Below are 288,358 nucleotides of genomic sequence, written 5' to 3'. Positions count from 1 at the left end.
GCTCTAGAGGGTAATGATTTCATTTAGTCAATAGATTTGAGCTCCATTTCAATGCAGATCAAAGATTAGAGATTAAAAAACAGAACAGTGACAACACTGTTCTTAATCCCACAATCTAATGGAGGAATCAAGATTTATTACAACTACTGAATGTTCTTTAAATAGTAGGAAATTAAATCTGCCTATCAGGGTTAAGTGTCCTTAAAATTCAAATTGTAACCAGTACACAGTGGATAAGATTACAGTAGTCAACCATAAAAATAACTGATTCTAGAGTGACTGTGTGTGAGAGGATTTGAGCCTATGTATATCCAATCAAATTGAAGCAAGACTAGAATGTGATTAAAGTGTAGCCAACAGTGTCTCTTTACCTGCCAGCAGAGCAGGTAATGAGACCATTGCTTCAGATACCAGCACTGCTACTTATTGTGTGGCCTGTTGAATATTTCCTAACTTTCCCTAGCAGTTTGAAGGCATACATCCTAATTTAGAGTTATATTCTTAGCATTTAATGCAGTATCTATTATATAATAGACACTCGAATATTTTTTGAATGAGTGGCTTTTAATTTGTGTTACTTCTGACTTGAAGTATCTTTAGGGTGGTTAGGACATGGGGTACACATGGGATAAGGTAAAAACTAGATAGAGGCTTGTGAGAGGGGAGGCTGGAAGTGGAGAGGATGGAGGAAAAGGCTGATCGGGTGATTAGGGATGTTGAAAAGCCACGGCCAAGTGGAATTTGCTACTCTGCCCCCACCCCCGGCTTTCCTTGTACTGCCCCCGGACCTGAGCTGAAGGGAAACTTGGGCCCTGTGTGCTAGGGAGCCCAGTCTGGTTCCATTCTGGGACTGTGCTCCCCACGGGGAAGAGTCTATAGAGCCAAAGAGAGGTGCTCGCTTATTCTCCTTCTCTAAACCACAGTTCTTTCGTGTACATTTTATAGTAAATATATATATATATACATAAAACATGTACTCATATGTTTTCTTTTAAACAAATCAGTTTTTAAAAAGATTTACTAGCATTTTTTTTCTTTTTTAATTCAATAATAGCTCAGATATTTTTGTGTTAGATCCCTGTGGATAGATTCATATCGACTTATCTCATATTTTAAAACTCTACCTAATGTTCCATAGTATATGTAAGTCATTTCCTTATGATAATTTTGCATTTTTTCTGTATTGTAAGCAGTGCTGCAGTGAATATACTCTTCACACACAAATGCAAATGTCTCTACTTTCTACTCTGGGTGTGTACAGTGGCCACAGACTTGTGAAAACCAGATTAACAACAGTTGAGAGGTGTGGAACAGCTCTCAGATACAACTGTAATGACTTAAAACCATCATTGTTGGCCAGAAAAACAAGAAAGGGAAAAAGAAATAATGTGTGTAGAGTATAGAGGAAACATACAGATAACCTGTAGTAAAATGAGTATGAACTTTGGAGCCACTCAGGGTCTGATAGGACAGGTTAATCGTTAAGAGCAAAAATCTTAATAAAGGTAACACTCCAGTGTTAATGTAGACAGTTTATATCAATATGAAAGTCAGTGCTTTTGACATGTTAGTTGCTCTTTTGGTCATGTGTTTATGTACTTAGTATTTGTATTTTACATTTTGTACAATCAAAGTATGTATTTATTTCCTCGTCTTAACATTTAGAAGGGAGACATTCACAGTATTTCCAGTGTATTAGTTGATTTAACCTTCTCATCACTCCTGTAAAATTCATTCATAACCTACAGATGAGGAACTGAAACACAAAGAAGTAACTGATAAAAGTATTTAGGGACCCCCAGCTAATAAATGGTGAACTGAGATTTTTAAACCAAATCACTCTGACTTAAAAACCTGGTTTGTTTTACTATTTGTTTTATTATATATTCACCCAAACTGGATTACTGGATCGAAATCAGATAATATGAACATCTGGCCCAGTTGCCTTCCAGAAGCACTGTAGCATCTTCATCGTGGTTGATATCTAACATAAGGCACAGTTTCCATCATACCCCATATTACTTTATTTTCATTTAATTGGGTTGGTACTCAGAAAGGTGGTGGTAGTGGTTCAGTCACTAAGTCGTGTCCAACTCTTGGGACCCCATGGACGGTAGCCTGCCAGGCTCCTCTGTCCATGGGATTTCCCAGGCAAGAATACTGACTGAAGTGGGTTGCCATTTCCTCCCCCAGGGGATCTTTGCAACCCACAGATCAAATCTGAGTCTCCTGCATTGCAGGCATATTCTTTACCGACTGAACCACCAAGGAAGCCCTACTCAAAGAGAAAAGCACTCACTGTTACAAAACGAGGCCATTTCAATATTTGTATACTTGGTGCCCTTTTATCTATTTGAACTTTCTTTTTGTTGTCTTTGTATAGTAGAATTTTGAGAGAGATGAAGAGACCTATTTCACAATTCAAAATGTAGTCTTTTTTTAACAGTACATTTTATATTTATTTAGATTGTAATCACCAGAAACGAGAAATTTTGGTTCATATGCATATCTTAGTTCAGATAGCCATATTTGAACTGTTCTTCTTAAAGTAAATTATTGACACTACTGAAAAATAAATTCAAAACTTTGCATTTATGCAGAATGATTATCAGAAATTCTTTTTATACAAATGTCTTATATAAAACTGTCAGTTGACAAGATTGGAAATCCCTGAGTACAAGCAGCCAGTTGTTCATATTATTTGATTTTGATCCAGTAATCCAGTTTTGGTGAATATATACAACAAAAATAGTAAAACAAACCAGGTTTTTAAGTCAGAGTGATTTGGTTTAAAATCTCAATTCACCATTTATTAGCTGGGGGTCCCTAAATACTTTTATCAGTTACTTCTTTGTGTTTCAGTTCCTCATCTGTAGGTTATGAATGAATTTTACAGGACTGATGAGAAGGTTAAATGAATTAATACACTGGAAGTACATCTTCAATAGTACTTTTCACGTGCAATTTCAGTAAATATTGAGTCACAAAGTGAGTGACTTTGTAACTACTGCTGTAGTTACTCTTGTTATTCCTGACTGAGTAATGTCAAAGCTATTGTCAATGCTAATAGTTGTGTTATCCTTTAATTTTCAGAATGATTGACTGGCTGTCTTGGCCATTGGCTCAGCACGTAGACACATGGGTGATTGCACTCTTGAAAGGACTGGCAGCTGTCCAGAAGTTTACTATTTTGATAGATGTTACTTTACTGAAAATAGAATTGGTAAGTAGGAGTATATTAATCTTTTGGAATGTATAGAGCCATTTAATACATATGTGTGCTAAGTCATTTCAGTCATGCCTGACTCTTTGCAACCCTATGGACTTTAGCCCCCCAGGCTCTTCTGTCCATGGGATTTCCCGGGCAAGAGTACTAGAGTGGGTTGCCGTTTCCTGCCCCAGGGGATCTTCCTGACTTGGGATCGAACCCACATCTCTCTCTTAAATGTCCTGCACTGGCGGGTTCTTTACCACCAGTGCTACCTGGGAAGCAGGACCCGTGTAAGTCCATATAATAAGTCTTTTTATCTTTGGCTTGGCCCCTTTAAAGCATCTAATTTTGAATATATTCTTGTTTTGGGTTTTCTTTTGAATAAAAATGTTGAATAGGCTTTAGAAATTTAAAATGCTACTTAAGATTAGGTCATAATAATAATTTTGCTGTTTTCAAATATTTATTATGAAAACAGTCTTCCCATTATCTCTTGAATCACGACTAATCAAGCTTTTATCACCATTTTTCTGCCAAAACGATCTTTGACACCTGTGCTCTTCAGTGTTGCTTAACTCAAGAGTTATTTCTCAAGCCTCCTCTCATTTGACCTGTTAGTCATTTGACATAGTTGATCACTCCCTCTTGAAACACTTTCCTCCCTTGGTTTCCAGGATGTTATACTCTCCTGGATTTTGTTCTCGTTCACTAGATTCTCAGTCCTGATGTGGATCTTTCTAACTTTAGAGTGCCTTAGAGTTTCATCTCTGGTTTCCTTTCTTCTCAGTTCACGCAGCCACCATGGCTTTAAACAACATCTCTAAGTTTATGACCAATGGGTTTTTATTTCTAGTCCATTATTCTCCTGTAAATTCCATATTCATGTATCCAGCTCTCTATATACTTGGATCTCAGGTTCAGCTTATCCACAATCTAATTCCTGATTTTTCCCTCCCAAACCTGGTCTTCCCCATCTTAAATGACTATTTTAGCCTTTCATGTCAGAGAAGGCAATGGCACCTCACTTCAGTACTCTTGCCTGGAAAATCCCGTGGACAGAGGAGCCTGGAAGGCTTCAGTCCATGGGGTTGCTGAGGGTCAGACACAACTGAGCGACTTCATTCTCACTTTTCACTTTTGTGCATTGGAGAAGGAAATGGCAACCCACTCCAGTGTTCTTGCCTGGAGAATCCCAGGGGCGGAGGAGGCTGGTGAGCTGCCGTCTATGGGGTCGCACAGTCGGACACGACTGAAGCAACTTAGCAGCAGCAGCAGCACCAGCCTTTCATGTGCTCAGGCTCAACCTTGAAGCTATTCTTGTCTCTTTTCATGCTCTCTCATCCCATATCTTACAAATCCGATTGACTCCACCTTTAAAATATATCCCGAATTCTACCACTCTCAACCAGCTACATCACTACCACCCTGGTCCAGATTCATCACCGGTTGTGCTAAGTCACTTCGGTTGTGTCCGACGCTATGCAACCCTCTCGACTGTAGCCCACCAGGCTCCTCCATCCAAAGGAAATCTATAGGCAGGAATACTGGAGTGGGTTGTCATGGCCTCCTCCAGGGGATCTTCCCAACCCACAGATCAAACCTGGGTTTCCTGCCTCGAAAGCATCACCCCTTGCTATGTTGATTGCAGTAGCCCTGCGGCTCCTATTCTTTATCCCCTTTGGGCATCACATGAGGTCTTACCCAATCTGAGCCACTGCTGCTTCTCTCGTCCTGTCTTCCACTGTAACTGCCTCAATCTCCGTGCTTTATTTACACACACTGCCCTCCTTGTTATATCTCTAGTCCACCAGGCTGGAGGCCTCGGGGCTTTTGCAGTGCTGAGTATATATAATAAGCAGAGCAAAGGCCCTTCTCCCAGTTATCTGTCAGACTTAATCTCATTCCCTTCAGTTTTTTGTAGTCAGGAGTCACGTTTATCATGAGGCCTTTTTTAAATTCCCTATAATAAAACAGCAGAGCCTTTTGCCACTCAGCATTCCCTATTCAACATGCCTTGCTTTCATAGCATTTTTCTCTCATGTTACTTTTAATTGCCTCTGTCCAACCTTCTAGACAGTAAGCCCTCTAAGATCAGAGGTTTCCTTTGAATCCACTATTGTTTTCTCAGAATATACAATAGTGCCAAGCAGTAGTAGATGATCAGTAAGTATTTTCTGAATGAATAATGGGCCAGGGAGTATCACCTTGTAAACATTGTTTAACAGATTTTTATTTGATGATGTAGTTTTAAGAGTTGGTGGGGTCATTATACTCCCTTGATCTCTGTCATATTATTTCCTAACTTTCTCCCTCTCCCAGAGTTTAATTACATATGTTATGATAAAATTTCCCAGGAGGGAGATATGCACGTAAATAATTTGGGGCCCTATGAAAGTAGCCACCGATTGGGGTAACGGTTTCCATGCCAGATCCTAAAGTGGATGCTTGTCTTTTGGGCAGGTTTTTAATCGCCTCTGGTTTCCTCTCGTGCGACCTGGTGCTCTCGCAGTTCTCTCTCACATGCTGCTTAGTTTTCAGCATTCTCCAGAGGCGTTCCATTTGGTAAGTTACGACTCAAGTTTCCTACTTCGAAAAACCTTGTTTTAAAATTTCAACTTAGTATTGAGTCACATTTGTATTTGTGAAAAGATTATAGATTGGTCCTAAATCTATTTTCCTGTAGCTTTATGAGTCCTTTTAAAATTGATATTGTGAGATTTCCTCTCAAAGAATATATTTTAGAATGTTTTGGATCTCACCAAAACTTCCACTTGGGATCACAATGAGCAACTGAAAGTTAGAAGTTACTCTTGCACTTGAGAAGTGTCACGTGTCAGTGTCACCGTTCACTGTCGGTTGCACACATGAGCAGTGTAGAAGGAGAAAAATGGTTTAAAACCACTGACTGCTCTAGAACTTCAGAAGCAGGAGAACATCAGTCTTGATTGCCCTAGAATTAGGGCTTTGCATTCTCTCTCAGCTCATACCCTATAAATTCTGTTGATTCCTCCTTTAAAATATATCCAGAATCCTACCACTTTTAACCAGCTGCATCACTGGTTTTGGTTTGACTTCATATTATTTATTTAATTATCAGTATTGCAAGTGAGAAATGACAAAATGTACCTTTGAGAACCTGTCCATTTTTCTGTCTAGGGCATCACAGGAAAGCAGTGTTTTGTGTGGTTACTCACTCCCTCCCAGGTCTGATCCTCAGTTTTACAGAACTAGAAACTCAATCAACACACCCACAGTTTAAAATTTTAGGAGGCCTGACCCACCACAAACATATTCAGAAGAGGCTGATGAAATGTAGAATATTCAGTTGCTGATTGTTGGTTGGAAATTTAACTAGCCTCAGAGAATTATGTATCACATCAGCTACTCAGTGCCCCATTTCCACTGAAGGAAAATCTGCAGGCTTATCAGAAATAAACCTTACTAACAAGTAATTACATTATAATACATTATCACTTAGGAAGAGTGATTTCTGTAGTTTATTGTTCTAATTGGTGAGCCTGATCATCAGTTAATAAACTTGTTATCCATTACATAAAACTCAAACTTGAGCTAATGTAGCAAGAATACTAGCAAAATCGTCCAAGGGAAAAAAAACAACTATTTGTCCCTCCCTTCAGGCACAGTCAGTATCAACTGTTTGAGAAAAGGTTTATATTTATTTACTTTCTGGGGAGGAAATCCATTCTAATGTTTATTACTCTTCACACATTCCTTTTTCTCTCAGATAAGTCACTTTTGCTATATTCTAAACCTATTTCTTTGCTCAATTTTTTAAAAAATGGAAGGGATCTCCTTACCTTTTGTTGCCTTCCCCCTCCCCGCAAAAAAGTAATTGAAATGGCAAATGGTTGACTTTGAAAATTTGACTACTGAAATAAGTAAATATGAAATCATTTATTTAAAGAACAGTTAGAGCAGAAATAGGAAACTGTGATCTGACTTAATAAAGTCTAAAAACAAAGACCTAATTATTCTGTCTACATACTGTATATAGCCTGACCTACTACTCAACTAAAATTAACTTGGGCATCTAGTAGTGGGTCATGCAGGAGTTAAATCACCTGTAACTCTAAATAACTCAGCAAAGGACTCAGATTTAGGAGTTGCTAAGTATGAACAGGAACCTGGAATCACTAGTGTATTACACATTTAGAATATTTTAAAGCAAACCAAGATTGATGTTACAGAGTATGTTTTTATGGACCATTTGCTTTTCATATGCTTTTTATAAGTGACGAAAAAATTTTAAATGGAAGAGAAAATGTCAAACCTTCTAATTAAATGTTATACATATTTTCTTAAATAGTAACTTAAGTTTAATGAATATCACAGTAATGTCTGCAAATATTCAGATTTGCTCATTCAGAAAAAAAAATCAGTTTTCAGATATTTAGAAGATAATAAACTGCTTGGACATCTGTCTTATACACTTGTGAAGAACTTAGTCTTATTTTTGAGTCAGTGATCATTTTTTACCATGTAAGATGTTATAGTAGATAACTAGGTATATTATCTGTCTGCAAAGATCCAGTCTACACTAGGAAGGCTTTTGGATGATTTAGTATTATACATTAAATAATCATTTTAAAAATTCTTTCTTCTCTTCCATCTTTGTCTCTCCTATCACCTCTGAGGAAATCATAATTTTGGATTTCTGACTATTTTAGCAAATATCTGATAGATATGGCTTTATGGAGAAAAAATTCAGATTTGCTTTGAAATGTAGCGATGATAGCAGTGGTGTGAACCATTAGGAACTGGTAGTTTTATGGTCAGATTAATGCCTTCAATGGAGGTAAGACTAAAGAAAGTGGTGTGAAAGCAAAAATATGATTTAAGACCTCAAAGCATAAGAGTAAAACCAGAGAGGAGAACGAAGAATAGCACTATTATTTTAAGAATATGAATTTCTTTCTACAAGAAGGAAGGGGGCTGACTGGAATATAACTGTAATTGTTTGCTGTTTGACTGTAAGACCATAGAGCTGGCTGTAACTTCACTTTTGTCATGAGTTAGCCATGAACCAAATAGATGTTCTACATTGCTTATACCAAATAATGTTCTACACTGCTTTTTATTTGGCTCATTTGGCTACTTTAAAAGTAGTCTAAAGGAGGGCAAAAGGTGAAAGCAAGGAGACCATTTGGGAGGCTTTGCATGAATTTGAGGCAAGAGATGATTGTCAGTTGAAACAAGAAAAGTTCTAGGCAGTATGTAGGTTTGATTCCATTTGTACAAAAAAATCATATATATGGTATGTGCCGTGACATGCCATATAAAGTTTGATATACAACCAATATCTTTCGCTGGACAGTGGGACGGAGACTTTTACTTCATACATGTTTGTATCATCAGATTTTCTTTATACTAAGTGTATAATTCATTTGCAACAAAGTTAAACTTGTATAGAAAGATAATATAACAATATAGGAAGTTAGGGCAGTATATCATGAAATTACCCACAATCTCACTACACTAATTTTTATGTTTTCCATTACAATGTTTTTTCCCCTAAATATTTTAACAAGGTTGTATTTATATTTATAATCAATATGTAATTTTTGTATCCTTCTTTTGAAATTTAACATCACATAATAAATATTTTCCCATGTTGCTACATATACACACACACAATACATACACAGAAGTTCTACAAAGAGAAAATAATAAGATGCTTTTTACATGTGGACTCTAAATACGTAGTATCAAATTATAATAATTAGTTGAAACAAGTGTAGTTCTGTACTAATGAGCCATTGTTGCAAAGTAGCATTTTTGATAATAATATCTTAAATATGTGATTGGCTCTGTATTGACTTTTTCTTTAATTTTATGATGAAAGGACATTGTTGTGCTTATTATCAGTGTTAATAGTTTTCTACATAATTATGAGCAATGAGCATTTTAGATTTCACTTTAATTTCTAACCCCAGTTCCTTAAAAATAATGGACTTTCCTAATTCTCTTTATTTTTAGAATCATCTCTTCTTTTTTGGAAGTGGGGCATGGGGACCATTAGTAAGGATAACCATGGTTGCATAAGACACCATCCCTAAAATAAAGGTAGTCCCTTGTCTAAAATAGAGGTGGTGCTGTAGCCTCAGCTGTAATTTTAGTTGTATGGATAAGTTATCACAAAAATTTTCTTGAAGCAGTCTTTAATGTGCTGCTGCTGCTGCTGCTAAGTTGCTTCAGTCATGTCCGACTCTGTGCGACCCCATAGCCGGCAGCCCACCAGGCTCCCCCGTCCCTGGGATAACATGTCTAGTTCTTTCAAGTGAAAAATCTAAAATTCACACTAGATGGCGCTCTTAAGCTAATGCTTGGTTTATCTTTTAAACATTTGTCCCTATTAAACAATCTGGTAAATATAATAGCCCCAACATTTTTCAGTTTAAGCCATTTTTAAATGGCAGCAGTGACTTAGGCTCCTAGTTATTACCTTAATTTTTTGTACCTTAGTTTTAAATGGAGTATAAGCATGAGGAGAGGGGTCTTATATGGATTACAATTACATATGCTTCAAAAACTAGATTTACCTTGGTATTCTAGAAATGTTTAACTTCATAACGTTTTTAGAAAAAGGCAGTGACCAAACATACAGAAGAGCATTTGCTAATCATGTAACACTTGCGTTCTATTTGTACTGGTGTGGGTTGCCACTTCCTTCTCCAGGGGATCTTTCCCAAACCTGGGTCTCCTGCATTGCAGGCTGGTTCTTTACAGACTGAGCCACCAGGGAAACCCGATTCCATTTGTAGGCTAGGGAATTTGTTGCCAGTTTGTGCAAATTGAAGAATGTTTGTCTTTTTCTCTGTTCAGATTGTTCCTCATGTGGTTAATCTGGTTCATTCCTTCAAAAGTGATGGCCTGCCTTCCAGTACAGCCTTCCTAGTGCAGTTAACAGAACTGATTCACTGTATGATGTATCACTACTCTGGATTTCCAGATCTCTACGAACCCATCCTGGAGGCAATAAAGGTATGATGGCAGTTGCACCAGTGTCTGTGGAGCTGCAGCCTATGATGTGATAGATGAACGCGATGAAACATTCCTATAACCAGCTATTCAATTTTCTTTTTTATGGAAATGTGCGTTTTGTTTGAAAAATGCAACTGGAACCGTGGTTCAATAATTCTTAGTGATGTCTTTCTTATGTGCTATTACTCTCCAAATTAATAATCATATTTCTTCAGTTCTACAGTGCCAACAATGATAAGGCATATCTTTAAATTCGTAACAGCTTTGGAGGAAATTTGTTTTAAAAAATGATATATTAAGCTGATATGTACATAAGTTGCTTCCCAATATCAGAAATGTCAAAATATGTAAGATACATCTTAGATTCAAAGGAAGGCATTGTAATTACAGTATTTGACCTCTGTTTCTTCTCTGATTTTTATTTCATTTTTGCTATGGATTGTTCATGAATGTTCATATATCTTAGAATCTTTACTTGAATTATTTGTGAACTCACTGTTTTTCAACTGTGTGTGGATACTGGATCTGAAAAGCATTGATTCTGTTTGTCTTGAAAAATGGGTCACAGATAGCACACTTTCCTCTTAGTAAATGTATTGCTTAATCAGGGAACAGCAAAATAATTGGAGAACTTCCTTCAGCTAGATGTGTTCAGAAGTCATTAGAAATCAGTTCTATTGATAATGTTCCTTTTTGAGATCTGAAATAAAGTATAAGGTCTCATTATCTTTACTTCTGTATCTGAAATGAATACAAAGCATATTCTTTCTACTGTAGAGTTTCTAGTTAGACTTAGAATGAGTTTGGATGAGGCCAAAACACAAAACTGTTCAGCAAAGAAGGTATACTACTGGTATGACCCTTGGACACTTCAGAAGTAACTGTCTTTATTTATAAAAGATTTTTGTCATGGATTTGATAGCAATATTAACCTCTTCCTGCAATGTTGCTGTGTCCATAGATGAAAGCTACTGCTGTTGTAAAATGTCATTCTTCACCACTAAAAGCTGAAAATTCTGATAACTGAAGTAGGCTCAGTTTGCACAGATCTCCCTGTTAAACTATGGGAAGCATTTTCTATTAGATGTCAACAATAACAATAAAATCAAAAGATTAAAATTCCTCCAGAAAGTATTTTCTGAGGTTTAAGTACTTTAGGTGGTAACAGCAGTCCAAAAAAGCCTTCAAGATTTTGCCCCAGCTTTCCTTAGTCTCCAGTACTCCACTCATGCTTGAAAACCACTGACACGGAACATTTTCTCTCATATGTCACAAAGCGGGGAAGAAACTGTACCTTGTAATAATTTTCTCTATGGTTAAACATGAGATGGAGTTTTGTGTTTTAAAGTCAGAGGTCATTGTGCTTAGATACTTCCATTTTTCATCCTCTGACTACTTTGAGATTTCATTTCTAAGGGTTGACACTGGGTAAATATTAGTAGTGAATGATAAAGAGATATTTCTTATTTTACTATGAACTCTGAAAGCAAATTGTGTGCTACGTCCTCATTCTACAGACTTTGAATAGCACTGCCGCATATTCTCTGATGGCAGAGGTTTATTTTGAAAATATTTTGCTGGCAAATAGGAAGTAGAAATAGTTCAAATGTGACTTGAGTTCCTATTTCTTGAGTATTCCTCAGCTTGATAAACTCTAGGAGATATTTATTCATTTTTGGAGATCATTATTTTTGCCATGTACTGTGATTTTTCTTGACTATCAGTGATGTCAAAACTAAATGGGAAAAGAGAAAGATTAAATGTCAGTGGAAGAATCTTCTTTATGGTGTTAATAACAAAAAATAGTTTATATTTTATACTACTTTTCCTCTTTATGATCTACAGGATTTCCCTAAGCCCAGTGAAGAGAAGATTAAATTGATTCTCAATCAAAGTGCCTGGACTTCTCAATCCAATTCTTTGGCATCTTGCTTGTCTAGACTTTCTGGAAAATCTGAAACTGGGAAAACTGGTCTTATTAATCTAGGGAATACATGTTATATGAACAGTGTTATACAAGCATTGTTTATGGCCACAGAGTAAGTTTAAATTTGAACTTTTAAAAAATTTTTCATTTTAACTGTAGAAATTGATGCATGCTGATGAAATATAAGATGGTGAGATTGTCTTCAAATTATTTCTTATATATGGCAGAACAAATATTAATATTTTCATATAATTGCCTTATTCAGAAATGAAATTGCTTTTAGTGCCTGGACCTATTAAAATGCTAATTTATATAAATTATACTTCATGTCTATATTATTTATTTCATTTAGAGTCTTTCAATTGCTCTGACTTGATATTTATTAATATATCAGAGGAAGTGATTGAACTTATTTCACAGAATTTAAGGGTCCTCAAGTATTAATTTGTTATTATCCTGTAAGACTGATTTTTTTTTTTTAACCTGTATATCTTCTGAAGTGGTCATATTTAGTTTTTTCTGCTTGTAGGTATTTTGCTGTTTGTTTCTCAGATCAATAACTTCTTCACTGCCCTTAAAGAAATTCAAGCTGTGCTTCCCATCCCAAGTTGATAGATACTGAACAGATGTATAACAGACATGTTCCTTTGTCGTCTTACAGATTTACTTTCAAATACATTTTCTTTCGCAGCCAAGCAAATAGGAAATCAGTGGCTGTTAGCTATGTGAATGCAATCTGTAAAGGAACAAAATAGTGAACTTTTCCTGAAGGCAAAAACCTGGTTGAATTTTTCTCTTCTATACCAATAGGATATTCATGGAACTTGACCAAAGATGTTTACAAATTGAATTTTAGGCCTTTGTAAGTTTTTATGCCTTCCTAGAGGTATCACAGGAAAAGGAGAAGGAAATGAACCTTTCCCACTCCAGTACTCTTGCCTGGAAAATCCCATAGATGAAGGAGCCTGGTGCTGCAGTCCCTGGGGTCACTGCGAGTCGGACACGACTGAGTGGCTTTGCTTTCACTTTTCACTTTCATCATTGGAGAAGGAAATGGCAAACCACTCCAGTGTTCTTGCCTGGAGAATCTCAGGGACAGAGGAGCCTGGTGGGCTTCTGTCTATGGGGTTGCACAGAGTCGGACACGACTGACGCGACTTAGCAGCAGCAGCAGCAGCAGCAGCAGAGGTATCACACCTGGAGCAGGGTTTGGCAGCCCACTTCAGTATTATTGCCTGGAGAATCCCATAGACAGAGGAGCCTGGAGGGCTGCGGTGTGGGATTGCAAAGAGTCGGACATGACTGAGCGATTGATCACAGAGGAATCATAAACTAAAAGCTGAAGAGTTTAGCTTTATTTTCTTTCCTGGCCTCAATATATACAATCAAAACTAAGGTGTTTTCATTTGGTCTAGTGGTTCGTTTGTTTTTAGGAATTTTTTCTTGTGTTCTAAGAAAATATTTATTCATAGACACAACTGATACTAGGCATAAAACCAAAATAATCCATGTCTTACCACCAGAGGTCATCTAATCCAGCCATCTCATTTTACAAATGATAGAGAAAGCAAAAACTCAAAGCAGTTATAACTGACAGCTACAATTAAAAGAGCACATCTTATTTTATAGCAGCCAATACTATCTCAGAATAGGCAGACAGCATATTTTATTTCTTTGGTAATATGTAAATTCTTAAATAAATCTAGGAGTACATAAAATAAAAATCAGACATTCCCATAGGTTTCTGTTAATAGTTTTGCTTGCATTGTTCCAGACCTATTTTTTGTATAGTGATAAGATTTATCTAGTATAAAACAAATGCGTTGGTTTTTAAAAATATGTTTACAAAGAATCTTGTTTATTCTTTTCCAGCCACTTATTTTTTTTCTTTTGATGATTTTATATTGGAAATAGTCCCATGTTAGTGTAATGACAGAGCTATGTCATTCTGAGTAAATAGATGTGCCATAGTTAATTTAATCATCTTCCTAATGATGAATATTAGGTTGTGTTGCTTATAATTAACATATGCCTATGATATAGAGGCTATTCTTTGAATAGGGTGTGCCATATTGGTCTCCAGAAAGGTTATAGCATTTGAACTTGCATACTAATACATGATTGTACCTATGACCCCATACCTTTAGCAGTACTTGATAAAATCAGTATTAAAAAATCTTTCCAATCTGGACGACAGTGTCTTTGTGCATCTTGGCTGACCTTTACAGTTTTTTGTCCTCTCTAGTATCTTTGTTCACTTGTGTCTCTTTTCTGAATGACCTTTTCTTTCCGTTGCACACCTTTCTGTTGGGTCCTTTTCTTTTTCCTACTGATTTATCCTGGATGTATATGTGCTTTCTTCCCATCAGAATGATACATTTATCAAGTGTTTTGTTTGCAATTTTTTATTTTATGTAGACAGATCTATTTATCATTTATAGGTTCTGAATTCTAGGACACCTTCCCCTCCAAAATCCCTTTACCCCCTTTTCTTCTGTTAAATACTTCAGTATTTTCATATTTTATATTTAGCTCATTACTTCTCTGTGGCATCTGTAATGATATGAAATCTTGTTTAATTCCATTTTTTTCCCAAAAGGATACCAAATTGTTCTATACTGTTTTTTGAAGTTTCTTCTTTTCCCATTCAGCACTAGTACTACATTCTTTAAAACTCTTAACTTTATCATAGTTTTGATGACAGGACATTTTTTTATATTTCATGAGTTGAAAGAATTTAAAAGTTGTTTACTCAAGTTATTAGTTAATAGCTTCATCTCTTTCTATTTGCACCATTTTCTTTCTTCTTCACTACATTGTAGGCAGTGACTTTGCTAGGTAAAGGGCCTTCAGGTAAGTGAAATTTTACTTTAAGGATAATAACTTGAACTAACTTCCCTTTAGCTTTTAAAAAGTGCATCATGTGTACACATGTAGACAAAAAATCATTATATGTTACTATCTTTCAGTTTCAGGAGACAAGTATTATCTTTAAATCTAAATGGGTGCAATTCATTAATGAAAAAATTACAGCATCTTTTTGCCTTTTTGGCTCATACACAGGTGAGTGTAAGTGTGTATAGTATGTATATGTTAACTGAATTGATAATCTTCTTTAAACTTCACATTATATCAAATTTGATGAACCTTTTTAACTGAAGAAATAATATATCTCTCTCCCAGCACAACAGATCTGCATAGAAATCTAAAGAGATACTGCCTAAAATCAGGATATGCCCTAAGTTCTTACTTCTCCCTTCTACTTTCCATTCTTGTAGATGAATATTTTACTGACCCATTATTCTAATTATTATAGGTAAAATTTGATTTCCTATCAAAAATTAGCTCGTTCATGAAGAAATATTTTAAAATGCATCTTTAATTTAAGTTTATAGATATTAATTTGGTAGATTTTCATAGTAATGAACAATTTAACATGAATAATTAAAATAATTTTGTGGCATCTTGGCTTTTTTTCCCTCCCGTTTCTAATGTATATATCCTTTCATTATGACTAAACTTTTGAACTTAATGGATAAACTGTTTATCTGTTAAAAGTTATGGAGCTTAAAATTTTGTGATCTTTTATGTCCACAAATTAATCCAAGGAAATAAGTTTATGCTAACAGCAAGAACGTCATGTAAATAGCCATTTATTGAGAGATAAAATATGAAGTCTGATAAGCATTCAGAAAGGAATCCTTATGCTCAAGGAACTTGTACTTTTAAGTTTTGAGTAATACCTATGAATAATACAAATCGTTTATAAATAATATTTTCTGGTTTTACTGTTTTCATTTCACAGAGGTCTAAAGGAATAGGTAGTTACAGCCAGAAGAGAAGATAGATTTAGAATTGATGGAATTGAGTTGTTAGGAATGCTTTGTTTCCTATCTACAAGCTGAGAAATATCTCAAGTATAACTTCTTAAATGGAAGGAATCAAGATTGACATGAGTGATGGCCTGAAATACTCAGAGGATCATTTTACTGTTCTCTACCTGGAGGAAATATGTTCACAAATTTAACACCTCAGGACCAAAGGAGATGAAATCTCCTCCCTGCAACTTCCAAACATTGTTTTCTTGTAAATGGATGTATGTACTTGCTGTATTTACTGTATGTTATATAGAGTTTGCCCTTGAACATCACAGTCGAACTGCAAAGGTTCACTTACACATGGATTTTTTTCAATAAATATGTACTACAGTACTACATAATCCATGTCTGAGTCCACAGATACAGAACCACAGATATGGTGGGCCTATTGTAAAGTTATACACAAGTTTTTGACTAAGCAGAGGGTCAGCACCCCTAACCCCATGTTGTTCAATGGTCAGCTATATAACATGTATGCATATGGTAGGTGTGTGTGTATCTATGTGTACATGTGTAGAAATAAATACATTATATATACTATATTAACTTAAGTCAGAGCTATTAGGAAAAAGCCTTAGGAGTCTTCCATATTCCCAACAAAAAAACAATTAACAAGAGAACCTAATTAAACTTCTGCCATAGTTGAGACCCTGTCTGACAAGTAGATTAGGTAGGTAGATTTACCCTATATGATTTAAAAGGCTTTTATTCTCATAATTAATAAAGCTATTATGTATTGAGCATTTAAATTAGTCACTTTCACTTTTCACTTTCATGCATTGGAGAAGGCAATGGCAACCCACTCCAGTGTTCTTGCCTGGAGAATCCCAGGGACGGGGGAGCCTGGTGGGCTGCCATCTATGGGGTCACACAGAATCGGACACAACTGAAGCGACTTAGCAGCAGCAGCAGCTCCTGTGCTAGGTGGTTTACATATATTATCTCTTAATCCTCAAAATCAATCTGTGAGGTAATAAGGTAGTGTCCCCATTTTACAGGTAAAGAAACAGGGCTTACATGACCTGCTTTCATGGCCATGCAAACAAGTGGCAAGACTGGAATATGAATCAAATGATTTCTGAAACCCATTGCAAACAATCCACCAAATTCCTTTTCTTCAAAATGCCATAAACACACCTATTTTGATAGAAATGTTTTCCTTAACTGAGAACCCTGTCATATATACCACAAATACTCAAATTCTAAATTTTCAAGTTATAATCACAACTTTGTAGATGTCTTTTTCAGTTCTTTTTTTGTTGTGGCAAAATCTAGGATTTCAGCCTACCTTGCTTTAAAGTCCACAAGCAATCACTTCACTAAACTGCTCCTATGCTAAAACAAATAAAGTTAGGAAAGTTCCTGACCAGTGTGTTTATATTCCATACATTTATGACATGTGTTCCCAGTCAAAGAAATTTTCACCTAAAATCAGTATGCATGGCTCTTTAGAGTATGTCCCTTATTAATCCAAAATATATATCCACTAACTTTTTTTTTTCAGATATTTTTTTAAATTGTGGATTCAAGCACATCAGAGAGATAAGGGCAGAAGCACTGTATTAAGTTAAAGAGACTTGGGGTCTGATAAAAATCCCCTCTGCTACTAGTTGAGCTATATGACCTTGGGCACATCACATACTTTCTCTAGATCTTATTTCTGATCTGCAGAATGAGAAGTTATGACTGAAAGTTACCTAAATGTATTTGTTTGGTCTTTTGTAGTAAAGGTTAAGCCCATGTAATTGTAGTAATCTTTATTAAACATTATATATTAAGATTTAGGTATTTAGCTCATGATGTGAGAATCACTTCTTTGTGTTTTCTCGATCAACAGAGAGAAGCATATGCACCTCGGATATTCTTTGAGGCTTCCAGACCTCCATGGTTTACCCCCAGATCACAACAAGACTGTTCTGAATACCTCAGGTTTCTACTAGACAGGTAAAAAGTATTTCTAGAGCTGTGATTTGAATTAGTTCTTTCTTAACAGATTATTTCTACCGAATATTGTTTTTACCTTTAAAGACATTATTTCTAATGTTAAACTCTAAAATGCCTTGCATTTATTGTATTTTTTTAGGTGTTTTTAATTTAGTTTCTTTTTTAAATTTTCTTACTTTAGCTGTTCTCAAAGTGTAGTACAAGAACCCCTAGGGGTTCCCAAAACACTTTCAGGGGTCTTTCCCTTTCTGACTGCATATCTGTGTATCTGTAGTTAAGGCCAGATTTTCTTCATATGCCTCATCCAAAACAACAGAGCACAATAGACTGAATGCAGAGCAGATACAAGGATCCAGCCTGCCTTCTGTTTAGCCAGATGCTTGAAATATTTGCAAAATGAGCCATTCTTCTCACTAAATTTTTTTGGGTTTAGAAAATATAACTGTTTTTCATTTAAAAATGTTATTTATATTAGCATGTAATGAGTTTATTATTTATTATTATGTAGCACTTTATTACTTTTATTCTCAGTTTTTGAATACAGTAAATATTGATAGATACAACCACATACATGATAGCTCTCAGGTTCCTCGGTTATTTTTAAGAGTATAAAGGCATTCTGAGATAACAAAATTTAATAACTTCACCTTTAGACCAACTGATAATTAGGTGGGTTTGATAAATTTTATTGTCTTCTTCCCCCTTAGGTAATAAAACCTATTGTTTCCTGGTCTTTGCCTCCTTTCTGGAATGTAAATGACTAGTAAAGTTAGTTGAACCCAACATGTGCAACATGTTCTTCCCATTCAACAAGGATACGTTGAGTAGTTTCTTTGTGCCAGGCTTTCTATGAGATGCCAGGCAGACAAAGATCTATAAGGCAGTTAGTGGGTATATACGGTATAAGTGCTATAAAATAGCAGTATGACCAAAGTGTAGTGAGAATATAGGTCAGGAACAATCCCTGAGTTATCTTCTGATCTACATTCTCGAACTGTTTGATAAAGGGTTATCTGGTTTAAAGGAGGAGAAACTTTATTTTTTAAATAAGCATTATATTTGATAAGAATAATTTGGCTATTTATATAAGCCAAGCCACTCATATTTTTGAGTAGAACTGACATTTAAATGTAAGCCAAGTAGCTATATAATGATATACTCTCCTGCAGGCTCCATGAAGAAGAAAAGATCTTGAAAGTTCAGTCCTCACACAAGTCTTCTGAAAGTCCAGGATGCAGTGAAACTTCTTTACAGGAGGTAGCCAATAAAGCAGCTGTCCTAACAGAGACCCATTGCACAAGTGACGGTGAGAAGACGCTAATTGAAAAAATGTTTGGAGGAAAACTGCGAACTCATATTTGTTGTCTGAACTGCAGGAGTACCTCACAGAAAGTGGAAGCCTTTACAGATCTTTCACTGGCCTTTTGTCCTTCCTCTTCCGTGGAAAACTTGTCTTTTCAAGATCCAGCATCATCACCCAGTACACAAGATGATGGCCTAACACAGGCCAGCGGGCCTGGTCCTTCAAAAGAACCAGGAGTCTGTAACGCGTCAGCAGTTGCCATTGCCTGCGACTCAGTTATGAATGAAAGAATGGTTGACAGTCCTGATGAGTTCTGCTGTACTGAGGACACTTCTGTCCCTAATGACTCTAGCAAGATGCTTGTTAATAAAGATGTACCTCAGAAACCAGGAGGTGAAACCACACCTTCAGTGACTGACTTATTAAATTATTTTTTGGCTCCAGAGATTCTTACTGGTGACAACCAGTATTATTGTGAAAACTGTGCCTCTCTGCAGAATGCCGAGAAAACTATGCAAATCACAGAGGAACCTGAATACCTTATCCTTACTCTCTTAAGATTTTCATATGATCAGAAGTATCATGTGAGAAGAAAAATACTAGACAATGTGTCACTGCCACTGGTTTTGGAGTTGCCAGTTAAAAGAACTCCTTTCTCTTCATTGTCAGAAAGTTGGTCTCTAGATGTTGACTTCACTGACATTAGTGAGAATCTAGCTAAAAAGTTAAAGCCTTCTGGGACTGAAGAAGCTTGCTCCCCAAAATTGGTGCCCTATCTCTTGAGTTCTGTGGTCGTTCACTCTGGTGTGTCCTCAGAAAGTGGGCATTACTATTCTTATGCCAGAAACGTCACAGGAACAGAGTCCTCCTGCCAGATGTGCCCCCAGCCTGAAACTCTGGCGTTTTCCTCCTCCCGGAATCACTTACTAGGGAGAGAGAGTCCCACTGTAGTGATTGAACAGGACTTGGAAAATAAGGACATGTCAAAAGAATGGTTTTTATTTAATGACAGCCGAGTGACGTTTACTTCATTTCAGTCAGTCCAGAAAATTACGAGTAGGTTTCCCAAGGATACAGCTTATGTACTTTTGTATAAGAGACAGAACAGTACTAATGGTTTAAATGGTAATAATTCAACCACTGGACTCTGGGTAAATGGAGACCCACCTCTACAGAAAGAACTAATGGATGCTATAACAAAAGACAATAAACTATATTTACAGGTAAGTTGGAAATATAGTCATCATTTGTGGAATATATTTAAACAGTTGATAAATGGTTGAATGCTTGCCTTAATTTTGAAATCCACCTTTACACTTCCTAGGAATTTACAAAGTGGTGATTTTGAAATTTGAATCTGGGTTCATATGAAATGGGTTCAACCTTTATAACTAAATTTTCTTACTTGCTAATATTATGAATTAGTTATGGAGAGTCACAATTAGATGCAGTATAGAAGCCCTTCTTTGTTTTCAATTAGAAAAGATCTGATCATTATAAAATCATGCCATTCAGAAATTTAATGTTTAATAAATTTAATAAGAATAAAGTCAGAAGTTTAATAAAATGGAAATGTTTTCCTCTTCCTTTTAGTTCCACCTGCCAGGGGAAACAACTGCTAAATTTGTATTTATTTCTTCTTGACCTTTGTACAAATATTTTAAGAACTATTTATTGACAAGTGGTTAAAAGGAGACTAAAAGGTAGAATATGTACACAACAGATGTTTGTATTCTTTAAGGACCTGATAGGTAGAATCAAGGCAATAATACAACAGTAAAGAAAACTATGGAATAAGGATTTCATATGAGCTGAATTTACTTATAAATATACTTTTCACAAAGATTTTTCTTACTTTAAACTTAATATAGACCTTGCTGAAAGTATTTTTCTTTGAAACCTGCCAGCTTGCTATCAACATAAAAGACCAACAGTAAATAGGAGTTAAAACTGTAGGTGTATTACAAACACACCAAATGATTTTATGAGTTTAAATATGTAAGTTTCTAAAAATTTTGTGTTACAGACTCTTAAAAGATTCAGAATAAGAGAAAAAACAGTACTGATTTTGGGGAAAGTTTACTGTATTATGAAATATTCAAATAATGATACATGATACATTTTTAAAGGAGTATGGCAGTGTTCCAGCATTACACAGAAACAATACATTTTGCAGGAAAAAAAAATAAGAAGCTCAGAATATTCCTTATTCACTACCAGAAAGGCTTATGATCAAGGTAATAGAATATATTCAACCATGTACTTCTTGCTAGATATCAAATAAGCCATTAGATAGGAATCATCAGGATTCTTGAACATTGGAAAGATGGAGTGAGGGTAAGAAGGTAAGGTTGAAACAGAATTTCTACAATATAAAATATGAAAATAAGGCCCAGTGCAATCTTGACTTTTGAAATATATAAAAACTACTCTCATTTCTATAATTGGAATGCCAAAAACTTACCCCATTACATCCTATTTTACAGTGTTTGTGATGAGCCATTCTTTTCATTATTACTTTATTATCCGTATGCCATTATAAAGAAAAACCATTATGTACTTTGTGAATTCAGTTTCTCGTGCTGTGCAGTTGTTCTAAATTCCATTTTTGTCTCAGATTGTCCAGTTGTCTAATGCAAAAAAGTTATCACTTCATTTTACATTAAAGTTATTACCTGTTTTAAGATATTATTTATTTACCTGTATTAAGACTCTTAGGCTGTTAAAGCTTCATATTAAAGTGCCTTTTTGAACCAAATTACAATAACAAATACCCAACTAGAAATTAATTAGAAACTTAAATATATTTAGACTTTATATTATTTAATTTCAAATACAGTACTATAATGGATAGGTTTTGAATGGTGATGTTTCTCATACTGTAACCAAGTCATTCTGGTGTTTTAAGTTTGCGTTAGGAGCTGTAGTGCTGCTTCTGTTGTGAACGTGTCTTCATAATTGCCTGGCAGTGACAATATGTGGTGAGATTTTATATATAGCAGTTTTCAGCTGTCATTCTTTAGTTTTGAACACGTGGAACATATATGTGTATATTTTTCCTCTCATTTCCAGTGCTGTTTTTACATTCACTCTTGAGTTATAGTTAAAAGTGTGTGCCCATTTCATAGTAAAAATGCTTTGTAATAGATTGCTATGTTTGGGATACAGCTTTGGCTTTAAGAAATGGCATTCTGCCTAATTATAAAATAGTTGTAAAAAACTTACCAAATCTTAGTAAAAGTAAGGCTATGGAGTTAAGTCACAGCTAGATTTACAAGTGTTAGAAAGACTCTTGCTCTTTATAGTATGGGAAGCACTAGTGGTTTTGAAAAACCTAGGCAAAAGAATTCTACCACACAAACTATTTTCTACTCTGTATCATAACCTGACACGTAGGAAAGCAGTGCAAACTGTAGATCTTGAAGTATATCTGAGAAAGGGCTTGTTCCTCATATCCTTCTACCCCCAACTTCCATTAGGAGTATCTCCATTCTTTTAGCAACTGGACTACAAACATCATGCTTTCTGTTAGGATCCAGTGTGAGAAAGGATGTGTGAATGGTATCACCTAACCCCATCTGTTCCACCCTAACTGCAGACAATCCTCCCCTTTCTTGTTCAGTTTCTTTTCTTTCTTTGGAGGAGGTGGGAGTTTGTCTGAATATCTTTCTTCATCATACATAAGAGTATATATTGTATCTCATGCATAAGAGTATATATTGTATCTGTGTAGTTTAAAACAAACAAAAAAGCTGGATCAATTTTATGCTTACAGATTTACTTAAATGAGAGATCTAAATACACTGAAAGGTTTTTGTCCCAAAGCAACAGTAGCTCCTTTTTGTTACTTGACCAATAGTCCACTATTGAAATAAGAATTAATTTTAATACTTTATATAAATTGGGTAAAATTACTTATAAATTTGTGAATTTACCTAATATTCTCATCTATATTCAAAGAAATAAAATTAAATGTTTCCCCTACTTTTATCCATAGTTGAAGCTTATCTTCTGAAAACAGAATATCATATGCTTTCCTCCATCAGCCATGTAATTATATAAATAACTACAAAAGTAAAAATGAAATCTTACTTCCTTGAGAAGCCCTATATCTTAAAGTATAATATAATATAGGTTTCAGATGTCTCAGAAGCAATGGGGTTACTCAGTTTTGTATTGTGTAGGTTCTTCAACATAGTTTCTGGTGGGAAATCACTGTTTAAGAGAGTCTAGGCAAGATCTTCTTGAATAGAACTTCTTGAACTCTGCCTTGCATATTTACTCAGTTTATTTATTTCATTAGGGACCATGATCTGTATCCTAAACCAAATATTGTTTCTTAGATACAGAGCCATATTTTCATTGCTTGTTTAGATAGCTTAATATATTATAGAGCCAGAATGGAGTATTTCTGTTTTTATTTTTGTGTCTATTTCTGATATCTGTATGGCAGCTTTTATTTTTTTATCTGTCAAACATATGTAATCTTACTCTAACTTTACAAATTGAAGAATAAATTAATATAATCCCTGAGAAATATCGTGTGGTTAGACATGATACAGAGGAGCCAACAGTTATAAATGTTGTAACTGATAGAGTTAATGGAAGAATTGTTTCTGAGAAATATCCTGTAAATTAAGTTTTAAAAGCCTTTCTAAGGGCCTATCAGAGACTGGTTAATTAAGCCATTCTGCTATAAGGATTTCTTATCTATGATCACATTCAGCCATAAAATATGTGGTTGTTGATCATTTTGTGTATTGGGAATCGCACAGCAGTCATGTATGCTTACTGAGAAACCAGGGTGTCCATAATATAGAGAGATGTCAAGGTATGCCTGAGGTTTTTCCTCCATGATAAAACTCAGGGCATCTCATGAAGAGGGTAGAATAGTCAACTAAGAAAATTTAGCTAGAAATTGAACATTACATTGCCAGGCGGAGCAAACTAATTGGACTTGTAGTTGAAAAGCTGGAAATAGTACAGTTTTTAATATTAATGTTGATGGCACTGTGAGAGTCCTTCAGGATGAGTATACCTAATCATTTAAGGGTTATGCTGTTACCAGTGGCTTTTACACCTTGTTGACACTAATGACCTCATTTGACAGTTGCGGACTCTTTCCCAGAAAATGGACCTATGCCAGAATATTTTGCCTATTCTTCCTTGGAGTTTGTGTCAGTTTTAGAATCCAGTTCAACACCTTGCCAAATGAATTTGCAATTTACAAATAAATGTTTATTCATATTTCTTCCTTTCATGGCTGAGTACCTAACAGTGTTCTAGTTTGAGATCATGAATATTTACTGAGCACTTAATATGTGTCTGGCACAGAGATGAATATGAGTCCTTATAAAAGTTCTAATAATCTGGTAGGGGATGGTTTTAAGTAATACTGTAAGAAGACAGGCTCCATTTTCTTTAGCAGTGTTTTTGAGATCTGTTATTTACTGAGAAATATTCTGAGGAAAGGGCAGGAAAACATTGAGCCCTCTTTCATTATTTATACCTTTTACTGTAATCACCCACTTCCAAAACAGCCCCACTTGACGGAAAGTAGATAATCCATTGTCATAACCTTTGAATTTTGTGTTCTGTGTATTAGGAAAGAAATCCATTCTTGTATTTGTTGATGAGCTTTGCAAGAACTGTGATGTTTCTGTAGAGAAATCTGAAGACTGTGGGGCTTCAGTTAAAGTGGGGTATTGACAGAGGATGGCCTTTAGGATCTATCATTCTCTAAAATTACACCAGGATTTTGCTCTCTCTCTTGTTTGCTCCATCTGTGATTATGTACTTTAGTACGATTTGATAAGGATTAGTGTAATCAGTATTTTTAAAGTTACTGAGATTTGAAGGATACTTAAGGATTAAAGCAACTGAAAAATATTTTTATAGATGATATACCCATCCACGGTAGTTAGAGTTTTAATGTCATAAAAACTATTTTAAATTTCAGGAACAAGAGTTGAATGCTCGAGCCCGGGCCCTACAAGCTGCATCTGCATCCTGTTCTTTTCGGCCCAATGGATTTGATGACAACGATCCACCTGGAAGCTGTGGACCAACTGGTGGTGGGGGTGGAGGCGGATTTAATACAGTTGGAAGACTCGTATTTTGATGCTGAGAGAGTCCAAAATGCACTGGTCACAAAACATCCAATACCATGACTGTTAAAATGTCAGACTGTAACAAATATCATATCTATCTTTTATTTTTCTTTTCATTAGACCCTTATACTTTAAGAAAACACACTCAGTGCTTGTTTTATTTTCTTGACAATACATTTATTAACAAAATGCATCATGGGAAAAAAAAATCTACCTCTTAAAACTCCATTTGCTTTTATGGTTAGACATGCTTGACCAAAAATTTTCAGAGGAAAATATGTACCTGGTCCCTAATGAAGCTGCATTAAATTTAGTTAGAGGCATTTAAATGGTCCTTGCTCAGTTTTACTGAACAGAACATAGATTTCACTTAGCATCCTTTATAAAAGAATTGTGTGTTGGAGGTGAAGGAAATATTGTTTAAAAAGAAAGCAAATATTTTATTCCCTTTGTAGTTACCCCATTATTAAATTCAAGTCTTTGAGAATACTAGCGATGATACAGTCTCTTATGAAGGCAATAACATAAACTTTATCAAGCTGTAGTACTTTTCAGGTTTGTTCAGTGCTGTCTTCAGCATCACTGTCTCTGCATTTCGAGTAAAAATGTTTTAAAAAAGGATTATTTATACATATGTGCTGAATTTGATCTTAAGAAAGGTGCATGATCCTGTAGGAGTCACATTTTTACCTTAAGAATTGCTAACTTTGTAGTATTTCTAATTGAGGATTTTAAAAATTCTATTTCAGGGAGTATATCTTCTGTGTGTTTTGAAGGAGGTGAGTTCTGTATGTGCCTTGCAGTACTGTAATTCAAAAATAAGAATCTTTGGCTGCAGAAAAGGTTTTCTAAAATGAAATGTTAGGAAGTAATTTTTTGTGCTAACATTAAAATTATAACTTTTGAAAGGTATTAGATTTTCCTGAAGTAAAATCTGATGGTTCTAAATCAAAAAGTGTGGTAGTTTGTTTTTAACTCTTAAGAATTCAGAGGAAATGAACTAGATCGAGTAAAAAAATTTTTTTTGATTTTTTTACTTAATCCTCAGAATATTAAACATTGATCATATATTTTCAGAGTTGTACATTTGGGCTTTTTTTTTTTTTTTTTTTTTTGAGTCATGTGTTTTGCACAGTTATTTCTGTTTCACAGTTTCAGATAAAATGTCAAAATGTCAGCCCCTACCTTCCCACATTTTCTTTGCCAGGAAACTGGAAACAAGTCACTTCTTCTAGGTCTTGATTATACAGTATTCAGGAATTATCCCAGTTGTCTCCATTCCTAAAAGTTTTAACTTACCCATCATGTACATAGCTCCGAAGATTGGTCATATATTTATTTTTAAAACATTTCACGGAAAGAATGTTCTTTGTTGATTTGGGATTTATCTTTTTCCCAAGCTTTTAATGTCAGTGGTTAAAAACAGATATCCTCATCTTCATTCTACTACTTCCCATTCCTAACCTGTTTCTGGTCATCAGGAAGATTAGAAAAACTGATTGGATTAGTTAAAAACTGGAAGTTCTTTACAGAATTGAGATTTCTCTTCCCTACAAATCACTGAAACCAGAAGGAATTTTATCAAGTTTCTTTCCTATGGACTTCCTGTTGTTCTAATAGTGAATGTCTAAGTTATGTGTTCAGTTATCCACTGGCTAGAAAATGATTTATAGTCAGACTGTATCAATCGGCATCTATTGAAACTGGTAAAGTCATTTAATACTTGGTGGGTTGATATTGGATTCAACTGCTTCTACTAGGAACTTGCATAAAGACAATTAAACCTACATAAAGTTTTATCTTTGAATAGCAAGCCATTCAAGGATTTTTATGTTTCAAGGTAATTGAATATTCAGAATGATAACAAAGATGAAATTCTAGTTATGTAATATACTGAGCATGGGGACTTCCTTGGTAGTCTAGTGACTCTGTGCTTCCAATTCAGGGGCATGGGTTTGATCCCTGGTTAGGGAATTAGAATCCTAGGTGCTGTGTGGTGTGGCACAAGAAAAAAAAAAACATACTACTGAGCATATTTAGATTAACTTCATACCACTACCAAAAACTGGAAGTTAAAGATTTCCTTTTAAAATTACAACTATAGTAATAGTTATTTGGAAGCAACCTAAATGTCCATCAACAGATGAATGAATAAAAGAAAATGTGGTTATTTATATACAGTGGAATATTACTCAGCCATAGGAAAGAAATACTGCCATTTGGAGCAACGTGGATAGACCTAGAGTTTATCATACTAAGTGAAATAAGCCAGAGAAAGACAAATATCATGTGATGTAACTTATATGTGGAATCTAAAAAAATATATGCAAATGAACTTATTTATAAAACAGAAAGAAACTCACAGGCATAGAAAACAAGCTTATGGTAAACAGTAGAACAGTGAGGGATAAATTAGGAGTTTGGGAGTAACATACACACACTACTGTGTGTGTAAAATAGATAATCAACAGGGACGTACTGTACAGCATAAAGAACTGTACTCAGTATTTTATAATAACATATTGGAAAAGAATCTGAAGAGATTATGTGTATATGTATACCTACACACACACACATATCTAACTAGTTAACTATAAGTGGATCACTTTGCTGTAATCTAAAGCACTGTAAATCAACTATACTTCAATTTAAAAAATAAATTTAAAAACAAAAAAGATAATAACCGCCCCCCCAAAAAAAACCCAATGAATCTTAAAAAAGAAGTCTAATAAAAGAAAAAAGAAGTCTAAAAGGCTCTTCTATGTGTGTGTGTGTATATATATATGCATTTACCAAACTGTCATATCATCATAATGTTAGCCTTATTTTTTGTTTTACTAATTTTCTTATAGAGTCCTTTTTGGAAGTGAATGAAACTCAAAATGAATGAAAGATTTTTAAAAAACAAGGATTCAAAGTAAACAGTTCTTTAAAAATAAAACTCATAAAAACCTCAGGTTTTCTGTGTAAAAGGAAATTCTGTTATATAAATAGTTTTAAAGAAATGAAATAAAGATTTTATTCAACAAATCAACTATCTGGGTTTTACAAAATCAAAAGGATTTGTTATGTAAAACCTTTAGCCCCAGTGTTACATAACCAGTGTGGATTTAACTTTAAAAATAGACTCTAAGAAGTCAGCCAAGTGTGTAGCCAACTCTCATCACCAGTGTCAGTTATGGCCTCCAGTTGTTTTTCTCTTAATAAATCTCATGTCTTCAAGTTTTGCTTTGTGTGCTAGACACACACACACCTTGATTTCAGAGAGATGAAAAGGTTAGCCTTCCCTGGGTAGATCAGTGGCTTTCAACCATGCAAAATGTTAGAATCACTTGGAAAGTTTTTAAAAAATATTACCAAGCCTGGCCCTGCCCCAGACCTATTAAATTACATGGCGACTGGGTATCAGTATTTTTTGAAGTTCCTCACGTGATTTAAATGTACAGCCTTTGCTGAGAACTTCTGGGCTAGAAAAGGAATTGTTTTCTCTGGGACTTTTATCCAAGGATAGTAACATGTAGAGTGATTAAGAAAGATTAAAACTATAGTAATATTAATTATTTGGAAGCAGCCTAAGCGTCAACCAGATAAAAAGATGATGTGGTGGATACTGATAGATGTTTATGTCTTTTGAACTTACACCAGCCCTGTAAGTGAGTTCTTACCTTTGCCCTCCCTTACTCTTACATGGATAAAGAAAGTAAAGACTCAGATTAAGGAACTTGCTCAAAGCTATGCAGCTAAAAAATCAGAAATTGAGATTTTTCAAAGTCATAACTGAGATTTTAATCCATGTCTTCAGAACTCCAAAGTCAGTGCTCCAAAAGAGGGACGGTAACAAGTAGAAGAAAAACATGAGCAAAAGAATGAAGCAAATTACATATGAATAAAGGTTTGCAGTGAACTATGAAATCGAATTTCTATAATCTGTATCGTTTATTCTTTTGCACTCCAAACACCATTAAAAAAAAAAAAAAAAGTGAGACCCACTCTTGAAACCTGTAGGTAGTAATCCCAACAGTTGAGAAATATGGTTCTGAGCGAACTCATGTGCTACCCCTGTTTAACTACACTTATTTTACTAGCCTTGTCTCTTCCAGTCTTCCCTTTCTGTCCTCCCATGTCATTTAGACTGTGCGTCAAACCCTGGTCTCCTGCATTTCAGGCAGATTCTTGACCATCTGAGCCATCAGGGAAGCCCAGTTCTTACTCAGACATCATATACTTGCCATCTCTAGGCTTTTCCACATGCAAGTAACAGTAAGCACATCATTCCCCTGACCCCACTTTCCCTCCCTGCTTTCATTTGACTAATTCCTGCTCATCTGTCAATATGCTCAAGTCTTCTCATACCAACCTCCCTAACTGACTAGTCTCCCGTTTTATCCTGGTTGTCTTGTGCTTCTCATTGAAAATACCATAGCTTAGTAATGGAGTAAATTAGAGTTAAAGACTGATCCTTCAAAGCAGACGTCCCCAACCTCCGGGATCTAATACCCGATGATCTGAGGTGGAGCTGATGTAATAATGATGGAAATCAGTGAACAATAAATGTACTTGAATCATCCCTAAACCATCCCCCCATCCCTGGTCTGTGGAAAACTTGTCTTCCACAAAACCAGTCCCTGGTGCCAAAAGTTTGGGGACTGCTGCTTTACAACAACAAAGATTCAAAGCAGGTCTTAACACAAGCAGGCTGTTTTAGTTAGCATAAAATTCACCTTAACTCGTGTATAAGCCAGAAAGACTTCTCTGTATCTCAATATGTGAAATTTTCTTGTATCATTTCCCTGTTACAATCATAAGATGTCCTTTCCAGTCTCCTATTCTTGCTGTGAAAGACCCTGCACCCCAGTAAGTCATGTTACAGGAGCATATAACTGTAGTCCAGGTACAAACAATTCCCCAAAGACCCTATTTTTCTGTAAGTCAATAGGTTGATGTTTATATTTAACTCTTAATAAACACTTAAATTTTGGGGGAAAAAAAAAAAGCAGACCTTGAAAGGATCAAACTCACGTGTAAGTAACTACACGCAGAACAAAGTCCAGCACTCTTTAAAGGAACACAACAAGCCGAGCATTTAAGAAAGTAAAATTCACAATGTTGAGGATCTGATAAAAAATTATCAGTCATTCAAAGAAAACTATGGCTTATACCCAAAAAAAAAAAACCAAAAAACCAATCAATAGAAACAGGCTCAAATTATGGAAAGGAAGGAACTGACAAACGTGAACCTTAAAAGAATGTGAAGAAAAATGAACAAAATGAATAAAGAAATGGAAAATCCAAGAAGCTCAACAAACCCTCAGCAGAATAAATATAAAAGAAGCTACACCCAATCACATAATAATCAAGTTTCTTAACAATGATAAAGAGAAACTCTTAAAAGCAGCTGGAGAAAGAGAACACGTTACATATAGAATCGAGTTTAGCACATATACAGCCCTCAAGCCGTATCTATTCTGCCTCATGGATTTTCATAAATAAAATCCTGTTGGAATACTGACACACCTATTTGTTTACCCATCATCATAGTGGTTTTTATGCGACAGTGGCAGAACTGAGTAGTTGTGACACAGACTATTTAGCAGTGAATGACAAAAAATATTTACTAAAGTACTTTACAGAAAAAGTTTGTGACCCCCAACATAGAAAAACAGAAGGAAGACCGCAGTCATCTCACTAGAAAATATGCAAGCCGAAAAGCAGTGGAATGACATCCAAAAAGTGCAGAAGAAAAAACTACCTAGTGAATATTTGCTGTGGCTTCCCTCGTGGCTCAGTCGGTAAAGAGTCTGCAGTGTGGGAGGCCTGGGTTAAATCCCTGGGTCAGTAAGATCCCCAGAGAAGGAAATGGCAACCCACTCCAGTATTCTTGCCTGGGAAATCCCATGGACAGAGGAGCCTGGTGGGCTGCAAAGAGCCCATGGGGTCACAGAGTCCGACACAACTGAGTCACTATCACTTCACTTCACCAGTGAAAATGTCATTCAAAACAAAGGTGAGATAGACGTTTTTAGACAGAAGTTGAGAATTCTTGAGTGTTTGCTCTATGTGATATGTTAAAGAAAATTCTTTAGGCTGAAAGAAAATGATACTAGATGGAAAATTGGGTCTACACAAATAAATAGAGGGCTGGAAATAGATTTGGCACAGTTGACTCAATATCCAAGAAAGGAGGGACAGCTTTGGAAAGCTCCAGTCTGACACTGTGCTCTTGAGCAGCAATTTGATTGACCACCTGCTGTATCCACCATGCATCCAGCACACCAGACAGGCAGACGAGACTCCCTTCCAGGAAAAGAAGTGTGAACATGGACTAAAGCAGAGTTTGGCAAACTACAGCCTATGAGCCAGCCACCTGTTTATGTAGAAAATCCAAAATAATGAATGCTTAACTTACCTATAAAATTTAAAAATTAATAAGTGAATTCAGTTAGTCACCTGAATATAAAGCCAATATATCAAATTCAAGTGCATATATAAAGAACAAGTATCAGAATATAGAAATGAATAATGATACATACAATAATATGTTTATATAGTGTATAATATTATATATATAAAATAATATAACAAAAATAATATGAGGCTTCCTTCATAGCTCAGTCAGTAAAGAATCTGCCTGCAATGCAGGAGACCTGGGTTTGATTGCTGGGTTGGGCTGATCCCCTAGAGAAGGAAATGGCAACCCACTCTAGTATTCTCTCCTGGAAAATCCCATGGACTGAGGAGCCTGGCAGGCTACAGACCATGGGATTGCAAGAGTCAGACACAACTTAGCAACTAAACCACCACCACCACATACAATAATATTTTAAAAATCAGTTTTTTTAATATTACACAGAATACTATAAAACATTACCTAAGAAATTAAAGAAGACCTAAACAATTTGGAGAAAGCAATGGCACCCCACTCCAGCACTCTTGCCTAGAAAATCCCATGGATGGAGGAGCCTGGTGGGCTGCAGTCCATGGGGTCGCTAAGAGTTGGACACGACTGAGCGACTTCCTTTTCAATTTTCACTTTCATGCATTGGAGAAGGAAATGGCAACCCACTCCAGTGTTCTTGCCTGAACAATCCCAGGGACAGAGGAGCCTGGTGGGCTGCTGTCTTTGGGGTCACACAGAGTCGGACACAACTGAAGCGACTTAGCAGCAGCAGCAAACAATTCATGGCTTGGAAAACTAAAAATTATGAACACCTATTTTCCCCTACACTGACGTATATAAACAGTGCATCCCCAATCTTGGAATTTTTATTTCTGTTAATTGAGAAGCTGATTCTAAAATGGAAATGAAAAAAATACAAAATTTGTCAAGACTCTCTTGGAAATGAATAAAATAAGATGACTTTCTTTATAGAATAACAAAGTTTATTATAAAGCTAATTAAGACATGGGCTTATTAGTCTGTTCAGAAGAGAGACTCAAGAAATAGACCCATATTTATGCACACACAATTTATGACAAAAGGAAGATGATCATGTATCCTAGTTTGCCTGAGGCTGTTCCCAGAATATAGAATTTTTAGGCTGAAACCAAGAAACTCTCAGGAAAACTGGGATAAGCTAGTCACCATAGACAAAGGTGGGCAGGTGCTTTAGAGCAGTGAGGAAAGAATGGGCTTTTCAATAAATTATAGTGGGGCAATTGGATAATCATATAAACTAAAAGAAACAGCCTTTACCTCACACTATGTACAAAAATATATTTCAGATGTATGGTAAATCTAAACAAAAGCAAAATAAAAGTTTTTTTTAATTACTTAGAAAAATATCTTCAAAACCTAAGAATAAGAAAAAGATTTCTTAAATAGGACCCAAAAAGCCCTTGTCATGAAGAAAAGCAATGATAAAATGCATAACATAAAATGAAAAACTTCTGATCCTCAAAGACACCATTCAGGATGAAAAAGCCATGGAGTGGAAAATATTTGCAACTCACAAGTGAATATATAAAATAACTACAAATTAAAAAAAAAAAAAAAGAAGATGATTCATAGAAAATGGGAAAGAGAGAAGCAGGCACTTCAAAAGAAAACAAGTTTCTAATAAACATACAGAAAGACACCTTATTAATCATCAGAAAATGTAAATGAAAGCACAATGGTACACCATTTATTATTCATAAAATGAATAAACTTTGACAGATTGAAAAATACTGATGAGAATGTAGAATGTAAAATTTCACGCTTAACAGGAGTGTGGATTGATAAAACCATTTCGGAAAACCGGCATTATCTTTGAAAACTGGACCTGTGCATACGGCTACAAAAATGTGTTCACAATACACATTTGCAAAGATCTTATGTGTTATTCAGGACTTCCCCGGTGGCCCAGACGGTAAAGCATCTGTCTACAATGCGGGAGACCCGGGTTCAATCCCTGGGTTGGGAAGATCCTCTGGAGAAGGAAATGGCAATCCACTCCATTACTATTGCCTAGAAAATTCATAACACCATAAAACTTGAAATAATCTAAGTGTTTATGAAGAGTAGAATAGATCAGCTGTGGTATATCATATATTAGATTCCTGTACAGCAGTGAAAATAAATGAACTCCAAGTAACATTACAACATGGATGATTTCCACAAGCATAATTTAAGGAGAGCAAATTATTTCTGTAAAACAGGCAGTCTGTGGATGTAAGAAGTATGGATGTTTCCTACACCACCACCAGCCCCCACCATGTGTGGTCAGTCTTCTGGACTGTAGCCCACCAGTTTCTCCTGTCCATTGCATTTTCCAGGCAAGAATACTGGAGTGGGTAGCAATTCCCTTCTCCAGGGGATCTTCCCAACACAAGAATCAAACCCATGTCTCTGGTTCTCCTGCACTGGCAGGCAGATTCTTTATCACTAGCACCCAATGAACAGAGGAGCCTGGCAGGCTACGGTCCTTGGGGTTTCAAAGAATCAGAGATGACTTAGCAACTAAACGACAAGAGATCTGAGTCAGTCCCATTGTCTCTGCATGGCCAAGCAAACACTTGTATGGCTGTTACGGTGGGAGAAAGGGAGAACTGATCACAGAGAATCATGAATGGGGACTTCCATGGTATAATTCTGTTTTACCTATTACTCATTTATCAGCTTTGTTCACTTTATGATAACATATCTACTGTATACTTATAATTTTGTGCTTTTCTGTATGTCTTTTATCAGTTCAGTCACTCAGTCATGTCCAACTCTTTGCAACCCCATGGACTGCAGCATGCCAGGCCTCCCTGTCTATCGCCAACTCCCAGAGTTTACTCAAACTCGTGTCCACTGAGTCCGTGATTCCATCCAACTATTTCATCCTCTGTCGTCCCCTTCGCCTCCTGCCTTCAATCTTTCCCAGCACCAGGGTCTTTTCAAATGAGTCAGTTCTTTGCATCAGGTGGCCAAACTATTGGAGTTTCAGCTTCAGCATCAGTCCTTCCAGTGAATATTCAGGACTGATTTCCTTTAGGATGGACTGGTTGGATCTCCTTTCAGTCCAAGGGACTCTTAAGAGTCTTCTCCAACACCACAGTTCAAAATCAATTCTTGGGCACTCAGCTTTCTTTATAGTCCAACTCTCACATCCATACAGGACCACTGGAAAAACCTAGCTTTGACTAGATGGACCTTTGTTGGCAAAGTAATGTCTCTGCTTTTTAACATGTTGTCTAAGTTGGTCAAAGCTTTTCTTCCAAGGAGCAAGCATTTTTTAATTTCATGGCTGCAGTCACCGTCTGCAGTGATCTTGGAGCCCAAAAAAATAAAGCTTGTCACTGTTTCCACTGTTTCCCCATCTATTTCCCATGAAGTGATGGGACCAGATGCCATGATCTTCGTTTTCTGAATGTTGAGTTTTAAGCCAACTTTTTCACTCTCCTCTTTCACTTTCATCGAGAGGCTTCTTAGTTCCTCTTCACTTTCTGCCATAAGGGTGATGTCATCTGCATATCTGAGGTTATTGATATTTCTCCTGGCAATCTTGATTCCAGCTTGTGCTTCTTCCAGCCCAGCATTTCTTATGATGTACTCTGCATGTAAGTTAAATAAGCAGGGTGACAATATACAGCCTTGACGTACTCCTTTTCCTATTTGGAACCAGTCTGTTGTTCCATGTCCAGTTCTAACTGTTGCTTCCTGACATGCATACAGGTTTCTCAAGAGGCAGGTCAGGTGGTCTGGTATTCCCATCTGTTTCAGAACTTTCCACAGTTTATTGTGATCCACACAGTCAAAGGCTTTGGCATTGTCAATAAAGCAGCTGCTGCTGCTGCTAAGTCGCTTCAGTCGTGTCCGACTCTGTGCAACCCCAGAGATGGCAGCCCACCAGGCTCCCCCGTCCCTGGGATTCTCCAGGCAAGAACACCGGAGCGTGTTGCCATTTCCTTCTCCGATGCATGAAAGTGAAAAGTGAAAGGGAAGTCGCTCAGTCATGTCCGACTCTTAGCAACCCCACGGACTACAGCCTACTGGGCTCCTCCCTCCATGGGATTTTCCAGGCAAGAGTACTGGAGTGGGGTGCCATTGCCTTCTCCCAATAAAGCAGAAGTAGATGTTTTTCTGGAACTCTCCTGCTTTTTCGATAATCTAGTGGATGTTGGCAATTTGATCTCTGGTTCCTCTGCCTTTTCTAAAACCAGCTTGAACATCAGGAAGTTCACAGTTCATGTACTACTGAAGCCTGGCTTGGAGAATTTTGAGCATTACTTTGCTAGCGTGTGAGATGAGTGCAATTGTGCGGTAGTTTGAACATTCTTTGGCGTTGCCTTTCTTTGGGATTGGAATGAAAACTGACCTTTTCCAGTCCTGTGGCCATTGCTGAGTTTTCCAAATTTGCTGGCATATTGAGTGCAGCACTTTCACAGCATCATCTTTCAGGATTTGAAAGAGCTCAACTGGAATTCCATCACGTCCACTAGGTTTGTTCGTAGTGATGCTTCCTAAGGCCCACTTGACTTCACATTCCAGGATGTCTGGCTCTAAGTGAGTGATCACACCATCATGATTATCTGGGTCGTGAAGATCTTTTTTGTATAGTTCTTCTCTGTATTCTTGCCACCTCTTCTTAGTATCTTCTGCTTATGTTAGGTCCATATCATTTCTGTCCTTTATTGAGCCCATCTTTGCATGAAAGGTTCCTTTGGTATCTCTGATTTTCTTGAAGAGATCTCTAGTCTTTCCCATTCTATTGTTTTCCTCTATTTCTTTGCATTGGCTTTGTCTTTTATACGTCAAAAAAAAAAAAAAGAAAGAAACAAATTCATGTTAACAGTTTTTTGAGACTGATCTAGCAGAGTATAAGATTAAAGGCCAGAAAGCAGTTAAGAAGCTACTGCAAGGGCCCCAATGATGGATGACGGACTTACACTAAGAGACTTGGAGAAAACTGGAGAGGATGAAAATGAAGTGTTTGCATCTAAATTTAGCATCTATTTTCAATTAAATTACAACGTCAGTCCCTCAGGTATACTAACCACATTTGCATGGTCAGTTGCCTCATTTAAGTGGTCAGTGGCCACCATAACGAACAGTACAACCTGAAAAATAGTGATCATTTTACAATTTTATGCTTCCTTCCCATCCTAACTACCTATCATCTAGAAATCCTTATAAAAAATTAAATACATGTCTATTCTCTTTGAAATAAATGAAAATATTTAAGAAACAATTTTTAGGTATCCATCTTCCTGGAAGTTTCAGGCTCAATTCTATGCCTAGAGAATGGACCATGTGTGACTTCTGAAAGGGGAACTTGTAACAATATTAAAGACTTCCTTATTATTAAGGCAACAGAGCCATAGACTTATTTTAATTGCTGCTCCTGTTGACCACTTATTAACCAGTCTGTCCACGGCTATGAGAAAGGAAATAGCTCATAATGTTTACTTGCCCTTTTAGAATATCTTTTTATTTTTTTCAAGTTTATTTTTACTTCTTGGGTTTGGGGTTATAGTCTGTCCTTTACTTCCCAGCACTGACCTTAGTTTCTTTAAACAGACAACAACAGGCGTGAGTATTTTTCAGGATGTCTGCCCTGTGGTATGTGACCTTGATACCAAAATCCCAATATTCCAGTAGAGAGCACTGGTGCCATTCAGTTTCTCCAGGATCATCTATACTTGGCTAGTTCTAAGCACACGGTTACAAATACTATCCTCGCTGTATTTTTGACAGTTTATATTTCCCAAGAACATCATCATTTTCAGGTGTGAAAGACAGGCTTGACCTTAATCTGGTTCTGTCTGGAGCAGTTTGTTCTCAAACATGGTCCAGAGTTAATGAGGAAAATATTTAAATCTAGGTTCAAAACACGGAAAAGTAATTTTCTGTTGTAACTGATGGTACACTTCTGTATGTTTCTGCTGAATAATTTCTTTCCTTGGATAATTTTCACCTTCTCAGTTTTCAGTAATAGCAGAAGCAATTGCATAATCAAATTAACCAGTGGTCATAGAGAAGTTTATTACTTTTCTCACCCATGGCTAAAATGAATACAAAATAAGAAGTAAAATAATAACAAAACAATAATACAAAACTTGCCCCTCAATCTCCCCTGCCCTCCCCTATATCTCAACAACATAGTGTTAGAGAAAACATTCCAAGCTAAACTAAGAATCTTGCTTTGGGACATGACTGCCCAGAATATTCTATTGTGTCTTCAGCCAGGGCACTGGCTGCCAGTATAAACAGGTCAGCAATCGTCTGGAACAGTTCTTGAATTTTCCACTATCCTTTGTTGGAACATCATGGGTAGACACAAGTATACAAAGAGCTAGGTTTGTGTTAAATACTAGAGACAAAATAATAGATTGGCTGCCATTTGGCAAATAACTTCACTTCCCAGATTGACTATTGACTCAGAATAAGTGCCTTAAACAATCCACATCTCTATTTTCTAGGCAATGCAGTGTCAGTTAACACCACCTAGTACACTGGGGACTTGGTTTTGAAGAACAATGAGAGCAATAGTGTGTTTTACAAAGAGGATCTTCATTAAGAAAAATGTATGATCAAAGTTTGCAGGACTTCAGGGATAACCCCAAGCCTCACACTAGTCAATTATTTTACTCTCTCCATAGAAATTTAAGAGAGCTGCTAACAAGGAGCTGTTTGACTATTCCCCTTTGAAGAGTAATTTTACTTTTCATACTTGAAATAAATTGATTAATGTAATTTTTGCCATTTCAGTTTCCAACAAAAAAGTTATATTTAACACAATCTTCATTAAAATGTTGAGTAGAGCCTATTGTTAATTTTGTATATTTGGGGATATAACTGTCTGCAACTAGACTGCTTTCCCTCTGAAAGAATGCCTTCACCTGTGCATCCCCAATATTACCAGATATTTAGTAGGCACTAAATAGACGCACATGGAACTGAACACAGGGTCCTGTTAGGCAGGGTCATTCTCCAAGAGCTAAGAAGTATAAGTCTTGAAGAACTTGATCAACATACTTGGTCAAGAAGTGTATGGATGGTATGTCAAAAAGAAATCATGCATTAGCATAAGTAGATGGAAGTATTTCATACTTTGGGGGATGTTCATCTAACCAAGAAGCTAATCATAACCGGGTTAAGAATGGATATCCTCCCCAAGGTGAACAAATTTAGACTTCCTTTCTAGACATTTGGAATCAGGACCTATAGATAACAGTAATTCTATACTAAAGTAATGTGTATCTATTGTAGCATATTAGAATTTATAAGGCTATAGCACTTTAAATAATACTATAAGATAATGTATAAAAGCTTCAATTTGAGTAGAATAGGCACTAAATTATATATTAAATAAGACAATAGTATTTGGCTCAGTTGTGCTTTAATGTATTTAATTACAAGACAGAGTCAAAATCCATAGGGAAAGAGTAAATTTTTTTTCACAATTTTAGTTATCTTTAACTTGTGTGGATTCTATTTGGCATTGATTTGATTCTTGGACCCTTTGATCTTTAGAATGATGCATTTCTGTAACCTCTGTTTTTAGTTAGCTGTTCTGCCATGAATTTTCTTAGTAGGTACCTCTACTTTCTTTGGTAAGTGTAACCTGGTCTTCCTCATAGAAAGAGATAACACGGAGTAGGCTGGGCCTGACGCCAGCTTTAAATCTGCCCTGTGCTTGAGGATGGAAGGACCATTTCTTAGGGACGAGCTGAACCGATGAGAAGAAAGAGAAAGGAAGCGGGGAGAGAGGAGGAAACAAAGGAACAAGAGATAGGGGTGGCAGCCTTGGGAATTGCTGCTGGATGTTTACGATTTTACTTCATACCTTAAAGTGCAGTGTTATGCAAAGTATTATTTAACGTTTTAATGTTAATTGATCTAATGATATACATAATTATTGGTTGATATAAATATCTTGTATTATGCATGTGGTGGGAACCTCAATTGACTAACTCTAAAACTTGAATGATTAATCTCTAAAATCTTAAAGCAATTGCACTGCTACAGCTATGACGTCAAAGAGTTGTTGTAAAGCAGGGTATCAGGGAGTACAGTGCTGTCTCCCAGCACAGATGTTAAGAAGAGAGCTAATGGAAGTTCCCTGGTGGTCCACTGGCTAAGATGCCATGCTCCCGATGCAGGGGGCCCAGATTTGATCCCTGGTTGGGGAACTAGATCCCACATGCGACAATGAAGACCCAGTTTATTTGCAGCAAATAAACAAATATATATTAAAAAAGAAAAAGAAGAGAAGCTAGAATCCAGGATCTGAGGATAGGCTTGCAAAAGGAGTGATGCCCTCCTTTGCAATTCTCTTTCCTACTTATTTCCCAATCTCTGGCCTTCCCCATCCTGTCGTGGTGGATCTAACACAATGGCACTTAAGTCAAGATACCTTTTATTAAAATCCCCATGGTTTTGGTCTTCATCAGAACTCACAGTTCTGAAACTAAGGAAACAAGAAGCAAAAGTAGGATTGTCTAGTTTTATCAATGTTAACTGTCAATTTTCGGACCCTGCTAGAACTCAAAGCAGAAATGTTCACAGAAATCTATCAGTGGATACAGGCACAGACTAGTTTAAATTCTTATTTATGCTGGCCTGTGATTATTCATCTGGAAAAAATGAAAGTGCTCAAGTTATCAAAATCAAGACAGAGCTTTTCAAAACCAAGGAAAAAAAAATAAAAGTGAAGAAAAGATCTTTTCAAAATTGCCTTTCTGTGCTGGCTGCATAAATGACAGTCCAAAAGTAAAAAGGAGCCCTAAAAAGCACAGATTAGGGAAAGTTAAGGATTACTCAATAATTATATTTAATTTACTACCATTTGTGATGTATAATTATGTCTTCTGCAAATATATTTAGAATATCTCTGGAGGAATACACAATAAACTGTGAACATTAATGTTTCCAGGAAGAGAACTGAGGGGCAGAGGTAGAAGGGAGGCTCATTTTTACAGTAGCTTTTGTTGTTGTTTTTGTTACTTTTTTGAATTTTATATCATGTATATGTAATTATATTTTTTCTGTTTCAAAATAATTTTTATTGGGGGTACAGTTGATTTACGATATTGTATTAGTTTCAAGCATATAGCAAAAATGAATCAGTTATACATATATCCACTCTTTTATACATTCTTTTCCCAGATAGGCCATTACAGAGTATTAAGTTGAGTTCCAATGTGGTACTTACAGGGTACACATTTACAACATATTTTTTCATTTTTTTTCTAAAGAAATAACCATTTATCTAACCAGACAGTAGTATAAATACATTCTGTTCACTGGTGTAGAGTATTGTTAATAGTGCCTCTCCATTGTATGGCTTTTTTGTTAAGCCTTTTTACAATACCAATGTTTAGGGAGCTCTTAAGTGTGTTTACTATAAATATAATTGTGTTCTATTAGCCTTTTGCAATTGGAAGAAATAGTAAGGTAGTTACTGTAATAGCCTCAGCATGAATTGGCAAAACGATGGAATGGGCTGAATTGGATCAGCAACAGAAAAAAGGAGATAAATGAGAAAAATGAGGTTTGAGGCCAGTTTTAAAATCAACTGGCCCTTGAACCTCTGAATTCTGATCTCCTCAAAGGCACTGTCATCGTCCTATGCGCTGGAAGGGTTTGAATCTCACAGTCACAGACACACAAGTCTAACTAAAAGACTAGTTGTGTGAAGAACACGCTACTAATATAACCTGCTAATGAGAATTTTCTTTCTCCTACTGCCCTATACAAAACTTATTTTTGAGACCTGGACAATTTCAGAGACACAAGAATAGAAGATGTATGATGAACCTCCATATATTGGTCACTCACTTCCCCTCCCCCATAGGATTATTTTGAGGCAATCACAGACATCATTTCATCTTTACTTATTTTTTTGTTGTTGTTGATAAGTGTAACCTCAGTGATACTTTATTTTTTTATGTTAAAGAATTTTTTTTTTTTACTTTACAATATTGTATTGGTTTTGCCATACATCAACATGAATCTGCCACAGGTGTAGACGTGTTCCCCATCCTGAACCCCGCTCCCACCTCCCTCCCTATACTATCCCTCTGGATCATCCCAGTGCACCAGCCCCAAGCTTCCTGTATCCTGCATCGAACCTGGACTGGCGATTCGTTTCTTATATGATATTATACATGTTTCTCCCAAATCATCCCCCCCTCCTCTCCCACAGAGTCCAAAAGACTGTTCTATACATCTGTGTCTCTTTAGCTATCTCGCATACAGGGTTGTCGTTACCATCTTTCTAAATTCCATATATATGCGTTAGTATACTGTATTGGTGTTTTTCCTTCTGGCTTACTTCACTGTGTATAATAGGCTCCAGTTTCATCCACCTCATTAGAATGGATTCAAATGTATTCTTTTTAATGGCTGAGTAATACTCCATTGTGTATATGTACCACAGCTTTCTTATCCATTTGTCTGCTGATGGACATCTAGGTTGCTTCCATGTCCTGGCTATTATACACAGTGCTGCGATGACCATTGGGGTACATGTGTCTCTTTCAATTCTGGTTTCCTCAGTGTGTATGCCCAGCAGTAGGATTGCTGGGTCATATGGCAGTTCTATTTCCAGTTTTTTAAGGAATCTCCACACTGTTCTCCATAGTGGCTGTACTAGTTTGCATTCCCACCAACAGTGTAAGAGGGTTCCCTTTTCTCCACATCCTCTCCAGCATTTATTGCTTGTAGACTTCTGGATCGCAGCCATTCTGACTGGCGTGAAATGGTACTTCATTGTGGTTTTGACTTGCATTTCTCTGATAATGAGTGATGTTGAGCATCTTTTTATGTGTTTGTTGGCCATCTGTATGTCTTCTTTGGAGAAATGTCTATTTAGTTCTTTGGCCCATTTTTTGATTGGGTCGTTTATTTTTTTGGAATTGAGCTGCAGGGGTTGTTTGTATATTTTTGAGATTAGTTGTTTGTCAGTTGCTTCATTTGCTATTATTTTCTCCCATTCTGAAGGCTGTCTTTTCACCTTGCTTATAGTTTCTTTTGTTGTGCAGAAGCTTTTAATTTTAATTAGATCCCATTTGTTTATTTTTGCTTTTATTTCCAATATTCTTGGAGGTGGGTCATAGAGGATCCTGCTGTGATGTATGTCAGAGAGTGTTTTGCCTATGTTCTCCTCCAAGAGTTTTATAGTTTCTGGTCTTACATGGAGATCTTTAATCCATTTTGAGTTTATTTTTGTGTATGGTGTTAGAAAGTGTTCTAGTTTCATTCTTTTACAAGTGGTTGACCAGTTTTCCCAACACCACTTGTTAAAGAGATTGTCTTTTCTCCATTGTATATTCTTGCCTCCTTTGTCAAAGATAAGGTGTCCATAGGTGCATGGGTTTATCTCTGGGCTTTCTATTTTGTTCCATTGATCTATATTTCTGTCTTTGTGCCAATACCATACTGTCTTGATGACTGTGGCTTTGTAGTAGAGCCTGAAGTCAGGCAGCTTGATTCCTCCAGTTCCATTCGTCTTTCTCAAGATTGCTTTGGCTATTCGAGGTTTTTTGTATTTCCATACAAATTGTGCAATTATTTGTTCTAGCTCTGTGAAAAATACCGTTGGTAGCTTGATAGGGATTGCATTGAATCTATAGATTACTTTGGTAGTATACTCATTTTCACTATATTGATTCTTCCAGTCCATGAACATGGTATATTTCTCCATCTATTAGTGTCCTCTTTGATTTCTTTCATCAGTGTTTTATAGTTTTCTATATATATATATGTCTTCAGTTTCTTTAGGTAAATATATTCCTAAGTATTTTATTCTTTTTGTTGCAATGGTGAATGGAATTGTTTCCTTAATTTCTCTTTCTATTTTCTCATTATTAGTGTATAGGAATTCAAGGGATTTCTGTGTGTTGATTTTATATCCAGCAACTTTACTATATTCATTGATTAGTTCTAGTAATTTTCCGGTGGAGTCTTTAGGTATTTCCATTTGTATCACTAAATCCTAAGAGTTGTTTGTAAAAGTAAAATTCAACCAGAATTAAATGGTCATGCCTAAAAAATTATTGATAGTTTCTTAACATCATGAAGTGTTCAGTCAGCACTCTGACTTCCCCAACTTTCTTAGAATGCTTAGGTTTTTTTAAATTACTTAGAATGTTTTGTGTTGGAATGCTTGAAGCAGAATTCAAATATGTCCCTACTCAACTGATTTAGACATGCCTTCTCAGACTTCTTCCGTCTATGGGCGTCCCTCTCATCTCTTTCTCTTATTTTCCTTGCAAATTTTGTTGTTGTAATTGTTGAACAAACCAACTTCCTTGTTCTATAATTTCCCACAGAGAATATCCCTGTAGGAGCTACAATCAAATTACTGTTTTAAAGGCACTGAGAATAGTTGTATTGCTATGCCTCTAACTTGGTACAGAGTTAAATTCATATGTTTTTTTTAATTTCTATTTTTGTACTGTGCTGTGTTTAGTCGCTCAGTTGTGTCTGATTCTTTGTGACCCTGTGGACTGTAGCCCACCAGGCTCCTCTGTCCATGGGATTCTCCAGGCAAGAATTCTGGAGTGGGTTGCCATGCCCTCCTCCAGGGGGTCTTCCCAACCCAGGGATTGAACCCAGGTCTCCCACATTGCTGGATTCTTTACCATCGAGCCACCAGGGAAGCCCAAGAATACTGGAGTGAGTAACCTATCCTTTCTCCAGGGGATCTTCCTGACCCAGGAATTGAACCAGGGTCTCCTGCATTGCAGGTGGATTCTTTACCAGCTGAGCTACCAGGGAAGCCCTTAATTTAATTTTCACTTTATAATTATATAAAATATATACATGATAGCCAAATCAAAACTACAAAGCAAAGTATATGCAAAGGACAACTTGTCTCCTTTTTCCCCTTCTACTACCTCCCCCATTACTCCCCATTTTGTTTAATTTTATAGTTTATCCTCCTGTTGTTTTTTTTTAATGTATGTATATTTATATATTTATCCCTTTAACTAAGGGATATAGATATATATTTTTTATATATATATACATATATATATATACATATACATATATATACACACTAAGGGATATCTAAGGGGTAAATATGGGCTTCTCTGGTGGCTCAGCAGTAAAGAATCTGCCTGCAATGCTGGAGCCCAAAGAAATGCAATCCCTTATCAGGAAGATCCTCTGGAGGAGAATGGCAACCTACTCCAGTAATCTTGCCTGGAGAATCCCATTGACAGAGGAGCCTGGTGGGCTACAGTTCAGAGATTTGCAGAGTCAGACACAACTGAAGTGATTGATCTATCTTTTAGATAAATACATTTTTCTATAAATATATAGAAGAAGGGAACGGCAACCCACTCCAGTATTCTTGCCTGGAGAATCCCATGGACAGAGGAGCCTGGTGGGCTGCTGTTCATGGGGTCCCACAGAGTCGGTCACAACTGAAGTGACTTAGCATGCATGCATGCATTGGAGAAGGAAATGGCAACCCACTCCAGTGTTCTTGCCTGGATAATCCCAGGGAAGGGGGAGCCTGGTGGGCTGCTGTCTATGAAGTGACTTAGTGGCAGTATATATATATATATATATATATATATATATATATGTGTGTGTGTGTGTGTGTGTATATGATATATTTATTTCTTGTTAAATATGTATAGGATATATATATGTGTGTGTGTGTGTGTGTGTATATATATATATATATCCCTTAGATAAATGGTAGCACACTGCACAAGATTTTATTCACCTAATTTTTTTTTAAGTACCTAAATCCTGGAGATCACTCTATAGTGGAAGAGAGAGCTAGTCCTTGCTCCCTTTTAGAGCTAGAATCATCCCATTTTGTGGATGGACAATGATTCATTCACTAGTCCTCACTGGGGGCCACTGAGTTATTTGCCCATTGCCCTGTTGTGAAATGTTACCTGTTTGCGGTCACTGCATAGGTTGCCAGGGCTCTACTAGCTTTCCCCAAAGACAAGAGGTACTGGCAGGGCTTTCAATGCCCATCCTTCCTTCTCAGCAGCCCTGTGTCTCTAGGCTTTCTCGTTCATCTGTTTTCTGAAGGTTTTGACTTCCTCTCTGTGCCTCTACCCTCCCTTGTTCTGCATTGCCGTCGCTTCACACTGGGATGGGGACACACTCTACCAAAAGAGAGAGAGGACCTCACGTCTCCTCCTCTCTCTTCTGGTAGAAACCCTAAGGAGCTCTTTGTTTTCCTTCAGAACTTTGTTATTTTGATAAGAAATAAGTGGGCTTTTAGGCAGTGTCACCATGGAGAAAACCTCCTCACAAAATAAAATCCCTGTTTTAAGTACTTCCTGGTTTCTGAAAACATCAATCACTAAATATTCTCATGTCAAACATTTCTAGACACAGCCCTCCAGGAAGTAACAAAGGCTCCACCACACCTCAAAGATGCACTGTAGAGACTTCCCTGATGGGCCAGTGGTTAAGACTCTGCGCTTCCAAAGCAGGGGGTGTGGGTTCAATACCTGGCTGGGGAATAAGATCCCACATGCCACAGTTCAGTTCAGTCACTCAGTCGTGTCCGACTCTTTGCGACCCCATGAATCGCAGAACGCCAGGCCTCCCTGTCCATCACCAACTCCTGGAGTTCACCCAGACTCACGTCCATCGAGTCAGTGATGCCATCCAGCCATCTCATCCTCTGTCGTCCCCTTCTCCTCCTGCCCCCAATCCCTCCCAGCATCAGAGTCTTTTCTGATGTGTCAACTCTTCACGTGAGCTGGCCAAAGGACTGGAGTTTCAGCTTTAGTATCATTCCTTCCAAAGAAATCCCAGGGCTGATCTCTTTCAGAATGGACTGGTTGGATCTCCTTGCAGTCCAAGGGACTCTCAAGAGTCTTCTCCAACACCACAGTTCAAAGGCATCAATTCTTCGGCGCTCAGCCTTCTTCACAGTCCAACTCTCACATCCATACATGACCACAGGAAAAACCATAGCCTTGACTAGACGGACATTTGTTGGCAAAGTAATGTCTCTGCTCTTGAATATGCTATCTAGGTTGGTCATGACTTTCCTTCCAAGGAGTAAGCGTCTTTTAATTTCATGGCTGTAGTCACCATCTGCAGTGATTTTGGAGCCCAGAAAAATAAAGTCTGACACTGTTTCCACTGTTTCCCCATCTATTTCCCATGAAGTGATGGGACCAGATGCCATGATCTTCGTTTTCTGAATGTTGAGCTTTAAGCCAACTTTTTCACTCTCCTCTTTCACTTTCATCAAGAGGCTTTTGAGTTCCTCTTCACTTTCTGCCATAAGGGTGGTGTCATCTGCATATCTGAGGTTATTGATATTTCTCCCAGCAATCTTGATTCCAGCTTGTGTTTCTTCCAGTCCAGCGTTTCTCATGATGTACTCTGCATATAAGTTAAATAAGCAGGGTGACAATATACAGCCTTGACGTACACCTTTTCCTATTTGGAACCGATCTGTTGTTCCATGTCCAGTTCTAACTGTTGTTTCCTGACCTGCATACAAATTTCTCAAGAGGCAGGTCAGGTGGTCTGGCATTCCCATCTGTTTCAGAATTTTCCACAGTTTATTGTGATCCACACAGTCAAAGGCTTTGGCATAGTCAATAAAGCAGAAATAGATGTTTTTCTGGAACTCTCTTGCTTTTTCCATGATCCAGCGGATATTGGCAATTTGATCTCTGGTTCCTCTGCCTTTTCTAAAACCAGCTTGAACATCAGGTAGTTCACGGTTCACATTGCTGAAGCCTGGCTTGGAGAATTTTGAGCATTACTTTCCTAGCGTGTGAGATGAGTGCAATTGTGTGGTAGTCTGAGCATTCTTTGGCATTGCCTTTCTTTGGGATTGGAATGAAAACTGACCTTTTCCAGTCCTGTGGCCACTGCTGAGTTTTCCAAATTTGCTGGCATATTGAGTGCAGCACTTTCACAGCATCATCTTTCAGGATTTGAAAGAGCTCAACTGGAATTCCATCACTTCCACTAGCTTTGTTCGTAGTGATGCTTTCTAAGGCCCACTTGACTTCACATTCCAGGATGTCTGGCTCTAGGTCAGTGATCACACCATCGTGCATAGCCAAAAGATCATTTTAAAAACTGAGCTTAAGTTGCCAGTGAGCTTCCCGGCTGGCTCAGTGGTAAAGAATCCACCTGCAAGCCAGGCGACCTGGGTTTGATCTCAGGGTCGAGAAGATCCCCAAGAGTAGGAAATGGTAACCCACTCCAGTATTCCTGTATGAAGAATCCCATGGACAGAGGAGCTTTGTGGGCTACAGTCCATGGGGTCACAAAGAGTTGGACACGACTCAGCGACTAACACTTTTAAAGGTGCCTTTCTATAGAAAGGATGGGAGGCATCCACGTCTCATGGGCCCTCCGCTAAAATTCACTTACAACCAGAAGGATTCTACCACAGTTCACTAACATTAACTCTGGTGGTGTTTGTGGATAGATGGGCTGTGCTGAGAGCTGGGGCAGGACCCTGTGCACTGGGGTTGAAGGGTAGGGTTAAGGAAAAGAATGAAGAACTAAGAACCAAAAAGGGTTGGCAGGAGAGCAGAGACAAAACACCACAAGTCATGACAACTTCATTGTCTCTCCCTGTTAACCTCGACCTCCCTAATTCCCCAAAACACAGTCTAGACAGATCTGGACTTGTCCCCTCATTCATTCACTCATTTCCTCCTTTACACAAATATTAGCACGTTCTGCACATTGTTCTACCATTGTTTTTTTTTTTAACTTAATAATAACTCAGATTTTTAAACTATTAAAAAAAGCTTTCATTTTTATGGCTGCCTAGTATTCTATGGTAAGCATGATTTATTTAACTAGACTTGTATTCATTAACATTTAGGTTATTTTCAAAAGTCCACTAGCATAAACAATAATGTTACCTTGAATAGGTGCCATTTTGCCTGCCATCTAAATTCCTAAAAATGGAACTATGGGCTCAAAGGGCACATGCCTTTGTCATTGTGAATAGGTACTGTTCAATGACCCTCTATAGGAGCTGGGAAATCTTCCTTCCCAAGCACTGCATGATGGGGCCTGTTTCTCCCAAGCTTTCCAACATCTAACTTTTTAATTGCATCCGGTCTGATAGCTTGAACAATGGTGTCTTGCTGTGGTTTCCATTTTCATTTCTCATTAACCTCTTGAGTGAGGTCAAGCATCTGTTCATGTGCTTGGTGTCTTATACATTATGGAATGTTTTGTTCACATCTATTGCCCACTTTTCTACTAGGTTCTTTATAAACTGATCAGAACTTTATATGAGGGACATCGTCCTTTGTCTGTGATTTGAGTTGTGATTGCTTTTTTCCATATTAATCCTTTCATCCAAATTTTTATCTTATGGTGTTTTGGTCACACACATGTTGATTTTTTTTTTAATGTAGCAAAATGTAGTGATACTTTTTTATGACTTATAGATTTTGTGTCTCGGTTAAAAAGATCTGGTGAAGAAGAAAACTGATTGTGCCTTGAAACCCTTCAGTAAGTCTTGAGCAAAAGAAATGTTTAAAAGATTGGGAAACATTGGCAGATTATGGAGAGTTCAGAAAGCCCCACCTTCAAAGTGTTGCCATAATAAACATCTAGCAGGGAGGGCCAGGGCCATTCTTTTGCCAGTTTTGGGCAGCGATAGAAACTGTCAAGAAATTTAAGGCTAGGGTTTTTTTTTTTTTCCAATTGAAGTAAAACACATGTATACACATTGAATAAAGTGTACTAGCCTTAAGTATACAGTTCAGTACATTCTCACATACATCATTTCCTGTGTAACCACCACCCAGATCAAGACAGTGCAGCTGCCAAGTTCTCGGGGACCTAGCAATGGAGGATGAAGACATGCTTAGTTTTGAGGGTTAGAGAAATGTGTTCTCAGTGCAATAGAATGAGAGGAATAACAGAATGAAGATTGGTGGGCAAGGATCAAACAAGTACAGTTGGGAGTAGCCCACCTCAGTCTAATCTCAGGGCCAGAAGGTCCTCCCTGAACTCTCATCTTGTTAGAATTGATTCACATGGAAGAAAAGAAAACAAGGCTATTGTGTATCCCACAAGCAGAAGAAGTGGCTGAGATGTCTATCTAATGCCTACGTCTTAATGAAGGAAATAAAGGTAACTCAACAGAAGTAGCTAGAGATATAGCATCCATGTTCAAGAGGATGAAGGTTGAAAACATATGTCCAGGAGAACCGACTTAATGGTATTGAGCTGGTGTTTGCTCCTTTCTCCTTTAATTTTGTCATCAACTCTTCTCAGGTGTTTCAACCAAAATCACCAGGGGGATGAAGGAGAGGCAAAGTAGCAATCAAAATCGGCCACTTCCTACCGCTATTTCTCCCATATAATGAAATGTGAAATTCTTCAACAGTCCACACTACACTCAGAACATGTTCAATTTCCCTACAGGCAACTGTTCAGGAAAAAATGTTCCTCATCTTGAAGTTCCTTCCATATGTGTCAATCTTGGCCTCTTTTCATTCTACCATGAAATTCATTTAAAGAATGGCTTAATCTGGGACTTCCCTGGTGGTCTAGTGGTTAAGAATCTGCCTTCCAATGTAGGGCATGCGGGTTCAATCTCTTGTCAGGGAACTAAGATTCAATGTGTCCTGGGGCCACATGCTGCAATGAACAATGACCCCACTGAGACCCAACACAGCCATAGATAAATTAAAAAAAAAATTTTTTTTTTAATGGCTTGATCTGAGTGGGAAATTGGAGAAAAATAAATGGTGAGTGTCTGGCTCAGCTTCCTTCTTTCTTTCTCCTGGGGCTGGAACTTTTCCAGGGTGGGGGGCTCTTCCCACAATGTGGGAAGGGCTGCCCTGGTCCAGCAGTTTTATGATTCCTGGAAAAAGTTCCCCTTCCTGGAGTGCATCAAACAAGCCTTCCAGAGAGAGCCATTTACTCCAAGTTAGTCTTTACTAATCATCAAGTAAGCCTGAATTTCCCATCAACCTTATTCCTTGCCTTACTTATTCCCTGATTCATTCAGAAACTGGATGGGAAAGAGGGGCTCCACTGGTAGGTATTCCAATATCATCTACTTATGATTGCGATTTTAGTTCCAAACAATGTAGCTATACTTCTGTTTCCTAATATGTCAGTTTTCCAAGTAGTTATTGATCTGGTTTCATAAATAACACAGAATCTAGCTCACAACTAGCTCCTTTCCCTCCAGGAACTTGTTGACCATTTATATATTAGTTCTACTACTAGTGAGTTTTGTAACTTTAAAAGAAATGTATCTTCTGTTTCTTAATCCACCTACCTCAGATGGAATTGCTCAACCCTCTAATTTAAAAAAAAATTAACTTTTTATTCTTCATTGGAGAATAGCTGGTTAACAATGTTGTGATAGTTTCAGGTGGACAGCAAAGGGGCTCAGCCATGGATACATGTATCCATCCTCCCCCAAATTCCCCTCCCATCCAGGCTGCCACATAACATTGAACAGAGTTCTCAGTGCTATATAGTAGGTCCTTGTTGATTATCCATTTTAAATATAGCAATGTGCACCCCCAAGCTCCTTAACTATCCCTTATCCCCATCCTTCTTCCCTGGTAACCATAAGTTCATTTTCTAAGTCTGTGAGTCTGTTTCTGTTTTGTAAGTAAGTTCATTTGTATCATTTCTTTTTACATATAAGGGATGTAAAGGGATGTATTTTTACATATAAGGGATAAGAGTTAACATATAAAGGATGTCATAGGATAGTTCTTCTCTGACTCACTTCACTCACTATGACAACCTCTACACCTTACACCTTACATATGCTGCTGCAAATGGCATTATTTCATTCTTTTTCAACTCTCTAATTCATAAAATGAGGAATTATCTCCCTCCATTTTGCTCTAACCCTCCTTTTATACCACTTTCCAGCTTACTAGCTCTATTTTACACTATTGAAATTTATATTTTTATTTTATGTAGTTTACAAATGTGTGTACATGCCATCATACTAAGCTCTACCTAAAGGTTAACTCATGAAAACTGGAAAACATTTATGAACAAATAAAATATTATGGCAAAGAAAATGCTGTTCTCAGCAGAGCAAAGGGTGTTACTGAACACACACAGAGTGAAACATACTCCTATGTCAATAGGCTGTGATGTTTGAAGGAATCTTTTCCAATGTCAAGGTCAAGTGGATAGTTTTCTTATATCCCATCAATTGCTCAATATCATGCCATATTTTTTGTTTCATTGGCTTCATTTTCAGACAATGAGTTTTATATAGATGATTGTTTCCCTCGTTGTATTAGTCTGCTTGGGCTTAAATAACAAAATATCACAGACAGGGTGGCTTAAACAATAGACACTGATTTTCTCACCATTCTGGAGTCTGGAAATCCAAGATCTAGGTGTCAGCAGGGTTGATTTCTGGTAAGATCTTTCTTCCTGGCTTGTAGACAGCCACTGTGTCCTCACAGGGCCTCATCTCTGTGCACAGGTAGAGAGAGAAAAACTGCCAGTGAGATCTTATTTCTTATGAGGACACCATCCTATAGGATTAGGGCCCCACTTTGATGACTTCATTTAACCTTAATTACCTCTTTAAAGACCTCATTCCCAAATACAATCACATTGGGGGTTAAGGTTTCAACATAGGAATTTCGGAAAGACATAAATTCAGCCTACAACACCCATGTTTATTTAAAATCTATAGGGTTGGCCAAAAATCTTCTTCATGTTTACTGTACAATGTTATTGAATTTTTTGGTCAACACAATATTTAGTAAATACTACAATACATACTCCCCTATGTCTATAAACAAAGAAGTATAATTTACCAAATGTCTAGGCACTCATCTAAAGATGACCTAAAACTAAACCATGGGCTTATCTGCTCTAGAAAATATGCAAAAATTATAAAATTCCAAATTACATTTGTACTCAGAGAAAATATCAATTTTTAAAAGATTTTTTTTGGTGTGAATCATTTTTAAAGTCTTTACTGAATTTGTTACAATACTGCTTCTGTTATTTTTTTTGTATTTGGCCATGAAACATGTGGGATCTCAGCTCCCCAACCAGGGATTGAACTTACAACCCCTGCATTGGAAAGTGAAGTCTCAAACCCTGGACTGCTACAGAAGTCTCCCCAAATTCTTACCTAAAGCCGAAAGTTCCCCGATAGCAATCTAGGACAGGGTGAGTGAGTGAGCGAAAGTCACTCAGTCGTGTCTGACTCTTTGCGACCCCATGGACTATACAGTCCATGGAATTCTTCAGGCCAGAATACTGGAGTGAGTAGACTTTCCCTTCTCCAGAGGATCTTCCCAACCCAGGGATTGAACCCAGGTCTCCCGCATTGCAGGCAGATTCTTTACCAGCTGAGCCACAAGGGAAGCCAGGGTACTTGTTCCTAAAGGCTTGCCTTAACTTCCTCCCACTGTCACTCCCACATCCCACAGAGGTGAATGATGGACACTCTGACCTACATCAAGGAATGAAGAGGTGATGGCTCTGGTGAGCATCACAGTGAAAGGCATCTTCAAAATCCCCATCAGAGTTCCTCACTTCATAGTTTCGAAACTAAAACCCAGAACATTTGGATGATGTTGTGTGCCCAGATTACAGAGCAAGGGACATTTTAGAACCCAGGACTTCTGGCATCTCATTCTGTGCCCTGTCCATGAAAGCATGATGCTTTTCAGTTCCCCTCACGATGGACTCTGAAATCCAGGGAAGATGATCATCCTGAATAAATATCCATTCAACCCGAAGAACCATAAATTTTCTCTCTGTTCCTTGGTTTGATATCTAGTTACTGTCAGGAGCTGAACTGGAGAAAGCCGAGCTGCCAGGTATTAAGGTGGTCAATTAAGACAACGGGCCAAACAGAGATGAACAGTTAAGGCTTTGTGCACTCACGGCAATAGTGTAATCAAGACGCAAACAGGAGAAAGCACTAGCTGTCTCAAGTGTTTCATTTTCCCTCCTGGAGCAGCTACAGGCAGGGTGAGATGTATTAGCACTGACTGGCCAATTGTGTCCCAGCCAGGGAAGTCCTGGGGTGGGTTGGGCAGAGGACAAGGAGTGGAAAAGTACTGAGTCAGGGGCTAGAAAAGGAAGGTCCCTTGATAAGGAGGCCTCTGAACTGAGGCATCTGGACGAGGACTGTAGTTGTAAGTGAGCCTGGCCGGCCTGTGGGGACGTGAGTCTGACTGTAACTCCCTCCAGACTGTACACAGAGGGCAGATGTTCCCCCAAGAGCCTGCCAGCTAAAGCCTTCACAGTTGCCTATGGTGGGGCCTCAGACACCACACCTGGGACTTTGGCCTCAGTTACGTATGGTGGCAGCACCTTTGCACATCCCTAGATATGTTTTACAAAAAGTCTATAACTCCCTAGACGTGACATATTAATAAAATTTGGGCCACACCCTGCAGCATGTGTGACCTTAGTTCCCTGATCAGGGATCAATTCCGTGCCCCCTTCAGTAGAAGTATGGAGTCCTAACCACAGGACCTGACTTTTGCTTAATGCATGTTTTGATAATCACAGTTAACTATCGTCAGAATAAAGCTGCTGCTGCTGCTAAGTCACTTCAGTTGTGTCCGACTCTGTGAGACCCCATAGACGGCAGCCCACCAGGCTCCCCCGTCCCTGGGATTCTCCAGGCAAGAATACTGGAGTGGGTTGCCATTTCCTTCTCCAATGCGTGAAAGTGAAGTCGCTCAATCGTGGCCGACCCTCAGCGACCCCATGGACTGCAGCCTTCCAGGCTCCTCCGTCCATGGGATTCTCCAGGCAAGAGTACTGGAGTGGGGTGCAATTGCCTTCTCCGCAGAATAAAGCTAATCATCACTAAATTTTCTCCACAGTGAAGACACCAAAGGTACTATTGTTTTGACATTATTATGCATTACTTGAGTGCTTTTCTGTGTCTAAACCCAGAGCTGGGTAAACTGCAAGACCTCACTCAACAATTACATGCTTATATTTCTTCTTTTGCTTTGGTTACTGTAAAGATTTGAATATAAATTAATGGTCCATTACAGGTTTCTTCCCTCTGCCTGCATATATGACTTTTAAATTTCCTTTCTGATTTTATTATCCTGTTCATTGTATATGATTATAGTTATAATCCCCTCAAATTTTTCTTGGTGGAAATAATTTTGGTAGAAATAATCTCAGTATAAATGAAGATAATTTGATAAATATACTAAAGATAGGTCAACTCGTATGTAAAATTTGTGGCTCCTCCCTGATGAGATTTTATCCAAAAAAAAAGATATTTCTGATTTCTGACAGTATATATGAACCCCCTTCCCTCTTCCTGCTTCCAAACCCCACCTATTTTCCTGACCTCACACATTGCTTAAACTAGGACAGAAGGATCTGGAGAAAAAGAAATGGAAAAGAGAAGAAATTCACAGCCTGTTTCCACTCATTTGGTAGAACTTTTCAAAGCTTGCTAATGCCAATTTAGCTCTGGAAATGTGTCTTTTAAAAGGTTGAATATTGAACGTGGAAGGGAAATTGAACTACAGAGCAAAATTGAAGTGCTGTGTGAAATTTCAATAATTGTGCCCATTAACTGCAAAAATATTTGCTTAGGATGTCTTTGCAGGACGGCCCCTGGGTCAGCCAACAAAGCTGGAATGTTCTGGCCAGGGCACTCCATGGCCATTTCCCCACCACATTTGCAAAACTGGAACATCCCCAGCTTTGCCTCCCTATATTTAGTGTATTTACATACCATCTTCCATTTAAATAAATAGCAGAATGTTAACAGGCTGGATTAAAGTAGAGATATGCTACAAAGGAGAGAACAACCATTAAGCATCATCTTCCTCTTTCTTTCTAACTGTGCCTCAGGCTTGGAACTTTATCCCCCTAGGTTTAAAAGAAAAGAAAATAGTATTATTATTTTTATTTGACATTCAGTAAAATTAACTTTTCTCTCCGGGTTCTGCCCTCTGAGGTTTGCTTATTGGTTTGGGTTTTTCAGAACATTTTAAATGGGTCTCCGTGGTGGCTAGGCAGTAAAGAATCTGCCTGCAATCCAGGTGACCTGGGGTTCAACCCCTGGGTTGGGGAGATCCCCTGGAGAGAGGAACGGTCACCCACTCCAGTATTCTTGCCTGGAGAATTCCAAGGACACAGGAGACTGATTTGCTACCTTATGAGGTTTGTTTGCTGGTTTGGGTTTTTCAGACATTTTAAATAGGCTTGGGTGGAAAAGATATTAAAATTAACTCTTAATTTCCTAGTTTGCTGTTGTTGATGTAAGACAACTCATAGGCATTATTTAAAAGTAAGGATCCAGTTATTTCCACTCCTCATATTTTTTTTGATAACTGATCTGAAAGTCTTCCCCACTCATTTCCTTTTTCTCACTTTTTCCTCTCCCCACTCCCTGCACAATTTTTTGTCTTTCTTCAATCCAGCTCAGACTGCTTCTGTATGCAGGCAACCAAAAAGGTACACCCTGTAAAATCCATTTGGCTTGACTCACTACTATCTATCTTCGTATATGGACATAGAGAATAGGAATCTGGAAGCATAGGTTTTCCATCCTCTTGGTGGGGTTGGGGGTGGGGGTGTGTGGGGTGGGGAATCTGTGCTGTACTGATTGGCCTAAATCTTAAAAATGTGAGTTCAGCTAGCCCATGCTATGATTTAATCACAGGTTCTTTTGTACAGAGTCAAAGCCCAGCTGCCCAAATGTCTTTTAGGCTGGAAATAGGCAGTGCCATTGCCTGGACCCCCACTACTCTCCTGGCGCCGTCAGGAGATCTGACCACTACTCTCTGGGCGCCATCAGGAGATCTGACCACTACTCTCCCGGCGCCGTCAGGAGATCTGACCACACCCACTTCCAGCCCTGCCCTGCAATGGTCAGAGTAACACCCTTTCCATGTAAGGCAGGGAACAGAGCCTAAATCAAGTTAAAAGTCCTATCTCAGTGGCCTGAGACTCTCCATCGACCAGAACCACTAATGGTTCCTGGTCTCCTTCCAGCCATTCTTTGGGATCACCATGAATACAGTGAAAGCTTCAGCCTCCTTTAGTAAAGGTACCCTAAGTGATATGTAGGTGAATTCTCCCTTTGTACTAAATTTACTAAGAAGGACAAACGTATCTATATTGGGTTGGCCAAAAAGTTGGTTTGGATTTTTCCATACCCATTGTTGGAGAAAACTCAAACGAACTTTTTGACCAACCTAATACATGAAGTCAATACATTTCCATCTTTTACCCACAGGTATATTACTGTATATTACTAAATATTTCAGAATGTTCACATAATGTGTTACAATAAACTGTAGAATTATCCTTTTTAGAGGAAATTGCTACCAAACTTAGTCATAAGCCATGAGTCAGTCTCATTCCAGAAATCACTCAGAGGTAGCATGTGAGCAAAGATAATGAGGCCTTCTTTGAGGAAATATGCCAAAAACAACATATAGAATAGGAAACCTCTCCAGACTATTTGATGTCTAAATCTAAATAACAAGAGAAATACTATAAACCATTGGCAAGAAGAGACTTGAATGAGAGTGCTACTAAGTGTCATCAATCCCAGCAGAACAACGAACTTGCCAAGGCTTGAGGAGACACTGTGCTTAACTGCTATTAATAAAGAGGGGAAGTCTGAATTTTCACACAGGAAGGAACTGGGGCCATATATGTGTGTGATGCCACTTAGCAAGACAGGGAGTGTCATCCCTGGATTAAAGTGTCCCAGGAAGATAAGGTTCACAGACAGGGCCTTGGACTCTGTGCTCCCTCCTAATGTGGAGAATCAGTTTTCCATTTGGACCTGCCATCAGGGACACTGATCATCCCACCAGAATAATTGTCACAGTCACAATGAGACGCTTAACACAAAGAAACAAGGGAAGCAGCATCCGGTCTCAGGTTTCAAGATCAAATCAAAGCAGGGAGATGAATAGGGCAGAGATTTCTGCATGTTTTGTTCCCTCATGTGTCCCAGTATCTTGACACATAATAGGTGATCAATAAATATTTACCAAGTAAATGACTACTTGCAAGAACAAATAGGCAGTGATTCAACATTATTCACACTGAGGGATGAACTGTTCCTTGGTGTATGTAATCATTAGACATTTTGCACAATATCCTGGAAGTAGAGTAGCCCCCCTTTTGCCATGCAGCTACCAGATATTGTATCTAAAATGAATGTACAACCAGGGCATAAGCATAGATTATTTTAATTCAACAAATACATACTGTGGACCTACTGTGTTCAAACCATTGTAACATATAAGAGGAAAAGAGCTCTTTTATGCAAAGCAAATCACAATACAAGTAGAAGACAAAACAGGAATGAAACATAAAAAAGAGCATGAACAGTGGGTGGCATGAGAAAAAAAAATAATAACTCGTTTTAATCATCTGAACCTTGATGAACAAGAACCAAAATCTCATATCAAAGATTCACCCTATAGCCCTTATCTTTTATAATCGATTATATAGATTGTATCAGTCAGAGTATGGTAGCAGAAACAGACACCACTGTAGGTATTTCAAGCAGGAGGGGATTTAATTCAGAGAATTAGAGCCCTTATATTAATGCAAAACTACCATAAGAGCGGAGCAGAACAAAGACCAGGGCAGCTCCTCATAGGAAGTCCAAGGATCAGAACAAATCTGAGCTGATGATCTCAGCTTCCTACTGTACCACAGTGGGTGATTTTCAAAAGAATACCTAGAAACTTCTGGCAAAGCCTCATGTCTGTGCGTTGCTAGACCTGACATGTTTGTCCACAACTGCTGAATCAATGATAGCTTCTCCTTTGGTTCTGTTCTAAATCTCAGAGGGGGCTCTCATTTCTGGAACCTAAACTAGACACCTGATGACAAAGAAATTTGGAAAATGTAGTTTCCAGGCTTCTAGACCCTATAATGAGAAGGCACTGGCACCCCACTCCAGTACTCTTGCCTGGAAAATCCCATGGATGGAGGAGCCTGGTGGGCTGCAGTCCGTGTGGTCACTAAGAGTCGGACACGACTGAGTGACTTCACTTTCACTTTTCACTCTCCTGCATTGGAGAAGGAAACGGCAACCCACTCCAGTGTTCTTTCCTTAGAATCCCAGGGGCAGGGGAGTCCAGTGGGCTGATGTCTATGGGGTCGCCCAGAGTCGGACACGACTGAAGTGACTTAGCAGCAGCAGACCCTATAATAGTTGCGGGGAAAGGGGGCACAGATGGGAGTTGAACCACTGCTACTATCCCAACAGGAACTCCAACAAAAAGATTTAAATTAAGTCTATGTGCTGTGTGCTCAGTTGGTCAGTCATGTCTGGCTCTTTGCAATTCCATGGACTGTATGTAGCCCACCAGGATCCTCTACCCATGGAATTCTCCAAGCAAAAATACTGGAGTGGGTGGCCATTTCCCTCCTCCAGGGGATCTTCCAGAGCCAGGGATCAAACTCATCCCTCTTGAGTCTTTTTGTCCATCACCAACTCCCAGAGTTTACTCAAACTCACGTCATCAAGTCGTTGATGCCATCCAGCCATCTAATCCTTTGTCGTCCCCTTCTCCTCCTGCCCCCAATCCCTCCCAGCATCAGAGTCTTTTCCAATGAGTCAACTCTTCACATGAGGTGGCCAAAGTACTGGAGTTTCAGCTTTAGCATCATTCCTTCCAAAGAACACCCAGGACTGATCTCCTTTAGAATGGACTGGTCGGATCTCCTTGCAGTCCAAGGGACTCTCAAGAGTCTTCTCCAACACCACAGTTCAAAAGCATCAACTCTTCGGCGTTCAGCTTTCTTCACAGTCCAACTCTCACATCCATACATGACCACAGGAAAAACCATAGCCTTGACTAGACAGACCTTTGTTGGCAAAGTAATGTCTCTGCTTTTGAATATGCTATCTAGGTTGGTCATAACTTTCCTTCCAAGGAGTAAACGTCTTTTAATTTCATGGCTGCAGTCACCATCTGCAGTGATTTTGGAGCCCCAAAAAATAAAGTCTGACACTGTTTCCACTGTTTCCTATAGTCAAATGTAAATGGTTTTCATTCGTCACGTGAACTAAGTAGAGTTGTTGTTGTCATTGTCATCTTCCTAGAAACCTCAAGTTCAAGATTCTCTCTAGATACCATCACAGAAAGACACGTGGATTAGATAGACCTGACTGCCAATCTATTCTGCCACCGAAGGAACAAAGCCTGGTGAGTAGCTTGCCTGTGACCTGCTTAGAGAGTGATGTTTTAATAAAAGTTCATTTCCACCAGGGTGTGTTACATGATGCACTGAGAGGGCATAAAAGCTGGGGAAGAAAAGGCAGATGCTTTCAGGGAAGGTTTTACCCAGGAGGGTTGAAAATTTAGCAGCAGTTCTCTGAACAGACGAGAAAGCAGCGGGCATTTAAGGCAAGAGAAACAGCTTGTGATAAGCCTCCACTAGAATTTCACAGAAGGAGGAAAATGTTGTCTCTCCTGACTTCCTTGCAATGTTTTCTTAAGAGACCTTCATTATAAACCCTTTTTAAGTGAGTGATATCTGTTGGGAAAAGAATAGCATACTTGAGAAGTAAGGCCAAAGTGAGGATCAAGAGTAAAATACTATAATCATATTCCTCTCATTTAAAACAACACAAAAGAGAAAATTGTTTCCATCAGCCCTCCCAACTGAAGCTCCCAGATGAGGACCCTGGGTGGCGTCAGGAAGAAGAATGAACACAGAATGCTCACCTGCCCTCCTGCCCTGACCACTCCCTTGCTCTTAGAGCCTCTCTCCCGGAGGAAGCTCCGCTGGCCACCCAGGCTGTGAGCAGCCTTCTGCTCTGGGGGGAATGCCTCTGGATACAAGAAGGATTCCTTGGGTTAGGGAGTGCTGAAAAACAAGACCAAAGATCAGGTTCCCATTTTGATCTGGAAACTAAGAAAAACACTCTTTTATCTTTTTTCCCTCCAGTCCCTAGAGAGTTTTCCTCCTCTCAGTGCAGTGGAAGTTCAGGCTCCTAAAAGCCACCTAGGAAGATGACCCAGGGCCAACCTAAGATCCCCACCTCATCTCTCCGGTAACTTAGCAGTAACTGTCCTGGTAACTTTGCCAAGAGCAACATGGCAGATGTTGTGCAAGGAGAGAAGAGAAGGGGTGAGAAAGTGTACAAAGATGTTAAAGTTACTTCTTCACTGGGTTCTGTTACTCAAGATGAGTCAAGAAAAAGCACTCAGAGAACAAAATACATTAAGAACTAGCCAAAGCACTAGAGTCCTTTTTACGAGAGGGAGAGAGAGAGAGAGAGAAGCAGGGAGCATATTCTTTTTTTTTTTTTAAGGGAAACTAAAATCTCTGATGTGGGAAAAACCAGATTTAGGGTTGTACTTTCAAATATACTAGAAGCCTGTAGAAAAGACTGAAAATAAGTTTATAATATTTCCCTTTGCAGTGTATCCACTTGTCCTTAGTTTCATGGGTGATGTGCTTCAACCGGGGAATTAAAAAACGCTTGCTCCTTGGAAGAAAAGTTATGACAAACCTAGACAGCATGTTAAAAAGCCGAGATATTACTTTGCTGACAAAGGTCTGTCTAGTCAAAGCTATGATTTTTCCAGTAGTCACGTGTGGAATGGATGTGAGAGTTGGACCATAAAGAAAGCTGCGCACCAAAGAATTGATACTTTTGAACTGTGGTGTTGGAAAAGACTCTTAAGAGTCCCTTGGACAGCAAGGAGATTAAATCAGTCAATCCTAAAGGAAATCAGTCCTAAATATTCATTGGAAGGACTGATGCTGAAGCTGAAACTCCAATGCTTTGACCACCTGATGTGAAGAATGGACTCATTGGAAAAGACCCTGTTGCTGGGAAAGATTGAAGGCAGAAGAAGGGGACAACAGAGGATGAAATGGTTTAATGGCATCACCAACTCGATGGACATGAGTTTGAGCAAACTTCAGGAGTTGGTGATGGACAGGGAAGCCTGGTGTGCTGCAGTCCACGGTGTCGCAAAGAGTTGGACAGACTGAGCGACTGAACTGAGCTGTGCTTCAATTTATTTTTTTTCCCCGTCTACAGAATGCAATTAAGGAAGGATCACTACTCGACTGAGCCTTCCCTTATATTAATCCTCTATAATAATGAATAAGCAGTCATAGGGAAAAGGAGATTAAAGTTAAAAGGCTTAGTTAAACCCTAAAACTACAGGTTGAGTAAACATAACTACAGTTCTGTGACTGAAGAAAGACATTTGCATGAAGCTAATAGATGAAGACGTGTTACAGAAACTTCCTAATGCTCAGTCAGCTCATCATGCAGTAGATTTAATTAAAAGTCTATCATGATGCATGACTAAACATATTAGCACAAACGGAACTATCCCCAAATTGGAAAAAATATATATCAGGCCAAAAAAATTTGGATAGTTTTCACAAAGAATTAGGCTCAATGTGGAAAATCTAAGTAGAAAGTATTCTTTCTTTATCTCATTTTTGAATATTCTCTGTCATCAGAGTTTCCATCCCAGAAGTCAAGGTGAAATTAGAAAGCTGAGAACAATTATAAAGGTTGGTAAAATTTCCAGCAGGTATATATTTTCAAAACCTGATTTTTGTAAGCTCCTCTCTCAAAACAATCTCTCAATGTCACCATCTTTATAATACATCTAACTGGAGAATTCCAAAACAGCTGGTTTTCCCTGAGACAATGATGTATAAGGATCTCCGGTAAAGCATTCATAATATACTAGATACATTCCTGAATTGTTGACTCATTACCATCAAAAAAAAAAACAAAACAAAACTCAGCACTCAAGAGACATAGGCTTTTCTTCTGTAGTCTCCCCTACTCTTTGAATTTTTGATGACTATCTTCATGATTATTCCCAGCTTTGATCTTCCAGGGTTTTCCTATAGGAGTATTATTGGAATTTTATGAAAGATGATTCTTCACTGTTCAGGACAGTCTACAACACTGTAGGAGATTAGTAGTCCGAGCCCTTGCTCACTAACTTGAGTAATATCTCCCAGTTATTCTAACCTTACAAATTCTCCCCGACATTTCCAAGTGCCAAGAACCACTACACCTCAGGCACATGTGTCTATATGGACGCTGCTCTGTCTTACAGCCCTAAAAGGCAACTTACTTTCTTGCGGCTGGGACACCAGACTTCTTACTCATAAGACCAAGGTTTCTCTCCAGGGCTGTATTCATCTCTGCTAAAGGCATGTTTCCTTCCAACAGGGGTCCATTCTTACCACTGAAAGGGACTGTTATTATGTAGTATTTTCTTATTTGGATTCACAAATAAATATGGAAGAAGGGGATTCCCTGGTGGTTCCTAGTGGTAATGAATCCACCTTCCAAGGCAGGAGACACAGGTTGGATCTCTGATGGGGAGGATCCCACATGCCACAGAAGAACTAAGTCTGTGTACCACAACTATTGAGCCTGTGCTCTAGAGCCCAGGAACTGCAACCACTGAGCCCTTGAGCCACAACTACTGAAGTCTGTGTGCCCTAGAACCTGTGCTCTGCAACAAGAGGAGCCACTGCATCGAGGAGCTCATGCACCACAGCCAGAGAGCAGCCCCGCTCCCTGCAACTAGAGAAAAGCCTGCATAGCAACGGAGATCCGGCAAAATCAAATAAATAAATACACCTAATATTTTTAAAAATAGAAGTAGAATTTAATGTGTTTGCTTCAGCTCATTCCCAGGTCATCTTAGCCCAGTCCTGCCCATACTCATCATATGCTGCTGCTGCTGCTAAGTCGCTTCAGTCGTGTCCGACTCTGTGTGACCCCATAGATGGCAGCCCACCAGGCTCCCCCGTCCCTGGGATTCTCCAGGCAAGAACACTGGAGTGGGTTGCCATTTCCTTCTCCAATGCATGAAAGTGAAAAGTGAAGGTGAAGTTGCTCAGTCGTGTCCGTCTCTTCGTGACCCCATGGACTGCAGCTCACCAGACTCCTCCATCTATGGGATTTTCCAGGCAAGAGTATTGGAGTGGGGTGCCATTGCCTTCTCTATGCCAGCATCTCCTAACAGAAGGACCAAACGAAAGTATTTTCTGGATGTTGCTATTATACTAACTCCATTCTTTGCAAGAAGAGGACTGTTACATTCTAGTAGGAGGAACAATTTTAGTGAGATCTTTCCCAGGCAATATATGTGGTATGTCCTTGAACACGACCTCAGCCAAATGCATCGACTTCAGAAGGCCTAGAGAACTTCTGAGGCTCAGAAAACTTTCCAAGGAAAGAGACGAATAGCCACCCAGTAGACCATAGGGAGAAATTAAGGATCAGGAAGAATGTAGGCCACTCTGATACCCCTTAGACCATATGTCATCAATCCTTCTAAGGCCTTGGAGAACTTGTTTTGTACATTCAAGTCGTTTATGATGGTGGGCCTGTCAGTTCTCAGCTACAGACTACTCAAGAGTTTTCCATTGCTCAGTTATTCAGCTTGAGAACACAGAATAAGAATATTCTTAAGTCCCCATGAGGTTTGGAGAGAGGGAAAATTTTTTTTTCCATGCACAGGTGATTATCTTGGCATGACACAGGCTTGGCATTAAGAATAAAACACAAATTAGAGTAACACTGAAAAAATGAAAGAAATCATCCTCAGTTCCACTTAATTCCAAAAACTATTTTTGAATTTTTTCATGTACCTTCCAGATTTTATCTATATTCACCATTGTAGTTTACATATCACTATGCTTTTGAACTGTGGTGTTGGAGAAGACTCTTGAGAGTCCCCTGGACTGTAAGGAGATCCAACCAGTCCATGCTGAAGGAGATCAGCCCTGGGATTTCTTTGGAAGGAATGATGCTAAAGCTGAAACTCCAGTACTTTGGCCACCTCATGTGAATAGTTGACTCATTGGAAAAGACTCTGATGCTGGAAGGGATTGGGGGCAAGAGGAGAAAGGGACGACAGAGGATGAGATGGCTGGATGGCATCACCGATTTGATGGACATGAGTCTGAGTGAACTCCGGGAGTTGGTGATGGACAGGGAGGCCTGGTGTGCTGTGATTCATGGGGTTGCAAAGAGTCAGACACGACTAAGTGACTGAACTGATGTACTGTGTTTTTTAAAAAGTCACATTTTCTATAGTCTTACCTTGTTTACATAATTATTATATATCTAATGGTTGAACTGCAGTCCCTCTAGTTGATATACTGTAATTAACTACATTATCTTCTTATTGTTGAATAGTTAATGTTTTTCTTTTTCAGTGTTTTTTTTCCCTATTACAGATAGAAACATCTGTCCTACATCTGTCAAAATATTTCCTTAGGAAAAATTCTCTAGCATGGAATTGCTTGGTCAAAGGACATGAATGTCTTTGGAGCTTTTACCAAATATTATTTTATCTGTTTGAAAAAGAGATATGCCAATTTGAAATGCTCTCTGCTACATATTTTTATCTAAACTTTACTCTCACCTCAGGTAACATAAAATGGTTACGTTCAAACCACATTCTAGGTTACTAGCAAGAGCATCTATCTTTCATTAAGCTAAGCTTGAATTCTCTCATCTCTCTTTTGCAATTCTCTCTCAAAGTCAAGAGCATAACAGCAACAGTAGTTTTTGAGTTGATTATTGCTTTCATCCAGAGTTATGTCAAAATGCAGAGGAACACACTCAAGGAAGCAGAAGAAATAAATGCTCTCTGCATTTGGATGATCATTTTTCCTGACTTCCTCCTATGATATAAGAAAAAAAACCCTTAAGTATTTTGCAAAAAGCCTATGTAATAGTTTAATAAGCCGACATAAGAAGTTAATGCTTCTTTGGCTTCACAAAATAGAAATTTACTCTGGTTACCCAAAGGTGAAAAAGCATCTACAGGAAGTGTATTAGTGAATCAAATGAAATTCTAGGACGATCTGGGTCATAGAGTCTATCCTTAAGATACATTTTATTGCAAACAACCAAAAATCTGACTAAGGGTGGCTTCAGAAAAAAGGACATTTAATTCTCTAACAAAGTAACATTCCAGATAGTCCAGGGCTGGTTCAGCCACTTAACAATGTCATCAAGGAGGCGGATTCTTCTCATCCTTTCATTTTACCAGACTCTATGTGCCCATCACTCCTGTGTTTGATTGCCTCATAATCACAAAATAGCTGCCTTAAGACCAGGCTCTCCAGTTAAAGGCAGGAAGCAGGGGGTAAGGATGGCAGCGGATGGTGGCAAAGGCAGAGAGAAACATTATTTGTTCTCATTTTCTCAAAGAGCAATAAATACTTTACAGAAGACCCTCAGCTGACTTCCTACTGTCTCGTTAGAACTGAGTTTATGACTGTAACTGAATAGAACTGGGTTGTAGGTTTATGATCATCTCTAGACTGGAATCTCATGTTTCATGCACTCAAGGAATCGTCAGCTGATGCTGGCGGGGAACTGTGGTGCGTGAAGTGGATACGAATGGAAACTATGCCTCTTGATGGACAAGCAGAGTGGCTGCCTCACACAGGAACCAGGGAGTTTGTGAACCTCACTCTCTTCTAACAATAGGTTCCCATTGGCAGGAAACTCTAATGTCTTTTTCCTCCTTGTCTCAAATGCCAGAGGTCTAAGAGAAAGACTCATCGGCTCTACTTGGCCTATCAGGTAGAATCTCAAACTGAAGGCACAGCTCTGGTGTCTATGCTGGTAACATCAGTCCTCAAAAAGTGGGAACTGGAGACTTCCCTGGTGGCCCAGTGATTAAGATGCCTCACTTCCAATGCACAGGGCCAGGGTTCAATCCCTGGTCAGGGAACTAGATCTCACATGCTGCAACTAAGAGCCCACATGCCATAAACTGAGACCCAACACAGCCAAATAAATAAATAAAAATTTTTTAAATGGGAATGGCCTCAGCCTGGAGATAAACACAATGGACATCCTTTATGTCTGTTAAATGAAATACTATCAAAATGTACCTACTGACTTCTTAACTTGTAGAAGGAATTGTGCAGAACCCTATGGGGATACAATCTGTAAGCTTTGGTCCTTGCCCCAAAAGAGACTGTGCTCTATTTCAGGAGAAGTCAGGGTAAGTAGCACAACACGGAGAAGATGAGAGCTGATGCTAAGGTAAAGACATTAAATGTTTCAACCCCAACAAGTTCTGCTGAAGATAATCAGATAGAAATTACTTCAGGAAAAGGAAGAAAAGGCCTGGAGATGTTTAACTAAACCAAGTTGGACCATAAAGAAGGCTGAGTGACAAAAAATTGATGCTTTCGAACTGTGGTGCTGGAGAAGACTCTTAAGAGTCCCTTGGACAGCAAGGAGATCAAACCAGTCAATCCTAAAGGAAATCAAACCTGAATATTCATTGGTAGGACTGATGCTGAAGCTGAAGCTCCAATACTTTGGCCACCTGATGCGAAGAGCTGACTCACTGGGAAAGACCCTGATGCTGGGAAAGATTGAGGGCAGGAGGAGAAGGGGATGACAGAGGATGAAACGGTTGGATGGCATCACTGACTCAAGGGACATGAGTTTGAGCAAACTCTGGGAGATAGTGAAGGACAGCGAAGCCTGGCATGCTGCAGTCCATGGGGTTACAAAGAGTCGGACACAACTTAGTGACTGAAAAACAACAAAAACCTTCATGTAGTTAGCTCTGCCACAGCTCTTTATTGGTCACCCTTGACCCCAGGGTCACAGCCTCTTCTGATGTTTGATAGCCCATCATTTTGGTGGCAAGGCCCAATGGTGTGGCCTTACCAATTGCATCCAGAAATGGTGCTTTCCTCAGACAACGTTCAACTTCTCCATCTTGTGCCTTTCTCAAGATGTTCATTTCTAGCTCCTTCATCCCCACTCCCACACCCTCACTTTCTGAGTGTTAGTGAGTACCCTAACTACTACTAAGGGCAAAGGCTTTTAAATCTTTTTTTCTAGCCACAAAAAAAGTATATCATGTAGGATGCAGTTAATGATTCTGGCTCCTGGTCTGCTGTGTGAGAAACAGCAAGCCACCTAACCTTTCTGTGCTAAAGAAATCATTTAAAGAAAAGCAATATGATATGTCTTCCCCACCTTTTCAACCAAGTTCCTGAGGAAAAATCAGTGAGGTGGCCGCAAAACACTCACTAACATTTTAGCAAAATATTTTATGAAAATGTGTCACCCTTTTATAAGAAAATAACCATTCAATTGGATTTGTTATATATTCTCTCTTCTTGAGAGAGTTAATAGCCCTTCAGTTGGAAAATCAAATTACTGAAGTTTATACGGTTTCTCTTCATCACTGGAGAATTCAGTAACACTGTGAATCCAATTAAGAAAAAAGAATGTTCACACCCTTAAATGAATTACAATCAGCAAGACTAAGATCTAATTAGAAATGCTGCTACCATCTGAGAGATTACTTAGGAGCCCAAAACACATTGCTTAAACCAAAACAAAGAGACTCCCAAAGGCCCTGGAATAGTATTTGGGTTGAAAACTTGGTTCGTATTTTCCCTCCAGACTTAGCACCCAGAGCCGGATCTACTATCATTCCAGAGAGGTTCTTGCTTTTAAATCACTGGATGGTATTCAGGACTTTCTGCAGAAAGCAGACCCTTAGTAACAGGAAGATTTTGTAAGAATTTCTCCTTTAAGGAAAAAGAATATAAGTCAGGAAAAAGGCGGGTGCCCTCCAGAGAAGGAATCTACCATCCACTAGATTGCATTATTTCCAGATGAGCTAAAAACCACTTCCTGTGTAAAGTCTTCCTTGATCCCATAAATTAGTAATTAACTTCTCTTTGATGGGGACCACCAGAGCTGATCATTTTAATCCTTTTCTATTAATAGCATTTATCTGAATGACTTACACCACCATTAGTCAGTTCCCCATGAATCCTCCTCATCAAAGGTGTAAGTTCTTGGGAAGACAAGCAGTTCTTCCACATTCAGGACTCATTCTCACCCCTACCAGTATCTGCAGTAGTTAATTATTTTTTTTACATATTTACTTTTCTTTTAATTGAAGTATAATTGATTTATAATACTGTATGTGATAGGTGTACAATATAGAGATACACAATTTTTTTAAGTTATATCCCATTTATAGTTCTTATAAAATGTATATTCCCTGTGTTGTACAATACATTCTTGTAGCTTATTTTATACCTAGTAGTTTGTTTATGGTCTATTTTCCCACTAGAGAGTGAGTAAGAGTGTTAGTCACTCAGTCCTGTCCGACTCTGCAACCTCACGGACTGCAGCCTGCCAGGCTCCTCTTTCCATGGGATTTTCCAGGCAAGAATACTGGAGTGGGTTGCCATTTCCTTCTCTGGGGGATCTTCCCAACCCAGGGATTGAACCTGGGTCTCCTGCACTGCAGGAGAATTCTTTACATTCTGAGCCACCAGGGAAGCCCTCTCCCACTAGAAGGTAAGCTTAGTAAGAGAAGGAACATGTTCTACTATTAGAAGAGTACAGTACAGTGGAATAGTTAATTATTAAATAAGAATATCCACTGTGTATCAGGCACTGTGATAGCTACAGAAGAGAAAATGGATAGCAAAATTATTCGTTCTCTTCATCCATTGCTTAAAGTCTAGATGAGTAAGCAATAGGATTCAATGAGCAACAACAGCAAAATGCCACGCATCCTGTGGTTGGACTTGAGGTTTCCAGGGAGGCTTCATTTCGATGGCTTGCCTGCATCACGAATGCCTCAAAGTAAAATGAAGGGTGGTTTATTTGGTGGAGGGTGGTCTCCAGGCCTGGGTGTTGAGTGAGTCTTGGTGAAGAGGGGTGTGGTGGGATGCCCCTGTCAGTGCCCCTGGTGGCCTTAGTATCTCTGGGCAAAGGAGAGATTGGGGCCCATGGGACTAAAGAGGCTTCCCAGGCAGCTTGCCCCACACACTTAGCCAGCAGAAAGCATGGGGAATGCCAGGGCACTGATAGACCAGGCCCACTAAAATAACGCCATAAAGGCTATAGGAATTAAACTGTCACTGGACCCACAGACCACAAAAACAGGCCAAAAGCTGCATGCTAAACCCAAACAGGGTGGTGGTGGTGGTTTAGTTGCAAGTCATGTCAAACTCTTCTGGCTCCATGGACTGTAGCCCACCAGGCTCCTCTGTCCATGGGATTTTCCAGGCAAGAATACTGGATTGGGTTGCCATTTCCTTCTCCAGGGGATCTTCCCAACCCACGAATTGAACCTGGGTCTCCTGCATTGCAGGCAGATTCTTTACCAACTGAGCTCTGAGGGAAGCCCCACACAGGGTAAATGCCTGCTAAAACAAAAGATTTAAAAGGGATCCAGAGGATTACCAACATAATCGGCAAAATGTCCAGGATACAACTGAGAATCACCGTCATACCGAGAACCAGGAAAATTACAACGTAAATAAGAAAGGGCAATCAGCTGATGCTCACACCAAGAGAAATCAAAGGTAGGAGTTATCTGACAACGATTTTAAAACAATCATAAAAATGCTTAATCAATAACAAATTCTCTTGAAATAAATGAAAAAAATAGGAATCTAAGCAATGAAAGAAGTTATTTAAAAAGGACTAAATATAAATTGTAGAACTGAAAAATACAATAACAGAAATTTAAAAACCCATTGGATGTACTCAATAGTAAAGATGACAGAGGTCAGAAATAGTGAACTTCAAGCAACTATTCGTGGGAACAATAATAAAAAAAATTCAACATTCTTACTGTCGTAGTTGCACAGGGACCAGAGAAACACTGTAGAGCTGAAAGAGCATTTGAAGAAACAATGAATGAAAATGTACCAAACTTGGTGAAAAATGCAAGTCTTCACAGAGGATGTAGGGCTAAGCCAAGGGTTCTTAGACTTGACACCATTATATAAAGCACAATCCATTATAGGAAAAAGTTGGTAAACTGGACCTCATGAAATTTAAAAACCTGTTCTGTGAAAACCTATATGAAGATGAACAGACAAGCTACAGAATCGGATAAAATATTTGCAATGTACATATTCAACAAAGGACTAATATCTAGGGTACATAAGGAATTCTCAAAACTCAATAGAAAAAAAAAACATGCATCAAGGAAATGGGTGAAAAACATGAACAGACATTTCACAGAGGAGGAGAAACAGATGCAAATAAACACATGAAAAGATGCTCCACACCATTAGCTTTTAGGAGAGCATAAGACCACAATGAGCTATCGTGGCTGCCCGAACAACTGAGATACAAAACAAAATAGTGACAACATCAGATCTGGCAAGGATGTGGAGAACTGGATCAGGCATGTTGTGCTGTGCTAAGTCGCCTCAGTCGAGTCCAGCTTTTTTCGACCCCATGGACCATAGCCCACTAGGCTCCTCTGTCCATGAGATTCTCCTGGCAAGAATACTGGAGTGAGTTGCCCTGCCCTCCTCCAGGAGATCTTTCCAACCCAGGGATCAACCCTGTGTCTCTAAAGTCTCCTGCACTGGCAGCCAAGCTCTTTACCACTAGTGCCACCAGGGAAGCCTGGATCAGGATCAGTCACTCAGTCGTGTCAGACTCTTTGCAACCCCATGGACTGCAGCACGCCAGGCCTCCCCGTCCATCACCAATTCCCGGAGTATACTCAAACTCATGTCCACTGAGTCAGTGATGCCATCCTACCATCTCATCCTCTGTCATCCCCTTCTCCTCCTGCCTTCAATCTTTCACAGCATCAGGGTCTTTTCAAATGAGTCAGTTCTTCCCATCAGCTGGCCAAAGTACTGGAGTTTCAGCTTCAGCATCAGTCCTATTTCCTTTAGGACGGACTGATTGGATTTCTTGGCAGTCCAGGGGGCTCTCAAGAGTCTGCTCCAACACCACAGTTCAAAAGCATCAATTCTTTGGTGTTCAGCTGTCTTTATAGTCCAACACTCACATCTATGCATGGCTACTGGAAAAACCATAGCTTTGACTAGACAAACCTTTGTTGGCAAAGTAATGTCTCTGCTTTTTAATATGCTGTCTAGGTTGGTCATAACTTTTCTTCCAAGGAGCAAGCATCTTTTAATTTCATGGCTGCAATCACCATCTGCAGTGATTTTGGAGCCCAAGAAAATAAAGTCTGTCGCTGTTTCCATTGTTTCCCCATCTATTTGCCATGAAGTGATAGGACCAGATGCCATGATCTTAGTTTCCTGAATGTTGAGCTTTAAGCCAAAGCTCTCCTCTTTCACTTTCATCAAGAGGCTCTTTAGCTCTTCTTCGCTTTCTGCTTATGGCAGAACAACACCCTTATGTGGTGTTGCATCTACATATCTGAGGTTATTGATATTTCTCCCACAAATCTTGATTCCAGCTTGTGCTTCCTCCAGCCCAGCGTTTCTCATGATGTACTTACTCTGCATATAAGTTAAATAAGCAAGGTGACAATATACAGCCTTGACATACTCCTTTCCCCATTTGGAACCAGTCTGTTGTTCCATGTCCAGTTTTAACTGTTGCCTCCTGACCTGCATACAGATTTCTCAGGAGGCAGGTCAGGTGGTCTGGTATTCCCATCTCTTTCAGAATTTTCCACAGTTTGTTGTGATCCACACAGTCAAAGGCTTTGGCATAGTCAATAAAGCAGAAGTATATGTTTTTCTTGAATTCTCTTGCTTCTTCCATGACCCAATGGATGTGGGCAATTTGATCTCTGGTTCCTCTGCCTTTTCTAAATCCAGCTTGAACATTTGGAAGTTCACAGTTCACGTACTGTTGAAGCCTGGCTTGGAGAATTTTGAGCATTACATTGCTAGCATGTGAGATGAGTGCAATTGTGTGGTAGTTTGAACATTCTTTGGGATTGCCTTTCTTTGGGATTGGAATGAAAACTGACCTTTTTCAGTCCTGTGGCTACTGCTGAGTTTTTCAAATTTTTGGCTATGATCAAGTGTAGGATCAGGCATACCTTAATGTAAATTTAGGGAGTATTGTCAATATGCTGATTAGTAGCCTCAGCTGCAGGAAAAAAGTGCTGGTTAGCAAGAGGAAGCCGCAATTAACTTTCTACCACGGCTGTTAGCCAGAGTAGGATAGAATAAAGTTAAAGAATGTCACCGTCCCTTAACCAAGCTGCACTGCAAGTACAAAAAGCTGCTCAAGTATGCAGGAAAGACCTTAAAACAAAAACAGACAGGAAAAAGGGTACAGAAACGCTACGCTACGCTAAGTCACTTCAGTCGTGTCCGACTCTGTGCGACCCCATAGACGGCAGCCCACCAGGCTCCCCCGTCCCTGGGATTCTCCAGGCAAGAACATTGGAGTGGGTTGCCATTTCCTTCTCCAATGCATGAAAGTGAAAAGTGAAAGTGAAGTCGCTCAGTCTTGTCCGACTCTTAGTGACCACATGGACTGCAGTCCACCAGGCTCCTCCACCCATGGGATTTTCCAGGCAAGAGTACTGGAGTGGGGTGCCATCGCCTTCTCCGACAGAAAACAGCATGTGAATTTTGAACCTGAACATAACTCAAGAGTTAGCATCATACTCTCAGGAGAGGGACAAGTGGTTCAGTCTTGGGACAGAATGTGAAGACTGAGTGGCCTAGACAGAATGCTGCTGCTGCTGCTAAGTCGCTTCAGTCGTGTCCAACTCTGTGTGACCCCATAGACGGCAGCCCAACAGGCTCCTCTGGCCCTGGGATTCTCCAGGCAAGAACACTGGAGTGGGTTGCCATTTCCTTCTCCAATGCATGAAAGTGAAAAGTGAAAGTGAAGCCGCTCAGTCCTGTCCGACTCTTAGCGACTCCATGGACTGTAGCCTACCAGGCTCCTCTATCCATGGGATTCTCCAGGCAAGAGTACTGGAGTGGGGTGCCACTGCCTTCTCCGAGACAGCATGAGGGATCTCTATTTTTAAAACTAGACAATCTGCTCATTAGCAGCCAGCCTTTGGGAAACTACAACAAACTAGCAGAAGGCAGACCTAAGGAAGGCTGGCCCAGAGTTTAGAAGCACAGTAGTAAAACTGAGTCTAGGGACTTCCCTGGTGATCCAGTGGCTAAGACTCTGTGCTCCCAATGCCGGGGAACCGGGGTTTGGTCCCTGGTCAAGGAACTAAGAGTTCGCATGCCACAACTAAAAGATCCTGTGTGTGGCAATTAAGATTTGTTGTAGTCAAATAAATATATAAAATAAATAAAAATAAATATATATTTTAAAAAATCTGAGTCTATATAAGAGATACAATCTCTATAAATGATTCCCTGGTGGCTCAGATGGTAAAGTATCTGCCTGCAATGCAGAAGACCGGGTTTGATTCCTGGGTCAGGAACATCCCCTGGAGAAGTGAATGGCAACCCACTCCAGTATTCTTGCCTGGAGAATCCCATGCATAGCGGAGCATGGCAGGCTACAGTCCATGGGGTCACAAAGAGTCAGACACAGTTGAGTAACTAGCACTTTCACCTTCTTAAATGATTTGTAATTTCCTGAGAATTCTAGTAAAAGTAACTGTACACACAGAGAGAACACATAGAGAAGACATGCAGTGGCAGCCCAGCGAGCTGAAGGCTGACCCAGACATACCAGGCTCTGCACTTGGCAATCTTTGTCTGCTCCTCAGCTTTCCTACAAAAAGCAACCAGACAGGGCCCAGCTCTGCTGCATGTTGATTCAGAGCCTCACTTAACCATTTCATCTCCTGCTCCCTCACTGCAGGGAGAGTCCTGATTATATGTGTACATGGGACCCAGGAGAACTGGAAGAAATAGGAGGGGGAGATTAATCAACACATCTTCTGATTGCCGTGCCCAAAATATAAATATGATTAGAACAGTTTGGGTGGGGCTTCCCTGGTGGCTTAGTGGTAAAGAATCCACCTGCCAATGCAGGAGACACGGGTTCAGCTCCTCTGGGAAGATCCCACATGCCGCGGAGCAACTAAGTCCGTGCACAGCTATGGAACCTATGCTCTAGAGGCTGGGAGCCATGACTACTGAAGCCCACACACCCGAGATCCCGAGCTCCACAGTAAGAGAAGCCGCCACAATGAGAGGCCTGCACAGCACAACTAGAGAGTCGCCTCTGCTTGCCACAACTAGAGAAAGCCTGCATGCAGCTGTGAAAATCCAGTATAGCAAATTAAAAAAAAAACACCAAAAGAACAGTTGGGGTGTTGACTGCTTCATTCAAGCAGCCTAGCACAGTTTAAGAGGAAATTAGAATTAGAAATCAGAGGGAACGTCCTTTGCTTCGCCCTAAGCCAGACCATCTGTAATAGGACTTACAGTTAGATTGTGCCCTCGTGGTTTTCAAGATGAGGACATTCACAGGTGTGGCTTACTGGTATGAAGATCTTAGCACATTCTTCCACCCAATCATGCTTCTAAAAACCATCACCATAACAAAATAGAGCTCTTCATTTAGGGAAAAAAAAATCTAGGGTAATGATTAACTGTTATTTCCAAATGCCAAATTTATATTGAAAGCAACATCAGTATAACAGTTAAAGAACGTGGGCAACCAAGATCTTTTCTCAGTTTTCCTTCCTTGTTATTACTGGTTGGCTGAAATATACTTACGGTCATCAGGCTTGGTTTCTCCCTAACTGGCCCTGAGTCTTCTTTCCACTTTAGGCCCTCCTAGGCCTTCTCAGTGTCAGGGTGGTGACAAAAGCCACAGCACTTTCTACCTGACCACAGCCTCTTTGTCTTATCCTGAAATGCAGGCCAGCAGGCCTGAGAAAGTGACTGGTCTACCAGACGTTCCTTTTAAATGGCTGTTCCATTTTTGTCTCCCTTGAGGTGCTTGCATGTGGCTGGACAGAAAAAAGGGAGAAACTACTTGACTGCACAATACCCTGCATTCCAGATATTTCCTTCTGCCTTTCCCCCTAGCCCCAGTCTTCCTGACATTGCCACTCTTCTATACCTTTCATTTTTCTCTTTTGGGCACACCACTGGGCATATGGGATCTTAGTTCCCTGACCAGGGATCCAACCTGTTTCCCCCGCAGAATCTTAATCATTGGACCATCTGGGAAGTCCCCCTGCTTTATGATGTTCTAATCAGAGAACACTGCCAAGAACCTCCTTGCCTTCTTCTTGACTTTTTAAAACATTAGCAAAGATGTTCTTATGATGCAACAAGCCATCAGCACTTTCTCATCTTGTTTTTAAAGTTCTTAAAAAAAACTATTGCTTAATTTGCTTTAGCAAAAGTTCTTAACCAAATACTGAAAACTATATTTAAATAAACACAGAGATTTTCATTAGGGGGGCTAGTGGTCTACACATGGAAGTCTAAAATTTGTAAAAACATCTCTGCCTTTTCCTTTACTTTCAACTGATATTTATTTCTATTTTCCTTAAAAGATTAGATTTTTACATTTATCTCTAAATTCTCTGAAGATAATTTTGGCATATGATACAATTTACTTTGATATGCTGCTGCTGCTGCTGCTGCTAAGTCGCTTCAGTCATGTCCGACTCTGTGCGACCCCATAGACAGCAGCCCACCAGCCTCCCCCGGCCCTGGGATTCTCCAGGCAAGAACACTGGAGTGGATTGCCATTTCCTTTTCCAATGCATGAAAGTGAAAAGTGAAGGTGAAGTCACTCAGTCGTGTCCGACTCTGAGCGACCCCATGGACTGCAGCCTACCAGGCTCTTCCATCCAAGGGATTTTCCAGGCAAGAGTGCTGGAGTGGGGTGCCAGTGCCTTCTCTTTGATATGATGAAGGTTTAAAATCTTTGTTACATTTTTCATTATAAAAGCTATATGCACTCATCACAAAATATAACACAAAGAAATTTACAAAGTAAAAAGGGAAGGATGCTCCTTTTCCCATCTCCCAAAACTCCCCAAAAAAAAAATTTAAAAAAAATTTAAGTTTCTTAAAGAAAACTTAACCTAAAGTATACATAATTACTTTTACTATTATTTTTACCTTTAAGACATTTTCCTATGCATATACAAATCTAACATGTATAAATGCATGTCTATGTATCTATTAAAGAAATAAAATGTATATGCGTATATAAAACATTTTAAACAAAATACAATTAGGTAACATTCCACTTAATATTTCATGAATATTTTATCTCATGGGTACTTTGAGGTCTACTTCATGCTACTCAGCTTCAGAGTTTTACATATTACGGATGTGCTAAAACTCAACAAGCAACTTCTGAATGTACCTTTATACTGTTGATAATATGGAGCTATTACAAATACCATTACAATCACTGTCCTTATACGTGTATCCTTATTCATCTGTACAAACATTCCTTTTGGATAAATTCCTAAGTACAGAATGTGAGTCAAGGGCATGCATATTTTAAATATTGATAGATGCTTTAAAAATTGCCCAACAAAAAAGATGACTTCAATATACACTACCAGCAACTAACCATGAGAATACCTGAAGAATAAGGTTGTAAATGAGTCTTTACAGAGGGAAAGAATAGATAAGCATAAAACTAGAGGCTCTTATAAAACTACTTTTGAAAATACAAAATGATATAAAAATAAAAAATATGATTTTTAAATAAAAATATGATTTTTTATAAAAAAATCATAAAAATATGATTTTAAAGGTATAGTATTTGAGTAAATATGAATTTCTTAAAAAAAATAATGTAGGTACTACACATCTATTTGCCAACAAGATACAGTTTTGTACCATTATAAAAATAAATGTTATAAGTAAAAAGGACTGACAGAGGATACTGATCTAGATTTTAAAAGACTAGAGACTAACCACCAATTTCAAATCATAAAATTTATTTTGGATCCTGGTTGGAAAAAACAGCTAAAAAAGATGTTTTGGGTGGCAACTGAGGAAATTTGAAAATAAACTATGTATAAGACTATATTAGGAGAAGGCAATGGCAACCCACTCCAGTACTCTTGCCTGGAAAATCCCATGGGTGGAGGAGCCTGGTGGGCTGCAGTCCATGGGGTCACTAAGAGTCGGACATGACTGAGCGACTTCACTTTCACTTTTCACTTTCATGCATTGGAGAAGGAAATGGCAACCCACTCCAGTGTTCTTGCCTGGAGAATCCCAGGGACGGGGGAGCCTGGTGGGCTGCCCTCTATGGGGTCACACAGAGTCTGACACGACTGAAGTGACTTAGCAGCAAGACTATATTATAAAGCTACCGTTAATTGTCTTAAGCACAATAATGATATGATGGAAGAATGTCTGTGATTCTCAGGAGGTCCATGGTAAACAGTTACGGTCATGATGTCTGAAATTACTTTTAAATGGTTCAATGTGGCAAAATGTATCCTTGTTTGAATCTAGAGAGAAGTGTTCACTGCCCTACTGTTTCAACTCTTCTGTGGGATCTAAAATTCTTTAAATAGAAAGTCAAAGAAAAAGGGAATAAAAGGGTGAAGTTGTGGATCCAGTTTTACAATTTAATTTCATTATGTTAGATTCTCTGAGGAGAAAGAGAGGTGTCTGGGGGGAACCCATATTGATTTAGATCTCTAAGGTTATTTTTTTTAATTACCATTTCTGTGTCCTCAATATTAGGCCAACTTAGGTTTGCAAGGAACAAAACATCTCCCTGACCACTAGCTGTGCCTCCCAAATAAACAGCATAGAGGGAACTCCCTCATGTCCAGTGGTTAGGATTCTGTGCTTTCACTGCCAAGGGCCAAGGTTCAATACTTGGTAGGGGAACTAAGATCCTGCAAGTCTCACTGTGCAGCCAAAAAATAAATAAATAAATTTGGGGTTGACCAAAAAGCTCGCTCCAGTTTTCCATAAGATAGTATGGAAAAATCCAAGCAAGCTTTTTGGCCAATACAATACACAGCATTTATCCCAAGGGGGTCAACCTGCAGGAGAGCAGACCACCACGGCTGTCATCATATACAGAGGCAAAATATTGTGACTTCTAATGACTCCTCTAAATGCCAAGCCTAACTCCAAAAGTGGTCCAAGCAGAAGATGATCTAGCTCATCAGCACTCAGGCCAAAATTCTTAACTTGTCCAGACTATTTTCAATGTCCATTTGTTAGTGAATTTGATGGGTTGATGATGGTTGCATCCAGTCCTGGCTGAGTCAACTTTTTGGCTTTTCAGACACTTAATGGCAATACAGTAGGCAATCAGCTCTTAAAATAACTCTGACAAGCAACCTGCCACAAGATTAATAGCATTTTGTTATGAACACAAAACTTGGAGAGTTTTGTATATATGTGTATATATTATTTGTATATATATGTATATATTATTAATTAAGGGCTTCCCAGGGGACGCTATGATAAAGAAGCCACCTGCCGATATAGGAGACGTAAGAGATGCGGGCTCAATCCCTGGGTCCGGAAGATCCCCTGGAGAAAGAAATGGCAACTCACTCCAGTACTCTTGCCTGGAGAATTCCATGGACAGCAGAACCTGGTGGGTTACTCCATGGGGTTGCAAAGAGTTGGACACGGCTGAAGCGACTTAGCACAGCATTCAGCACATTATTAATTATGCATTTATATATGTATTACACATGTATATAATGTACATATGTATACATATATATGCATATATACACATACATCTATATTACATTTTGCCTTTGCTATCTTTACTTAAAAATTACTTTTAATATTTTTAAAATTTATTTTCAGGTAACTAGTTCTTTCTTAATTATCTTGGTAGTAAGAAGTATCAGAAATATTCATACTGTAGAGTGATGACATTTGGTACAGCAGTCATTTTTTTAATTCAGAAAATTTACTTATTTTTCTTAATTATCACTGTACTTTGAAGAGGTAATAACATTTTTCAGCAATATTTCTAGACTTATTTATAGCTAAGAACCCGGATGGGTAAGGAAAAAAAAAATGATTTGCCAAACAAAATTCTAGGGGCAGCTAAACATTCAAAAGAAACTTAAAACTCAAATAACATCTGTCCACATGACAGGAAATGACCAAATACGGAGACAAAGGCAAAGGGTATCTGACTCCTATTTCATTAGCTTTCATATATATCTACCATCATGGATACTGGACTTCATTATACATTTTTTTCCATCAAAAAAAAGATGCAGTGGTCTTAATTCTATTTAGTATTGATTTGAATTAAACTCTGCAGGAAAAGGTAAATAAGCAAGGTGACAATATACATCCTTGACATACTGCTTTCCCAATTTGGAACCAATCCGTTGTTCCATGTCGGGTTCTGACTGTTGCATCCTCACCTGCCTACACATTTCTCAGGTGCAGGCCAGGTGGTCTGGTATTCCCACCTCTTGAAGAATTTTCCACAGTTCATTGTGATCCGCACAGTCAAAGGCTTTGGCATAGTCAATAAAGCAGAAGTAGATGTTTTTCTGGGATTCTCTTGCCTTTTCTATGATCCAACAGATGTTGGCAATTTGATCTCTGGTTCCTCTGCCTATTCTAAATCCAGCTTGAATATCTGGAAGCTCACAGTTCACGTATTGTTGAAGACGGCTTGGAGAATTTTGAGCATTACTTTGCAAGCGTGTGAGTTGAGTGCAACTGTGCAGTGGTTTGAGCACATTTTGGCATTGCCTTTCTTTGGGACTGGAATGAAAACTGACCTTTCCCAGTCCTGTAGGCACTGATGAGTTTTCCAAATTTGCTGGCAAATTGACTGCAGCACTTTAAGAGCATCATCTTTTAGGATTTGATTCAACTTATATGCAGAGTCAATACAAAAATCAGGTTGATTATATTCTTTGCAGCCTAAGATGGAGAAGCTCTTTACAGTCAGCAAAAACAAGACTGGGAGCTGACTGTGGCTCAGATCATGAATTCCTTATTGCCAAATTCAGACTCAAATTGAAGAAAGTAGGGAAAACCACTAGACCATTCAGGTATGACCTAAGTCAAATCCCTTATGATTATACAGTAGAAGTGACAAATATATTCAAGGTATTAGATCTGATAGACTGCCTGAAGAACTATGCATGGAGGTTCATGACATTATACAGGAGACAGTGATCAAGACCACCCCCAAGAAAAAGAAATGCAAAAAGGCAAAATGGTTGTCTGAGGAGGCCTTACAAATAGCTGAGAAAAGAAGAAAGGCTAAAGACAAAGGAGAAAAGGAAAGATATACCCATTGAATGCAGAGTTCCAAAGAACAGCAAGGTGAGATAAGAAAGCCTTCCTCAGTGATCAATGCAAAGAAATAGAGGAAAACAATAGAATGGAAAAGACTAGAGATCTCTTCAAGAAAATTAGAGCTACTAAGGCAATATTTCATGCAAAGATGGGCACAATAAAGGACAGAAATGGTATGGACCTAACAGAAGCAGAAGATATTAAGAAGAGGTGGCAAGAATACACAGAAGAACTATACAAAAAAGATCTTCATGACCTAGATAACCACTACGGTTTCATCACTCACCTAGAGTCAGACATCCTGGAATGCAAAGTTAAGTGGGTCTTAGGAAGCATCACTACGAACAAAACTAGTAAAGGTGATGGAATTCCAGTTGAGCTATCTCAGATCCTAAAAGATGTTGCTGTGAAAGTGCTACACTCAATATGCCAGCAAATTTGGAAAACTCAGCAGTGGCCACAAGAATGGAAAAGATCAGTTTTCATTCCAACCCTAAAGAAGGGCAATGCCAAAGAATATTCAAACTACCACACAATCGCACTCATCTCACATGCTAGCAAAGTAATGCTCAAAATTCTCCAAGTCAGGCTTCAACAGTACATGAACTGTGAATTTCCAGATATTCAAGCTGGATTTAGAATAGGCAGAGGAACCAGAGATCAAATTGCCAACATCTGTTGGATCATAGAAAAGGCAAGAGAATTCCAGAGAAACATCTACTTCTGCTTCATTGATTACGCCAAAGTCTTTGATTGTGTGGATCACAACAAACTATGGAAAATTCTTCAAGCGATAGGAATATCAGACCATCTTACCTGCCTCCTGAGATATCTATATGCAGGTCAAGAAGCAACAGTTAGAACTGGACATGTAACAACAGATGGGTTCCAAATTGGGAAAGGAGTATGTCAAGGCTGTATATTGTCACCCTGCTTATCTAACATATTCAGAGTACATCATGTGAAATGCCAGGCTGGATAAAGCACAAGCTGGAATAAAGATTTCTGGGAGAAATATCAATAACCTCAGATAGGCAGATGACACCACCCTTATGGGAGAAAGTGAAGAGGAAATAAATAGCCTCTTGATGAAAATGAAAGAGGAGAGTGAAAAAGCTGGCTTAAAACTCAACATTCAAAAAATGAAGATCATGGCATCCGGTCCCATTACTTCATGGCAAATAGATGAGGAAACAATGGAAACAGTGAGAGACTTCATTTTCTTGGGCACCAAAATCTCTGCAGATGGTGACTCCAGCCATGAAATTAAGACACTTGCTCCTTGGAAGAAAAGTTATGACCAACCTAGAAAGCATATTAAAAAGCAGAGACATTAATTTCCCATCTAGTTAAAGCTCTGGTTTTTCTAGTAGTCATGTATGGATGTGAGAGTTGGACCATAAAGGAGGCTGAGTGCTGAAGAATTGATGCTTTTGAACTGTGGTGTTGGAGAAGACTCTTGAGAGTCCCTTGGACTGCAAGGAGATCAAACCTGTCAATCCTAAAGGAAATCAGTCCTGAATATTCCTTGGAAGGACTGATGCTGAAGCTGAAACTCCAATACTCTGGCCACCTGATTCGAAGAACTGACTCATTTGAAAAGATCCTGATGCTGGGAAAGATTGAAAGCAGGAGGAGAAGGGGACAATAGAGGATGAGATGGTTGGATGGCATCACTGACTCAATGGATATGAGTCTGAGCAAGCTCCAGGAGTTGGTGATGGACAGGGAAACCTGGCGTGCTGCAGTCCATGGGGTCGCAGAGTCGGACAAGTGTGAGCAACTGAACTGACTGATGCAGGAATAGGGGCTTCCCTGATAGCTCAATGGTAAAGAATCTGCCTGCAATGCAAGAGACCCGGGTTTAATCCCTGGGTTGGGAAGATACTTTGGAGTTGGGCATGGCAACCCACTCCAGTACTCTTGCCTAGAGAATCCAGGGACAGAGGAGCCTGGTGACCTATAGCCCATAGGATCACAAAGAGTCGGAGACAACTGAGAGACTAAGCACAGCAGAGCACATTCAGGAATAACTCATAGATGATTTCTTTCTTGGGACCTACAGTGTATTATTTTGGTGGAACTCTCCCTGCTGTGAGCCTGCTTCACAGAAAATGGAAGATGTAAGTAATAACTAAAACAGGGTCTTTTTGTATATCTAACATTTCAGAAGTGTGAGTAGTATCATTAAGTCACACAGTCTTCTCCTCAAAGCTAGTCTCCCAAGCAGAAAGAGTAGCCTTTGAGTCATGAGAAGTGTAAGGCAAGGCCCGCTTCTATGACTGCGTCTCCCCCCGCCCCATTTCTCTTTCAAAGCACATGGCTGACATGAGAGTAAGTTCTTACCAGATGCTTTCAGGGGGAGTTCTTATCTTGTGTAGGGTCTTCAGAATCCATGGACATACTTAATTTCACGTATAAAATAGTAAAACTTTCACTATTGAAAGATAGCCTCCTAGAACCCTAAGGTTTTCAAAATGGACTTGAACCTGGAAGTAACTCGGACCCCTCCATTTCTGCACACACACAAAATAATGACAATAAGACAATAGTAGTGATCATACCTAGACAGGGAGCAAAATGAAACAGAACCAAGAACTCACTCAACCTACACGTATCACACCTGATACTCTGATGTGCTGTATATGAGTTAGTCATTCATTCACTTGTGAGTCATTTAACAAATACTTATTTACCATCTATAATGAGTTCCTTTCGTGGGGTGGTGGTCAGGGGATGGCTATAAATAATACGACAGACAGGGCCTTATTTGGATGGTTGAACAGAGAAGGCCTTCAGGCTAAGTTGTGGAAGGAAAAGGATGCAAGGATCCAAGGACAAGAATCCCAGAGACAGACAATCCGAAAGCCAGGGCTCCCAAGTTAAAAGTAAACTTAATGTGTTAATGGACAAAGACTAAAGCATGGGGGCAAGTGAGTGGTAGGAGGGAAGACTGGAGAAGTAGCCATAGGAAGAAGTTTTATTTTTGTTTTGTGTGCAGTCAAATGTCACTGGAGGAGTTTAAGCAGAAAAGTCACTGATAACTTCCTTTTTTTTTAGTTATTCTGGCTGCTGTTAAAGAAATGGTTTGTAGGAGACAAGATGGAAACAGAGGACAAGATAGAAGGCTATTTTAGAATAAAGCTTTGACCAAGCTTTTATGGCATAAATGATGTATTTTGATCGCCTGAAATACATATTAAGGGCCACTCTGTCAGCACAATGGATGCAGTAAATGGGAGAATCAAGAGGAACTAGAAACACCAAGAAGAGAAGATGAGGGAAGAACTTAGGAAAGATCTGAACCTAGGAAATGGCGGTGTGTAACAAGCAGAGACAGAGGACGTGATACAGGACCTCCACGAGCCTGGAGCATCTTGTAGAAAAAAAGGAAGGAAGGAAATGCGAGAAGGATGGTGTTCCAACTAATGAGGGCAACTAACAAGGGCACGCCAAAAGACTGCAGGAGTCTGCATGAGGGGACAACCACGGTCAATATTCTAGACCGTGCATTCATCAGAATGAATACTGATTGAAGTGGATAGTACAAGTTGAAAAAAAAAGAGGGGGGGTGGATCCAAGAAGGTCATGCTGATAAAAATTGCTGAGAAAATTCAAGTGGAGGAGGAGTTATTCTTTACAGAAAAAAAGCCAATAAATAAATGCAAAAGCATGATGGAATGAGAAAATCCCCATTTTTACAATCATGACAGTAATAACTGATTCAGCAGGAACCAAAAATGGGTGCCAACCTTATTGGGTAAAAGATTATTTGGGAAAAAATATGTACACAGTCACAAGGCTGAAGCCTGATACTAATTATTAATTTGAGAAGGAAAAGGTGCTTTTGCACCTCTGGCAGAATTCTGGTAGAAATGAAAAACTGATCAAATCCAATGTTACTAATAATGGGAAAAATCCACATTGCGTTCCTGTGATGTGACTTGCTGAGAAGGACCCACATCATCTATTCAGTACTCCTTCCAAGAATGTGTTACCTGCATCACATTAAAAGGAAGCAATTACATGCAAATTGAAGGACAATCTAGAAAAATATGGCCTGGACTTAAAAGGAAAAAAGTCAATGTCATTAAATAAAACAAAAAGGAAAGGAAGGCACTCTACTTAAGAACCAAAGAAGCACAATAACCAAAGGCAGTAAATCATCCTTTATTGGACCCTGGATTTTAAAAAACTAAACCTATTAAGGGTAGTATTCAAATAATTACAGAATTTGATAATGGACCATACATGAGCTAAAAGAATATCCTTGCTCACAGGAGCTACAAGCTGTATGTCCTAAGGGTTAAATGATTATGACCTCTGCCAAGGGCTCAAAGAGAAATAAAGAACAAAAACATTAAAAAATTAGTCTAGATGAAGAACATATACAGTGTCTTATTAGCTTCATCTTGTAATCTTTCTGCAGCTTTGAAATCGTCCCCAATAAGTGAAGTGAGGAGTTAGTAGCTCAGTCTTGTCTGACTCTTTGCGACCCCATGGACTATAGCCCACCAGGCTCCTCTGTTCATGGGATTCTCCAGGCAAAATACTGGAATGGGTTGCCGTGCCCTCCTTCAGGTTCCCAATAAAAAGTGGTGAAAAGAAAACGGTACACGTGTTCTGCCTGCAGAAGCAGAGAACAGCTCTCTCCATCTCCACACTGTGTGGAAGAGCCCTGTGTAAAGCAGCTAAGGGTGGTGTGACAGGCACGCACTCTGAAGCCCATTTCCTGGGCTCATACTTCAACTTTTTTATATATTAACTGTGTGGCCTTGAACCAGTTACTTGACTTCCTTGTACCTCAGTTTCCTAACTATAAAATGTAAATTAAAAATAGTTCCAACCATATATATTGGAGAAGAGCATGGCAACCCACTCCAGTATTCTCGCCTGGAGAATCTCATGGACAGAGGAGCCTGGTGGGCTACAGTCCATGGGGTCACAAAGAGTCGGACATGACTAAGCACACACAAACACCAATCATATAAAGTTTTTATGAGGCTTACGGGCTTCCCTGATGGCTATGGACTTTGCCGATGGCTCAGTGGGTAAAGAATCTGTCTGAAAAGACACTGGAGATGTGGACTCCAGTATTTTTGCCTGGAAAATTCCACAGACAGAGGAGCCAGGCTGGCTATAGCCCAATAGTCTCAAAAAGTTGGACACGATTGAGTGACTAAGCACACACACTACACTGATAAACATAAGCACTCAATAAATGTAAGCTGTTAGTATTTCACTTCAATGGTTACTAAAGTCAACACTGAGTATCCTAAAAACAAACCGAAAACAAAAACACGATGAGAGAATGCAACTGGAATATTGACAATTATAGATCTCACCCAAAATCAAAATTATCAATTGAAATGTTTGTATCACTTCTTATTCCCTGGCATGCTCCAAACTTCAACTTAATGTTTTGTAGATTTTTTAATGAATAACTTTTAGTAATATCTGCTTGGTAGGATTATTATGATCAGAAGTTTAAGAATGCTCAAAATGGGCTTCCCTGGCAGTCCACTGGTTGAGAATCTGTTTTGTAATCCAGGGGATACCAGTTCAATCCCTGGTCCAGGAAGATCCCGCATGTCATGGGGCAACAAAGTCCAAGAGCCGCAACTACACAGCTCTTGTGCCTAGAGCCCCTGTTCTGCAACAAGAGAAGACACTGCAGTGAGAAGGGGCTCACCACACATGACAGCTAAAGGGTAGCCCCACTTGCCACAATTAGGGAAAGCCAGCCCCCGGCAACAAAGACCCAAAGCAGCCATAAATAAATAAACACTTTTTTTTAAAGTATACTCAAAATGATTATTCCAAGTACGCACAAAAAAAGTTAAATTATACCTGACATTCTCTATTAAAGATGATAGGGAAATAGGAAATATTTGATCAAAACTGACTATCTAGAGCAAAAATGACAATGTATTATGTGTTGTAAAACATGTAAAAGTAAAATGCATGACCAAAATTGTACAAAACGTGGGAGGAAAGAATTTGAAGCGTAGCCTTGAAAGATTATTACAATATGTAGGAGTAATATAATGTTAGCTGAATGTAGACTGTGATGAGTTAAAGACGGACATTGTAAATTCTAGAACAATCACCAAAAAAAATTAAAAAGAGATACAACTAATAATGCAAATAGTAGTAATAAAATGAAATCAGGAATGTGTGACTAAATCCAAAAGAAGGTGGTAAAAGAGGAAAAAGAAAACAAGGAACTGATAGGAAAATAATAGCAAGATATTAGATTTAAATTCAATCATACTAATAGCCACATTAAAAATAAATAATCTAAAACACAAAAGTCAGAGACGGACAGATTGAATAAGCAACAAGATCCAACTAGGGGTTGTCCATTTCCTTCAAATAAAAACAAAAGTAAGACAAATAAGAAAACAATTGTATGGGAAAAGAAATTTCTCTAAGAGGCATAAGCATATTTAAAAATGAATCAAATTGACTTTCTAAAAATTAAAAATTTTTTAAAAACAAAATAGATAGATTTTAACATACTACCAAAAAGAGCATTAGTGAACAGGAATAGATTGGAAAAAATTATCCAGGAATCATCATAAAGAAACAGAGGATAATTGTGAAAGAGAATTTAACAGAAGTTATAAGAGTACAACGAGAAAGACTAACATAGATCTAATTTGATTTCCAGAAAGATATAAGGGAGAGAATTTGGCAAAGAATATATTTGATGATAGAAGAGTTAAAATTTTATTAAAAGATAGTACTCACACACAGATTCAAGAAGTCTCACAAATTCAAGCAACATAAATAAAAAGAAATCTATCACCAGGTACTTCAGAATAAAACTGCAAAAAACTAAAGTCAGAGAGGATTTAAAAAGTGGTCAGGAGTGAAAAATTAGACTGACATATAACTATTCATCTATGGAAAAAAAAAAAAAAGGAAGCTGGAAGACAATGAAATAATAGAGTACTAAAGAGCTAGTGTCTTCAAAAATACTTCAGTTAATATGTCAACAGTGAAATGTTATATTTCCTTTGAGATTGGGAACTAAGATAAGAGTGCTCATTATCACCACTAGTATTGAATATTATGCTGAAAATTTTAGGTCAGTGCCATAATTAAGGAGAAACAAAATTGTTATTATAGATGGCATGGCTATAAACACAGAAAATATGAAAGAATCTATGGGCAAATTATGACAATTAATGAGAGCTCAGCAATGTAGCTGAATATAAAATTAACATACAAAAATGAGCTGCATTTTTATAGTTAGAACTGGACGTGGAACAACAGACTGGTTCCAAATAGGAAAAGGAGTACGTCAAGGCTGTACATTGTCACCCTGCTTATTTAACTTCTATGCAGAGGTACATCATGAGAAACGCTGGACTGGAAGAAGCACAAGTTGGTCAAGGTTGCCGGGAGAAATATCAATAATCTCAGATATGCAGATGACGCCACCCTTATGGCAGAAAGTGAAGAGGAACTCAAAAGCCTCTTGATGAAAGTGAAAGTAGAGAGTAAAAAAGTTGGCTTAAAGCTCAACATTCAGAAAACGAAGATCATGGCATCCAGTCCCATCACTTCATGGGAAATAGATGGGGAAACAGTGGAAACAGAGTCAGACTTTATTTTTCTGGGCTCCAAAATCACTGCAGATGGCGACTGCAGCCATGAAATTAAAAGACGCTTACTTCTTGGAAGAAAAGTTATGACCAACCTAGATAGCATATTCAAGAGCAGAGACATTACTTTGCCAACAAAGGTCCGTCTAGTCAAGGCTATGGTTTTTCCAGTGGTCATGTATGGCTGTGAGAGTTGGACTGTGAAGAAAGCTGAGCGCCGAAGAATTGATGCTTTTGAACTGTGGTGTTGGAGAAGACTCTTGAGAGTCCCTTGGACTGCAAGGAGATCCAACCAGTCCATTCTGAAAGAGATCAGCCCTGGGATTTCTTTGGAAGGAATGATGCTGAAGCTGAAACTCCAGTACTTTGGCCACCTCATGCGAAGAGTTGACTCATTGGAAAAGACTCTGATGCTGGGAGGGATTGGGGGCAGGAGGAGAAGGGGACGACAGAGGATGAGATGGCTGGATGGCATCACTGACTCGATGGACATGAGTTTGAGTGAACTCCAGGAGTTGGTGATGGACAGGGAGGCCTGGTGTGCTGCGATTCATGGGGTCGCAAAGAGTCGGACACGACTGAGCGACTGAACTGAACAAACAGATGAACTTTTTAAAATGCCATTTCTAATAGTATTTTTTAAACATACCTAAGATTAAGCTTACAGAAGATGTAAAAAACGTTTGTGGAGAAAACCAAAAACATTTTGCTACATATTAAAGAAGGCCTAAATAAATCAACCTGTACTTCAAATTCCTGGATTAGAGGACTTACTATTGTGGAAGTGTCAATTCTTAAGAAAGAAGATAGAATTTGCCAACTATCAAGTTTACAGTAAAGTTATTATGATTAAGACAATGTGGTTTTGGCACAGGAGTAGACAAACTACAGAAGAGAATGGAGACCTCTGCATAGACAACCATCTGATAAACGATAGAGCTGGTATTACAGTTTAGCCCAATGTAATCATGCAGTTCAGTTTCAAGTGGAAAACTGATCTAAGCATGAAAGGCAAAAAAACAAAGCTTTAAGAATATCACAAAGGAGAATATATTTGTGACCTTAAGGGTAATAAAGGATTTTTTTTTTTTAAGATTTTCCTTACTGGACAATTTTAAAGGGAAAGAAAATAAACTCAGCTACATAAAAATTAAGAATTCCTCAAAGTGTATCATGAAAGTACAAAAGCTAACTGTGAAGAGTTATTTGCAACACATACTAGCACAAAAGACTAGCATTCAGAATATATGAATACTATTATATTAACAAATAAAGGGGGGAAAATAAGATAAAACTGGGCAAAAATAGATAGATGATAGATACTATCAAACAAGAAACTCAAATATAAAATACTCAACTTCATTAGTAAAGAAATGCAAATGAAAACCATAAGTTACCATCACAAACCTACCAATTTTGCAAAGTTTATATATATGGAATTTAGAAAGATGGTAATGACAACCCTGTATGGGAGACAACAAAAGAGACACAGATGTACAGAACAGTCTTTTGGACCCTGTGGGAGAGGGAGTGGGGGATGATTTGGGAGAATGGCATTAAAACATGTATAATATCATATAAGAAAAAAACACCAGAATGCAACTATAAAAAAAAAAAAAAAGGCATGGCAATACAAAATATAGAAGCAGTGAATCAATGAGAATTCCTATGTACTTTGCCGGGGGTATAAATAGGAACGACTGCTTTGAAAAATAATGTTTCATTACTAGTAAACTTGTGCATACACACAGTTTCAGTAATTTCACTCCAGCATACATGCCCTCAAACAACTCATGTACCTGAACACCTAAATACAAGTATAAGAATAAACAAAGCAAACTGTGCTCACTAACTCCAAACTTAAAACAACTTAAAAGTCTATTAACTGCAGAATGCTAAATAAAATGTGGATACAACCAATGAAAATGAAGGAACTACATCCACATGCATAAATATCAAAATTAGAATGTAGAATAAAAAAGGCAAGTTCAAAGAGTATATAGATGATCGTTTCATTTATAGAAAATACAAAAATAGGCAAGACTTAAAAATAATTAAGCATGCACATATGGATGGCAAAGATACTTTTTTAAGTGAATGATAGACAGACATAAAATTCAGAGGAATTGTTTTCTTCAGGAAGAAAGGAAGGGAATTGAGAACAGGCATAGATAAAAATTTAATACACTGTCAATATTCTTAACTTGGTTGATATGTGAAAGGGTGTTTGTTTTATTATTAAAAATTTATATATGCATTTAATGGAGAAGGAAATAGCAACCCACTCCAGTATTCTCCAGTATTTTTGCCGGACAATCCCACGGGCAGAGGAACCTGGGGAGCTATAGTCCATTGGGTCGCAAAGAGTGGGACACGACTGAGCGACTAACACACATATGCATTTTAAATGCTCTTACATTAATGTGATAGATCTCAAAAGGAAAAAAAAAAGTTAAAATAATAAAAAATCTTTACTTCCAGACAAGATAGAGTAACAGAGAAAAGACTATTGCCTGAAACAATGGACCGAAAAATGGACAAAACATATGACACAATGATTGCAAAACACCGAACACCAGGCACAGAAGGAAAGTGATCCCCGAGAGGTGAACCTGACAACTGGCCTAGCTTATTGCTTTGACAGAGTTTCTAGCTGGAGGAGCAGAGCGGGGTCTCAAGCAGAGTCCAGGAAGAGCCCCTGAGTTGAGCTGTAAGGAAGTCCCCAGAGACCAACATTACCAGAGTTCCCAGGGCCAAATACCAGGGAGAGCTGCATGGACACAGAACTCCAGAGATCTGCAGAGTCCCCTCTGAGAAGTCATTCCACATCTGATGAATGCATGCAAGTGAGGAAATCATCCAATTACGGGCAAAGAACCACCTGAAAGGATCAAGGGAGTCACACTGAGCATGGGAAAAGTTACACCCGGCAGGATGTTGATTGAGTGTCCTCTATGCTAAAGGAGTTAAAAAAATAAGTCTTGTCTTTACAAAGACCTGTCAGATAGATAACACTCTCATTTTACAGAAAAGGAAGCTGAAGCTCCAGAAGGGAATAGCTTTCACAGGATTACCAAGCTAATAAAAGTCAGCGTCTGCATCCAAGATTTAAGTCTTCTGACCAAAACACATGCCTTTCTGCATTTTGCTAGACTTTCTTTCTCTGCACCACAGCCGTGGCTGCAATATGCAAACAGAATGAGCCTGAGCTTTTTTTTTTTTTTCTTTACTTACTTGCTGGAAATCTCTCTTCTTTTCATAATGACTTGAAAAAAAAAATGACTTGAAACTGGCACTCAGCACTTACAATGCATGTACTCAAAATTTCTCATAAATGCTTCAGTTTTCCTTCATCCTTTCAAGGTCAACTTTCTTTAGAGAAGGGTTACAGTTTTATTCAAATTATTTCAAAATGAATTGAGTACCCACGGGGCACCAGAATAAACTTTGTAAAAACATGTACACAGAGTCTTAAATATTGGTTGCTTTTCTTTTTTTTTTGGCTTTTGCTTTTCATGTTTTGGCTGCACCACATGGCATGCAGGCTCTTAGGTCCCCAGTCGGGGATTGAACCTACGCCTTCTGCAGTGGAAGCACGGAGTCTCAACCACTGAACAACCAGGGAAGTTCCAGAGTTTTAAAAATGATTTGTTTTCTACAAAACCCTTTCTGTCTTCAAGAATGTTAGTTAAATCCAGAGGTTTTAATTAAGTCATCCCTAAAAGCAGGCTTCCCTGGTCGCTCAGACGGTAATGAATCTGCCTGCAATGCAGGAGATGTGGGTTTGATCCCTGGGTTGGGAAGATCCCCTGGAGAAGAGAATGGCCACCCATTCCAGTTATTCTTGCCTGGGAAATCCCATGGACAGAGGAGCCTGGTGGGCTACAGTCCATGGGGTTGCAAAGAGTCAGACATGACTGAGCAACTAACACTTCAAAATCAGCATCACTCAAATCTTACAAGGTTTGGTGGAATGAACATATGAAATCTCCAAATGAAGAATCATGGAGTTGGAGATAGCAGGAGCCATCTCAAACTGAGTGATACTGTGAGTTAAAAAACACTGCCTGCCATATCAGTAAACAACAGGTGTGCCAGCCATTAAGCCGTCACATTACAGCAGCCCAGATGATGATCCCTGAGGGAACTCAGGTTAGAAATAATACGGGCAGCTGCAGCCACCCTCAAAGGTGCACTCTGAGATGACTCAGGATGAGAGAACACAGGATACTGGCCCCGGATAGCTGAGGTGCGTATCAAAGGAATGATTGCAATGAGCCCAGATCTTGCATCTTCCCATAGAAAACACCATACATAGCATCACCGACTCATTGGACATGAATCTGAGCAAACTCCAGGAGATAGTGAAGGACAGGGAAGCCTGGTATGCTGCAGTCCATGGGGTCGCCAAGAGCCAGACATGACTTAGCAACTGAACAATAACAATATGTGGAAAAGCACTAAATTCCTTAACTTGAGATATCTGCTTTTCTTTTAACAGTAATCTTTTGGATTCTGACTACCCGGGCTTTTGTTGCAAAAATTCTTTACATATCCTGGCTCCCATCCTGCCTCTTCAGTGCAGTCTTCCTGAATTATCTGAGATACTTAAAGTTCTGAGTTTTCTCCACCAAATAAAATGTAACTCTCAACTTTCAGGTTGGGCATTGTTTTTTCAATGGACAATAAATACCTAGGAAGTATCCTTAATCTGGATAAATGAATCCTGAAACTAGACTCAAAATTTCACATTTTTGTTTGTACAGTTTTCCATGGGAACTCTAACAGCTTTCTTTGGATTTCCAGTGGGGTCTGTAATACAGTTAAGATAAACTTTGACTTGATACTAGTCTCTGGATCAGCAGCAGCATCACCTGGGATCTTGTTAAAATTCCAAGTGCTCGAGCCTCACCTGGACCTGCTAAATCAGAAACTTCAAGGGTGGGGCCCAGTGATGCTTTTTTTTTTTTTTTTAGTTCTACCAGTTTATTGCTACCAACCCATCTCCCTCCACCCTCATGCATATGTGCTCAGCCATGTAACCCCATGGACTGCAGCTCACCAGGCTCCTCTGTCCATGAACTTTTTCAGACAAGAATACTGGAGTGGGTTGCCATTTCCTTCTCCACAGCAATGAATATTTTAAGAATCACTCCAAGAGGCATCACTTTGCTGACAAAGGTGTGTATAATCAAAGCTATGGTTTTTCCAGTAGTCGTGCACGGATGTGACAGACCATAAGGAAGGCTAAGTGCCAAAGAATTGATGCTTCCCCAGTGTGGTATTGGAGAAGACTCTTGAGAGTCCCTTCGACAGCAAGGAGATCAAACCAGCCAATCCTAAAGGAAATCAACCCTGAATATTCATTGGAAGGACTGATGCTGAAGCTCCAATACTTTGGCCACCTGATATGAAGAGCCCACTCACTGGGAAAGACCCTGATGCTGGGAAAGATTGAAGGCAAAAGAAGGCAGTGGCAAAGGATGAGATGGTTAGATAGCACCACTAACTCAATGGACATGAATTTGAGCAAACTCTGGGAGATAGTGGAGGACAGAGGAGCCTGGCATGCTGCAGTCCATGGGGTTGTAAAGAGTCGGACATGATTTAGCGACTGAACAACAACCACCAGGTGACTCTAATGCATGCTCAAGTTCAAGTACACTGCTCGCAACTTCCCTTGGATTTGTGTCTGAACACCGCTAGTTCTCATCCTGCTGAAAAAGTTTCCCATATCTCCTCAGAGAACTCCTCTTTTTTTTGACCTTGTTCAAGCTCATCTTTAATTCTACTTAATGCTGGATGCTTTCCAAGCCTAGAAGAACTAAATTTGATTTCTTTCGTCATCTGAAAAATAGCCATCTCCCCCCACTCCCAGCCTAGCCCAGCACAGGATATTCACATTGTTTCTTCAAAGAAAAATAAATAAATACAGAAAACCAGAATCAAAACTTCAAACGAACCACAAAAAGTACTTGGTATGTGTTTAGATAACATGTGCATAAATATGTGACATGTTTATTTTATTGTTTTAGAACTTAAACTTCTGGACAAAAGGAACTCTCACTTGTATATATTCTTGGGCAACAGAGCAGCTAACGACATTTTTTAAATACTGGAGAATAGCAAAAGTATCCCCAAATCATGACTCTGTCCGGTTATCTGCTATAAACTCATAGGGCTGGGCTGAATCAGTGTTCATGTAATTGCCTGCATTTAAAATGTTCATCAGATGTTGTGTCCCCACGGTGCGCTAGCTATCGCATGGAATATATGACAGCTCTGACCCCCTCTTCCCATGGTCGCTTCCCTGTGGCATTCTGGCTTCTGACTTAGCTTTCCTGGGAAGAAAAACTAAAAACTTTCTTGGTCCTGAGCCATGCTCTCATCTGGGATAAAGATTAAGAAAGAGGAAGGGAGTTTTTTCAGATTATAAATGCCAGATGCTGCCACATTAATAGCCCAACACATCACCACATTTGCTTTCTTTATACATTAGGTTCTCAAACCCTCCTCTCTAAAGAATGGGCTGGTAACTACCACACGTCACAGGGGAGTGGCCCCCTGAACTTGTGAACACTTAACTCTAAGACTGTCACCAATAGAATACAGGGAACTCTTCTACCCTTCTTGTGGTTTATCAGCTTTCACGTAGCTCAGAGTTTCCCAGATTGGAGACTTTTATACCCCAGGGAGCCAGGAGAGTTGTGAAAGGGGCCACCATGGTGGCTTCAAGCCAAGAGAACATAAACCACCATCAATGAAAGGCATTTGGCCTCAGAGTGAGTATTGACTGGTAGGAAACCATCCAGTTATTATAAATGAAAGAGCTCTTTGATTGTTTTCCCTCCAAAAACTGAGGAAGAGTAAATGGGTCAAAGCTGATGTGCAGAAAGAAAGTAACAGAAATGTGAGTGAGTGGTAACAAAACAAAAAAGAGAAAAAAACAGCCCAAGGAGAGAATGTGGAGGAAGTAGGCAATGAAGAAAGGAAAACAGTGCAACAGAACCAACTCAGTTTCTAAACCAGTGTTTTTAACTACAGGAACAATTTTAGGCATGGCTCCAAGGGAGAAAGAGTTTATAAAGGAGTCTAAGTAAGATGTATTGGGTCAGTATTACTTATCTTTCCTTTGGCCTTAAGTTCAAATACGGTTTGGCCAGCGCTGTTTCTGATTCTGTCTCTAGGTAAAACTTTGAACTTTTGTTCAGTTGGATTTTGTTCAAATGGATTTTAATTTTTAAAAAAATGTTGCAAAGTATCATTTATCTTGATTACTAAGTTTTTGGTGCCCTTTAAATTTTGCACCCAAAGCCAGTGTCCTGTGTATCTTTCCCTAATGCTGACCCCCTACGTCACACTGTTCTTCAAAATTTGATTTGATACCGTAAAAGAAGAGACAAAGAAACAGAGATACTTCTTTCAAGTGGAAAGTCTAATTAAAAAATGTTCTGGGTTCAGGAAAATATAGATCTTGGGAAAGTATTTTCACAAATTATACGGTTGGAGAAATGCTTGTCCCTTGAAGAATTAGATGTGATGGCTTATTCTGAATAAAGTTTCTTCTGAAGGTTCACTTACAGCATCGAGCGAAAGCCAGGCAAACACTCGTCTCTCAGCTCTCTCGCTCTGTTACAAATATAAGGCTCTAAAGTGAAACCAAAGACGCTTGTCCTGCCAAGTCTGATGAGAAAGGCAAACCAGGATGTAGCAGCTCCTAGGTTTAAACTGCAATGTGAAGCTGACAAGCTTCTCTCAGAAGCCATATAAGAAGGTTCAAGAAAAACATGCTTTGAGTGTTTGTTTATCTGTTCGTGTGAGACAAGAGCTACAGATTGGGGCGGGGGGCGGGGGGGTGTTCATACATACTGAGTCTGGATCTATAGACTCCAGGAGGAAACCAAAGAAATCCATTTGGATGAAGAAAATCCTTGTAGAGTTAGAGTGATCAGCTTGAAAAACTTTGATATCATGTTCCCTTTAAAGAAATGTACAATATTATGTTCATATTGCAAAGATGGGTGACTGAATTTGAGTACATGCAATTAACAATAATAGTGTTTATTATCTTGTTATCATTTGTTAAGGGAACACCAACAGAGTATCAAGCATTTTACTTACGTTATTTTTTTATACTCATAATAACCATGAATGAGAGACTAGACTATCTTCATTTTCCACGTGAGGAAACTTAAGCTCAGAAAAGTGATCTGCCCGCAGTCAAATCAAGCAGTGTGTGAACTGTAGGTGGAGCCAGATTTTTAACCAGAGTCAATCTCATTCCAAAGTCACTGTTGTTGTTCGGTCACCCAGTCATATCTGAGTGTTTTTGACCCCATAGACTGCAGCACGCCAGGCCTCCCTGTCCCTCACCATCTCTAGAAGTTTGCCCAAGTTCAAGTCCATTTCGTTTCCCTCTAAACCAGGGGTCTGCAAAGTATAGACCACATGTCAAGTCTGCTATGCCACCTCAGTCTGCAAACTAAGAATGGTTTTTACATCTTTAAATCGTTGACAAAAATCGGAAGAAGTTTATTTTGTAAAATGTGAAAAATTACATGAAATTCAAATTTCAGTGTCCATAAATAAACTTTTATTGGAACACAGCCATATTCATTCATTTTCCTGTTCTCTGTGCTGCATGTATACTACAATGGCCGAGTTAACTAGTTGCTACAGAGACCATACAGGCTACAGCCTAAAATATGTACTACCAGGTCCTTTAAGATAGCATTATCCCAATTTAGCAGTAACATTTTTTTAAAGGTCTTAAAAAAAAAACAAACCCAGCCTTCCCCCTCCCCCACCCACACACACAAAAACAATCAAAAAATGGGCAGAAGAACTAAACAGACATTTCTCCAATGAAGACATAGATGGCTAACAAGCTCATGAAAAGAGGTTCATCATTATTAGAGAAATGCTCGTCAAAACTACCACTGGTTAGAATGGTCATCAATAAAAAGTCTACAAATAACAAATGCTGGAGAAGGTGTGGAGAAAAGGAAACTTCCTACACTGTTGGTGGGAATGTAAATTGGTGCAGCCACTGTGGAAAACAGTATGGAGTTTCCTTAAAAAAACAACAACAAAAAAAACAGAGCTACCATATGATTTAGCAATTCCACTCCTGGGTATATATTTAGATGAACCTATAATTCAGGGAGGCCTGGCATGCTGCAGCTCATGGGGTGGCAAAAAGTCGGACACAACTGAGCGACTGAACTGAACTGAACTGATAATTCAAAAAGATACATACACCCCTAGCTTCCCAGCAGCACTATTCAGGATAGCCAAGACATGGAAGCAACCTAAATGTCTATCAACAGATGAACTAGCAGAGAAGATATGGCACATATATACAAAGGAATACTACTCAGCCATAAAAGAGAATGAAATAGTGCCATTTGCAGCAACACGGATGAACTAGCGATTATCATCCTAAGTGAAATAAGTCAGAAGGAGAAAGATAAATACCATATGATACCACTTACATGTGGAATCTAAAATATGACACAAATGACCTTATCTACTGCAGCCATGAAATTAAAAGACGCTTACTCCTTGGAAGGAAAGTTATGACCAACCTAGATAGCATATTCAAAAGCAGAGACATTACTTTGCCAACAAAGGTCCGTCTAGTCAAGGCTATGGTTTTTCCTGTGGTCATGTATGGATGTGAGAGTTGGACTGTGAAGAAGGCTGAGCGCCGAAGAATTGATGCTTTTGAACTGTGGTGTTGGAGAAGACTCTTGCAAGTCCCTTGGACTGCAAGGAGATCCAACCAGTCCATTCTGAAGGAGATCAGCCCTGGGATTTCTTTGGAAGGAATGATGCTAACGCTGAAACTCCAGTACTTTGGCCACCTCATGCGAAGAGTTGACTCACTGGAAAAGACTCTGATGCTGGGAGGGACTGGGGGCAGAAGGAGAAGGGGATGACAGAGGATGAGATGGCTGGATGGCATCACTGACTCGATGGATGTGAGTCTGGGTAAACTCTGGGAGTTGGTGATGGACAGGGAGGCCTGGTGTGCTGTGTTGCAAAGAGTCAGACACGACTGAGTGACTGAACTAAACTGATGAAACAGAGAGAGCAGACTTGTGGTTGTCAAAGCAGAGGGAGGGCAGGGAAGGAGTGGATTGGGAGTTTGGGGCTAGCAGACCCTTTCTTTCCTCATCACAGAGATAACCACATCCCTGTTGTGCTCCTACAAGAGTTAAACCTTCCTGCTCGCACCTCTAGCCTGCAAGAGAAATTCCATTCCTGCTTAATTATTCTACCTATCAAGCTTCATACTTTCTTCTTTAATTCCAGTCTACATAGAAGAGAAAAATCTAAACAAGCACATAGATGTGACTGCTGGTTTCTTGATAAGTCATGGATTTTTGCCAATCCTGTGACTGATTATAGGAATTATAATGAAGCCAAGAGTGATCACACTTAATAGCAGTGAGAGAATATTTTTTTCAAGCTATATAGTTCTATGAATAAAAAATAACAAAATTATGGCAAGGTAAACACTACCACACCACAACGCAAACGAGACGAAGATGCTATTGCAAAATTCTGTTTAAATACCTAGTTTTGAATGTCTTCTTCCAATGAATTTCTGCTGCCTCCATTTCTTCTGACAGTCACTCTGCTGACACAGCATCCCAGACATTGTGCAAAATGTTCTGAGAAACCAACAGTCAGTTCTCAGCATCCTAGGTCTAGCCCCCAAGCATTATTCATAATGCCAGTGTCATCATCAGGAGCCAATTGTATTCCTATAATCCCCTTCAAAGAGTGGAATGAAGAAAAGCAGAGAAACGTCGATCCCAGGGACATCAAAGGTCCCTGCAAGCAAAGCTGTTAGTTCACAATGGCCACAGCTAGGGAATCTGTTTCTCTGGCTCTTGCCCTGACTCTCAGAGCATCCTCTTTGGATCTTCCTTCACTGCTTTCCATTGGCGCCCTCCAGCTCACAACATTTTTTTTTTTTTTTTATGACTCTTGCCATACACTAAAGGAACTGACTGAACAATAATGAAGTATTATTAACAGAGCTGGTAGAATGCTTTTCCTTGGATAACAAAATAGAAGTTTATAGGCCAAAATAAATTTTCTTAGGTAGAAATTCTATTCGTTTGCCTAATCTTCAGTGGTTTAATTTTTTCCCCTAATCTTCAGCCTTCATTCAAATCATCCTTTCACAGGGAAAATATTCTCAGTAACGTAAGTACAAAACCAACTTTCCATGAAAATAAACTCCAATTCTCCATTCCCCTGGCCTCCCAGATTTCTGACACATTTGATATTTTCTAGAGCCTGCCAAAGTCCAGGGAGTACCAAAAATACCTCATGTGCCAGTCTGGTTTTCAGACTGACCTGATAGGATGCAGCTGAATTTTGACAGGCTAGCAGAAAGGAAATGACTTAAATCAGAAGCAGGCTTGGTTTAAAATTGTCTTGTCTGGCTGTTTTCTTTTTTTCCTAGATGGTTCCAGAAAAAATAAAGATGATTCTTGTGACCGTCTACTCTGGAAATTGTTTTTTCCCTTCTTTGTCATTCTCTCTGTGAATCCCACAAGGCTGCTGAAGAGAATTTTCCAGGAGCAAAGGGAAGAGAAGAGCCAATGAAAAGACTCAGTCTGCTCTTACTAACCTAGCTCTTTGGCTGTTGGGTTAGACAGTAATAGGATCATTGTTGAAGCCTCACTAGGTTCCTTGGCCTCAGGAAAATAAGTTTCCTTTCGTCTAGAACCAAGACCAGTTTGCAAAGTTCTCTTTCAGGCTCTTCAGGGCCAAACCTTTAAAAGTTAAAGGACTTTGGAAGAAAAACAAGCTTTTTAAAAAAAGACAAATCCCAAATGAGAGCGAAGATAACCTTTAAAATGTGAGAAGGAGCTGAGTCAGGCCCTGTCAGCAAGCGTCACTGAGGCCTGGGGACTTGTAACAACATGATTTTTTTTTTTTTAACTTACACAGCAACTTAGATCCAAGGATCTCAAAGTCTTCTACAAATCGCCTAATGTTGCACTGGGTAGGGGTTGTGGTTCAAGGGGCTTGTTTCTCTACAGTGGGGTTTCTCCTCCTTGGCACTGCTAACATTTTGAACTGGATGATTCTTCATTGTGGGGGCCACCCTATGCTATAAGGGATGTTTGGCAACCTCTCTGACCTCTACCCAAGAGATGTCAGGAGCACGACCGTCCTTCCCCTGCTGGTGACAACCAAATAACTGTCTTCAGTCATTGCCGTGCGGTCCTCAGCTGGGGCAAAACGGCCCCAGCTGAGAACCACTGGTCCAAATGAACAAACCAAGGCACAAAGCAGTCAATGAATTTAAGTAACAGTGTCCAGCCACAGTGAGAGTGTTAATTGCTCAGTTGTGTCTGACCCTTTTGGGACGCCATAGATTACAGCTCACCAGGCTCCTCTGTCCGTGGAATTCTCTAGGCAAAAATACTGGAGTGGGTTGCCGTTTCCTTCTCCAAAGGATCTTTCCGACCCACGGATCAAACTTGGGTCTCCTGCATTGCAGGCGGATTCTTTACCTTCTGAGCCACCAGGGAACACCAAAAAAAAAAGCAGTCGCTAAACTGCAAAAAGAAAATGATGACTCCTGAGTGCCAAGCATGTGACCCTGACTGCCACTGTGCCCACCTTGGTGGAAACTTCGCGAATCCCTAACTTATTGCCCTGAGACCCTAATTTAGTCCTCAAATTGGTTAGTTCTGAAAGTACATCCACTAAGACTGAATTGTCATTATCAATTTTCCCTTGTGCTGCACTGAATCCCTGAGTGGGCTGCATATGTCTGATTGGTGTTCTCCCCCCTGGTGTCACTAAGTCATTTCTGAAACTAACTCGCACTCAAAGAGAGCAAGTCTGTATAGCACGAAATGAACCAGAAGCAAACCTATAACCTAACATGCAAAATCATTGATAGCTTAAATCCTTCATTAAGAGCAGAGCTGCTTGTGGACAGGACTGGGTGGGATGAGGAGCCTGCAGGACGACTGAGCCGAGCAGACAAATACTTTTCAATGTTATTATCTGATAAGCCCCTCAACTACATTAATTTTTGCCAAAGCACTGCTTGGAAATGATTGCAACATGGGCTTCTGTTAATTGACTTATTTAAACAGAGCATATCATTTGCATAGATGTCTTTTGCTATGTCAGTGCCTGTGTCTTGATAATTTACAAAGAGCCTGTCCCCTCCCTCTTCCTCACGCACATTGGTGTGTGAACTTGTTGCTCTCCCCAGGTGAGTCAGCAAAGTCAGGTTCAGATTAATTTGAGCAATAAACCACCTCAAGCAGTTTGATACCAGAGACAGGTGTAAGAAATTATTTTTAAACCAAACTCTGCAAGACATGCAAGAGAAACAGGCTGGCATGTTGGTGTAACTATTACACAAAGCTGGGTGTAAGTCTCCATCACTCAGCTCAATATTATTCAGTGAATATATGTTGAGGACGCACTGGCTCCAAGGTCCTGTGCTGATTCAATGGAGAATACGAGACCACCCACAGTTAGGCTCTGCTTTGACTTTTCTTTTTGCATAGGCTAACAGATAAGCTATTGCATATGCATAAGTAATTATCCTGTGAGGCAGAAGGTAATCAGTGCTTTAAAGAGGCACATGCATATGTCTTTGGCATTCACAATTTTGGGTTTCATTATACCACAAGAGAATGAAGTTTTTATCATCAGAGGGCAGCTGGGATGGTGTAAAAGGAGCTGTAAATTTAGGGTCCAAAAAAATCTGGGCTGAATCCTGGTTTTTTCTTTCTCTAGAGTCACACCTCTGACCATATTACTTCTCCTCTCTGGGCCTCCATTCCTTGTCTATAAAAAGAGAAGAGTGCCTCAAAGGGTAATGGTGAAGTTGTTCAGTCACTCAGTCATGTCCGACTCTTTGCGACCCCATGGACTGCAGCATGCCAGACACTTCCCTGTAATCCACCATCTCCCGGAGTTTGCTCAAACTCATATCCATTGAGTCGATGATGCCATCCAACCGTTTCGTCCTCTGTCATCTCCTCCTCCTGCCTTCTCTCTTTCCCAGCATCAGGGTCGTTCCAATGAATCAGCTCTTTCCCAGCCTCAGGGTCGTTCCAATGAATCAGCTCTTTCACGTCAAAGTATTGGAGCTTCAACATCAGTCCTTCCCATGAATATTCAGGGTTGATTTCCCTTAGGATTGCCTGGTGAAGAGCTCAACTTTTCTTCAACTTTTAGAGGGGACTTCCCTGGAGGCCCAGTGGATAAGAATCCGTCTATCAATGCAGGGGACATGGGTTCAATCCCTGGTCTGGGAAGATTCCATATTCCACGGAGCAACTAAGCCCATGCACCACAGCTACTGAGCCTGTGCTCTAGAGTCCACTGGCCACAACTACTGAGCCCATGTGCCCCAACCGTAGAAGCCTGCGTGCCTAGAGCCTGTGCTCTGCAACAAGAGAAGCCACGACAATGAGAAGCCCACGCACCACAACGAAGAGTAGCCCCTGCTCACAAGTAGAGAAAGCCCGTGGGAAGCAACCCAGAACTAGCAACCAAAAATAAATAAAAATTGTAAAAACTTTCAGAGGAATGTTATCTCCAGGGCTAGGATTTCATCACAGCTATACTGTTTATTGCTCACCTTGTGCAAAGTCCTTTACCCATCTTAACAGAGACAACAGTCCTATGAAATAGGCGTCCTTTATTTTCTTCCTTTCATAGATAAGGGAATTGAAGGTCAGAGAGGTTAAGAGACTTGTCTGAAATCACACAACTGGCATTCAGACTTTTGAGTCAATTGAACCCAGGCCTGCTGAACTCGAGAGCATGTGGGATTTCCTCATCACCATTCATGCATTGGAGAAGGAAATGGCAACCACTCCAGTGTTCTTGCCTGGAGAATCCCAGGGATGGGGGAGCCTGGTGGGCTGCCGTCTATGGGGTCGCACTGAGTCGGACACGACTGAAGCGACTTAGCAGCAGCAGCAGCAGCAGCAGCATGCTGCCATTTCACCATAGTCTCTAGTTTGTGTGAAAGAAGAGAAAATATAAAGAAGCAAGTTAACACGGCACTGGTTGAAAAAACAACCATCAAGGAAAATCTTGATTTAATATGTCTTAAGAAAAAAAAAAAAAAAGATACCCTCAACAAAATTAAGAAAATGACTGAGGATAAAAAAAAAAACCAAACAGGTGTGAGGATGTTTGCAGAGGTCCTGATCCTACCCTTTCTCTGTTTCAACACTGGAGCAGAACGAGGGCCTAAAAACCTTGGGAGCTTTCCTGCGTTCATGACTGTATTCAGAACCTAGAATGCCTCGAAAGACAGAGAGAGAGAGAAACAGAGAAAGAAAGGGAGGGAGAAAGAGAAAGGAAGACCAGGCTATTGCTGTGCTCTGGAGTATGAAGATGAGAAAATATTAGCTAGTTCCCCTAGCCAATAAAGATATTTTCTTTTTGGGAGATCATAGTGTGACATATCAGATAGAAATCATCTGTTTTTACGCTTTACAGATTGAAAACGGTGCTTTTCTGGGAGAAAATAGGGAGACACCAAATCATGAAAAATACTGAAGGCCAGTAGTACATTGAGAGAGACTCTGGTAGAAAGTAGTCTATCATGGGCTGGCTATATAAATTCATCTCATTTAATTCTCAGGGCAATGTGATGTAAGGCCCAGGCTGTATCACTATTTTGCAGATGAAAAAATTGAGGCGCAACAACCCTTGTGTTTTGCCCAAGGTGTCTCTGGAGTAGTCACTGGTGTTGCTTTATCAGAACTAGCCTCCATCAAGGCAAGGGAGTCCTCTCTGCCCCCACCTCCCAAGCTTGGCCTGCCTTGTTGCCTGAGCACAGACTTACCTCCCAGTTACTCTGTGTTGCTCTGCTTGCCCTCCATCAAGTACACAGAGGGCACACAAGAACTGGTACATAAACAGCTACACACAGTATTTCCAGCTTCCCAGGTGGCTCCGTGATAAAGAATCCTTCCTGCCAATGCAGGAGATGAGGCTTCAGACTCTGGGTCAGGAAGATTCCCTGGAGGAGGAAATGGCAACCCACTCCAGTATCCTTGCCCGGGAAATTCCATGGACAGAGGTGACTGGTGGACTATAGTCCATGGGGGCGCGAAGAATCAGACATGACTGAGCACACATGCACAGTATTTCCAATGACTTATGACTTTGGAATGGACCAACATTTAGCAGCCAGCTCCCTGCTGCTGCTGCTAAGTCGCTTCAGTCGTGTCCAACTCTGTGCGACCCCATAGACGGCAGCCCACCAGGCTCCCCCATCCCTGGGATTCTCCAGGCAAGAACACTGGAGTGGGTTGCCATTTCCTTCTCCAATGCATGAAAGTGAAAAGTGAAAGTGAAGTCGGTCAGTTGTGTCCGACTCTTCACAACCCCATGGATTGCAGCCTACCAGGCTCCTCCGCCCATGGGATTTTCCAGGCAAGAGTACTGGAGTGGGTTGCCACTTCCTTCTCCAATGCATGAAAGTGAAAAGTGAAAATGAAGTCGCTCAGCTGTGTCCAACTCTTCACGACCCCATGGACTGCAGCCCACCAGGCAAGAGTACTGGAGTGGGGTGCCATTTCCTTCTCCAAGCCAACTCCCAGTCATCTGCAAAAGGCTGGCACATCTCCTTGGCAAACTCCAGCCACAAAGGTGCATTTCCACAATACAAGGGAATCCTTCCCACCATAGAAGGCAATTTTCATGTCAGCTTAAGCAAAGAATTAGGAAGATGAATCTTTAAGAAGAAAGGAAACACAGGATGCCTCCAAAGCCAAAAAGAAATCCACTCTTCCTGGGTGATCTATTGAGCCTCCTTCATTCAGGCATATCAGTGGGGTTACCTGGAATCTCTAACCTTACACCAGTGCTGCGAACTCTGTGTTAACCTATTTCATACACAATGAAAATAAGTCTCAGAGGTTAAGCAACTTGCTTCAGGCCATATAGGTGGTAGGTGCCAGCACTGAGGCCCTTCAACCTCGCTTACCTTTGTAGGCCTCCCCGCCCCATAAAACAAACACCAGCACGCAATGAACGAGAAATACTCCTTCTCTTTGAAAACACGATTAAAAATAATTAAAACTTTTGCCTCCATTATCCAGCCTTATCCCTTGTTGGCTACCTCCTGTTTATCCAGTAACTTTCAGGCCCTGTCAATGTACCAGCTCATTAACTAATATTAGCTCCAATATTCAAGAAGCAGGTTGATTAAAAACCTGATTCCTCAAAGGTACTTACTGTTGCTGCAGGTCCAACAGGACAGAGTCATTCGGGCCCACATGCTCTGTGAGCTGCAGGGCTTCTGACTTCAGATCCGTCCTTCTCCATGAACCCGGCAGGCAAAGCCCCGTCCAGCTGTGCCTAGTTAGATAATTAAGACTTAGCCTGAAAATAGGCTTTCCGAGGCCAGCAGTCTCCAATTTTAATATGAACTAGGAAAACCTTGAGGGCTTGTTACGACCTGGGTTACTGGGCTCTTGCTGTTGTTGTTTAGTAGCTCAGCTGTGTCTGACTCTCTTGCAACCCCATTGACTGCAGCCCTCCAGGCTCCTCTGTCCATGGGCTTTCCCAGGCAAGAGTACTGGAGTGGGTTGCCATTTCCTTCTCCAGGGGAATCTTCCCAACCCAGGGATCGAACCCATATCTCCTGCGTTGGCTGCTGCTGCTGCTAAGTCACTTCAGTCATGTCCAACTCTGTGTGACCCCATAGACGTCAGCCCACCAGGCTCTCCTGTCCCTGGGATTCTCCAGGCAAGAACACTGGAGTGGGTTGCCATTTCCTTCTCCAATGCATGAAAGTGAAAAAGTGAAAGTGAAGTCACTCAGTCGTGTCCGACTCTTAGCGACCCCATGGACTGCAGCCTACCAGGTTCCTCCATCCATGGGGTTTTCCAGGAAAGAGTGCTGGAGTGGGGTGCCATTGCCTTGGCGGGTTCTTTACCACAGAGCCACACGGGAAACCCTCCTGGGCTCTATGCACAGAGATTCTGATTCAGCAGATCTGGCGTGAGGCCTGAGAACTGGCCTTTCTTTCAAGCTCTTAAGGGATGCTGAGGTACCTGGTCTGGACACCACATTTTGAGGATCACTCTGATAGACCCCACTCAAACCTTGTTCCCAGGGTTCTCCATCTCCAGAAGCAGGAGAAGACAAGACAAATTTGAGGCAAGAGTGTGTTTTTGCACCAGAATGAGAACCAGGCCTGTGCCTCCCTTTCCCAGAGCCTACTCAGTTTCTCCCAGAACTTCCAAAGGCCCAAGGGGCCCTTCCAGTGACAGACTAACTCAGTCCCATCTCTTTAAACACACCACATAGGGGGAAAAAAGGAAAATAAAATTGAAAAGACCATCTGAAGAGCAGAGTAAGTCTTCCTTGCCTCTCAAAGGGGACTCTGAGAGTATTAATCGCTCAGGCATGTTCTACAGTTCAAGAGCCCATGGACTGTAGCCTCTGTCCATGGGATTCTCCAGGCAAGAGAGGGTTGCCATTCCCTTCTTGAGTGGATCTTCCCGACCTGGGGATCAAACCTATGTCTCCTGCATTGTAGGCAGATTCTTTACCATCTGAGCCACCAGGGAAATCCTAAGGGGACTTTAAGCAGTAAGAAGAAAATGCTAACCTCCCTGCCCCTCCCTCAGAAACTCCATTCCTTAGCATGAAGGCCCCAGTGACTGTTCTTCCTTTTTGTGGGGGAGCCAGATTAAGCTTAGATGTGTCACTCTCAAGGTTCAGAGTCTCCTATGTCAGACAAACTACATTTTGCAAATTACCCTAACCTATTCTTTCAGAAGTTTTATTTCACCCTCCCAGAGAATCAGGCACAAAAACAAATCAACACCCCCACACATGGTACCTCCCAAGGTTTTTTTTCTCTTTAAACCTATAGTTTCCAAAAGTACTTTCCACCATGCAGATTAAGAGAGGCTGGGGTTAATTCTACAACATAGTGGATGGTTGCTGGGCTAATGATTGATTTTTTTCACCTCAAATGACATTCAATTAAGAAACATGTATAAATTATCAACTGTTTCCAGCTTGAACGGTAATTCATAAAGTTGTAGGGATGAGAACTTATAAAATATTTTGAGCCTGGAAGATGTGTTCCAGGCTGGAATGTCTATGGGAAACAGCCTCTCCATGAAGATTTCCTGCTCCAAAATGCCTTGATTAATTACCGTAAACAGCTTTGAGGGAAAAGGGCGCAGCATCTCATGTCTGGCAGGACATTGGTAGGGTTCGTTGGAAACTCGAATGCAAGCCAAACGCAGCAAAGCCAGGCCCCTTCCATTCAGGGCTGGTCCGGCTCCAGGGAAACGCCTTGGGCTTGGGACAGCTCTGGAAAGGCTCTGCTCTAGTTGGCACTGAACCCAAGTCCATTTCTTCTTCTGCTCCCAGGTCCCCTGAGAGAATGAGTCAGCTTCAGGGCCTGGGAGGTGTGGGCTGTAGCTGAGAGCTGGAGGACCCTATCAAGAATAACCCAGTGCAAGGATTTCCCTGGTGATCCAGGGGTTAAGATGTCAATGCAGGGGGCACAGGTGTGATCCTTGGTCGGGGAACTAAGATCCCACATGCCCCTCGGCACAGCCAGGAAAAAAAAAAAAAAGACATTAAAAAAAGAATAATCCAGTGCCCTGCCAGCTCTTCACTGAGAGACTGTCCTTCCAGAATTCCAAAATGAAATGAAGCATTATGGAAAAGAAATACAGTATGTACTGACGGTATCCTGGAGAGATTTTTTAACATATATTATCTTATTTAGTTCTCACATTAAACCTGCAAGACAGCGACTATTGCCTCTTCTGTTAGACATGGGGGGAAAGGGTGCTCAGAGAGGTCAAGTAATATGCCCAGCATCTGACTGAGAGAACCAGGAGAAGGACCAGAGACTGTTTGACTCCAAAGTAATGAGCTTGTCTACGAGATCCCTCTAATTATCTACAGGGAGAGGAAAAATTCAAAACAGGTCTAATATTTATTTAAAGCAATTCAGACATTGAGTAGAAAACAGGCAGTTAGCAGGTTTTTATCAATGTCAAGGAGCGATTCCTACTAGTAGTAGGAATATTTTGAAGCAGGTAATGTTGGGTTTACAACCTTCCTATCTCCCAGCCTCCCTCTCCTTCCACCCAGGGCCTGCCTCATCCCCTCTATCAGAGCTCCCTTCCAGCTCCTGGAGTTTTCCAGAACTCTGATGAGGTCTCACATTCAGTCATAAAGACCAGGAAATAGTACTAGTGTCTCCTCTAAAAGAAAAACAGAACAAAATCATCTAGGGACTTTGCTGGTGGTCCAGTGGCTAAGACTGTGCTTCCAATGCAAGGGGCCCAGGTTGAACCCCTGGTCAGGGAACTAGACCCCACATGCCACAACCAAGACTTCATGGGCCCCAACTAAAAACTCTGCTGCAACTGGAAAAGGTCTCGCATCCTGCAACTAAAACCAGGCTCAGCCAAATACGTACATAAGAGAGGCAAACATCTCATCTTAAAAATGAGTCCTTCCCTTCCGAACATCAACCTCTTACCAATATTTCCAGTGCCTCCATATACCCTGGCTCAACCTGTGAAATGAGAGTACAATGCATCTGAGTAATTTGTACCGCTTGAATGAAAAATGCGGTCAACTCTTCCAAGAGAGATCTGTATTTTAGAGCTTTCGGTGAATTTCTAATGTTACATGGGGAATTTTATGAGCTGGGAGATGTTCTCCTTCCCTACTCACCCACTTTTCACATTCCCCAAGCAGTTAGGGGACCGCGTACCCAGACATCTACCATATGAAAGTTTGTCAAATCTGGTCAACGTGACCAGGTTTTTACTCGGTGAACCTTCCCGCTGCTGTCGTTTTCTCCTGAATAAACAGATTGAATCTTTTCATGAATACTCTTCTACCGAGGAATGGCATCATGCCAAGAAAACCCTCTGGAGTCAGGGTAGCCATGAGACGTCCTCAAATTCTAGAAGAGTTGAATGGTGTTGTTTCTGCCCCCAAATATTTCACTAAATATCAATATTTATGTAACCAAAATATTAGGTCACCAAACTTTTAATTTTTTATGCAAAGTAGTCAAAATATGTTCTGTTCAGACATGTTACTTGCTTGGGTTTGTTGAATAGCTGGTAAGACCTGTCTTGCTTATTAGCATCAGAGCACACACAGCTAGACAGCCAGAGGAATTCTGAGAAACTGAAATGTTAAACTGAGTGTTTACTTGTGAAGCCAAAGTTACACCAGGTTTTCTTTCACTTATTATTAAGGGAAAATTGCCTGGGTATTTAAAAATTCAAAGCTATATCTTCTGAAGCAGAATGGATAAGATGCCTTTACTGATGTGGAAGGCCAAATTTGCTTCCTATAATAGCTGGAAATAAAAGGAGGGAGAAATATAAATAGTGGGAAAAGGATACATAGATATACATTGGTCGAACATAGGAAACATAGAAAACTCTGCCGTTTGCCCCTTAACACCTAATATATATTCTGTTCAATCACTGGCTCTGGGGGACATCTGCTCTAGGGATGTGATATGTTGTTGTTGTTCAGTCGCTAAGTCGTGTCTGACTCTTTGTGAGCACACTAGGCTTCCCTGCCCTTCATTATCTCCTAGAGCTTGCTCAAACTCAAGTTCATTGAGTTGGTGATGCCATCCAACCATCTCATCCTCTATCACCCCCTTCTCCTCTGCCCTCAATCTTTCACAGCCGCAGGGTCTTTTCTAATGAGTTGACTTTTAGTATCAGATGGCCAAAGTATTGGAGCGTCAGTACTATGTTAGTGATATCAGAAGAGCACAGTATTGTTCCCAGGCCTCTTCTGTACATGTCATACATTTTTTAGCACATGCGTGTGCATGCACACACACACACACGCACACGCACACACACACACACACACACCATGCTCCTTACCTACCTACCTCTCAGTCCTTACCAGGCCCTCTGTCCTTGGGCCTTTGCTCGACAGTTTCCTCCTCCAGATACACTCATCCAACCCTTAATTTTCCTCCCACTAATTAAATGTTACTCATTTCTCAGGGCCCATTGCAAATGTTACTTTCTTCAAGATGTCTTTCCTGACCCTTCTCAAGGGGGACACATTTCTCCCTGTTTGAGCCACTCAAGCACTATCTTTGGATTTACCAAATGGGCCTTCTCTCACAGTTATTTGTGTCCCATAACTGACACTGGCCCCCTCCTAGAACTCCCACCAGACAGGGATCCAGGCTCACCCATCCTTGCATCTTTAGTGATGCTTGGCACAATGTCTTGAGCACAGAAGCTATTCAGCTGGTATGATACTGAATGAAAGTGAGAAGAAAACTGAGGAAGGGTAAAGATGAGACATAAACCTGGAATATTCTCTAATTTCTCCCTTAGAAAAGAGGATCCTTTAATTTTTAGGCTTTTTTTTTCTTCTGTTTTCATTGGAGGATAATTGCTTTACAACGTCGTGTTGGTTTCTGCCATACGTCAACATGAATCAGCCGCACGTACACACACGTCCCCTTCCCCGGGAACCTCTCTCCCACCTCCCAGTGCATCCCACCCTTCTAGTTGTCTCAGACCACAGGGTTCAGGCTCCCTGCATCATACAGAAAATCCCCCCTGGCTATCCATTTCACATACGATAATGCATATGTCTCCATGCTGCTCTCTCAGTTCATCCCACTCTCTTCCTCCCCCACTGTGTCCACAAGTCTGTTTTCTATGTCTGCATCTCCACTGCTGCCCTGCAGATAGGTTCACCAGCACCATCCTAAAGAAGGATCCTTTTTAAATACTTCCCATCTTCCAGGGCTCTTCCCAGCCTTGCTTTGAGTATGAAATTTAGCTGATCATTCTTACACTTTCCCTGTAGTTATCTGTGATCCTGAATAGAGGTGAGAATGCTCATCTAGAGAAGTAAGAGTGGGCAAGAGGCTGGTGCTCTCCATGCAGAACAAGAAGTGCCAGGAGGCTAGAATTTCAATAACTGGGACTGTTTGCTCATCTCCCACACGTACTTGCATTGTGGCCTTGCAGGTCAAGCGCTACATCATGGCTTTATGCCTAGTCCAAAACAATTACAGTTCATTTGTGACTTTTTCACAGAGGGGAGCTCCAGCAACAGACTCTAGTATCCTGTGGCTTTCTAGTCGCCTCTAAGCAATGGTATATAGACCGACCTAATTTTTTAACCCCAGTCTGGGCTCAGCCCCACAGAACAGCATCTCAGACATGTTGAGAAAGATGTTTTGATCCCTAAAATAATAAGGGGAAAGGCCTGAGAGATGTTCTGAACAAGTTTAATATTTCACTAAATGTTGCAAGGTCTTTGGAATCCTTATGGCAGTAAAATGCCAGAAAGAAAATTCTGCATTGCAAGAATGTCTAACCGCTTACTATAATGATCCAGCCACTTATGAGGAATGCAAAATGGAATACCTCAAGGAAAGGGAAGAATTTAGAAAACTGGACTTACTACCAAGAAAAGGCTTCCCACAAGCTTCCCACAAGCATGCAGGCAAATATTCAAATGATACTCAGGATTTCCAATGTTCATGGAAATCATAATCACGTAAAATAATGGACCCAAGGAAATGTGTTTGCTTTACCCCTAATTATGGAAATAATCCAAAATAAAGATTAAAAAAAAAAAAAGGTTGGCTTAGGCAGTAATCAGGAAAGAGTCTCTTTGTTCAACTTTTTAACAGTGCCTGATTACCCTTGGGACATTTTAATTCTACTGAGTAACTTGTCATTTATGATATGACTTATTGCTAAGTCTTGTCTGATCAAGATCCCATAGACTGGGCTCCATCAGGCTCCTCTGTCCATGGGATTCTCCAGGCAAGAATACTGGAGGGGGTGGCCATTCCCTCCTCCAGGGTATCTTCCCAACCCAGGGATGGAACCCAGGTCTCCTGCATTGGCAGGCAAATTCTTTACCACTGAGCCAATTTAGGAGATCGGGTTACAACGCAGACAGATTCCCCCGCCAGGCAGCCTCATCCAAGTCCTGCTGCTGTGGCTGCTCTTCCCACAAATACCACTGCCCATCAGGGGTCAGGGGCCAAGCCTTCTGTACACAGAGGGCTAGTGCTCCCAAATGGCCTGACCTGCTGACCAGGAGGAGGTCAGTGTGAGGCTTCCAGCAGACTTTGGCCCCTGTCCAGGAGTGATGTGAGGTTAAGGAAAGGCTCACCCGTGGCTTCCCTGCTTCTATCCTGGACATTTCTGTGTAGTGTGTTCCAACCCTACCACCCTTCTCTTCCTTCACCCCTACCCCACCATCCTGTGAGCTTTGCCAACCTTGGCTCCAGCCAAGTAACTCTCTTCCAGTCCCCCTCTTTGTTAAGGTATAGATGCTAGGGTCATTGGGCTTCCCTTATAGCTCAGTGGGTAAAGAATCTGCCTGCAATGCAGGAGACCCCAGTTTAAGTCCTGGGTCGGGAAGATCTGCTGCAGAAGAGATAGGCTACCCATGCCAGTGTTCTTGGGCTTCTCTTGTGGCTCAGCTGGTAAAGAATCTGCCTGCAATGCAGGAGACCTGGGTTCCATCCCTGGACTCAAACCCAGAGAAATGCTCTTAAATGATACAAAGGGAAAGGGTACCCACTCCAGTATTCTGGCCTAGAGAATTCCATGGACTATATAGTCCATGAAGTCACAAAAAGTGGGACACGACTGAGTGACTTTCACTTTTTCACTTTGATTTCCATGTTCTAAGATTTAGCTTGGAAGTAGAGAATTGGATGGTATCTGTTTCTTCTTCTTCAGCTTCTCTAATTAGTCCAGATTTTGGTAGAACTGCAACTTGCTAGTTTTCCCAGGGAGAAGGTCAACTAGAGGCTCAGGAGGCAGAGCTGGGAGACCCACATGACAGGGTCGATGCTCTCAGACTAGAGGAAGAATCTTTCTCCAACCAGTCATCCTCAGGGGCGGCTTCCAGATAAATCGAGGAGAAATCATTTTCTTTTTAGCTAGTCCACAGGTGTGCCTCTCTGGCAACCCCGCATCCTCACCCCACAACACACATCTGGATCAGGACTGAATTTCCCAACCTCAACATGAACCCCTCTTCCCATGTGCCCCCTGCCTTTGTTACCTGGCAACAAAAGCCTGTACAGTATCATGGACCTACTGTACAGCACAGGGAACTCTGCTCGAGATTCTATAAGAATCTAAATGGAAAAGAATTTAAAGAAGAACAGATACATGTATATGGATAACTGAATCACTCTGCTGTATACCTGAAATGAATTGATGCTTTTGAACTGTGGTGTTGGAGAAGACTCTTGAGAGTCCCTTGGACTGCAAAGAGATCCAACCAGTCCATCCTAAAGCAGATCAGTCCTGGGTGTTCACTGGAAGGACTGACGTTGAAGCTGAAACTCTAATACTTTGGCCACCTGATGTGAAGAACTGACTCATTTGAAAAGACACTGATTCTGGGAAAGACTGGGGGCAGGAGGAGAAGGGGATGACAGAGGATGAGATGGTTGGATGGCATCATCGACTCAATGGACATGGGTTTGGGTGGACTCCGGGAGTTGGTGATGGACGGGGAGGGCTGGTGTGCTGTGGTTCATGGGGTCACAAAGAATCGGACACGACTGAGCAACTGAACTGAACTGATACCTGAGACACAACACTGTTAATCAACTAAGTTCCAATATAAAACAAGACTTTTTAAAAAGCCTCTACAACAAACTCTGCCACTTTCTTACTGAGTGACAAAATGCCCAAACCCCCCACCGCAGTGTGCTTTAACCTATGAAAAAAGGGGTGTTCCCCAAGTGATAGCGGCTGGAAGAGAAGCCAAGGGGCCCCAAGACCATGTCAAGTTGCTTCAGTTTCCCCAGGGCCACCCTATACGATCCTCAGTTCTTTCAAAGTACCTTCAGTTCTTCTCCAATAATAAGAGATGTTCACAAAGGTACCATCCCCACACATCACACCCCATGGCAGGCGGCACGCTGGCTGGTACGCCTGGAAGCATCAATGCCCAGAAGCTCCTCAGACACATCTGGGAATCCTTCCCTTTGTTGGGAGGAAGGATTAAAAATAGACCTTGTCCCCGTCTGTTCCTCTACCCTGATGTTCTTTGGCAAGTGAGCAAGTTGTTTAGTCACTAAGTCATATCCAAGTCTTTTGAGAGCCCTTAGACTGTAGCCCGCCAGGCTCCTCTGTCCATGGGATTTCCTAGACAAGAATACTGGAGCGGGTTGCCATTTCTTTCTCCAGGGGATCTTCTCCAACAGGGATCGAACCCACATTTCCTGTGTTGGCAGGCAGATTCCTTCCCAATGAACCACCTGGGAAGCCCAAATTAGCAAGTACAAAGGAAAAAAGACAAGGGCAGTAGTTAAGGGCAGGGTCTTGAAGTCAGGAAAGTCTGAGTTCAAACCACACTGAGAGCTCAGCAACGGCGGTCATTACCAGCAGTGAGTGAGGACTCGGCTCAGCACTTAATATGTGTGAGTGGCACCCCCTGGAACTGCTCAGGTCAGTGCCTGCAAGGACAATTTACCCCATAGCTCTGGAGAATCTTAAATAAAAAGGAGGATCCTTAATTTAAAAGTCCACACGAAGCAGAAGGTAGACAGCTAGTGGGCAATTCTCAGCAGCAGCAATTCCATTTCCAGTTTTGCCCACATATAAATTTGTTTCAGAGCAATTTTAGAGTTATAGAGGAAGTAATTCTCCGTTACGATTTTTTTCTGTATCAAGGGAATATAATGACACATTCCAGAACTTACTTTAAAAGGAGACTTGCATTTTTATTTTTATTTATTATTCATTTTTTAGCCACACTGCTGGGGCATGTGGAATATTAGTTCTGCAACCATGGATTGAACCCACACCTCTTGCAGTGGAAGCATGAAGTCTTAACCACTGGACCACCAGGGAAGTCCCAAGATTTGTATTTCTAATCCAATAACTACTTCGTATGTTTTCAATGAATACTGTAAAAAACAGAAAGGAACTTTATTACAGTAAGTTCATGTCAGGAGACACTAACTAGAATTTCTGAGTATGAAACGGGGTGTTAGGCATGAATAGAAGAGATGTTATGCAGATTAGATATAATTAGACATGCCAATTAGACGTAATCGTTATCATCAAGGAACTTCTAGTGTCAAGAGCAGAGATTCTTAACTGAGGGTTATGGATGAACCTCGGAGGACCCATAAACCTTCTGAAATTGTATATATAATTGTGTGTGTGTTTGTGGACAATTTCTGGTCAGAAGGCCCAAAGCTTTCTTTAGATTTTCAAAGGGATCCACAAAAAAATGTATGTGTAAAAAAATTAAAAGGTTAAGAACCACAGATCAAGACAAAAGGATCATTTAACTGCAGGAATGTTTCTATGGAATGCCACAAAAATAGACTATTCACAGTCATCTAATTCTGGGTTTGCCTACTGGTATAGATAAAAGACAAGCTTAATTCTTGGCTTGCTGAATTTAAAGATAGCCTGAGTCTTTCATTCCTACGTAAACATGTGATTTTTTAATACATTTGGATTTCTCAGAATTTGTTCATAAAACCTGTGCCAAGATCTATGGCCCCCTTGGTATTCCATTTGGGCTGCCCTCAGCCTCACAATAATTTATGACACAGCCCACTGTGTTGAGCCCTCCTCCCTGGATGACTAACAGGAAGAGAACTTTGGCAGCAACACAGCCTTAATGAATGAAAAATGCAAACCTTGCAAATCCCTCTGCATTGAAATCCCCTGGAGTCTGGATGCAGACACAGTTCCAAAAAGCCTGCCTTTCCAAAGATGCAATTTACCGCCCTTAGAGGTTTGCTGTGGGCCACCCAAAGCACATAGGCCTGATTCAAACAGATTTTATCAGCCAAGCAGATATGCGGCTCTTTATGGTCACATGGGGAAATCTGTTGACATGAGAAATTTCATGATAAGTCACATATTATCACTACATACTTCAGTTTGATTTGCACAGGGTCAGCGACAGAACTGATCTCTGCCTCCACATAGCTCCACTGCATTCCTCCACCATATGTTGAAGAAGGAAGGAGACTTTTAGCTAGTTATACCCTTGTATGGAGTTTTCTTCATAAAAACAAATGTATATTGAGGAAGAAGCCACCACTGAATTCTCACGGGGAGTAGCCAGGAATTTCCTTCCTTTCATAGACTTGAGCTCGGTGAGGTGAAGACTCTGGGGAGATGCTGCAAAGAGAAAGGCTGCCCCTTTGTTAGCAAATGAAAAATAAGCTTTCCTGGGGCGTGGGGGTACTATTCACCTTAGAAATGGGATTTTTATTTCCCCATGCAGGATACAAATTATAGTGCAGGTATGGAATCCATTACCCAAAACCCTTGAGGCCAGATGCCTTTCAGGATTTGGAATCTTTTAGATTTTCTAAAAGTTAATAGGGAGGAATATACATAGACCTCATAAACAATAAGGTCCTACTGTATAGCACAGGGAACTATATTCAATATTCTGATAAACTATAATGGAAAAGAATATATATATGTGTGTGTGTATATATATATGGATAACTGAATCACTTTCTTGTATAGCAGAAATTAACACAACACTATGAATCAATTATACTTCAATAAAATAAAATTTAAAAAATTAATATGGTGCATATACTGTACACCACAGGGTGGGACAGCACCCTATAATCAAACAAACTCCAGTTTTTCCTTCTGCCACCATCAAAGTATTGGTCATGTCTCCCCTCGTGCTACCAGGATGGGTACAAGAACTATAAGAATATTATTCTTGTACAAGGACAAACAAGAGAAGGAAGAGAAGGAAACTGATTTCTCCTCATGTCTCTCTTTCTTACCATGGAGAAAAAGTCTTTCCTAAATGCCCCAAGAAGACTTTGTCCAAACACTACTGCCCAGAACTGGGTCTGAGATGTCATCTAGTACAAATTCTTGGTAAAAATTCATTCCCTACACTTTGAAGGGATTATATCCTCCCTAAGTATGCTGTAGCCATAGCTGAACAAAAGTCAGGGTTCCTACTCAGGGAATATATCAGGAATAGTATTGGAGACCCTCATGCTGGGAAAGATTGAAGGCAGGAGGAGAAGGGGACGACAGAGGATGAGATGGTTAGGTGGTATCACTGACTCAATGGACATGAGTTTGCGTAGGCTCCAGGAGTTGGTGATGGACAGGGAAGCCTGGAGTGCTTCAGTCGGTGGAGTTCCAGAGAGTCAGACACAACTGAGCGACTTAACTGAACTGAACTGAATATTATTAGTAGATATTGGATAATATTATTAATGACTAATATTAGTCAGAAGAGTGATTAAGATCACTAATGGTGACTACCACCCAGATTCTATAAGATAAGCAAAGGCAGGGTCCTAGTTCCTGGAAAAGGAACAACAGAAACTGCCTAAACAGCATCTGATTAAAGTATGAACCATCTCTGACCCTAATCTATGTGCCTCCTCTAAGAAGCATCTGTGGACACTGAAATTTAGACTTGCTACTCAGGTATGTAAACTAATTTTTATTTATATAACCAATGGCAAATAGAATCCTATCTTAGAACTTGATATTAAGGCATGGTGCTCTACTTGCAACAATATAAGGGAAGAGGATGATGATGCAGGAAAAAGGGGAAAGAAAGTGGAAAATGAGGCAATAAAGAGACAAGCTATAGACCAGACTAGGTGATCAGCAAGCTATGGCCCTTGGGCCAAATCCAACCCATTACCTATTCTTATAAATAAAGACTTATTGGTACACAGTCACGCCCATTGGTTCACAACAGTAGAGTTGAGTGATTCCAATAGAAACCATACAGCTTACAAAGCCTAAACATTTGCTATATAGTCCTTCACAGAAAAAGTTTGATACTCCATGAGCTGGACCAACTCACCAAAGCCAGGTATAAGAGAACAAATAGAAGAAGATGCTCTCCATTCTCAGATCAAGAACAAGTCCTGGAGGAACTAACAGGGATTCCAATAGATGAAGTCACACGGCAACTGGGAATCCAGGTTAAGTGTCCTAAACTAGTCACAGCATAGTCACAGATGTCATAGCATCTTGGAACTCACATGGCCATGGTGATTAAGGAAAAGGAACTAGCCAGGGAAAAGCTGGGTCCCAGAGTTGACTGCAGGACCAAAGGATTAAATAAATGACTTGGGTAGGAACTCACAATGAAAGCCAAGATAGATGCATGGTTCTTCCAAATGGGTTTATAAAGGAGGGAGGGGTGGGAAGCATATGTGTATGTTGTGGGGGGTGGGGGGAGGGACATAAATTCAACTCTGAAGGCAATAACCCCATACTTAGGGTGAGAGCCCCATGGATGAGCAACTACAAACCAGGAAAATGAGTGGTCAGCACAGATGTGCAGCACAGACCAGAGCTTGGATATTATATTTGCAATCAACCTGCAAGAGAGCTGAACAGTAATCCTTTGCTGGTTACAGGGAAACCTGGGGCTGTTGAAATGATTCCTGCCTCAAGTTAGAACCATTCTGGGAAGTATCTGGGACTGAGTGAGCCACATGGGGAGAGCTCAGCCGCTCAGCTGAGAGTCACTGGGCGCAGCAGAGGCAGGGACACTGGGAAGATGGATAAACCTAACTACTTCCATTGGGGGAAATGACTTGATACTATTGACCTAGAAATACTACCCTCTACTTAGACAGTGTTAAAGAAAAACCAATTATTTTTCAACTCTGTATTTTCAAGATTCCCTTCTATTTGTGTTAGTACAAATCCATCAGCTACATCTTTCTCCCCAACTCTGTACTTTAATGATGTTGTTGTAACACAATGCAAGATGATATTTTAGGTTAATGTTTCCTGGTCGCAGCTGGAAAGGCACCTTAACATCAATATTAAAAAAAAAAAAACACTTGGAAATTGCATTGTGAGATGGGCTTCCGGCAGACAGAGAATCCACCCTATGGGGTGAGGATTCTTACAGCTCCATCAAAGAGGGTGTTCCTTTCCGGGAGGCAGTGTCCTTGACTCTTCCTGTTCTGCAGTCCAGATCTCATAGGAAAGCTGCCCTAATCCTTGGAGATTTAGGTAAACTTGGTTTGAACTCCCAGAGTTATAGTTTGGGTGAGTTCAGGGCCTCTGAAAGTTTTCCCAAGAATTCCTGGCCTTTTAACCTTTTGGTTCCTTCTATCTTTGCTCCTACATCTTTTTCTCCAATTTGAATTCCATCCTGTTATGGGTTGAATTATGTCTCCCCAAAAAAACGTGTTAAAGTTCTAACTTCCAGTAACTCAGAATGTGACCTTGTTTGGATAGAGAGTCTTTGCAGAAGTAGTCAAGTTAAGATGAAGCCATAAAGGTGGACATTAATCTAATATGACTGGTGTCCTTCTAACAAAGGGGAAATTTGGACACAGGAGCGGACCATCAGAGAGGGTTAATGAAGTGAAGAGATTCAAGGAAAAGATGGCTATTCTCAAGACAAGGTACCAGAAGCCAGGAGAGAGCCTTCTCCAGAGACTTCAGAGGGTGAAAAGCCCTGATGACACTTTAATCTCCAACTCCTGGCCTCCATACCTGTGAGACAATGTGATTCTGCTATTTTAAGCAGTCTAATTTGTGGTCCTGTTTTACAGGAGCCCTAGGAAACCAACGGGAATCTTCCCAACCCAGGGATGGAACCCAGGCTTCTTGCATTGCAGGGAGATTCTCTACTGTCTGAGCCACCAGGGAAGTCCAGGAAACTAACACACATGTACTATAGGCCTGGACTCAGAGCTCTGCCCCTTGCCTTGAGGCACCAGCAAATCTGCTCAGGCAGGCCTCTCCTGGATTTCCCACTGAGGTTCCCCAGAACACTGCAGCCTGTCCCTCGCACTCCTTCAGAGACACCTCACACTACAGGAAACCTCCTGGGCACTAGGAGGTTTGGGCCCCTGACCAGGCCCATCTGCCATCTCAAAAACCCTAGAGGGACCTGGTGGTCCGGTGGTTAAGAAACTACCTTGCAATGCAGGGGATGTGGATTTGATCCCTTCTTAGGGAACTAAGATCCCACATGTCTCTGGGCAATTAAACCCAAGAGCCGTAACTAGGGAGCCTGTGCACCTCAACGACTGAGCCCACATGCTCTAGAGTCCACACACACAACCAGTGAAGACCACACACAACCCCCCTACCCCCCCCAAAAAAAAGCTCCTGGAATTCTAGAAAAGAAAACCTTTCCCTTTCATTTCAGTATCATAAGGTTTAACCCTAGGGTTTAGGTTTCTGCTTAGATTTGTACCTACAGGCCCTTGTCACTCTCAAAACAATAGAGCAGCAAGAAGATCTCAGTGTTCCAGTGAGGAGGTGGAGAGGGAAGAAAGTCCAGGTCCTTTCCTTTAACTCAGCCTTGGATGGACCAGATGGAGGGGCTGGTCCTCAGCTCTCTTTACAATAAACTCTCAGCATGATCAGGAGGGCATAAACCAAGTGGCTAATTGAAAGGGCCTATTTAATCTGTATGAAATACAATCACCAAACATGCCAGGCCACCTCTTAAGAAAAGTTGTCTTTTTTTCTCCTCTAAATAAAATGCACAGAGACAGGGAAAAACCATGCTATGATCTAGATTAATGATAAATATCAAAGCAAGATCTTTGATGGTAGCACACCCCTGGTTATAGAGATCAAAGCATGAGCTCTAGGGATTTCCCTGGTGGTCCAGTGTCTTAGAATCCACCTTCCAATGGCGGGGACATGAGTTTAATCCTGGTGGGGGAACTAAGATCCCACATGCCATAGGGCACCTAAGCCCGAGCACCACAACTAGAGGAGCCTATGTGAGGACCTAGTGCAGCCGAAATTTTTAAAAAGTAATATAATTTGAAATTGAAAAAAAAAAAAAAAAGCATGAGCTCTAGGAGCAGACAGAACTGGTTTTGAATCACAGCTCTACCACGTTTTGACTCTACAACATTAGATAAGTTCCACAGCCTCTGTTTCTTTATCTGTAAAATGAAAATAATAATAAAAATCACAAGATTATTATACACGAGCTAATCATGCCACATAATATGCAACAAAGGTACATATAGTCAAAGCTATAGTTTTTCCAGTAATCATGTATGGATGTGAAAGTTGGACCATAAAGAAGGCTGAGTGCCAAAGAATGGATGCTTTCAAACTGTGGTGTAGAAGAAGACTCTTAACAGTTGCTTGGACTGCAAGGAGATCACACCAGTCAATCCTAAAAGAAATCAATCCTGAATATGCATTGGAAGGACTGATGCTGAAGCTGAAGCTCCAATATTTTGGCCACCTGATTTGAAGACCCGACTCATTGGAAAAAAACCCTGATGCTGGGGAAGACTGAGGGCGAGAGGAGAAGGGGGAGACAGAGGATGAGATGGTTGGACGGCATCACTGAGGCATCAGTGGACATGAGTCTGACCAAACTCATGGAGACAGTGGAGGACAGGGAAGCCTGGTGTGCTGCTATTCATGGGGTCCCAAAGAGCTGGACACGACTTAGTGACCGAACAACAACATGCCAAGAGTTTAGCAGAGTACCTGCCTAATCCTTCCAGAAGTTGTCTCTTGCACATTTAAAAGGGCCATCTTGGGACTTCCCTGGTGGTCCAGTGGTTAAGACTTCATGCTTCCACATAGGGGGCACAAGTTCTATACCTGGTCAAGGAACTAAGATCCCACAGGCTTCAAGGCCAAAAAAAAAAAAAAAAAAAAGGCTATCTCTCTAGGCTAAGTGGTTGGGGGCTTGGGGGAGGCCTCCTAGCAGTTGTTAGGAATTTTGTTTGGTTATTGATAATGGGGATTTGAAATAATGGTTTAAACAAAATAGAAGATACATTCTCTTTCTTTTTCTTGCTCCATCTCTCCCTTCCTCTCCCTTTCAGAGAAATAGAGGGCAGCCCAGGGCAAGTATGGAGGCTCACAATCACCAGGGGCTTGGGATATTTACCCCTCTCCTGTTTGCTTGGGACTCCTTATCACGGTGTTTCCTTCCTCGTGGTCACTTCATGAGAAAAGATGGAGCTCAGCCATTATCTGCACATCACAGACAGCTGTCTGTCTCCTGGAAGGAATCTTCTCAGAGTCTCCACTAAGAATTTCTGTTCACACTTCATTAGCCGAACCATCGGTCACATGATCACACCCAGGTGCCAAATGGGCTAGGAAAGGTAGGCTTTTAGCCAGGCACTTTGCCTTTCCAAATAAAATCGGAATTCTCTTACTGAGGGGGAAGAGGGGAATGGATTTCTACAAGCTGCTCTGGTCTCTGGAACAGGAGCCCTTGTTCTCTGATTTAATCTTCACACAGGCTTGAAGCTGGAAAGGACCTGGGGCTCAGAGAAAAACAACAATCACCCAGAGGGGCCAAGAGATGTCAGATCTTAGTTCCCCAACCAGGGAGCGAACCTGTGCCCCATGCAGTGGTAGGCGGAGTCCCAACCATTGGGCCGCCAGGGAAGGCCCCTCCTGTTCCTCATATTAACACTGTTCTCCTCACCTGGGATTCAAAGCTCTTCAGAATCTTTCCAGACTTCCTTATCAATGGTCCCTATCCTCATCTTCCTGCATCTGGGCCTTGAGGATAATTATTCTCTCCACCTAGAATGTAGGATTCTGATCTCTTATCTGCCCACAATGTAACCATCCATCAAAGTCCAGCTTAGATTCTACCTCCTCCATGGAGCCTACGCCCACTCTATGTAAAATGTTAGTTGCTCAGTTGTATCTGACTCTTTGTAACCCCATGGACTATAGCGTGCCAGGCTTCTCTGTCCATGGAATTCTCCAGGCAAGAAAATACTGGAGTGAGTAGCCAGTCCCTTCTCCAGGGGATCTTCCCAACCCAGGGATCAAACCCGGGTCTCTCACACTGCAGGCAGATCCTTTACCATCTGAGCCACCAAGGGAGCCCACACCCACTCTACAGTTAGCACTAATTTCTCCCTGTCTCTGAACACTTTTTAGAACATGAAAAGCTTGTCCTGTCTTTCTGCATTTGGTCTTTATGGCCTTCCTATCTTACAGATGTAGTTTTCAAACCTCAACTACTATTTTATCTCTGGGTTTTCCTACTTCTTTTCTCGCCCTCACCTCGTTTAAGCACATAGTCAGACCTGGCCACAGGAAAGGAAGCAGGAACAAAAGAAATCTCTGGTTTTGTGTCCCACTGATGAAATTTCCAGAGTGATTTTTAAAATGAGATCAAAGTAAGGAAAGACTAACAGAGGATCCCCTGGGGCTGGGTGGGGAGAGGAGGAGGAAGAAGCAATACTCAGCCAAAACTCATCAGGCATCCAGAGTGTTTCTCCACCTGTTTTCAGGCAGAGGCCTGGGGAGGGAACGAGACCTCCAAGAGGTGTGGGGTCTGGAAGCCACAGGCATCTGTGGTATGCTCACTGCACAGGGCTCCAGGGAGACCTAAGCCCCCAGAGGAGCTCTCTGAAGATGAGTCTGATTGGATAAGGACCAGAACATCACAAACACTTTTAATCCTAGGTTGGCAAGAAGGAAGCTGAATAATTCCTGGGCTTTCCAGGCACAGCATGGGAGTATCCAAGAGATTTACAGGACCTAAAGGAACCAGGCAGACCTTTAGGAATGAAGGACATCTTAGTGGCCATCTCTATGCAAAAGCAATGAGCATGGTAGATACCACATGGACACATCACTCAAGGAGCAGATGGACCTCTCCCAACACTTGGCCACTATTTATACCCTTTAAATCTTAGATGACTTGGAGATTAACTCTACTGGACTCTAAGCTTCTGGATGGCAGAGATATCAAAGGCTTCATAATAACTAAACTGTATTTCCTAGAAATTTGAGTTGAAATCTCCAATTCTTCTAAACCAACCCACTGAAACCCTGAAGCCTGGGTACACTTACTACACAAAAGCTACTACAAAGTGTAGCCTTACTTGGAGGAAAAACAAAAACTACCTTATCCCACTGCAGGCAGTGGCCTGTGGCAGGGATGGGGGCACTGAGTGTAGCCATGCCTGCATGGGACCTTTTGAAGGAGGTCGCCATTATCTTCACTACCTCCACCATAGTTTGGCCCCAGGTAAACAACAGGGAGGGAACATAGCCCCACCCATCAACAGAAAATTGAATTAAAGATTTACTGAGCATGAAAGTGAAGTCGCTTAATCGTGTCTGACTCTTTGCGACCCCATGGACTGTAGCCTACCAGGCTCCTCTGTCCATGGGATTTTCCAGGCAATAGTACTGGAGTGGATTGCCATTTCCTTCTCCAGGGGATCTTCCCGACCCAGGGATCGAACCCGGGTCTCCTTTATTGTAGACAGGCACTTTACAGTCTGAGCCAGCAGGGAAGTCCTACTGAGCAGGGCCCCGCCCATCAGAACAAGACCCAGTTTCCCCTTCAGTCAGTCTCTCCCATCAGGAAGCTTCCATAAGCCTCTTACCCTTCTCTATCATAGGCAAGACAGATTGAAAACCACAATCACAGAAAACTAACCAATCTGATCACATGGACCACAGCCTTGTCTAACGCAAGGAAACCATGAGCCATGCCCTGTAGGGCCACCCAAGACGGACAGGTGATGGTGTAGACTTCTGACAAAACAGGTGCACAGGAGAAGGGAATGGCCAACCACTTCAGTATTCTTGCCTTGAGAACCCCACGAAAAGGCAAAATGATAGGACACTGAAAGGTGAACTCCCCAGGTCGGTAGGTGCCCGGTATGCTACTGGAGATCAGAGGAGAAACAACTCCAGAAAGAATGAAGAGATGGAACCAAAGCAAAAACAACACCCAGCTGTGGATGTGACTGGTGATGGAAGTAAAGTCCGATGCTATAAAGAGCAATATTGCATAGGAATCTGGAATGTTAGGTCGATGAATCAAGGCAAACTGGAAGTGGTCAAACCGGAGATGGCAAGGGTGAATATCAACATTTTAGGAACCAGTGAACTAAAATGGACTGGAATGGGTGGATTTAATGCAGATGACCATTATTTCTAATACTGTGGACAAGAATCCCTTAGAAGAAATTAAGTAGCCATCGTAGTTAACAAAAATGAGTCTGAAATGCAGTACTTGGATGCAGTCTCAAAAAGGACAGAATGATCTCTGTTTGTTTCCAAGGCAAACCACTCAATATCACAGTAATCCAAGTCTATGCCCCAACCAGTAATGCTGAAGGAGCTGAACTTGAACGGTTCTATGAAGACCTACAAGACCTTCTAGAACTAACACCCTAAAAAGATGTCCTTTTCATTGCAGGGGATTGGGATGCAAAAGTAGGAAGTCAAGAAACACCTGGAGTAACAGGCAAATTTGGCCTTGGAGTACAAAATGAAGCAGAGCAAAAGCTAACAGAGTTTTGCCAAGAGAACACACTGGTCATAGCAAACACCCTCTTCCAACAACACAAAAGAAGACTCTACACATAGACATCACTAGATGGTCAATACCGAAATCAGATTGACTATATGCTTTCCAGAGAAAGATGGAGAAGCTCTATACAGTCAGCAAAAAAAAAAAAAAAAAAAAAAAAAAACACCAGGAGCTGACTATGGCTCAGATCATGAACTCCTTATTGCCAAATTCAGACTTAAATTGAAGAAAGTACAGAAAACCACTAGATCATTCAGGTGTGACTTAAATCAAATCACTTACAATTATACAGTGGAAATGAGAAAGATTCAAGGGATTAGATCTGATAGAGTGCCTGAAGAACTATGGACAGAGGTTAGTGACATTGTACAGGAGGCAGGGATGAAGACCATCTCCAAGAAAAAGAAGTGCAAAAAGGCAAAATGGTTGTCTGAGGAGGCCTTACAAATAGTTGTGAAAAGAAGAGAAATGAAAGGCAAAGGAGAAAAGGAAAGCTATACCCATTTGAATGCAGAGTTCCAAAGAATAGCAAGAAGAGATGAGAAAGCCTTCCTCACTGATCAATGCAATGAAATAGAGGAAAACAATAGAATAGGAAAGACTAGAGATTTCTTCAAGGAAATTAGAGATACCAAGGCAATATTGCATGAAAAGATGGGCATGATAAAGGACAGAAATGGTATGGACCTAACAGAAGCAGAAGATATTAAGAAGAGGTGGCAAGAATACACAGAAGAACTGTACAAAAAAGATCCTCATGACCCAGATAATCAGGATGGTGTGATCACTCACAAAGAGCCAGACATGCTAGCGTGAGAAGCCAAATGGGCCTTAGGAAGCATCACTACGAACAAAGCTAGTGGAGGTGATGGAATTCCAGTAGAGCTACTTCAAATCATAAAAGATGATGCTGTGAAAGTGCTGTACTCAGTATGCCACCAAATTTGGAAAACTCAGCAGTGGCCACAGAACTAGAAAAGGGCAGTTTTCATTCCAATCCCAAAGAAAGGCAATGCCAAAGAATGCTCAAACTACCTCACAATTGCACTCATCTCACACGCTAGTAAAGTAATGCTCAAAATTCTCCAAGCCAGTGCTGTCAAAAAGTCTACAAACAATAAATGTTGGAGAGGGTGTGGAGAAAAAGGAACCCTCTTACACTGTTGGTGGTAATGCAAACTAGTACAGCCACTATAGAGAACAGTGTGGAGATTCCTTTAAAAACTGGAAATAGAACTGCCATACGACTCAATAATCCCACTGCTGGGCATACATACCGAGAAAACCAGAATTGAAAGAGACATGTGTACCCCAATATTCATCACAGCACTGTTTTCAATAGCCAGGACATGGAAGCAACCTAGATGTCCATTGGCAGACAAATGGATAAGAAAGCTGTGTTACATATACACAATGGAATACTACTCAGCTATAAAAAGAATGCATTTGAATCAGTTCTAATGAGGTGGACGAAATTGGAGCCTATTATACAGAGCAAAGTAAGTCAGAAAGAAAAACACCTATTAATACATATATATGGAATTTAGAAAGATAGTAACGATGACCGTATATGCAAGAGGGCAAAAGAGACACAGATGTAAAGAACAAACTTTTGGACTCTGTGGGAGAAGGCAAGGGTGGGATGATTTGAGAGAATAGCATTGAAACATGTATATTATCACATGTGAAATAGATCACCAGTCCAGGTTCCATGCATGAGATGGGGTGCTCAGGGCTGGTGCACTGGGGTGACCCTGAGGGATGGAATGGGGAGGAAGGTGGGAGGCGGGTTCAGGATGGGGAACACAAGTAGACCCATGGCTGATTCATGTCAATGTATGGCAAAAACCACCACAATATTGTAAAGTAATTAGCCTCCAATTAAAATAAATTCAAAAAAAGAAAAAAAATTCTCTAAGCCAGGCTTCAACAGTATATGAACTGTGAAATTCCAGATGTTCAAACTGGATTTAGAAAAGGCAGAGGAATCAGAGATCAAATTGCCAATATCCGCTGGATCACTGAAAAAGCAAAAGAGTTCCAGAAAAACATATACTTCTGCTTTATTGGCTATGCCAAAGCCTTTCACTGTGTGGATCACAATAAACTGTGGAAAATTCTTCAAGAGATGGGAATACCAGACCACTTGACCTGCCTCCTGAGAAATCTGTATGCAGGTCAGGAAGCAACAGTTAGAACTGGACATGGAACAACAGACTGGTTCCAAATCGGGAAAGGAGTATGTCAAGGCTGTATATTGTCACCCTGCTTATTTAACTTCTATGCAGAGTACATTATGAGAAATGCTGGGCTGGAGGAAGCACAAGCTGGAATCAAGATTGTCCAGAGAAGTATCAATAACCTCATATATGCAGATGACACCACCCTTATGGCAGAAAGCAAAGAAGGACTAAAGAGCCTCTTGACGAAAGTGAAAGAGGAGAGTGAAAAGGTTGGCTTAAAACTCAACATTCAGAAAATTAAGATCATGGTGTCTGGTCCCATCACTTCATGGCAGATAGATGGGGAAACAGGCTTTATTTTTTTGGGCTCCAAGATCACTGCAGATGGTGACTGCAGCCATGAAATTAAAAGATGCTTACTCCTTGGAAGAAAAGTTATAACCATCCTAGACAGCTTATTAAAAAGCAGAGTCATTACTTTGACAACAAAGGTCTATGTAGTCAAAGCTATGGTTTTTCCAGTAATCATGTACAGATGTGAAAGTTGGACTATAAGGAGAGCTGAGCGCCGAAGAATTGATGCTTTTGAACTATGGTGTTGGAGAAGTCTCTTGAGAGTCCCTTGGACTGCAAGGAAATTCAACCAGTCCATCCTAAAGGAAATCAGTCCTGAATATTCATTGAAAAGACTGATGCTGAAGCTGAAACTCCAATACTTTGGCCACCTGATGGGAAGAACTGACTCATTTGAAAAGACTCTGATGTTGGGAAAGATTGAAGGTGGGAGGAGAAGGGGACGACAGAGGATGAGATGGTTGGATGGAATCACCGACTCAATGGACATGAGTCTGAGCAAACTCCAGGAGTTGGTGATGGACAGGGAGGCCTGGTGTACTGCAGCCCATGGGGTTGCAAAGAGTTGGACATGACTGAGTGACTGAACTTAACTATCCCACTGCAGAGAGAGAAAATTATGTCAGCACTGTAAAGGCCCCCTGGTTTCCCTAAGGGACAGGGGCTGCTGAATGGGTGTCCAGTGGCCATATCTCACCTTATCACAGTAGGGCATGCAGTTCTTTGCAGTGACGACCATCTCAACTATGCCTCAGAGCTTCTACTTCTGCACCAGAGAAAGTGAACTAAGGGTCTTCACTGAATGTTCTCTATCTTTTTATACTGTTGTTAATGTATGGATTTCTATCAAGTTACTGATATTTTTTAAGTATCTAAAAATGAAAGTGTTGGTCACTCAGTCATGTTCAACTCTTACCCCATGAACTATAGCCCGCCAGGCTCCTCTGTCCATGGGATTCTCTGGGAAAGAATACTGGAGTGGGTTGCTAATCCCTTCTCTAGGGATTTACCCGATCCAGGGATCGAACCCAGGTCTCTTGCATTACAGGTGGGCTCTTTACTGCTTGAGCCACCAGGGGAGCTAAAGGCAGGATAAAAGAAAGGGAACAAAGAAGTTTCTTTGTTGGAATAAAAAGTGTGTGTCCTCAGTCACTGTAGTCATGTCTTACTCTTTGTGACCCTATGGACCTTAGCCCGCCAGGCTCCTCTGTCCATGGGATTCTCCAGGCAAGAATACTGGACTGGGTTGCCATGCCCTTCTCCAGGGGACCTTCTTGACCCAGGAATCAAACATGCGCTCTTGCACTGTAGGTGGAGACATACTAAACATGCTCTTTACCCTCTGAGCAATCTGGGAAGTCAGAATAATACATTAGTGCTTACATTTAAATGACATTAGAAAAAAATGTGTAAAAGAAACTCTGTGAAAGTATGCAAGGGTTATAATAGTTTCATGCTCCACTACAAAACTGCATACATTTTTGCAATAATTGTATGAAAATTCTTAAGGTATGAAATAAGAGGAAAAAACATTGGCTAGAAAGCAGCACCATTTTTGGAAATTGCCAAGTTGTATACAGATTTTAAACATTTTAACTTCATTTTTATTGATTTAAAATGGCCCACAATTACAATAAGATTCTAACAATGGTTTTTATTTCAGCCTTTGGTCATTGCCAACTTCAACTTTTTGTCATGCAACTAACAATTTGAAGATCATTAATCCCTTACCTAGGAATTCAAAGATGTAAATGTTTCCAGATAAATACATCATTGTTTATTACTGACAAAATCTCTGGAGTTAACATTCTCATAAAAAATGAAAGAAAGCCCACAATAAACATATGGCTAAATTATCAGCTATAACTTGTACAAAAATAATTTTGACAATGAACATAGATAAGACATTGGGCTTCTCTGGTGGCTCAGAAGATAAAGAATCTGCCTGCAATGCAGGAGATGTGGGTTCAGTCCCTGGGTTGGGAAGATCCCCTGGAGAAGGGAATGGCAACCCACTCTAGTATTCTTGCCTGGAGAATTTCATGGACAGAGGAGCCTGGCTGGCTATAGTCCATGGAGTTGAAAAAGAGTTGGACACAACTGAGCAACTAGCATTCTCATAGCTAGGCACTGGGTTTCAGAAATCACACATTTTAAACCAGGGAGTTTGGAAGTCTGAGGTGAAAGAGCTGACAAGCGTCTCCATGGCAGCAAAACACTGTTAGGGTCTTCTGTGCACCCCCTTATCAGGCTTGCACTTTGGATTGTAGTTGCTATTTAGATTTGGCATCTCCTTTTCTTTCATGCTTCCTGAGCTTGGCTCTTTGTAGATTTATAGGTCTAGCAATATCCTAGTCTTAGTGGCTCTGTCTTTGGTGCTATCTGGATCAGCATTTTTATTTTATTTATTTATGTATTTAAAAAATATTTACTTGGTTGCACCTGGGCTTAGTTGCGGTACGTGGGATCTAATTTCCTGACCAGAGATTGAACCTGGGTCCCCTGCGTTGGGAGCGCAGAGTCTTAGCCACTGAACCACCAGGTAAGTCCTTCAGTATTTCTAACAAGCAGTGTGGAGGAAGGTGGAGGTGAGGGAGAGGGTTTCTCCAAGGTAACGAGGTCAGTGAGGACAATCAGGCAGCAAAGGTCAATCATTCATGCAGACAAGAGCAGTTGTAGGCTGAGTGTAAAGAAAACGGGATTCTCCAAACTTCCCTCCTGTTTTACTGAAATTTCTATCTGTAGTTGCCCCAAGCTCCAGTTATTCCATCTGGTTTGTGATTCAGTTTTGTCCCTGGCTACAAATTTCTAACATTCCCATCTCAGTACCTTTTACAAGAATATCTATTGCTGACTCAGCTGTCTGACCACAGTCCAGCCTTCTAGAAACTGGGCAACGTATGATATCCAGTTGAGACTCCAGTCGCTGGCTATGCTCCCCAGACTGAGCTGCAGACAAGTCTAGTCATGCTAGAGTACAACAGAGCAATGTTTTCAAATCTGTGGATGACACAAAGCGAGGAGGGATGGCGAATGTGATGGAGTCTTTAAAAGGCTCTTGAGAGGTTGGAGATTTAACAGCTATGAGTTTGAATTCCAAATACCATCTCATTAATATAGATGATGGAAAAAATGGCTTGACTATTTTATGTGAAAATACCAGGGTGTTTTGGTTGATCTTAAGTTCAGTGTGACGTGACTTAGCTGCTCTAAAAGCTAATCTTCTTGTGGGCTGCATTAATAGGATTGTGTCCAAATCACGCCAGGCAATAATCTCCGTACACTCAGCTTCAACTGGTCAGGCAACAGCTGACTACTCTTGTTGTGACCTCCGTTCTATAAGGGGGTCATTACCAACCACAGATAATTCTAGGAAAGCAGACCAGGATGGGGAGATCTGGGCTGTCCACTGCACACGGAACTGTTCTGCCAACTGTTTAGCCTGAGCAGTGGCTCTCTATCTGTTAAAACTTAAAAAAAATTTTTTTTATTTTTTATTTATTTGGCTACACCACGTCTTAGTTGTGGCATGCTGGATCTAGTTCCCCGACCAAGGATTGAACCCGGGCCCCCTTGCATTGGGAGCTCAGAGTCCTAGCCACTGGACCACCAGTTTTAGGAAAGTCCCTAAAACTCTTTTGATTCATCAGAAAACTCAGCTGTCTTAGGCAAGAGGAGGGTCATAAATCCTAATGCTTTAGACAGGGCTGCCATTCAGATGAGATACACAGGTACAGTTCTGCTAGTTGTTTATCTCTGGCATCTGCTCTGATGCATTGGTTCCCATAGCATACTGGCTTTAAATATTTTGAATATCACCCCTGGAAACAGAAGAGCCTCAGAGAATCCAGGGCTAGGAATACAACTGAGCTTTAGGAAGGGCTAAGGCCAGGAAATGAAATGTCACTGGAAGGCTTGGCAGTCCTGGCTCTATCCTCCTCCGTCTGTTTCGTTCTTCTCTGTCTGCATGAGACAACTTTCTCCAGTCTCTCTAGTCTACTTGTCAGAAACTGGCTTTGTCTCCATCCCAGCTCCATGTTCCCAACAGAACTTGGCTTAGCATGGAATGCTTACCATCCCTATCAACTGTGGCCGAGTGCATGGAGTATCAACACATCAGACAAACATGGCTTCTAGAAACCCACGCCTACGGGAAATTCCCTGGTGGTCCAGTGGTTAGGACGCTGCACTTTCAGTGCCAACCCAGGTTTGATCCCTGTTTGGGAAACTGAGATTCCCCAAAGTCATGTGAAGCAGGCAAGAAATAAATAAATAAACCATCCTCTGTGAACTGAGATGGGGGTAAATAAGGTTATTCTGTGGCAGGCAAATACTCAAAACGTTTTGTATCACTTTTTAACTTACTTTGATGTGAAAGCCCTTTTGAAAAGTTGGAGAAACATGTTTTCCTCTACACAAACACACACACAACTTTGTTTATGCTTTCAAGAGATTTCTAGAACCTTGGAACACATTGATGAACCCCAAAATGAGATACCCTGGCCTGGAAATGAAATATTTAGGGAAAAAATATGAATGTCTTCCTCCAAATTGCTGGAGAATTGTTGGGGGAGGGAAATTATGTAAACCCGCCTGCCAATATAGGAGATGTAAGAGACACTTCGATCCCTGGGTGGGGAAGATCCCCTGGAGGAAGGCATGGCAGCCCCCTCCAGTATTCTTGCCTGGAGAGTCCCATGGTCAGAGGAGCCTTCTGGGCTACAGGTTGCAGACAGCACTGAGGTGACTTAGCAAGAGTGCACAGTGGAGAGCTTAAAATGCCATACAAACATGGAAATGTGGTTCCCTTTGGAGGTAATATACTGGGTGATTCTTTTTTGTGTGTTTCCCAATTATCCTGCCAGGAACATAATATGTTTCAGTTCAGTTCAGTTCAGTCACTCAGTCGTGTCCGACTCTTTGCAACCCCATGAATCACAGCACACCAGGCCTCCCTGTTCATCACCAACTCCCGGAGTTCACTCAAACTCACATCCATTGAGTCGGTGATGCCATCCAGCCATCTCATCCTCTGTCGTCCCCTTCTCCTCCTGCCCCCAATCCCTCCCAGAATCAGAGTCTTTTCCAATGAGTCAACTCTTCCCATGAGGTGGCCAAAGTATTGGAACTTCAGCTTCACCATCAGTCCTTCCAAAGAACACCCAGGACTGATCTCCTTTATAATGGACTGGTTGGATCTCCTGGCAGTCCAGGGGACTCACAACAGTCTTCTCCAACACCACAGTTCAAAAGCATCAATTCTTTGGTGCTCAGCTTTCTTCACAGTCCAACTCTCACATCCATACATGACTACTGGAAAAACCATAGCCCTGACTAGACGGATCTTTGTTGGCAAAGTAATGTCTCTGCTTTTGAATATGCTATCTAGGTTGGTCATAACTTTCCTTCCAAGGAGTAAGCATCTTTGAATTTCATGGCTGCAGTCACCATCTGCAGTAATTTTGGAGCCCAGAAAAATAGTCTGACACTGTTTCCACTGTTTCCCCGTCTATTTCCCACGAAGTGATGGGACCGGATGCCATGATCTTCGTTTTCTGAATGTTGAGCTTTAAGCCAACTTTTTCACTCTCCTCTTTCACTTTCATCAAGAGGCTTTTTAGTTCCTCTTCACTTTCTGCCATAAGGGTGGTGTCATCTGCATATCTGAGGTTATTGATATTTCTCCCAGCAATCTTGATTCCAGCTTGTGCTTCTTTCAGCCCAGGGTTTTTCACCATGTACTCTTCATATAAGTTAAATAAGCAGGGTGACAATATACAGCCTTGACGAACTCCTTTTCCTATTTGGAACCAGTCTGTTGTTCCATGTCCAGTTCTAACTCTTGCTTCCTGACCTGCATATAGGTTTCTCAAGAGGCAGGTCAGGTGGTCTGGTATTCCCATCTCTTTCAGAATTTTCCACAGTTGATTGTGATCCACACAGTCAAAGGCTTTGGCATAGTATGTTTAGTTTTTCTTTTTTTTTGATCTTTCGGCTGTGCCATAAAGCATGTGGGATCTTTGTTTCCTGATCAGGGATCAAACTTATGCCCCCTGCCTTGGTAGCAAGGAGTCTTAACCACTGGACCACCAGGGAAGTCTCTATATGGTTAGTTTTATAACCAGATAAAGCATTTTTTTAAAAGAAACAGAATCAAAATGTCAAATACTTCAGACAGAGTTGAGAATAGTGGGTAAAACTGATAAGAACACAGATTTTAACCCAATAGTACTGGTTGCCTTAAAAGTAATCACAATGTCCCTGAATCTAGCCTTTCCCCTCTTATAATCTGAAGCCAGAGTATGTCTTTAACTTGTGTTAAAACATAAGTCAAAGTATGTCTGTCTGCTCAGCATCCAACGATGGTTCCCCCACCAGTTCAAAGACTCAGAATCCTTGAGTCTGCCTACAGGCCCCATGTGATCTGGCCCCTGTAATGCCCCCACTTCATCTCTTACAACTGTCCCTCCAGCTCATTCTGATTCCTCTGCTCCTCAAATTTCATCACCCCCTGAAGTGTCTGCAAATGACATGTTCCCAGGTCCACACCATTTTAAACTGCACACCCCTTCACCACTCTCACTGTCCATGGCCCTTACCCTACCCACTTTATTTCTTTCTTAAAAAAGATTAATTTTTTACTAAAGCACGCCTCCCAGGTGCTCACTGGTAAAGAATCCGCCTGCCAATGTAGGAGATGAGGGTTTGACCCCTAGGTCAGGAAGATCCCTTGAAGAAGGAAATTGCAACCCAGGTCTCCAGTATTCTTGCCTGGAGAATCTCATGGACAGAGAAGTATAGTCCACGGGGTCACAGTCAGACCTGACTTAGCGACTGAACCACTAGCACCTCAGCTGACTTACAAAGAAATGGTTTCAGGTGTACGGCAAAGTGATTCAGTTTATATCTCTATAGATATATAAACACACAGATATATTCAGAGATGTGTCTTTTTCAGGTTCTCTTCCATTATAGGCTATCACAAGATACTGAAGATGTGGTATTTATGTACAATGGACTTGTGTGTGCGTTCAGAGTTGCTTCAATCATGTCGACTCTGCAACCCTGTGGACCGCAGCCCACCAGGCTCAGTCCATGGGATTCTGGAGTGGGTTGCCATATGCCCTTCTCCAGGGGATCTTCCCAACCCAGGGAGTGAACCCAGGTCTCCTGTGCCTCCTGCACTGAAGGCAGATTCTTTACCAAATGAACCACCAAGGAAGCCCCGCAATGGACCTACTCACTTTCTTTTTCTCCTAGGAGTTATCACCTTCTATAATATTCTGTAAAATTTTTACCTTCTGTTGCTCCTCATTTGAATATAAGCTCCTTGAAGACAGAGGATTTTGGTGTTTATTAATTTTTTTTCTTTTTTTGGTTTGCTCAATCCCAAGCACCCAGAACAGTGCCTGGCCAGCAGTGATACTCAATAGACACCTGTTAGAGGAAGGCAGGGAAGGAGGAGTGAAAAAGGACTTGTGGTGGTCAAGCAGAGACACAGTGGGTTTCTCAGGAGGAATTCCTGATATGGAGGAGAAGCTTGGACAACCTGGAAGTTTCACTACAAATGTGAGATTCCATATGATCCAACTCTTCCCTTCTGCCACCACAACCAGATTTTTACTGAGATTACTTGCCATGTGTCTTAGACAGGAATCCTCTGGATACAAGGAAGAGAAACCACTCAGGTTATAATATGTATTAATAGAAAAAAGGAAAGTTTTAATTTAACACATAAAATCTAATGAATTCCAAGGGCAAGAACTCCAGGGTGGCCCTGGAGAAGCTGAAACCAGAATTCTCTCTCCCTTTCTGGTACTTCTGAGGGAGATTTAATCTCTCCCTCAATAGACATCTCATTTCTCCTTCCTGGAGAGCAGCTAGACCTCCCAGCTTCAGGAACCTTTAACTAATTAAAGTCTCAGTCTCCAATCCAAATTCTTCAAGAGTGAATCTGATTGGCTTATCAATTGTTATCCCATACATCAAGTGGTACCATCAGCTGTCATCACAGGCAAGAGCATCAGAGAGTGCAACCACAGCCAAAGAATCTACCCTGGTGGGCTTGGGAAGGGAGGCAGTTCTCAGAGAAGAAGCACAAGAGCTGAACAGGCAAATTGGCCAGCACTCCAAGGCACCACCCCACTGGAATCTAACTGCACTAACATTCTCAACAATCTAATTTCATTTCCCCAGCAATTTCCTGTCTGGAAGAGGTTGCTGATTTCTTTGAAGCTAAAATCGGCACATCCTTCACTTATAAAAATAATAAACAGCTTTCTGAGAAACTTCTGAGGACATTTTTCTACCACCTGGAAAAGCACAATGAGAGGACTCATCCCTAGAATAAGAGTAGCAGAGACTTTACCCTGAAAGAGAGCTGCAACCTGCCACAAAGTTCTGCACCATGAACACAGATGTATATATAACTGCTTTTCATAAGCTTTTTCTAAAAAAAAAACCAAATGAAGGCAATAACACAAATACAGAAATATGCACAAATCACAAGTGTTCAGCTGAATGAATTTCCAACAGTAAACACACTCTTGAAGCCAGCACCCAAATCGAGAAATCAACATTATCACCCAACTTCCCACTGCCCCTCACACACACTATTTCCTGACTTCCATAGTTTAGTTTTGCCTAAGTTTATAGCCTCTGGCCCCTTTTTTTTCCCTACTGGATTGGCTATCTTGTTCTATTTTTAAAGCAACTTTATTGAAGTATGATTGACATGCAATTCACTGGACATATTGAAAGTGTATGGGTTGACAAATTTAGATCTATGTACACATCAAGAAACCATCACCACAGTCAATCCCGCCCAGCTCCAGATAACCACTGATTCATCTATGGTAGGATCAATGATGTCATTATCATCTGTTTATATTTCTAGAATTTTCTATAAATAAAATCACATTCAATTCAGTTCAATTCCTCAGTCGTGTCCTATTCTTTGCAACCCCATGGACTGCAGTACACCAGGCCTCCCTGTCCATCACCAACTCCTGGAGTTTACTCAAATTCATGTCCATTGAGTTGGTGATTCCATCCAACCATCTCATCCTCTGTCGTCCCCTTCTCCTCCCACCTTCAATCTTTCCCAACATCAGAGTCTTTTCAAATGAGTCAGTTTTTCACATCAGGAGGGCAAAGTATTGGAGTTTCAGCTTCAGCATCAGTTCTACCAAAGAATATTCAGGGCTGATTTCCTTTAGGATGGACTGGTTGAATTTCCTTGAAGTCCAAGGGACTCTCAAGAGTCTTCTCCAACACCACAGTTCAAAAGCATCAATTCTTCAGCTTTCAGCTCTCTTTATAGTCCAACTCTCACATCTGTACCTGACTACTGGAAAAACCATAGCTTTGACTAGACGGACCTTTATTGTCAAACTAATGTCTCTGCTTTTTAATATGCTGTCTAGGTTGGTGAACTGAACTGAACTAGGTTGGTCAAGACTTTCCTTCCAAGGAGTAAGCGTCTTTTTTAATTTCATGACTGCAGTCACAATCTGCAGTGATTCTGGAGCCCAAGAAAATAAAGTCTGCCACTGTTTCCACATCTATTTGCCATGATGTGATGGGACCGGACACCATGATCTTGATTTTCTGAATGTTGAGTTTTAAGCCAGTCTTTTCACTCTCCTCTTTCACTTTTATCAAGAGGCTCTTTAGTTCTTCTTTGCTTTCTGCCATAAGGGTGGTGTCATCTGCATATTTGAGGTTATTGATATTTCTCCCGGCAATCTTGATTCCAGCTTGTGCTTCATCCAGCCTGGCATTTCACATGATGTACATACACTTTTATTTGGCTCTCACTTTTTTTACTCAGAATAATTATGCTGAGATTCATCCACGTCATTACACATATCACTAGTCCATCCCTTTCTACTGCTAAGTAGTAACTCAATGTACAGATACATGACATCCAGAAGGCAATGGCACCCCACTCCAGTACTCTTGCCTGGAAAATCCCGTGGACAGAGGAGCCTGGTAGGCTGCAGTCCACGGGGTCGCAAAGAGTCGGACACGACTGAGTGACTTCACTTTCACTTTTCACTTTCATGCATTGGAGAAGGAAATGGCAATCCACTCCAGTGTTCTTGCCTGGAGAATCCCAGGGACGGTGGAGCCTGATGGGCTGCCATCTATGGGGTCGCACAGAGTCGGACACGACTGAAGTGACTTAGCAGCAGCAGCAGCAGCAACCATTAAGGCATGCTAAGTAGTAACCCACTGTACAGATATATGACATCCATTAACCATTAAGGCATTCAAGTAGTTTCCAGTTTGGGGCTATTTAAAATAAAGGGGCTAAGAACATTGGCACAAAAGAGTTTGAGTGAACATATTATTTCATTTATCTCAGGTATTTAGGAGTGGAATGTCTGGGTCATATGTTATGTGTATGCTTAACTTTATAAGAAACTGCCAAAATGTCTTCCATTTTACATTCTCATAAGCTGTGTATGAGAGTATCAGTTGTTCAGTCATCTCAACTCTTCAAATTTTGTTGTTGCTGTTCAGTTGCTCAATCATGTCTGACTTTTTGTGACCCCATGGACTGCAGCATGCCAGGCTTCCCCATCCTTCACCATCTCCCAGAGTTTACTCAAACTCATGTCCATTGAGTCAGTGATGCCATCCAACCATCTTGTCCTCTGTTGTCCCCTTCTCTTCCTGCCTTTAATCTTTCCCAGCATCAGGGTCTCTTCTAATGAGTCAACTCTTCACAACAGGTGGCCAAAATATTGGAGCTTCAGCTTCAGCATCAGTCCTTTTAATGCATAGCAATCACAGAAAACTAACCAAACTGATTACATGGATCAAAGCCTTGTCTCACTCAACAAAACTATGAAGTATGCCATGTGGGGCCACCCAAGACAGACTGGTCATGGTGGAAAGTTCTAACAAAATGTGGTCCACTGGAGAAGGGAATGGCAAACCACTTCAGTATTCTTGCCTGGAGAAACCCATAAACAGTATGAAAAGGCAAAAAGATAGGACAGTGAAAGATAAACTCTCCAGGTCAGTATGGGCCTATATGCTACTGGAGAAGAGTGCAGAAATAACTCCAGAAAGAATAAAGAGTCAGAGCCAAACCAAAAACAATACCCAGTTGTAGATGTGACTGGTGATGAAAGTAAAGTCCAATGCTATAAAGAACAATATTGCGTAGGAACCTGGAATGTTAGGTCCATTGTCAAACAGGAGATGGTAAGAGTGAAAATTGACATTTTAGGAATCAATGAAGCAAAATGGACTGGAATGGGCGAATTTAATTAATATGACCATTATATCTACTACCGTGGGCAAGAATCACTTAGAAGAAATGGAGTAGCCACCATAGTCAACAAAAGACTTTGAAATGCACTACTTGGGTGCAATCTGAAAAACGACAGAATGATCTCTGTTCATTTCCAAGGCAAACTATTCAATATCACAGTAATTCAAGTCTATGCCCCAACCACTAATTCCAAGGAAGCTAAAGTTGAACAGTTTTATGGTGACCTACAAGACCTAGAACTAACACCAAAAAAAAAAAAAAATGTCCTTTTCATCATAGGGGACTGGAAACCAAAAGAAGGAAGTCAAGAGATACCTGGAGTAACAGGCAAGTTTGACCTTGGAGTACAAAATGAAGCAGGGCAAAGGCTAATAGAGTTTGGCTAAGAGAATGCACTGGTCATAGCAAACACCCTCTTCCAACAACACAAGAGACAACTCTACACATGGACATCACCAGATGGTCAATACTGAAATCAGACTGACTATATTCTTTGCAGCTGAAGATGGAGAAACTCTATACAATTAGCAAAAACAAGACCAGGAGTTGACTGTGGCTCAGATCATGAACTCAGACTGAAATTGAAGAAAGTAGGGAAAACCACTAGATCATTCAGGTATGACTTAAATTAAATCACTTACGATTATACAGTGGAAGTGAGAAAGATTCAAGGGATTAGATCTGATACAGTGCCTGAAGAACTATGGACGGAGGTTAGTGACATTGTACAGGAGGCAGGGATCAAGACTATCCCCAAGAAAAAGAAGTGCTAAAAGGTAAAATGTTTGCCTGAGGAGGCCTTACAAAGAGGTGAGAAGAGAAGAGAAGCTAGAGGCAAAGGAGAACGGTAAGATATACCCATCTGAATGAACAGTTCCAAAGAATAGCAAGAAGAGATGAGAAAGCCTTCTTCAGTGATCAATGCAAAGAAATAGAGAGGGAAAAAAATAGAATGGAAAAGACTAGAGATCTCTTCAAGAAAATTAGAGCTACTAAGGCAACATTTCATGCAAAGATGGGCACAATAAAGGACAGAAATGGTATGGACCTAACAAAAGCAAAGGATATTAAGAAGAGGTGGCAAGAATATACAGAAAACTATACAAAAAAGATCTTCATGACCCAGATAACCACCATGGTGTGATCACTCATGTAGAGCCAGACATGCTAGAATGTGAAACCAAATGGGCCTTAGGAAGCACCACTATGAAAAAAGCTAGTGGAGGTGATGGAATTCCAGTTGAGCTATTTCAAATCCTAAAAGATGATGCTGTGAAAGTGCTGCACTCAATATGCCAGCAAATTTGGAAAACTCAGCAGTGGCCACAAGACTGGAAAGGTCAGTTTTCATTCCAATACAAAAGAAGACAATGCCAAAGAATATTCAAACTATCACACAATTGCACTCATTTTACACGCTAGCAAAGTAATGCTCAAAATTCTCCAAGCCAGGCTTCAACAGGACATGAACCATGAACTTCTAGATGTTCAATCTGGATTTATAAAAGGCAGAGGAACTAGAAATCAAATTGCCAACATCCATTGGATCATTGAAAAAGCAGGAGAATTCCAGAGAAACATCTATTTCTGCTTTATTGACTACGCCAAACCTTTGACTATGTGGATCACAACAAACTGTGGAAAATTCATTAAGAGACAGAAATACCAGACCACCTTATCTGCCTCCTGAGAAATCTGTATGACAGTCAAGAAGCAACAGTTAGAACCAGATGTGGAACAATAGACTGGTTCCAAATCAGGAAAGGATTACGTCAAGGCTGTATATTGTCACCATGCTTATTTAACTTATATGCAGAGTACATCATGCATAATTCTGGGCTGGATGAAGCACAAGGAGGAATCAAGACTACCAGGAGAAATATCAATAACCTCAGATAAACAGATGATACCATCCTTATGGTAGAAAGTGAAGAGGAACTAAATAGCTTCTTGATGAAAGTGAAAGAGGAGAGTGAAAAAGCTGGCTTAAACTCAACATTCAAAAAACGAAGATCATGGCATCCAGTACCATCAAATCATGGCAAATAGATGGGGAAACAATGCAAACAGTGACAGACTTTTTTCCTTGGGCTCCAAAATCACTGCAGATGGTGACTTCAGCCATGACATTAGAAGACGCTTGCTGCTTGGAAGAAAGCTATGACAAACCTAGATAGCATATTAAAAATCAGAGACATTACTTTGCCAACAAAGGTTCATCTAGTCAAGGCTATGATTTTTCCAGTAGTCATGTATGGATGTGAGAGCTGGACCATAAAGAAGGCTGACTGCCAAAGAATTGATGCTTTTGAACTGTAGTGTTGGAGAAGACCCTTGACAGCTCCTTGGACTGCAAGGAGATCAAACCTGTCAATCCAATCAAAGTATTCCTAAAGGAAATCAGTCCTGAATATTCATTGGAGGGACTGATGCTGAAGATGAAGCTCCAATACCTTGGCCGCTTGATGCGAAGAACTGACTTATTGGAAAAGACCCTGATGCTTGGAAAGATTGAAGGCAGGAGGAAAAGGGAGGGAATGACAGAAGATGAGATGGTTGGATTGCATCACTGACTCCATGGACATGAGTTTGAGCAAGCTCCAGGAGTTGTTGGTGGACAGGGAAGCCTGGTGTGCTGCAGTCCATAAGGTTACAAAGAGTTGGACAAGACTGAGCAACTGAACTGAACTGAATTGAATGAATATTGAAGGTATATTGAATGAATATTGAATGAATATTGAAGGTATATCAAACCAATCCTAAAAGAGATTGACTGGTTTGATATCCTTGCATAACAAGGGATTCTCAAGAGTCTTTTCCAGCATCACAGTTCAAAGCATCAGTTCTTCAGCATTCAGCCTTCTTTATGGTCCAACACTAACATCTATACATGACTACTGGAAAAACCATAGCTTTGAGTGTTCAGATCTTTGTCAGCAAAGTAATGTCTCCACTTTTTAATATGCTGTCTAAGTGTGTCATAGTTTTTCTTCCAAGGAGCAAGCGTCTTTTAATTTTGTGGCTGCAGTCACCATTTGCAGTGATTTTGGAGCCCAAGAAAGTAAATTATGTCACTCTTTCCATTGTTTCCCCATCTAGTTTCCATGTAGTGATGGGACCAGATGCCATGATCTCCTTTTTTTGAATGTTTTCAATTTTAAGTGTTCTGATATGTGTGTCCATGGGGCTTCAAAGCACCAGACTCAGTGACTGAGCACAATAGATGTGTAGTGGTATCTAATTGTGATATTGTGTGATTTGCAAATATTTCCTCCCCCAGCTTGTGGCTTGTCTTTTCATTCTCTCAATGGTATCTTTCAAAGAGCAGGCATTCTTAATTTTGATAAAAGACCAATTTATCATTTTTTTTTTCCTTTTTGGATCATGCTTTGAGCATCATATCTAAGAGATCTTTGCATAACTCAGTCACACAGATTTTCTCCAGAAGAGAAAATCTTTATGCTTTTTCCAGAAGTTTTCTTTTTATTGGGTTCTACTTTAATTATTTATAATCTATTGTGAGGTATATCTGCACATGTGCTGCAAGGTATGGTTTGAATTTGTTGTTGTTGTTCTTGCATTTTGGTATCCAATTGCTTTAGCATCAATGATTGAAAAGACTATTCTTTCTTGTTTGCACCTTTGTCAAAAATCAATTGACCATGTGTGTGTGAGTCTATTTCCGGACTGTTTTCTGTCCCATTAATCCATTTGCCTATCTTTTTTCTTTTCTCTTCCATTATAGTTTATTGTAAGATATTGAATATAGCTCCCTGTGTGATAACCTTGTTGCTCATTTTATATATAGTAATTTGTATCTGCTAATCCCAAACTCCTAATTTATCCTTTACCCCAACTTCCCGATTGGTAACTATGTTTGTTTTCTATGTCTGTGAATCTGTTTCTGTTTTGTATATAAGTTCATTTGTATCATTTTTTTAGATTCCATATATAAGCGATATCACAGGATATTTGTCTTTGTCTCACATAATTCACTGTGTGATAATTCCCTAGTCCACTCATGTTGGTGCAAATGGCATTGGTTCATTCTTTTTTGTGGTTGAGTAATATTCCACTGTGTGTGTGTGTGTGTGTGTGTGTGTGTGTGTGTGTAACAGATCTTCTTTATCCATTCATCTGTCGATGGACATTTAGGTTGCTTCCATGCCTTGGCCATTGTAAAGGCACTGCTATGAATATTGGGGCACATGTATCTTTTCAAATTAAGAGTTTTCATCATTTCTACATTCATGTCTAAGAGTGGGATTATTGGATCATATGGTAACTCTAGTTCCAATTTTTTCACATTTTTCTATCTTGATGCCAGTACTATCAAAGACAGTACTGCTGCTGCTGCTGCTGCTAAGTCGCTTCAGTCGTGTCTGACACTGTGCGACCCCATAGATGGCAGCCCACCAGGCTTCCCCGTCCCTGGGATTCTCCAGGCAAGAACACTGGAGTGGGCTGCCATTTCCTTCTCCAATGCGTGAAAGTGAAAAGTGAAAGTGAAGTCCCTCAGTTGTGTCTGACCCTTAGCAACCCCATGGACTGCAGCCTACCAGGCTCCTCTGTCCATGGGACTTTCCAGGCAAGAGTACTGGAGTGGGGTGCCACTGCCTTCTCCAAAAGACAGTACTACACTGTCTTTATAAGGTGGGTTTCTATGTCTTGGAGTCAAGTAGCATAAATTCTCTAACTTTGCCCCTTTCCAAAGTTGTAGCTACTTAGGTCCTTTGCATTTCCATATGATTTTCAGAATCAGCTTATCAATTTTGGAAAAAATGCTTGCTGAGGTAGTGATTGGAATTGTGTTAAATTTACAGATTGTTCTGGGAGAAAACTGACAAGTTAATAATATTGACTTTCTATCCATGAACTAAGTATATCTTACTTGGGTCTTTAATTTCTCTCAGTGATGCTATGTCTCGAATCTATGGGTTTACAGTTGCAACAAATTTGGATAATTTTTGGCCATTATCTTGTCAAGTATTCTTCAATGCTTCCCACTTTGGAGACTCCAATTATATGCATATAGATTCTTTGAGCCGGTCCCATTTTCACTAATGCTCTGTGCATTTTTTTCAATCTTTTTTTTCTTTCTCTGTTCCTATTTCTCTATGTCTAAATTCACTAAAACTTTCTTCTGTGATGTCTTATCTGCTATTAATTGCATGTAGTATGTTTTTCCTCTCAGTCATTATAATTTTCATCTATAAAAGTTTGATTTAGGTCTTTTTAATATCTTCCATGTCTCTACATAACATGTTAAATCACTGCTCTAGCTTACTGAACATATGATATACAGCTGTAACACCTTTTATAAGTTTGTCAAATAATTTTACCATCTATATCACTACTCGGAGAAGGCAATGGCAACCCACTCCAGTACTTTTGCCTGGAAAATCCCATGGATGAAGGAGCCTGGTAGCCTGTAGTCCATGGGGTTGTGAAGAGTCGGACACAACTGAGCGACTTCACTTTCACTTTTCACTTTCACGCATTGGAGAAGGAAATGGCAACCCACTCCAGTGTTCTTGCCTGGAGAATCCCAGGGATGGGGGAGCCTGGGAAGTGACTTAGCAGCAGCAGCATATCACTACTGGATTGGCTTCAGCTGAGTTTTCTCCTCATTTGTGAGTCATATTTACCTGTTTCTTTGTAATGTCTGATCAATGTAAAATCCAGAATTTTTGATTATCAAATCACATGTTATAAACAGTGAAAGAAGCATGCACTTAAGGCACACTAATCAGACTTTGACAAATTTTACAAAAATATGTGATATATGTTTATACTAAAATGATATTATCTTTAGATTTAGGACAGCAGTCAGTTAATATTTTTAGCAGATTAAAAGTATATTAAATAGTGGTACAAGTTGTAAATGGGGAAAACTGTGGGCACAACTGTAGAAAACGAGTTGGTGTTAGATATTTTTGCTTTCCTATGAATATACCGAGCTGTGATTTAGGACAGAGTTAAGTTTATTGGGAGCAGTTTGAACCTATGGGATCTTGCTATCAAGTACTCTCAGGCAGAGTCACAGCAGCATTTAGTCTAGAGATAATTTTTCCCCACGCCTGAGACAAAAATCCTATAGTACTTTGTGAATTATGATGTTTTTGACTCTGCCTGGGAGAACAGGAACTGTTTCCACCTGGACGGTTCCCTGGCGATTATCCCCTACAGTCCCTTCCGGTGACTCTGGCCCTAGTGCTGGGTGGTTTCTTCACCTGCATCTGCGAATCCATATTCATCTGAGATGTTTGGGGACGCCCCGAGTGGGGATCTTGAGTGCTCTCTCTGTGTAGCTCTTTCCTATCTGGTGTAGTGTCTTGTGGCTTCAAACCACAGTTCAGTTCAGTTCAGTTCAGTCGCTCAGTTGTGTTTGACTCTTTGCGACCCCATGAATCACAGCACACCAGGCTTCCCTGTTCATCACCAACTCTCAGAGTTCACTTAAACTCACGTCCATCGAGTTGGTGATGCCATCCAGCCATCTTGTCCTCTGTCGTCCCCTTCTCCTCCTGCCCCCAATCTTTCCCAGCATCAGAGTCTTTTCAAATGAGTCAACTCTTTGCATGAGGTGGCCAAAGTATTGGAGTTTCAGCTTCAGCATCAGTCCTTCCAATGAACACGCAGGACTGATCTCCTTTAGGATGGACTGGTTGGATCTCCTGGCAGTCCAAGGGACTCTCAAGAGTCTTCTCCAACACCACAGTTCAAAAGCATCAATTCTTAGGTGCTCAGCTTTCTTCACAGTCCAACTCTCACATCCATACATGAACACTGGAAAAACCACAGCCTTGACTAGACGGACCTTTGTTGGCAAAGTAATATCTCTGCTTTTGAATACGCTATCTAGGTTGGTCATAACTTTCCTTCCAAGGAGTAAGCATCTTAATTTCATGGCTGCAATTACCATCTGCAGTGATTTTGGAGCCCCCCAAAATAAAGTCTGACACTGTTTCCACTGTTTCCCCATCTATTTCCCATGAAGTGATGGGACCAGATGCCATGATCTTCGTTTTCTGAATGTTGAGTTTTAAGCCAACTTCCAGATCCATCTCCTCAACTCAGAGGACTCCAAGCGCCCTGTGCTGTGGCCTAGAAAGTAAGGCAGTAAACCAGGATGACTGCCGTGCTCACCTTGTTTGTTTCATATATTTTGTACCTTTTTATAAAGTTGTCTCAGCAGGGTGGGGAACTCTATCCTCTTTTACTCCACCTTGGTTGAAAGCTGAAGTCTTGGATTGTTTGTCATCTTATTGATTCTGAGGCACGTGTGCGCACTTAGCTGCGCAGTTGTGTCTGACTCCTTGCAATCCCCTGCACAGTATACCACCAGGCTCCTCTGTCCAAGGGATTCTCCAGACAAGAATACTGGACTGGGTTGCCATTTCCTCCTCCAGGGGATCTTCCCAACCCAGTAGTCCAACTCACATTTCCTGTGTCCCCTGTATTGCAAGCGGATTCTTTACCTGCTGTGCCATTGAGGAAACCCCTATTGATTCTAGGATTATTTATATATTCCAACTACAAGCCCTTCAAAGAATACAGGAATTAAAATATCTTCTTCCAGTCCATGACTTGTTTGATGAAGACATGTTGTCAATTTTAACACTGCCCGATATATTGCTCTTTAAACTCTAAGGTTAGTGCTTTCTGTGTCTGTTTACTTTTCCCAAAGTTAAGAAGATAGTTCTCTGTGTTCTTGTTTTGAAATGTCCTAGTATTTTTTTTTATTTCAATTTTAAAATCTATAATGCATTTGGCATTGATTTTTGCATATGTTGTGAGATAGGAAGCAAGACTCTTTTTTTTTTTTTTTTTTTTTAAAGTGAGTATCCAATGTACCCAGAACCACTTACTGAAAAGTCCATCATTTCCTCACTGTAGTGCAGTGTCAATTCTGTCACGCATTTAATGACCACACACGCGCAGGTCTGTTTCTTGGTTCTCTGTACATACAGATTTAACCTTGGTCTGGTAAACAGCATTGAGATGAAGCAGTCATCTCATAATTTTCAGTTTAAAAGAAGACTGAGTTAGTTTTTCTCCTTTTTTAAAAGAAATTTTGTTTTGTTTTGTTTTATGCCTGGACAGGGACTTGAACCCTGGGCCCTCAGATTAAAAGTCTGATGCTCTACCAACTAAGCTATCCAGGCACTCTCTAGGTTTTCTTAATTTAAGTATACATAAGTTTTAACTTCGTAGATAATTGTTTTTCATCCAAAATAATTTGAACATAAGAACTGCATAAATGTAATTATATTAAGTAACTCTAATACTATTAAATATAATGTTTGTATGTCACAATTACCAAGGGATTTTGGTTTACTGCTGCTGCTGCTGCTAAGTCACTTCAGTCGTGTCCGACTCTGTACGACCCCAGAGACGACAGCCCACCAGCTCCCCCATCCCTGGGATTCTCCAGGCAAGAGCACTGGAGTGGGTTGCCATTTCCTTCTCCAAATTTATAAAATAAAATGTCTCTTTTACCCGATAAGTAATCTAAATATTGAAATATTAAGTCTGATACAAAATTATGCAATTCAGGCAGTGTTATCATAATATTTTAATTATCATAGCTCCTAATAAATTATAACTGAAATATCCTAAACAAACTATGTTATTCCTTTGTGAAAAGACCATTTTCTCACTGTATCTATATAAATCTTATTTCAAGGATATTTTCATTCCAAATTATTTAAATACAACTTCCTTAGAAATATATAGATGTTGTGAAAATTTCAATGCATAAAGTTATTTATTAATTTTAAAATACAGCCTCACTTTTTTGTTTTTTAAACTTAAAATGTCCTCTTACTAAAGGAATACATTTTTGTTGTAGAAAAATCATCAGATATACAACCCCACCTTTAGGTAATAATATAAAGTTTGGTTTATCACTTTTTGGAGTATGATTATTGGGAGACAATTCCTATCTTTCTTAGCCCATTTGGGCTTCTATAACAATAAAACCATAAACTGGGTAGCTTATAAAAAATGGAAATTAATTTCTCTCAGTTCTGCAGTCTGGGAAGGTCAACATCAAAGGTGCCAGCAGGCTCCTTGTCTGGAAAGAGTTCAACGTCTGGTTCATGGTTGGCATCTTCTTGTTGCGCCCTCACATGGTGGAAGGGAGCAAGGGAACTTTCTTCCCCTCTTTTACAGAGTCAATAACTCCACTCATGAGGGCTCCATCCCTATCACTGAGATCACCTCTGCAAAGACCCACCTCCTAATATCTTCACCTTGAGGGTTAGGATTTCAACATATGGACTGTGTTATTCAGTCGCTAAGTCGTGTGCAACTCTTTGCGACCCCATGGACTGCAGCATGCCAGGCTTCTTTGTCCTTCGCTATCTCCTGGAGTCTACTCAAATTCATGTCCATTGAGTCAGTGATGCTATTTAACCATCTCATTCTCTGCCACTCCCTTTTCCTTTTGCCTTCGATCTTTCCCAGCATCAGGGCCTTTTGCAATGAGTCGGCTCTTCACATCAGGTGGTCACAATATTGGAGCTTCAGCATCAGTCCTTCCAATGAATATTCAGGACTGATTTCCTTTAGGATTGACTGGTTTGATCTCCTTGCAGTCCAAGGGACTCTCAAGAGTTCTCCAGAAGCACAATTGGAAAGCGTCAATTCTTCGAGGCTCAGCCTTCTTAATGGTCTGACTCTCACATCTGTACATGACTACTGGAGAAACCACAGCTTTGACTTTTGTCAGCAAAGTGATGTCTCGGCTTTTTAATACACAGTCTGGATTTGTCATAGCTTTCCCTCCAAGGAGCAAGTATCTTTTAATTTCACGGCTGCAGTCACAATCCACGGTGATCTTGGAGCCCAAGAAGAGAAGATCTGTCACTTCTTCCACTTTTCCTCTTATATTTGCCATTAAGTGATGGGACTGGGTGTCATAGTCAATGAAGCAGAAGTAGGCGTTTTTCTGGAATTCTTTTGCTTTCTCTATGATCCAATGGATGTTGGCAATTTGATCTCTGGTTCCTCTAGCTTTTCTAAACCCAGCTTGTACATCTGAATGCTCTTGGCTCATGTACTGCTGAAGCCTAGCTTGAAGGATTTTGAGCATAACCTTGCTAGCATGTGAAATCAGTGCAACTGTATGGTAATTTGAACATTCTTTGGCATTGCCATCTTTGGGATTAGAAAACTGACTTTTTCCAGTCCTGTGGGCACTGCTGAGTTTTCCAAATTTGCTGGCATATTTAGTGCAGCACTTTAACAGCATCATCTTTTAGGATTTTAAATAGCTCAGCTGGAATTCCTCTACTAGCTTTGTTCATGTAATGCATCCTAAGGCCCACTTGACTTTACACCCCAGGATGTCTGGCTGTAGGTGAGTGACCACACCATTATGGTTATATGGGTCATTAAGATGTGTTTTCGGAGAAGGCAATGGCCACCCACTCCAGTACTCTTGCCTGGAAAATCCCATGGATGGAGGAGCCTGGTGGGCTGCATTCCATGAGGTTGCGAAGAGTCGGACACGACTGAGCGACTTCACTTTCACTTTTCACTTTCATGCACTGGAGAAGGAAATGGCAACCCACTCCAGTGTTCTTGCCTGGAGAATCCCAGGGATGGCAGAGCCTGGTGGGCTGCCGTCTATGGGGTCGCACAGAGTCGGACACGACTGAAGTGATTTAGCAGCAGCAGCAAGATGTTTTTTGTATAGTTCTTCTGTGTATTCTTACCATCTCTCCTTAATCTCTTCTGTTTCTGTTAGCTTACCGTTTCTGTCCTTTATAGTGCCCATCCTTGCATGAAATGTTCCCTAGATATCTCCAATTTTCTTGAAGAGATCTCTAGTCTGTCCCATTCTATTGTTTTCTTCTATTTCTTTGCATTATTCATCTAAGAAGGCCTTCTTATTGCTCCTTGCTATTCTCTGGAACTCCACATTCAGTTGGGTGTATCTGTCCCTTTCTCCTTTGCCTTTCACTTCTTTCCCCAGCTATCTATAAAGCCTCCTCAAACAACCACTTTGCCTTCTTGCATTTCTTTTCCTTGGAGATGGTTTTGGTCACCACCTCCCGTAGAAAGTTATGAATCTCCTTCCATAGTTCTTCAGGCACTCTGTCTACCAGATCTAATCCCTTGAATCTATTTGTCACTTCCACTGTATAATCATAAGGGATCTGATTTAGGTCATACCTGAATGGCCTAGTTGTTTTCCCTACTTTTAAAAATTTAAGACTGAATTTTGCAATAAAGAGCTCATAATCTAAGCCACAGATAGCTCCACATCTTGTTTTTGCTGACTGTATAGAGTTTTTCCATCTTCAGCTGTAAAGAATAAAATCAACCTGATTTTGGTATTGACTATTTGGTGATTGATATCCATGTGTAGACTTGTCTCTTGGGTTGTTGGAAAAGGGTGTTTGCTACAACCAGTGTGTTCTCTTGACAAAACTGTTTGCCTTTGCCCTTCTTCATTGTGTACTCCAAGGCCAAACTTGCCTGTTAATCCAGGTATCTCTTAATTTCTTACTTTTGCATTCCAACACCCTATGATGAAAATGACAGCTTTTTTGGTGTTAGTTCTAGAAGGTCTTGTAGGTCTTCATAGAGCCAGTCAACTTTAGCTTCTTCTCCATTAATGGCTGGAGAATAGAGTTGGATTACTGTGATGTTGAATGGTTTGCCTTGGAAATATACCGAGATAATTCTGTTGTTTTTGAGACTGTACCCAAGTACCACATTTCAGATTCCTTTGTTGACTATGATGACTACTCCATTTCTTCTAAGGGACTCTTGCCTACAGAATCCATTATAGTAAATATAATGTCATCTGAATTAAATTCATCTATTCTTGTCCCTTTTAATTTATTGATTCCTAAGATGTTGACATTCAGTCTTGCCATCTCCTGCTTCACCAAGCCCAGTGTACCGTGATTCATGGACCTAACATTCCAGATTCTTATGCAATATTGTTCTTTACAGCATCCAACTTTACTTTCTCTTTACTTTTACACCCACAATGAAGCGCCTCTCCACTTTGACCCAGCCACTTCATTCTTTCTGGAGCTACTAGTAACTGCCCTCTGTTCTTCCCCAATAGCATATTGGACACCTCCTGACCAGGAGGGTTCATTTTCTGGTGTCATATCTTTTCACCTTTTCATACTGTTCATGGGTTTCTCCAGGCAAGAATACTGGAGTGGGTTGCCATTTCCTTCTCCAGTGGACCGTGTTTTGTCAGAACTCTTCATTATGACCCGTCTGCCTTGGGGAGCCCTGCACAGCCCCTTCAGCATGACAAGGCTGTGATCCATGAAGGATTTTAAGGGACAGAAACATTCCAACTGTAGCAATACCCAAGCATCTTGACTAGAGCACTATCCCCTGTTACCATGTCAGCAGCAAGCAAACATCTAGGTCATCAGCCACCTGATCAAAGCCCTTCACATCCTTCACTCACTCACTCATTCCACAAATATGTGTTAAGAATTGCTTACATGCCAGGTAGCCTGGTAGGTGTTAGGGGTAAAAATAAAGTGACCAAACAAAATAGACATAGTCCTTTTGACTAAACAAAATAGTCCTTTTCCTTAACAGCATCCATTATCTAGTGAGAGGAGTCAATATCAATAAAATAATCTCACAAAATGATGTGAGACAACAGCTATGATATCAATTTCTTATAACAGGACCGTAAGACAGTAAAGTAGGGAATATGATGCAACCTGAGCCTGAGAAAAGTCTTCCTGTGGAAGAGATGGGTGACCTAAGATCTGAAGAGTGGGCAGGAATGAACCAGTTCCAGTAAAATGAAACGAAAGGCACACAAAGGTGATGGCAGCATGCCAGGCACAGGAGAGTGAGAACACAGGCTTCGGAGAGGGAAAGAAGATGAGTGTGTTTGAGGAAACAGAAGTGGAAGAATGCCTGAGTGACTAAGCACAGGAAGAGACAAGAAAGTGGTCCAGGTGACGCAGGATAGATACCTGCAGACGGCAGAGGCCAGGCACATCATGTTGGCCATGTTAAGGATTCAAAAAAAAAAAAAAATTGATTCTTCCTTTATTTCTTTTCTTGGCTACACCAGGTCTTAGCTGCGGCATGCTGGATCTTTGATCTTCATTTGTGGCATGCAGGATCTTTAGCTATGGCGTGTGAACTCTCAGTTGCAGCATGTGAGATCCAGTTGTCTGACCAGGGGTCAAATCCAGGCCCCCTGAATTGGGAACACAGAGTCTTAGCCACTGGACCACCAGGGAAGTCCCCAGGATGTTGGTTTTTATCCTATGCTCAGTTGATAGCCATTGACATGATTTTATTTGTGCTTTTTTGAAGATGTCTTTGGCTGAAAAGTGGAGAATCTGTGGAGCAGGGGTAAAGAAGATACATTAAGCATATGCCCCAAAATCCAAGAGAGAAATGAAGTAGCTTGGGAAGGAGTGGTAGTACAGAAATGGATGAAATGGAAAAATAATCCACAGGCAGGCTTATCTACCTTTGGTAGTGGGTTGGTGATAGAAGATGAGCAAAAAAAGTACAGAGAATGACTCCCAGAGAAATAAAAAGACACTGGAGTTGATCTGGTGAGAGCTGAGGAGGAGCTCATGACTTGATTTGCTTGACAGAGTGGAGCTGAGTGGTATGTAAAGAAGGCAGTCGTATTTACAAATTGATGATCCAGAAGAGAGAACCCAGCTGGGGATGGAACTGTCAAATACCACCCAGCTGGGGAAGTAGTGGATGAGAAGAGCGGTGGGCTAGACCTCAAAAATGCCACGGGCCAGTAGAAGAGCCTTCAAAGAAATCAGAGTGGAACAAGGGGACAGGAAGATCCAAAACCATGATGTCTCAAGGGTCAAGGTACTGAGAGTTTTAGGAAGGTGTGACTGAAAAATATGAAGTCTGAAAATTCTCATCTGATTTAGCGATGTGGGGTCATGAGTGACCTTGGCAAATATAAGAGTAAAACTGGAATGGTAGCCAAAGAGAAACAGATTGAGGAGGAATGGAGGATGAGCTAGAGAGAAACTATAGCAACACTCAATAGAAGTCTGGCTGTGAAAGAGCGAGAAAGGCTCTTAGGAAAAAAATGTAGCTAAAAAGCAATATATGATGTAGAGGATTTTTTACATTGTCTTAACAGAAGACATGTGAGGATATTTTAAATGGGATGGATAATTTAACTTGGTTTCCAATAAAAACTAAAGAGAACTGTAATCTGTTATCTACAATCCTTTTGTCAAATGCAGTGCAGCCAACTTTCATTTTAATGATATGGTAGTTTATTCAGAGGAATAGTGCCAACATTAAGGAAGAATTAAATAATCTGCAACTGCATGTTATTGGCAATTTCATGTAAGAATCCTTTCACAACAACTATTTTAAAAGGCTTCATACTAATGGCTCCCTTTCATTTAAAAAAAAAGAACTGTGTGTGTGTGTGTGTGTGTGTGTGTGTGTGTGAATGTACATCCAATCAAATCATGGTATAAAGCTAAGGTTGGTAAATTATGGCCCTTTGGCTAAATCTGGCCTGCTACTTGTTTTTAAGTTGTATTGCAACATACACAATGACAGAAAAAATTACATGGAGAGTACAGTATTTAGATATAGAGAGAAGAGATTATTGATAGGGTTATGTTCTTGAAAAGATGCAATGGGATGAAATTCAAAGCATAAGTGGAGGGACTGACCTTTCAGAAGCGGAAAGCAACGCCTTTGATATGACATGGGAAGGAGTGGGTGGAGGAGTGAAGCTGGCATGTGGGTTTGCATGTCTGATGGCTAGTGGTTGAAGAAGTTTCTGTCTGAGCACTTTGCTTTCCTGATGAAACTATAAGATCTTTGTTTGATGGGGAAAGTGGAAGATTTGGACACTTGAGATGTCTGAAAATGGTTTAAGCACTAATGCAAGCATCATTCCTAACAAGCAAAAAGTAAAAACAATCCACATGTCCATTATCTGATAAATGGATAAACAAAATGTGATATATCCACATAATGGAATATTATTTAACATTATAAAGCAATGAAGTACTTGACGCATATTGCAACGTGGATAAGCCTTGACATTATGCAGACTGAAAGAAACCAGTTACAAAAGGTCACCTCCTGTATGATTCCATTTATATGAAATGTCCAAAAGAGGCAAATCCATAGAAACAGAAAGATTAGCGGTTGTCAGGGATGCAGGGGGAGGGGGAATACGGTTTCTTTTAGGGGTGAGGAAATATTCTGAAAGTATATAGTGAGGCTGAAGAATTTTGTGAATATACTAAAAACCACTGAATTCTACACTTTAAAAATGTGAATTTTATGGTAGGTGAATTATTATCTTGATAAAGCTGTTATTTAAAAAGAAAGAAAGAAAGAAAATTTTGCAGAGTTGAGTGCACTGTCCTGATAAAGGAGTGGGATTGTCAGTAGCAGAGATGTCCATGAAGATAAAGAAGCTTGCTGCACAGGCCCCCATGCGAGGAGGGAGCTGCTGGAAGAGAGTGATTCAGGGTGCACTCAGGAGGCATATCTATGTAAGTGAAACCGAAAGTCGCTCAGTTGTGTCCGACTCTTTGCCATCCCATGGATGGAGGGGTAGCCATTCCCTTCTCCAGGGCATCTTCCCAACCCAGGGATTGAACCCAGGTCTTCCACATTGCAGGCAGATTCTTTACCAGCTGAGCCACAAGGGAAGCCCCCATGAACTATACAGACCATGAAACTCTCCAGGCCAGTATACTGAAGTGGGTAGCCTTTCCCTTCCCCAGGGAATCTTCCCAACCCAGGAATTGCACTAGGGTCTCCTGCATTGCACGAAGATTCTTTACCAGCTGAGCCACTAGGGAAGCCCAAGAATACTGGAGTGAGCTATCACGGACGGGTAAATCCCCATGTGTGTGCGCGCATGCTAAGTCGCTTCAGTCGTGTCTGATTCTTTGCAGCCCTAGGGACTGTAGCCCACCAGGTTCCCCTGCCCATGGGGTTTTCCAGGCAATACTGGAGTGGCTTGCCATTTCCTCCTCCAGAGGATCTTCCCAAACCCTGGATCTGGGAGATCCTCATAAGAGACATATTTTCATGTCTCCTGCCTTGGCAGGAGGGTTCTTTACCACTAGCGCCACCTGGGAAGCCCAAATCACCGCAGAGATCTCAAAGGAAAGGCAGCTGTATCTCCAAGGCTCCAGTGATCTGTTCCTCATTCATTTCCGCATTCTAGATTCATATTCACATTTTTATTTGTAATTGTATATTCTTTTCCTTTAAAATGAATCCTCAAACTGTATATAGACCTCCCTGGCGTCTCAACAATAAAGAATCCACCTGCCAATGCTGGAGAAGCAGGTACAATCAGGAAGATCCTCTGGAGAAGGAAATGGCAACCCACTCCAGTCTTCTGGTGGGCTACAGCCTGTAGAGTCACAAAGAGTTGGACACAACTTAGCGACTAAACAACAACAACAAAACTGTATATGCTTCAGGTTCCAGAAAACAAAGATCTGCCCCTGCAGATAGATGAGGATCTATTTGAAGTCACTGAATCTGAATTTATGGTGACATTGCTCATTCTGTTGCTTAACTTGCTCTAACCGCACTCGGCTGTTTTAGTGTCAGAGGAAGTACAGTCGGGTTCACCCAGGGTTGGGGCTTTGTGGGTTGGAAGCACGATATTTGGATGACATATTTTGTGGACGACAAAATTCAACCTGGCAAAAGGGGTGAGTGTAAGACGGAGGGGTCTGGTGGGTCATGGAAAAGCAGAGGTATCAGCAAGGAAGAACTTGAAAGATCAAGTTGGAAAATGGTGCGATTGGCAAGTCTGCTGCTGAAGGTGAGACAGAGTCCATGAAGGGGTGATGGTCTAAGGTGATTTGAAGATCACGGAAGGTGACAACTGTCATTTGCTCCGAGGAAAAAATCTAAACCCTAAGACCACCTCCAAGCATCTGCACACTCTGTCTCCTGCCCGCGTCTGTCCCCTCACCCAGTCCAATGTCCCTCTCACTTGCCTACCTGCTGCCTTCCTTCGGGTTCTCAGGCGTTTCTTCCAGCCTGAGGAACTGGGCATCTGACAGCTTCTCTGTTGTCTGGAATAGTCTTCTCTGCTGCTTGGCTAGGCCACTTCTACTCATCTTGAAGATCAGAGTTAAGTCCATTCCTCAGGGAAGTCTTTCCCCATCTACTCACACTTCTCCCAGAGGGTAGAGCCCTGCTGAGACTCTTTGCTTTTCATTCACAGCATTTATCAACTGTATTATAGAAGTTAAGGGGCTGGTTACTAGCAAAATGCTCTTCTCTAGGACAAAGGGGTGAAGTAATAGGTTTGGTAACCTCTCTTTATATCCTGGGTCCTCAAGAACTTGTACATACAAAGACATTCCATGAGTCTGTGTTGTATGCATGAAATTTAAGATACTGATGTGTAATAGTGTTTTCCAGCATACTTTTTAACATATAAAGATGTAAATTTAATCATTTAAAATTTAATAATCTAAAAATGGCATATCATGTAAACATAAAGCCAATTTCCTTTTTAACACACATACATGAAGATGTATTTATCTCCAACTTCTCCTCATTTATTTTTTATCTAGAAATAACATAAATGAACATAGGGGAAAATACTTAATGATTATTTTTCTTAACTATATATATTTGCCTCTGCTGGGTCTTAGCTGCAGCATGCGGGCTCTTGTCAGTTGTAGCTCTTAGTTGGATCTAGTTCTCTGCCCAGGGATTGAGCCCGGGGGGCCCCCTGCATTGGGAATGAGGAGTCTTAGCCACTGGACCACCAGGGAAGTCCCTGGTTTCTTACACGGAAATGAGTTATTTCAATCCCTTATTTGAAATAATGGAAAAAATTATTGGAACATTCCAAAGTAGTACATGATATACATACAGTTGACCCTCTAGATCTTTGGATTCCTCCACCAACATTGGGTAGGAAATATTCAGGAAAAAAATCTAGAAAGTTTCAAAAAGCAGCACTTGTATTTGCTGTATGATGGCAATGGCACCCCACTCCAGTACTCTTGCCTGGAAAATCCCATGGACGGAGGAGCCTGGTAGGCTGCAGTCAGTGGGGTCGCTAAGAGTTGGACACGACTCAGCCACTTCACTTTCACTTTTCACTTTCATGCATTGGAGAAGGGAATGGCAACCCACTCCAGTGTTCTTGCCTGGAGAATCCCAGGGATGGTGGAGCCTGGTGGGCTGCCGTCTATGGGGTCGCACAGAGTCGGACACCACTGAAGTGATTAGCAGCAGCAGCAGCATCAACTATTTACATAGCATGTACATTGTATTAGGTCTTATAAGTAATCTAGAAATGATTTAAAGTATACAGAAAGATATGTCTAGGTTACATGCAAATACTATACCATTTTATACAAGGGACTTGAGCATCAGAAAATTTTGGTATGGGAGGGGTCCTGGAACCAATTCCCCAAGGATACGGAGGGATGACTGTATTACAATTTTACATTAAAAAGAATATGAATACACACACACACATATACATACATACACACACATACATATGTTTAACTGAATCACTGTGCTATACACCTGAAACTAACACAACATTGTAAATAAATTGTTTTGTTGTTGTTTAGTGGCTAAGTTGTATCCCACTCTTTGCAACCCTGTGGACTGTAGCCTGCCAGGCTCCTCTGTCCATGGGATTTTCCAGGCAAGAATACTGGAGTGGGTTGCCATTTCCTTCTCTATACTTCAACTTTTAAAAAATAACTTTAACAGGAGTGGAGGAAGTGGTAAATTATCTAGCAGTTAACTATGAAAGAGTGAACCAGTCTCTGCCATGCTAATTTGAAATACTTTGACTCAGTATACAGACACACTGCTTGTGGTAAAAGTGGAAAACAAATTTAGTGATTTATTTTCATATGGATGGCTTGTGGTAAAACCCGAGTTCACATAAAAATTGCTTTGCTTTATTAGCTGCCATAAAAATTACACTCACTTGTATTCTAACATTTAAGAAAACAATGAGCCTCCTGGGTTGTTCTTTCTCTCTCAGTCCTCCTTATGGTTATCCCTTTGATCGTTTCACAAGACAACATCTTTACAACATCTTTCACATCTCTGGCTAGCTGCCTCTTTAAGGAAGACTTCTCCCCTAGTATCTGACCTAGTTCCACCCTTATTATTCTTCCAATTTCTCCCAGGGCACATTTATCACAATCTGTACTTGGGTTGACCCCTGTTAACTATCTTATGCCACCACAGAAATGTCACCGCTCTGAGTGCAGGGACCTTTATTTGTCACCACCCCAGCACCTAATTTCCTACTACAACTGTATAACATTTTCAAACTCAAGAGGAACTCCTGATTATGAATGTTGTATTAACAAGAACACGCCAGAGGTTATTTTTTCCAGAAAAGTTTGGCCCTTTTATCTGATTATTTACAGTACGTTCCAAAATCTGTCTGGGGGCTTTGTTTCTCATAAATACATTGGAAAAGATATTTCTCTTATAGGATCGTGTTAATCTCAGGACCAGGTATCACAGTCATTGTAAAACACACACAAGAAAACAAATAGAATTAGGACATGGTTTCCCTATTCTGGTCCAACACCCCAAGGGTTGATTTTAAATAAAAGCCAAGGCAAGTGGAAGAAACTGGCAACAAATGGAGGGAGTGTAAGGCTTCAAAATGCCCCAGAGATAGATTCAACTGAATCCTTTGGGTCCACTAAGCGCTCCCACCACTCAGGCAAGGCTGCTCCGGGGACCAGCACACACCAGTCCGGGAGGGTCTCCTTCTGACCTCCCCTGCAGGCTGGTCGCCTTGGCGCGCTTCCAGCGACCTCGCCCTCCTGGTCTCTGCCCTTCAGTCTTGCGGGCAGAAACCCCGGGATCGCAGACTCTCCAGGTCGCGCGGTCTTCCTCCAGGCTGTTTCGCTTTCCACGCTGTCAAGTACCCGCCCCCCCTCTTCCCCGCCCCCAACTCCCGATCTCCTGCACAGTACAAACTCCGAACTGACACTCGGCTGAGCCAAGATGGCAATCCACAGACTTGAACCTTCGAATGTTCCTCGGTCGCCCGGGAACCCGAGATGGCGCGGCGTTACCCTCGGCGAGGCTTCGCCGCCTTCCTTGGCGACCATCCCGCTGGGGGCTCCGGGATCCACGGCCGCCGGGGGCGCCGAGGACCCCTCTCCAGCGTCCCGAACTACAGATCCCAGGGTGCCTCTCGGACTCCCGCGCCCTCCCTCGCTCGCTCCCTCCCTCCGCGCGTCTCCTCCTCCCTGGCCCTTGTTGTTTTGGCTGGAAGCGCTCCGGCGGAGTTTCAGAGAAAGTCTGGGCAGAAACCGGAGCCGGCCCGAACGTGGGAAGGGGAGGAGGAAAGAGAGGAAGAGGGAGCCGGGAGGCCGGGAGAGGGAGGGATCGGGGCCGGGGGCCGGGCCGCCCAGAACCTGCCGCGCGCCCTGGGGTGGGGGAGGCGGCGCAGGAGCAGCGCTAGGGGACGGGACGGTGGGCTTGGTCCCCGCAGCCGAGCAGCCTAGCGCCTCGTTCTTCTGCCGCCCTCTGCTTTCTCTCTCCCGCGGCGGCTGCCAGCGCGGACCCACCCTTCGGCGGGACCTGCACTCTGCCCAGCGACGCCGAGCCGGCGGCTCCCTCCGTGGCCCGGGACCAGCCCTGCGCCCGCTGACCACGGGACCCTCGCGGCTTTCCCTTTCCTCGCCGCGGTCCGGGCGCCTCGGGGAAGTGACCCACCCTCCCTCCAGAAGGAGGAAGGAGGGGATAGCGCCAAGCGCAGCGAAACCTACAGCTGGCCAGTCGGAGTGGGCACTGCGCGGGGGCATTGTGTGTGTATGAGCGTGTGAGACTGTGTGTGTGCGCGCGTGCAGCGTCGTGTCTGTCTCGGAGTGCGCTCTGGGAGGTCCCGTCCCGAGGGGGCGGAGCGCAGGGGGCCGAGGCTAGGGCTCCGCGCCGGGGCAGAGTCCCGGGGAGCCCGAGCGCAGAGGAGGCGGCCGGGCGGGTGCACTGAAGGGAGGCCTGGGCATCTTCGGCCCGGCCGCGGCCCCTGCCCCGAGGTGTCGGCCTCGGCGGCTGTGCCCGCTTCTACTCACGTCCGCGGACCTGCCTGCGGGGAAGAAACTCGAACGCCAAGAGCCAGAGCGCCGCGGAGCCGGCCCGCCCCGTCCGCCTGGGGTGCGCCGCGGGAGAGCGAGGTCCCAGCAGCTGCACGGCCGTCCGGCGTCGAAGGTGTCGGGAGCGCGCCGGGCCCAGAGCCCGAAAGGCGCGCACCATGAGCGGCGGCGAAGTGGTCTGCTCGGGATGGCTCCGCAAGTCCCCCCCGGAGAAAAAGTTGAAGCGTTATGTAAGTAGAGCTCGGCCGCCGTTACCCTCCCCGGGCGGGTCGCGTGCCGACTGCTCCTTCTCTTTAGTCCCCATCCCTTCCCTGTAGGCCCCTTCCCCGGCAGGCTGGGGACCCAGGCTGGACACTCATGCCCGGGCCTCCGCTTGGCCAGGCATCTTCCTTTCTCCAGATTGCACACTGGAGAAATTTCTTTCTCCATCGGCCCTTAGGAAGGCCTGGTATGGACAGCTGAGCGCCTGCTGCGTGTTTTTATTGTTCCTTTTAGCAGGGGCGAGGGGGAGAGCATTCTCCTTTCGTTAGACCTGCACCGAATTCTCAGGGGCTGCTGTGTAGTAAATTTCCCGCACTGGGAAAACCACGGAGGTATTAAAACTCATCAGCCCTCTCTTTGGTCCGCCCTCCCTCCCGCCTTCCCCACGGGATGGTTGCGGAAAGCGGACGGAAGACCTGGGAAGTTGGCGTTAGAGCCGAGCATCTCCAATCCGCTCCACGGAAAAGAAAAAAAAAAGTTATTACGCGCCCTACCGTTTGCTTAGCGGGGTTCACACTTTCTCGGTTTTGAATCGAGGGACGTTGGAGTTTGGCCCGAGAGCCTTGGCAGTTTGCTGCGAGAGGAGGGCGCTGGAGGGAGCCTGATGGCTGGTGTTCGGGCGCCTTGGACACGCTGTCAAACCCCGTGGGAGGGGACAGACGAGGCCAGTTAGGAGTTCTGTGTGTTAATGGTCCTTTCCCAGAGCACCAGAGTTGCTTCGTGGTATTTGTGTAATTGATACAAGATGCTGATTATGTGTTAAGCCGTTTTAGCCGTTAGGGGAAATATTCCTTGAAAGAACCAACGTTACTGCAGCGGAAGTCTGTGTCCTTTGGGGGGAGTCTGGGATCTTAGCCCCTTCTCCCCTACTGATTCTTCTGTCGCTGCCCCCTGCAAAGAAAAGAAATGACACCGTTGCCCTGGCTTATGGAGCAAATATTTGTCTAGTAAAGTATGTCTCAAAAGCACAATATGTGCCCCCTTAAATATAAATTTGCCAACGGGGAGAGTAATAATGGACCCTGTTTCTTGTGGAGGGATGTCTACACCCAATGCGAGAGCTCGAGGTAACCATGTTACTCACTGTTTGCTTGCATAGAACGGAGTGAAGTGCAATATTTAACTTCGCCCACAACTCACCAGTGAGTTTACTTGCTGCCAGAATTTGCTATAGGCAAGTAGTTCTCCTTTAAGGATTTGATGCCACAAATCCTAAAGGATGTTCTTCAGAGATATTTAAAATTCTTCCAAATCCCCTCTCTCCATCTATCACAGTTTGCCCAAGTATTCTGGTAAATATGGTAACTTTATTCTAAAATTTGGGGCGAGAGGCAGTGTGTTTTTCAGCTGGGAGTTCTGTGTGTATGTGTTGGATATATGTGGGGAGAGGGTGTGGTTTGATGTATTTGTTTTGAGAAGGTACAGTTTAGGAAATGATTGATTCTTGAGGAAACTAAAGAACACTACATTAGCTGGAATAGGTAGTGGTAATAGAGATTTAATGCATTCTTTCACATGTTTGGTCTATGGCTCTCTCAAAAGGTGCCACACTAGGGACCATAAAATTAAAAAACAAAAAAACCCAGTAGGAAAAAACCCTTGTCTCTTGGGCTTGCAATTTAATGTACTACAAAAAAAGCTAGCCCCAACAATTACATCTTAACTGGGACCAAGAAAAGAGAAATTCTCAATTTAAGAATTTTAATATTTCATCTGATCATTACAACAGTTTTATGAGGCAGTTATTATCTGTTTTAACAAATGAGAACACAATCTACGGAACCAGAGTGTACCAGAAGCAGGATTTGAACCCAGATCTGTCTGCCTGCCTGGGCTTTAAAAGGTTAACGCCTCTTATCAAGTTTAAGTGGTGCTCAGGCTGGGTCATGTGGATAGGACCTTTCAGGTTATGACTTTCTGTGAGTCTGTGGATATAACATGCAAGGAAGAGTGGACTGTGGATCAGAGGTGCAGTGCTGAAGAAATACAGGACAAGCATATGTAGAAAAGGAAGCTCAAGAAAAGCGTATGTAGAAAAGGAAGCCTGATTCATGTCAATGTATGGCAAAACCCACCACAATATTGTAAAGTAATTAGCCTCCATTAAAATAAATTAATTAATTTAAAAGAAAGAAAAGGAAGCTAGCAACCCCACATGCTTTCTAATTGTGTGCCCAAGTTGAGCCCTGTGGCCATTTCATAGATGTTTTCAGGAGCAAGCACATGTAGACTGAAATCATAGGATACTTCAGAGGAACAGTGGGCTTCCTCAATTGTTGTCGACTGAGGGCAGAATATACCTAACAGCTGAGAGAGGCAGGGCACTGGGGTTTTCTTTCCATACTAATCAGTCCATGGATACAGCCCAGGGAGACTGTGGAGAGGGTGGCTGCCAAAATTGAGGGGTCCAAGAGAGTTACTGGCGTCTTATCGGCTAAATTGAGGCTTGTCTTATATTTGCACTGTCAAGTTGATTGCCCAGAAGATTTTGACATTTCCAGATGATTGCTGTTTGGCTTGATATTCAGTATAGATAGTTTTGGCTAATACACCTTTACCCCTCAAAGATATAGGCATATATATATATATATATATATACATGCATCTCCTCTGCTGGGTTTGGTTTTCATGTAAAATCTTTATTTTCTGGATGAAAGGAAACATTGTTGACCACCCAATAGGCAAAATGTTGCTTGATAATGGTTGTGAATGAACAAATTCTCTGTGATAAGATATCTTGACTTCCTGGTACCATAATCGCTAAGCGAGACTTCAGGGAGTTTGGGCATTGATTTTGGGGGGGAACACTTGGCCCAGAGGACTTTGATAGTTGTCTCACTGTTTTCCAATATTTATAAGAGTAGTTCAAGCATTGATTAAGAGAGTCCATCAGGGCTTTTAAGTGGCAAAATATTGTTTTAGTTTTATCTCCAAAGTCATCTCAAGTTATGGCCCCAATGCATTTTACTTACAACTCCATTTTATGTTTGCTTTTTTTTTTTATTAGCAGCATTGTTTTTGCATACTGGTATGTTCACCTGCTATGGAAGTTTTTCTTAAATTTCCTAAAGAGTGTGACAGTGGCATAAAAGATAGGAAGAAAAAGACTAGTGAGCAGATTCTCCAGCTCTATGTTTAAAATAATTTTATTGGTTTGTTTATTTTTGGCTGTGCTGGGTCTTTGTTGCTGCAAGGGCTTTCTCTTCTTGAAGAGTGTTGGGGCAACTCCCCAGTTGTGGTGCGGGGGCTTCTTACTGTGATGGCTTCTCTTATTGCAGAACATGGGCTCTAGGGGCGCAGGCTTCAGTGGTTGCAGCACATCTGCTCGGTAGTTGAGACTCAGGCTCCAGAGCACAGGCTCAATAGTTGTGGTGCCCGGGCTTAGTTGTTCTGTGGTATTTGGGATCTTCCTGGATGAGGGATTGAACCTGTGTCTCCTACACTGATAGGTGGATTCTTGTCCACTGCGCCATCCAGGAATCCCTCTCCAGCCTTTTTGTCTCTCTTTTTCTTTCTATATTTGCAAAAGGGTAGGAACCTCTTGTATGTGCTTCATCCTCTATATTTTTTAAACATAGAATGGAAGTGAAGATTTTTCTGCTTTCTGTTAGTTTAGCTGCTGCTGTGTTGCTGTTTTTGTCCTGTGTTATATATTAAACAGCTGTTTTCTTCCTCTGCTAGGGACCTGCATAGAATCACATACAAATCAATGTCACCAAGGTTATAGAAACCAAGTAAAATCTTGATAGTATACACTCAACAGCGGCACTCAGATTTTTAAAGAGTTGCTTAAAGACAAATCAACCATTTGAACTAATGATGAATTTTCATCAGCAGTTCAAATTGTTGCTGAGATAAAAGTAAGTCTTGAAAACAAAGGACTGCTTCAAGCCAGCTGGCCATCCCCCTGTCTCTGCAGGGGGAGCTTCCCTATGGCCTGCCTCAAGCCTGGACACCAAGTTTGGGCTCCTCCACAGCCCAGCTGTCCACCTTAGGCTGATGTGCGCTCTCAGTAAGAGAGCCTGCATCTGGGCCAGGGTGAGGTGGGCTGCTAGAGGCCAGCCAGCTGGGAAGCAGGACCTCAGCTGGTTCTTGGGTGTGTAATCTATACCCAGCCTGGAGTCCGCTCTTCAGCTGTCAGTTTGTAGGATGGTTTCTGTCTGGACATGTGGTTCTGGGAAGGGGCTTAGAAACAGAAATAGCATCTTCCTCTGGGTGGGCACCTGCCATCTTACATGGAAGAGAGAGGCATGGAGAATGCAAAATAGCAGCATCTCCTTGTTCAGGGACAACCGAGGAGCTGAGCTAAGGTCCCTGCTCAGAAGTGTCACCACAAAAAAGAGGACCGTGATGTCTGAAAGCTCTTCCTGCCCTTTTTTGGCAATCCCCAGTAGCAGTCAACCGATTCTGAAGTCTTTGCTTACAGTGACTGAAGGAGCATTATGGCTCTTTTGAAGGAAATTTTTTCCTGCAATCCTCACGTTAGTGAACATTCAGATTTTGAATGTTTTCTTTTTACCTTTTCTGGTAATGCAGGAAATTTATTTCTAGTAGCAAAGATCATCAACTATCAATTACATTAAGTCTTTATGAAAGTTGCTGTTGTTTAGTCTCTCAGTCGTGTCCAACTCTTCATGACCCCATGGACGTAGCCCACCAGGCTCCTCTGTCCATGGGATTCTCTAGACAAGAATATTGGAGTGGGTTGCCATTTCCTTTTCCAGGGGATCTTCCTGACCCAGGGATCAAACCTGAGTCTCCTGCACTGGTGGACAGATTCTTCACTGCTGAGCCAGCAGGGAAGCCTTATGAAAGTTAATGATAGTTAATTCTTTGTTGTGCCTGGGATTAGTGATAAGAGTTGCCAGTTCCCTAAATCTGACTGTTGTCTCTTGGGATTCAAAATTACTCTTAGGAAGATGTATCCATGTGGAGGGTAGTTTTAGAATTCTGTTTTTAATTTTTTTTAATTGATCATCTTTGAACAGATACAATAATGTGGCAAGAATTATGCTTGGATAATCTGGTTGACAGGAGACTTGGTTATTTCACTGTGATTTGCCATAACAGGTCTGCTTAAAGAATATGAAAGAAATAAAATGACAAAGTGGTTTTAAGACTAAGAAAATTTCCATATTTTGGAGAGGACATAAAAAGTATGTAGATAAAGTCCTGATGATTTTCAGGTTGAGGATGTCTAAGAGTAAGTGCTAGGACTCTCTGTTTTCTTATAGAGACTAACACACGAGAAGGGACACCTTTGCAGGTGGATTAATACTTTATTTTTGAAAGGTTTTGGGTAAATTGTGCTATGGTAAAAGGAACCCTTGACTGAGTGTCAGGACCCAGAATTCGCCAGAGTTTTGCCACTATTCACAAGACCTTTGGATCCTCGTGTGAACTTCTGATTCTCAGTTTCCTTATCTGTAAAATGGGGAAGGAGTGGGCAACCCATCTTTCATTCTAAATTCTCTTAGCATCTAATGTTCCTTTTCTCAAATGTTTCCTTGGGAGGGAGGGGCAGATGCGGAGCTTCTCAATAGGCCTCCTTTTGGGGGGAAATAAATCTTAATTTCTTGTTCATCTTAAATGGTATATATTGGAACTGCAGAAGCAGAATTCTTTGGGGACCCTCCAGCCCTTCCCTTAATGGAATGAAGGCTTAAACTGAGCCCAAGGCTGCCGAGTGCCTGAGGTGGGTGCTGTGTCTGTTCAGAGTGGAGGCTCACCAAGTGTCTGTTGAGTGAATTAATAAAGAGGTATCTCTGGAGCTTTTGTAAATCTGCCTTGTGTGGTATCCAGCAGAGGGAAAGGCCTAATCCCTTCCCGTAAGAAGTTTCTAATCTTTGTGAAGACAAGCTGTAAATGCATGTTCCTTTCAGTCGTTTTACAGGAGCTATGTTTATAAGGCCATATAGGATGAATTGTCAAGTGGTTGATACGGGCAGTAACTGCTTAAGAGTTCAGACTAGAGGAGAGGGAGGTGGAGCCAGTCAGGGAAGACCTCATAAGTGAATTTCAGGCTCTATTCTTGGAAGAATCCAGGTACTGCTGACAGAAATAGCAAAATCAGAAAGGAAGCCTGGCTTGACAGGAAGAACAGGGACTTAGTTTGGAGTGCAGACATCCCAGCGAGGAGGACGGAGCACCTCCGTTTCATGCGTGGAGTTTGGATGTCAGCTGTAACTTGCAGTGTGAGAAGTTTCAGTTTCTGCCGTGACTTCATGCTGCTGATGGGCTCCTGACCACCAGTGAATTTTCTATCCGAGGCTAGAAACAAACCCAAGAGCTCCACTTGTCCGTCACCTGAACTTATTAAAATTCCGAGGGACATGTGTTATTTAAGATTTCTTTATGTCTGTTTGGAACTAAATAATTCATGCTGGCAAGCATTTCGTTTACAACAGAGAGGGAGCATGTTCTGGTGGGAGGGAGAATAAAAGAGCCTTTGATTCATTTGCCTCAGGGTTCCCGCGGGAGGGCCCAGGCTGCCTTGGGCTAGCGTCTTATTTTGGACTTTGGAAGCCATCTTAGCTCAGCTGTGTGAGTGCCAGCCAGCGTTGGAGGAAAAGAGAATAACCCCATTGGATCACACGAACCCCCCTCCTGACTGTGGATGGAAGGGTTTCTCCCATTTCACATTCCTTGCATTAATATGGTGGCTCACTTCCCCCAAGTGAGAGCTCCATCTGAATCTGCCACTTGAACTTGGATTGAAGTCACAAGGCTTCAGTGCCTCTTGAATGTACAGGAAACTTATCGAGACCCAAGTCTCTTTCTGCTCCCCCTCTTAGGCAACAGGCATAAATAAAATCAGCATTCTTTTCTTCTTTAGATTACTCTTGGGGAAAAGTGGCTCATTATATCATGGGTTTCCGCAATCCTTAAATAAGTAGCCTCTTCATTTGCCAACGCTGGGGGAGCCCTATTGCAGTGGAGATGAAGATGCAGGCCTGTGGAGTTACTGGGGAAAGGCATTTTAGGAACTGGAAAACTTTCTCCCATTCTAGGCTTGTCTGTGTGAGCACCTCACCTCCTACAAGAATGCATTAACTGGAAAAGAATCTTGTATATTTTAAGCAATTCTTTTATTCATGGAAGCAAAATGCTCCCTTACTGAAAAATTCTCATTGCTGAACGCATATAAAGTAGAACCCAATAGCTTTGACCCTCCCACAGCCTGCTATAAAAAAAAAAAAAAGTTAAGACTCTGCACACCGAAATGCATGCTTGGTCGTTATCTGCGTTACATTAGCCCTTGAAGCATTCTGATTACAACTTGTAGCTGCCAAGCCCTGTCCTGCAGTGTTATCTGGTACAAAAATTTTCCATGTGGTTGTTTTTAGCAGAGCTACTATATGCAAACTGCACGTGAAGATGTGAATTGCAAAGAAATAGAGCTTCTAGGAGGGGAAATGTGAGTGATCTTACATTTTTTTTTCCTACTCTTTAACTATTCTTTCTGTGTGTTTCGGAGATTTTAATCATATTTCCAAACTGAGTTTTATTTTTATACACTGGAAAGAATGCCAAATTTACCACGAGTTTTTCGTTTGGTGGTAGTTTTTTTTTCTCCCAGCTTTTTTCTTTGAATTCATACTTGGCCTAGGTAATTCCCTATGTGTTCAAAACAAAACAATGTCCTAAAAGGAAAAAAACAAATGGCTACATTGTTCCATGAATTAAAAACAATATACCGACAGTCCAAACATTTCTCTTCAATGTAAAACTCTTTAGTCATTTTTTTTTAAGGAAGAAAAATACTAAACTTTGCTTTAACTATCCTGCTTCATTGTTTTTCTTTTCCCTTTTTATTTTCCTTTGTCTTGACTCATGTCATTTAAATTTTTTGGAAAAGGTTTATACATAGTTCTTTAAGAATATCACATATGGAAAAAGAAAACATTAAAATTGCATTTTACTTTTCATCGTCTGGTTGGAAGCGAGGGGGATATTAATTAATAATAAGGGTTTGTAACTGACTTTCTTGTTGCTTGGTTAAATTGAATATTTGTTGCCTGGAGATATTTAGCTGTTATATAAATAAGCAGGTAAATATAATTTTAGTTGAGGCTTGCTTTTGTGAAATACAGAATGCAGGGCAGTAGCATCAGGGCATGGAGAACTCTGTCTTTGTTGTCGTTTTTATTGCATTTGATATTCTGTAATTAGTATTTCATATTCAGTGTTTATCGTAATTAATCAGTTACGTTACCCGTTTCTATAGAACTTTATCTGCTAACTTTTTTAAGTGGGCACGTGGTGGAAAGCACTCTTTCCCCAGGAATCCCACCCCTCTTGCTCTCTTCCCCTCTGTTTCCACTTTTCCTCTGTAGTAGAAGCCTCGCCACCATCACCACAAAGTATTCAGGTCAAAATCCTTACACACATGTTCTTTTACCTTTTCTCTGAAATGGGGGGCGTTATTTATGTCCTGTTACGTGGTAATCAAGACAAGGAATCAGAGTGTTCCAGCCAGCAGATTGTTTTTCTCTCCCAAAATGCACTTTTTAGTTACTGCTGCTACTGCTGCTGCTAAGTCGCTTCAGTCGTGTCCGACTCAGTGCAACCCCATAGACGGCAACCCACCAGGCTCCCCTGTCCCTGGGATTCTCCAGGCAAGAACACTGGAGTGGGTTGCCATTTCCTTCTCCAATGCGTGAAAGTGAAAAGTGAAAGTGAAGTCACTCAGTCGTGTCCGACTCTTCGAGACCCCATGGACTGCAGCCTACCAGGCTCCTCCGTCCGTGGGGTTTTCCAGGCAAGAATACTGGAGTGGGGTGTTACTACTGTTGGGTAATGCAGTTAGGCTACTTTCTGACTAGCTGGACTCCTCCCTGAAATGACTACCTAGTTAAAGAATTAAGTACCTGCTGTGCTTTCTCACCCCAGTCCTCACACATTCCCATCAGTGCCTAAGCCAGAGTCATTGTAGCCAAGATGAAAGTGCTTCTGATTGGGGATGACTGCCTGATTTGGACGAAAGACATGCTTTAATCTTTGTCTCTTAGAGGAGAGACACTTGGTAAAATGCTACCTCAGATGTTTTGAATTCCATTGGTGTTACCTAGACCTTGACGAAGAAGGCTCTTAGGTTAGGGAAGTAGTACTTGAAGTGGTCTTCTCTGGTAGCTCAGATGGTAAAGAATCAGCCAGCAATGTAGGAGATCCAGGTCTGATCACTGGCTCAGGAAGATCCCCTGGAGAAGGGAATGGCAACCCACTCCAGTATTCTTGCCTGGAGAATTCTATGGAGAGAGGAGCCTGGTGGGCTACACAGTCCATGGGGTCGCACAGAGTAGGACACGACTGAGCAACTAACACACACACACACACACACACACACCTACCTACCTACCTACCTACCTTCTGGCAAGGTTATAATTGACCCCAAAGTTGTGTAGGAGGACTGGATTTTACAAGTTCTCTCTGACGATTTCAGATTTATGGTTGAAGTGTTGGGGAAAGGTAAAAGGAAATACTGAGCAAGTAAGAATGTGGAATATTTGAGAAGTTCATCTGTTCCTGGTGATGCTGTTGTGCTTGCGTGCTCAGTCGTGTCTGACTTTCGGGACCCCATGGATTGTAGCCCACTAGGCTCCGCTGTCCATGGGATTTTCCAGGCAAGAAAATGAGTGACCATTTCCTACACCAGGGATCTTCCCAACCCAGGGATTGAATCCTGGTGTCCTGCATCTTCTGCATTGACAAAGTGAAGTCGCTCAGTCATGTCCGACTCTTTGCGACCCCATGGACTGTAGCCTACCAGGTTCCTCTGTCCGTGGGATTCTCCAGGCAAGGGTACTGGAGTGGGTTGCCATTTCCTTCTCCAGGGGATCTTCCCAACCCAGGGATCGAACCCGGGTCTCCCACGTTGCAGGCAGATGCTTTACCATCTGAGCCACCAGGGAAGCCACTGAGCCACCTGGGAAGCTGGTGATGCTGTTACATAAAACCAAAGCCATTTGAGTAATCTTCCCAGGGCATCTAGGTCATTTACCTCTGAACAAAAGTGCATGAAATTAAATTCATGCTATAGAACAGTGTTCTTTCTTCCTTCTCTTCATTTAAGCAGTGAAATAGTCCAAATGGGAAAAGCATACCTGGTGTATTTATAGTTTTAGCATATTTTTTTCTGGATGATTTTCATAATGAACCATAGTCTACACAGTAGAAGATGTGTACACATGATCTATTTACAAAGAAAATTATGGCTTCATCTATCATTCTTTGGTGTTTGTAGTAGGATATTAATTTCCAGAGGACAAAGATGGCATTTGTTCTCTGCATCTGAAGTGCACAGTGTGGTACCTGGCACAGTCTTTTGAATAGCATGACCGAGTGATTGTCAAAATTTTAAGCCTGAAATTATAAATCATCTAGTTCAATGTTTCTCAACCTTTTCTAGCCTATTTTTCTATCATGTGTTATTTGAGTGTCCAGTGGTTTTTAATCCAGCTTTATTTTCTATGATTTGCATTACAGAAACAATCTGCTGTATCGAGTATCTTTCCCAATTACACTTATCTCCTTCTTCCCTAGCGGAGAGTTCAGCCTCCTCTTACAGGAATTGGCCTCCAGGAGACTTCATCGATTTGTCCAAGGTCATACAAGTTAACCAGCTGTTCTGGCAGGGCCAGATCTCTTACTTCAGAGGTCAGGCCCTGCAGTCCTTGGTGGAATGCTGGCTGAGAATAAGGCCTTGGGAGGAATTCAGGAGAGGCCCAAGAGCACACTGCCTCCACCTTATAGGAGTCCACGTGCTGCTGGGGACATAGAAGACGCTGGGTAACGCAGATCATGCTACGGTCAGTGATGTGTGGTACCAGGCTCTAGAAGAATTCAGCCAAGGGAGGTGAGTTCAAGGACTCAAGGAAGGTTTTATGAAGGGGTCGAGAGATTTCACCGGGACCGTAAAAGGTGGATTCGGTTTTCAAAGACAGGGCTAGGGTGAGACTCCTTCTGTTCCTCCCTTTCCCAGCTGGACTCCCAGGCGGGTTGTGTCCACTTGACCGCTGCCTCTTCCTTATCTGCCGCTCATCTCATAGTGGATTACAGCCCTGGTCTTTTTCATCCCTTCTTATCTAACTGATTCCCACCAAGGTCCCCCGTGGTTGTCCAGTCTAGCAGAACTAGATCTGAACATTTTATTTTTATTTATTTACTTACTGGCTGCTCTGGGTCTTGGTTGCTGCACTTAGGCTTTCTCTGGTTGTGTGAGCAGGGGCTACTCTTCATTGTGGAGCACAGGCTTCTCATTGTGGTGGCTTCTCTTGTTGCGGAGCACGGGCTCCGGGGCTTCGGGAGTTGCGGTATGCAAGCTCAGTAGTTGTGGCACATGGGCTTGGTTGCCCCTCGGCGTGTGGCATCTTCCTGGACCAGGGACTGAACTCGTGTCCCCTGAATTGGCAGATGGATTCTCAACCACTGGGCCACCAGGGAAGTCCGATCTGAACTTAACTCTTATTTTTCATGGCACTCTTGACTCCTCTGTTGGAGATGGTCAGTCTGTCTTCTCAAAGGATGTTCTTCCCTGTGCCTTCCTGATGTCAGGCTCTGGTTTCTGGAAGTGTTGGTGCTCCTAAGGGTTCTAGTGCCAGCTAGCCCTGGCTGATCTCTTCTCTCATGTCATGCTGTTAATAGTTCTTCATCCATTGGGAGTTCATGAACCTTTTTGAAAATTTGGTAATAGCTCTATGTTCTTCATTTTCACAGAATTCTTTTTTTTTTTTTTTTCCTGCCTGACTTGTGCCCACATCACGGTGGTGGTTCAGTATTTTTTTTTAATGATGTATAGTTGATTTACAGGTTTGTTGCTTTCCAGCAGAGTGATTCAGTTATATATATTGAATGTATATATACTTTTTCAAATTATTTCCCATTATAGGTTATTACAAGATATTAAGTATCATTGCACATACTATACAGTAGGTTCTTGTTGGTTATCTGTTTTATATATAGTAGTTTCCATAAAAATGGATGCTTTCGAATTGTGGTGCTGGAGAAGACTCTTGAGAGTCCCTTGGACAGCAAGGAGGTCAATCTTAAAGGAAATCAATCCTGAATATTCATTGGAAGGACTGATACTGAAGCTGAAGCTCCAGTATTTTGGCCACGTGAGGTGAAGAGCCCACTCACTGGAAAAGACACTGATGCTGGGAAAGATTGAAGGTGGGAGGAGAAGGGGACGACACAGGATGAGATGGTTGGGTGGCATCACTGACTCAATGGACATGAGTTTGAGCAAACTCTAGGAGGCAGTGATGGAAGGGAGGCCTGGCGTGCTGCAGTCCATGGGGTCACAGAGAGTCGGACACGACTTAGTAACTGAACAGAAGTGTCCCTAGAATTCTTCCAAACTGACACACAAACCTTATTGTCTTCTTGCACGTTTCCTAACCTTTTTAAGTCCATCTGTGGATCTTAAAGTCCAGTGAAATGCCCCTGAATTATGTGCTGATAATTCAGAGGTACAATTGCAGCCCATTTCTCACTCCTCATCCCTGGCTCTGACGGGTGAGTAGATCCCTAACTGCTTCGACCCCCACAGCAAAGCAGAGCTGTGCTCACCATCCTCTCCCTAAATCTGTCCTCTCGTCCTCCTGCTGTTCCTTCTCTCTACGTCAGTCACACCACCTTCCCTGCAATCCTCCTCTCCCCTCCGGCTTAAACCAGATGGTTTTCTTTGTTCTCTCCTTCTCCACACCCAGTGACCAAATCCTGTCTGTTTTATCTTCCAAAGATCTCTTGACTTCTTGACCTATGTGTTGCCTAAGCTGTCTTTTGGCCTTTCTGCGGGATTTTTACAATAGCCAGTCCACTGCCTGGCTCCATCCTTCCTGAGTTGCTTCAGTCGTGTCTGACTCTGCGACCCCATGGGCTGAGGCCTGCCAGGCTCCTCTATCCATGGAATTCTCCAGGTAAGAATACTGGAGGGGTTGCCATGCTCTCCTTTAGGGGACCTTCCCAATCCAAGATTCAAACCCATGTCTTCTGCATCTCCTGCATTGCAAGTATATTCTTTACCACTGAGCCACTGAGGAAGCCCATCTATACCAATGCATAGGTATTAATATAGTGATATCTATTGGCATATAGATATTTGTTGTTTAGTCACTAAGTCATGTCTGGCTCTTTGCAACCCCACGGACTGTAACCTTCCAGGCTCCTCTGCCTAGGGAATTCTCCAGGCAAGAATACTGGAGTAGGTTGCTATCTCCTCCTCCAGGGGATCTTCCCGGCCCAGGGAAGACACAAATCTGTGTCTCTTACATCTCCTGCATTGGCAGGTGGGTTCTTTGCTACTAGTGCCACCTGGGAAGCCCATCCTTGTGTCAAACTGTCTTCTTCAGGGCAGCCAGCACAGCCTTTCTGAAACCCAGATCTGATAGTCCCAGTTTGAGCCTGCCCTGCAGGGTTCCTTTGCTGCGAGGAAGGCTCAAACCCCCTGTCTCTCGGCTGGCAGGGCTTTCTGTGACGTGGGCCCTGCAGGCACTTCTTCCTCTCTCATGCGTTCCGCTTCAGTTGTCCTGAACTTCCAGGTCCCCACTTGGCCTCGTGATCGGTCTCTCTGTCCTACACCTGCACTGTGTGCTTCTCTCCGCCAGGAATTCCTGGCCCCACCCTCTCTGCCTCCACTCCCAGGCTACCCCTGGAGCCTCCCCTGAACTCCCCCCAACCAGCATCAGTCATCCATGTAGACCCCGTGGACCCAGAGTATCTGTTTTGTTCTCCGTTCATGCTTGGTCATTCCTGCAGCACAGCACCCATCACCACAGATTGCACTTGTTTGTTTAATTCCTTGTTTCTCATTTAGAGGCCAGGTTCCACGTCATTATTCATGAGCCCCTGGTACTTTTGCCCTTGTGGGTTCCCTTCCCGCCCCCCCCCAAAAAGAATAAAAATTTTATTTTGCAATCATGTCCAGATAAAGATGAATATATTCCAAGGTGGATTTATTAGTAGGTAGCTGTTAGGGAGCTGACTGTGGCTCAGAACATGAACTCCTTATTGCCAAATTCAGACTTAAGTTGAAGAAAGTAGGGAAAACCACTAGACCATTCAGGTATGACCTAAATCAAATTCCTTATGATTATACAGTGGAAGTGCAAAATAAATTTAAAGGACTAGATCTGATACATAGAGCACCTGATGAACTATGGATGGAGATTTGTGACATTGTACAGGAGACAGGGATCAAGACCATCCCCATGGAAAAGAAATGCAAAAAAGCAAAATGGCTGTGTGGGGATGCCTTACAAATAGCTGTGAAAAGAAGAGAAGTAAAAAGCAAAGGAGAAAAGGAAAGATATAAGCATCTGAATGTAGAGTTCCAAAGAATAGCAAGGAGAGATAAGAAAGCCTTCCTCAGCGATCAATGCAAAGAAATAGAGGAAAACAACAGGATGGGAAAGACTAGAGATGTCTTCAAGAAAATTAGAGATACCAAGGGAACATTTCATGCAAAGATGGGCTTGATAAAGGACAGAAATGGTATGGACCTAACAGAAGCAGAAGATACTAAGAAGAGGTGGTAAGAATACACAGAAGAACTGTACAAAAAGATCTTCATGACTAAGATAATCACAGTGATGTGATCACTCACCTAGAGCCAGACATCCTGGAATGTGAAGTCGAGTGGGCCTTAGAAAGCATCACTACGAACAAAGCTAGTGGAGGTGATGGAATTCCAGTTGAGCTTTTTCAAATCCTGGAAGATGATGCTGTGAAAGTGCCGTACTCAATATGCCAGCAAATTTGGAAAACTCAGCAGTGGCCACAGGACTGGAAAAGGTCAGTTTTCATTCCAGTTCCAAAGAAAGGCAATGCCAAAGAGTGCTCAAACTACCGCACAGTTGCACTCATCTCACACACTAGTAAAGTAATGCTCAAAATTCTCCAAGCCAGGCTTTAGTAATACGTGAACCGTGAACTTCCAGATGTTCAAGCTGGTTTTAAAAAAGGCAGAGGAACCAGAGATCAAATTGCCAACATCCGCTGGATCATTGAAAAAGCAAGAGAGTTCCAGGAAAACATCTATTGCTGCTTTATCGACTATACCAAGGCCTTTGACTGTGTGGATCACAATAAACTGTGGAAAATTCTGAAAGAGGTGGGAATACCAGACCACCTGATCTGCCTCTTGAGAAACCTATATGCAGGTCAGGAAGCAACAGTTAGAACTGGACATGGAACAACAGACTGGCTCCAAATAGGAAAAGGAGTATGTCAAGGCTGTATATTGTCACCTTGCTTATTTAACTTATATACAGAGTACGTCATGAGAAACGCTGGACTAGAAGAAGCACAAGCTGGAATCAAGATTGCCAGGAGAAATATCAATAACCTCAGACATGCAGATGGCACCACGCTTATGGCAGAAAGTGAAGAGGAATTAAAAAGCCTCTTGATGAAAGTGAAAGAGGAGAGTAAAAAAGTTGGCTTAAAGCTCAACATTCAAAAAACTAAGATCATGGCATCTGGTCCCATCACTTCATGGGAAATAGATGGGGAAACAGTGGAAACAGTGCCAGACTTTATTTTTTGTGCTCCAAAATCACTGAAGATGGTGATTGCAGCCATGAAATTAAAAGATGCTTACTCCTTGGAAGGAAAGTTATGACCAATTTAGATAGCATATTCAAAAGCAGAAACATTACTTTGATAACAAAGGTCCGTATAGTCAAGGCTATGGTTTTTCCAGTGGTCATGTATGGATGTGAAAGTTGGACTCTGAAGAAAGGTGAGTGCTGAAGAATTGATGCTTTTGAACTGTGGTGTTGGAGAAGACTCTTGAGAGTCCCTTGGACTGCAAGGAGATCTAGCCAGTCCATTTTGAAGATCAGTCCTGGGTGTTCTTTGGAAGGAATGATGCTAAAGCTGAAACTCTAATACTTTGGCCACCTCATGCTAAGAGTTGACTCATTGGATAAGACTCTGATGCTGGGAGGGATTGGGAACAGGAGGAGAAGGGGACGACAGAGGATGAGATGGCTGGATGGCATCACCGACTTGATGGACATGAGTTTGGGTGAACTCCGGGAGTTGGTGATGGACAGGGAGGCCTGGCGTGCTGCAATTCATGGGGTTGCAAAGAGTCGGACATGACTGAGCAACTGAACTGAACTGAACTGAGCTGTTATTCTTATGATGTTCATTTTTTTATTCTGATTTTTTAAAAAAAAAATCCTATTAAGACACTTTTCATGGGCTCCTTAAAGTCTTATGGGCTCTAACACTTGGTGACCTGTGCCTGATGGATACCTTGGCTTTGTTAAGCGAACAGAAATCCTCTGGTGATAGAGTAGACAGCTGATTGATTGTGACTAGGACAGGCGAGAAGCCCCCTCAGTTATTTTCTGATGTGGCATGTTTGTGGTGGTTTGAATAGCTCCCTAATGTATTACGATTGTGTATTATAGTCCCTGGTAATGGAAAAATATATTTTAAAAACTAGATTTGTGAACTTAAGAGGCATATATGCGTGTATGTATGTGTGAGTTATTTAACTTATATGTAGAGTCTAGGTTGGTCATAGCTTTTGAGGAAAAAAAGCTAGACATTGTATTAAAAAGCAGAGACAGTATTTTGCCAGCAAAGGTCTATCTAGTCAAAGCTATGGTTTTTCCAGTGGTCATGTATGGAATGGATGTGAGAGTTGGACCATAAAGAAAGCTGAGCACTGAAGAATTGATGCTTTTGAACTGTGGTGTTGGAGAAGACTTTTGAGAGTCCCTTGGACTGCAAGGAGATCAAACCAGTCAATCCTAAAGGAAATCAGTCTGAATATTCATTGGAGGGACTGATGCTGAAGCTGAAACTCCAATCTTTTGGCCACCTGATGTGAAGAATGGACTCGTTGGAAAAGACCCTGATGCTGGGAAAGATTGAAGGCAGGAGAAGGGGCCGACAGAGGATGAGATGGTTGGATGCCATCACCACCTCAATGGAGATGAGTTTGAACAAGCTCAGGGAGTTGGTGATGAACAGGGAAGCCTGGCGTGCTGCAGTCCATGGGGTTGCAAAGAGTCGGACATGACTGAACTGATTGTGTGTGTGTGTGTGTGTGTGTTAGTTGCTCAGTTGTGTCCAACTCTTTGTGACCCCATTGACTGTAGCCCTCCAGGCTGCTCTGTCCATGGAATTTTCTAAGCAAGAATACTGGAGTGGGTTGCCACTTCCTTTTCCAGGGAATCTTCCTGACCCAGTGATTGAACCTGGGTCTCTTGTGTTGTAGACTGATTCTTTACCATCTGAGCCACCAGAGAAGATCATGTATATATATTTGAAAGCAAAAATCATGAGATATTTATTATGTCAAAAATCTGGTCCTCAAGCTACTTCACTTATATGCACAGTTCCCCATGATGTGTCTGTGTACACCAATGACTTTTAGTACCAGTGGGATGGTGATTTTGCCCCACTGGGAACATTTGGCAATTTCTGGAGGAGATGTTTTTTGGTTGTCACCACTGGGGGTGCTACTGGTGGCTGGTAGGTTGAGGCTATAGGGTATGGTATGTGTGCTCAGTCATGTTCTACTGTTTGCGACCCTGTGGACTGTAGCCCACCAGGCTCCTCTGTCCATGGGATTTCCAGGCAAGAATACTCGTGTGGGTTGCCATTTCCCCCTCCAAGGGAATCTTCCCAACCCAGGGACCGAACCCAGACCTCCTGTGTCTCCTGCATTGGCAGGTGGATTCTTTACCTCTGAGCCACCTGGGAAGCCCTGGTTGAGGGAGAGATGCTGCTAAACATCCGGCAGTGCATGGGACAGCCATTGCAACCAAGCATGCCCCACCCCCAGATATCAACAGGGCTGACGTTGGGAAACACTCATGTAGAGGAATCCTTCATAAAACCTGGTTCCGACAACTGTGTAATTCATTTGCTTTATTTCCCCATATTTCCTTTAAAAGCCACAATTCAGATGCAGGACTGTGTTGCAGCCCTGGACACAGGCACTTCCTTTTCTGGCTTTAATAAGATTGACAAACAGCGATTTAGACAGCTGAGCTGTAGAACCCCCAGAGTTTGGGTCTGTGCAGCCCTGTCATAAGGGTGCCAGTGAGAGACATAATTCTTTCTCCCATGATACATGGTCTATTATCATTTATATCATTCCCCCAAATACAGGTTTGTTTGTTTTTTTCTTTCTGTGCTGATCCTAGCTGGAATATAACCAATTGTTGTCTGGGTGGGGAGGGGGATGCTGAGTCATTTATTCATGCTTTTTATTACCTCTTGGCTTGAATATCACCCTTCATTGTTCACAAGCCGCTCGGCTTGTTTACTTTTTATAAATTACATGTAATCAGTCCCCTTGCCGGTCTGGCTACTATAATTGGCAGCAGCCACAGAGCAGGGCTGACGAGCCTGCATTTGTGCTGATGTCTCAGTTAGTTCAGTCTCCACACTTCCTTGCTGCTTCCATCTGTGTTTCGAAAGGAAGGTGATCAGAACTACCACACTGTTCTGTCTTCTCGGCTGGCTGCTCTGATGGCAATTGTTCATATAGTCCTGTAGAGTCCCTGTGTCCTTTGGTGCAGGAAGAATCAAGGGTTTGGGGGCAGTGGTCCTCAGGCTTTCGTATGTAGACCAATCACCAGGGTGACTTCTGAAATAAAAATTCTGCAGCCCTACCCCTCTTTTGAAACTTTTCATAAATCTCAGTAGGGGCCCAGAAAACTGCATTTTCTGATTCAAATCCCTGCTGATTCTGATGTAGGTGGTCTTTTAACTTACACTCAGAGAAATGCTGAGTTAGCATGGAGAAAAAAAATGCGAGAAGAAAGAAAAGCCCATGGAAGTAAACGTGAATAGAGAGTGGGATAGACAGGCAAGAATCAAAACTCAGAAAGGAACTTCTACCTGTTATCTGTGAGATGAGGGCAATACGCTTGATGCTTTTTAAAAATGTGTTTAAAAAAATAAATAAGAAAAAACATATGTGCTTAGTGTTTTCCTGCAGTGATTTTGATCAAATTCTTCTCGATGACAAAAGTGAAAGGGAATTTTTTGAAAGGTTAGAATATGAGAAGGTACCTAACCATCGCCAAGAAACTCAAAGATGTTACGAAATCAAGGAAGCTATTGTGTATGTAGGTATCGATTGGAAAAAGAATGTACATTCCTGAATTGAGTTTTCTGAATGGCTTAGAGACGGAGAGGAGAGGTGACAGAGGATTAACTGCTTGCCAGAAGTTCTGGTTTTTCTGGTTATTGGATCTGAAAGCATATTATTAATACACAGTCCAGATTTCCTGGGATAGTTCTAATTTCAGATATTTTTTCCCATTGTCGTTATAGTACATGTCTGGTTTGCCCTAATTTTTGATTAGTTGAGACATGGTTGGTTTGTAAAAGGGCCTTAAAATAGTTCTGCTTGACTATAGTTTTGTTTTCAAATTTCTGTCTGTCTGTCTCTCTCCCTGTGTGTAATGTATATGTTCTATTTCTTTGAACCTAAACTTGACCGTCATCAGCTTTTGTTAAATCCTTCCTGCCTCTGCTCTAACCATCTCTTCATCAAGATGTTCTTTGGGTTTACTTTACTCTAACCAGTTCTATGTCAAAGTGCTCATGTTTCCACTGTGGGAACCCAGAGTGTACTGCAGTCTTTTCACCACCCTCAGCTGGCTGACCTTTCCTCCTTCCTTTCTTTCCCCCCAACCTCCTCACTCTCTTCCTTCCCTTCCTTTCCTTACTCAGGAACCCTTCGGTCTCTTAGCTACTCTACTCTGTCCATCTGCCCACAAGATCTTAGAGAATCTTCCCATCTGCTTTGTAAGTGTTTAGTATCATTATTGTTATTAAATGAAGTGTCTACCACACCCTTTCATTGCACTGAGAGTTCAAGTTCAAGTACGTTGAGTTAGTAGATCACTTTGTTCCCGAAGTGAATAGAAGGACTGTGGCTGGCTGGTGGTGGGGTCCTGGAACCAGCTTCTCCCAAGAAAAGCTAGACTACTGTGACGTCTGTCCTGCATGAAGAATTGAAGGCTGGGCTCCCGACTTGTTCTTTTTATGCCAGGTGACCTTACTGTCTTGCTTTTCTGAGTTTTAAATCCATATACTTGGAAGACCTCTTTTCTTAGGAGTCTCTTGATATGTCTAGTTATTTTTTCTAGAATTTATTCTAATCCATATGTTGTTTAACACAGTGGTAGATGTTTCCAATGAATATTTAAATTTGCTGAAAACAAGTATAAATGCTCTTAGGGAGAACCACAACATTAAGTAGTCATCCAAGTGCAGTGTAAAAATATATATAGCTTATAAATTTTCAGTGGGAGTCTTTTAACTTAAAATTTTCTGGTTTTGGTTCAGCATATAGGAAAAAAATTATAAACTATTTATTAAAAAGTTATGAAATATTAGCAGAAGTTGTAAAATATTAGATAAGTAGAGGTATTGCCCTTTGCTTAAGTTACTAAAGGGAGATGTCTTTTTCAGAATTAAATAAGACATTATTAAACTGAATATACATATTTAACTTCTAATGCTTTTATATTTGAATAGAAAATGCTTAGATTAACTTAAAATTCATGGATGTTGGTACTTTGTCTCTGTGTTTTAAGATATGATTTTTATTTAGTGCTCAGTTCAGTCACTCAGGTATATTTAAAAGTTTAGTGTCTCCTTACTGATTTTAGTGATTCTTAAACAACTAAAAGATAAATCTTTTATGATAGGTTTTATGTACACTAAATATTTTAGCAAGTGTGACTTATTCCTAAGCTAGAGAAATGGTTGTATGTTGAGAAACCCATGTTCTTATTAACTAAGGGATGTTGGAACATGGATATGGAAGTATTTTTAATGTTTCAGATAAAGCTCTCGACTTGCAAACATTCCTGTTTATAGAGACTCTATTGTGTTTCTAAACCATAATTTTCCAAAGCAGAACAAAATTTCATAACTTTGAGATCTTTATTGAAATACTTAAGGAGAAGAAATGACTCATGGATGGTAACTTTAAGAAAAGTAGTGAAAGGAGAAAAACCTAACTACTCATCCCATTCTCAGTGAGAAAAATGAGGACCTAGGGAATTGAGGCCAAGGAAATAGCCCAGGTTGAAGGCCAGTTGGTTTCAGCAGGCAGAGGAAATCATGGACACAGACTTCCTGACAGCCAGCCCAGGGCCAACCCCAAGCAGTGACATCTGCATCTTCAGTGCGCTATTGCACTTTCCAAAATTCGAGCATTTTAGCTGCCCTGGAGAGCTGTGACTATGATAGGTTCAGCCTAGTTTCTTACTTTTTTTTTTAATTATTTTTAATTGTAAAAAAATCCCCACATGACATAAAATTTACCCTCTTACTAAATTTTAAGTGCGCTGTGCAGTAATGGTAAGTGTATTGACATGGTCGTGCCACCCCAGTCTCTTTTTGCTTCTCTGTCTTGCCTCTGGAGTCTTGAAAACATCTGAAGGGCCTTTAGACCCGCACTGTTTGGGAAGGCCTGCACCTCATCTGCGTTTGCGCCTTCCTTGCACGTGTGTGCTCAGTCATGCCAACTCCTTGTGACCCCGTGGACTGTAGTCTTCCAGGCTCCTCTGTCTATGGGATTTTTCAGGCAAGAGTACTGGCATGCCTGTGTGCTAAGTCACTTCAGTCACGTCCAACTCTCTTCAACCCTGTGGACTGTAGCCCATCAGGCTCCTCTGTCCAGGGGATTCTCCAGGCCAGAATATTGGAGTGGGTTGCCATTTCCTCCTCCAAGGGATCTTCCCAACCCAGGGATTTAACACAGGTCTCCTGCGGCTCCTGCATTGACAGGTGGATTCTTTTACCACTGAGCCACTTGGGAAGCCCTCCTTCCTTGTAGTAGGAAGTTAATTGTGTGGAATTTGCTCACCTGATCCACACAGATGATCCTACTTCATTGCCCATTGGAAATCCCACACCCCTTTCTGCCCCAGAGGAAAAATTCCTTCCTGATTGTAGAGTCTGTGCTTAGTTTAATCTTGAGCATATGAGCGTGAGTCACCCTGGGTAGGTATGTAATCCCATTTATACCTTTCTTCCAACCTCCCTTTAATTTTTAACTTAAGATACTGAATCCTGATTTCCTGTGTAAGGCCCGGTGATCTGGGCACTAATTTAGGGACCAGGCGATGTTGAGATTTTTTTGGAACTGGCACTTTCCATTCTGCTGACAGTGAAGCTGCCTGGCCTGTTTTAATATTCAGACTATGTGTGGAATGTCTGTGTGGATGAAGAAACAAGTTAAAGCTTTTTGGGAGGCAGGAAGAAAGGGGAATGAAACTTTTTAGGTAGTCTGATTTTGTGGGGAAAATTGTGAGATTTTTAGAATACAGGCTAACCAGAAATAAGTAGCTGTTTGGCTTTGTGATTTCTTTGAGTATACAAAGGAAATACTTGATGTTGGGCTGAAGAGCTAGTGTTGATTAAGTTTATTACCTGATAAATTAACAAATTAGTAAACCTGCCTGTGATTTCCAGTTATTATCTTTCCCAGTGTGTAATCACTAATTCTGTTTCTTCATTTGTGGAATCAAACATATGTCACTGGGAAGTAGTTTTTCTTCTCCTTTTTTTAAAATGAATTTTTATTGGAGTATAGTTGCTTTACAATATTGTGTTAGTTTCTATGGTACCGCAAAGTGAATCAGCTATGTATACATGTATCCTCTCTTGGTTTTGGATTTTGGAGAGTTGCTTTTAGAGGAATACTCGTAAAGAAAGCACCTTGGTATGGGGAGGGAGGAAGGAGGAGGGTTCAGGATGGGGAACACATGTATACCTGTGGCGGATTTATTTTGATATATGGCAAAACCAATATAATATTGTAAAGTTAAAAAAGAAAAGAAAAGAAAAAAAAAGAAAGCACCTTGGAATCTTTAAGGTACTTTGAATATGGTACTGAAAGAATGTAAATCATTAATGCTTATATTTTTATCTCAAAGAAGAATATGGGAGTGGGAGTGAGTTGAACATTCAAAATATTCCTTTTGAAAGACAACATACATTTGAGCAAAGCCATTCTCCCTCAGTGCTTATTTTAAATTGGCAGTCACTTAGCCAACAGTCAGTAATCTCACTTAGCAAGTGTTTGGCACGCCTGTTTTAACCTGCACAGGTTCAGTTCACACAAAGAAAGGGAGGGTGGGGTGACGTGATGGGAGCACCCTGGTATCCTCATTAACATAGCTGGAATAACTATTTGAATATTTGCCAGCTAAGCTAGGCAACCTGGAGGCCTGCCAAGTGAGCCATGGGAATTTCTGGAAGGAGTGTGGAGATTGGAGCCTGTAAAATGTTTTTCTTTTTGGAGGGGTAACAGTTTAGAAGATGCCATTTAGGATACTTCCCTTACCCTCTGAACAAAATAACTCTTTTTTTCCTCCCCTTCAAATTCTGAAAAAATTTCTCTTTCCACCACCTTTTTGCATTTTTTTGGGAATAGTACCGTAGGACTTGTCTGACAAAGAGCTTATGGTAATCTCTCCGGGGTGAGTTTGAGTTCCTGCTCTGCCTGGTTTTGTTTCTGCAGAATTAGTCCCGAAGCTCTTTCCGTGAGCCTCACTGGGGCCACTCCTCTGCAGACTTATCATGTGGACACAAATGATGGGAACAGGACAGACAGGACAGACTAGGGCGTCTGTGGAGTCAGCTCCTCCCCAGTAGATGCTCAGATCATAAAGACGGCAGCTTGGCTCAGCTCTGTGGATCAGAGAAGCAGTCTTTATTTACAAGGTTCTCTTTTGGGGGCCTGTATCACGCTTGGCTTTGCACTGATACCTGTCTGGCTGCAGCCACAACTGTGGGCTCTAAAACTAGTCAGGGGAGCAGTCAGTTGAAACCAGGGGTTCTCAGGTATCTGGATGTAGTACGTTTCAGGGTGAGATGAGGCAGTGCTCCGTTCTCTAGTTCTTATTTAGGGGAGCAGTCAATATTGGGCTCCCACCAAGACTTCGCTGGTAGCTCAGTCAGTAAAGAATCTGCCTACAATGCAGGAGACCTGGGTTCCATCCCTGGGTCAGGAAGATCCCCTGAAGAAGGGGATGGCTACCTGCTTCAGTATTTTCGCCTAGAAATTCCATGCACAGAGGAGCATCTGTGCTACACACAGATGCTACCCCACAGAGGGCTGGCTACAATCCACAGGGGTCGCAGAGAGTCAGACATGACTGAGCAACCATCGCTCACTCACATACTGATGCTCAGGAGTATCCTCAGGGGAGTATCAAAATCACTAGGGAGCTTTTTCAAAAACCATTTACTTTGATTTTTTTTCCCCGTATTACACTGAAGGGTGGGTGGGGATGACAAAGAAAGGTGGCGTTTAAATCTGCAATCAGCTGAAGCTGTGGGTGCTCGCCACAGTGTGGTCATTTCCATAGGTCAGGCCGGTTTGCTACCCTGCCCCCGCTGCGCTCTCAGGAGTGGAAAGATACAGCCTAACGACGCCAGGGCTCCCTCCTCCCGTGACAGGTTTTGCCATACTGTGTTAAATGTACATTTAATAGGCTTGTCAGAAAAGGTTTTTTTTTTTTTTCTTTCTGGTTGGAGCTTTGTGTGTATGTGTGTGTGTTTTTAATCTCTTCAAAGGTAGTCCTTAAGACTGATTTTTTAAAAATATTTATTTACTCGGCTGTAGTGGGTCTTGGTCATGGCATGTGAACTTTTATTTGCGCCATTTGGGATCTAGTTTCCTGACCAGGGACCAGACTCAGGCCCCCTGCATTCGGAGCGCAGAATCTTAGCTGCTAGACCGCCAGGGACATCCGGACTGATTTTTTAAAATCACAAATATGGAGTATCAAAACCAAGAAAGAACAAATTTGATCATAGCTATTAAAAAAAAAAAAACTTAAAAAAATGCGAACCTAAAAAAAGAACTCTGGTACATTAAACTGAGCCCTAAATGTTTTACAGATATTATAATGAGCCTATATATTTACATGTTGTATGCCAATCGTGTGTGTATAATGTATATGCTTTTAAATGTCTAGACCACAGTTATTAAATTTCAGTCACCTTTTGTTGAACTTCACTAATTTCTTTGTAGTGTTTTCAGTGTTGTATATGATTTTTATATTTACACAATCACCATCTACTCTTAACTAATTATACAGATAAAACTTTGATTCTTTTTTTTTAATATAGTATTTTTTTTGGCATACAGAATCTTAACCCCAGCTCTTGGCAGTGAGAGCATGGAGTCCTAACCACTGGACTGCCAAGGAATTCCCAACTTTGAGTCTTCATAGCTTTTTTTTTCAGTTGATTCCTAATAGCCTGTTTAAAAGAAAAAAATTTATAGATGATTGTAATCATGTAATTCATGAAGCAATGTAGGGTTAAAATGAATAACTGTTAGTTCAGTGTTTTTCTTTCTTATTATAAAATGTTAAATATTATCTTCTTGAGGCTTCTCTATTGTGTCAGTTTCTCGTATTATAGAATTAATACAATATGCAGTATTACCAGTTTCACCATTTAGTACATCTTCAACATCTCTGAGGATGGTAGATATATAAGATGTTTTTTAAACAAGTACATGTCTGAAATTATAGAACAGTTTATTCAAGTCATAGAACACATTGGTAAAACTTGAGTTCTGGCACTTGGCCCACATTTAAATTGATAACATATGAGTGTGGGAAAAAGCTGCTAGGTACTGATGATCTCTTTAGAACGTGTTAATATTGTTAGGTCCAAATATGAGTTATTTGATAGGTTTACCAGCTTAAAAAAATAGTAAATGAAATCTAAATATTACTTTAGTGTCCCTTTTAATTAATTGTAGTGACTTGTTTAGTTGCTAAGTCTTGTCCGACTCTTTGTAATCCGTGGACGGATGGAGCCCACGAGGTTCCTCTGTCCATAGGATTCTCCAGGCAAGAATACTGGAGTGGGTTGCCATTTCCTTTTCCAGGGGATCTTCCCAACCCAGGGATCGAACCCTGGTCTCCTGCATTTATAGCAGGCAGATTTTTTTTTTACCACTGAGCCACCAGGGAAGCCCTTTAGTGACTTATTAGTTAGTATTTGTGGGGATACATGTGATAAACTTTGGGGGGTTGTTTTTTGTCTTCTCCTTATTCTAGATGTTAAGTTCTAGGAGGGAGCAGTGAGTGGAAAGGCTGTCTTCAGGTGTCATGAGGTTGAACCAGTTTAACCATCACTGCAGCTCATCCTGCTCTAAGCTCCCTCCTCAGCGCCCTGGCTTATTTACACGTTATATAATCCAGACTGGCTTGTCCTGTTTGGTGGGTTTGTTATAAACTGCCGGGCTGAGTAAACGTGGGATAACATTTTAAATGGATTAAAAGTTAACCAGTAGTTAAGGAGGGATGTAGCAGAGGGGCCCAGCTGTCAGGTGCCCGGGCTCTGCCCCCTGGGGCTGGGGGTGGGTACACTTCTGTTTCCCCTTAGGAACTGGAAATCCACATAAAACTATAGCAACCCCTGGCCAGAGGACCACTCTTCAATGCAGATGACAGCCAGCACGCCTTGTCCGATACCAGAAACGTCAGATCCTGAAAGCAGGTGTTAACTGTGTCCGTTAATGAGCTGTGTACACTAGCAGAAACGGACACACCATACCAGTGGGACTGTTTTCATCCATCTGTGCCCAGCATGAAAATAAGGAAGGAGGAAGCCACTAGATGACTGAGTCTTGTCCCCTTCCTAGTTCGGTGCACGGCGAGAGAACGTGTCCACGTGCTTTGTGCTGAGCATTTTAGGTGCCTGCACCTGGCAGGGTTATGCTGACCTATGGTGCTTCATTCACCCCTGATAATAGGCTTACTGCATCCTCTGACCTTGTGTGTTGAACTTTCTGGCAGATGTGCACGGTCTCTTGTGTGAGTTCTCTGAACCCTCTGTAGAGCTGTGTGTCCCATTCCATGTTAAGTGTGTCCTTTTCATACTCAAGAGATGCTAGTTCCATCCCTTGGTCAGGAAGATCCCCTGGCCTGGGAAATGGCACCCCATTCCAGGATTCTTGCCTGGAAAATTCCATGGGCAGAGGAGCCCAGAGGGCTACAGTCTATGGGGCCACAAAGAGTTGCACAGGACTGAGCGACTGAGCACACACACACCCCACCTGGAAGGTGGAATCCCCTCGTGGATATTCTTAAAGTCTTCCTTGAATGACTCTCCCTTCCATACAGGGCCTTTCTGAGGTTTGCAGGGGTTTCCAGAGCCAAGAGAGTTTGTCACCCTAAAGTGATGGTGATGACCTCCACCTGCCCTGTTACAGCCTCTCCCTCTCACCTGTACCCTTTTAGGCAGTTCTCTCTGAGCAGACAGACCACGGAATGCTAACTCAAGATCTCAGTTTAACAGCAACCCGCTTACCCGCCATGAGTCACTCTTAGTTTGAAATATCCTAAAAAGAGGTTCTTATTTCTGAAGGTCAGGCGGGTTGCAGCATGCTTGATTTTTCAGTATCTCTGGTTAATAATGATTTTAGAGAGTAGAAGAGGAAATGGTTCTTATATGAGTGTAGCATAAAACTATATGGCCTCGTGCAAATGATCTAACTTCATATGAATCCTGGCTTATAGACAGAAGCTTTCTTTGTATAACTAGATACACCACTCTGTCCTTCTCTGAAATACTGAGAGAATAATCTCATATATCACATACATTTTTTAAAAAATCAGTATTCAGAGGCAGGAAAATTACCAAACAGTCCACATTCTTCCAATTCTGATTTTTTTTTTACGTCATTTTTGGTGTTTTAAATTTGCTTTTATTGTTTGAGGTCAAAAATACATTTTTCTGTCCTTTTTATTTTTTGAATTGAAACCTACATCCATGGAATTATCATCTTTATAGTGGTTGACTCCTGGAGTTTATAATCAGAAGATTGTGAGACCTTTGGAGAACAAAATAGAAAATAAAATTAAGTTTAGGAAATAAATTTTTCTTGGACATTGCAAAAATAGCAAAAAAAAAAAAAAAAAAAGTGGATGAATAACTGGCAACACAAACTTTTTCCTGTAAGTTCCTTTTTCCCAAACTCTTGCCGTCATACTAAAAAAAGTTTTCTTGTACATTGCTTTTTTCCTCAGAATCCTACTGCTTACTGTTAGAATTTTTTCATATGCCAAAGTTTTGTTTTTCATGTGATTGCTACTCATGAAATCATGTGAGTCTTATTGGGAAAAAGATTTTTTTTTCAAAGTACAGTGGTAAAGGACTTCCCTTGCAGTCCAGTGGTTAAGACTCCAAGCTCCCAATGCATGGGGCATGGGTTCGATTCCTGGTTGGGAAGCTAAGATCCCACATGCCTCACAGCTAGGCCAATATTTTTTTTTTAAAGAAGCAGTGGTAAAAGTTGTTGATAATAAGCCAAAAGGAAAATGAAACATGAACTTCTATACAGTTTATAGTGACTAAGGGAAATTATTAATAAATACATTATCCAAGGTGAATGAAGTTAGATTATTGCAGGGGACATATCAATTCTAATTAAACATAAAGGATATGAGTACATTTTTCTAGTTTCAAAAATTACACTTTTCATTTCCTACCTGGCCTTTTCCCCAAGGATGTGTGTTCTTAAAATTTTTCTATCAGTCTATAATACAGGTGATGCTATCGCCTGAGCTAGCTTAATGGTATCATAGTTTCTTTGGAATAATCAAGCAGGGAGATAAAAATTCAAGTCTTTGGCGAAATTAACTGGGATTCCTGAGCCATAGGATACCTTAAGCATGTGAGAATGGAACTGAATGCTTTTTAGGAGTTGGCCAGTGTTCTGTATCTCTCAGCCTGATTGGAAAAAGGAAAAAAGAAAAAACACACCATATTTTAGGTACTACTATTAAAACGGCATGCTGATGCATTCAACCTGTTGTTCCTTGTAAGAAATGACTTCAGAAATGCTCAATAACATCGTGTTCGGCCTCTCACTCTGATTGCCTGGCTTACTGGTAGGATCTCACTGTATTTGTTTGCTCTGTAAATCTTACAGTGGCCTTTGACCCAAAGTAATAAAACGTCACGTGACTTGGTATATCAGACAGGATCTTCAGGTGTAAGCAACAGAAACCTCTGGCTGATTTCATCAGGAAAAAAAAGTTTCTTCAGGCCCTTAGGAAGCTCACAGTTTCCTTGGGAAAGCTGAGAACCTAGCTTAGCGGAACCTTGTCAGCCAGGAGCAACGCCACTGCATCATCTTTTCAGTTGTTCGTTACTGTCCCTCATCTCCTCCACCCTGGTGAGGAAATGAGTGCAGGTGGAAGCTCAAAGAGGAAATGATACCTATGTTGCTAAATGCTCTTCCTTTTCGGCTCTCTCTGCTCCAGATCTCTCCCTGCTCTCCACTCAGCCTTGCCCTGTTTGCCTTTCTGATCCTTCAGTGTCTGTCTTCCCTATGAGACTATAAGCTCTGAAAGGATAAAAACCTGTGGATTTTGGTCTCTGCTATGTCACCCAGGGCTCTCTCACAGTGCCGGACCTACAGAAGATGCTCCAGATATGCATGCTTAGTGGCTGAGTGAAGGACAGAAGGCGAGTTTGGGGTGGCGGGGGAGAGTAAACCATCATTTCTCTCTGTCATTCCTGACAACTTTGCCCTGGTCTGAGTTCTTGCTCATCCCCACATTGCTAATCTTTTCTTTTTATTTTTGACCACACCCATGTCATGTGGGGTCTTAGTTCCCCAACCAGGGATCGAACCTGTGCCCCTTGCATTGGAAGGCAGAGTCTTAACCACAGGACTGCTGGGGAAGTCCCCCCACATCTCTGATCTTGAAGGAGCCTGCCTTCCAGGCAGCGGCAGGATGGTTCCCACAGAGGGCTGCTGGACACTTTCCCATGGCACGTTTTTTTGCACAGTGGTCAGTCTGTTGGAACTGTATACTTACGGAAGTTTTTGTGGGCTGGCCAGAGACATGAGCCATTATGCACCACTTGTTTCTATGGGAAAATGCATTCTGAGCTCAAGTGAAGCTACTTACATACAAACTTTTGAATTACACCCTTTCCATTAGTAGAGGACTATCATTGCATGATCTCGTGTTCAGGCTTTTATTCATTCAGTTCAGTTCAGTCGCTCAGTCGCGTCCAACTCCTTGCGACCCCATGAATCACAGCATGCCAGGCCTCACTCAAACTCATGTGCATTGAGTCGGTGATGCCATCCAGCCATCTCATCCTCTGTCGTCCCCTTCTCCTCCTGCCCCCAAGCCCTCCCAGCATCAGAGTCTTTTCCAATGAGTCAACTCTTCGCATGAGGTGGCCAAAGTACTGGAGTTTCAGCTTTAGCATCAGTCCTTCCAAAGAAATCCCAGGGCTGATCTCCTGGTTGGATCTCCTTGCATTACTAATATATAAATGAACAATAAGCCATTTCTTTGTAGGAGGAGCAGAGCCAGAAGTCTTTCCTTCTGAGAGGATAAACGACTACATTAAAATGGATTTCCTTCATCCAACAAACATGATAGTTGGTTTCAAATGTATTTAGAGCGCCTGGCACATGCTGAGCTTTTTAAGAAGGACACACAGGTGAATCAAACAGGGGCTGTCCCCTGGTGAGTTCACAGTCAGGTTTCCATTTAAATAGGAATTGCCCTTCCACTTCCAGCCCTGATATTCAGTAATTCTGTAGTTTTGAATTGCTATATTCATTTGCCCATTTTCCTTGTCACCCATGATTCTGTTATAAAATGTATTTGTAATTAGTAATGGAGAAAGCATAATGACATTCATGTTATAGCTTTTAAGTCATTTTGAATTTGTCTTTGTTGTTGAGAATGAAAAATTCAGGAGTAGACCATTTATTTACTTTAAATATTTTTATTTATTTCTTTATGTGGCTGCTCTGGGTCTTCATTGCAGTGTGTGTTCTTAGAATTTGCAGCATGCAAATTCTTAGTTGCAGCGTATGGGATCTAGTTCCCTGACCAGGGGTCCAGCTGGGCCCCCTGCATTGGGAATGTGGAGTCTTAGCCACTGGACCACCAGGGAAGTCCCAAGCTGTTTATTTCTATTCCACCTTTTTATCATGAAAAGAATGAAGCTGGATGCATCATCAAATTGACGTAAAAATAGAGCAGTGGGGCTTCATTTTGAAACTATTCTTATTTCTCAAGGATAATATGTATGGGTCTCAGGTTTAACATATATTCTTAAAATGCTCTCCCGTAAATTTCAGAATTTTTACAGCAAGTATGTATTCCTCCTCCACCGTCACCATCGCACACACTTAGGCATGCATACAACACAGCATCTCTTCAGATAAGTGAAAATATTTCAACGCGATGTCCTTCTTTCCCCAAGTCATTTACCCACACATCTTAATAAATACTTGAATGGAATCTAGTTTCTGGGAACTGGAATGTGGGACATCTGGATGTTTATATAAAAAATTCTACAGATATTTGTAAAAATTACTTGGAACTCTCTGGAGTAAAAACTAATTGGGCTGTGTGGAAATAGTCTTGGCCTGCCTTAACACTTGGAAAAGTTACCTGGTAGGTAGTTTCAAATGATTTGAACCACAAACTTCTTTGTCGCTGGATCTCTTATTTTTAATTAAATTTTATAATTCAAGTAATATATTAACTGTTTCTGGCAAGTGGATTCAAGACTGTTTTCTCTCAGGATCTGGAGAGTAACAGGTACTGTGTCTCACTTCAGGAATTCCATTTAGTGATCAGGGTTATGGGATAATCCCTGACTTAGTGCTTAAACTTGAATTTATAAGTACAGTTTAGAGCGTTATTTTTTTTGTCTCTACAATAACTACTAACAAATTACATATTTCCTTGCCTTGTTGGTTTCTTATTCATCATTTTGGCAGTTTCTCTTAATGTAAAAATCAATATTTAGCTAGAATCTGGTCCCCATAGTTATATGAGAAATTGAAAACGCACATTTGCGGAGGGTTCAGTTTTAGTGATAGAACAGTTCATCAATTATTCAGCACTTTGCTTCTGTAAGCCTTTCAGTTTTCTTTGCTGTTCTGTTTAATACAGAATGTTAATTCATGCAGGTATACATCCCACTGTTCCTACTGACAAAAAGAGATCGTTACTAACATGGGCAAGAACCTTGAATTATTAAACTGGACGCATGTTAACCTGGTTTAATCAATACTTATTATTCTTTCACCATTATAGAAATTAAAGGTAGAGACCCTTCTGCCAGTTTATTGGAAGATTGCTTCTAACTAAAGTTCCCCTTGCAGGAGAAAGTCAGATTATTGCAGAGTAATGGACCAACTTGGAGGTGAGGGAAATGCTTTTCTTGACAACTGGCACGTAACAGGCACACAGTGAGTAATCTGTCACTGGCGCCACAGTCGGGCTCAGAAGTTCAGGCCCCTTCAGTCTCCAAGTTGGCACATTGTGAGACATTGTCCTTCCATCTGTGCCTTCCATAAGTACATGCCATGGTGCAAAATTGGTAAGCTTTTTATCATTTTATGTGCTTCTGTATTATCTTTTTCACTTTCATTTCCTTTTACTTATAAAATGGACATTTAGCTAGACTTGTGCTCGTGATGCGGAGAAGGCAATGGCACCCCACTCCAGTACTCCTACCTGGAAAATCCCATGGATGGAGGAGCCTGGTTGGCTGCAGTCTATGGGGTCGCTGAGGGTCGGACACGACTGAGCGACTTCACTTTCACTTTTCACTTTCATGCATTGGAGAAGGAAATGGCAACCCACTCCAGTGTTCTTGCCTGGAGAATCCCAGGGACGGGGGAGCCTGGTGGGCTGCCGTCTGTGGGGTCACACAGAGTCGGACATGACTGAAGTGACTTAGCAGTAGCAGCAGCAGTGCTCGTGATGAGTCAAATTTGTCTTCTCCTAAGTTCATTGTGTGTGTCGCAAGGCACAAAATCAGAAAATTAATGGTACGTATGACCCAGAAGAGGAAACTGTTATCAGTAGCTTTCTAAAGTTTTTGAATCTTTCTCAGAGGAAGACAGAATGAATTAAATATTAGGGACTTCCCTGGAAAGTCCAGTGGTTAAGAGTGGTTAAGTTAAGTGGTTAAGACTCCGTGCTTCCACCACAGGGGATGTGGGTTCGATCCCCGGTTGGGCAACAAAGATCCCACATGCTGCACAGTGTCACCGAAAAGCAATAAAAATTATAAAAAAATTAAATACTAATATCAAGCTACTTTCTATAATTAAGAACAAAAAAACTGAACCATCAACACACACAAAACTGGCATCTGAAAGTTTATGATTGGTCTTTTTATATGGTCTAAGAAAACATATGATGGAATACAGCCCTGAGTTTCAATAAAAATGGCATTCGAAAATTAAAGCTGATGCCATATAAAGGACACTGATCTCTTACACTAACTACTTGGTGCTCAAATGTTAAAAAGCTTTGCATAACTTATTTTGTCATTTATTTTTTAATACCCGAAATGCACCTGATTGGGAAAGTTAAGATAGATTCATTTCTTCTAGGAAAGTTTTAAGACAGTGAACCTTACTTAAAAATTTCAACCTGCTATTATGTTTTGTGTTATATAAGTATATGGTATTCCTCTGTGCATCATTAATACGTACGTCAAAGTGAAAAATACGTATAGGGCACTAGCCTAGGCGTTGAATTCTATATAAACATAAATGTTAAATGAATTGATTTTATTTTCTATAACAGCTCTATTGAGGTATAAGTCACATACTATAAAGTTCACCCTTTCATGTAAGTGTGCAGTTCACTGGGTTTTAGTAGATTCACAGAGCTATACATCCGTCACCACTATCTGACTCCAGAACATTTTCATCACTTTAAAAAAAAAGAAATCCCGTAACATTATCAGTAATTCCCATCTCCCTGCAACACACCTCCCACCAGCCTCAGGCAACCACTAATCTACTTTCTATCTATATGGATTTGCCTATTCTGGCTGTTACATATAATGGAATTATATAATGTGTGGCCTCTTGTAGTATCTGGCTTCTTTCACTTGGCCTAATGTTTATAAAGTTCATCCCTGTTGTTGGTATATATCAGAAGATTAGGGCTTGTTATTGCCAAGTCATCTTCCATTGTATAGCTATATCACAACTGCTTTATCCAAAGTGGAATAAATTTATTTTTTAATTAAAAATTTTGTGATCCTCAAGACCCTCTGCAATTACCCAAGGCTGTTTTCTCTTCCCTCCCTCTGTTCACATCCCACCCTTTTCATGGCTGGGTTTTCACTGTGCTGTTTCTTGGTTTGAAGACTGGCTCCGGTGCTACTTCCTTGTGTCCAGAAGTCTGTCCTTGATGTCTGCATCTCCATACCTCCCCTGCACATAGGTTCATTACTACCGTTTTCTAGATTCCATACATATGCATTAATATACAGTATTTTTCTCTTTCTGACTTAACTTCATTCTGTGTAACAGGTTCTATGTTCATCCACCTCATTAAAACGGACTCAAATTCATTCCTTTTCTGTCTGAGTAATATTCCATTGTATCACACCTTCTTTACCCGTTTGTCTGTTGTTGGACATCTAGGTTGATTCCATGTTCTAGCTGTTGTAAATAGCGCTGCTGTGGACATTGGGGTACATGCGTCTTTTTCAGTTATGGTTTTCTCAGGTATATTCCCTGGAGAAGGCGATGGCACCCCACTCCAGTACTCTTTCCTGGAAAATCCCATAGACAGAGGAGCCTGGTGGGCTGCAGTCCATGGGGTTGCTAGGAGTCAGACAGGACTGAGCAACTTCACTTTATTTTTTCACTTTGATGCATTGGAGAAGGAAATGGCAACCCACTCCAGTGTTCTTGCCTGGAGAATCCCAGGGACGGGGGAGCCTGGTGGGCTGCCGTCTCTGGTGTCGCACAGAGTCGGACACGACTGAAGCGACACAGCAGCAGCAGCAGCAGCAGGTATATTCCCAGTAGTGGGATTGCCGGGTCAGGGGGCAGTTTCAGACACTGCCATGTGTAAAATAGATAGCTGGTGAGAAGTTGCTGTCTAACACAGGGAGCCCAGCTTGGCGCTCTGTGATGGCTTAGAGGGGTGGGATGGAGGGAGGACAGGGGCTCGAGAGGAAGGTGATATATGTATAATTATGGCTGATTTGTGTTGTTACATGGCAGAAACCAACACACCATTGTAAAGCCATTTTCCTCCAATTAAAAAATAAATGAAAAAAAAAATGCTACTTCCTGTTAGAATTGTTTTTTCCTTGGTCCCTTGAGTGGTAAGTAGTCTCTCTTCCTTCAGATTGTCACAGTTCTTTGTGCCATGGTTTCAGCTTGTGCTTTTGGTTACTTCAGTTTAGTCGCTCAGTTGTGTCCGACTCTTGGCGACCCCCATGGTTACACTTTCCTTCCTTTCAAATTTTAGTGCCCGAGACAGGAACATTTCTGTTGCTGTTAGCAATAGCCTTGCAAATAGCCAAAAGTCAGTAAATATGGGCTTCCCTGGTAGCTCAGATGGTAAAGAATCTGCCTGCAGTGCAGGAGACCCGAGTTCAATCCCTGGATTGGGAAGATCCCAGTAACCCACTCCAGTATTCTTGCCTGGAGAATTCCAAAGACAGAGGATCCTGGTGGGCTGCAGTCTATGGGCTTACAAAGAGTTGGACACAGCTGAGCGACTAATACCAGTTTTTAAATTAGTGAAGGAAATCATTGGAGATCACCTGAGTGTCCTAAGACTAAGGCCATAATTGATAATTACTCTTTCTAGTCAGGATGCCAAAGAACTGAACCAGGAATTAAGGAGGATACCTACATTTTTGGAAAAACCTGTATTCTCTTTATTAGCACAGTGACCCAGTGTCTAGCACATAACTGGAACTCAATATGTGTTTGTTGGACTGAATCCAGGGTCTGGTAGCAGGACTGGGGAAATCTTCACTGTCTCTAGAAAGGAAATTCTATAGTTTATACATATACTTAGAAGCCCCAAACTGAAATGGGAGAGAGCAAGAGTGAGATGTTGGTCCAATGAGGAAAATGTCTGGAGCGTGTCTCTTTACAGGAGAGGCCCAGAGCAGTTGCTTTTCACTTTGATATTAGATGTGTCCTATTTGGATATGTCCTTAAGTGTTTGCTTTTTTTCTCTTCCCTCCCAGAGGAGTAAGTTCTAGGAACCAGTTACCACTGCAGCCTCAATAAAACAGGCTGTCATAAATTTCCCCCTAAGTGCAAGGGCTTGAGGGCACGTCCTTCAGCTTTTTTGAAGCTATGTTTAGACTGACATTACATCAGGGATTGAGCTGCAAATTCTGAAGTGGTGGTGGTTTAGTGGCTCAGTCCTGTATGACTCTCTGCGACCCCATGGACTGCAGCCTGCCAGGCGCTTCTGTCCGTGGAATTCTCCAGGCAAGAATATTGGAGTGGGTGGCCATTCCTTCTCCAGGGGATCTTCCCAACCCAGGGATCGAACCTGGGTCTCCTGCTTTGCAGGTGGATTCTTAACCGACTGAGCCAATTCTGAGGAGGATCTAAGTTCTGATGATGAGGCCGTTGACAGAGGCTCCCCTCGGGTGTAACAGGGGAGGGACTCTGCTTCTGGACTGGTGTTTTCAGTTCCATCCACAGGACTTTGAACAGGAAGAAAGACGTTACTGGTAGGTCCTGTTTTTTTGAAGGAAAAAAAAAAGGTGAAACAGAGGTTCCTGCCAGTGTGGCAAAGAATGTCATATTGTAGTGCCAATTACTTTACACGGTCAAAGGTCAGAGAAAGGGAGCCCCAGGCAGAACAGGACAGCTGCACGCTGTTGGAAGTAAGTAGGATTCACTTAGCTTCTGTTTTTTCTATAACGGTGGTCCCCCCACCCCGAAATAGGACTGTACTATTTTTGGAATAGATGATGCTACCCCATCATCCTATGATTGTCCAAAACTTAGACATTTGAGCAGTTTGAAAACTTGTTGCAGGAGGAATTATAATGAAAGTTTTAAGGCTTTCATTTTTTTTTTAAGGCTTGTATTTTGTAAATTTTTTTTCATATTTTCTTCATATAAATCTTATACTTCTTTTATTTGTTTATGTTTGACTGTGCTGGGTCTTTGTTGTTGGGCGTAGGCTCTACGCACGGGCTTCAATAGTTGAGGCTCAGGGGCTTAGTTGCTGCACTGCCTGTGGAATCTTCCCTGACCAGGGATTGATCCCATGTCTCCTGCAGTGGCAGGTGGATTCCCATCCACTGTACCACCAGAGAAGTCCTATGGCTTTCATTTTTATCTTCTCCATTTCTACCTGTCTTTAGTTCAGTTCAGTTCAGTCTCTCAGTTGTGTCTGACTCTTTGCGACCCCATGAATCGCAGCACGCCAGGCCTCCCTGTCCATCACCAACTCCCAGAGTTTACCCAAAGCCATATCCACTGAGTCGGTGATACCATCCAGCCATCTCATCCTCTGTCGTCCCCTTCTCCTCCTGCCCCCCAATCCCTCCCAGCATCAGGGTCTTTTCCAATGAGTCAGCTCTTCGCAGGAGGTGGCCAAAGTATTGGAGTTTCAGCTTCAGCATCAGTCCTTCCAATGAACATCCAGAAGTTGCCACAGATGCCAAATTTCTATAAATACGTACAATTAAAAATAATTATGAAATGCAAGTCGTAGTTTTTGGCAGTAGATTCCTATGGAGGTTTTTCTTCCTATTTTGGGCAGTTCTCAAGATTTTGCTCCTCTTTGTTTAATAACTTAAAAAGCAGTCTTTATCTCCTTTTGTCTACATCCATCTAGGCTTATGTGCTGTTTTCCCACCTGATGTTTTGTTTGCTTAATCCTTGCTGTGACACTGGGCCGTGAGAAGAAGTACTGGTTCTCACAAAATATTTTCATTCATTTTGTACTACTCTGTTGGCAGTAAGAAAATACACTATTTCCCTACTGGATACATTCTTTACAAGATAAAAGCAACGTAGGGTGAAAACATTCTATTATTCTAGTTCCCACAGAAAGGCAGCCTCCATAAAAAGAGATGAAGAAGAGAAGTTTGGTGATGTTTGCTCATTTTCATAAACTCGTTTTTGGAGGAAGAACATAATATATACATGATTTCCTGTTAACGGCTGTTGGTGTCCAAAGTTTGATACTGCTGTGTGACAACCTGCCACGGCTTCCTTTTTCTGAAGGAATGATTGACTGTGAAGCCAGAGTGCTTGCTAAACGGGGAAGCTGCTGTTACAGAACGCACAGGAAATCGAACTGCTTAAGCGGTTCTGCTGAGACATGAGACAGGCTATAAACTGTTGCAGGCAGCACTGCCTTCTCGGTGTCGTGACTGGTTTTGAAAGCTGGATTCAAAGCCGTGAAAAGCCTAGTGTTATCATAGCAGCACTAAAATGAATGAAGGAGAATGATGGAGTTGGCTGAATAGAAAAGAGGCATGTCTGACAATTAGAGCTGGGCACCAGAGCCCTCCAGAACCTGCTGGTCCCTGGGAGCATTCAGACAGACACTGGGTGAGTCCCCACCTAGCTGGTACGTGGGTCAGGGCTTGGTGGGAAGCAAGTGGCACACTCCAGTTGGATAATCTGAGGTACACTGAATCAAAACACTGCTTACCCAAAGAGCGAGCATATAAGGATGACTAGGAGTGTTGGGCAAGGGCCAGTGCCTGTACCTGAAGAAGAAAGAGGAAGGAATATTCCCAAACCCCAGGGGGGTTGGCTGTGTCGAGATGGATGCCTTGCAGGAGCTGAGGTCTCTGGTCAAGGGACACATAGGCCTGCAGCCAGAGGTTCAGTCCCTTGCCCTCCGACTTCTCTCTCTCTTATCCCCATTAACCAAACTCATCCGAAAGCCAGAGAACCAGCCCAAACTCACCCGAAAGCCAGAGAACCAGCCGTGACACAGGATGTAGTCTTAAAGTTCGTGTCCCCCAGCTCAGAGCAGGACAGGACCAGGTGGAGGGTGGATCTAGTGGAGTGGCTGGAAATTGTCCAGCCCAGATGTTACAGGGGACATCCCAGTCATCCTCACCGATGCCATGTAACTTGTTTCTATGAAGAATCATCAAGTCTCAGAAGTATTTGAGGTCTCCAGCCATATCAGCGGGAAGGCACCCAATCTCATCTGATCTCGGAAGAAGTATTTGAGGTTACCCAGTTCAGGCATTGAGAACATGCAGACTTCCTATTCATCTAGTTTAGTAGACGAATAGACATCTAGTGTGATACTTGCAGTTATAGAGGACAAAACCTTACTTGAAGGAGCAGCTTGTTCTGTTGTGGAACAGTCCTAATGATTAGGGAGGTTTTTCTTGGATTGAAAATTCCTTCCTGTAACTTAGAGTGGTTGTTTGTTCACTCTTGTGGAGCTGCATAGAAGCAGGCTACTGTCTTGCCCTTTATCTTTTGTCCCCGTTATAGCTTTTTTGTTGGTGGTTGTTTAACGGTCCTTCATTTATTCAGTATGTATTAACTGAATGTCCACTAGGGGCCAGGACTTGTTCTAGGTGTGGGATATTCAGCTGTGAACAGCACAGAAGTCGTCCTGCATTCGTGAAACTTACATTCTAGTGGATTGAAGTGGACGCTGAGCACAGAAATGTATAATGTGGCGACCCACCAGTGGTGCTAACTGCTGAGACTGAACGCTGTTCACTTGGTTCACATGAGAAGCCTAAATCGTTGTGAGTCAGCTGTTGCCAAAAAGCCCCATTCCATCTTAGGCTGTGTCAACAGAGTGTACAACACAGAGGTGGTGTTTCCTTTGCTTTCTGATTGCCCCCCTGGACCTGGAGTGTTGCATTTACATTCTAGAAGGTCATTGGCAAACCTGAATTCTTTCAGGGGATGTCCCCAGGATAGGTCTTTTTTTTTTTTTAATTCAGTATAATTGATTTACAGTGTTGTGTTAATTTCTATTGTACAGCAAAGTGACTCAGTTATACATATATATTTTTTTCTTCATATTCTTTTCCATTGTGGTTTATCACAGGCTATTGAATATAGTTCCCTGTGCTCCCAGAATAGCCTTTCAGTACTTGAAGAAAGCCATCATATCCCCCAGAGAGTGTTCTTTAGGCCAGACCTCCCCAGTTTTGTCAACAGTTTCTCAGATGGTATGATTTCTGTACTCTTAACCATCCTGGGCTTTCTCTAGATAATCAATTTCCTCTTGAAAAACTGCTCTCAGGGTTTACCTCCCTTCTCTAGATGTGGTTTAACTTGGGTGTCACCTAGTAGACTCTCTCCCCTTGATCTGGTTATTTAATTTTTGTAATGCAGCCATGGATTGAATTTGCTTTTCTTTTTAAACAACTGTGTTACTTCTGACTCTCACTGTTACAATACTGTTAAGTCTCCAGCCTTTCTTTTGGTGCAACTGATATTATACTCAAATGCGGGGCTCTTATCTGTCTCTATGAAAATGTCATCTCATTGCTGTCCATTCAGTCTTCTACATTCAGATTCTTTGGAATATTATCTTTCATCTGACTTCGTGCCATCTACAAAATTGATAAGCATTGTCTCAGAGTTCTTCTAAGTGATTAATATAAGCATTCCGTTAAAAAAGAATAATGACACAAGGCCATTCCTTCAGGTTACAGCAGTTCAATAATTAATATTCTTTGAGGATGGTATTTCAAATAATTGTCACTACCCTTAACTATGATGGGCTTCCCAAGTGGCTCAGTAGTAAAGAATCTGCCTGCCAAGCAGGAGACACAGAAGACACGAGTTTGATCCCTGGGTCAGGAAGATCCCCTGGAGGAGGAAATGGCAATCTACTCCAGTATTCTTGCCTGGAAAATTCCATGGACAGAGAAGTCTGGAGGGCTGCAGTCCATGCGGTGGCATGACTGAGTGACTAAACAACAGCCCTTAACTATGTCATCCAGCTTACATATCCAGACCTTCATTTTATCCAGACCTTTTTGAAAAATGAAGAGACAGTTTCTTCATGGCATTTCTCTCTCATACCAGGCAGACTTACCAAAAAAACATATTAGGATAATTTGACATGACATTGGCAATACACTAAGCTACTACTATTCCCTTTTACCCCCGAGTCTTTAACATCTGTCCGTAGGATTGTATTTGAATTGATACCAGGCTTGCTTGTCTGTGCTTTAGTTTTTTTGTATGTGTCCTCATTTCTGGAGAATTGGAGAAGGCAATGGCACCCCACTCCAGTACTCTTGCCTGGAAAATCCCATAGACGGAGGAGCCTGGTAGGCTGCAGTCCATGGGGTCACGAAGAGTCAGACAGGAATGGGTGACTTCGATTTCACTTTCACTTTATTTCTGGAACCTCTGCCTTCATGTGTGGTGAGCTTGCCTGTAGCGACTCCCTTGGTTCCTAAGGATGAGATGTGGCCTCTGTTCCCTCTTTTCAGGATGGGCCACAGTTGCCAGTTTTAAGTCTCTCTCTTGATCAAATCTAGGACATTGGGGTCAAATGGAAGTTGAATAATTGAGCCTTCTGACTTTGGTGAAGGTTGTGTCATCTTTCCCAGAATGATGATGATGATGATGATGATGATTTTTTTAATCTTGCTTCTGATAAAGCTTAAAAGAAAGTGGGAGGAGACGTGGTGGTGCCAGGGTTGCTGCTGCTCCTGGCTCTCCCTGGGGTCTCCTGGGCCCGCTTGGAGGGGCAGCTCTCACATGCAGTCTTAGTTCTCGTGCCCAAAGCATTATGACATGTTTATGGTTTGGTTTTTGATTCACAAGCTCCCTGTAAGATTATCATGTTTTCTTAAGAGGTTACCTTGTTTATAGGTTAGAAGAAAGGCAAACTTGACTTTACTGATCCTGGGAATATTTTTGTTTCCCAAACCATAAGGTATCCTGTTTTCTGGGAGTTTCTAGATTTTAGTGTAGAACATCTTAGTTGATTGGTGATTTTAGTCACTAAGTTGTGTCTGACCTTGCGATCCCATGGTCTGCAGCCTGCCAGGCTCCTCTGTCCATGGGATTTCCCAGGCGAGAATGCTGGAGTGGGTTGTCATTGCCTTCTCCAGAGAATCTTCCGGACCCAGGTATCAAACCTGGGTCTCCTGCTTGGCAGGCAGATTCTTTACCACTGAGCCACCTGGGAAGCCCTAGAACATTTTGGCTTCATTCAAATGCCCAGGAGCCTATCCACCTTGCTGGTCATGTGACTTTAAAGGGGAGAGTTACTGAGACTGTCCCTTGCCTCGTAGGGGACAGAGTGGGCCAGAGTATGGTTAAACACACCAAACTTGCCAAGTCACATGACTTTTAGTGGAGGGCTTGCCTTGACTGCAAGTACCAGAAATGCACTTGTGCTTATTGGAGGGTCGGTATGTTACGAGGATCAGTATACCATCTAAATTGATAGACTGAAGGTGTTTCACAGTTTTTTGTTGCCTTTCACAAGCTCCAGAGAAAAGACTATGTTCATCTGGACCACACCGGTGGGAATCTTATACTTTAGATTCACAGAGTATGTTTGGATTTTCCAGATTTGACTGTGTCAACTTTATCCTGAATATCATATTCCTTTCCTTTTGCCCATCACTGATTGTTAGTTGACTAAGAAAGTGGAAGTCACACTTTTGTTCAGAGCCCAAGACTATTCCAAGGTTCCTGTGGGCATCGTCTTCCATCAGACATTCAAAAGAGCCACCACAGCATAGCAGTCATGGCTTCAGTGAACACTGATCCTGGTTTGCACTGTGTCCTGGTACACAGGACTCAGAAATGCCTTGGTTTGGAAGAAAAATTGTATGGTTCCCTTGGATACCTCCCAGAGTATCCTAGAAAGCAGTGGTTCCCATGGTACAGTCACAGCTCTGACCTTTGGACCTTCCTTACTCACCTTTTCCCACAAAAAGACGCCAGGAAGAACTGAGCACCCAGCAGTTCTTGGAATACTGTTGGTTTCCCTGGAGGCGCATTTGGTCGTCTGTTCCTTTAGCAAGATGAAGCTGCTCTTCATGGCTGAGAAACAACTCTCATCATTTTGGTAGATGAAAAAACATCTGCTCAATGGAACTGAGTTTTTCTAGTTGAATTCATCTGCTTAAAAACTTGCCAGTTGAAAGCTCCTTGGTAAATCTGCTGATTAAATGAAGGTTTGATACCTCATGGGTCTTTGAAAGAATCCGTGGGCTTTTGCAAGCCATATCACGTCTTGCTACATCCAGAGCACTGACCACTGTTGATTTTCTGCCTCCTTCACTAGATGAAGGCAGGGAGGGACCAGGGCTTATCCATCCTGCCTGTAGCATTGATCATTCTGTGGGTTTGGATGAGAGGAAGAGAGAAATAGGGGGAGAAAGGGAGAAATAGGGGGAGAAAGGGAGAAATCGAGGAAGAAAGGAAGAAATAAGCCCAGTTGCTTTCTGCTTCCCTTTTAGGAGGTGAAGCACCCAAACTTCCTGTCTAGGAATAGGAAAGGTAGTAACTATTTTAGGAAGTGGCTTCCCCGACTTTCTGAATATGACGATCATTTAGTTCCCCGAGTTTGTAACCCTACAACTCTAGCACTGTTGATGCAGCTGGCCTAGATGATTCTTGGCTGGAGGGCTACCTGCCCGTGGTAGGTTGTTTAGGTAGCAGCATCCTTGGTGTCTACCCACTCGATGCCAGTAGCACACCGCAGTCCCAGCTGAAACAAATATCTGCAGACATTGCCAAACATCTGGTGGAGGGCAAAATAGTCCCCTCTCTGCCCCACCTCCCCTCACCGAGAATCACTGCTCTATGGGAGCTCATGTCTAGGATAAATGCAGACCAGAGAAACCCAGCAAACAATAAAACTCTGGAATTGGAAGGGAACTTCGAAATCATAAAGCTTGTTTCCCTGCCTCTCCCCGTACCCCCCACCCCAACTCCAGCACACACCACCATTTTGTACCTGAGAAAACTGTAGCCCAGGGCAATAGGTGAATAGAAAAAAAGAATACAAGTGTGAGAGATGATACTGATTTATACTGGAGGCTTATTTAAGATTGTTTACAGATTATGAAAGTGTATCTTCTTTCAGGCAACTCATAAGAAAACATAAGCTTATGGTAATAGATAAGAAAGCTGAATAAAGATTCATATCACAGAAAATGGAAAGGCTAGCATCACTCAAAAAATAACTTAAAGTATTTATGGAATATTTTTTAGATTAAAAAAAGAGCAGAGCAAACCCACTAGAATATGACTGGATTTCTGGCACAGCCCTGTGAAGCTGTATAGGATTCATATTAGACCATTTTAAGTGCATATATATAAAAAGAAGCAGAAGAATATTTAAAGTAACAGTAATTGGGCTTTTTCATAAAGTGAATTGCTTTTAGATCTAGATAAGCTAGACAGTGGTCTCCCCCAGGAGGTATTTCCACAGTAGGTTAAGTTGTGTTTTGTAAGGGCATTTTCTATCTTACTGAGAATTCTCACAGAAAGGCAAGAACACTGAATTAAGTGTTAGCTGCTGTGGTTATTTTAAGACTCATCTCAATAACCAAGAGGGTTCAGTTCTCACACTTTGTACCTTTTGACTACAAACAGCTTTAAAGAAGTTTATGTTGTACTTCATCAAAAATTATAGAGGATCGGCCGACTGAGACGCATGGGGACCGAAATTGGGCAATTCAGAGTTTCTCATGCGTGTAAGCCGCCTTTTGTTTCGATCCCTATCATTCTTGGTCTGTCTTTTTCAAGATTCTGCTGGAAGGACTGTCCTGAGTGAGGGCAGAAGAAGTGGCAGGATCCTGAGGCATGGGTCCACACCTTCCCTCCCATCTGAGGTAGGGGGAAAAGCAAGTGACAGATGGCTGCCTGAACTTTTGGTTGAGGGTATTATGTTTAGATTCCACCTGATTGCACTTTCTTGTGGTTTCGGTTTGCTTTAAGCATAATCCACGTCTGAACCCACGCAGCAGAAACTTTTCTGAAAAATCGTGGATAAATCCGTCTTTAAAGAATCAAAAAGCATCAGGAGAACCGGTTCGTGGAATTTATCCCAATGTTCTGGTTATCTGTGTCCTTGAAAAGACCCAGTGGTCCCAACCCTGTTCTGATGTATCTTTTTATATATGCCGGACTTGTAAAAAATCTTCTTAAATCGGCACCTCGATTCTTGATGAGAGAACTTCCAGCCATGTAATATGTTGGGTCGTTTGTTGAAAACTCAGCACTGGAAACTTACCCTTCTGCTTTTAGCATTTGAAATCCTTGTCAGGGAGACATGTTTCTCAGAACAGATCTTTTGAGAGGCTGTAAAGCAGTTCTCCTGGCAAGAAGTCCTTTCTGAACTTTTTGGATCATTATACTATTATGCTGATTTATCTAAAACATGGATTCCAACTGTAGACTCCTGGCAGATATGCGCATGTCAGATGTCTTGGCACAGTTCTAGGGTAGAAGGGGACTTTCCCACTTCTTTATGTAATCCACACTGTCACATGTGGGAGTATTTGGTGAAATTTCTTCTGCTGAAATTCTTAGCTTTTCATACCGGACATGATGCTCCATGAGAACAGGCTCTGTGTATGCTTGTATACATTTAAATGAAATGGAAAAGAAAAATTAAATCCAAGAAAATGCCTTTAGTTTGCAGGGGTGATTATTTTTAGTCTGTGTTCATGTGCTCCAAAAGCTCTCTTTTATTTTAAGTCAGGTGACTGGAACTTGGAACAGAACTTCCCATAGAAACAATAGGATAGTATGTGTGATGCTGAAGTTTCCAGACTAGCCCTCGAAGCTTAGTTAACCCATCATACGCTAACACGCTTTGCAGTAAAGGGACAGTGCTGTGCAGTGTATCAAAACACTGTTTAAATATAGAGCACAGACTTGTGGTTGTCAGGGGGAGGGGAAGTGGGGAAGCAAAGGATTGGGAGTTTGGGGATAACTGGTGCAAACTCTTCTATATAGAGTAGATAAACAGCAAAGTCCTAGTGTATACCACAGGGAACTATATTCAGTAGTTTGTAATAAACCATAATGGAAAGAAATATGGAAAAGAATATCGATGTATGTGTAACTTACTTTGCTTTAGAGCAGAAATTAACACAACTTTGTAGATCAGCTATACTTCAATAAGATAAATTAAAACAACAAATGCTGTTTAATGATTTTCAACCTCCAGCCTGTTTCAGTGCTAGACATTAAAACTGGGGGAAAAAAATTAATGCATAAGAATACGTTTATTTTCTTTTCAAAGGTGAGTTTTGAGGAAAAGTAGTTCTAAAGAGACTTGGCATGGTGGAAGAGCCCCAGGTGAACCTAAAGACCTTTTCCACAGCAGTCTGAACCTCTTAGAGCAGTAAGTGGGAGAAGGCAATGGCACCCCACTCCAGTACTCTTGCCTGGAAAATCCCATGGACAGAGGAGCCTGGTAGGCTGCAGTCCATGGGGTCACTAGGAGTTGGACACGACTGAGCGACTTCACTTTCACTTTTCACTTTCATGTACTGGAGAAGGAAATGGCAACCCACTCCAGTGTTCTTGCCTGGAGAATCCCAGGGACGGGGTAGCCTGGTGGGCTGCCGTCTTTGGGGTCGCATAGAGTCGGACACGACTGAAGCGACTTAGCAGCAGCAGCAGCAGAGCAGTAAGTCAGCCTCTCGGACTTCGGTTTATTCAAATGTCGTGAAGTAGTTGTAGGGACCAGAAGGGATCAGAGCAGAAAGTGCCTAGGAAGGTGATTTGTAAACTGTACAGTTCTGTTAACATACAGAGACACAGTGTAAGTTTGGCTGTTCTTTACCTGTGAGAGTCCTGTGACCAGGCTGTTTCTTTTTCCTGACACCCTTGTATTGATAGCAACACTCCTGATGTTTAATGACGAATGAGATCCCAGATAGCTCACAGACACAAAAAGTAGACATTCTTTTAATTTCTTTGGGAGACAATAGCATTTGCTTTCTGAGACGTTTGGTTGGAATTTCCTAAGTAGTCACTCTCATGCTCTCAATTTTCTAGGCTTCAAACCGCTCCCGTTCTCTCCTTGTCTGAGTATGTCTTTCTTAATCACCTTCTCAAGTTTCAGGTTACATAGCAGGGCTCCCACTCCAGGCTGGCCTCCCAGTGGCCCTGGCCTCTCTGTGACCCGTGCCTCTGGACTCAGACCAGCTCTGCAGTGTCGGCAGCCCCTGCAGCTGACCAGCTTGTGCGAGGGGCCCCCTTCTGCTCAAAGCTTCGCTGGACACCAAACAGAGGTGGCCTGTCCGGAGGGACCACAGCCTGGTGAATGTATTTTTAATGGTACAAACCTGGTCCTAGACTCTGATGCTAGAGGTAAAACTCCAAGTGCTGTGGGCCTCATCCCCCACCCAAGGAGCTTTTCTGGGGGAAGTGGTATTAGGAAAGGAAATGGGGGCTCAGTGGCCCTTGCAAAGCCAGTCTTTCCTATCCCCCACCTCATTCACTGGGCCAGGTCAGGTGGGGCTATTTGTAATGTGTAAAAGTCACAGTACCCCACCAAAGAGGCACATTAAAGGGGCTTAGTAAAATATTGTTATTTGTGTCAAAGTTATAAATTTCAGACCTACCCAGAATAACATCTAATGTTGGAAGCAGTCATAGAGATCAGGAGCAGAGAAACCTTGAGCTGAACAAGTAAACCTATGTACGGGTGTTTCATGGCTTCAGATCTTGAGCCCTTTCAAAGGATGTCCTTAAGGCACTACATCTGGGTCTCCCTGGGTAGGGAAGATCCCCTGGAGAAGGGCATGGCAACCCATTCCAGTACTCTTGCCTAGAAAATCCCATGGACGGAGGAGCCATACGAGCTTCAGTCCACGGGGTCACGAAGGGTTGGACACAACTGAAACAACTTATTAGCACACTCACACACCCTCTCTCTTCTCTGTGCAGGATTGGCACTCCTGTGCCCAGCTGTTCACTGAAATCCCAGCATCTGCCTAACGGTCTATAAAGACCAGAGATGAAGTAGCAGGTAGCCTACCATACCACCTCTGATTTCCTTCTCCCACTGTAGACAGAATTACTACTATTTATTAAGCAAAACAGCTTGTAGGAGCTGCAGAAACCAGACACATGACACAGTTTCTGCTCTTTTAGAGCTTGCAATGCTGTATTATCTCACATCAGTAAGGGAGCCCATTCTGGACCACGCAGCGCCACTGAATTGGATATTAGTGTTTCTCCTACTGATTCTAGTGAAAATTTAGAAAAGATCATTTACTTCTTGGGCCTTAGTTTTCTTATCCATAAAGTGAGGATATCGAAATCTGAAGCCTTTATATCTGTACGTTTTGTGAGTCACAGTCTCCTGCTACTTTTAATCATCAATCTTTTGATCCCTTTTATTCTTTTCATTTCAAGAAACTCTTAGCTAAGATATAGATCTTAATTTATCTGCTGATGTGTGATTGGCAACTTGAACTTTAGAGAACCACGGCTGGAAAAAGTGGGGAAATGTATAATGGTCCATTTCTTCCATTTTAAGGCAGAATAAAAAATAATTTGGATTACTGTACACCTCATTAGTAAAATAGAATATGCCTGCTTTTGACTATTCAGAGATTTAGAGCAGCGGTTCCCTGCCTTTTGGGCACCAGGGACCAGTTTTGTGGAGGACACTTTTTTCCACGTGTTGGGGGAGGGGGCTGGTTTGCAGATGGTACAAGGATGTTACATTTCTGGTGCACTTTATTTCTATTATTATGACATCAGCTCGGCCTCGGATCATCAGGCATTAGATCCTGGAGGTTGGGGACCCCTGACTTAGAGAATGTAAAAAAGTTTTTGACTTCACAGAGGCATTTGATCACAGAATTCTTTTCCATAGCGAGTTCCTCCAGTGTGTTTAAAATGTAATATGATTGGCAGAGGTTATGTGCACCAGAAATATCCAGTTCTGTACATTGATAATTTATTCTGCAGCAGTGCCGAGTATGTACACAGAAAATGGGCTTTCTGTTAATTAATTGGAATTTTCTGTAGTGTAAGAGGTTTTTTTGGGGGGGGGGCTGCTGTGTTCGACTTTTACTGCCCTTTTTTCCCCTCGGTGTTCCTCCTGATCGTCCAGGCAGCATTCATTTGTGAAACAATTAGCTAAAATCAGGGCGTTCACCTGTGGCTGCTGGCTGCCTCCCCCAGTTAAGGGATGAATCTGTGACTGAGGCAGGAGATGCCTTCTGTAGTGGCGGGAACACAGAGCAGGTAAAAACAGATTTAGGTTCAGATGCCAGCACTGCTTCTCACTAGCCTCATGCAGGATACTTAACCTCAGAATCTGATTTTCATCTGTACAATGGGAATTACAGTAACAGTGCTGAGATCATAGGATATGTGTGTGTGTGTGCTTAGTCACTCAGTCATGTCCAACTCTTTGCAACCCCACGGGCTGTAGCCTGCCAGGCTCCTCTGTCCGTGGGATTCTCCAGGCAAGAATACTAGAGTGGGTTGCCATTGCTTTCTCCTGGGGATCTTCACAACGCAGGGATCGAACCTGGGTCTCCTGCTTTGCAGGCAGGTTCTTTACCATCTGAGCCACTCATAGGATAGAAGAGAACTTTCCTCTTTTCTGAAGGGGCTGACATAAATTAGGGCCCTCCGTGGAAGGTAGCTCTCTGCCTTTCCCCTCCAGCCCCTGGAGCAGCCAGAAAGTAGCAACACAATTGCAGCCTGTGGAGTAGCAGTATCTGAGAGCTCAGCGGTCTCCAACCTTTTTTGGCACCAGGGGCTGGTTTCGTGGAAGACACAATTTTTCCATAGACCAGGGAGGGGGAGGATAGTTTCGGGATGACTCAAACACTTTATGTTTATTGTGAACTTTATTATTATTACATTAACTCCACCTCAGATCATCAGCCATTCTTAGATCCCAGAGGTTGGGGATCCCTGGGAGGTCCAGAGGGCTGGAGGCACCAGCAGGATTTAGCACAGGGTAGCCTGGTGTCATGGTTAAGTCATTGGCCAACCAGAGCCTAAGGGCCTGAGTTCAACTGGACTAGCACTGTGATCTTCGGGAAAGTCACTCATCATTTCAGCGCCTCAGTTCTCAGATCTGTAAACTAAGGCTAGTAGCCCTTATGTCAGAGAAAGCTCATGTGCTAATTTGTGTGCGGTGCACACAACAGTTTCTGGTATGTAACAAGTCCATGCAGTCTATTACCATGAAAATCTTTTGCTGTTGTTCTTAGAGTGTCATGCAGACTTTAAAACCGTTGCATGAAATGACTGTAGGCTTTACAAAGAGAGCAGATTATTTTCCATCAAGGAGGAGCAGGGCTTGGCCAGCAACTTGCACAGCAGATAGATTTGCTCTTAGAAGTCTGCTCTGGTCTTTCATCTCTCTCTGCCTGTCCACTCTGTACAGCTTTTGTTATTAATGTGGAGCAGTTGAAGTCACTGACTTGGGTGCCGGCCAGGCCAGTGTTTCTGAGGGCGTATATTACTTTCCTGGGCTGGTCCTGAATAGGATAATGGATATCAGAGGTACGGCGAAGCTGTCCTTCTAGGCACGAAAGGTGCGTTTGCCATCTTCTTCGTAACTGATGCTGATGGACCAGAATCTTATGTAGTATCTTAGTATTCTTTTTTTTTTCCTCTTACCCTACAAACCTCTATCTCTTCTTTTAGTGGTCATTTTACTTGTTTTCAATTTAGACAGACTAACGCTGATTTTCTGTACATCTTTCTCCACTGTTGTTTTATGGTTGAAAATCTTCTCTTCAGTTTATTGAAGGCAGGTAAAAGTTCTCCATGAAGCCGTATATGTCTGGAGTGTGTGTATATATAAAGAGATGTGACTTTTGGGGACTGTTCAGTCTATATTGCCTTTTTCTTTCTCTGTAAGTAATGTAGCCCTGTGGGGAAAATATTCGTTGAAATAGTGAGTGAAAATGTGTTTTTCTCACATATGTTGCTCGAGAACACACTTTTATTTTCTGTTCTGCTTTTGTGCCAGGGGCTTGGGAAACGATGTTTTTGTTGTTTTGGAAAGGCAATGGAATTTTATCAGACATTTTCCTGAGCCTCCCTACCTTCACTTTTCCTGAAATATTTCTCTCAAAGTCCTGTTTTCCTCTGTTAAGAGATTCCGTCATTTAAAAAGTACTGGAGCTTGCTTGGCCCAGGCCTTTCTGGTGATTCGTTGACTTTATAAAAGAAGAGACTGTGTCTGAGAAGCAGCACTTGAGGGATCATATGACCATTAGTGTGAAACTTGGGGCAATGATTTGTTAGCTGGAGCCATGACAGTCATTTTTTTCTTTTCGTATCTACAAACAAATGTGTGTCTCTGGGCCCTGGTGGGTGTTGCGACTGGGGTGGGAGATAATGTCCTCCAGGGTTAGACTTGATTCTGACTTCTGTTCCCTAATTGTGGGGGTTTTCTGTGGTTTTAGTAACTCCCATTGTGAAATAGAAACTGATTTCTAGTTGGTCTTAGTAATGGCTAAATTGTGACAGACACGTATTTCTTTTTAGTCTCACAGTTGTTTTTCTGCTGTTTTCTCAATCTGTAAAGCAGTACTAGGGAATTTGAATTCCTGGAAATATTTTTCTTCCATAATGATATGTCACAGGTGTCTGAGTGCTATACACACTGCCTACTCCATTTTTAATGTCAATTTAGTGGAGATAAAACGTAGATAATAGCTGTGGATGTAATGAATCTGGTCTCTCTCCCCAGTGGCTTCCTATCTCCATATGTTATGGTGCCCCTCCGATCTTTCTGAAATGTTTACTGTTACAGCACTGAGATTTGGTCTTTCATATGGGAGTTTCTGAGATTTTTCTATATGGTCTGGGCGTGAAATAACTTGCATAAGCCATATTCTGCATCTTTTTACAGAATGCAGTGAAAGAAAGCTTTTAGTGTCATGTTATTCTTTATATAGTCCAACTCTTTTAAAAACATATTTTTATGATATGTAGGCAAATCTTGAAAATGCTCAGATGACAATAAAAATTACTTACAATTTTACCACTCAGAGAAAAACTGCTATGAAAATATTGAGGTATTTACTTCCAGACTAATTTTCTATGCTTATTTATATGGATAGGTAGTTATTCTTCTGCAAAATTGTCTGTAAACCTTTTTGAAACCTGCTTTTTTTAAAAAAAAAAACCAACAACAAAATATGTAAGAACTTTTTTCACATCCCAGAAATATTCTTTGAAAATGTGGTTTTAAATAGCTGCACAGTTTGTTTTCCATTGTAGTTTGTTTCTGAAAATACTTGTTAAAGATGTGCCAAAGAAAAAAGTGCATTAAAAAAGTAATTGAGAACATGTTAATTTTGTGCTTTACTCAAGATAAACATTTCTGTAACAAAACATTTTCTTTATGTAGTTCTTGGTATAGTAACAACTAATTACAGTACTTAACTTTTGATTAGCTATCCACAGCTGATTAAACAAGTGAAGTTTTTTAAAATGAACTTATTTTATTTTTTATAAAATCAGACTAGGGTCATCCCTAGCAGTCCAGTAGTTAAGACTCTACACTTCCATTGCAAGGGGCACAGGTTCGATACGTGGTCAGGGAACTTAAGATCTCACGTGTCACATGGTGAGACCAAAAAGAAAAAAAAATGAATTTTGAAATAGTTCTTCTTTTTAAACTTGAAAAGATTAAAATCTTTTTCACCTGAATTTCGGGTTCACCTACCATTGACTAGGCTGTAATTTGGGGGTGAACTTGACTTTCCCTGGGCCTCCTGGCTGCACAGGACCGGAAAGGCTGTACAGGCAGGGAAACAGTGCCAGATGGTCCCCATGATGGATGCCAAGCCCCCAGCAGAGACGGCTGCTCCACCCGACCGCAGGCTGCCTTTAGCCTGGGGTAGCAGGTGTCAAGACAGTTAACTTCTAATGGGCAGTGAAGGAGGAGGTGGCAGCCCCTGTGGCTGTCTCGTGACATCCGCAGTCTGACATTCTCAGACTATATGGGAGGAATCTGGGTAAGTCATGTAACCTCGTTTCATTCTGGCGTACTTGGCTTGTGGAGGGGAGTGGTGATGAAACCAAACGGAGCCGTCAGTCACCAGATCTTCACGGCACTTTTCAGTTCGAGTACTGAAGCCTGTAGTCACAGAGCCATCTCTCAAAATCACCCCGGATTTGACTACTATGACTTGTCCTGGACACGAGGGAGCTCCTGGTGGGAGCAAAAGAATGTGCCGGACAGTCATGTATCCCCGAGTTTATATATCTGTGCAGCTACTTAGGAGTAGTGTGGCTAGGAGCATATATTGTAATCTCTCTGAGCCTTGTCTGTAAAAACTGATGAGAAGAAGAATTGCTTTCAAGATAAGTGAGCTTTGTATTTTGTAAGTGCATGGCCCAGAGTAAGCTTTTGCTCAATATTGGTTCCCATGATGATGATACATGTGTGCTTTGATGATTGATAGATTTGTTCCGAGTCATCCAACCACTGTGTGGGTTCTTGATGGATGATTGATCATTCAGTAGCCCAGCCCTGCTGAATAACTTCTCTTTGTGCACTGAGCTAAACTTGACTATGCAAAGCTTTGTAAAGAGATGCCTCAAAATACAGTGACTTCAGTTAAAAGGTTGGGGGCTTTTTCCTTCTCTATCTCAAAACAGTCCACATGGTCCTTCCTGGAGGACTGGCAGGGAACCTCAACAGACAGATTCCTTCTGTCTTGTCTCTCTGCCGTTCTGTGGAAGTCCCCCTCTTCATAGTCAAGGTGACTCAGCCTGACCTCTTTTCAGCCCTGAGAAGGGACACGATGTAGATGTGGTACAGATCATTTTCACTCATATCCTATTGCCAAACTGCCACGCCACCACAGCTAGCTGTAAGAGAGGCTGGAAAATGCCATCTTTAGCAAGCCAGACACCCTGCGAAAACTTCTGGTACTGTAGAACGGGAGCTGGCCAACAATGGCCTGAGCATCAAGTCAGCCAGCTACCAGTTATTGTAAATAAAATTGCGTAGGCTTATGGGTACCAAAGGGGATGGTAAAGGGTCCAGAGGAAGATTAGAAGTTTAGAATTAACGTACATTTATTGTTGTATATAGAACAGGTAAACAGCAAAGTCCTACTGGATAGCACAGAGAATTATATTCAGTATCCTATAGTAACCTATAATGGAAAAGAGTTTGAAAAAGAATATGTATACATATATGTATGTATGTGTAAATTAATCACTTTACTGTACACTTGAAACTAATATAACATTGTATATACCTCAGTCTACCTAACTATACCTCAGTAAAAATCAATAAAAATTTGAAAACAAATCGTACAGGAACACAGCCACACCCATTCATTTATGAATTGTCAGCAGCTGCTTTCGTATTACCACGGAAGAGGTGAGGAGTTGTGAGAGAGATCTTAATTGCCTGCAAAGCCTGCTGCTAAGTCGCTTCAGTCGTGTCCGACTCTGTGCGACCCCATAGACGGCAGCCCACCAGGCTGCCCCCGTCCCTGGGATCCTCCAGGCACGAACACTGGAGTGGGTTGCCATTTCCTTCTCCAATGCGTGAAAGTGAAAAAGGAAAGTGACAGTGCTCAGTCGTGTCTGACTCTTCACGACCCCATGGATTGCAGCCCACCAGGCTGCTCCATCCACGGGATTATCCAGGCAAGAGTACTGGAGTGGGGTGCCATTGCCTTCTCCAGCCTGCAAAGCCTAAAGTATTTTAAAAATAATTCTGTTCATTTATTTTTGGCTGTGCTGGGTCTTTGTTGATGTGCGGGCTCTTCTCTAGTTGTGGTGCGTGAGCCTCTCATTGCAGTGGCTTCTCTTGTTGCAGGGCTGGGCTCTAGGGCACTTGGGCTCAGTAGTTGTGTCGCATCGGGTTAGTTGCTCTGCAGTAGGTGGGATCTTCCCAGACCAGGGATGGAGCCTGCAGTGGCAGGCAAATTCTTCACCACTGAGCCACCGAGGAAGCCCCAAGGCTAAAGTGTTGACTACCTGGTGCTTTCCAGAGGTTTGCTGACCTCCACTATAGAAAAGGGGGAAATGACTATTAGGGGAGCAACCTGCAGGCTCTGGTAAGCAGGTAAGTCACTGCCTTGGAGATGCAGAGTTAGGAGGTGAATCTTATGAAGACTGATGACCTTTGGGAGAGTGGGTGGGTAGTTGAAGAAGCAGTATTGGGAAAGCTCTAAGGAGCCTGGTGTGAAGGAGCCTGGTGGAGGTGAAGGGAGTGAAGACAGGAGATGGCTTCCTGAAGTCAGCTTCCATTTTAAAGCAGAGCCTTGTATCTCAAGTACCCTCTGTCCCTTCCTGCAGCCCACTCTTCCCCCCCCCCCCCCCCCGCACATGCAGCATGTGGGATCTTAGTTCCTTGGCCAGGGATTGAACCTGTGCCCGCTGCATTGGAAGGCAGAGTCTTAACCACTCCTCTGTCTTGCACTTGATGCTTGCTGCATTCCCACTGCCACTACCAGGTCGGCTCTTCTTTTCCCATAGTCTCTTCACTGGTTCCCCTGCACAGAACCTCAGCCTCCAAACATCCAAGGGAACGCCTTTCAATGTGGCGTTTATGTTCCTCCCCTTTAAAGGACTTCCAGGGGGTACCACTAGCTACTCAATACTGACCCAGCTCCTTGCTTGGTCACTCCAGATCGTTCCACTCTTTGGCCCTAGTCCTGATTTCCTATCCTGTTTTCCTTACAGCCTTACACACCCTCTAGTCTCCAGCCTCACAGAAATACCTCGTGCCCAGTCTGCATTTGGCCGTCTCCATGAATTTGCTCCCATTGTCGTCATCTTTTAAAAAATATTTAAATATTTATTTATTTATTTGAGTCAGTTCTTAGTTGCAACACTTGGGATCTTTACTTTCAGCATGTGGAATCTACTTCCCCAACCAGGGACTGAGCCTGAGTCCCCTGCGTTGGGAGTGCATTCTTAACCACTGGGCCACCAAGGAAGTCCTGCTCCTGTGTTTCCTCAGCCTTACACTGTTGAAAGGCTGGCTTTGGGGATCAAGGCCGTGGTACGGGGTAGGCATGTTCACAGCTGGACAGATGTAGGGGCTGTCTTCCTTTCGATACTTTTCACATTTAAATTTCCTTTCCAGCTGGACCCTGTCTACCACCCTAAGGAGAAGCTCTCCCTCCTCTAACGCTTCTAGCGCTTCCATGATCTCTCCCAGCATGGCATTTGCTACTTCTGTGCAGGATTAAGAGTCATCCCGTCTGTGTTTCTGGTCTCGCAGAAGCTGTCCGGTCTCTGAGCCAGGGTTCAGATTTACCTGAGCCCTACCGTTTCACTTTTACCTGGTAGGTGCCGGTCAGCGTGCAGTGATGCTCTTTACAAGTGAATGCCTCTATGAAAGAGAGAACTGACTGGCCTGGAGGACTTTAGGTGCAAATGAAAATAGGGCTCTAATAATTCTGTGGAACGTAAGTGCCACTTAAGGGCTTCAAAACTCAGAGCAGTTTTTTTAGAGAAAGATCACTACATTGTGAAAGTGTTTTCTTCAGACCTGAATTAGCATTTGAATGCGTTCTTTTTTTTTTTTTTTTAAAGCTGAGCCATGTGGCTTGAGGGATCTTAGTTCCCCAACCAGGAATCAAACCCCGGCCCTTGACAGTGAAAGCTGGAGTCCTAACCACTGGACCACCAGAAATGTCCCAAGAGCTGATACTTGAAGCACATCTACAGATAGTGCTGATAGCCCCTGTGATGGCGGGATGTTGGCAAGGATGGAAGGGAGGGGTCTTCCTTTCTTATCATCTATATATTTTGCAGTTCTTAAAGGGTGAAACAACTTATTCTGTAATTTTTACTCAAGCTTAAGTTAGGATTAAAAAAAACCACCCTCTGTCTCCTAACTTGTCTTGAACTTACTATTCCGTGTCTACAGCCTGGCACAGTCATCAACAGACAGTAAGTATTCAGTACGTACATGTTGAAGGAATAGATAAGTCGACTCTGGCACTTAATCGTAAGAGCTTTCTGGAAGAGGAAATGGATTCTAAAGCAAGATGATTGTTTCCGGGGGTGACATGGAAAGATAAAAGAGGCTTATCCTTCCAGTGCCCCTCCAGTCCTCACCCTGCCAACCTCCTCCATTACACACGTCCCTGGCATGTCTTCTGGTTATAGGTTAAAGGTTTGTGAGCAATGAAGGTGTGCGGCCTTATTGTTACTGAAAGGAACACTCCAGTGTTGGGTAAGGTTTTCATGGCCCCTTTCGTAATAAGCAAGGTACTAAATTAGCCAATGGAGAAGGAAATGGCAACCCACTCCAGTGTTCTTGCCTGGAGAATCCCAGGGATGGAGGAGCTTTGTGGGCTGCCGTCTGTGGGGTCGCACAGAGTAGGACACGACTGAAGTGACTTAGCAGCAAACATAGCCAAAGTGCGTAAATTATGAATTTTTCCTTTGTGGGAGCACTGAGTGGAGGTACAGATCTGGGCTTTGTGGGTCAGATCCTAGAATTTTTGAAAGGAAGTAAAGTTTAAACCAGAAGCCTCTTTCAACTTGGCCTTCTGTCTGATTCCATTGAAGTTCAGTTCAGTTGCTCTGTCGTGTCCGACTCTTTGCGATCCCATGAACTGCAGCATGCCAGGCCTTCCTGTCCAACACCAACTCCCGGAGTCTACCCAGACCCATGTCCATTGAGTCAGTGATGCCATCTAACCATCTCATCCTCTGTCATCCCCTTCTCCTCCTGCCCTTAATCTTACCCAGCATCAGGGTCTTTTCAAATGAGTCAGCTCTTCCCATCAGGTGGCCAAAGTATTGGAGTTTCAGCTTAAACATCAGTCCTTCCAGTGAACACCCAGGACTGATCTCCTTTAGGATGGACTGGTTGGATCTCCTTGCTGTCCAAGGGACTCTCAAGAGTCTTCTTCAACACCGCAGTTCAAAAGCATCAATTCTTCCGTGCTCAGCTTTAGGCGGGGGGCGGGTTTCTACAAATTTTAATCTTCAACAGACAATAAATTAACAGTATCTATGAGCACACCTGTATGCAAGTCAGGAGGCAACAGTTAGAGCTGGACATGGAACAACAGACTGGTTCCAAATAGGAAAAGGAGTACGTCAAGGCTGTATATTGTCACCCTGCTTATTTAACTTATATGCAGAGTATATCATGAGAAACACTGGGCTAGAAGAAGCACAAGCTAGAATCAAAATTGCTGGGAGAAAAATCAATAACCTCAGATATGCAGATGACACCACCCTTATGGCAGAAAGTGAAGAGCTAAAAAGCCTTTTGATGAAAGTGAAAGTGGAGAGTGAAAAAGTTGGCTTGAAGCTCAACATTCAGAAAATGAAGATCATGGCATCTGGTCCCAATCACTTCATGGGAAATAGATGAGGAAACAGTGGAAACAGTGTCAGACTTTATTTTTTTGGGCTCCACAATCACTGCAGATGGTGACTGCAGCCATGAAATTAAAAGATGCTTACTCCTTGGAAGGAAAGTTATGACCAACCTAGATAACATATTCAAAAGCAGAGACATTACTTTGCCAACAAAGGTCCGTCTCGTCAAGCCTATGGTTTTTCCAGTGGTCATGTATGATGTGAGAGTTGGACTGTGAAGAAAGCTGAGCGCCAGAGAATTGATGCTTTTGAGCTGTGGTGTTGGAGAAGACTCTTGAGAGTCCCTTGGACTGCAAGGAGATCCAACCAGTCCATTCTGAAGGAGATCAGCCCTGGGATTTCTTTGGAAGGACTGATGGTGAAGCTGAAGTTCCAATACTTTGGCCACCTCATGCGAAGAGTTGACTCATTGGAAAAGACTCTGATGCTGGGAGGGCTTGGGGGCAGGAGGAGAAGGGGACAACAGAGGACGAGATGGCTGTATGGCATCACCGACTCAATGGACGTGGGTCTGAGTGAACTCCGGGAGTTGGTGATGGACAGGGAGGCCTGGTGTGCTGCGATTCATGGGGTCGCAAAGAGTCGGACAAGACTGAGCGACTGAACTGAACTGATGAGCACACCAAATATAATTGATACCCCTTCATTTTGAGATAACATATCTGTTCTGGATATGTAAGAGATAACAGAGCAGAAAAATCTGAATCAGAGTGGGATGATTTACAAAATGATCTGTAGTGGACACTGCAGTGTAGTGGATGGGCATTTGCATCGAACAGACCTACAGTTTTGAACGTTGCACCATGCTTTTGTCCTTGGAAGAAGTCACTTAGTCTTCCAAGTCTGTGTTTCTTCATCTGGAAACTGGAAACAGTGACTTTATTTACCTCAGAGGAAAATGTACTGCTATGTAGCAGTGCTGTGGCGACTGTGATAAAACCCATGCTGTTGGAACAAAGAGACCCCCAAATGCAGTGAATTAAAGAAGATTCAACTTTAGTTAGTGCATCCGGGCTTGCAAAGAAAGGCAGTCACGCTCCTTGCAGAAACTGTTCTGCCAGACCCAGGTTCCTTCTACCTTGTGACTCCATCCTCCCCTACATCATAGAGTCCATCTTCATGGTCAGAGCAAGGTAATTAGCACTTCTGTGTCCAAGCTTGGAGGGAAGGGAAAGAGTGTGGAGGTGCCATGCCCCATATGTTCAGGCCCAGCCCCAGAAAAGGTACAGACCCCTGGGGTCACTCTCCCTTTGAGAGAATTAAGTCAGCTGGCCACATCTGGCTGTCTGAGAGGCTGGAAGTAGAATTTCTCACTGGGTGGCATGGATCCAGACATTCATAATAGAAGGATGGAGAAACATACCTGGGGGAGCACGGCTTAATCAATGCAACCATTATTTATTTATTGAAAAATAATTGGGTTGGCCAAAAATTTGTTCGGGTTTTCCTATACGATGTTAAAACCTGAAGGAACTTTATAACTTCTCAAAGAAGGGTTTCAATATCCTTGCTCTAGGGGAAGAGGAGTGAAAAAGCTGTTGCAGCACAGAATTTGTGTGTCCCCTGAGAGGTTAGCCCTAATGGGATTCCCTGGTGGCTCAGTCGATAAAGAATCTGCCTGCAATGCAGGAGTCAATCCCTGGGTCAGGAAGATGCCCTGGAGAAGGAAATGGCAACCCCCTCCAGTATTCTTGCTTGGGAAATCCTGTGGACAGAGAAGCCTGACTGGTTTCAGTCCGTGGGGTCGCCAAAGTTGGACACCACTTAGCAACTAAACCACCACCAAGAGGGTGAAGGAAGGGATCCTTTAAACCACAAATCTAGGTGAGCCTAGAGGGAGTGGGAGGGGTGGGAAGAAAGATGCAGAAGGGGTAGAGATATGCTGAAAGGGAGGGAAGGCTGATGAGCTATACTCATCTTGAAAGGCCTGCTCTGTAAATTAAACTTAACCCCTTAGCTTACTAGGCGAGAACAAAGGACAGTAGCTTCTAGAGAAACTTTTTCTAGGAGCAAGAAGTTATTTCAAAGCACAGAAAAGAACACAGAGAAAAGAGTTGCACAGAGAAGCCTTATTCATCTTGAGTTTTCTCTTTCAAAGATATACTTTGTGTTCCTGTGTCCATGGGATTCTGCAGGCAAGAACACTGGAGTGGGTGGCCATGCCTTTTCCAGGGGATCTTCCCGATCCAGACCCAGGGATCAAACCCAGGTCTCCTCCACTACAGGCAGTTCTTTACCATCTGAGCCACCAGGAAAGCCCTTGTGCTAAAGGAAAAAATCACATAAATATTCTCTGAGGTTATCTCTAACTTGTCACTCTTGCCAAAGAAAAGACAGAGTTGAAATACAGGAGTTTCTGCATTTTAAAGAAATAATTCAAACCAAATTCAAAGTAATTCAAAGTCCGTACCATTTTCTAGATTCTACATATATGCAGTAACATGCGATTTTTTTTTCTCTTTCTGACTCACTCTGTATGACAGTCTCTAGGTCCACCCACGTCTCTCTGTTGTAAAGCAACTATTTTGTTATTGTTTAGTCACTAAGTTGTGTCCAACCCTTTGCAATCCTAGGGACTGTAGCCCACCAGGGTCCTCTGTCCATGGCATTTCCCAGGCAAGAATACTGGATCGGGTCGTCATTCCCTTCTCCATGGGGTCTTCCCGACCCAGGGACTGAATCTGTCTCTCAGATTCTTTGCCACTGAGGCACCGGGGATGCCTACTATGCTCCAATTAAAAAAATAAATAAATAAAAGTGCTTAAGGGAAAAGAAATGAACTACTAAGTAAGCAACTCTTCTCAACAGAAGAAATGCACAGATTCCTGAAGACGGCCGAGTCAAGTTGAGAGTAAAGATCTCGTATTAGAGCAAATGTTTTTAAATGCTTAGAAAAATGATCTCCACGTTCTTTTATTCTTGTGCATTTAGCAGTTGTTAAGAAACAATGAGAAGGAATGAAATAATGGCCCCAAGTCTCTCCATAATATTTTTAAAAACCTACAATTTTAGACTTGACAAATAACTTACTCTAGACTCTTTTGTACTCAAGTAATGCTCGTATGTGAGTTGGCATTGGTTTTTGTTTTTATAAGTAACCCTTTGCCTAACCACTGAAAATAGCTGAGTTTATTTTAAGCCAATGGTCCAAAGTTGATAGCAAAGAAAGTAGAAGTGAGACTGTTTCTCAGTTTTTATTTTTCCCCCACCAAAGTGACAAAAACAAATAACAGCTTATACCCGGAACCAAATTTCACGTGTTTACTTCTAAGGAAGTAACTTTTCTGTGAGGTGGGATTTTGTAGATTGCCCTGTTTGACCTGACTTGGAGAGTCAAAAAAAGGGCTTAAATTCTTAGTTTCTGATTTCATTTAGCAAAATGATTACTGACTGTCGAAACAGAGCTTTTGTTTTTTAATTAATTTATTTATTTTAATTGGAGGATAATTCCTTTATATTATTGTAGTGGTTTTTTGCCATACATCAACATGAATCAGTGCACATGTGAACAAAAAAAAAATAGAACTTTTGTTTTTTAAAGGAAAATTAAGTTGTAGTGAAATATATGGAGCCTGTAAATCTTATTTCAAGAATTCTGAAATCTTAAGAGGGTGGTAGGTATTGATGACGTGTTAATATTTTATGTGAGTAGGATCTTGCCGGAGGCCCAGGAAGAATTCCGATAGACGAAGTTCAGATTCTCAACAATTTCCAAATTCCTCAGGGGACTTGAGCTAGGAGTTAATTAGCTGCCCTTCTTTAATCTCTGACATTGAAAATAATGAATATTTTGATAATTCAACAGTGAACTAGGATGAAAGACTTTGAAAAAGAAGGCGTTTTTTAATATGCAGATGCTGGGGACTTCCTTGGAGGTCCAGTGGTTAAGACTCCACACTTCCAACTCTGGGGGTAGAGGTTCGATCCCTGGTCAGGAAACTAAGAATTCAACCTGCCATGTGCTACGGCCAAAAATAAATGCAGATGCTATTGTTGGGTGTCAGGAAGCAGATTACAATAGTAGTTTTGTCCAACAGATAATGATAGGGATATCCAGAGTTTTCTACTTGTGAAATCCTAGGTTGCTGAGGCTCACTTAGGTTTTTTTTTAGTGAATTCCCATCAGTGATAGCTGTACATTCATGTCCATAAGCTCTATGTCCTTCCATGTGTTCATAAACCCCCTACAATTCTTTGATTCTGATGTTTTTTACATTTTCTTTCTTTTCAAATTGAACTATAGTTGCTGTACCATATTATGTAAGTTATAAGTGTACAGTATAGTGACTCATAAGTTTTAAAGGGTATGCTCCAGTTATAGTTATTATAAAATATTGGATATATTCCTTGTTTTGTACAGTATATCTTTGTAGCTTATTTTGTACTCATAATTTGTACTTGTTAATCCTATACCCCTATATTGCCACTCCCCCTTCTCTCCCTACTGGTAACCACTAGTTTCTTCCCTGTGAGTCTGCTTTTTTGGTATATTCACTAGTTCATTGTGTATAAGTGATATCATACAGTATTTTTCTTTCTCTGTCTGATTTATTTCTGTTAGCATGATACCCTCCAAATCCATCCATGGTGCTGCAAATGGCAAAATTTTATTCTTTTTTTAATGGCTGAGTAGTATTCCATTGTATATACCACATCTGCTTTATCTGTTCATCTGTTGATGGACAGTTAGGTTGCTTTGAAGATGTTTGCATTTTTTTTTTCCTTTACTGTTTTACAGTCCATGGGGTTGAAAAGAGTGGGATATGACTGAGTGACTAACACTTTCACTTTCACTTACTGTTTTAATGGCATCCCATCATCAGTAGCTATTGGACATTCATGGACTAAAGATTATGAGCTACCTGTCTAAAACCTTTCACCTTTGCTTCTATCTAAATTTGTCTAAATGAAAAGTAGTGACTCATCTGAATTGATAAAGTCATGTCCCAGGGGTCAGCAAACTCTAGCCTGTAGGTCTGATTGGCTTCTTAACATCTGTGTGTTACTCACTCCTTTGTGTCTAACTCTTTGTGACCTAATAGACTGTAGCCCGCCAGTGTATTCCTCTGTTCATGGAATTCTCCAGGCACGAATACCAGGGTGAGTGGCCATTTGCTTCTCCAGGGGATCTTCCCAACCCAGGGATGAAACCTGGGTCTCCTGCATTGCAGGTGGTTTCTCTACTGTCTCAGCCACCAAAGAAAACTTTTACATTTTTAAAAAAATTGTAAAAAAATAAAAAGAAGTAGAATATGAGACAAAACCATGTGTAGCCTGCAGTGCCTAAAATATCTGCTACCTGACCCGTTACAAAAAAGTTTGCTGCCTCCTGTATCATGTTAAGTGGTTAAGGTTCAGACTCGGGGGGTCAGGGGAACATTGGTTCAAACCCTGGCTTTACCATTTACAGCAAGTTAATTTCTCTGTGATGTGTTTTCTCTTCTATAAATGGGAATCGTTACAGTGCCAACCTTACAGGGTTGTGGTAAGAACTGTGTTAATGTTTAGTGTTTAGTACAGTGCCTGGGGCTTCCCTAGTAGCTTGGCCGTAAAGAAACTGCCTGCAATGCAGGAGACCCGGGTTCGATCCCTGGGTCAGGAAGATCCCTGGGGAAGGGAATGGCAACCCACTCCAGTATACTTGCCTGGAGAATTCCATGGACAGAGGAGCCTGGAGGGCTATAGTTCATGGGGTCGCTGAGAGTTGAACACATGACTGAGCAACTAACACACACACACACACACAAACAACACACAGTGCCTAGTACTTAGTACCCAATAAATGTCAATGATTATTATTACTGTTGTGGTGGGAACAGTCTTCGAGAGCTCAGCTAGACTAGCCTTTGCTTTCAGCTGGTGAACGAGCAAATTATCCAAGACCATTTTCAGCTTAAGATCCATTTTATTTCTAACAGTGCTGACTTAACTGAAAAAAGACATCAAGACAGACCCATGCTCAGACGTAAAAAAAAAAAAATGCTTAAAAGCATAAAAGGAAATAATAAAGATACCTTCTTTTTAGGTTCAGAAAAGAACATTAAACGTGTCACTTTAAAACAAAGCAAACAGACTTTCTTCGACGTTACTTATGACAAGCACGAGAAGAACTAAAGTGGAAATGCGAGCAATCAGAGAGAGGATAATGGTTAGAGAAAAAAAGAGGAAGCAAGAACACACCAGGCTGTCAGCAGAAGAAGAGAAAGACCAAGTCAGAAGGAAGGCTGGCGGGCTTTCTTCTGGGTGACCAGTGTTACTGTGTCTCCTTCCCTTGCAAGCCCACCTTCCTTACTCTGTGAGTCCAGTTTAATTGCTCCCATTTGAAGGAAAGCCTGTCGCCTGTGTTTGATCATTTTCCTCTGCAGAAATAAATTTTCAGCCTCGAGTCAAGGACTGTTCACAAAACACACATTGTATGTAAGGTATGCTCCCTCAGAAAACTTGTCACGTATATATATGCAAAATCATCACATTTTGAATATTTATGACGCCAAGTAGTTTTACTGCCTTTAGCCACTTGCCTTCATCACCGTTATTCTTAACATTTGTTGCATTTCTGAATACTTTTCTTCATCCTCTCTGCTGCTGCTACTGCTGCTAAGTCGCTTCAGTCGTGTCTGACTCTGTGCGACCCCATAGACGGCAGCCCACCAGGCTCCCCCGTCCCTGGGATTCTCCAGGCAAGAACACTGGAGTGGATTGCCATTTCCTTCTCCAATGCATGAAAGTGAAAAATGAAAGTGAAGTCACTCAGTTGTGTCCGACTCTTATTGACCCCATGGACTGGAGCCTACCAGGCTCCTCCGTCCATGGGATTTTCCAGGCAAGAGTACTGGAGTGGGGTGCCATTGCCTTCTCCTCTCTGGTGCCCCTTGATTCACTCCCAAGTTGGGGAAGAACGAACTTAGTTACTAACAGAAAGTAGAAAGTGTTAAAAGAAACACACCAAAAAAATGATTGAAGTAAAATTCATTCTTTTTCCTTCTGTTTTACTCGGGTTGTTTATTCCGTTTGTGGATATTGCACCAGAGAGATGAGTGGTCCAGGATTGGTATTTGATGATGTCAGGGGACTAGAGTAATGGCCTCGCACAGAGATAACACAGTGAAGCCTTGCATTGATTATTACCTCATCTTATTAGCTGATGGAGAACTTTGAAAAGACAAGACTGCAGAGCTTTTCAAGAGTGCAGCTTCCAGGATCTGATCCTGAGAGCTTGATCATCGTCACTGCCCAGTGGGACTGTATTAGGAATAGTGGTGGCTTCCTGTACTAAACTACGTTTTATGGGAGAGCTATAATCACCTCCCGCCTCGCCTTCAGATTGTTCAGATAACGTTATCACTTTCAGATTGACTTTGGTTTTCCTTCCTAGTAGTTACAGAATTAAAATCAGTCCTGCTCATTTACTTGGGTTTCTCTTCCTCTGCTAGAAGTTACATTTGCTGAGGTAGGTGAATTTTTGTTTTTTTGTGTTACTTTGGGTTTTTTGGCCAAGCCGCATGGCACGCATATGAAGGATCCTAGTTCCCTGACCAGGGATGAAACCTGTGCCTCCTGCAGTGGAAGTTCAGAGTCTTAACCCCTGCACCACCAGGGAAGTCCCAGTTTTTGTTTTGTAAACTACTAAACGTTTCTCTAGGAGCCAAAATAGTGGTACCTGAAGTTGCTCAGTAAATATTTTTAGATGAGTGAATGAATAAATAGATTAAATACAGTTATTTGTCATTTCCACTGAAATATCCTCCCCAGACACATGTAGGTTGTCAGCTGGTGTCATTCTAGCCGTTTTTGTGCTGAGAAGGATATTTTAAGAATACTTTAAATTTTGAATGAATTCTGTTTTAAACCCATGAACAGTTGAGCACATAAAAGAAACAACATGAAATCTATGTTTTCATGGGTTAATAATATTGTAACAGCTTCAGTCGCTCAGTCATGTCCAACTCTTGTGACCCCATGCACTGCAGCCCACCAGGCTCCTCTGTCCATGGAATTGTCCAGGCAAGAATACTGGAGTGGGTTGCCATTGCCTTCTCTAGGGGATCTTCCTGACCCAGGGATCAAACCCGGGTCTCCTGCATTGCAGGCAGTTTCTTTACTGTCTGAGCCGCCAGGGAAGCCCAAATAATATTATAAATGGTAAAGTGTAAGATTGCTAGATACCCATAACTCAGGCAGTTAAAGCCTTTAGTTGTCACTAAAAATGTTTGAGAGAGGTTTTAAAATACAGTTGGCCCTTGGTATCTGAGGGGGAGGGGTTCAGGACCCACCTCGAATACCACAATCCATGGATGCTCAAGTTCTTTATATAAAATGGCTTATTGCACATCCTCCTATAGACTTTTTTTTTTTGTATTTATTTAATTTTTGGCTGTGCTGTGTCTTCGTGGCTTTCACGAGGGCTTGCTCTGGTTGCAGCAAGCAGCAGCTGCTCTTTGTTTCGGAGCTTGGGCTTCTCATTGCAGTGGCTTCTCTCATTGTGGAGCACAGGCTTCAGTAGTCGTAGCTCCAGGGCCCTAGAGTGCAGGCTCAGTAGTCGTGGCACATGGACTTAGCTGCCCCACACCGAGTGGAATCCCATCCCAGGATGGCACCCGTGTCCCCAGCATTGGCAGGCAGGTTCTTATCCACAGTGCCACCAGGGAAGTCCCCTCCTGTAGACTTTTAAATCATCTCTAGATTATCTGTGATACATAGTACAATGTACATGTTGTGTAAATAGTTGCTGAAACAGTAAATTGACGTTTCACTCTTTGGAACTTTCTGGAGTTTCTTTTTTCCAAATATTTTTGATCCAAGATTGGTTGAAACTATGAATGAGCAACATACAGATATGGAGAGCAGACTGTATTATTGTTCCCTTTATTCGAAGAGAATAGCATAATAAGTACCAGTATTTAAAACAGTGTTCTTTCTGATAGCAATTGATTATACAATGTTATTAACCACTATGCTCTGCTGCCATTTTTAAAAAATCAATTAATTTAAACATTGTTTTTATTGAAGTATAGCTGATTTAGGTTGTGTTCGTTTCAGGTGTGCAGCAAAGTGATCCAGTTACACAAATGTGTGTGTGTGTGTGTTCATTTTCAGATTTTTTTCTGTTATAGGTTATTATATCAAATATAGTTCCTTGTGCTGTACAGTAGGTCCTTTTTTAATCTGTTTTATACATAGTAGCACGTATCTGTTAATCTTAAACTTCCAAACTGTTCCTCCCCCATGCTCATCCCCTCTTGGCCACCACAAGTCTGTTCTCAATGTCTGTAAATCTGTTTCTCTTTTGTAGATAAGTTCATTTGTATCATATTTTGGATTTCACATATACGTGCGATCCTACCGTATTTGTCTTTCTTTTTCTGACTTTGCCTAGTATGATGATTTCTAGGTTCACCCATGTTGCTGCAAATAACATGGTTTTTTGTGGCTAAGTAGTATTCCATTGGGAGAAGGCAGTGGCACCCCACTTCAGTACTCTTGCCTGGAAAATCCCATGGATGGAGGATCCTGGTGGGCTCCAGTCCATGGGGTCGCGGAGAGTTGGACGCGACTGAGAACTTCACTTTCACTTTTCACTTTCATGCATTGGAGAAGGAAATGGCAGCCCACTCCAGTGTTCTTGCCTGGAGAATCCCAGGGACGGGGGAGCCTGGTGGGCTGCCGTCTGTGGGGTCGCACAGAGTCAGACACGACTGATGCGACTTAGCAGCAGCAGCAGCAGTATTCCATTGTGTATATGTGTGTGTGCGTATGTGTATATGCCGCACCTTCTTTGTCCATTCATCTGTCAGTGGACATTTTGGTTGCTTCCATGTCTTTGGATATTATAGAGTGTGCTGCTGTGGACAGTGGGGTGCATGCATCTTTTTTGCTATCATCTTTTAAGGCATACCTTCCATATACCCTTTCTTAGGGTTTGGCTGTAACAAAATGAGGAATAAACCAAGAAGGAGGAAAGCATGGCCTGCAGGGCTTGGTGGACCCACCCTGGGAAAATACAGCAGGAAATCACAGAAGGATCCCCTGTTGAAGCAGAAGTTGGGGCAAGGGACGACTCAAGTAGAGTGGACCTAGGAAAGGAGAGGGTTGATAAAGCAGGCGTTACAGTGGGAGGCTTGGGAAAGGTTGATGATCTGATAAAGGGAATTGATGAAGTAGAAAACAGAGATTCCATTAAACCTTAACCCGAGGAGCATTCTCCGTTGTATGGCCTGCAGCTAATGATGCTGACCCTGCACAAGCCAAGAAGCCAGTGCAGTCCTAGTCCCAAGGGGCCATGGGAAAAAACATATCCATGGTCATGAGAGTATAAATGCCCTTTATTGACTTTAAACTCTTAGAGTCAATCTTTATAGAGTTTAAAAAAAAAAAAAATTGAGATGGTTATAGGACAGAATGTGTTATCAGCCTTGATAGTGTGAGAGTTATGTGGATAGCAGATGAAAATTAGGCAGTGGGAGGTCATTGAGGAAAGATGGAGGAGGGGAATGAAAGCAAATTGTTCCTAGAAAATTACTCTATGCCTGATAAACCACACAGTGGCTTAGTATGTGGTGCAGAATCCATCTGGTCGAGGGGCTGAACTGGGGTTACCGCTACTTTGGGAGGAAGCGGGGAAGAGGCAGAGGGGGAAAGTGAGCTGTCAAAGCTAGACCTCCATGGATTATGTCTGAAAATGAGAAGTCATGTAGAAGCATAGTGTTTGGAAATAAGATGTATCTTTTATGCACAGGGAAGAGACTCAGTTCATATGGTTCAAATGCAGACCTTAATGAAGGAACTACTTATGGTGCTGTGGCTTGGGCTTACATGAGGGTCCTGATACCCTTAGGGCTGGAGGAACAGGGGTGGAAATAATAAATGCTCATTTAAAAAGCTGTGTATACCAGACCCCTGAGCCCTGAAACAATAAGTAACCACCCAGGGGCTCTGTGTTCAGGAATTAGGTAAAGCTGGGAAAAAGGGGGATAAATACACTCACCTCTTCCCCAGACACAGAGACAGGTGGAGAATGGGTCTGTGGTGAGGGGTTAAACCAGGAATAACCAACCCAGGGTAACCACCAAGAGAAGCCCAAACCAGGACTAGCTTCTCTTTAGAGTCCAGCTCAGGGTGAGGATGCCTGCGGTGGGATTATAGTATTGTGTGATAAGTTCTTCTGTACAACTTGATGTTTGACCTTCTGCAGATATGAATTTAATAGAACATTTTAATATACATATCTTTATTCAGCACCTGTCATATCATCCGACGTGCTAGAAGCTTGGTGGACTGGAGAGACTCAGTCTCCTCTTAATTCCTTATTGTCTCCTTGGAGAGAGAAGATGCTAAACCAACCATCAAACAAAATAATCAGTATGATTACAAATTGTGATGAATGCTGTAAGTTTAATTTCATAGCACGCAGAAAGTTAGCACTACTTGTATAAACTTAAGTCTTTAATAGAGATACTGCACTGATTTTTAAAACGTAATTATTTGAGAATAGGAACAGTTCTTTTCTTGAGTAGCTTGTTGAGCTCAAACGGCATGCTGCAAATCAGATCTACAAACACAACAGCTGTCTCATTTGTTCCCTTGTTACTCATTTTAATGAATCACTTGAACAGACTTCAAAACGTTAAATTAGATATATAAGCATGCTTGAAGAATTATATCATAATATCATATTTCAAATTTAGTAGTGATATCATTGTCTAAACATAGTAAGTTTTAAGAAAGTCAGTTTTTTAGCTACTTTGCCCTCTATAAATAATGTGGTAGTAAAACAGCAGATAAAAATTAACCGAAGAATCCATAACATCCAAGTATAGAAAGCTGGGGAAGTTCCCCCACATCCCTTCTTCCTGACATAGGAGCCTTGATGCTTGGAGTAAATCTTTTGAGGGTCCTCAAAGGTGGAAATTTGCTGTTCCTTGCCTTTGTAGTAGAGGTCTGAGCAACAAGAAAGTCGGGAAGGCATTACCAGCACAGAGTTTTCCTCTGTGTTCTTGATACTTCCTGTTGCCGAGGGTTTGTCCAAAGGGAAAAGATAAATGAACAGAGGAAGATGTATTTCAGCTGTCTTCTCATTCCTCTCGCCTTTCATAGCATTCACAGCAGTCTGAGAACAGAAAAAAAAAAAAAAAAAAGTTACATCTTGTGTTCCTCTACCCTGAGCATTTGCTTATTAAAATAAACCTTGACTGCTCCATCTCCCCTGATTTGGGCCTCTCTGTTTCCTCCATGAAAAAGCTGGTGAGGGTGTTTAAAGCTGATAACTGTGTCACATGTAAGATATAGTCATAAATCACTGGAAATGAACTGTTTTTAGAACCTGCCAGAACTATCATACTAATGCACTTCTACAAAGGGCGGTAAATATGATAATTAAGGGAACTGTTTATTTTAGTCCCTTTATTCATCTCTGAATGTTTTTTGGTATGGATCCTCTTATTTGATTGTTTTATACAATTCTGGGAAATAGCTCTTACCAGTGTAGGAGTTTTAGATGTGCAAGTACTTACATACGGGAGAAAATCTAGTATCACATCTCTTGGCTCAGACGGTAAAGCATCTGTCTACCATGTGGGAGACATGGGTTCGATCCCTGGATCGGGAAGATCCTCTGGAGAAGGAAATGGCAATCCATTCCAGTACTATCGCCTGGAAAATCCCATGGACAGAGGAGCTTGGTAAGCTACATACAGTCCATGGGGTCGCAAAGAGTCAGACACGACTGAGCGACTTCACTTTCACTTTTAAGTTATTTAGCATTCTGATTCTTTCGGAGGTTAAGAAGTAGAACCACTGGGTCACTGAAGCCTCGAAACGCTTAAGACTTGTATCTCCTTTCAGGAGTGATTTTCGGATGTTTTGTTCAGTTAGTGAAGTTTCTGTAACCCTGGCCGGTTGGCTCGCAGAGGTGTGTCACCGGTCATAAGGAGTGGAGGGGGTCACGTGACTGGTTGTTTACGTAAGTCAGTAGCAGTGTCTGTCATCTTCATATTTAAAGAACTGTACATGTTAGTGCGAAACTCGGGTATAAAATGGGCCGCCGGTTTGGAGGCGAGTCGGCTGCTGCAGCAGATGAGATCATAGACAAAACCCACACCCCTCTCCAGACAGAAAGATCCCCATGGAGATAAGCCTGCTTTCTGGGAGGAGTCACTCAGCCACGTCTGCCATCGCTGTTGAGCGTCTCTGTTTCACTTTACCGGCCCCTCGATTTGAAGTGCAGTGAAAATGAATACAGAGCTTGCCAGAGGCATCTTTGTAGAAGTGATTCTGTTTTAGCCACTCATGTCAAAGACAGCTGAAAACACCAGAGATTAAAGCAGGCTGACCACGTGAACTTAGAAACTAGCAGTTAGTAAATTGTCTTCTTAAAGATCCAGAAACCCATATGCCACCTAGAGATGCCATCTAGCGATGCCAACTTCTCCTTAAAAGGTAATGAGGAAAGGTCCAAAGGTGCATAAGGAAAGAGTGAACCTACCGAAGCTGATACAAGAGTTTTGTCTTCGGAGCAAAAGTGTTGAATAGGAATTTGGAAGCTAGTTTTCTGTCCTTGAGTGACTGATTCGTAGAAGTCCGAAGTAAGCTCGTTGTGCCTTGCACTTTGTTCTGTTCTGGTTTGGGCTTTCCTGATTTCTGTAGTGCCAGCCTTTCTTACGTTTTCTCTGCTCACGAGGACTCCACTAGGGGGCAGACAACAGAACGGAATACAAAGGAAACCTATTCAGTGCATTGCCTGTGTTTGCTACTCTTTCTGGATACCTTAGGGGAAGGTCTTTCTATTTTGTGTATTTCACGTAATGGCATCTTTATCATGCTTATAACTATATATTTTAAGTGTAAATGCTTATTCAGGCTTAATGATAGTTTCCCAATTAATACATTATCACAGTATATTTCTTTTGGTTTTCTAGCGTGTTTCTGGCATCGAACCTCAAACCACTAATTATTATTTGTGGACGACCATAATGATGGTCCCTGTGAGGTCCACCTTATCCGTGAATATTCTTCTTCATTCATTCACTCAGTAACCACTCATTGGGTTCCTACTTTTGTCAAGCATTGTGTGGGTTAGGTTTTGAGACTAGAGCAGTGAAGAGAGAGTTCTTAGGAGGCTGCACATAACAAATGCTTACGTGCAACTGCTCCCTAAGCCATTTGGTGAAAGGACTAGGCTGAGAGGGCAAAGAAGGGATTCTTCTTTTTTTTCCCTTTCAATTCTTTTATAATTTTTAATAAAATGTGTAAAGGTTATACTTTGTTGGCAGTTATTATAAAGTATTGATTATATTCCCCATGTTGTACAGTGCATCCTGGTAGCCTATTTTACAGCCAGTAGTTTCTGCCTCCCACCACCCCCCACCCCACCTCTGTAAGGAATTGTCCTCCTCCCCACAAGGAGTACATGATGGCTACAATGCTGGGTAGTTTTTATTTCTGATTATTCTTCACCAGCTGCTCCTAAAGATTAGAAAGCCATATGGGGTTGGTGTGGGGACCTCAAAGTCTAGGAGACTAGCTAAAGGTCTTGTTTTGTTTGTTTTCTTTCTTCTTTCTTTGTCTTTGCTCCTCAAGAATTAGATCTAGTTACCTGAAACTCATTAACCTCTGCCAGCCTAGGGTTACAGAATATTAATCTTTAAATGAAAACCTCGTTAATTTGTCTTTACATGGTCAGTTATTCAACAAAATATAGAACCGGTGCTTTTGATTTTATTTTCTTTTTTTAAAGCTAGTCAGATTTTAACCAGAGATAACTTTTGTTGTTGTTGTTTAGTGGCTAAGTCGTGTCAGACGCTTTGCGACCCCATGGACTCTAGGCCACCAAGCTCCTCTGTCCACGGGATTCTCCAGGCAAGAATACTGCAGGGGGTCACCATTTCCCTCTCCAGGGGATCTCTCTGCCCAGGGCTCAAACCCTGGGTCCCCTGCATCGGCGGGTGGATTCTTTACCACTGAGCCACCAGGGAAGCCAGAGATACTTGGTTTCTCCTCAGTTTTGGACCAAACTATCCTCTGTTCATTGTAGATAATGTATAACTAGATCGCCTAATCTTTTAATCTTAAGGTATAAACATTTCTGAGAATATCTTCAGTTTACAATGCCTAATGTTAAGTTGAAGAATCAAAAAGTCTTTTTTTCTGTAATAAATTCTTTTTCTGTTAGATTTAATAAATCATTCTATACAGAATGAGATTGCCATTATTGGTAAATAGAGGCTGCCATTTCTTTCGAGAAGATAATACATGTTTGTTTTCACCATTATGTGCTTAGAGCATTAACTGCATTCTGTACAAAATTGGACAAGGCCCCATAGGACATCCTTTGAGTAATTAAATATCTTAATTGCTAGAGTGTATCTGGGATTCTGTGCTAAGGAAGCCCATGGTGAATAAATGTCCTGTGTTTTTACAGTCCTTAAGTGTGTTTTCTTTATCAGGTTTCAGAAAGCATTTCAATGAGGGCTTCACCTTTATTTCTGTAAATTCTAGCATGATAAGCAACACCTGGAAAAATTAATGAATATTAGTGAATATTAGTGAAATATTAATTAATTCAAATTTTAAACCCAAGAATTTTAAGCTTCTGAAAGTTAGAAGTGTGGCTCAGGAAACCAGAAACACATCATCTGTATTGTAAAAGTTAGCTGCTTAGCATTGATGCGTATACACTACCATGTGTGAAATATGTGGCTATTGAGAAGCTCCTGGATAGCACGGGGACCTCGGCTTGATGCTCTGTGATAACCCAGAGGGCTACAGTGGTGGTGGGGAGGCACAGGAGGGAGGGGACATATGTATACTTACAGCTTATGCACGCTTTTGTACAGCAAAAACCAACAGAACATTGTAAAGCAATTATCCTCCAATTTTTAAAAAAGAGTTAGCTACTTTGAAAGTATATATGTACATGGATAAAAATTAGATGAAAATATGGAAAAATGTATTTTTGATGTTGGTAGGATTATATATAATTTCCTCCAGTTTTTCAGTTGAATTTGTTGTTGATTGTAGTTTATTTTGTTAAAAAAATGCCTGTACAACTTACACAGTTTTGTTCTGAAGAACACTTCTTTTGGATCTTGGATAGCTTCCAGAAATATGGATTCTTCATTTGAAGTTTATAATATATAGTATAGGGCTACGTCTCTTGCTATAGGTTTTTCTTTTTCTTATTTCTTTTAATAGCTGATTTTTTAGAATTAAATGCAGAGGATAAAATCTAAACAAATTCTATCCAGCAATTAATAACAAAAAGTAATTTTGCATAACTTAGACTGAATATTTTTTTCCTACACTAATAACATACTCCTTTGAATGTTTATAGTCTTAGCGCACCCTTCCCCTTCTGCCAGCAATCCCAGTTGATAAAGCATTGTGGGTTTTAGCTAGAAATTTCCCCCTGTGTTTGAGCTAGAATGATTTCACTTTTTAGGAACAGCACAAGAATTAGAACTGTTGCTGGCGGTCCAGTGGTTAGGACCCTGTGCTTCCACTGCCAAGGACACAAGTTCATTCCCTGGTCGGGGAACTATTAATAAGACCCCACAAGCCATGTAGCACAGCCAAAGAATTGTTGCCTTTAACATGCCTACACTACTCACGGACCAAGTGGGCTGCAGGCACTTTTACACATATGTACATATTCCATCTGACTTCCTGTCTACATGTATCTACTGCAGTAGCACCTACAGTCTTAGGAACGGGGCAGGGACTAGATCGGAGAGTGGGTATACTGGGTGGAAAAATATAGACAGGATATCCTCTTGCAGAATTTCATGACAGGCTGATCCCACCACAAGGAGCTGGGGGTTTGTGGTCTTCTGAAGCCCTCTAATTAAATGGAGGAAGCGATACCATTTTTTTTTTTCCCTGCTTGTCCTCTCCCTTCCAGATCCACTCCACCTTCACTCTAGTTAAATGCCACCAATTATATATTTAAACTAAAAGCCTGAAATGTGGATTTCTGTGGCCAAGTGTGGGACGTCCCAGTGACGTCTCTGAAAACCCAGAGCCAATCCCTGTGCTTCGAACTCAAGGTTTATATTTAGAAAACTGTGTGAATCCTGTATTTTCACAATGTTGTAAACATGTTTGTGTGGCTATTTTTAGCTTCTGCAGACTTCAGTGAACTTCCAAGCTGGCAAGTCAGGTGCAGTCAGTTGTCATCTGTTACCTCAGATGCCAGCACTTTGTGAATGACTGATTGTCTTGGGTTTCTAACATATTTAAAGCAGAGAAGTGTACAAGTTATCTTGTGTCAACTGCATGTGATATGTCTATATTATTATACATATGGTCTTTCTTTTTTAAGCTTTTATGAACTGTGTAGCTTGGGTAGCAGTTTTTCTTGGAGTTTAGGATGAGTTGGGTCCTGCCAAATGGGACCAGCAGAAATAGCTAGTCTTTTTTTTTTTTTTATTTTTAAACTTTACATAATTGTATTAGTTTTGCCAAATATCAAAATGAATCCATCACAGGTATACATGTGCTCCCCATCCTGAACCCTCCTCCCTCCCCATACCATCCCTCTGGGTCGTCCCAGTGCACTAGCCCCAAGCATCCAGTATCATGCATTGAACCTGGACTAGTCTTTTTCTCTTTCCCCCAGCCCTTCTCTCCCAGTCCTCAGCATTAAATCATGTACATGTAAATCCTTCCAGTCACTGTTCTTTTCAGTCCACTGTCAATCCGTTCAGTCACTCAGTTGTGTCTGACTCTGCGACCCCAAGGACTGCAGCACGCCAGGCCTCCCTGTCCATCACCAACTCCCGGAGTTTACCCGAACTCATGTCCATTGAGTCAGTAATGCCATCCAACCGTCTCATCCTCTGTCGTCCCCTTCTCCTCCCTCCCTCAATCTTTCCCAGCATCAGGGTCTTTTCCAGTGAGTCAGTTCTTTGCATCAGGTGGCCAAAGTATTAGAGTTTTAGCTTCAGCATCAGTCCTTCCAATGGAATATTCAGGACTGATTTCCTTTAGGATGGACTGGTTGGATCTCCTTGCTGTCCAAGGGACTCTCAAGAGTCTTCTCCAACACGACAGTCGAAAGCATCAATTCTTCGGCACTCAGCTTTCTTTATAGTCTAACTTTCATATCCATACATGACTACTGAAAAAACCATAGCTTTGACTAGACAGACCTTTGTTGTCAAAGTAATGTCTCTGGTTTTTAATATGCTGTCTAGGTTGGTCATAACTTTCCTTCCAAGGGGCAAGAGTCTTTTAATTTCAGTCACCATCTGCAGTGATTTTGGAGCCCAAAAAGATAAAGTCTGACACTGTTTCCACTGTTTCCCCATCTATTTGCCATGAAGTGATGGGACTAGATGCCATGATCTTAGTTTTCTGAATGTTGAGCTTTAAGCCAACTTTTTCGCTCTCCTCTTTCACTTTCATCAAGAGGCTCTTTAGTTCTTCTTCACTTTCTGCCATAAGGGTGGTGTCATCTGCATATCTGAGGTTATTGATATTTCTCCCGATAATCTTGATTCCAGCTTATGCTTCATCCAGTCCAGCGTTTCTCATGATGTACTCTGCATAGAAGTTAAATAAGCAGGGTGACATTATACAGCCTTGGCATACTCCTTTCCCGATTTGGAACCAGTCTGTTGTTCCATGTCCAGTTCTAACTTGCTTCCTGACCTGCATACAGATTTCTCAGAAGGCAGATCAGGTGGTCTGATATTCCCATCTTTTGAAGAATTTTCCACAGTTTGTTGTGATCCACATAGTCAAAGGCTTTGGCATAGTCAGTAAAACAGAAGTAGATATTTTTCTGGAAGTGTCTTGCTTTTTCAATGATCCAGCGATGTTGGCAATTTGATCTCTGGTTCCTCTGCCTTTTCTAAATCCAGCTTGAATATCTGGGAGTTCTCAGTTCATGTACTGCTGAAATCTGGCTTGGAGAATTTTGAGCATTACTTTGCTAGCATGTGAGATAAGTGCAATTGTGCGGTAGTTTGAGCATTCTTTGGCATTACCTTTCTTTGGGATTGGAATGAAAGCTGACCTTTTCCAGTCCTGTGGCCACTGCTGAGTTTTCCAAATTTGCTGGCTGAGGGCAGCACTTTCACAGCATCATCTTACAGGATTTGGAATAGCTCAACTGGAATTTCATCGCCTCCACTAGCTTTGTTCATAGTGATACTTTCTAAGGTCTACTTGACTTCACATTCCAGGATGTCTGGCTGTAGGTGAGTGATCACACCATCATGATTATCTTGGTCATGAAGATCTTTTTGGTACAGTTCTTCTGTGTATTCTTGCCACCTCTTCTTAATATCTTCTGCTTGTGTTAGGTCCATACCATTTCTGTCCTTTATTGTGTTCACCTTTGCATGAAATGTTCCCTTGGTATCTCTAATTTTCTTGAAGAGATCTCTAGTCTTTCCCTTTTTTCTTCCTATTGGTCAAAGATTATAAGACTTGGGTGGTGTAGAGGGAGATGGAAAGTTGACAGAAAAAAGAAAGCTGGGCTCTTTTGAGGGCCAAGACATCATAGAACGGGCAAGATGGTGCTGATTAGTTGAAAAAGAGAGGTAAATGATCAACAGCTTTTCTTACAGGGTAAGATGATTATCTGGATGTCACATGAATGAAAAAGTGTTTTTCCCCCAAATAATCATGTCTTTGCAAAGGATAATGCTCCCCTCTATCACTGAAGGGAGGCGGCGAGGAGAGCATCATTGTCAACACTCGGGCTCAGTCTTCTATGGTCCCATCCAAGATCCTCTTCATTCATTATCTGTGGAGTAATTTTTGCGTCGTGTTCGGCTTTGTGCTTACTTCTCTTTGGGTGAGATTCTTCTTCCTTGCCTCCTGAACTTAATGTGCTTTATAGTCAATGACTCCAGAATGCATAATTCATCTCTTTGGAAGCATGCCTTTCCAAGGAAGCCTTTCATTGCCACATATCTTTTGTTCCGGAAGCTTTAGATTGAGTTTCATGTTAAGAAGAAAATTATACAAAGCATTATTCTGGCTCATTCAAGATAAATGTAGTTATGGAAATTGGAATTTTGTTTTGTACCACTTTATGCTTCTCCTCTGCTTCTTAATGTGAAAGTGTTGTTTCTGAAGTGTCATCCAAATAGCAGTGTTTTACTTTATCGTGAATTCTGACTGTTCAGTACAAAGCAGGGGAGAAAAGGAGAATGTTTTTGTATGTTTTGCTGGAAACTAAAAATGCTAGCTTTTTTCCAGAATTAATTATTACTTTTCAATTGAATAGCTAAAGAAGAAAGAGTTTAGACACTTGTTGGGTTTATGAAGATAAACTTTTTTTTTTAATTTCAAAGTGTTATTAGTGTTATATTTTTTTAAAAAGTCACTATTTAAGCAAGCATGTTCTTTTCCCAAGAATAATATTAATAAAAACAATGTAGGGGACATGCATTTGTGGGGCACAGTAAAATCAGGAAACATATTCACATAATTGTTAGCATCTCAGGCACAGCAGCCTACAGTAACATTTCACAATTTTAAACATTCGTTGTGGGTTTTCTTATTTAGAACTGCAACCTCTTTAGCAGTTGGTATTGCCTCTTGCTCAAGTCGAAGAAATAGACTGTAAAGCAGCACCATCCCATGATGGCAACTACACTCATGGCTAAATTAAATGAACTGGAAAATCCACTCCTGAGTTGCACCAGACATGTTTTAAGTTCTTTGTAGCTGCATGTGACTAGTAGCTGCTGTGATGGTCAACACAGTCATTTTCTTCATGGCAGAAAGTTCTGTTGGACAGCATTGCTCTAAAACTGCACTTAGAATTTGTATCTGTGTTAGAAAATCCGGTGATTTTCAGATGTGATATCAATTTCCTAGCACTGAAACAACAAAATTTAAAGTTCTCACATCTTATTCTTCGCTTAAACCTGTCCATTTTTACTGTACTTCTTCACAGTACATGGCTTGTTGCCTTTATTCTCTTAATGATATTACATCCTACCCTCAGAGACAGGGATGTCATTAGACACACACCCCCCAAAGTTGAACTAGAGAATTAGTTGAATTAGTTGTATATATAATTAAATACACTAACATAAATGTTTTATAACTAAAGTACGTAGACGTCTCAATACTGTATGGACTTGTCTGAGGTTGTGGTTCCTGGATTGTAGCACACTGGCATGGTTCCGTATGGTTTCATATTGACTTAATCTTGATTAAGTGGTTTCACTTTTTGTTGACTGAACCTTGCAGAGGAGGAGATTTGACAGGATTTGTGGCTGAACTCTTACAGCAATAAGAAGACCCACTGTTGGTCTGGCATAGCATTAATTTATGCAGAGACTGGGTTCGTAAAGAGCAGAGACAGCATCTTCAGGGTCACCCGGAGACATTCAGTCATTCATCCATTTGTTGAGGTAACAGTTGTCACACTGGTCTTTCAAGGCACCACGTCCTTGCCTACTGTGCACTCTGCTAAGCACTTAGATGGAAGAGAAATGAGACGAGATCTTGGGTAGGAAACAGCTGTTCAAAGGTCTTCATGACAGTCAGGAGAAGCTTACTCGAATAGAAATTTGCACAGGTGCTCTGGATACCCTGGAGCAGTCAGCTTCACCTGGAGCAGGTGACGAGCACCAGAGAAGGTACTGATAGACAGGAAGGAGTTGCAGTTTCTCTTCACAGCAGATTCCAGCTACTCCAAAATGGAAAAGATTAGTTCCTGGTCAAGCCCTCTCAGTGTTTGGAAATTTTTCAAACCATGGGGGAGGGGGATCTTTAAAATGCCATTCAGAGGCATCATTTTAATGACTGTGTCAGACTCCTTCATAGAAGCGTATCTTAATTTATTTCCTCAATTTCCTACTGTCACCAGTTTGCTTCCTGGTTTGCTTAGGACAGAGGAGTTTCCCAAGATGTGGAATTTTGACTTGTAAAAATAGGGATGGTCCTGGGGAAACTGGGATGGTTGGTCACCCTACCTATTGTTGCATATTTAGATTGTTTCAAATATTTGTTCATATAACCAACATTGTTCTGAGTGCTTGGATGCCCTGTGTATTTAGCTGTCTTTTGCATTATTGCCTTTAGTGAGATTCCTAGAGATGAAAGGAATGGTTTGATGACTCTGGACGTGTTTGAAGCTCACATCCCTTAATGGTACCTTTGCTGCTTTCAGCTAAATTGGGAGGAATCTGTCTGGACATTTGTGCTACCTCTGCTTCCGTGGGTTCTTAGGGAGATATACAAAAGACACACTTGCTCTGTAAGTAACTACAGCTGCCGTTCTAAATCTCCAGGTAACCAGATGGCATAGGACTCCCAAATACTTTTCGTCTAGGGCAAAGGCAGGCTGAAGGCTGATTCCAGAAGTTGAGGTGGACTCCCTGACCCCACTGCCCTGTGATCACACCCTGATGTGAGCACACTGACTCTTAGAGGACTTGGTCACAGGAAAAGGGTGAGATGAAATGAAACCCAAGGCAGGCGGTCTTTCTTCCCAGTACAGGTTCAAGCCTTCAGCCACACAGGACATTTTGAGCTTATCTTGCATCCACTGTTAGCCAGTCTCTTGCCTCTCAGCCTCCTCCTTGTCAGGATGAGGAAGCCTCGGAAACCCACAGAGTTAGTGTGTCCCATAACCCGTACACTTGGAAATATGAGAGATGAGCTAGTATTCACAAGTTAAAATATATATTCAACCTGCCCCACCATGCTGTATTGAGAGGTGACCTACCTTCTTGTGGAATTTTAGAAATGAATGTGCCTAGTTGGGGTCCAAAGTCTCATATCAAACTCTTCTTTGAAGTAAGAAGTATTAAAGGGAAGTCCTGTTTCAAGCATTCTTATCATGTGGCCCAGAGGTCCTGTGAACCCCTGAAACTGTGCGATATTATTTATGTGTCTTTTTTAAAGAAAAGGTTCTATTGCTTTTATAAGATTCGCAGAGCGGTCTAATGATCCCAAAAGGTATAAGAACTAGTTTGTGTGTATAAAATATCAGGGAATTTTTGTCATTGCTGTTTTGTTTATTCCTTTAATGTAGGACTTCCACCAGTTTTGAAGTAGGCATCAGTTTAGCAATGATTTCAACAAGCAAATGAGATGCACTTTCATTAATCATTTAAAATTCCCTGAAATTTCTTTCCAGCTACCATAGTGTTTGAGTTAAATTTGATTTTTGTTATTTTTTTGTTAGGTTGCTATTATGAAACTGCTTTAGGTCTAGCTAATTTGTTTTTGTCCAGACACTGTATGTAAACCCCTATTTAAGAAGTCTGTGGCACAGTTGTTAGCCTACTTCTAGGCATTGTCTTGCATTATTTTTGGTGTATTCTTTTGTTTATATTACTAAGCTAAAGTTAGCACAGATAACACTAGGCTAGAAGATGGTGACAATAGTTTGAAAACAGGAAATTTTAGGCTTGTGTGTGTTTGGAACAGATGATCTTAATGACAGAGCCAATGGAGTGGAAACTTCCACTGAGCCTGTTTTTTCCTTATTTTGCGCTATGAGAAAAGATGGTGCTTCCTGGAAAACAACTCAAGTATTTTAAAGCAAATGGTTTTCTTTTGTCCCTGCTTCATGGCTAATTTGTTTTTCTTTATTTTATTTACCCTAGTTGTATTATTATTATGGAAAGTTAATGTTTTTAATAGGAAAAGTAATTCCCAAAGTGCTTATTTTAGATATTTAAATATCTAAGTATAAGACCGTTTACAGACATGGTTTTTCAAATAAATTAAAATGGTAAGAATGTTAAGACCACCAGACTTTGGGAGAAGAAATTTGTTTCTCTATTTTAAGTGCTTCCAACTTTCCTTTTTTTTTTTTAACCCTCTAAATTCCAGTTTTTAAAACAAAGTAGTTATACTTTGTCTAAGCTGTTTCCTGACTAAGACTCAGTCTCTCCAGATGTATCCTGGAATTCTATATTTAAAAGAAAGGCTAAATTTATTCACTAACTGCAGAATATGAAGAGGAATATGCATTTCCATACAGATGTAAGCTCTTTTGTCTTATGTACATCATTCCTAGATTTTAAAATATTAATTAATAGGCATCCTTTTTTAGAACATTTTGAAGCATAAGCTTTTAAAACATGCAATATTTTTAAAATTATTACAGTACTGAGTGGAAAGTCCTTGACAAAAAATCAGACACAAAATCATATAAAATAAAAATATGAAACTGGTCTGACCCTCCCAACCCTATTCCTGGAATGACCGCAGTTAACATTTCTGGTGTGTCTCCTTCCAGACCTGCTCTCTAAACATAGTTTATACATACACACAATCATTTCAGACAAAATGAAATCATACAATTCTGTAGCTTATTTTTTTTTTAAGTTTAACAATTACCTTGTGAGTATTTTTCATATATGTGCTTCCCAGGTGGCTCAGTGATAAAGAATTCACCTGCAAGAGACGTAGGTTTGATCCCTGAGTTGGAAAAATCCTCTAGAAAAGGAAATGGCAGCCCACTCCAGTATTCTTGCCTGAAAAATCCCCGGGACAGAGGAGCCTGGAGGGCTACAGTCCATGGGGTCATGCTGCTGCTACTGCTGCTAAGTCATGTCAGTCATGTTCGACTCTGTGTGACCCCATAGACGGCAGCCCACCAGGCTCCCATCCCTGGGATTCTCCAGGCAAGAACACTGGAGTGGGTTGCCATTTCCTTCTCCATGGGGTCATGAGAGCTGGACAAAACTTAGCAACTGAGCATGCGTGCATTTTTCATATGTACAGATTTGTCTCACTTTTTAAATGTTTTGCATCAATTTATTATTGTATCTATATCTCGAAATTTATTTAACCATTATCCTGCTGGTGAAGTTTAGATTAAAACCTCCCTTATTAAAAAATAGCATTTTCATTTAGTGAAACACCTATCTTTGTTAACATTTTACAGATTTCTAAGATTATACATAAGTTTTGAATTCACAGTTGTGACCTTCTTTCCTTAAATTTCAGTCGTGAAATACCCTTTAAGAGATTTCAGAATAAGAAAGTTCCACTCTTTTTTTCCACCAATTTCCTAGGATAATAGTGGGTTAGTAAAATTACAGTGGTGATGTTTCGTGATGGAAGGGCGGCTGAGTCGAGAATATAGAAAGTGCTGTTCTTCAGCTTGTCCAGTCAAGGTCAAGTTGAGGATTCAGGGACTGTGACAAACCTGAAGACCTGGATGGAGTCATTAGAGGCCTTTGTGAACCACCCGAAGGGAACACACTGCCTAGGACCTGTGTGCTGGGAGCTCAGAGAAGTGGGAGCAAGTCGGTCAGGCGCCTTAACTCGGAGCAAGCTGAGGAAAGCTGCAAAGAAGAGGTCTTAAGCTAACTCTTGAAGGCAGAGTAGGGTCGTTGGGTGAGAGAAAGAGGATGTGTTAGACTGAAAACAGCAAAATGTGTGTGTTGGCTGGAGAGGCAGGGAGGGTAAGTATTGTTTTGATCTATAATAAGTATGGTTTTGTACACCGACCTGAGAAGTTGGAGTTTGGGCTACCCTAATAACAGTGGACTTCTTCTTTTCTCTCGTTCATTTAAGTTCACTGGCTTTCCCCAGCAGACACAAAAAAATGTAAGGAATGGTCTCAGTTTTCAAAGAACTGGATGTCAGGTTGGGAAAATAATTCATGAGTATATGAAACATTTGGAAATGTACATAGAAAGATAGCTGTAGCCCACCAGGCTCCTGTGTCCGTGAGACTCTCCAGGCAAGCATACTGGAATGGGTTGCCATTTCCTCCTTCGGAGGATCTTTCCGACCCAGAGATCGAACTCAGGTCTCCTGCATTGCAGGCAGATTCTTTATTGTCTGAGCCACCAGTGAAAATGACAAGATAACAGATGGTTCTAAGCTGTCCATAGCCATGCAGAAGACTTTGGCCAAGACTCCTGAGAGCAGGTGTGGCAAGACAAGGGAAAGATTTGAACAGAACTTTGAAGAATGGTTAGGTTTCCAATAGTAGAAAGGAGTTCAAATATACTCTCTGGTGGGGTAAATACTGTGGACAAAAATGAGAAGAGAACAGATAAACTGCTTTGGTGGCAGTAGAAGGCTTGAGAAGAGAAGGAATTAGATACAATTTTAAAAGAACCTCTATACTTGTTTGTTCGCTTAATTCTCTTTCAAAAACCAGCCTAATTCTGCCTGAGCACATTTGAATCACCTGGTGAGCATTTGAAACGCCCTATGCTGAGACTTCCCTTTTGGTGCAGTGATTAAGACTTTACACTTCCAATGCAGAAGCTGTTGGTTCAATCCCTGGTCAGGGAACTAATCCCACATGCGGCATGGTGTGGCCAAAAAAAAAAAAAAACCAAGAAAACCTCTCATAGCTGTAGAGTTTTAAAACAGATGAATTTATGGTTTATGCACCTCTATCTTTCCTGAATAATTCTTCTCAGCCCAGTTGCAAATGGGCTGGGAAGATTGCAGGCTGCCATCTATGGGATCACACAGAGTCGGACACGACTGAAGCAACTTAGCAGCAGCAGCAGCAGCAATATCCCTATAATGCATACAGAGTGTGAGAACTTCTGTATTTTTATCCGTGTCTCCTTTGACATATTCAGCATTGCCTGAGCACCTTGCTGGGACATGGCTCCAGTCCTCAAGAAGCTGACTTGTAGGGATGTCAAACTCTGTAACTGGAAATGAGGGGGAAACGGAGAGCTTGGAGGGGGCCATTCAGGGGTGGTTTCCCAAAGTCTGAGCTAAATCTAGGAATGGATTGTGTGCTAAGGGCCAGAATGTATCAGGGCCAGAGGGAGTACAGAAGTAGAGTATTAAGGGACCTGCATATATTTCCAATGCAGTTGAAAGGCAGAGCAGCAAAAAGTGGGGCTGGAGAGAGAGCAAAAGCTAGGAGAGCTTGCCAGAGAGAGTTTGGCTTATCCTGCAGGCAGTCACCGAATATAGAGGATAGGTAAAAGCAATGGAAGTACTCTAAGCATTGTAGATACTTACTTTCACCGTCTGATGTAAATATATGTCCACTGGGATCTGTGCACTCTCTGTGCTATTCTCTTTTGATTTTCATATAGAAGCCAAATTTAATCTTGAAACCCTGAGATGGGACACTGGCATCAGACTGTTATGCTTCAAAATGCAGACCTGCTGATGCAATCTTATTTTAAGGCATCATTTATTCAACTTCAGGTTGAACTGACTGTTGCATGTAGGAAATGACAACAAAATAAATGTTTGCATAGCTCCCTTAACCACACCTTCTTGTTAGCCAGTGGGTAAAATGATTTTTCACATGTATTTTGTTTAAAATGGCTTTGAATGTTTCCTAAAAAAAGTGTCCTTTTTTGTCTGTAACTGCAGTGTAGAATTGGTAAGGCAATGTACAGCTTTCTCCGGGGCTACCAAGGCAGCAAGGATAAAAATAGGGCAAACTTTAAGAATCCCAGATATTTTCAGATAACAAAGACTGATTTATGTGGACCCATTTTGTGCTCAGACAAAACATAGAGAAGCTTTTGTGCTGTGATTAGCAAGGGTGCTGATGTCAGTTCTCTTGTTGAGCATCAAGCTTTATTCTGTGGCTAAATTGTGCTTTGTACCCTAATCCAGAGAACCTTTGTATCTGCCTTATTAAAGTGTGTAGTTTATGTAATTGCTTTTGTTTTCCAGTTTAATCTGTGCCAGATTCAATGAGAGTGACTCATTTTGTGACTGAGACAAACATTCACATTTGGACCATGTTAAAAATAAATAAATAAGTGGCAGGTGCTGCTTGGCTAAATTCTGTGTTTTCATGTTGTAATTTCCTGCTGCAAGGGTTCATCTCTTAGATAATGTCTTCTCGGCCTCTGTAATCGCTAGCCCAATCTGCCCAGTGCCCTGCGATTCATTGCTGCTCATTTCTTGGCTGTTTATTTTAGTTTCCAAGGGCCTTTTACATGTTAACAGTATCATTTCAAGAGGGAAACACAGAAATGGATGGGGGAGCTGCAGTCAACTGGATGACCAAGACTGACACGTGAACTGTAGCAAAGGGACAGATTGCATTGTTCTCTGTTTTTGTCATTTTCCCGGGGTGTTTTGTGCCTGTGTTTGGCAAAGTTCAGTTGTGTCTACTTTATTATGTATACATTCAGCATTGGAGCTCTTTTTCTCAGGTGGAAGAGGTTTTGAAAGCATGACTTTCTATTCAGGGTGGCCCATATATCTAATCTAATAGTCTGAAAATTGTGACAACTTCACAGTCTTATGGGAATTCTGTTTATTGTATAAATAGTTCTAAGTACTTGGCCCTGGGCTATGCACTGAGTGTGTAATGGCGAATAAAATAGACATGGTCACAGTCTACTCAGACTTTACTTTGCTTGGGGAGTTAGATACTAAATAAAGAAATACAAAGAAAACTTAGATCACAGAATTATAAAAATCACTACATAGGTAAGTGATGAGATCCCTAAAATTATGCCCTACTCTACACTGGGGAGTGGTGGGTTGAGGGTGGTCAATAAAGAGAAACCTAAAGGTCAAAGTCTGCCTGGCAAAGAGAGGAAAGAACATTCTGGACTTAGGAAGCAGCATGTGCAAAGTCCCCGAGACAGGAGACAGTTGGGCATCCAGAAATCATATGATTAGCAGGAGAAGGGACAGCTGATTAAAGAGAAAAATAAAATGACTGTATTTAAGAATTTAGAGATGGACTATACAAGCACAACAGTATTGTAGCATTTAGTATAGGGGCAGATAACCTTGCATACTGGCTTCCCTGGTGGCTCCGATGGTAAAGAATCTGCTTGCAATGCAGGAGACCCAGGTTCGATCTTTGGATCGGGAAGATCTCCTGGAGAAGAGAATGGCACCCCACTCCAGTGGTCTTGCCTGGAGAATTCCATAGACAGAGGAGTGTGACGGGCTGCAGTCCATGGGTAGCAAAGATCTGGACACGACTGAGCAAATAACACACAACTCTGCATACGTCTTACAGCCTGAGAGCTGCACTGAAGTACAGTATAGAAATTGATGCCTGTGATATTTAGTCTTGAGTCATTGGGGGATGCGTGAATTATGTTCAATGAATTATGTAGTAAGGCATTTTAGAAAGATTTCCTTGCACCAACCACATTAAAGTTTTAAAAAGTCATTTCTGTATTTAAAGACAGAACTTTCACCATCTGGAGAAATCACTTAGAAAAAGATATGATTCCTTGATGGCCCTGGATAAGTGACATAGTACTGTGTTTTCCTTTTTCTTTACTTGTCTCTCCCTTTTTAAAGCTTACTGCTTGATAAGGAGGTATCCATGAGGGCATGAGTTTTACTAAGAGATGATATTTATTTATTTTGAAATAAATAGATTTATGAATGGATTTTTATAATCCAGAATCCAGTGCTAAATTCATATGAATTTAACACTTTATAACTTTTTAGTATTATCTAAAGCATCTGTAGAACTCCAACACTGCCTTCTTCTGGACACTAATTGTTTGCTTTTAACTTTGAGCTGCAGTCAGACTGAGAAATTAATTCAAAATCTTGATGATAGGGTCTTCCCTGGTGGTCCAGTGGTTAAGAATCCAGCTTGCAATACAGGGGACACAGGTTCAATTCCTGGGGAGAACTAATATCCCACATGCCCTGGAAGCAACTCACCCTATGCACCACACTAGAGAGTCTGAGCTCTGCAACTAAAGATCCTGCATGCCACAGCTAAGACCCAGTGCAGCCAAATATTTTTTAAAAATCTTGATGATATTAAAGAAGTACAGATACAATACTTTAGGTCTTTGTGATTTTTCTACTTGATCTGCTTATTAAAGGATTGCATAAGTTTTTCCATGAAGGAATGCCTGTCCATTGACAATTTGTTGTTATTGAGTTGCTAAGTCATGGGGTCCAACTCTTTTGCAACCACTTGAACTGTAGCCTGCCAGGCCTCTCTGTCTGTAGTCCTGCATATATTTTATTAGAGTTGCTGTATTCTCAGATATTTGCATGTATGAGTGTTTTCTTCGTAGCCAGTAGATTCTTGGAGAGAAGAAATCATCAATTTCCTATCATTTCTTCACGCAAGCACCTAGCATGTCATTTATAGTATAATCAATAACTTATGGACTGATTATTTTATTGACTTAGTTCTTAATATATCTAAATTTTCTTGGGTGAATTCAATTTAAATAATCTTTTAAAATGTTAAAACCTGAAGTTATCACCCTAGTTAATTCAGTTATTAGTACAGTTATCCAAATGATTATAGACCAAATGAACTGCTTTTTGCACCACTCCAGTCCCTTAATTTTCATTTTCTCTGCCTCAGAGAATTGTCACAGCTTCCTAGCTGTGACTCCATCAATGAACTACAAGTCAAAATTAACTCATGTCAGAATTTATTAAAAAAAGGTGGTCATTATGGAGGCTGAGACTAAACATCTATTGGAGAAGTTTATGTGGATTTTAGTTAGTCCTCCTCTCGGTTTGCAGGTATTTTTCAGGATAAAATAAAGCAGTTTTTAGTGGATACTGTCATGCCTTTTGTGTTGCAGTTGCCAACTTCTGCAAAAGAAAAAATATAGAGAGAGAGACCATATCATATCACTACTAGTATTCCTTTTAGTGATTATAAATTTTGTAGATTTTTTTAAATAAAGGGATCTATATGTTAACGAGGAAACAAACAATATTTGGGGAAGGGGGATTGGCCTACGTTATATTACCAATGTCATGAACATTCTTTGTCTGATTAGACTATTTGTGTGTGTGTGTGTGCGTGCGTGTGTATTTGTGTGTATACACTCAGTTGCTCAGTCATGTCTGATTCTTTGCAACCCCATTTGGACTGTAGCTCACCAGGCTCCTCTGTCCATGGAATTTTCCAGGCAAGAATACTGTAGTGGGTTGCCATTTCCTTCTCCAAGGGATCTTCCTGACCCAGAGATCGAATCCGTGTCTCCTGTACTCTCAGGCATAGTCTTTACCACTGCACCACCTGGGAAGCCTGAACACACTGTAGTTAGAGCACCAAACTCATATACTGCTCTGAAGAAAATTCCTGAACACGCCACAAGCACAAAGCTGTCAGTACCCGCTGGTTGTCACCAGAAGAGACATACTCTGTCTTGTTACACTTTTCCAGAACGAGGGGACTGAGATGAGACTGGTGCCACATCATGTTCTCCAGATGGACAGAAGTGGACAGTGTCCATGAAGAAGATTTGATTCCCTTGGGGTTCATAAGTTGCCATTTCTCGGTTCTTCCACTTCCTGGTCGTCTGACCCTGTATGTTCAGTCTAGAGCAGAGAATGACTCTTAGTAGATAACTTGAATTTTGCCAAAATGGGCCTCTTTTTGGTCTGACTCCCCACTCAGGAAGACCCTCACAGAAGAGTAAGGCTTCATTTTGTCTCTGGGCAGAGATGTTGGGTTTAAAAACTGATGAAGTCAACTCTTTGAGACAATTGATTCTGTTTTTTTTTTCATTTGATCAATGTTGAGGTTAAAGAGGGTAGTAGTGAAAGAATTTCTAGGCTTCTTTAGGTGTAATATGAAAGTCCTTTGCCCTTTCTTTAACTGAGTTGTATATTTCTGTTGTTACTGCTGAGTTGTAGGAGTTCTGTGTATATTCTGGACATTAATGTCTTACCAGATATATGATTTGCAAGTATTTTCTCCCATCCTGTGAGTTGCATTTTCACCCTTTGAGCATGTCCTTCAAAATATAAAAGTTTTAAATTTTGATCCAGTTTATCTGTTTTTCTTTTTTTTCGTATGCTTTTAGTGTCCTATTCAAGTACTCATTGTCAAATCTAACATTGTGAAGCTTCCCCTATGTGCTTTTCCAAGAGTTTTATAGTTTTAGCTCTTACGTTTAGGTTTTTGATCCATTTTGAATTCATCTCTGTATAATATAAGGTGAGGTTCTAATTTAATTCTTTTGCAAGTGGATATCTGGGTTTTCCAGCACCATTTACTTTTTCATATTTAATGAAAACTAAATCTTCCTTGATTTGTTGACTTGATAAGTACATCAGTGTAAATGTCTTCTAATATCAATCAGTGTCTTCTAATACTTTATCAGATGATAGAGAACAATAAGTGTGTATACACACAGATTATTGAGTTAATTGAGGAGACACCAGTAAACTTGGCAGGAATGGTAGCTTATTCTATGAAAACAAAACAGCATATGTGACTTTCTCTAGTCAATGATCTTGTAAATTTGATTTGACAAATGTGCATCTGAAAAACTTCTCTCAGCTTAACACTGGGTGAATATTTTTGTTTTGTTCCTAGGCTTGGAAGAGGAGATGGTTTGTGTTACGCAGTGGCCGTTTAACTGGAGACCCAGATGTCTTGGAATATTACAAAAATGATCACGCCAAGAAGCCTATCCGTATTATTGATTTAAATTTATGTCAGCAAGTTGATGCTGGATTGACATTTAACAAAAAAGAGTTTGAAAACAGCTACATTTTTGATATCAACACCATTGACCGGATTTTCTACTTGGTAGCCGACAGCGAGGAGGAGATGAATAAGTGGGTTCGTTGTATTTGTGACATCTGTGGGTTTAATCCTACAGAAGAAGGTAAGTTAAGTTCAGGATTTTGTGATGCACCCTGAGTTCTCCTTTATTACTGCATTTTAAAAGCCATTATAAAATTCATTGTTATTTCAGTTACACAATATATTTTTTATAATAGTAACAACATGTAGAAAAAGCACACCTCTCAATATCTAGAGAGAAACTTTATGTAAATTTTAGAAAGAAAGACTATCATGTGGGGCAGGGTCTAAATAATGTCCTGAAGATGACAGGAAGGCATACTTATTTAAAAGTGTTTCTTGAGTTCCAGTATAAATACTAAGTTAAACCTTAACACTGCTGATACTTGATATTTCAACCTATTAAAATAACATTTTCATGCGACTTAACTCTCTAAAGTTTTTTAAATTGAAGTATAGTTGCTGTACAGTATTATATGTTGCTGCTGCTAAGTCACTTCAGTCGTGTCCGACTGTGTGACCCCATAGACGGCAGCCCACCAGGCTTCCCCGTCCCTGGGATTCTCCAGGCAAGAACACTGGAGTGGGTTGCCATTTCCTTCTCCAATGCATGAAAGTGAAAAGTGAAAGTGAAGACACTCAGTCGTGTCCAACTCTTCATGACCCCATGGACTGCAGCCCACCAGGCTCCTCCATCCATGGGATTTTCCAGGCAAGAGTACTGGAGTGGGGTGCCATCGCCTTCTCTGGTATTATATGTTACAGCTGTACAATATAATGATTCACAGTTTTTAAAGGGTATGCTCTTTATAAATAAAATATTGGCTATATACCCTGTGTTGTACAATATATCCTTATAGCTTTTTCTATACATAATAGTTTGAATCTCTTAATCCCCTTTGAATCTCTTAATGCCCTTTTCTTGAGGTCCCTTACCCTTACCATGCCCCTCTCCGTTCCCACTCCCTACTGGTAACCACTAATTTCATCTCTATGTCTGAGTCTGCTTCTTTTTTGTTGTATTCACTAGTCTGTAACATTTTGTAAATGCCACATTTAAGTGATATCATAAAGTGTTTGTATTTTTTTGTCTGACTTATTTCACTTAACATAACACCCTCCAGGTCTATTTATGTTATTGCAAGTGGCAACATGACTTTTTCATGACCGAGTAGTATTCCATTATATATCTTATATTGATGGTGTATATTACAGTATATCATATCACATCATGATATAATACATTATATTCCATTATATGTATATATATATAAACACCACATCCTCTTTATCCATTCATTTAATAATGGACACAGGACTTATTTTTAAACTATATTGGATTGTGGAGTTATGAAATAGCCAAGGTGACTATCAATACCTATGAAAAGAAAATTGAGAATCAGTCACAAAACATGATGAAAAAGAAAAAACATCTCAATTTACTAAACACAGATGCCCTACAAAGCATGTGGAGGAAGAAGGACCTGAGTTTGGAAACAGAGGTAGTGAAGAAAAGCTTCTTAGAGAAGCCCAACTGTGAACTGGAGGCTTTTGAAGGAAGTCGTATTCTGTCTACATGAATGGAAGGAGGGATGCAGAACCTGCAGGCTTAGGGGCTAGGGAAGGACTCAGAGGGGGAGTAGACTCCTCCCTGGCTGGAGAAGAGGGCTGTGAATGATAGAGGCAAGGGAAGACTGTCTTAAGGATCTAATATTTGGGTTCCTGTCCTGGAAGAAACTATGGTTTTTCCAAAAGTCATGTACGGATATGAGAATTCATACAGAAGGCTGAGTGCCAAAGAATTGTTGCTTTCAAACTATGGTGTTGGAGAAGACTCTTGAGAGTCCCTGGAACAGCAAGGAGATCAAACCAGTCCATCCTAAAGGAAGTCAGCTGTGAATATTCATTGGAAGGACTGATGCTGAAGCTGAAACTCCAGTAATTTGGTCAACTGATGTGAAGAACTGACTCATTTGAAAAGACCCTGATGCTGGGAACAATTGAGGGCAGGAGGAGAAGGGGGAGACAGAGGATGGGATGGTTGGATGGTATCACCGACTCAGTGGACATGAGTTTGGGCAAACCCAGGAGACAGGGAAGGACAGGGAAGCCTGGAGTGCTGCAGTCCATGGTGCTTCAAAGAGTTGGATGCGACTGAGCAACTGAACAACAACCTGGAAGAACTGAGTGATTAAAGACTTCAAGAAGAATTTTACAAGTGGAATTCCTCTTTGGGTGCTTTTATGTAGCTGTCCTGACCTTTTATATTCCTTGTCTGCTTCTCTACTGCTCTTCTTTTTAAAACAAACACTAAGAACCCAGGTAGGGGACTCCAGTACTAATTTAGGTTTGCAGAGTCCAAAAGTAGAAATAAAGGTGGCCCAAGGTCTTTGACCCTATTGTCTTCATGGTTATCCTCATGTTGACAAGTGTGCATTTCCAAATACATGTATTTAGGAGCACTGGAGATTTGGTGAGGGGTGGAAAAATTGTATTAACAATCAACATCAAGATTTGGACTGAAGTGAAACAGTCATCATCTCTAATTAGCTCAGGTCAGCACTGTTTCCTCTCTGGCCAGGCAGCCCCCAGGAGCAGGAGGCTTCTAGGACTGGGATTGGCCCAGTGGGGCGTGGGGAACCCCCTGCTGAGAGACTCCAGAATGCTCAAGAGAAAACAGCACTGCGAAAGGGAAGGAGGTGACTGATTTAGACAGGAGGCTAATGACACAGAGCACTTCAGTAGAGTTCTGCTGATTAAAAGCCTCAATAAATTGTTGCGCATATGGAATTAAAGCTTTGGTTGTTTTTGTAAAGTTACTGAATATTGTTCCCAGTTCAAGTGGACCCTTGGGTATTATTTCTTAATCCAGTTAAGCTCCTTCCTTGCTTGCAGACATGATCTATAGTTGAGTACAGTGGAGGATTTTAAAGTTGAAGTCACAAATAAGATGGCTCTTTTTTTAATTCAATGTATCTTTTATTTTTTTATTTTATGTAAATTTTTTAAATTTTATATTGGAATACAGTTGATTAACAATGTGTTTCAGATGTGCAACAAAGTGATTCCATTATATGTACACATGTATCTGTTCTTTTTCAAATTCTTTTTTGGTATATATATTTTTTTAATTTTTAATTGAAGGATAATTGCTTTACAATATTGTGTTGGTTTCTGCCATACATCAGCATGAATCAGCCATGTGCTGTGCTGTGCTTAGTCACTCAGTCATGTCCAACTCTTTGCGCCCACCAGGCTCCTCTGTCCATGGGGATTCTCCAGGCAAGAATGCTGGAGTGGGTTGCCATGCCCTCCTCATGGGGGTCTTCCCAACCCAGGGATCGAACCCACGTCACCCACATTGCAGGCAGATTCTTTACCGTCTGTGCTGCCAGGGAAGCATAAATCAGCCATAGGTATATGTACATTTGTCCCCTCCCTCGAATCTCCCTCCCACCTCCCATCCCATCCCACCCCTCCTAAGTTGTCATAGAGCTCTGGTTTGAGCTCCCTGAGTCATCCAGCACATTCCCACTGGCTATCTGTTTTACATATGGTAATGTGTATGTTTCCATGCTGTTCTCTCCACTCATCTCACCCTTTCCTTCCCTGCACTGTGTCCACAAGAATATCCCGTTGGTATATATATGCACCACAGCTTCTTTATCCACTCATCTGCCAGTGGACAAGATGGCTCTCTTTTTAATGGTTATTTAACAGCCAGTCAGTAATGATAATGATTTATTTAGACACCACATGTGTTGCACTGTATAATGGCTTTTCAGCTAAAATAATTCAAGTATTTGTATAGTCTTTGTGCCGATGTTGTTCTTTAACCTACTTCCTTTTCAATTTAGAATTTGTTTGGGGGGATATGAAGTCAGACTTCTGTTTCCATTGGTACAGATTCAGCTGATCTGAAGACTCCAGTAGGTGTTCTTCTGTCTCTCTGTTTGTTTTCTTTATAATTCTCCTAGTTAACAAAGGATATTCAGTGCCCTCTTAGTACATTCTTCAGTCAAGGAACGTGAGTGTGTAATTTTTTAGAAGCACTTTCATAGGGTGGTTAGAGTTGATCACCCCCCAGATGAGAATGGCTAATGCTCAGGTATCCCAAATTAGCTTTACAAGTGTGAAGGCATAGAGTCTGGTTCATTTGTCCACCTTAGAATGGTCCTTATCATCTGGGAACTTGATGAACACCCACGCAGTCAGCTCGAGGAAGTAGGTAAGTTTTGTCTGCTTGAGAAAACCGATTCATTAATATACCCAATTATTTGAGTTTGACAGGGATCTGCTAGGCTTTGGGCATTCATTCAACCAATATATATTAGGTGACTAGTTAGGGACACAGACAGATGAAGTATTACAGGCAGAGAACTGAGCATCTTATGAGAGAGTATTCATACCTAGAATAATTCATTACAGTTGATAAATATTCTTGCCTAGACAATCCCATAGACAGAGGAGCCTAGTTGGCTACAGTCCATAGGGTCACAGAGTCGGACACAACTGAAATGACTTAGCACAGCATGGCACAAGTTATACACATGTGTGTGTGTGTGTATACATATGTTTATATTTATTTATATGTCATACTTCAGTATATATTAAAATATTAATATATAATCTATATTAGTATAGTTGGTATAATTAGTATAATCTATAATTAACATAATGTATTATATAATATATAAAAATATACATGTATTTTAAAGTGTGATACCATGAGAGTGTGTAAATACACTTCTTACCTTCATAGAGTTTACAGTAATGCATGCATGCTAAATCACTTCAGTTGTGTCCAACTCTTTGTGACCACAAGGACTGTGGCCCACCAGGTGCCTCTGTCCATGGGATTTCCTAGGCAAGAGTGTGGAGTGGGTTGCCATTCCCTACTGCAGGGGATCTTCCCAACCAGGGGATCAAACCCACGACTCTTAAGTCTCCTGCATTGGGAGGCAGTTCCTTTACCACTTGCACCATCTCAGAAGCCCAGTCTAGTAGTAGAGGGGCAAATACTAGGAAATATAATGCGGGTTGATAGGTGCTCTGCTAAACGGGACTAAAAGCATAGAGAGCAGCTGATTTTGTCTCAGGAGGGCCAGGAAAAGCCTAGGTAGTTACAAATGGCTCTGTGACTATAACTGATACTGTACTGAGAGCTGAATTTTTGTCCTTAATGGAACGGTTTCAGTGGCATTAGTAGTCAAAATCGGTTACAATGTCTGTTTTCACTTCATAAACTTCCTAGTATAGGGAGGGGGAAGTTTCAAAACTTGAAAGATAGCTTTCAGTAGCAAAACTCAAATCCTTATAAAACAGATTAGAAGTGTATCTGTCTTGAGTGAAGCTCTCAATTTGTGAACTTGTAATCTTCACAGTATCCATGAAGCGAGAGGTCATAAGAAAATGTATGATTAATCAAATTCAGTATGATTAATCAAATTTGATGTATATATGCTGAGTTGGTTACCAAGAATAGCTATGTTAATCACAAATGACTTTTCTGTTCATTAAAGCAAGTCCCTAAGAATTTCAGTTTGCCAGTACTTTTCAATTTTAGATCCTGAGCTATATCTGAATTCATCTGTGTTTATTTTTTCAATTCTACAGTTCAGATATTTTACAAATTCATCTTGGCCATCTCCCAAATAACCACAGTAGAAATGTCTTACTAGGCTGTGTTGGAGACTTGAGTTTCTTGGAATAAATCAGTGAAAGATGAGCAGTCTTCATTGTGTCCTATCAAGGATCCACACAAACAGTTTTACTTTGCTCCACAATTTTGGTTTTCGACGCACAGCAGCAAAACTGCAAAAAGGCTTTAAAGCCAACCACTGTATTCCCCTATTCATTTGTAGTAACTGACTTTGCTAGATGCCTTTTTAAAAATTCTGATCTTTAAAGATTTGTATCAAATTCTAAACTACAGAGAACTACTGTTACCCTTTGTGATCACATTTATACAGTTGAATATGACAAGGCAAATATCAAAATGTCTTGTTCTTCCATTAACTTTATTACCTGCTTTATACTCTCATGCTTCCAGATAGATCTCACCCCCACTCACGAAATAATAGGTGCTTTTGTCTTTACCTAGATCTGTCCCCTGAGCCCTGGGCTCTTCCCTTTCCAGACAGCCAAACCTGCTCCCACTCTTGGCTTAAAATTAATAACACAAAATGATTCTTCACTGTAACTAGTTTCAGTAGACGTGAAAAGAAGTAGACTATGCTTGGCATTACAGTCTGAGAACATAACTGTCCCCGATCCCTAGGAGAATAACTAATTTTCCCCTGAAAACAAAAGGAAAGGGGAAAAATCTGACCTGTGTTTTGATTCCAGGAACCTCTCAAAATATCATTACCATGTTATTTCCGCCGCCCCAGGTGACCATTGCTATTATTGAATACTCAGAATGCTGGCAGGCTGAATCTGTTTTTCAATTCTAGCTCATTGCACTGTGTGTGGTTCCTATGAATGCTTTTATTTAGTAGTCTGGAGACTTAGAAACTAATTTCTTTTGTTTTTCTTGGAAATGTGCAGTTTTATTTTTGTTTCTACACTGAGGTGGAAGCTATAAAATCTGCTAAACAAGTGCCAGGAAACTCAGCCTTAGGGTTGAACACAGCTTGGCGCAAAGGCTCCTGGTCTCATTTCAGGTGCGTGTGTAAAAAACTGCCTCTTCATCAGTTGAGTTGCTTTTCTCAAAATGCCTGGATAATACTGGCTTTAAAAAAAAATAATGTGATTGTCTGATAGTCCTCCTTTTAGAAAAGTAGATAAACTAATGTGTGAGGATATGCACCTGCTCCCGTTTCTGCAAAGCACTGCTTCCTAATTGGGGGACTTAAATTTCCTTTTATTTATTCTTTTACTCAGCTATAACTTAATGACTGTGAAAAGTACAGTTCTAAAGTGTACAGTTCAATATAGTTTTATTTATCCATTCTGTATCTAGATGTAGAAATAGAAATCTGTGAAACCCACCACTCAAACCAAGAAGTGGAACAGATCCAATCCCCGACAATGTTTTCTCATGCCTCTTCCTTGTAAAAACACAGGAAGAAGTTCAAATGTAACCATTATTTTGCTTCTCTCACTATAGTTTTGCTTGTGCTTGAAGTTTATACAAATAACACCATTGAGTCTGACGTTTTTCCAGTAGTAAGTCTGTGAGATCCACCCATGTTCCATGTGGAGTTCTACATCCTATGTAGCCCGCCACTGTGTGAATATATTGTAAATTACTTTATTACCACATGCTTGGGTCTCCCAAGTGGTGCTCATAGAACCTGTCTGCGAATGCAGGAGACATAAGAGACACGGGTTTGATCCCTGGGTCAGAAAGATTCCCTGGAGGAGGGCATGGCAACCCACTCCAGTATTTTTGCCTGGAGAATCCCATGGATCCCATGTAGCCTGGTGGGGCTAGAGTCCACAGGGTTGCTAAGAGTCAGACACAACTGAAGTGACTTAGCATGTATGCACCACTTGCTCAGGTAGGGTATGTCAGTAAGTTACAAACTCAGAGGGTGTTGTCATGTCAGTTTTGTAACTTAGCAATAAGTTAGAGTGTCCCTTACCAATAAGAAAGAGTGTCATTGCTTCCCTGGGCTTAAGCACATGTTTGGTTAAAAAATATATTATTTTGAATATTTCGAGGCATTATCTGGGCACCCCATCCCGTCTTGTGTGGAACACTTACTCCAGAGCATTATGGTTCCAGAAACCATAATGTGCAGAAAGGTAAAAAATCTGTGCATTAAGGTAGGCATCCTGTGACCCAATCTATTATTTGTGGTTCTCCTCAAGAACAATCTACTCCTGTTCACTGAAAACTTGTTAAGACTTAGCAGTCCTTATGAGCTTTCTAAGTAAAATTCAACTAAGAGTTTGCTACAGTAGCTTATTAAGCCTTTACTACATGCTAATGATTCTCTTCATGCCTTCTGAATTAAGACACAGGAAATAATTTTACACACAGAAGCACACCCTATGCTGATGTTTGATTCCCAGAAACACGATACTGGTGTTACTTAGAAAGATCAGTAAGTCAGAAACCCAAGTGAGGCAGAAGGTGATAAACACAGTCTGCTCAACTACTCATAGGGTCGAGTGGGGGCTAATCCCATGTCCTTATAAGGTCAAAGGAAGGTTCTTCTTTCAGACCAGTTGGTTAACTTTGGCTAGAAATCTTCTGTTATAGAATATCTAGACCCCACCATACTGGCATTGAAATATGCAGACTTGAGTATATAGTCAAATTACCGTGAGTAAAATCATCCCAAACAGTAAACGTTGAAGATGGTCCATTATCTGAGTCCCAAGTCATTAATGCTTTTTGGAACTATTGGGATTGCTGTTCACGGCTATTTGAAGGTCTTTTCTTCCGTGAGCTTGCTAGTGAACATAATGGAAGTTTCTCTCTAGTTCTTGCCACTTATTGTGAACAATCCCCATCCTCCTTCCACAAAATTGAGAGACGCTTGCATCATTCACAGGTGGCAGAAATGGAAGGTTAAAAATGAAATAGTCCCATTGTGTTAATAAAAACAAGGCGAGACAAAACTGATTGCTTAGCTGGGTGACTGTTTTCCCACTAAAGATGAATCACTCAGTTCATTTAGTATGTAGCCATCCAGTGTAGTTTCTGCTATAGGAATAGTGTGTCTATGAAAACAACCACCTGGAAAAGTTGTTTTAGGAATTACAGTGGAAAACTAGAATTCATACTGTTTGATACAAGTAATGTTTTGGCTGTTTGATTTGATTTTGTTTGGTCAGAAGTAAACGCTGAACTGGATTGTACAATTTCACCAAATCTCTGGCAGAAGAAAGAAGTATGTGAAATAGACTTATAAACACACCCTTGAGGGTACAAGGGATGCAGCAACTACTCTGTGATCTCTCTGCTACTTTTCTTGCCTCAATGTTGTGTGTTTTTCCTAAGCTCTCTAAAGGGTAAATATTTTTCATAGTTCTCTGAAGTTGAACTCTCCACAAGGATTTCCTCTGAGTCACTGATAAATCTATGGCATTCTAAATCCCCTTGAATAAATCTCTTTATATTTGTAACAGAATCAAAGCAGTAAAAATTTCATGAGGCTTGTTAGAAACACTATTTATAACCAACGTCAGACATAATGAGGTTCGTATGAGTTCTCATGAAATTATGGCATTATCTCATATAAATGTTGGAATGTTTTATTTTTCCACCATCTTCTGTTCTGGCCTTTCATAAATAAGAAAGAATGAATGAATGAATTCCTATCATAATTGAAAGTGAAAGTCACTCAGTCATGTCTGACTCATTGCGACCCCATGGACTGTAGCCCGCCAGGCTCCTCTATCCATGAGATTTCCTCTCAGGCAAGAATACTGAAGTGGGTTGCCATTTCCTTCTCCAGGGGATCTTCCCAACCCAGGGCTTGAACCCACGTCTCCTGCGTTGGCAGGTGGATTCTTTACCACTGAGCCCAAAAATGGCAGTGAAGTGAAGTGAAAGTCACTCAATCATGTCTGACTTTTTGTGACCCCATGGACTATACAGTCCATGGAATTCTCCCTTCTCCAGGGGATCTTCCCAACCCAGGGATTGAACCCAGGTCTCCCACATTGCAAGTGGATTCTTTACCAGCTGAGCCACAAGGAAAGCCCAAGAATACTGGAGTGGGTAGTCTATCCCTTCTCCAGTGGATCTTCCAACCCAAGAATTGAATGGGGTCTCCTGCATTGCAGGCGGATTCTTTACCAACTGAGCTATCCGGGGTGAAAGATACAATACTCGCATGTTATTATTCAGGCTTTACCATTAGGATATGAGCTTCTCTGCCTAGGAAGAAGAGTTTTGAAATGAGTTACTTAATCCTGGCTGTAGTGCATATGTGGATGTTAATGTTGAATACATAAAGACCTCATCAAAAGCATGTGGACTTACTCTGTAGAATTCAGAGGAGAGCAGACGTGTAGCCCTTCCCTAGGGAATTGATAGACCAAATAATCTGCCTATTATTCTATTCTGTAGAACATTTTAAGTCTTCTTACCATGTTTTAGCATCTTTAGGTAATGTTCTATTGTGAAAAATCTCAGTTTCAACCCAGCCTTTTTTGTTCTAATATAAACAGATTTGTTTATTTGAATATGAGCATTTATCCTTTTCCCCTGGATTTATAGCCTTGTATTGCTAACCAGACTAACAGAGTTTTTCTCCTGGGTCCTCAATAATTTCCATAGCTGTCAGTGAATACAGTGAGATTTTTTTTTCTAGGCTTTCCAGTTGTTTTCAAATAACTTATTACACAGTTTAGCTATTTTCACATGTCTTCTCAGAATGCAGTTAAGTGTTTAATAAATTACTACTTTCTCTGCTGACTGCTTTTGCATGAAAGTACTACAGAAATCCAGTAAATGGAAAATAAGGCTATGAGCTGAGGGAAAAGCCATTTCCTTAAATGTGAATCCTGGAACTAGACATATTTCTCCCTAGTCAGTTGAGAGGTACAAAGAAAAGAATGAACAGCAAAATAAACATGGGGAGAAGAGCTGGCCCTGGTATATACAGCATCACGTGCCTGTAGATTCATATAATAAAGTGGGTCTCCTTAGAAGGCTGGCTTGACTAGGTTGGCTTTGCCACTTGATTATCATGGGGGAAAAAATCTGCTGCTACTTATGCTAACATCTCCATTCCCAATAGCCTCAAAATCAGAGTCTTCAAAGCAATGTTAACCGTGGCTTTTTTTTTTTTTTTTGGCGGCGTATGGAATCTTAGCTCCCTGACCAGGGATTGAACCCAGGCCCCAACAGTGAAAGCACCGCCAGGGAATTCCCAACGATGGGTTTTTTTTGTTTGTTTGTTTGTTTTAAGAGCATCTGGAAGAAAGAGCCCTATCTTCAGATCTCTTTTAATGAGAACCAATAATTTTCTGTATCAGCATTACCATTTACATGGCACGAATTTTAACTGACCTTGTCCTAGTTTATCCAGGTCCTCTGTGGTAAACGATTTACCCCCAAACTTTCAATTAGCTGTGTTAAAGAAACCTTAAGATGGGATGGACAGTGATGGCCACACTTGGGTTTTGCAGATCCTGTGAAAGCACCTGGCAGCTCCTTACAGGCACCAGCCGATTTACCATTGGCGATAAGCACCGCACCACCATCCTCCCAGGTGGGTGCCTCTGCTGCTGCTGCACCGCCTCCCTATCAGCTCATCAGCCTTCCACCACACCTAGAAACCCTTGGCATCCAGGAGGATCCTCAAGACTACCTCTTGCTAATCAACTGTCAAAGCAAGAAGCCTGAACCCACCAGGTAAACCACGTGTGGTGCCTGTGCGTGCATACACTCAGGCCTCTCACCTTGAAACTTTTCTAACCCTGATTTGAAGGCTTAAACCATCTATAGAAGGTCATCTCTTAGGCTTACACTTCAGGGTGATGTTCTTCCGCTAATGATTTCTGATATTGAGGAGATTTTATTGAAGAAACAGATTGTTGATCATTTTTTGGCAAAGAACACTCATGCCTTCATGGCTTTTTTTGGAAATCTGTCTCCTGGGTCTTAGTCTTTGTTACGGACTCACAGTGTTACTTGCTTAACAGATGTCACTGATTTATAAATGGTGATCTTGCTCCATTTCTTATGTGATTGTAAACCAGCCAAGGGTCATCTTTTGTTTCTGAAGAAGGAGAGGAATACCTACTGCTAGAAGATTTTGCAAGCAAAACGATTCCATTGCAGTGAGTGTGTTGTGGTTGCTTTGAATCTGTGTGAGAAATTAATCACACAGGTAAAATCCCAATACAGCAAATTCTATGGATTAAACAAATCAGATGTTACTGAAATTTGGCAAAATCAAATATATTGCTAAAAACGTTGAAACTTTCAAATCTTCACATCTGGCAATGAAGCAGAGCTTACCACATGCCTTGACTTAACAGATTTTTAAGTAGAATGAAGTATGTGGGTTTCAGCGCTTGACCCAAAGTATAAAACCTTTCCCCAAGCTCTTGGTTTCCCTGTCACCTTTTTTTTTTTTTAATGCCCCCGTTTTTTAAGTCTTTATGGAATTTGTTACGATATTGTTTCTGTTTTCTGTTTTGGTTTTTTGGCCGCTAGGCATGTGGGATCTTAGTTCCCTAACTAGGAATCAAACCTGCACTCCCTGCGTTGGAAAGTAAAGTCCACCACTGGCCCACCAAGGGAGTCCCTCCCTGTCATCTTTATCTCTGCTCCCAGACCCCTCTCTTCTTCTAATTATATTTTAATTTGGTTATTCTTCTCATTTGGTGTTGATAACTGGACGGCTGGAAGTAATCATGAGAGTTGAGGCAGAAACATGATCAGGATGCCTGTGATACCATTAACAGCTGTATGACACCTAGTAATGTTGTTGTTTTTCAGTCGCTGAGTCATGTCCGACTCTTTGCGACCCTATGAACTGCGTCATGCCAGGCTTCCCTGTCTCACTATCTCCCTGAGTTTGCTCAAACTCATGACCATTTGAATCAGTGATGCCATCCAACCATCTCATTCTCTGTCATGCCTTTCTCCTTTTGCCCTCAATCTTTCCCAGAACTAGTAATATTGGGTATATTTCTTGTGTTAATTTGCATTATTTAAGGAGGATGCGAATTGCATTGAAATGTGATATTTTTTAAACATATTAGACTCCAGAATTATTTTTGTAACAAAAAAAGATTTTTTTTCATGTAGGAAATGACTGTTATTGGACCCTAGGATCATACAAACTCCTTGTTCAAAAATTTTTATATAGAATTTGTTAAGATCCATAAATTAGTTTCTGAGAACCATTCCCTGGGATAGCGGAAGAAACTCACAAACCTTCCAAAGATACGTTTCTATATATTTGTTATAATGGGATTTTACCTGTAAAAGTAGACAAAAAATTATAAATCATCACAAGTTAATAATATAAAATTCTAACTTGATTTTGCTTGTTTGCTGTGAGAATTTAAAATTATACACTCGCAACTTTGTTGTATATGCTACTAACTAAGATTTTATTTTAGGGAACTCCACAATTATTTTTCCGTATCTGCTTTTTAAAAGCCAACAGCTAAGTGACAGTACATTTTCTTTTATATAGTGTCTTTCATCAATCTCACTGGTATCACGGCTTTCCTATTGTCACAGAAATTATGCTCAAAATCGTTACTCTCATATATTTTGTATCTGTATTTTGCAAAAGTGACAGTTCAATAGCAAATATTTGTGAAGTATCCACTATGAGCTCACTGTTTCACTAGGCTCTACGAAGGTACAAACTAATGCCATAAGATACAGCCCCCTCAGGTGCAGTCACCTTCGGAGTTTCAGAGTAAAGCATGAAGGTACTTACAGATGAAGGCAAGATGTGAGCATTGCCTTAGAACTATGTTTGTCCTGCAAGACTGAGCTCAGACCTCTGCTCCTCCAGGAGACCTTCCCCCAGACACCCAGGCAGGATTAAATGTCTCTGGGTTTTCACAGCATCCCAGGTATGCCTCCATGTCTCCCAGAATCGGAAGTAACTTGCTAGCTGCATTTATTCTCCATTAAACTCTAAACCAGTCAAGGACAGGGAACTTAGTACTCATTGCACCTCTAGCTTCCTCTTCACATTTGAATTAAATGAAATGCATATTTTAGAATATGGGTTAGAAATTCCTAGAAAGGACAGTGCATATGTTTTCAAGATGGAGGGCGAGACGCTTCCTAAGAGGAGTAGGCTTTGAACCATACGTAGTTGGTGGCAGGAGACAGTCATGAAAAAGGAGTGAAGGGGTCCACTGAGGAACCAATAGGTGGTAAGATTGGACATACAAGCTGGAACCAGGCTATTAATAGTAGCCTCAGTGCCAAGTAGAGTAGTTTGTAGGCTTTTTGTAGTTCCCGTAGACTGTAGGAACTCTTAACAGGATTTTCTCTGAGTTAGATGAGTGACATGAAAACCAGGTTTTGAAAATATTGACCTTCCAACAGTCTTGGTCCTGTGGATGGTACCATGGACACATTGGAAGAGGGAGAAACTAGAGGAAAGACGTTTACTGAGGAAGGTCCAGTGTTGGACATTTCAGCAGAGACCCAGACCTGAACTTGGGTGGTGACAGTGGGAACAGAGAAGGGGAATAGATAACTTGGGTAGAAAGAAGGACTTTGTGCCCAAGCGATGGTGGTGATCAGAGAGAATGAATCAAAGCTGATGGGGTTCCAAATTTAGACAATTCAGATAAAGACGTTTCTTGTCAAGGCAAGTCAGAAGGGGCCACCAATTTGAGAAGTAAGTTGAGTTTGATGTACACATGAGCAAGGGAACTCTGGGATAAGCAAGTGGAAATAAATTTGAACCGTTTGCAGATATGGGACTCAGAGTTTGGTGAGAAGATGGGAGTCGTCAGCATTCAGTAGAGATGAAGTTACAGGAAAGGAGGATTTCTTAATGGTGTGTGCGGTAAAGACTTAGAGGACTATTTCCTGATAGCCACTTCCAGGTGGACATATAGGAAGAAAGGGTTGATCAGTGAAACAAGGGCATAATCAGTGAGGAAGAAGGAAAGTCAGGATATTGCAGTCAAGTTCCTGTGATACTGGGCGAGAGGGGAGAGTTTCAGTGAATAAATGCAATACCCCATGCCAGATGTTACCAAGATGTCAGGAAGATATGCCCTTGAAAAGAACTATCACAAGTTACTATTTTTTAAATACTGAGTTTAAGTTCCTCCAGGACTTTGAACAACACACACAGGTAGTTAAGGTATCTAGTTTAGCATTAAGGAAGGACAAACACCCTGGTATTGGTAGCATTTTGACTTACTCCCAAATTTTGTGATACCACAAAATACAGAGACTGAAAATGCGCCCAAAGTATAAAAGACACTCTAATGAAATTTCTTAAGGTGAATTATTGTTTGGAATTGGCTAACCCCATGGCCTGTATTTTGATCCTTTGATCCTATGACACTGGCTAAATATCTGTTAAAGAAAATTAGTAGAAAGGAAGATACACAGAACCTATTGCGTTGACACCTTGTAGATCACACTGAATTCATTCAATACCAGGTCATCGTTAGGTTTGACAACAGAGTGCCACAGGGGAGCGAAAGAGCTAAGGATCACCTTGATAAACTATTGGTATGAAGTTTTTGCATGCTTTTCAGAGGAAATGCTTTTCCCAGTGTCTTAATCATTTACCTTCCTCTGAGTTTTGTACCTTTCTAATTCCAGTGCTTCAGGAATTGTGGTTTTATGTGTGGAATTCATAGGTGGAGTTGAGGGTGTGGGAAGGTACAGAAAAGGAATTAGGGAGAATGCTTTTGGTTTTGTGGTGGCGGTATTGTTATCTGGTGCATAATCGTAAAAAACTCAGGAACATTCGTGCTTCCAATTGGATGGATCACATACACCAAAAAATCGAATGAGAAAAAGCCATGGGTTTTGATTGCTAAGCTAGAAGTATATTTACTAAAATGTAGTCCTAGGTCTTCACCGTGTTTTCTCTTCTGTCATTAACCATTTTTATTTAGAACGCACACTGATTCTGCAAAATCCACCTCTTCGGAAACCGACTGCAATGATAACGTCCCTTCTCATAAAAACCCCGCTTCCTCCCAGAGCAAACATGGAGTGAACGGCTTTTTCCAGCAGCACATGATGTACGACTCTCCACCGTCTCGCGCTGCATCCCTCTCCGTAGACTGCAGCCTTTACAACCTGCCCCGCAGTTACTCCCACGACGTTTTACCAAAGGTGTCTCCATCGAGTACCGAAGCAGATGGAGAACTGTATGTTTTTAACACCCCGTCTGGGACCTCGAGCGTGGAGCCTCAAATGAGGCATGTATCTATTAGTTATGACATTCCTCCAACACCTGGTAATACTTACCAGATTCCACGAACATTTCCAGAAGGCACCTTGGGGCAGACGTCAAAGCTAGACACTATTCCAGATATTCCTCCACCTCGGCCACCGAAACCGCATCCGGCTCATGACCGATCTCCTGTGGACACGTGTAGCATCACACGCACGGCCTCGGACACTGACAGCAGTTACTGTATCCCAACAGCCGGGCTGCCGCCCTCACGTAGCAATACAATTTCCACTGTGGATCTGAACAAATTGCGAAAAGGTCAGCACCCATTGGCTTCTGCTGGGTTAGAGGTTAATGGTAGAAAATCTCTCTCTCTCTTTTTTTTTAACATTTTCTCCTGCAGTTTTTGTTTTGTTTTGTGTTTTTTCCCCCAAGATGTTTTATTTGTTTTACTTATTTATTTTTTAATTTTTTTTGCTGCACTTTGTGGCAGGTGGGATCTTAGTTCCCCCACCAGGGGTCGAACCTGTGACCCAGGCACTGGAAGCCGGGAGCCTTAATCACTGGACCACCAGAGAAGTCCCCAAAACCTCTTTTTGTTCTTGGAAGCAAAGTGTGATGTTAAAAGACAGTCCCTTTTTCCTTCAGCGCTGCAGGTATCTACTGAGATACCAAAGGTGTCAGAGTCTCAGTAAATCCTGGAAAGTATGTTTGTGTGTTCGGCATGTGCCTCTATGCGTGTTTTGCTGTAAGGGAAGAAGAGGAGGAGTTTTACATCCCTGAAGAAGTATGGCCTTAGTAATATTTTAGGCTTCAGGAAGCCTGCAGCCCTCTTTCCCCCTTTCTCTGTATCCTGGGTGAGCAGACCCGTGGGGCAGAGGAACAGGAAATGGACCAGCCACAAAGCCTTGCCGGGTCATGCCCTTTCCTGTATTTGTGTCCTGGTACGGCCACTGCTGTGTTACATCTGTTTGGCTTTGTTTCCTTCCTTCCCTGATCAACAGTTTTTACACTGTGTCTACCAGGTGGTACTCAGGGCTCTGTTGGTTTCCTTCCCAGATAACAGTTTTTACACTGTGTCTGCCAGTTGGTACTCAGTTCCAATCAAGTCATTCTGCTTTTTATTTGGTTTTATTTATTTTTAAAGCTGTTAATAATCTTCCCTCCCCTTACCCCTAGTCATTTTACCAATTTCTGTACCGTTGAATCTCAGTTAGATTCTGAGGTTCTTAGAGATCTGAAAATTAAAAAAAAAAAAAAAAGTTTAAAAGGCACAGACCCTAAAAACTATGTGCTGCTGACACTTTTGGATTTCATGATAGAGTTATCCAGTTGTTTTAAAGAAGATGAAGATCTGATGTGTTGTGAATGGTGCTTGTACCAATACTTGTCTAGCCATTCAGTACCAATTTCTAACTTAGTCCTCGAAGTGGCTGTAATGTATCTTGAGGTAGGTATAAGTTAGTGAGGTGTCAGTTGGACCCGAGGGTACAAAAGATGAGGAAGTAGAAGTATTTCTTTTTCCATCTTTAGATAACCTGTCTCAGTGCTATAATCAAATAACAGTACTGGTTAGCCTATAAGTGTCTGCATTTTCTAGTTATTTAATGTTTCAATTCAAGATATTTTTCTTTGTGAGCATCCTCTTTAAAATTTATGTGTGTGAAGCATGAATACCTGAGAAGAGAGAGAGAAGGTCATGCCTGCTTACCCTGAGAACTGGCAGAGATGGGGAGAAAATTGATAGTTTGTTCTCTGTTTCAGATGCTAGTTCTCAAGACTGCTATGATACTCCACGAACATTTCCAAGTGATAGATCTAGTTCACTCGAAGGCTTCCACAACCATTTTGTAAGTATAATTGACCTTGGCATCATCAATTGTATTTCATTGTCCAAACCTTTACACGTAGGGCCCGGAGACTAAATGAGATCCTGAAATAAAAGTCCCTTCAGATCCACATGAATAGGCGTGACTTACAAATATGTTTTCCCGTTTGACAACACTTCTTGCTTATTAAAAGAAATGCCTGTGTGTTTTAGAAAATCAAAAACATATTGACAGCGGGAAGTGTATCAAGTGAAGAACTGGATGAAAATTACGTGCCCATGAATCCCAACTCTCCACCACGACAACATTCCAGCAGTTTCACAGAACCAATTCAGGAAGCAAATTATGTTCCAATGACTCCAGGGACATTTGACTTTTCTTCATTTGGAATGCAAGTGCCTCCTCCCGCTCATATGGGCTTCAGGTCCAGCCCCAAGACCCCTCCCAGAAGGCCAGTTCCTGTTGCAGACTGTGAACCACCCCCTGTGGATCGGAACCTCAAACCAGACAGAAAAGGTAAGGAGAGTATGGCATGGCAAAAGGAGCAGGGGTCGCCAGTTTAGATCCGCATTTAACTGTCATTAAATCCAAAACGGAATCAGGACTAGTAATTCAAAAGTATTTCACATTACCTTAGTCATCCACTTGTTTTAGTGGTATTCCTTTTTAGAGAATAATAATTGTTATGTCCTGTGTTGATGCTGTATGATTTTAAGTCTCCTATCTCTAGAGCAGAGGTTACAAACTAAAACATTCACCAGGATTGGCAAGCAGCGTCAGATAGTTAGGAAAAACTGAAATGCCCTTGCTCCATCCAAATGGAGTAATTAACCATTGCCTGGCGGCAGCCCTTTGTGAACTTGTGAAATTAACATAGCTCCTAGAGGAAACTATTCTGATTATCAAAAGAAGTCCAAAGTTGGGGGTTCTACTTATATTATCTTTTGATTTCTAAGCTGTACTAGCTAATTTAATTATTTGAAACAACAGAACAGAATATTGCAGACCATACCACACACTTTTACAAGCTAAATATGGTCTTTTCTTCCCTTTGGTAACCTCTTCTCCAGAGTATTTGATATCAAAGCAGACTTGAGATTATTAGTGCACTTGACGTCATTCTTTAAGAACAGCAAGGTTGCTTGTATACTCTTTGTATTCTGTTCGTATAACAACTTCTGAAAAATGATTCTGCCTTGGCTGGGGTATAAGCAAATGCTTCTCTTCTATTCTTTTGTCCTGGGCTTCTTAAGTAACATTAAATTCTAAGGTGGCATGGTTTGTCAAGAACTCGATGTAAAAGAAACTTTTCAGCCAAAATGGTCATATATACCCACGTTTTTAAATTTTGGATTCAAGTGGTTAAAACCAGCATGCTGCTGGTGTGATTTAATCTTGGCAACCAAATAAGTTAGTATGTTGGTGGTGGGATGCGGGGCACCATCTCTGGGGCATCCAGCACATTTGAAAAGTCTCATATGCTGTATGTAGATTTTTTAAAAGCATGTTAATGTTTGTGTAAACTTCTCATTAACCTGGCCTTGGATCTTTAATAGTTATTCTAGTTAAGTTCCCGGTGTGGGAAATAGAGACTGAGAGTGCGATATATCTTCAAGAGAATGAGCTTTATTTTGTTCTGCTGTTAAGTAAATGAACAGAGAAAGTGAGTGGCAGCTGAGACAGTGCTCGGCGGCTGTCGCTTTGTCCTGCCTTCCCTGCATTTCTGTCCTCTGGAAGGTCTTTGATCCTCCTTGCTTCTCCCTCACATTCTTCCCTTCTTTCCTGTTTTCTTTGTTGCTGCCCCGTGGCTGCTTTTTATGGGCCCTCACAGCTTCCACGTCCCCTGCAAATTGCCTTGTTCATTATTGACTTACCAGCTTGCTCAGCCACCGTCGGATGGGTCTTATTTGTCTGTCCACACTATGGATTTGGAGGCCAGCCCACGTGCGGGCCGCCTTTGGGTCAAGTGCCCATCTTCGATCAGACAGCTGGTCAGTCCGTCGGTCGTGTGCCACACCCCTGGCCATCCACACGGCCCTGGCAGCAGGGCCACGATCGGGGCTGGCTGGTTTAGAAAGGGCGTGAGCGTCCCAGGCTCTTTATGTGATAACTTCTCTTCTTGTTTCTCTTGGTCTTCATTTGCTTTAAAATCTATTTAGACATCACTAGTCATTTTATTCTTTGCCTACAACAAACATATGTTTGGGCATGGATAGATTTGTAATTGCGCCTGCAGATAGTGGAAGGATTAAGATGGAAGTGTTATTGAACTCTGAAAGAGATCTTCATTTTAACGCTCAACCGATTCTTTTCTTGTTTTCCTCTAAATTATTGCACATGAGCAGCAGATCGCTAGCTTTTGACACCAGATGGAACGGTTTTATATGCTGAGGTCTCTACATAACTATGGAGGTGGAGTAGTTTGGGTGAGGGACAGAGCCATTAGTCCTTCGGGCTTTGCTCCCTTCTGGCTCAGGAGAGCACAGCTTGAAAATTCCCAGTGTATTTCATGGTTCATGGTTCCATGTGGTAAGCACAACACAGAATCAGAAAAGATTCCTATTGATATGGAAAAGTTGCAGGATCATAGTGAAACATACGTAAAAACATACGCTTTTAGTATCATCTAGGTCTGACAGAGTTCATGGACCCTGCATGCATTATGGTGTATATTACTTTATGTACAGAGCATAATGATATGGCATGTGTACTATACATCATATGTATTGCATGTATGCATAATTATACCTCCCTATGTATGTAGTGAAAGTACTATATGTTCTAGTACATGAGAGATTATCCTAGTCCTCTGACCCAACCTATGGTGACTCTACTATAGAACAGAACAAAGTAGATTCCTTAGTTACTTTTAAAGATTCTGTTTCGTCTTTAAAAAATGAGCTGAGGGACTTCCCTTGTGGCCCTGTGGTTAGTACACTGTGCTTTCACTGTTGAAGGCCTGAGTTCAATCTCTGGTAGGGTAACTAAGAGCCCACAAGTTAAATGGCACAGCAGGAAAAACAAATAAGCTGAATTATTAAAAGACAGTCCTGAGCTCATGGGTCAGATGGCTGATTTGGCATTCTTGCTTAGATACCAAATGAACTAAAAAAGCACCCAGAATAAAATTTCCACATAGTTTTTGACAAAGAAAATAAGAAAAAAAGGAGAACAGGTTTAGCAAAACAGTAAAGAGGTTACTAAAGTCATAGTAATTTAAAAAAAATAAGAAGTGTTTTTTGGGTACCAGTTCCATCAGTCCCCAGCTGTGAGCCTTGGTCAAGTCCCTTGTCCCTTGGCTCTCAGGGACTTGGTTTCCTCACCTGTAAAATGGGGATAACAAATCTACCTTGCTTACCTCAAAAAGTTTCCATGATAATTAGTAAATGCGCACATGCAGTACTAAGTTACTTTGGTCATCTCTGACTCTGAGACCCCATAGACTGCAGTCCGCCAGGATCCTCTGTCCATGGGATTGTCCAGGCAAGAATATTGGAGTGGATTGCCATGCCCTCCTCCAGGGGATCTCCCCATCCAGGAAAACTGTCCTGCATTGGCAGGAGGGTTCTTTACCACTAGTACCACCTGGAAATACTGCATGCAAATAGAAAAACAAACTGTGTTTTGCTGTTCTGTAGCACTGCTCTACTTTTGAAAATTAATATATGAGAGGAAGCATGGGAAAGTATTTAATCCTGCAGGGCACACGTTATCAACTCACTTTTTAGAAAGTTATAGCTATTTGAGAAAAACGTTTTAATATTCAGATCTTAGAGAAAAGTTTATCCTTAAAATCTTAAACTGTAGAGATTTCCTTGGTCCAGTGGTTAAGACCTCACTTTCCAACGCAGGAGTATGGGTTCAATCCCTGGTTGGGAAACTAAGATTTCGTATGCCTCAGGACTAAAAAAGAATCAAAACAGAAGCAATATTGTACTAAATTCAATAAAGACTTTAAAATACTTTTTTTTTAAGTTAATTGGCATACATTTAAAAACAAAAAACTTAACCTATAAAACTGTCCTGAAATTTTTCTCACTGTGCATAGTATCTCATGAGTCTGTTTTCATTTCAGATTTTGTGACATCAGATATGTGACTCAATCGTTATTCTAGTATCTCTTATTAACTAAACCTCATAATAAGCAAACCTAGCTCTATAAAATACAGCTTCCTTAGTTTCAAAACTCAATATAACCAATTCAACACCCAATATAACCAGTTTCCGTGACTGTGTTTTTGGGAGGGGTCTACAGTGGATGAGTGACATCCTAGTCTTGTTTGTATCCCCAATTATAGATGGCAGCCGCTGTAATTAACTCATCTGTAGTTAACAGATGAGGTTTTCAAATACTTCCGAGTAATTGAAGCTGCAGAAATACGTGTTTTAAACACTTACATTTAATGTATTTTCATGGATCCTTTATCCATCACCCAACTGTAGTAGCTATATTTTCACCCATACTATTTCTGTCACAACAATAGTTTTTCTGAGCCATGCCTTATGTATTAATAGAGGAGAAAATCATCATTTACATTTATTGTATTAAATATTAGGAAAGCAGAGGAGTCATTGGAAATGCAGGACAAATTCTGTTTTGATTGCTTCAATTGGAACTTTCGTATTTTAATGGAAAAGCAATTTTGTAAAGTTGGGGAAATTGCTGTGAAATATTGTGATTTCTCTTAAAATAAGTCCTTACATAAACCTACCAGCTTTCATCCCTGCACTTCACTAGGCTCATTCAGTCTCGTTCTGACATGATATATTAATAGCAGCTGTTCAAGCCTCAGATATGCTGTCTTTTTATTTTGTTTCGTTTGGCTTTGCCCATTTGTGGCTTTCTACAGTAGTTCTGACCACTAGTTGTACTGGTTTTTCACAAAAGCGGTGTGAGGTTATTTCTGGTGTTTCTGGACATAAGTTTGGTTAAAGTATCTTCATGTCTGGCTGGATCTTCACTTTGGTGTAGGAAGCACCCAGAAGACGTATTGAGCAGCTTCCCTAGGTAGATCCTTTTGGCACAGTGGTATCTTAGATAATATTTTTTTCAAGGGAGCTTCTAAAGAAGTTTTTTGAATGTTGTTAAAAATTAACATGCTTTTTTAAGGATGGTGTTTGTACTATAATACATATTTGAAAGATGGATAAATGAATGACACCAGTAAATATAAGCAAGTATTAAGGTTTGACTCAAGTCAGGTTTGTGGATTGATGGTTACAGTTTAGAGGACATGAGTATAGAGGGCATATTTACAGCACAGCCTCTGCCTTTGGGCTTTTTTTCCTTTTCCTGACCTTCCATTATGATGCCTCAGCAGGTAAATGCATCTCCATCTGCAATGCAGGAGACCCAAGATCGATCTCTGGGTTGGGAAGATCCTCTGGAGGAGGAAATGGCAACCCACTCCAGTATTCTTGCCTGGGAAATCCCATGGACAGAGGAGCCTGGCAGGCTACAGTTTATGGGGTCCCAAAAAAGTTGGACACAACTGAGCAACTAATGCTCTCCAGTATAATTACCACAATTATAGTCCCCTTTGTATAAGACCATTCAAACAAGTGTAAAAGTTTTTCAGTGTGCTACCTTGGTTACTTCTTGGAATTAACAGAGACTAATAATATTATGAATTATTTTTCTTCTTTCTTGGTTTTTGAGATGCCTACTGGAAATAGTAGCATCATCTTTGAAACTTCAGATGAGTAAACAGGCTAAGTTAAACCTATAATGATAGAGAAAATAAGTTTTCCAGTTTGAGTTGAATCTAGGTAAGTAAAAATAATACTTGAGTTTTCTCTGGGAGTCCAGTGGTGAAGACTCCTTGCTCCCAATGCAAGGGACACAGGTTTGATCCCTGGTTGGGGAACTAATATCCTGCATACCCTGCAGTGCAATGAAAAAAAATTAATAAAAAGCAATTTAAAATAAAATAATACTTAATCGTGTGTGGACTTTTCAAAAAGTATTGCATTTGCTTCTTTGAAGCTTGACACCTCGTATGACTGACTGCCTTGACCATATTTGGAATGATCCACTTATAAAACAACATTCAGTTGTTTTTTGTTTTTTTCCTCTTCCAGGACAAACACAAATTTATAACATTGATCAGATTAAACTCCACTATCAGATTAAGCTTTAAGAGATCAACAGTTCATCAGAACAGATTGAAGGGTCTCCCAGTGACAGACTATACCTTCCGATAGGTCTGAGGTCTTGAAGCAGAAGGAAGAAAGGGTAATTTAGAAGCTCCCAGTTTACTGGAGGAGGTAGAAGAGTAAACACATTATCATAATTAGCACAGAAAGGCACTGTGGTTGAGGTAAGCTCTTGGCACTGTTAGCTCCCTCCTCCGAGGAAAGTCTGAGAGGATGAATGGCAATTAAATGATGATAGACGATCTTCTAGTTAGAATCAGCAGCGTACCAGGGGGAACATAGGACTGGCTTGGGTGGGAGGGAGGAAGTTAAGAATGCAGGAAGGAATGCCAAAGGCCTGGCAGGTGCTGGCTCCTGGGGGCTCTAATAGTCCATGCTAATGAGTTCGGGCTTTATTCTGAGAATGCAACTGAAAGATTTTAGGGAGGCGAGTAACATACTCAGATTAGCCTCTAGAAAGTTGATTCTAAGATTTAAGGCTATGATGGGGGAAAATGGTATTTTTTTAATGTACAATGTTATACAATCATACTGCTGCTTCAGTGTCTTCTTTAAAGAGTGCTTTGCCAGGTTTTCAATACCCAGGGTTCTAGAAGCCTTACTTTAGAGATGATCAGACAGAAAGGCATTAACAAAAGTCCTTTTTGTGGTTCTCATTGCTGCCTCCAGTCAGGGACCTAGAATGATTTTTTTTTACAAGCTTGGAGGGCACTTGAAGTATAGATGGAGGTCATTTAGCCATACGATGTGAGTTCATCATTTTCTGAAAAACAAACCAGGTAAGTAAATAAAGTGCACATTAAAAATGGAAGGAAGAGCTTCAGACTTCAGATTTTGTCATTTTCTTGGCTGCATGAAAACAAACTATCGTCACTGTAAATAGAAATTAAAATTGATATAGGGAGATTAGAGAGAAAGTGAAATCTATAGTAACTCCTAAGAGATCTGCCTCAGCAAGTGAAGAGAGAGGAAGCAAAGCAGATGCGTGCTGGGTTGGAGAAGTTAAATTCCATTTTTGAACATGTAGTGTGAAAGCCTGCAGAACCTCCATGTGGGGATGGCTTTGTCAATATGCAGATAAGGATCCTGGAGTAGATATGAATCAGAAGTTAAGATTTACCAAGTTGTGTTACCAATGAGGTGGCCGATCACACGATCCAGAGATTGACAATCCTGGATGAGATTGTTCTAATCTATAAGGGTTAGATTAGAAATGGTGCAATGGGGATTTCACCAGTAGTCCATACTGTTTGCTAAACAAAATGTGTCAGTTCACTTTCTTTGTTCAAAACTAATCTAGCTAAAGCCCACTTCTGATTGCCTTGGATTTAAAGGCTGAGGCTCAGATGAGTCATTGTTAACCCTCAGAATTTGAGAATAGTGTATCCTCAAAGTTGGTTCATTCTTTTGCCTTTACTTTGGTATTCTTATTTCTTACTCTTTATTTTTACTTAAGTAATCAGAGAAACATTCAAATAAATGTTTGGCTCCAGGCAGAGAGGAGAGTACATATACTTTGGATTTTTCTCCTTTCTCTCCTCATAAGTATTGGGTTGGTCAGAAGGTTCAGAACCTGAATGAACCCAATCATATTGAGCCATCATTTGAGTATCACTTTCATTTTCATTTCAGTCTGCCTGCCAGTGCAAGAGATGAGGGTTTAATTCCTGAGTTGGGAAGAAGATCCCCTGGAGAAGGGAATGGCAACCCACTGCAGGATTCTTGCCTGGAAAATCCCATGGACAGAGGAGCCTGGCAGGCTAGAGTCCATGAGGTCACAAAGAGTGGGAGATGACTGAGAGACTAACACTTGGATTTCTGTCTGGAATGTAAATGTCAGATTGAGCCAGGCAATAGAAATACAAAGAAATGAAGCTACCAAAATGCCTAAGTGACTAGGTTCAATTCAGGACATTTTCACCTTTAGACATTTGTCTTAAAATCAACCTGGATTGTTGCATGGAGTAGAAAATACATGTAAATTTTATAAATGCTCTGTAAAAAAAAATTCACTTAATAAAGTATTCTTCTATGAAGACAACTAAGGAGTACCTTTGAGAGTACCTGTGAATTAGGGAATTTTCCTGTTTTATAAGCTAGAAAATCATATTTTCAAAAATTTGTAGATTTCAGTCAGTGAGGTGCTAGCTATCAGTGTTGAATCAGCAAACTAATTTTGCCATCTAATATAATAAATGTCAACTCAGTTTTGTAAATGCCAAGAAAAAAAGAGAATTTGGTGTCATTGAGAATAAAGTAGTTTAAATCCTGATTGAAATGACATTGCTACCCCGCATCTCCAGGCTGAATTTCAGTGGGAAAAGCATGAGCCCACTTGCTGGGTGGTAAGCCTGTACTTTTCACAAGGCTTTTCAGCAGCACTTGTACATGGCAGAGATTAAATGGGGGAGCGGGGGGCAGGGAGATAGCGACTGAATTTATGCTCACCAATTCTCAAATTAAAACTTGGGAATTTGCTGGTGATCCAGTGGTTAGGACTGTGTGCCCTCGCCACCAAGGGTGTAGATTCAGTCCCTGGTTGGGGAACTGCAAGCTGCATGACTAAAAAACCAAAAAAACACAATTCTCACATTAAATCAGGTAATCAGCAGTTCCGGAATCTAGACATCTAATCCTTACAAAACGGCATCCCAGGGAGCCACTGAGTATCCAGGAGAAAGGAAGGCTGGTCTTGATTTTGACTTTGGATTTGCAGACATTATAGCGTTGCTTCTCTAGAAGGGTGCTTTTAGGAGATGGGGGAGTAGTCAGCTTAAGGTTTTTAGCACACTTCCATCAAATTAAGAAAGTAGGCCTTGGTACTTTCGTATGAGACACCAGACTTCAAAGAAAAGATGCACTTGCTGCCTCACTGTGCAGTTTTATCATTTTTTTCTTCGATCCAGTTTTCAAAGACATGTTAGAAGAAAAACTAACATGGCACATATTTTTCCTCCATTCCTCCAAATAAAGATAACAACTAACTAGGTGGTTATGTCACTAAAACCCTACCATCTTTTATAACATTTTGCTTATGACATTGTTGCATGCAACTTTCTGGTTCCTGTGGTTTTAAGCATGAATGATATGCAGTAGCAAGACTGAAATAGTCTGCACAAACAAACTTTGCTGATGCTTTTGAGATGTAATGTTTCTGCTCAGGGCTCTGTTGCTTTTTTACAGAATCCATTTTTTTTTCCAATTAAAAAAATAACATTATATTAAGAGAGTCTTCTTTTTACCAATTAGGTCAAAGTCCTAAAATTTTAAGACCCAAACCCCATGGTTTAGAGCGAACTGATTCACAAACCATAGGTGACTTTGCTACAAGAAGAAAGGGTATGTACTTTAGCACCGCATGCTGGATGGGGTGTTGGGAATTTATTTATTCTGTGATTTTTTTTTTCCTTTAAAAGTAAAAAAGAGTCTTAAATTCTATTACTGTTGGAAATAAAACTTACCAGCATATACTTTCTAAAGTGAATGCTTCCCATAATATACAATGAGTCTATTTGTTATGCCATTAACAGCAGCATGTTAAATATTTGATCATGTATGATGTTCAGTCTTGTCCTTTCGCATTATTCTTTTAACCTTTTAGACATTAGTACAGTGATTTCTTTAAGCTTGTGAACTGCTAGTGAGTTCCAACCGCCTCCTGTATTTATGTATAATGTATATATTCTGTTCTGAGACAATATACAATCATTTCCATGGATTCACTATTTTATGCCATTACTTAGAATTTGACAGCTAAACTGCTATTTGTCTTTGGGCTTTAAAAAAGTGAAACATCAGAGTGAAAGAAATGCTTTCAGTAAGCACAGTATTCTGTACATGTCCATCTTAAGAGCATAGATGAACAAAATTATTTTAACTCGAACTGAAACCAGTGTAGCCTTCAGAAAAGCACATTGAATTTTTTTGTATTTGAGTTGACAAGAATGCTGTGGCATAAGCCTCATTGAATCTACATGATCCTGTAAAATGGCTACCTATTTTATAGTTTGAAGGTAATTATAACTTGGCATTTCAAAGTACATACATATGGACAAAGGCTGGAGGAGGGATACTGAGAAAAAAATGAAATCTTAACTATAAAATGTTTACCTAATTATGTTTAAATAGTCTCCTAAATTATAATGAATATTAACAGATAATATTGTTATAGTTCTTCTGAATTCCTGGAATCTGAGTCTTACTTTGAGGGCAAAGAGCTCTGTGGTATATACTAGCAGAGTAGTTAATTCTTGCAGTAATTGATTGCAATAATGGGGTAAGTTAGTGAAGACCTCTTACAAATAAAGCTAATAAGAATATTAGCATTTATTTTTACTTAATAGAGGACATTGTTGGTTAAAGGAAGCTAAAAATTTGAGGTAGTTGTTTAATTTTACGGCCTTTCTCAGATCTGAGTTTGAGTATAAAGATGTAATTATTGCTTTGTTTTATTTGCTTCCAGACTTAATTTCAAATTAATTTCAAAACTTTAATCATTGATTCCTTTTTCAGTTTTTGGTTTTAGCAAAGTGTTGTGTTTATTGCTTTCGAAACATCATTTTGTATGTAAAGTTGCACAGCTCATACTTCAGTGTGGATAATGAAGAACATTTTTACATAGAAAATTAAACCTCTGTGTTTGACGATATAACATTAGTAGGAAAAATAAAATAAGGAAATAATGAAAATTATAAATCAAATAACTATGAAGGAATTGTGCCACATTACTCTTTCTTGTTCTCATTAAGTTTATAGTCATAAAATATTTACTGCAATTAAAAACCAACATGTAATAATAGAGCTTTATTTAGACTTTCAGTAAACAGTCAAGAAATTATCTAATTTAGCTTTTGTCACTAATGTTTTAGCTGTGTAACCTTGGAGAAATCACATAACATCTGTGAGCTTCTTTTCATGTGAAAACTAGCCAGCTCTAGGTGTACTCTGGCTGTAGTAGAGGTATAGACAGAAGGTCATGTTTTCCAAATTTCTGTGTACTAAAATCTCATTTTCTCTCTCTTGTTTCAGTCAAGCCAGCACCTTTAGAAATAAAACCTTTGCCAGAATGGGAAGAATTACAAGCCCCAGTTAGATCTCCCATCACTAGGAGTTTTGCTCGAGAGTAAGTCTTTGTATAAAATTCATAGCTCAATTGTTCTTTGTAATGGAAAGTACCTAAAACAGTGGTTCCCAAAGGATGGTCTGGGGAACCCCCCCCCCACTTTTGGGTTTCTGTGAAGTCAAAACTATTTTCATTAATATACCAAGATGTCATTTGCTTTTCCACTCTCCTTCTGTCATGAGTGTACACTGAAGTTTTCCAGAGGTGGCTAATATTGGGTGATACCGTTGTGACAGCTAAATAGAGTATGCCTTTGTGTATGCTTGTGTTTAATTTTTTTTCTATTACTTGTAACATGGTGAATATCAATAAATAACACCCTATAAACAAAAGTTCCTTGGGGTTCTCAATTTTTTAAGAGTGTGAAAGGTTCATGAGGCTAGAAATTTCTGAGAACTACTGATCTGGAAACTATGATAGTTTCTTGTGAGGATTATTTAATAAAGATTCATTTAAATATATATGTGGAAATAAAAAGAATGTACACAGTTACAAACCTGTGTTGACGTGTTCATATTTTATATGTATGAACAAGTTTTTTTAAAAATAGGAATTCTTAAGTCTTTTTAAAGCTGTGACTTTCTATTTATCCCCCATATCACTAGCAATACTTTTTTTTCTTTTTCTTTTGCTCTGCACAAGGCTATTAAATGCCCAGAAACATCCCTTTATGGGGAGATATGAGTTCAATCCCTGAGTTGGGAAGATCCCTTGGAGGAGGGCATGGCAACCCACTCCAGTATTCTTGCCCTAGAGAATCCCATGGACAGAGGAGCCACAGTCCAGAGGGTCGCAAAGAGTCGGACATGGCTGAAGCGACTTAGCACAGCACAGCATCCCTTTACAGAAGCAGACTTGCAGATGTGGAGAATAAACCAGTGGTTACCGCAGGGTGGGGGATAGCAACAGGGAAAGGGGAGTAGGAGGTTCAAACTACTGGGTGTAGCATAGGCTCAAGAATGTGTTGTACAACATGGAGAATATAGCCAATATTTTGTAATAACTATAAATGGAAAGTAACCTTTCAAAGTTTTTTTTTAATATGTTTTTTTTTTAATATCTGTTTACAAATAGCTATAAATACTAGATGTATGTTTGAACATCTGCAATAAAGTGTACTGTAATAAATATATGTAGTAAATGGTTACAAGCTTCAATACTTCCGGGAAGAGTATGCCCTCTCTCTTATTCTTGCTGTGGAAGCGAGCTGAGAAACCTGGGTCAGGCTGTGTGTTTGTGACGACCCTCTCTGCCGTCAGCTCCTCCAGGTTCCCCCTGTCTCCCCGGCCGGATTCTGTGCACAGCACAACTTCAAGCAGCGACTCGCATGACAGTGAAGAGAATTACGTTCCCATGAACCCCAACCTATCCAGTGAAGACTCCGTAAGTAGCGTCTTCTCCTAACATCTCTCTTCCTCAGCAGCCCTTCTGAGTCGTTCGCGCTCAGCCTTTCTTCCAGTTCATACATGTTACCCATCCACCTTTCTTTATTTACTTCAGGAAAAAGGACAACTTTTTTTTTTTTGCTCTGTAATATATTTTAATTAATTCCATACTAGAGAATGAGGAATTTGAATAAGAAGTTAAGGAGAGTTTTAAAAATGCTTTTGAAAAGCAGATCATAAAGTCTAAAACCAATATAGAGTCAGAGTGTAATACTATATCTATAAAGTAGATATAAGTTAGATAAAAATGATAAGTTTTTCAGTTATATTTCTTTTCATATGTACTTGATGTTTGAAACCATTCAAGAAAATGCTTTATACTGGAAGCATTTTATAATGCATTTCTCCAGACTCACATCAGGGTGCTCAGGGTGCTTTATGTATTCATTTACACAAAGGTCTAAAATCAAGCATTCATGAAATGAACCCTTAATGTTCATTAAGGGTTGAAAATTAAGTTATGAAATCCACTGAATTAAGCACCTGAAATTCAAGTTATGGTACATCATTTCTAAAGACATATATATTGTGTGTAACAGTAACAAAAATATGTTTAATATTTGTATATATTTTTTTCAAGAATTTTAGAAAAACAAAGCACTACTATGTTTTACTTTTTTTTGGCCATGACACAGGGCATGCGGGATCTTAGTTCCCTGACTAAGGAGCCAAACGCTTGCTCCCTGCGGTGGCAGTGCAGTCTTAACCACTGGACCACCAGGGAAGTCCCCAATATTTTTTTTTTTCTTTTAATTCACAGAACACTTCACAATCACTCCTAGAATCTTAGGGTTTTTCTAAACTCTTTTGGGAAAACACTGTGTTAAAAACTAGAAGGCAGACACAGGCTGTTCCCGGCTGAGATTAGAGAGCAAACAGACTTTTTTGTCGGCACATAGATTTTAACAATACTTAAGGATGAAAAAAATTCCAGTTCTATTAATTATTAGACTATATTTTAACCAGCAATCCTGAGAACTTCAGTTTAGGGACAACTTACTTAGATTAAATGTGCACATCACATGAACTCAAGGGTTCTGTTCATAGCCTGCAACGCTGTGAATAATTCTGTATGTTTTCAGTTAGGGAAATTCCAGGTATGAGCTCTGTCGTTGCATTTGAATACAAAATTTCACATACTCCCACACGCAGTCCAGCTTGGTTTTTTATATGAGCATGAGATATGGAGTCATTTAGAGAAAAAAATTTCAGTTTTTCATGAATCAGATAAAGGCAGGGTTGGGGGGAAGAGTAGCTATTTATACTAACTGAGCAGTAATATTTGCTTGCATTTTTTGTGCCCTGCGTGTTACTGCCAGTGCTTTTTTAATGTTTTATTGGCAGTAGTTGATGGATTTGGTTTAAAAACCTCCTCCTGCAGTTAGGTCCATCACATGCAGTAATGCAGATTGTCTACTGCATACACCTGCCGTGCGCAGTATGTAGTAGATACAGCAAAGCACACACACACACTGCATTCGAGTACATGCAACCCAGACCGTGGCCTGCGCCCTAGGCCGTGGGTCCTGGGGCAGAACTTTGTTGCCCCAGAAAGGAGCACCTTTTCCTGATTCATAAAAACGTTTCACGCAGGCTGTCAGCAGCTCCGTTTACACGTGAGTGAATAAACGCAGTGTTTTCCTAGCAATCATCCTTTCCCTAAATCACGTTTTACTCTGTTTAACCCAAAAGAAATGGAGTAGCAGTATGAAAGAATCAACAGAAGCAGATTTATGCAGCTTTCCAATTGTGTTGTTCATTCAAACAAGTATAAAATTGTCAAGTCGATTACATCGTTATGGTTTTCTCCAAAAGTATGAGCTAACGTGTGAACAATAGTATCTATGTGGTAGAGGGTACAAGGTGAAAGCCCCTAGTAAGCACGTAGCGTCACCTAGGAGAAGTCAGGAACCTTCTTAGTTAAGATTAAAAGCAGCAAGGTCTGGGAACAAATCATTTATTGGAGCATGTTTGAAGACTTGTCATAATCAGAGTAGAGGGTGTATGCAGGGATATAAATTCACATCATCCTTTCCTTTTTATTTAGCATTGATCGTCATGTTCCTAATAACCTATTTCTTTTCTTCACTTTTCTGCCTCAGGCTTTTTTGTTCTGGTTCTTCACTGCTTCCTCTGCCTTCCTTTTTTCTTTTTCTTTTCTTAGACAGTAGTCCTTCTATTGTACAGCCTCTGTTAGGGACAGAAAGATGTGGCTAAGAGAAGACGGAAACAACTGGTAAAAATTCCAGACGGTTGAAAAATAGTCTTTGCCAATAGACTCAGTATTCATAGCCTTTAGTTACCATATTTTAGCATGAAAGCCTTTAAATGTAGAACTTTAAGAGAAAAGTTTAATTTAAGAAGATGTGAGCTTAGGTCCTTTCCACCATCTTGGTCAATCCCTAAAAACAAACAAAAAAATTAATCAGAAAACATGGACTATAAGGATCCTATAGTTAAAGAATGTAATTGAGTTCAGATAGTATTGAGGTAGAACTATTCCAACTAACTATAGCTTGACGTCCCAGTCTTAGTCGGAACCAAGTTTTACTCTTCAAATTATTTTTAGCTCGCTTACCTAAGCTTTTTTTTTTTTTTTTGGTTGTTGTTGTTCTTACAATGTATTTTTGGCTGCACTGGGCCCTCGCTCTGCATGTGGGCTCTCTAGTTGCCGTGCATGGGCTTCTCATTGTGGCGGCTTCTCTTATTGTGCAGCATGGGCTTCAGCTACACGGGCTCGGTAGCTGCAATGCCTGGGCTTAATTGCCCTAGGGCATCGTGGAATCCTCCCAGACCAGGGATCAAACCCATGTCCCCTGCATTGGCAGGCAGACTCCCAACCACCGGACCACCAGGGAAGTCCCAAAGCTATGTTTTAATCAATTTTTAAAATATTACTTATCAAAAAAATAAATAAATAAAATATTACTTATCTTTCCCCATCCTAAAATACTATTTTCTGTGGAGACATTTCTTCAAGCTATATTCTCCTAAAATTAATATTTAGGCTTATATAGATGGCAGACAAGGTAAAGAGCAGTATGTCTCATGAATGTTTGACCGTTCACTTTACTGTATTGTACTTTCAGAATCTTTTTGGCAGTAATAGTCTTGATGGAGGAAACAGCCCGATGATCAAGCCCAAAGGAGACAAACAAGTGGAATACCTAGATCTAGATTTAGATTCTGGGAAATCCACACCACCACGTAAGGTAAGTGAAACCTCTTTCTATAAATGTACTTAGCTCATGTATGAAACCTGAAGATCTGTCTCCTTTGAGGGAATTCTATTAATATGTTTAATTTAAGTTTAGAAAAGTCTATTACTTAATGCCTTTTTATAAATCACAAACAACAGTTATGCAGATTAATTTATTTTTCATGTCTAATGGCATGGAAGTTACATATTTTATACTGTCTTAGGGATTATCATTAAAATATTTGCTTAAAAAATTCTGAAGTTCCACAGTTAATCATGGTCTTCACTCTTTCCAATGTTAGTTTACCCAAATTACTCCCTTACTGACTTTGTCCAAAAGTTTTAAGTTTTTTGTTGGTGTTGTTATACTCACAAATTAGATGTTATTATTAGTTGTATTCTTATGATATCATGGAGGAGGAAATGGCAACCCACTCCAGTATCCTTACCTGGAGAATTCCATGAACAGGGGAGCCTGGGGGGCTGCAGTCCATGGGGTCGCAGAGAGTCGGACATAGCGACTAACACACACACACATTCTTATTATACAGACATTGTTTATTTACACTTTCCTGCATTAGCAGCACAGAGTCTGAGCCACTGGATCACGAGGGAAGTCCCTAATTCTTAAATATAAGAATTCTAAAATTAGTGGAAAAGCAGAGTACAGTTAGGATAGTGATCGCATCATTAAGTTGCAGTCGTTTGTGTTATTTTTTGGTGAACCAGTAGAATTTCAGAAGTTATTCACAGCGTGCATATGCTCATGTTTTAAGACTGGAATTCACGCAGAAGCACACCTTCTGCGGGAACTTATGGGATTTTTTTCCTTTGCTTTTTAGCAAAAGAGCAGCGGCTCAGGCAGCAGCGTAGCCGATGAGAGAGTGGACTATGTGGTGGTTGACCAACAGAAGACCCTCGCTCTGAAAAGCACCCGGGAAGCCTGGACCGATGGGAGGCAATCCACAGAATCTGAAACACCAGCCAAGAATGTGAAATGAAAAGACTGCTTTAACGTGTCTGAACGAAAGAGGACTGAACTGTAAAGAGAAATCCTGCTTGACCCGAGATAACTTGACCCTTCTACTCTAGGTAGATCCTCAACTAAGTAGAGTCAGAGTCGGAGGACCTTTCAGGCTTCATCAAGCTGTCAAGACTGTAAATGGTGCTTTGTGGTATCGGAACAATTCATCACATGTAAATAATGTGGGAAAATACTATTGTTTGGTTCCCAGAGAAACATTTGTTCTGTAGTTAACACACTTGTAGTATTACTGTATTTATGCACTTTTTCATCTGAAGCGTTGGTTTGGGTATTCCCAAATGGACCTTAACACGATTCTATTGGGAGTTCTTGTTTTTTCCTCAAGAACGATGCTGAGTAAACTAAGCTACTTTCCCATTGAGAAATCACTCTCTGACCTGCAGGATAACAACGTGGCATGAGAAGCACGTTCGCAGTCTGCCATTCTACCTGAAACTTCATGGGGTGATCGTTAGCTTAAAATACAAAGTGGAGTTGGACTCATCATTCACTGCCTTTCAAAGTGCTGAACATCGTGTCCATACTGGCGTCAGGACTTAGTTCCCTGGTTCGTGGACATTTAGTTTTCAATGGTGGAACCTTGTTATAGTTTGTTAATTACAGTGTTTTGGGTTCATTCAGTGAAGATTCTGCCGGGTGGGATCTTACACCTTGAAAAGAGTGAATAATGACACTATCAAGTAAGCGTGTAAATCACTGATGGCATGCGGTGAGGATGTGCTCTCACACTTGTTACCATGTATTAAAATTTACGCTATTTGCAAAGTGTAGATTATACAGCTAATCAGGTACGTACCAGGCACTGATGTGCTAATACACTGATCAGGTTTATACAACGAGCTTTAGTTGTGTTCTTGTTAATCCTCTAACGTTGTTGGTTTCCAGTTTGGAATTAATGACACAGTTGATATTCACTGTTAGTTATAGCAACATACTGTGACTTTTAATTAGACAGTCATGCAGATTTATTGCTCTAAGAATGAAATTCTGTCTTTTGACACCATAGTGCCCTTTCTATGGTTTTTAAAAAAACTTTACTTAATATTCTTCTTGGCCTTATCCTATTTAAATCCCTATGCAATTAATGTTTTATATCTGCGTTGTTTTTTTAAATAGATGTTATATAAGTGATTCTCATATGTAGCACCTATTGCTTTTCCAGTAAAAAAAAAAATTAACGATTTTGTACTGTGATTTATATTCACTGTCCCAATTCAAGAAATAGTGGAGCCTTGCTATAATGTGAAATCTTATAGCCATGGACTTCTTCCAACTAGATTTCTGAAACCACCAGAGGTATCATATGATTCTTTCTCACCTATAACATGGTCCTGTGACATGGATATCAAGATCACACATTATATATAGTGAGGCTATAATTTATCTGTCTTGGCTTTGCAGTGTAATTTAGAAAGCAGTTATAGTTGTTGGTTTGATTGGGTTTTAAGTACGTTACATACAATCTGTTATGTACTGATTTGAGACTTACTAACAGTTTTTGGAGGGGGCATAGAGATCGGAGAGCCTACAGCTGAGTCACGTTCCCCCATCCCACTTCAGACCTCTAACTGTTGCCTGAGAACACAGATGTGCCCTGATTTCTGGCCCCTTGGCCACTGTCCTGTGCCTGACTTATGTAATGGGTTTATGTCCCCTCCATGAACTAAAAAATCGTTCATAACAAGATGAATTGTAGACGAATAACATTTGATGCTTTTAAATGTTTGCTTATTTTTAAACAGAAACTAAACCCAGAACTGAATTTTGAGGTGGGTTTTTAAATAAAAAAGATTGTTTGAGTTTGGTGTGTGCAAGTTGTTTTATAATGAAACCACAAAATAAAGGAAAAAATCATTGAAATGTTCCTGAGCTATCAAAACACACAACACAGTTTTTAGTGTGAGGGTACTTACTTGTGTTGCATGGAGGATAAGCATATTTTGAGATTTAGAACATAACAATAGATATGTGACTAATTCACAGTTAGAAATATTGTTTTAAATGTGACCTATCAGAAAAGCTTAAGGCAATTATGAATATTTTAGTGGAATTTCTCAATATTTTACAAGTTATCATTTTTGAAGACCCACAACACTAATTTGTAGAAATTTTCCCATTAAGCTGAGTAATTTAAGAATTAAAATGTATTAGGCAGTTTGTTAAAGTAATTCACATTAAACACTGGATTAACAAATTAAATGGAAAGACAGTCTCTTACAGAGCTGCTGCTGCTGCTGCTAAGTTGCTTCAGTCGTGTCCGACTCTGTGCGACCCCACAGACGGAAGCTCACCAGGCTCCCCCGTCCCTGGGATTCTCCAGG

At 40.9% G+C, this 288,358-nt stretch overlaps 3 protein-coding genes, 1 long non-coding RNA gene, 1 other non-coding gene and 1 pseudogene across 33 annotated transcripts in view; 3 read left to right on the top strand and 3 right to left on the bottom strand.

Annotated features, from left to right (window-relative positions):
- USP38 (ubiquitin specific peptidase 38) overlaps positions 1-26,453 on the top strand; it is a 32,401-nt gene extending 5,948 nt beyond the window's left edge. The window contains exons 3-10 of the mRNA XM_086346582.1: positions 3,094-3,223; positions 5,672-5,773; positions 10,055-10,213; positions 12,059-12,252; positions 15,110-15,203; positions 17,856-17,962; positions 19,132-20,488; positions 25,225-26,453. Of these exons, the coding sequence (XP_086202708.1) occupies positions 3,094-3,223; positions 5,672-5,773; positions 10,055-10,213; positions 12,059-12,252; positions 15,110-15,203; positions 17,856-17,962; positions 19,132-20,488; positions 25,225-25,386 (2,305 nt within the window). The 3' untranslated portion in view covers positions 25,387-26,453. The remainder of the gene's footprint in view (positions 1-3,093; positions 3,224-5,671; positions 5,774-10,054; positions 10,214-12,058; positions 12,253-15,109; positions 15,204-17,855; positions 17,963-19,131; positions 20,489-25,224) is intronic.
- Positions 26,454-33,476: 7,023 nt separating this feature from the next.
- On the bottom strand, positions 33,477-107,145 carry LOC147355052 (uncharacterized). 4 transcript variants are annotated; one of them, XM_086346593.1, is made up of 6 exons: positions 106,986-107,145; positions 105,605-105,727; positions 91,085-91,226; positions 60,473-60,614; positions 52,124-52,232; positions 33,477-36,582 (listed from the first exon to the last, which is right to left on the bottom strand). In XM_086346593.1, the coding sequence occupies exons 1-4, from the start codon at positions 107,021-107,023 to the stop codon at positions 60,504-60,506; spliced, it is 414 nt and encodes a 137-aa protein (XP_086202719.1). In that variant the 5' UTR covers positions 107,024-107,145; the 3' UTR covers positions 33,477-36,582; positions 52,124-52,232; positions 60,473-60,503. The 4 variants fall into 4 exon arrangements, 1 of the variants encoding a protein (XP_086202719.1); XR_015144178.1 differs by lacking the exons at positions 91,085-91,226; positions 106,986-107,145 and having other exon boundaries at positions 105,605-105,730; XR_015144180.1 differs by lacking the exons at positions 60,473-60,614; positions 91,085-91,226; positions 106,986-107,145 and adding an exon at positions 104,208-104,336 and having other exon boundaries at positions 105,605-105,728.
- A 3,695-nt stretch (positions 107,146-110,840) lies between these two features.
- Positions 110,841-111,884, top strand: LOC147355051 (COX assembly mitochondrial protein homolog pseudogene; annotated as a pseudogene).
- A 35,727-nt stretch (positions 111,885-147,611) lies between these two features.
- Positions 147,612-147,684, bottom strand: TRNAK-UUU (transfer RNA lysine (anticodon UUU)). The gene has a single exon. It is a non-coding gene; the product is annotated as a tRNA-Lys (tRNA).
- A 12,785-nt stretch (positions 147,685-160,469) lies between these two features.
- Positions 160,470-287,836, top strand: GAB1 (GRB2 associated binding protein 1). Of its 25 annotated transcripts, none has more exons than XM_086346577.1 (13): positions 160,470-160,850; positions 251,211-251,505; positions 257,973-258,088; positions 262,518-262,743; positions 263,091-263,171; positions 266,958-267,559; positions 269,006-269,091; positions 269,283-269,586; positions 278,476-278,565; positions 280,255-280,348; positions 281,608-281,731; positions 284,883-285,005; positions 285,835-287,836. In XM_086346577.1, the coding sequence occupies exons 6-13, from the start codon at positions 267,082-267,084 to the stop codon at positions 285,991-285,993; spliced, it is 1,458 nt and encodes a 485-aa protein (XP_086202703.1). In that variant the 5' UTR covers positions 160,470-160,850; positions 251,211-251,505; positions 257,973-258,088; positions 262,518-262,743; positions 263,091-263,171; positions 266,958-267,081; the 3' UTR covers positions 285,994-287,836. The 25 variants fall into 25 exon arrangements, with proteins under 25 accessions (XP_086202703.1, XP_086202687.1, XP_086202681.1 ...); XM_086346561.1 differs by lacking the exon at positions 257,973-258,088 and adding an exon at positions 168,228-168,298; XM_086346578.1 differs by lacking the exon at positions 160,470-160,850 and adding an exon at positions 168,236-168,298.
- LOC147355049 (uncharacterized) lies at positions 229,789-232,752 on the bottom strand. 2 transcript variants are annotated; one of them, XR_015144176.1, is made up of 2 exons: positions 232,479-232,752; positions 229,789-231,104 (listed from the first exon to the last, which is right to left on the bottom strand). It is a non-coding gene; the product is annotated as an uncharacterized LOC147355049 (long non-coding RNA). The 2 variants fall into 2 exon arrangements; XR_015144175.1 differs by having other exon boundaries at positions 230,423-231,104; positions 231,508-232,668.
- Positions 287,837-288,358: the final 522 nt, after the last annotated feature.

Source organism: Bos grunniens, chromosome 17 (assembly GCF_055505025.1).
Source record: "Bos grunniens cultivar Pamir isolate PY7600 chromosome 17, Bosgru_T2T1.0, whole genome shotgun sequence".
NCBI classification, from domain to species: Eukaryota; Metazoa; Chordata; class Mammalia; order Artiodactyla; family Bovidae; genus Bos; species Bos grunniens.
The sequence above is the reverse complement of the archived record's forward strand: the minus strand, read 5'-3'. Positions and strand labels throughout refer to the sequence as shown.

Excerpts from the sequence above, each read along its gene's own strand:
- LOC147355052 (XM_086346593.1), bottom strand. The coding sequence starts at position 107,023 with ATGCTAAGGAATGGAGTTTCTGAGGGAGGGGCAGGGAG. Across the intron at positions 105,728-106,985 it reads TCTGAGGGAGGGGCAGGGAG|GCACAGCTGGACGGGGCTTT; the intron begins GTTAGCATTTTC and ends TTATCTAACTAG. Across the intron at positions 91,227-105,604 it reads CTGTTGGACCTGCAGCAACA|GTGGTTCTTTGCCCGTAATT; the intron begins GTAAGTACCTTT and ends TGATCCTTTCAG.
- GAB1 (XM_086346555.1), top strand. The coding sequence starts at position 160,779 with ATGAGCGGCGGCGAAGTGGTCTGCTCGGGATGGCTCCGCAAGTCCCCC. Across the intron at positions 267,560-269,005 it reads TCTGAACAAATTGCGAAAAG|ATGCTAGTTCTCAAGACTGC; the intron begins GTCAGCACCCAT and ends TCTCTGTTTCAG. Across the intron at positions 285,006-285,834 it reads AATCCACACCACCACGTAAG|CAAAAGAGCAGCGGCTCAGG; the intron begins GTAAGTGAAACC and ends TTTGCTTTTTAG.